The following is a 288358-nucleotide window of genomic DNA, read 5'->3' as shown; positions in this document are numbered from 1 at the left end:
TCAAAACAATCTAGTAACCCAGTAAATGGGTATGCCATAAACAGTTCCCTACTTGGGACCATTTGTTAATTTTTTAGCTCTCCAATTAATGTCACAACTAAAACCCTTGATATATCCTGGTTCTGTTGTTTCCTCACAACACACTCACTAAAAGTTAAATCTCTGGGTCAAAGGACATGCATATCTAAAAGTTCTAAATTTTCATTAATGACTTCTTATATACACACGCAGCTTTAGTGTTTATGGAGTCAAACTGGTATATTGCGTCTGAGTTTCCTATCAGGCTTTAAAATGTATTATTGGGACACCTGGGTAGCTCAGTTGATTGAATGTCTGACTCTTGATTTTGGCTCAGGTCATGATCTCATGGTGAGAATGGGATCTACGCTGGGCATTAAGCCTGCTTGGGATTCTCTCTCTCCCTCTGTCCCATCTCTGCACATACACTCTCTCAAAAAATAACAGAAAATTATTAAATGTATTATTAATGTGAAATTATAAAACAGTGTTATAAAATGTGTTCTCTTTAATAGCTTTACTGACCCGTGATTCACATACCACAAAAAATTACTCTTCTAAAGTGTAAAATTCTTTTTTTTTTTTTTTTTTTGGGAAATTCAGAGTTGTCCAACCATTACTATCACCTAATTTAGTAACATTCATATTACTCCACAAGAAACTTTGTACCAGTTAGGAGTCACTCCTCATTGCTTCCTCTCTACAGCCCCTGGCAACTATTAACCTACTTTCTATCTCTCTATTTGCCTACCATGGACGTTTCAAATCAATAGAATCACATAGTATGTGGCCTTTTGTGCCTGGCTCTTTTTACTTAGCATGTTTTCGAGGTTCATCCACACTGAAACATACAGCAGTACTTCATTCCTTTTTATTCCAGAATATCCCATTGTATAAAATACCAAATTTTACTTACTTGTTCATCAGTTGATGGACATTTGGATTGTTTCTACTTTTTGGCTATGATGAATAATGATGCTATGAACATCTGTGTACAGGTTTGTGTGTGTTTGTTTCTAACTGGTTAAATTTTTAATCTACCTAGAATATACTGACATAGGAATCTATTTTTTTTCCTTCCAAAACCAGTTTTATGCAATATTTACAACTATAAAACAGTAAGTAAACTGTAGTAAGTACAACTGGCTCTTGATAAGTGTATCAATCTACTGCCGTGAACATGTGTAGTTCTATTAGAGAAAAGCCAGCATTCACCGTGCCGTGGAACTTAGTATTAACTAATGCTACAGAAGTCAGTTAAAGGAGCATTCACTATACTGATTGTCCCGTATGGATTCCTATTCTAATTGCTCTATTAATCCTGATTATTCAGGTTTAGTTCCTTTATTTGTTGAATTTGTCCTTTTCATTATGCTGGCTTTCCTCATATTTGGTGATAGATTGTGGGCTTATCTCTACTCGGGTAATTTTTTTTTTGCTGGTGCAGGGAGGGCTGTGATGGGCAGTAGCTGTTGCTCTGCCTTCAACCCTTTTCAATCAGCATGGAGATGCTAAGTAAAACCCCAAAAATGGTTCTTCTGGTTCTTCTTTCCTCAGTCTATTAAAATAATGAATTACTTTACAGATCACCAAACGTGCATTCTGTAAAAATGCCTACTTCCTCAGGTCACACTACAGTCTTACTGTATGCCATTAGTCAATTGATCAATTGCTTTTGGAAGTGCTACATCTCTTTAAGTTAATTGGTATCTATGCGTAAATGCTTACTTTTTCAGGCTTATGTATTATATGGTTTTGCTAACTCTATAGTAGAGAATTTGCCTTTCCCTATTCTAAGACAGTATAAACAACAGAAACTGTTTTGTTTTTAAAGATTTGCTAGGACTCTGTACTACTCTGTGTCTTTTTGTGGAGAAAAACTTTCTATACACACTTAATGGTTAAGAAAACAAAGTGCTCAGAATTGTTTAAACCACCAAGAAGTAATTCTCCTAATTCCCCAGAAAAGCCCTTTATAACAATTTGATATCTATTTCCAGATGTGGCCGATACAAATGTGTGTGCACACTTTATACATATGCTCCATTTGTGTGTATATCTCTTAACAAAGTGGCATCATTCTGTTTTGCAACTTGCTTTTTTCACTTTATGTAGACAGCTTTCAGTTCAAAATATAGACTGAACTTTTTAACAGCTTCATAATGTACTATTGCCCAGATGTGCTGTAATTTATACTTCCATAGAAACTTTTTTTTGGTTGTCTCCAGTTTTGTTTTGTTTTTATAAAAAAAAAAATTTTTTTATGTTTATTCATTTTTGAAAGAGACAGAGAGCAAGTAGGGGTGGGCGGAGAGAGAGGGGGACACAGAATCCAAAGCATACTCCAGGCTCTGAGTTGTCAGCACAGAGCCCAACGCGGGGCTCGAACTCACGAACCACGAGATCATGACCTGAGCCGAAGTCAGACGCTCAACTGACTGAGCCACCCAGGTGCTCCAGTTGTCTCCAGTTTTTTTACTACCAGGACAATACTATAAGTAATGTCCCTATACAAATAAATATATTCCTATTTTGGATAAACTGCAAGAAGGGGAATGGGTCAAAGACTAATATTGCCATACTGTCTTCCAAAAATGTTTACACCAGCTTACTCATGGGGTAGATTTTGACAAGAAGACTTTTTAAAGTATGACGTAAAAACTTGAAGCCATTAAAGATAGATAAGTTTCACAATGAAGAATTGATAATTTCCTTTAAGCGAAATTACCACACTCAAAGTCAGGGTACTTTTACCTTTGGGGAAGGAAAAACTTAAACTCCTAGGACATTTGTAATTAAAATTTAACAAGGTAGGAATCACTGTTTCTTGCTCACTGCCACAGTCTCAGAACTAGCACAGTGCCTGGCATATAGGAACTTCTAGGCAAAGGAAAATTATATACAAACCAAAGATGGCCAAGAAACACAGAAAAAGATGTTCAAACTTTAAACTCAAAAACACAAATCAAAACAACTCTCAGGTGATCTAGAAGAGAAGATTAGTAAATTTTAACAAGTGTAAACTGGTTCAACTTTTTGGAGGGTAATTTCACAATTCTCTTAAAATTGTAAGTGTATTTGTTCATCATCAATTCCACTACTACAAATTTAACTTAGAGAAAAACTGTTAAAGTATACAGAAGTAGTTTCATTGCACTATCATTTATAGAAGAAAACAACTGGAAGCAACACAAATATCAACCAAAACTTAAAAGTATTGAACATCTCCATAATACAGCAATATAGAAGACTCCAAAGAAGAATGTCTAAATGCTTAAAGGGAAATCCATGCGTGGAAGGAAAAAACAGGAATCTCCCAGAAAAGATAATGGGGGGCACTTGGGTGGCTCAGTCGGTTAGGCATCCAACTCTTGGTTTTGGCTCAGGTCATGATCTCATGGTTTGTGAGTTTGAGCTCCACATCGGGCTCCGTGGGAACAGTACGGAGCCTGATTGGGATTCTCTCTCTCCCCCTCTCTCTGCCCCTCGCCCAACTCATTCTGTCTCTCAAAAATAAACAAACTTAAAAAAAAAACAAAGAAAGAAAAGATAATGGACAGCAAGTGTGGGCCGCAGGTTGAGGGAGAATAAAGGAAGAGTGCGTACCAGAAAGGCAGATTGACAGCTGTTCGTCATCCACGGGAGATGCTTTCTGACTGTTCCTCCCACCTCCTGCTTGATTTTCGAGTTTGAGTCCACTGCATGTCAGAGGAGCCTCCAGTGGACTTTTACAGTAAGGGTGGTCCAGCAACTTAGAACTAAGAATGTTCTGCTTGAGAGATCCATCCTCATCCATCTGGCATGAGCTCTCAGTCTTTTCGGACACAGGCCCATCTACATCACTCACAGACTGATCTGCCCCAGACATGGGCAGTTTTACTCTGTCATCACTGACAGTACTTGTCCGATTTTCCTGACCCAGAGTCATAACTTCTCTTTCGTTTTCTGAGATAAACATGTTACTAGAATCATGTTCTGATAAGGGGATATCATGAATCAGCTCTGTACACTCCCACTTAGGAGAACAGGGTGACTGGTCCCAGGTGTATGTGACACTACCATTCTGTTGGTCAGGGAATGCTTCATCTAAACTAAGCTCCTTGCCCAAGAAAGGGCTTCCTTTAGTGTGGCCATCAGGCACATGAGAGTTCTTTCCCTTCATCACAGCATTGCTGTCCATATCTGGGAAGTACGGTTGATGCCGACAAGAAGGGTCTTTAGGTTCTGGGGAAGGGAATGGGCTGCAACTGCCACCCTCACCGTTTTCCCTAAGGGTCTCTTGATGGTCCCCAGTGACCTGCACCCAGCTTCGCTGGGCTTTTTTTAGCTTGCAAACTTTGCTTTTTGTTCTGAAGTGCTGGGATCTGAGAATCCTGTACCGAAATCTAATCATGGATAATTTCTCATACATCATAAGAGGAGATACTTTTATTCTTCTATGTTGGTTAAGTTGAAACTTTTTTGGAATCAGGGGTCCCCCATTCCTGTGCTGCTCCAGCCCTTGGTAGCAGCCATAACAAAAGCGCTTTCTCTTATGGTTGCTCAAGGTGACCACAATTGTGCCACTCTCACCTGGACTTTGGCTCTCCCCATTGAACTTCATGGGAAAGTCAGAAGCTTGTGGCTCCGTCCTAGGTCTGTGACCACTGACCTGACCTAAAACACTATTTGCTGGTAAGTCAGCAACCGCCTTCAAGAGACTTTTATCTCCACAGTATTCATGGTCAGAGTTCTTTGTTGATGATAGCAGCCTCTCTGCTTGGAGTTTCAGGAGGGTCCTTGAGGAGGAAATGAAGTGTTTAGAGTCTTTTCTTTTCACTTTAGAGGGCAAAGTACTAACATTCTGAGAAGCCACACTGGACTTTGCCTTAGCAAAAAAAGGTGCATCCTGGATCCATGTCTTCTGGATTTGAAGGGCCTTCTTTCTGCACTGGAAATGCCTCAGCTGCCTGCTCCAAATAATTGGCCTTCCCAATTTGGCTTTCAGAATGCACAAGTGTTGGTGAAAGCAGAACTTCTTAAAGCCTCCAAATCCAGTATTCCATTTCTCAGAAAAGGCTAAATGGATTCCTTTCCTCCATAAAATTTTCTTCTGTTTTTTCATTTTTCTGATGCATAATGAGATCTTGATGCAGCTGTGAAGAGAAAGAAGAGTTACACATTTACCCTAAAAATGTCATTAAGATATAATCACAGCATTAGAAGTTAGAAAACTCTTAGGGGCAAAAAAAAAAACTATGAAGTGCAATTTAGACTATCAGACATAACGAAATCCTTACCTGATTAAGGTTTTCCCCACAGTGAAAACTGGAAGACATGAATACTCTCACATGACCCCATTTGGTATAGCTGACTCTGACAGAAATGTCAAGATCATTTCCCAAAATGCAGTCAATTTCTGATGGAGTAAACAGGGTAGGGAGTCAGAAGAAAATCGGTCAGTGTTGACACTGCTTCTTGTTAGCTAAGTGACTTTAAGTCAGTCACCCAAATTCTGTGTTCTCATTTATAAAATGAAGGATGGGGAAGGAGGGGGGACCACATACCATTTAAAACTGATTCCATATAAAAAGAGTGTGTTCTAGGGGTGCCTGAGTGGCTCAGTCGGTTAAGGGTCCGACTTCAGCTCAGGTCATGATCTCACAAGGTCAGGAGTTCGAGCCCCACATCAAGCTCTGGGCTGACAGCTCAGAGCCTGGAACCCACTTCGGATTCTGTGTCTCCCTTTGTCTGCCCCTCCACTGTTTGCACTCTGTCTCTTGCATTGTCTCAAAAGTAAATAAACATTAAAAGATTTTTTTTTTTAAAGTGTGTTCTATACATCAAATTTTAGAAAGGAAGGGCGATACTTTTGCTGGGTATAGACATCTAGAGGCAGACAATGCAAGCAACATCAGTACCTCAAGAGGGAAACCAGTCTTCCTCTTTGTCAGTCAGTCAAAAACTTTGAGTGACTATGCAGGGATATGAGCCCATCAGGTGCTCTCACACAGTTAGGGTTCTGATTCTCAAGTGAATCTAAGTAAAAAAGCACACGCACACACACGCATATATGAAGTTCAGGGACACACTTATTAGGAATGATAGATGAAAATGATAGTCAAAAACCAAACAGGATCCCTCCTCAGATTTAATAAGATCTAGCACTACTGAAGGCTCTTCGGTGCAGAATGAAAGGTGTCGGCTGTTGTGGGTGGTGGGGCAGAAGAAATAATAGACTATGAATCAAAAAACTAATAATCAGGGGCGCCTGGGTGGCGCAGTCGGTTGAGCGTCCGACTTCAGCCAGGTCACGATCTCGCGGTCCGTGAGTTCGAGCCCCGCGTCGGGCTCTGGGCTGATGGCTCGGAGCCTGGAGCCTGTTTCCGATTCTGTGTCTCCCTCTCTCTCTGCCCCTCCCCTGTTCATGCTCTGTCTCTCTCTGTCCCAAAAATAAATGAAAAAAATTAAAAAAATTAAAAAAACTAATAATCTAATTTCAGCTTGCTATTAGCTTATTAAGAAAAGTTGTATTACTTTTTTGTGCATCAGTTTTCTCTGGGTAAAAAAAAAAGGACTGAGCACATGTTTACCTCAGTTCCCTCTCCAAATCCCATTAAGATGACAGAAATGGGTTTTAAGAAGGGAAAACTCTCACGGACAAAGAAAATTAAAAAGCAGACAAGAAAGGGCGCCTGGGTGGCTCAGTCGGTTGAGTGTCCAGCTTCGATTCAGGTCATGATCTCACGGTTGGTGAGTTTGAGCCCCGCGTCGGGCTCTGTGTGGACAGCTCAGAGCCTGGAGCCTGCTTCAGATCCTGTGTCTCCCTCTCTCTCTGCCCCTTCCCCACTCATGCTCTGTCTCTCTCAGTCTCTCAAAAATGAATAAACGCTAAAAAAAACTTTTAAAAAAATTTTTTAAAAAAGCAGACAAGAATACAATTTTGGGTTTTTTTTGTTTTTTTTTTTTCAACGTTTATTTATTTTTGGGACAGAGAGAGACAGAGCATGAACGGGGGAGGGTCAGAGAGAGAGGGAGACACAGAATCTGAAACAGGCTCCAGGCTCTGAGCCATCAGCCCAGAGCCCGACGCGGGGCTCGAACTCATGGACCATGAGATCGTGACCTGGCTGAAGTCGGACGCTTAACCGACTGCGCCACCCAAGCGCCCCACAAGAATACAATTTTGAAAGAAGAAAGCACATAACTGAGTGATGAGCAGGCCAAAAGAATGAAAATCTAAGCCAGCAGCAGGGGAAGACCAGAAGCAAGTTACAGGACCTCAGAAAGGCTCAGGAATAGAAGCCAACAATACCTATGAAGGTCAAGAGAAGGGAGTTCAAGGGGTACCTGGCTAGCTCAGCTGGTAGAGCCTGCAACTCTTGATCTCAGGGTTGAGTTCAAGCTCACGTTTGGTGTACAGATTACTTAAATAAAATCTTTAAGGGACACTGGGTGGCTCAGTCAGTTAAGCATCCGACTTCAGCTCAGTCACGATCTCACTATTTGTGAGTTCAAGCCCCATATGAGGCTCTGTACTGACAGCTCAGAGCCTGGAGCCTGCTTCGGATTCTGTGTCTCCCTTCCTCTGTGCCCCTCCCACACTCATGGGGTGTCTCTCTCTCTCTCTCTCTCTCTCTCTCTCTCTCTCTCTCTCTCCCTCTCTCAAATAAATATTAAATTTTTTTTAAAAATAATAAAAATTTTTGTAAAACAAAGAAGGGAGCTCAAAAAGGAGGGACCCATTTAAAGTCTGAATAAGAAGCAGTTAGACCCCCAAGATGCGCATTCTCCTACCCTGGCAGATAACCAAAGTTTTACTTTCTGGGGAGGACGAACCAGGCTAGTCAGGCACATCATGCACAACTGAAGGCAGGGGTTCAACAGGATATAGGATTTTACACAGTGAATTCCCTCCCCAACCCATTTCCCCATTTAGATCCCAGAAAAAGGTTTATAGCTTAAGAAAGAGATCAGCCCTGGGGGCAGATACTGATTTTTGGGGATGCCTCAACTAAAGAGGCCCGAACAATTACCCTACACTATACCCCAGAGTTTAAGCAGTGAGACCCCAAATCCCTCCCCAACTCCACCCAGGAGGTAACTGCCCCTCCACTACCCAACTTTGGAAGTTTATTCTCCAGAAAGGGTAAAAGTGAATGAAGCTCTGCAGCCAGGACGATCCCAGACACAATATGAAGATGGATTTATACACTAAATATATGCATCCCAACACTTTCCCACTCATTTCCCAGAACCTTGGCAGTTTGCTTTACCATCCAAGTAGGAAATTAGAAGATTCTTCTCTGGGGAATCTAAATAGTCCACAAGAAAATACATACAGATATCCCCCCAAAATGGCCCAGGGTGGCCCACAGTACATCTCAAAGTTGCCAAGTCTCACCGCATGTTCTAAATTACCAAGCAACCTCTTAGTGGTTATTCTTTAAAATGACAGGAAAATCCAAGATTCACCAGATTTCTAGGGTTGACAAGTGGACCAAAATAAACATTTAAAAAAGCAAAAACTTACATAGAGAAGTCCACTTCAAAAAACTAACGGAGGGGGCACCTGGATGGCTTAGTCAGTCGAGCGTCCAACTTTTGGCTCAGATCATGATCTCACAGTTCGTGAGTTCGAGCCCCACATCGGGCTTGCTGCTCTCAGTGCAGAGCCCACTTCAGATCCTCTGTTCCCTCTCTCTGCCCCTCCCCCACTTGCACTCTCTCAAAAATAAATAAAACATTAAAAAAATTAAAAATAAAATAAAAATAAAAAACTAAGAGGAGGAGGAAAGAGGAGTTCTTGTTTAATGGGTACACGTTTCCACTTAAGACGATGAAAAAGGTTCTGAAGATGGATTGTGGCCATGGTTGCACAGCAGTGTAAATGTATTTAATGCCACTGAACTGTATACCTAAAAATGTTTAAAACGGTAAAAGTTGGGACACCTGAGTGGCTCAGTGGGCTAAGTGTCTGACTTCAGCTCAGGTCACGATCTCGTGGTCCATGGGTTCGAACCCCACGCTGGGCTCTGTGCTGACAGCTCAGGGCCTAGAGTCTGCTTCAGACTCTGTCTCCCTCTCTCTCTGCCCCTGCCCACCTTGCACACATGCTCGCTCGCTCTCTCTCCCTCTCTCTCACACACACACACACAAATAAACATTAAAAAATATTTTTTTAATAAAATGAAATAAAATGGTAAAAATTATGCTATGTATATTAGAGGGAAGGAAAAAATCTAACAGGATCTTCAAAGTAAAAAAAAAAAAGTTATATCCACTGGGGGGAATATAATAGCATGTTTTATGTTGTTTTCTTTAAGTTTGTTTATTTTTGAGAGAGAGAGAGAGAGAGAAAACAAGCATGAGCCAGAGAGGGACAGAGAACGGAAGAGAGAGAATCCCAAGGAGGCTCCACACTCCACGCAGAGCCCAACTTGGGACCTGATCCCACAACCATGAGATCATGACCGGAGCTGAAATCAAGAGTCAGATGCTCAACGAACTGAACCACGCAGGTGCCGTTTTGTTTTTTGTTTTTTGTTTTTCTAAAGCAACAATCAAAAATAATAAAGGGACCTTGGAAATTTAAAAGAATTGAAAAACTCAGTAAAAAGTAAAGGGCTAATATCCCTAATATAAAGAACTTTCTTAAATTGAGGGATAAAGAAAAAAAAAAGCCTGATGGAAATATGGGAAAAAGACATAAGAAGACATTTCACAAATATTTTTAAATAGCTCTTAAACATAAGAAAAGATGTTCAACTTAAAAAAAAATGGGCAAAGAGGGTTGGGGAGTTGTGCAAAATGAGTGAAAGGAGTCAAAATGTAAAAACTTCCAGTTATAAGGTAAGTTATGGAGATGTAATGTATAGCATGGTGATTATAGTTAATAATGCTGTAGTGTGTATTTGAAAGTTGCTAAGAGAGTAAATCCTAAAAGTTCTCATCACAGGAAAAAAAACTTTGTTACTAAGTATAGTAGTAGATGTTAACTGGACTCACTATAGTCATCATTTTGCAATGTATACAAATAGCAAATCATGATGTAGAACTGAAAATGATATAATGCTATATGTTAATTATACCTCAATAAAAACGTGGGCAAAAACTGTGACAACACATTCTGTTGGTGGGAGAAAAGAAACTTTCATACTTTGCTAATAGGAATACAAACCGATAAAATCCTTTTGGAGGAGAATTTGATAATATCTAACAAACCCTGGTATTTACCTTTTAATCTAGCAGCCCCACTTTTAGGAATTTATCCTTAAGATACACCTCCAATAATAATGAAAATACAAAATCAAGGTTAGTCATTACAACACTGTAATTGCAAAATACTGGAAACCTAACAGGAAGGTAGTTGAATAAAGTATGGTTCTTCCACACACTGAGTGAAGCTATAGAAGAATAAAAATGAACTCCATGAGCTAACATGGAATGATTTCCAGGGTAAGTGAAAAAAGCCAAGTTCAAATGAGTACTAATACTATGCCACCAAGACATGACCGTGGCACATAGATACCACAATTGCAAGTTTGGGGAGTTCCCAAAACCAGCCTCAGGTTTGGCAATTTGCCAAAAGGACTCACAGAGCTTACTGAAAACTATTATATTCATAGTTATGGTTTATTAAAGCTGAAGAATATGGATTAAATCAGCCAAGTGGAGGAGCACATAAGGTGTTCTAGCACCATGAACACAGGAGAACTTTACTGTCCTGACATCAGTGTATGACAATATTGTCATCCAGGAAAGCTTACCTGAGCCTTGATATCCAGAGCTTTTATTGGGGTTTTTAGGCATAACTGTTTGCCCACAAGACTGAGCTCAGTCTTTCAGCCCCTCTGGAGATCCACTGATACCAAAGTCATTACCCTAAACTACACTGTTGGTCCTTCTGGCATGGCCAATCCCCATCCTAATTCATGCTGTTAGACTGTTGGTGATCCAAAGCTCCCAGGCAAATACAGACATTCCAACAAGGCATGACATTCCAAGGGCTTAGAGATTACCTCCCAGAAGTCAAGGATAAAGGCTTGCTTTTGGGGCAAGGTTAAATTCTTTACCATGTAGCTGCTTCTCATGAAAGAAAAATTACAAAAATATACACATATCTGCCCTTTCGTCCCCCAAGACAAAATAAAATAAAAATACAAACATGGGAGGATAAACCAGAAACTAATGAGAACAATAACATACAGGAAATTATAGATATGTATAGGATAAAAGAATGAGAAGGAAATGGCACAGGGATGAGAGAGAGTGGTACTTCTCTAAGTTTGCCTTTTTATAAAGTTTTGACTTTTAAAACCATGTTAATGCTTCATATACTAAAAAATATATACAAATAGGGGTGCCTGGGTGGCTCAGTAAGTTAAGTGTCTGACTCAGCTCAGGTCATGATCTCATGGTTCATGAGTTCAAGCCTCGCATCCAGCTCTCTGCTGTCAGTGTGGAGCCTGCCTCAGAATCTTTGTCCCCCACTTCCCTGCTCACGCTGTCTCAAAAATAAATAACTTAAAAAATACATATATACATACACACACACACACACACACACACACACACACACACACAAACAAATAATTAAAATCAACCAGAATGCAGGAGGACTCCAAAATGAAATACAAATAGCAAATGAATGACAAATAAATAACTATACTGAAAAAGTATGAAAAAATTAGCCAAAGTAATTTTCAAAAACATTTGGACTGTACAGGACTAGAAACAAAAGGACTGTATACAAATACTGTACTTTAGTTAGCAAATTAGTCTTCACAGATGAATGAGTTAATTTTGAAACTACTTTGTAAATATTCTAATTTTTTTAGTTAAGTAGGCTCCACGCCCAACATGGGGTAAGGGTTATATGCTCTATCAACTGAACCATCCAGATGCCGCAACCTGTAAATACTAAAACTGAGTACATAGGAAAATAAGTTGTAGACAAATAGAGCTAGGTTTTTCACCATTGATGAAAGGAGTAGCAGATAATGAACAGACTGAGACAGGTTTGAATCTATAATGACAGAATGAAATCAGAAGTATCCATATGAGTTCATGATTTTATATATACATATACACAGATATACATCTAGAAATGTGCACACATGTGTATTTCCTAGCTCTGTCTACTTAGCATAGAAGCAGTAACATCCCAGTAGCAATGAACACCCCTAGCACCCAGATCTTGGTTCCCATTTTAAAAAATGACTGATGCCAGAGCGGGACAGAGCAAATAGATGAGCCTGGAATATCATTATAATGCCAGAAAGCAAAAAAAAAAAAAAAAAGTGCTCAAGAAATTATGACATGTCAAAAGAACACAGGAACCAACCAAAAGAGCCTTGCCATGGTCAAAGACTCTGAGCAACTAAATATATAATGACAGTAATGGATTATAAGAGCAAAACAAATGCCCTAGTCTGCAACAATATATGACTAAATAAATGGAGAGAAGGGACAGCTCTCCTTACACAGAATTTCAAATTAATAAATACAGAAGGAATAATGGAAATAGAAAAGTTATAATTTTCAACTCATAAACAACAGACTCAGGAAAGAAAATTAGATGAAAAAATACAGTGAGAAACAAGATATATACAGTCTCAAAGTATCTCCACAAGATACTTAAAATCACAAAGAGAAAAGTTGTACCTTTCAACGGAAAACCTGACAAACATCACCTTAGTCAGGTGATCAGGGCTATCATCACCAGTAGTAATAAGATATGATGTTCATATGCCTCCTGATGTAGCACAATGTCACTTGTATGATGTATCACCTCTGTGATGTTATAAATGTATAACCTGAATTTAATCATAAGTAAAAACAGATAAGGCCACACTGAGGGACGGATACTCTCTAGGATAACTGGCCAATACTCTTCAAATGTGTCAAGCAGGGGTGCCTGGGTGGCTCAATCGGTTAAGCAGTTAAGCGTCTGACTTCAGCTTACATCAAGATCTCACAGTTCGTAAGTCTGAGCCCTACACCAGGCTCTCTGTTGTGAGCACAGAGCCCACTTCAGATCCTCTGTCCCTCTGCCCCTCCCCACAGTGCACACTCTCTCTCAAAAATTAACGAACATTTAAAAAAAAATGTGTCAGTCAAGGTCATGAAAGACAAAAAGATTGAGGACCTGTCCCAGATTAAAGGACTAAGCCTAAGACAGGATAACTAAGGCAACATGTAATCCTGGATGGGGTCCTGGTCCAGAAAAAGATCTCATGTTAGGCCATAAAACAAGTCTCAATAAATTTAAAACTGAAATTTTATTATGTGTCTTTTCCAACCAGAATGGTATGAAACTAAAAATCAATGACAAGAAAAAAAAAGAATTAAAAAACACAAACACATGGAGGCTGAACCACATGTTCACCCAATGGGTGAACAAAGAAATCAAAAACACCAAAAAATACACGGAAACAAATGAAAATGAAAACACAGGGTCCAAAATCTTTGAGACATGGCGAAAGCAGTTCTGAGCAGGAGATGTGTAGTGACAGAGTCCTACCTCAAGAGAAAAAAAAAAATCTCTCCAACTCTGGATTTTGGCTCAGGTCACAGTCTCGTGGTTTGTGGGTTCAAGCCCTGCTGGCAGTGTGAAGCCTGCTCAGGATTCTCATTCATATTCTCTCATTCATATATTCTCTTTCTCTTCTCTCTGTCCTCTGTCTCCCCTCTCTCTCTCCCTCTCCCTCGACCTCCCCATGCTAAGTAAATATATAAACTTAAAAAAAATCTCAAATGAGTAATCTAAACTTACACCTAAAAGAACTAGAAAAAGAAGAATAAAACCCAATACAAGTAGAAGAAAGGAAATAATAAAGAACAGAAATAAATAAAATAGAGACTAAAAAACCAATAGAGGGGCACCTGGGTAGCCCAGTCGGTTAAGCATCCAACTCTTGATCTCAGCTCAGGTCATGATCTCCGTCGTGAGTTCAAGCCCCACACTGAGTTCCAGGCTGGGTTTGAAGCCTACTTAAAAAATAATAATAAATTTTTAAAAATAGAAAAGACCAATGAGGGGCACCTGGCTAGCTCAGTTGGTAGAGCATATGACTCTTGATCTTGGGGTCATGAGTTTGAGTCCCACATTAAGCAGTAGAGATTACATTAAAAAAATATTTTTAAAAAAGAAAAACAGGGGTGCCTGGGTGGCTCCATTGGTTAAGTGTCTGACTTCGGCTCAGGTCATGATCTTGCAGTTCACGAGTTTGAGCCCTGCATTGAGCTTTGTGCTGACAGCTGAGCCTGCAGCCTGCTTCAGTTTCTGAGTCTCCTCTCTCTGCCCCTCCCTCACCCATGCTCTCTCTCAAAAATAAAAAAGTAAACATAAAAAAAATTAAAAAATTAAAAATTAAATTAAAAAAAGAAAAGAAAAAAGTGGCAAAAGGAAAGAAAGAAAGAAAGAAAGAAAGAAAGAAAGAAAGAAAGAAAGAAAGAAAGAAAGAAAGAGAAAGAAAGAAAGAAAGAAAGAAAGAAAGAAAGAAAGAAAGAAAGAAAGAAAGAAAGATAGATTGATTATAAACCGGAAGATCAAGGTCTGAGGGAAAATTATTTTCAACACAGAACTTGAAACTCAGCCAATTCATCAATCAAAACTGAGCATAGAAAAAAGGTTTTCAGAGATGTAAGTTATCAAAATACAGAACTACCATGCATCTTTTTCTCAGGGAGCCACATTTTGTCACACTCTGACAAAATGAGGGAGTAAATGAAGAAAGACCTGAGACCCAGGAAAGATCCAAAACAACACACATGCAAGAGAAATCCTAAAGAAAATGGTAAAGAAAGATCAGAGTGACAACTATGCCTCAAGCCTAGAGAGCCACCAATCCAGAAGAAAGAGGTCAAAAGGATTTGGGAAAGATGTCTCCAAAAATGTGAAATTGATAGGATTTCTAAAATGTCTGAATGCAAAGACAGATGAGATACAACTGGAAGAGAGCTTGAAAATATATTTAGCTTAGTAAAAAGACTACTCACTTTAGGGACAAGAAAAAGTTGCACAAGAAAGGAAAAACAGTCACTATAAATCATAGAGTACTATATAACTTAGCTGTGATTACCATTTACATTATCATAAAAAGGCAAACACTGCTCTAATCAAATGGTTCTCAACCAGACACTCCATATCATACCTCTCAGTCCAGTATTTAGAACTGTGTGGGGAATTTTTGGTTGTTACAATGAATTTAGGTTGGTATTGATATTTAGTGCCTGGTGTAATGCTAAATATCATGTAATGGACAGGATAATGAAGAACCATCTCATCCAAAATGACAATACTGCCCCTATTGAGAAAAACTGCTTCTAGCCAAAATTACAGAATCACTACACAGTGAGGATAGATGGGACAGCAGATGTGTCCATGTATGTAGAAGTGAGGAGCACATGTTAAACAGAAGTAAATCTTTATCTTCCATAGTCTACAGATAAAGCTTAACACTAGGAAATCAAAAGTAACTTAAAAAAAAAAAAAAAAAGCTAATTTAGGGACATGCTGTCGATACCAAAAGAACAGCTCAAAGACTTGAAAGTGGCTGTTGCTGGGAAACAGGAAATGGCAGAAAGGGGCAAGATTCTGGGAACTAAGTTAGGAAAGAGGGCTAGAGGTTTCTCCTTCAGTATACATTTCTCTACTTAGTCCCTTTTATTTTTCTTAACATTTATTTTTGAGAGATAGAGACACAGTGCAAGTAGGGGAGGGGCAGAGAGAGAGGGAGACACAGAATCCAAAGCAGGCTCCAGGCTCTGAGCTGTCAGCACAGAGCCCAACACAGGGCTCAAACCCACGAACTGGGAGACCACGACCCGAGTCAAAGTCGGATGCCCAACCGACTGAGCCACCCAGGTGCCCCTCTACTTAGTCCCTTTATAAAGCACCTACATCCCATCCTCAAATAGGCAAGGTTCCCTCAGACCAGAGACTGTTTTACCCTCTCCACACCACATACTAAATCTTTAGTTATCCTGTTTTTATGTATAGGGAGAAGAAAATGTCAGATCTGGAAGGATTTTTCTTAAATAGACTTTCAATCACTTATGTATATATATTTTAGTATCACCTTCACCTACATGTCCACAGTCCATGACACTACTCACTAACCCTGAAACTTTTAAAAGGTTCTGAAACACAAACATGACTACTTGTCAGCTTTCTCCACTTGTTGGTTTAGGATTCAGCTTTCTCAAGTCTGTTAATCAGTTACCACTAGTCTTTTCTGCTTTCCAGCTTCCAGAATGTGGGGCTTGAACTCACCACCCCAAAATCAAGATTTGCATGTTCTGACTGAGCCAGCCAGGCACTCCTCACTTCTCTACAGTTTTAATGGAGTTTTCAGGCTGCTGTGGAATTAAATGTGTACATTCAATCCAATTTCCTTACCGTAACACACTGCTGAATAAAAAAAAAAAAAAAAAAAAAAAAATTGCTAAACAAAATGTACGAGCCCATTTTTTGCTAAGTGGAAAAAGCCATGTATTTTGAATATTTATAGGGGAAAACATGTCTATCAGAATTTACACCAAACTACTAAGAGTTTAGGCCCACAGTTCCTAAACTATGTGCCAAGGAACCCAAGGGTTCTGCAGTAAATTCAGAGGGATATCACAAAGCATTCTAAATCAGAGGGGAAAAAACAATATTCTTTATCTGTCATACCTATCAAACACGTGACAAACTACCAGTTTAATACAATTCAGTTTCAAATTAGATCATGGTATATTCTAATGACATCCTATCTTTGCAAAGTTGGGTTTTTGTTGGTTACTGTGATGATTAAAAAAAAAAAAATTGCAAAAATCTATTTGAAATAGGAAATGTGGGTAGCAGTGTCTAATGATTCCAAGGTTTGAGAAGTTCTCTAGTGCCCAACCAGTACATTGGGTAATTGATTATTTAAGAATGAAATAAAAATACTGTATTGTCTTTCAACTGATGTGTATTTAAAAAAAATTTTTTTTAAGTTTATTTATTTTGAAAAAGAGGAAGAGAGAATCAGTGGGGGAGGAGTACAGGGCGGGGACAGAGGATCCAAAGCAGGCTCCGTGCTGATAGCAGAGAGCCCGACGTGAGACTCAAACCCACAAACTGCCGAGATCATGACCTGAGATGAAGTCATACGCTTAACCGATTGAGCCACCCAGCTCCTGATGTGTATATTTTAAACAACTATTGGGTTGCTAGACTATAAGTACTTAAGTTGTTTAGATCTAATTACTTAATAAATTACTATTTAATTATTAGGCCTAAGGATACTATGAAAAAGGCACTAAGGGGGGCAGTAAACAAAGAAAGTTTGGGAACCTCTGGTTTAGGGTATTATATTTTACTTTTTTTTTTTTTAAGGTTTTTGTTGTTGTTGTTGTTGTTGTTTTAGGTTTTCTTTCTTTTTGGGTGGTGGGGCGGGTCAGAGAGAGAAGGAGAGTGAGGATCTGAAGCAGGCTCTGTGCTGATAGCACCAAACCCCATGCAGGGCTCGAACTCACAAACCATGAGATCATGACCTGATCCAAAGTCGGACACTAAACCAAATGAGCAACCCAGGTGCCCCTTTATCAATGGAAAAAGAAATTAAAATAAACTTAACATGAAATCCAAATACATTCTCATTGTGCACTACCAACATAAAAGGAGATCTGGAATTTATTCTTCCTAATACTTAAATGTAATAATCACTGGGAAATCTTAATAAGATGTTTGTCTGTTTGTTTATTTATTTAGAGAGAGAGAAAACGAACACAAGCAGGGGAGGGACAGAGAGAGAAAGAGAGGGAGAGAGAATACCAAGGTGGCTCTCCACTGTCAACACAGAGCCTGATGCAGGGCTCAAACTCACAAACCGGGAGATTGTGACCTGAGCCAAAATCAACAGTCAGATGCTTAACCAAGTAAGCCACCCAGGCACCTCTATAAGATGTTTTTTATTCTAAAAACACACACAGAGCTACATAATTATGAGCCCATAACAAATCTAGACTGAAGAAGGGGGTAAAAAAAATGTATAATTAAGATCTTAAAAGTCCTGCCCAAATTAGAGAAACTATCTGAACTGTATCTTAAAAAGTTAATCTAACATATTTCTTGGTGGTGGTTATATCACCAATAATGCTGAAGTTATAAAGATATACAAACATCTTTCAAATTTCAATTCAATAAATGAGTTTTTACAAATATGATGACATAGGAGTGTTCAAAAAAATATTATAGTCTAATGTGAGAGTCATTTGAACAGGTATTCACAAATGTAATGAATAGAAGGTCAAATTGAGAGTATTATGGGAAGGGGCACCTGGGTGTCTCAGTCAGTTAAACATCCAACTCTTGATTTTGGCTCAGGTCATGATCTCACAGTTCCTGAGATCAAGCCCCACATCGGGCTCCACACTGACAGCATGGAACCTACTTGGGATTCTCTCTCCCTCTCTCCCCTTCACCCCACTTGCACTCTATGTTAAAAACAACAACAACAGAGTATTATTCTGGCAAAGGGTCAGGAAGAAAGACCTCTCTGAAGAAATTTTTTTTTTTAATTTTTTTTTTCAACGTTTATTTATTTTTGGGAGAGAGAGAGACAGAGCATGAACGGGGGAGGGGCAGAGAGAGAGGGAGACACAGAATCGGCAACAGGCTCCAGGCTCTGAGCCATCAGCCCAGAGCCCGACGCGGGGCTCAAACTCACGGACCGCGAGATCGTGACCTGGCTGAAGTCGGACTCTTAACCGACTGCACCACCCAGGCGCCCCATCTGAAGAAATTATTTTTAAGCTGAGACAAAGGATGATAAATGGTTACTAGGCAAAGGGAACAGATCAACAAAAGCCCAGTACAGTGAATGCAGTATTCAAAGGAAATGAAAGAAACTTCAGGATCACTTGGAGGAGGACCCGGAGAATAGAAAATGTAAACTAATGGTGCTGCTACTTAACATAAAGGTAGTGTCAAGCCACTAAAATATAAAGAGGGGTACAAGACCTGATCTGTATACTTACAAAGATCATTCTACCTGCCGTGTACAGAATGGCTGGGAGAAGGCCATAGCAAAGGAAACCTGTTAGGAGGCTATTGCAGGTAAATATAGGCAAGGTGCAAAGTCACTCAGATTAAGAGACAATGGAGAGAAACAGCAAAGTGAATCAATCTTGAGACTTTTTAGAAGACTGTGTGGAGGGAAAGGAGTAAGAGTTTTGGTATGAGCTACTGGGTAGATGGCTGTATAATTTACATGGAACAAATGGAGAAAGACTGGAGGAAGGTTATAATACTGGCTATGTCTTTAGTTTTAGACATGGTAGACTTGAGGTGACTGTAGGAAATTCATCTGGATGTATACTGCTGGATATACAGGTCAGGAAGTCTAAAAAAAGGATACCAAAGGAATTATAGTTTAAGCCATCAGCTTATAATAACTAAAGCTACAGACACTGATAAACTCACCTAGGGAGACTCTGTAAAAGGTAGAAGCAAATGCACCCTAAGGCAGTATTCAGAGGAACTCTGGGATGTAAGAGTGAGATAAAGGAAGACTACTTAGCAAAGGAAAATGACAAGGAATGATCAGAGAAATAGGTAGAAAATCAGGTTAATGTGGTATCAGGAAAGCTAGAGAAAGTTTCCAGAAGAGAAATGGTCAAAGGCTGTTGAGAGCTCCAGCAAAATAAGGAATGGGATACCTGACTGGCTCAGTCAGTTCAGCATGAAACTCTTGATCTTGGTTGTGAGCTTGAGCCCCATATTAGGTGTGGAGATTACTTAGAAAACAAAAAACAAAACAAAACAAAAAAGGCAAGATAAGGATTAAAAAGTCTCCATTTGATTCTCATGACATTTGTAAGTCAAATTTTAATAGAATGGAGAGAACAAAAACCAAGATGGATTGAAGAAGACAATATATAAAACTGCCCAAGAAGCCCAAGTAAATACGAGATAGACAGGGTAGGGGGTTTTGTTTTGTTTTTAACGGAGACAGTTGTTCATATATGAATGCTCCATACTATACTTATGGAAAAAGATGGCAGACTGAACACATTTTACTCTTACTCCCTCCAAAATCCCATTAAAATGAAAATAAAACATTATTTTAACTTTATTTTTTAAAATATGAATTATATACAATGAAATGTATAGATAAAAAGGTTTTGGGTTTTTTTAAAGCATATATACACAAAATGGAAGAGGGGACAACAAAACCTTTTGGAACTTGGAACGCAGATTGACTTAAAGACTGAAAAAAGTTAATCTCAAGTTCGCAAAGGGGAAGCAATCCAGTTTATGCAACAGTGCCTCAAAACAGATCAGGAATTGGCAGCATCAGGTTTTATGAGAGAGGTGTAAACATGGTGCTAAAAATGAGACCAAATCATTTAGATAACCTCCTACTCTCCACAAAACCAGCCAACTACCCCTATCTCACCTTTACACAAGTATGGAGAATTATTTTCTATACGAGAACAGTGCTGTCCAATGAAACTTCTGCAATGACAGAAATATTTTATCTGCCTTATCCAACATGGTAGCCTTTGGACACATATGGTTACTGACCACTTGAGATGTGTCTGGTTCAAATGAGGTATTTACTCTTTAATTTTAATCACTAAATTTAAGTGGCTACATGTAGCTACTGGCTACCATATTGGACACTGCAGCTCTAGAAGGTAAAACAATGGATTCCTGGCCCAGTTAAGAATATGGGTATCATACTGAAAATAGTTAACCAAACATAAAGAGTTTACACACTAAGGGCTAAAATCTCTATCCCTTCACTCAGGTTAGCTACCAGACTGCTGGCAGCCAGCTTAAAAGCTCCAAGCAGGAGATCTGAAGATTTTTTTTTTTTAAGATTTTATTTTTAAGTACCACTATGGGGCTCAAACTTACCACCCCAAGATCAAGAGTTGCAAACTTACAACCCCAACTGAGCCAACCAGGTGCCCCTGAAGATTCTTTTTTGAGGAATCTAACTTGCTCAAAAGGAAAGCCAAAGATACTGCTACTGAAGGTTCTCTAAGAGTCCATCCAGTGTGCTCTAAAATCGACAAATCTCAGGGCGCCTGGGTGGCTCAGTCAGTTGAGCGTCCAACTCTTGATTTTGGCTCGGGTCATGATCTCACAGTTTGTAAGTTGTAGCCTGCATCAGGCTCCTCTCTGACAGTGCAGAAGTGCAGAGCCTGCTTGAGATATTTTCTCTCTCTCTGCCCCTCCCCCACCCTTGCTCACTCTCTCTCAAAATAAAAAAAAATTAATTAGGGGTGCCTGGGTGGCTCAGTCAGTTGAGCATACGACTTAGTTCAGGTCATGATCTTGCCATCCACGAGTTCGAGACCCACACTGGGCTCTGTGCTGACATTTCATAGTTTGGAGCCTGTTTCAGATTCTGTGTCTCTCTCTCTCTCTCTCTCTCTCTCTCTCTCTCTCTCTCTCTGCCCCTCCCCTGCTGGCTTGCTCTCTCTCTCTCTCTCTCTCTCTCAAAAATAAACATTAAAAAAATTTTTTTAATTAATTAAAACAAATGGTATCCCATTATGCTCTCAAGTCCTCACAGACATAGAAGACTGCCTCAAAGACCAGCAAATGACTTCTATTAAACTCCACTTTTCACTGGGTCTTCAAGCTGTTATTACCCTCAGCCCGCCTTGGTTTCTATGTTAAACCTGTAATATCAGTTTAGACTAAAACTGGAACCATGGGTTCAAATTTATCCTTTTTAAGTACCTCTAACTTGAAAATTTTGCTGTCAAAATATGAAATTCAACAATTTTTAAAACCTCAGAATTAAGGTATTTCAGCCACAAAAATAAAAAAATTTGGAGACTCAGTAACGGCTTTTCATCTCAGACATATATCATGTTTCTCTAGACTTGAATTCACAGACTACATATCTGTTAACCTGGGGGTTTTAAAAAATATTTATTTTTGTAATCTCTGCACCCAATGTGGGGCTTGAACTCATGACCCCAAGATCAAGAGTTGCATGCTCTACTGACTAATCCAGGCAGGCACCCCTGTTAACATGTTTTTTTTAATTAGCAAATTTAGAATGCCCTTTGTCATCTGGTTGTAGGAAGTTAACATGCTAATAAACAGGGTCACTTTTAGAAAATAATTCAGCATCCTATGGACTTGTGATGTAGGGTCTATTTGTGGCTCTCCTACTAACACAGAACAGGAATACTAAAGCAATGAGGTTACTGAAGAATAATTTGAGAATGAGTATATCTCCCTAAAAGAGAATGTTCAACTCTGCTTCGTTACCTTAGCAATTCTGAAAATATTACAAAAAATAAATAGTCAAGAGGTTTTCACTATAAGAAAAATACACATGAAATACTGTTACCGCCTAATCAGTTGACCCTTTCCAGGCATCTATCAAAATTTTTTAAATATTTATTCATTTTTGAGAGAGAGAGAGAGAGAGAGAGAGAGAGAGTGAGTGTGAGTGAGTGAGTTGGGGAGAGGCAGAGAGAGAGGGGGACAGAGGATCCATAGCAGGCTCCAAGCTGAGAGCAGAGAGCCAGATGCCAAGCTCGAGCTCACAAACTACAAGATCATGGATGATCTGAGCTGAAGTCAGACACTCAACCGACTGAGCCACCTGGGCACCCCATCAAATTCTTTAAACCAGTGACACATTACAACTTAACCAAGAAAAGGGACTAAAAATTCAAGGACAAGCTTAAATACCAAGAGCCTCTAGTTAAATTAGGTGTTTATAAGGCAATTAGAGATGTTTAGAGCCCAGTTCTCAAACTGTGTTTCACTGGAAGCTGACCAGCGATACAGAGTGGTCATATATACGAGTACATATGAGGATAGAGGAAGGGGTTTAAAAAAAAAAAAGTCTGTGTATAGTTGACTGGGTTTATGATAAGTGAGAACAGCAAAATTTTCTTAAATAGAATTTTCCCATGGTTTGTGAAAGCTTGGCATAAAAGCCTACTAAAAAGCTGATTTACGAAGTGATATAACCTTTATATAATTATGCCAAAAAACAAACCTAAGCAACATTTAGTAAGAAACTTTATTGTAAAAGTTAATACTTTCATCAAAGAGCTTTAAGGAGTGTTAATGCATAAGAAACTACAAAAACAGAATTATACTGAGCCACTGACTTAAAGGACTTATCTTCTGGGCTCAAGGTGGTACAAAAGAGTACTACTGATTCAAGTAAAGTGATTTGTTAAGGAAAGGAAGAGAAAGAAAAAAAATTAAAAAGGTATAGAAGGCAACAAATTAGTTGGACATTACATTTCATCTCTGAGCCTGTTTATAAACTAATATATGAAACCTGCTCTACATCTGGGTTTTCCAAACTTGAGTATCACCTGAGAAGCTATTTAAAGACCACAAATACCCATGTGCCACTTCAGATCCACCCAGGCACCTGGGGTTTTGTTTTAATTACCCCAGCTGATGCCCAGCCAGGTTTGGAACTACTGGATTAGATAACCCTCAAGGTCCCTTTCGTGTCCATGAGCTAAAATTCCCAACTGACAATTCTGTGTCAAAGGAACTGAAGAGTGCACTTGGCTACATACTGCATGGCAGCCATTGTCATGTTCCACTAAGGAAAAGAAAGCACCCTTAATCTGTCTTACAAGTTGCACCCTGTAAGAACAGGTGCAACTTACTCAAATCACTTGGCTGCATATCCGCTCGCTCCTCCCCAAACACTTCTCTAACTTCGGGTCTACTCAACTTCAGGGGCACCTGGGTGGTTCAGTCAGTTAAGCCTCCAGCTTCGGCTCAGGTCATGATCTCACGGTTCTTGGGTTCGAGCCCCACGTCGGGCTCTGAGGTGACAGCTCAGAGCCTGGAGCTTGCTTTGGATTCTGTGTCTCCCTCTCTGTCTGCCCCTCCCCGACTCACACTTTCTCTCAAAAATAAATAAAACATACAGAAAAACTAAACTTCAGAGTGGGGTATGTTCTACTCTCTCCAATACAGAGAAAGGGCAGCTCCTCAGATTAACTCAGGACTGTAACGTCCAGCCACTCAAAGGGTCAAGTTCTTGTTCTTATTCTCTGCGCATTTTCAATTAACACGAAGTGTTTTAGAGGCACAGTGAGGGGTCCTCAGAAAGATGTGCAAAGAATTTCTTCTAAAGCAGGCCAAGGTGTAAATAAAGCTCCTCCAGCTTTTTATCCTAGAAAGGGCCCACTGGACAAAACAATCTTGAGTAAGGAACAAAACTGATTTAGGTTATTCCTCATATACCAATAATGCTCATCATTAAACATGAGACATCTGGTTGGCTAGGAGAGTCTGACCTCGTCCTAATGCTGCCCAACCCAAAGTAGAGCCCACAGTTAGGTTCTAACCACATAAGATACTAGTTTCTCCTCTGGCCCCCTCCTCCATAGCAAGTGCAGTTATTCTGAGTAAAAGATGTAATTAAGAACCTACCATTAAATGTCCAGGATATTCTTAAATCCAAAACGTTTAATGGCTGATGTTCTGCTTTTTTCACTTCTCTTCATTCTCCCAGGTATTTATGTAGGTATAAGAAAGCTCAGCTTTACATGTGGTTAAAAATGTCTAAGTGTCTAACACGAGATTAAAACCACTAACAAACGGCAGGCTAGGATTTTAACTCCGCTCTTCCGACTTAAATACAAAACCCTCATTTCCCACATCCTCTCGGCGTCTCTCCTCCCCCAACAGAGTGGCCCAGTGGAAAAGGGGTTGATACTGCCCAGCATAGACAGAAAAACAGAAAGCCTCATAGAAAACAGACTTCCCACCATCCTAATGTTTAATTGTGCTACACACATTCGCCACAACAGGGTCTTAAGAGTGTGCGGGAGGAAGGAACCAAAGGCAGGAAGGAAGCAGAACTGTCCGAACAAACATAAACTCTCGGCTTTCAAAACGGCAGTAGCGGGAGGACCTCTAACAGCAGCTCTTCCTCTCAAACCTTTCCCCGGCCTCAGGAGGGGCCCTAGCTTTCTCCGCTTCTACGTCGTACAGTCCAAACTGGAAAGAAAAAGGGGAGGACAGAGGTCCCTCGGGACAAGCTCCCTTCCGGCCCCCAGAAAGGCAGAGCAGCGCTCAAGGAGAAATTTGCTGCCTCCGGTTCGGGCGTGGGGGAGGGCAGCGCTCGAGGCCTCCAGGCCGGGGTGCTGAGCTGGCGCGCTCTGGCGCGGGAATGGCCAGCAAGCCCGGTCCGTAAGTCATCCCGATTTGACACCGGGCACCTACTTACCTACGTCGCTCGCTGCCGGCACCTGCCCCACCGCGGGTTCAGATACTGCCGCAGCTCAGACTAAGGCCCCGCCTTCGCCAGCTCTAGGGAACCCCAGACAGTGAGGAGGTGTCCGGCCTGCTCAAAGCAGCCACGGCCACCGAGCTTCCTTTGCAGCCTCCGCCGCGACGCCGGCGCTCACTTACATCGTCACCTCCTTCCGTGCCCTTCCGCCTCAGCCCCGCCCGTGCCCCGTGCGGGCAGCGGAAGAGAGAGTGGCAGGCTGGCGGTGGGGGCGTGGCTCCGCCTTCGCTCCGCTTCCGGCGGCGCGTTTCCCCGCCCCCCGAGACGTCCGCTCGACGCGTCCTGCCGCGCCACGGGGACTCTTACCCGCGCCTCTGCAAGGGAGGGCTTTGGTAGAAACAGTACCTGGAAATTGTAGAGGCTCGGCAGGGCTGCTTTGAGACTTTTCTGTTCAGCCCCCTCGCACCTTTATAACCCCAAAAGGGCCAAGGCAGACCACAACTACTATATGGCCGCTCCCTCCGCTAATCCCTTTTTCCCTTTGGCCCAAAGCGAAAGACCACATTCCTGTTCTGGATGCACTTTAAGGCGTGGCCCAAGCTTTTCTTTTCTGGTTTTTCCGTGATCTTACCCCTTGGTATAGTAATGTGCCTCTTCATCTGTGCTCCGCCTCTGAGGGAACACTTCCCCTGGAGAGCTGGGGTCTTATTAACGTTATAGCCCCAGCACCGAACAGTCTGGCCTACAAGTGCTTGCTTAGTAGGTGTTCAGTAAAACTGTTAACTTTATTTCTTATGAAGAGAGAAAAGTGGCTTCAGCCTGGTACATTGAGGCACTAGTCACTCAACATTTTTTTTAACGTCTTTATCTTGCAAGCCCTCAGTCTAATTGTGGGGAGTCGTAAATGGATAATACAATGTCTAGACAGAAAATATAGCAGATGTATAGTGGAAAGTGAATTCCATTTTGGACATTCGATTTGGAATAGAATGGAGGTGGATACAAATGAGTATTAAGGGTGGGGTGCTTGGGGCCCTGCGCCCCGTGGGAAATTCTCAGGCATGGTCTCTTCAACTGGAGTTTTTGCTTCATTCCCTCCTTTCCTCTGAGATTCCAATTACATGTGTAAGACTATTTGACCTTGTACATCATGTGTTCTAACACTCTGTACCATCTTTCTTCTCACTTGATGCTTCAATTTGAATGTTTTCTATTGTCCTATTGTTTTGAGTTTCCTAATTCTCTCTTCTGTGATCTTCAGTCATTTGTCAAATCTATACACTGAGTTCTTAATTTTTAATAATGTATATTCAGGGTTTTGATTGTTTTATACATTTTATGTAGATTTTATATCTGATGAAAATCTCCAGCTTTTCATTTTGTTCATCATTTCTTCTGTTTTCTTTATCATGTTTTGTTTGTTTGTTTTTTCCTCCCTCCGTCCTTGTTTGCTAACTTCAATGTTTTGATCATCCTTGGTCTAGTTCAGTGCTTCATTATTCTCTTTTAATTATCTGTCATATTTTCCTGCCACTTCACATGCTCGGTAGATATTATTTTCTTGTGTACATAAAAGGATTGTAGAGCCACCACATGATATCATCTACTGGTGAGGATTCCCCCTTCCCTCTGTTAGGTTGGTAGAGAGGGGCTAGTCCTCGGAGTCTAATCAGGGATTGAGATGGGTCTTGGCAAGTTTGTCTTCCTATACTCATTCTACCTCTTGTTCATCCCTCAGGTGTAGCTCAAGTTTTTGATAGAAAATCTGTTTCCTCAGCCCTAAAAGACTATAGTACTTCCAGTTCATTCCTCTGGGGCTTTGAGCTTAGTTCTTTAGCCTCCAACCAAGTGTGCTTCAAAATATGAAAAATGTCTTGCTGAGCTGGGAAAAAAAAAAAAAAAAAGAGAGAGAGAGAGAGCGAGAGAGAGAGAAATTAGCCATGTGTTTGAGGAGGCCATGTCCCTCTAATGGGGTATGGTTTCCTAAGTACCATGACTTTTTTTTTTTGAGTTTTGGTTCAGTCCCATAGCCTCCCAAGCAGGTCTCAACTCAGAAAATGCCCTACATGGAAAACTAGGTATGCATGGGGGCGCTTCTGCTTTCAGTCAGTCCCAGTAGCCCACTAAAAGTTCCTCTGGGTTTTCTTTGCCCCCATAGGCTGCCTCTGCCTAGATTAAGACTGATTCCCAGCCTGTCCCTAAAATCAGCAAATGTTTCCAGAAAAAAAAAAAACAGCTAGTGATTATCAACTCACCTTACAAGGGCTCTCCCCTCTCTGGAGTTTTTGTTTCCCTCAAGTTAGATAACAAGTCCTTCTTACTTCACAGCTCTCTGATACATTTTAAACTATGATATTTTTAACTTATTCTGCATTTTCTAAGGTTGTTGTAGCAGGAAAATTGTCCTGTTACAACCTACTATGTCCTATTTGGAAGGAAAAGTCACTTGTAAAACTCAGTTATAGCATGTCTACAATGCCCAAAGTGTAAGTGATACCTTCAGTTTATAACCAAAATCCTCACATTTCTTTAGACTTAGACATTTATATAGATTCATTCCTCACTACAAAACCCTTCTGCATAATTTTTCCATCCATGATTTAGTAGACTTTTTAGGAGATTAAAAAAAATAATAACCATAATTGAGCTCTTACCATGTACTCAACATTTTATGGATATAACATTTTACTTTGACAGCAAACCCTTGATATGGGGATTTTTCTACTTTTATAAATGAAAAGACAGAAACTAGAGTTAGTCATAGGCCTAGAGCCATGTAGTGGGATCCATCCGATCTTAAAGTCCCTAAAAAAGTACTATTTTGCTTTCCCTTTAGGGTTAAATACTCTACAACTGTACTATAAAAAAATAGCCACTAGCCACAAGTAGCTATTTTAATTTAAACTAGCAAAATTTAAAATTCAGTTCCCCAGTTACACTAGGTGCATTTCATATGTTTAATAACTATATGTGGTTAAAGGCTACCATAATGGAAGACAAAAATATAAATCATTTCCATCATTGCAGAAAGTTTTACTGGAAAGCTCTACTCTTAGATTTTTATAGAAAAAAAAAGGAAGATTTTATAAGAACAAAATACTTTGAGTTCTTCATATTTAAAAAATTTTTGTGATCTGGGGTACCTGAGTGGCTCCGTCAGTTGAGTGTCTGACTTAGGCTCAGGTCATAATCTCGGGGTTTATGAGTTGGAGCCCCACATCAGGCTCTCAGCTGTCAGCACAGAGCCTGCTTTGGATCTTCTGTCCCCCTCTGTCTCTGCACCTCCCTCACTTGCACTACCTCAAAAATTAACATTAAAAAAAATCTGTGATATATATGTCTTTATTTTTTTATTTGAATTTTTTGCATGCCTTTATTTTTTTTTTTTTAATTTTTTTTTATCGTTTATTTATTTTTTTGGGACAGAGAGAGACAGAGCATGAACGGGGGAGGGGCAGAGAGAGAGAGAGACACAGAATGGGAAGCAGGCTCCAGGCTCTGAGCCATCAGCGCAGAGCCTGACGCGGGGCTCGAACTCACGGACCGCGAGATCGTGACCTGGCTGAAGTCGGGCGCTTAACCGACTGAGCCACCCAGGCGCCCCACATGCCTTTATTTTTAAATAATGATTTTGTAGCAGGATTCTCACACAGAGTCGTGGCACTGAGGCTTTTCTTTCCAGGAAGCAACTTTATTCCTGCCAGCACCACTCAGTTGGGTTCCTACCTGAAGAACTGAGCCCCAAATGCCATGTGGTGTAGTTTTTTTTATATATTTTCCACTTCTTTGTCTCCCATATATGGTAACATACAAACATGTAGTGGTCTCATGTTACAAGGTCCTGAGGGCTGTTGTCACGGAAGCATATAACCAGGTTGCTTGAGGTTTTTTTGTTTTTTTGTTTTTTCTTTCCTTAGGGAGGGGTCTCTACCACATTCTCCTCTTTGATGCTCTGACCCCTCTATTTGGGTCAAAGAGCATCATCTTGGTTTAGAGTTTATATTTTTATAACAGACTTACCTGAGTGGCCGTTCTTTTTTAAATTATGGCCTCGATGAGACAAGACAGACCATACAACCAGGGGAGTTAAGCAAGGTCAGATTAAGCAACCTCCCAGGATAATTTTTAAGAGAGTTTTGAATCCCCTGAAAGTTGAAAACCATTCTCTAAATAACTGCCTGGGGTTTTAACCATTCCAGGTCTGGACAGGGATATGAGAAATTCTTTTCATTTGATTTGTGATACCTTCTACGACTTTTTTCTCATTATCTATCTGTAGGCAGCAGTTGCTTAGGTTAAACTTTTTACAAACTTCTTCCTCAGAAGCAAGTAGGCAATCTAAGGCCAAGCGATTGTGATCGACAGCATTGCGCATTTTGGTTTGTTGCTTGGCTAGTAAGTTATGAGCTCTGGCACTTTATTGGTTATAATTTTTATAACTGCTTGTAGTCTGATTATGAGGTTTAGCATGTAAATGGGAGTGCGGTAGCCCAAGGACCCATCATCTGCGCAGGTGGCAGGGCCATAATATTGGATTATATGCTCGGGAGGCCATTTATCATCTTTTTAATTGCCGATTTGTAAGGCATGCCGCTTTTTTTGAGTCTCCCTGTCCCCATACACTTGCACTAGAGCCATGTAGTGGGATCCATCCGATCTTAAAGTCCCTAAAAAAATACTATTTTGCTTTCCCTTTAGGGTTAAATACTCTACAACTGTACCATAAAAAAATAGCTACTAGCCACATGTAGCTATTTTAATTTAAACTAATAAAATTTAAAATTCAGTTCCCCAGTTACACTAGGTGCATTTCTTATGCTTAATAACTATATGTGGTTAAAGGCTACCATAATGGAAGACAAAAATATAAATCATTTCCATCATTGCAGAAAGTTTTACTGGAAAGCTCTACTCTTCGATTTTTACAGAAAAAAATAGGAAGATTTATAAGAACAAAATAGAGTTCTTGCATATTTAAAAAATTTTTTTTTAATTTTTAAAAACTTTTTTAAAAAGCCTCCCAAATGTTTCCCTCAGGCAAGTGAGAGCAGGAAGATGGACGAATAGTTTCCAGCACACATGCATGATCCTGACCAGACTGAGGGAAGTACTATATAGGCTGTCCTTCCACATATTAGTTTGGTCCACCTGGGGCCTGCCATTTGATGGCTGCGTTGACATTGTTCCAGGCCTCTTAGAGATGAGAGAAGTTAGACAAGGGGTGGAGATCTGGCTCAAGGTGATCTGGGGTCCCCCACCATCGGGGTTTTTTGGCAGTTGAGTTATAAAATCTTTGGCCTGGGCATGTTAAGTTTTTTAACAAAGACAACAGTGAACTTTTTCCCTGCTAGGGAAAACAGTTTTTCCCAATAATTGAGCTTTTGAGAAGCCAAACCCCAGTAGTAGGACTGGGGTATTTTGTTTTACCACAAGGTTTGTGGGGATCTAATTTTCTAGTCTCTTATGGCCGTTGTTTCCCCATGTTGGTACCAACGAAGTATCCTATCCACAAAAAGAAGGTGAGTGTTAACAGAAACCTCTCACTACATTTTCAGCCAGCCAGGGTGGCCTTGGCCAATCCTATGGCAAAGAGTAGAGCAAGAATCATAATAATAACGAGAAACAAGGCGCGACAGTGCATCACAGTAAGGAAACATATAGAAAATAAGGACAGTCTTTTGTTTCATCGGACAGCTTGAAACTGTCAAGCTCCTGCCACGTGTAGATTAGTCAGCTTCTGGAGTGACTAAAGCAAGGCTGCAGTCTCCTGGAGCCTCTGGAGTTGCAGACTGCTTCTCCCATATGGTCAGCTTGCATGGCGTTGATGGATCAGGAATGCACTCCCAGTTTCGAGATGCCGGCTTTACTCTGCTGTAGTGAATCCAGGGACCCACTTTGGCTACCTTTACTGAGTAGGGATGGACAAAATGACAGTGAACAGGCCCCTTTAGGGGTTGGACATTCCATTCCTTCACCCATACACCATCTCCTGGTTTAAAGAGGTGAGCGTCTGTGGTCAGACTCACAGGTAACTGCTCCCTGACCCAGTGGTATAAGGTGGTTAGGGTAGAGCCAAGGCCCGCATCTGTTGCCTTAGGGTTAATTTGCCTATCTCATTTAGATGCCCCGCTTATGCCCTTGATAATGGGGGGAGGGCACCCATAAAGGATTTTATAAAGGGAGAATCCCATCTGCTTCTTTAGCCTCCCACTTACACCTGCAGTCTGCCTCCCTGAAGGTCCCTATCTCTCCCTGCCTAATGTTAACCCTTTTCTTATGTATTTCTCCCCTGGAATAGGGCCTGTAACTGCTATTAGGGAACAGGGACTATGACCGTATTGGCTCCTTCAAGCTGATAAGGGATGGTGTGGGGATACAGCAGTTAGAGTCTACCCTAGGGTCAGTCGAGTGGCCCACGGTGTGGTTCTACAGGAAGGCTGGCAGGCATGAGGCGGCATAAACATTAGCAGACACAAAGAGAAAAACACAAAGTAGAGATTATACTGACCAACAAGATGGCACCTTAAAATGCCTCCAGTTTTTAAACCTGTCAGACAATCTAGGAGAGACCCTGACTTTGTCAGTGACATATGTCAGGGAATCTCTCGTACCCCAAATGCTGGAGGAGTAGGAGCAGTAAGTAATCAATGGTGGCTCTATTTCCAAGAGTTTGGCCCTAACTTGATTAAAAGAAAATTTTAAGCATCTAATGCTTGTTAGCTATTATTTAGAGGTTTGCTGAGTATAAGCAGACAGTTTGCTTTATTTTGAGGTGTAAAACTTTTCCAAGAGCCTGGAGTTCTACTAGAGAAAGAGTCAGGGAGCCATTTACCATTATTAATTTGCAAATTTTTAGGTAAGCCAAACCTGGGTATTATTTTCATGTGTATTTATTTTTGAGAGAGACGGAGACAGAATGCGAGTGGGGAAGGGGCAGAGAGAGAGGGAGACACAGAATCAGAAGCAGGCTCCAGGCTCTGAGATGTCAGCACAGAGCCCGACGCAGGGCTCGAACCCACGAGCTGTGAGATCACGACCTGAGCCGAAGTCGGACGCTCGACCGACTGAGCCACCCAGGCGCCCCGGGTATTATTTTATAAAGCAGAATTTTTATTACTTTTTGTGCCTTTTCTGTTTTGTAGGGGAAGACCTTTACCCAATTAGTAAAAGTATTAACCCATACCAACAGATGTTGGAATCTCTTTGACCTTGAATGAGTGGAACCTAATTGTTAGTCTTTCCTGGATAGCCTCCAGTTTCTTGATTGCCTGGGAGAGCAAGTTTGTGGTTGAGAGGATTGTTTCTAAGACGTACTTCACAGGCTGATACTACTTGCTGAACTGTCCTTGACAAATTCTTTTCCAGTAAACATCCTTTGGACCATTTGATACGTTTTGTCCCTCCCTAAATAAAAGGCCTGATGCTGTCTTTTAATGATCTTTTAGCTCTGTGAGCTTGGTAATAGTAACTGGCCTGTTCTGTTTGTAACCATTCCAAGGGCTGGAAATAGTGTCTATGAGTCAGACTGCAGTTTATTTGAGGGGGGGGGGCAGTAGGTGGGATTGAGTCTCCTTTAATAATTGATATAGCAGGCAAACTATCTTCCTGAACCCTGGTAACTATAGCCTACAATATCCAGTAATTTCCAAAAACTCACATAAATGTTTTCTGTCCTGGCGTTAGCACCACCATAGTCTCTAATTTAGTTATAATGTCCCTTTCTAGAAACGGAGTAAGGCTCTCTGACATTATCAGGAAAGAATGAGAAAAAATTAGGTTTCCCCATATACATCCCAGGGGCTGAGAGAAAAATTTAGTTAGTTTTCTGAAGATGCCTCTAACCGTCATGCTGCATTTGGAGAGTTGGCCTGGGGTAGACAGGAGGACGAAAAGGTAGCTCTGATGTTAAGAAGGAAATCAACCAGTTTTCTTTCTATATTTAGAGTTACCCAAGGCTCTGAGTTTCTGATAGACAGTTGGTTTAGGGGAGCCACCATGAAGAGCCCCAGGCCCGTTAGTCCCTTCCAGGGACATTGGTTATCTGAGCCCTCACAGATAGAGGTCCCCAAGGGCATTCAGATTTCCAGTGATTGTCTCCACATAAAGGCAAGGTTTATGGGGTTTTAATTTCGGTTGTCCTCTCTCAAGACGTTCTCATTTTAGTGCTCTGAATGGTCATGTAAATGGCACTTGGTGCTAGGACCTCAGGAAGTCTGGTCTGACATAGTAGTAAGGCCACAACTAAGGCCTCAGATTTTTTCTTTAAGCCTCTTTTTCATGTATATGTTTGTTTGTTTGTTTGTTTGTTTGTTTGTTTGTTTTATTCTCCTCTTGATCTTGGTTGTAATGTTACAGCAAGTACTCAGCGCTCAGGAAGAAACAAGCCACACACACCCTGGGAATCAGAAAAGACAGTTTATTGCGCATTGGTGTCGGCCCAGCAGAGTCACCTCCAAAGGCTGAGCCCCAAACCTTGGCACCTCCTTTCATGACTGGGATGGTAGGGGGTTGAGAGACAAAAGAAAAAGGGGAGGGAGCCCTTATCAGTGATGCTATCTGGGCAGTTGGTAGACACAGGAGACAAACAAGATTACAAAAGCCAAAAGTATGCAAGGGGAGAATCCAGCCTTGGGCATCTGACTGGCCTCTTTTATCTTGTTTTTACAGCTTTTCTTCTCATTCCCCCCTCTTGATTCTCAAGCTGCTGTAGCAGACGTAGAGAGAATCAGTTTGTGGGGGCCAGGGAACCTTTTGCCGCCATGGGAGGAGGGGTGAAGACCATTCTGGCTTCTTCCTGCTGGACAGGGATGTCGAAGGGAGGGGTGAGGCAGCTAGGGTTCTTCGTCATCCAAAGGAGAGTAGAGACAGCTAGAATGGTCCAACTGGAGCATCATCTGGAGTTTTATAGCTTCTAGACGAGTGGAAACAAATCTGGTTGGCATATTAAGAATGCAAGGACCGGGGCGCCTGGATGGCTCAGTCGATTAAGCGTCCGACTTTGGCTCAGGTCATGATCTCGCAGTTCGTGAGTTTGAGCCCTGTGTCAGGCTCTGTGCTGACATCTCAGAGCCTGGAGCCTGCTTCGGATTCTGTGTCTCCCTCTCTCTCTGCCCCTCCCCTGTTCATGCTCTGTCTCTCTCTGTCTCTCTCTGTCTCTGTCTTTTTTAATTTTTAAAAAAATTAAAAAAAAAAAAAAGAATGGTGGATCCAGGCAGTTAGACCAGCAACCTTGGGAGCTGTGGGCATGGTTAGCACAATAAATAAGGTCCTAAATAAGGTCCCTTCCAGGTAGGTTTAAGTGGTTCCTTTTTCCGATTTTTTACCCAAACCTGATCCTTAGGTTTGTGGGGGTACAGTTATTCCTAGGGAAATAGGTATCCTGTCTGTCACCCATCTATGTATCTCAAATACAGTTTTCCCCAGTCCTTGTAGTTGTTTTTGTGTTTCTAAATTCCCTAGCTCTGTCAGGTCCCCCTTGAATTTGACTAGTGGAGGGGGTCTTCCACATAGGATCTCGAAGGGGGGGAATCCTATTTTTGCCCAGGGTGTTCAGTGTATTCAGAGAAGAGCTAGGAGTAGTATATCTGGCCAGGGCAAGTTAGTTTCCTGACATAGTTTTGCCATGGCTGATTTAAGGGTCCGTTTCAAACATCCCACTTTCCCTGAACTCTGGGGCCCGAAGGCTGCATGTAAGTTCCATCGGATGCCTAGGACTTTGGCTACTGGCTGCACCACCTCGGCCACGAAAGCTGGGCCATTGTCTGAGCCTATGGTTAACGGCATACTATGTCTGGGAATGGTATCCCTTAGCAAGGCCTTAGTTACTTCTCTTGCCTTTTCAGTGTGTGTGGGATAGGCTTCAACCCAGCCTGAAAAGGTGCAGATGAATGCCAAAAGATATTTACATCCTTTACTGGGTCTTATGTCAGTAAAGTCTACCTCTAAATCTTTGAAGGGTGCCTGACCACAGCGTTGGATTCCCATGGGCCCAGTGGGGCCTTGTTTGGTGTTATTTTGAGCACAGAGGAGGCATCATTGAGAGACTGAGGCACAGAGGGACGGGAGTCGAGCAATTACATAGTAATGGCTTAATAAGGTTTTAAGGGCAGTTTTTCCTAGGTGGGTGAACTCATCTGTTGGAGGGCCACCTGTTGGACTAGCTCTTTGGTCTGGAAGTACCCACCATCCTTCTTTTGTCTGGCCTCCTTTTTCCTATTGTGCCCCATTTTGTTTCTTGGATTGTGCACTTTGGGCAAGTTGGCAGTTGTGGGGCCAGCATGATTTTTGAGGGTGTTGCTTGTTTTCCTGCTGCTTATTTAGCTGTGGCGTCGGCTCATCAGTTACCTTCTGACACTGAGTCCTTTCTCTTTGGTGTCCCTTGCAGTGAATGACTGCTTCCTCCCTCGGTTCCCAGACTGCCCTTAATAGTTTTAGGATTTCTTCCTGATTTTTTATTTCTCTTCCTCCTGCGGTCCTGCCAAGGAGGAGGACGCATCCTAGGTCCCATCCCAGAAATCTGGCTAAATCAGATGCCAGCGCCCCACTGAATAAGGCTGGTGAATTTTTGAATCCTTGCGGCAGCCTAGTCCAAGTGAACTGTTCCTTTGCCCCTGTGGCAGGGTTTTCCCATTCAAAAGCAAATAGGGGTTGGCTATTAGATGCTAGCTGGAGACAGAAGAAGATTTCTTTTATTTATTTATTTATTTATTTTTTATTTTATTTTATTTTATTTTTTCTCAACGTTTTTATTTATTTTTGGGACAGAGAGAGACAGAGCATGAACGGGGGAGGGGCAGAGAGAGAGGGAGACACAGAATTGGAAACAGGCTCCAGGCTCTGAGCCATCAGCCCAGAGCCCGACGCGGGGCTCGAACTCACGGACCGCGAGATCGTGACCTGGCCGAAGTCGGACGCTTAACCGACTGCGCCACCCAGGCGCCCCAAGAAGGCTTCTTTTAAATCTAGGCATGTGAACCATCCTGCTTCCGAGGGTATGAGTCCTAGTAGAGTGTAGCCTGTTGAAGTGTGTCTGGATCCCCAGGTGTGCCTCCCGTGGGACCATGTATTGGCATATTTCGACAGGTTGAGATCCAGGCTTTAGGTCATTTAATATCAGGGGGTGGTTTTTTGCCAGACCAAGGGAGTTTCCCTTCTACCCACACTGAAGGGAATTCAGCCTCTAGCCTTGGGGCCACAGTTGGCTCACTGGGAGAGGAAGTATATAATCTCCATTCCTCTTCCATGGAATCGTCAGGGACAAAATCATGGGTTGGGCCTTTTTGTTTAGGCACAATTGTGTCTGTCCATCTGAGGAGAAGGCTATTTCTGCCCTCAACTTGGCTAGGAGGTCTCTACCTAACAGTGAGACCGGGCAGTCAGGTAGATACAGGAATTCGTGAATTACTTGGTGACGCCCCACCCCCCGAGCCGGCACTGTCAGGGACCGCAAAATGGCCTTCAGGTTTGTGCCTCTGTGGCTCTTGCAATGGTGACTTCTCGACCTGACAGGTGCTGCCTTGTGTGTCACCAGAGTGTTCGGCCCCAGTGTCGACCAGGAAGTCTAATGTTTGGCCCCCTCACCACCACCCCCCCACACACACCACCTTCATTTAGACCATGGGCTCATGGGGGCCTAGTTGGATAGAGCCTGGTCTTTCCTAATCAGAGTCCACTCCTACCAGTTTGATCAGGTCAGCCTCAGGTGGTCCTGGTTGGTAATGGCTGGGTGGAGTGGTTTTTGCTTTCCCTTTTTGGTGGTTGGAGCATTCATTTTTCTAGTGTCCACCTTCCTTGTAGTAGGCACATTGATCACGTCCCAGTGGCACCCCTCTTTTTTGTTCTTGACTCTGTCATGGTTTCTGTGGGGGTCCTTCTGGAGAGGGTGGTCGCCCCAAACCAGTGGCAGGAGAGCTGCCTTCTGTTTCATTCTTTGGTCTGCCTCCTTTCTGGCAGCTTGATCCTGGTTTACAAAAACCTTGTTGGTGATTTCCAATAATTCAGCAACTTTTTTTCCAGTGAATCCTTCCAATTTTTGGAGCTTCTGTCTAATGTCACTTTGGGCCTGTCCCACAAAGGCAGCATTGACCATGTGCCGATTTTCAGGGGCTTCTGGGTAGAATGGAGTGTAAACTCTGAAGGTATCACATAATCTTTCACAGAAATCAGCCGTACTCTCTTCTGGTTTTTGTAGGACCTCAGATACCTTTGCCATGTTAGTGGGCTTTTTGGCCCCTGCTTTTACCCCCTGGAGGAAGGCGAGTCGGTATCTTTCTAATCTGGCCCTTCCCACCTCTGTGTTGGGGTTCCAGCGTGGCTCCTCTTCGGGCATAGCCTCCCGTACCCAAGCTTCAACGTCTAGATTCCCATCTGGTGCCTGAGTCTGGAGCCATTTGCTGGCTTCGCTGACAATTTGTCAGCGCTCTTCTGTGTTGAAAGGGTAAGAAGAAGCTGCGTACAGTTGACTCAGGCAGGACGGTGAGTCTGAATTATAGATTCTAAGAGATCTATCATCGCTTGTGGTTTCTCAGAGTAGGGCGGCGTGTGCTGTTTCCAGTTGAGGAAGTCAGTGTGGAGAACAGTTGTTAGTAGACAACCGATGCCCCTTCTTGTAGGGTCCCGTTGGGGCCTATTCTCTGGGGACCACTTGTCTCCCACAATGGCATCTGCATTGCCACTGGGGGCCTTGGACCTTGAACTTCAGACCTGAGACATATTTCTACTGGTTCAGGTGTCCCTGGTTGGGGTAGGCTGGCTGCTGGCAGAGGCATGACTGATGGAGGTGGACTATCAGGCAGGCGAGGTTCCCTCCCCTCGATTGATGGGTTGCTGGGGGCATATGGTGGCAGAAATGGAAGGACTTCTTCTGAATTTTCTTGGAAGATGGGGGGCAGTTTTTCTGCTGTGAAGTCTTCTTCTTGGCCTGTGTCACTGAGACCCTACACTGTTCCTTACTATTAATGCAGAACTGGACCCAAGGAGGCTTGACTTAGGCTATGTCCAGTCATTGATCAATGTATGGGAATTGATCTGGGTGGCCAGGGTCTCCACTAATTACTTTATAAATAGCTTGAACTGTGGGGACATCTAGGGTGCTCTCAGGGGGCCAGCCTGTACCAAACGTGGGTCATTCTAATTCACAGAGGGTGTGTAACTTCCCCGGGGTCAATTTGACCCCATAGTCACCTGAAAATCCCTTTTTAAAATTCTTAATCGTACATTCCAAAACAGTTGGTTTTGAGGAACTCTCTACATCGTGGTATCCTAGATAGATCCCTCCCAATGTACAGTGTCGTAGGACAAACATGAGGGAAGAGGTCACTTTTTCTGCCTAGCCACTCCCCTCTCAGGGATTTAGACACCCTTTAGCATTGGCAGGTCAGTATAAACCCCTGACCTGGATCAGTCCTCTGAGGACCTGATTCTGCCTTGAGCCGTATGAGGGCATCAAGGAATCAGAATCGCAAGGTAGGACCCACTCAAGCTCCGTAGCCGAGACGGTGGAGCATGGGCACTCACACATACATTCAGACAGATTGCAGGCTTCCACCCAGGACTTCCTTGTCCTATGTGGTGACTGTGTCACCCAGGAGGTGATCAGACTCCTCTTCTGCCTCTAGGGTGGGCCTGAACTCTGTCCTGGGTCCCTGGGGACACTTACCCGATCCGACGTCCCATCCTGGCAGAATTTTCTGATTCCTCTTGGAGTCCATCCGAGCGCAGCAGGGACTGACTATTGCCAAGCCCAGCGAGGGTCAGGGTCCAGTGAAATCACATGGCATGCCTTCCTTTCCATTGTAGGGCCCTCGAAGATTGGACTCTCTGCTGGCCTCCCACAACGGTGGCTCGAGGGGCCAGCGTGGCTGTTGAGTTTTCCGGCCCATGCACCAAATGTTATAGCAAGTACTTGGCTCCCAGGAAGAGACAAGCCATATGCACTCAGGGAATCAGAAAAGACTGTTCATTGCACACCAGTGCCAGCCCAGGGGAGTCACCTCCAAAGGCTGAGTCCCAAACCTTGGCATCGGCCTCCTTTTATGGCTGGGATGGTTGGGGGTTGAGAGACAAAAGAAAAAGGGGAGGGGGCCTTTATCAGTGGTGCTATCCGGGCAGTTGGTGGACACAGGAGGCAAGCAAGATTACAGAAGCCGAAAGTATGCAGCCTCGGGCATCTGGCTGGCCCCTTTTATCTTGTTTTTACTAGCTTTTCTTCTCATTAATATACCCATTTGGTAGCTCCTAAGAGCTCCTCCAGGGTCCCTTCAAGGCCAACAACGAATTTTTGTATATTCTCTGAATATTTAGGGCTGATTGATAAATTTGTCCTTTAAAATCATCTCAGCCTTAGGAGTCTCAGGGGAGATAACCATATATTTAATGAGAGCCTCTCTCAACCTCTCCAGGAATGCCATTGGGCTCTCATTTTGTGTTTGTAAAACAATGGCTAATTTAGCATAATTTAAGGGCTAAATCTTAGATTTCCTTAATTTTTTTTCAAAACAGCTGTCTCACTAAGGGTCTAATTTAACAAAAACATTATATCTTTCCAGGTCAACTCAAAACATACGTAATATTCTGAAAAGCCTTTATATACTTATCTGATCAGAAAATTTACCTAGATCCCCTTTTACCTGTCTTAATAAGGTTTTTTCTTCTGGCATTCTAGCTTCTTATAAGGGAAACATGCCTGTTACATTATGGGGAGGGCCTGGATAAGGTGGGTAGCAGGGAGCAAAATTGTAATTTTTTATATATATAGATTGAGGACCCGAGGAGGAGGAGGATGAAGATCCCTCTCCTCCTTCTCTAGGTCTGTTTTGGATACAGGTAAGGGGCCCTTAATTGTTTCCCCTCCTGATTGCTGGACTTTAGAAAGAGTTGCCATTAAATTAGCATCCACCTTACATTGCTTACATATATCTTGATTTGTTTTTATTAAGGCCCCAAAACCATGAACATAGGGGAATTCTCCCCATCTCCCTTCACATTTGCAAAACAAGTCCAATTATAGGATAATACTGTCACTGATATTTCCCTCTGGCTGCCAGGTTCCCTCTTCCAATTTGTATTGGGGCCAAGCCTTTGGGCAAAAGAAAATGAATCATAATGCATTCCAAAGGAGTAATGGCTTTGGTTGGGGAGTTACCCAACTATAGGAAAAAGGAAGAAAGTTGTCTCTTATTTCAATTTCCTAGAGCTGGCCAGGAGAAACCTCATCTCCTGGCCCCATGCATTTTGGCTGGGTATGGGACTGACAGCCAAAAGCCCTGTCAGTCTTGCGAGGTGCTGGGAGTAGTCATTCTTACCCAGGCTTGACCCTACCTCCGAGAGCTGACCTGGTCTTTCCTATTTTTTCTTACCCCTCCGTTTGTCACCTGCAGGACTTTGGGGGTATGGACTGTGACCAAGGAAGACTTTCCTGGTTGTTGTAGGATGCACTAATTTTATTTTGGCCCAACAGTAACTTACATATTGATCATTGGTCATTGAGCAAAACAAAAGAGACTCTTAAAAACTGAGAACAAACTGAGGGTTGATGGGGGGTGGGAGGGAGGCGAGGGTGGGTGATGGGTATTGAGGAGGGCACCTGTTGGGATGAGCACTGGGTGTTGGATGGAAACCAATTTGACAATAAATTTCATATTAAAAAAAAAAAAAAGAATGATCATTGGCCATTGAGGGAGGGAGTTAAAAGGCCAAAGTCTAGGTCTATTCTGCCTTTTTCAACAATGCCCACATAAATATGTTTTAGCCATGTGGATATCCATTTGTGGCACACAATGGGCTAAGTTTAGTAAAATGGCTCCCATGTATCTTAGTAAAAGCCCTTCATATACCATCCATCCCTCATATGGCAGAGGCATCCGTTCCTCTGCTAAACAGGAACAACACAAATGTGGAGGATTTGGAGGCCGGCTCCAAGGGTAGTGCCATCATTTTCCCAGTCTTTGGATCAAAGTAGAAGGAATTTTAATCTTAACCCAGTGCACCTTTAAAATCCATTTATGCACCTTAGTCCATCCTGACCACACATAAAATTTCTTTTTAAATATTTCCTTCACGAACCTTCTACAACTTTTCTTTGCATTTAGATTTTGTCCCAAGCCATTTCTCTCCAAATAACAAGTTTCATTTAGGACAAAATTACCTTCTTTTACCTTTAACAAAAATATATTTCTATTTTTTTATATCTTTCATATCTCCTACTTTTCTACATACAGAGCATACAGCATACAGTTGTTTTTATTTTATTAAGTTTTAACTACATTTAGCAGAATTTTAACTCTTAGAAACCTTAGAGTCTCCAGTGAAAACTAAGTAGTAACCATTTGTGAACTCAATGTTACATCAGAATTATTTTAGATGGCAAACTTATGAATCCATTAAGCACAAACCATGTTTTTCAACCGATCCAAATATCATTAGTTTTTTGCAATAAGTCAAAAGCGCAGACCTACATCTAATAATTAGTGCTCTAGCCTCTTATCTTGTTAGATATCCAATTAATTTAATCCCAACTTATTATGCAAGTAAAAACTTTAACATTTTAGGTTAACAGAGACTTTGAAAGCGATCTTAACAATTACCCCCCCCCAAAAAAAACTATGAGACAGACAAAGAAAAACCATTAGTTTAAGTCATCCTTTTGTTAACAAATTGGCACAGAGGTAACCTGAGTTTATTTGACCTTCAGCAAATCTAGGTAGAATAAAAGTTTTTTTAATGTTGACAAACATTGTCTGTCTCAAACCATCAAACTTAAAGTAGCTTAAACACTGAATACGTTTTACTTGGGTCTACGTCAAACAATTTGTTCCCCATGGTTAACTTTCACCTGGGACGTTGGTGGGGAAATCCGAAGTTCGTGGTCCTTGACCTCTAGGGTGGGAGGAGGAGCTGATGGTGCCTGAGGCATTGAGGAGCCAGTGGTGCAGGCCACCCCCAGGTGGTGCAGAAAAGGAGGGGGGCGGGGAGGGAAGGCAGAAAAGGAGAGGTGTCAGTAGAAGGCAGAGAAAGAGAAGTCTGAGTTTTAAATCTTGTCAGCTCAGAGAGAGGAGTAGATTCCAGGTTTCTTTTGTTTTGTTTTGTTTTCCACTAGTGGCATTAGGCAGTCCCAAGTCAGTCAGAAGAAGGCAGGGAATTTCCCTGAAACAAAATGAGTTCCGGCAGCTGCTTGGGAATATTCCTTAAAGTCCCCGTTCTGAGGTAGAATAACCAGAGACAGTTGGCCCTAATTACCATAGTCCATTGACCGAGGCAATGAATGTTAGGCAAGTCCCCACACACAGACACACTGCGACTCCAACCCACCGCCCAGCACCCAGTTCCTTAGAGTTGCAGCTTCTTTCCAGCAACTCTGGGAAGTGATCAGGCTCCCCTTCTGCATCTTAGGGGCAGGACAAACCCGGATTCTTACCAGTCTGATGGGCGGCGCTGTCTGAGCTGGTTCCTGGGCCTCACCAGTTCCATTGGAACACATGGGGTCCTCACCCGAGCCTCACTCCCGGCTAGTCTCCTGCGAATCAAGTGGTCTGCTGGCCCATCAGGTGAGCTGCCTCTCCGAGTGCCCTGAGGTTCGTATCCCCAGTGGCAAAGAAGATGGAAATGCACCGGCTCCAAATCCCAGACGAGCCCCCAAACAAGCCCGCAAGTGATGTAGCAGGATTCTCACACAGAGAGTCCTGACACCGAGGCTTTTCTTTCCAGGAAGCAACTTTACTCCGGAGGCCAACACCACTCAGTTGGGTTCCTACCTGAAGAACTGAGTCCCCGAACGCCACGTGATATAGTTTTTTTTTTTTATATATTTTCCACTTCTTTGTCTCCCATGTATGGTAACATACAAACATGTAGCCTGATTAAGTGGTCTCATGTTATAAGATTGTGAGGGATGTTGTCCCGTAAACGTATAACCAGGTTATCTTGAGGTTTTTTGGGTTTTTTTTTTTTCTTTCCTTAGGGAGGGACCCTACCACAATTTCCCTGGGTATAGAATCCTAGGGTGACATTTTCTTACACTAAGGATTTCAGGGACTTAATACAATCTTTTAGTGGTGAATGTTGCTATAAGAAGTCTGGAGCCAGCCTTATTTCTTTACAATAGCTTTATTGAATTGCATATTTTGGATACAAATACCTTATCAAATATGCAATTTGCAAATATTTTTCCTATTATGTGGGCTTGATGGTATCATTTGCAGCATAAGAGTTTTCAATTTTGAATAAATTTATCCTTTTATTTTATATTGCCCCACATGCTTTTGTAGTCTTATCTAAGAAACCATTGCTCCACTGAAAGATCATAAAGATTTATTCCTATTATTTCTTCTATTTCTTTATTAAAGTTTATTTATTTATTTTGAGAGAGGGAGCGAGCAAGGAAGGGGCAGTGAGGGACAGAGAATTCCAAGCAAGCTCTGCACTGTCAGCACAGAGCCCAACGTGGGGCTCAAATTCATGAACCATGAGATCATGACCTGAGCCAAAATCAAAAGCCAGATGCTTAACTGACTGAGCCACCCAGGCACCCCTCCTATTATTTCTTTTAAAGGTTTTTTGTTTTATCTCTCACACATACATCTGTGATCCACTTGGAATTAATATTTGTGTATAGTGTACAGATGGGGTCCAACTTCATTCTTTTGTACATGGATATTCAGTTGTTCCAGTGCCATATGTTGAAAAGACTATTCTTTCCCTTATTGAATTGTCTTGGCACCCTTCTCAAAAATCAATTGACCACAAATGTGAAGATTGATTTGTAGCCTCTAAATTTTATCCCATTAATCTTATGCCTGTTTTTATGCCATTACCGCACTTTATTGATTACTGTTCCTTTTTGCATATTGTTCTTGGATCCTGAAACCTTGCTGAACTCATTTATTCTAAAATTTTTGTATTGGTGTGAATTCCTTACGATTTTCTAAGGTCATGTCATCTGAGAATGGACATAGTTTTCTAACCCTGGCTAGAACATCTAGTACAATGTTGAATAGAAATGACAAGGATGGACATCTATGTCTTGTTCCTGATCTTTCACCATTAAGTATGATATTATTTGTGGGTTTTATAAATGGTTTTATCAGGTTGAGGAAGTTCCTTTTTCTTTTCCTAGTTCTTTTAGTGTTTTTGTCATGAAGGGATGTTGAATTTTGTCAAAGGCTTTCTCTGCATCTATTGCAATGTGGTTTTGTTACTTTGCTCTATTAATATTTATTCTATGAATTTGAATGATTTTTTTGTTAGACCAACCCATCTTTCTAGGAATTTGACCATTTTGTCTAGGTTATCTAGCTTGTTGGCATACAATTGTTCATGGTATTCCCTTATAATTCTTATTTCTGTAAGGATAATAGTAATGTCCCTTCTTTAATTTCTGATTTTACTAATTTGAATCTTTTTTTTTTTCTTGGTCATTTTACACAGAGATTTGTCAATTTTGTCAATCTTTTCAAGGAACCAACCTTTAGTTTTGTTGATTTTCTCTATTATCTAGTTCATTTATTTTCGTTCTAATCTTTATTATTTCTTTCCTTCTGCTTGCTTAGGATTTAGATGACTTTTCTAGTTTCTTAAGATGGAAGGTTTGGTTATTGATTTGAAGTTTTTTTTTTTTAAATATAGCCATTGGGTGGGAATGCAAGCTGGTGCATCCACCCTGGAAAACAGTATGGAGGCTCCTCAAAAAACTAAAAATAGAACTACCCTACCACCCAGTAATTGCACTACTAGGCATTTATCTATGGGATACAGGTGTGCTGTTTCGAAGGGACACATGCACCCCCATGTTTATAGCAGCACTATCAACAATAGCTAAAGTATGGAAAGAGCCCAAATGTCCATCGATGGATGAATGGATAAAAAAGATGTGGTATATATATATATATATATATATATATATATATATATACAATGGAGTATTATTCGGCAATCAAAAAGAATGAAATCTTGCCATTTGTAACTACATGGATGGAATTAGAGGGTATTATGCTAAGTGAAATTAGTCAGTTAGAGAAAGACAAAGATCATATGACTTCATTCATATGAGGACTTTAAGAGATAAAACAGATGAACATAAGGGAAGGGAAACAAAAATAATCTAAAAACAGGGAGGGGGAGGGGCGCCTGGGTGGCTCAGCTGGTTAAGCATCCAAGTCTGGATTCCAGCTCAGGTCATGATTTCCTGGTCCGTGAGATCAAGCCCCACATCGGGCTCTGCACTGACAGTGTGGAGCCTGCTTGGGATCCTCTCTCTCTCTCAGTCTCTCTCTCTTCCCCTCCTCCACTCTCTCATGCTCCCTGTCTCTCTCAAAATAAATAAATAAAAAAAAACTTAAAAAAAAAAAACCCGGGGGCGGGGGGGGACAAAACATAAGAGACTCATAAATATGGAGAACAAACAGAGGGTTACTGGAGGGGGTGTGGGAGGGGGGATGGGCTAAATGGGTAAGGGGCATTAAGGAATCTACTCCTGAAATCATTGTTGCACTATATGCTAATTTGGATGTAAATTAAAAAAAAAGTGTTAGAGAGGAAAAAAAATATATATAACCATTGGGGCATCTGGCTGGCTGTCAGAAGAGCATGTGGCTCTTGGTCTTGGAGTCATGAGTTCGAGCCCCACGTTGTGGGTAGAAATTACTAAAAATAAAATAAACTTATACATGTGTATACATATATATATATGTATACGTGTGTGTATATGTATGTATGTGTGTGTATACACACACACATGCACATATGGTCGTTATATATTTCCTTTTAAACATGGAATTAGTCATGTCCTGTAAGTTTTGATATATTCTGATTTTGCTTTCATTTATCTCAAAATATTTTCTTTTTTTAAGTTTTATTTATTTATTATTATTATTTATTTATTTATTAGCACATGTAAGTGGGTGAAGGGCAGAGAGGGAGGGAGAGATAGAATCCCAAACAGGCTTCTCACTTTCAGCTCAGAGCCTGACATGGGGCTTGATCTCACGAACCCTGGGATCATGACCTGAGCCAAGATCAAGAGTCGGATGCTTAACTGACTGAGCCACCCAGGCACCCCTCAAAAGTTCTTTTGAACTATGTTTTTCTTCTTTGTACTTGGACATCCCCTCTTAACCACTGGGGGCTAGTGACCCAGTTTTGCATTAGCTAATCGGCCCTAATATGACACTTCTGTGAGACACTCCTGCCCATGCTGCTCCCTTGGTTGTAGCTACCACAGCTCCATAAACAAATAGTTCCTCACCCCAACCCCCAGACCAGATCCTGGAATTTTGCCCCTGCCCAGCCCTGAGCTCTTTCAGCATCTGAGACCATCTCCTCAAAGGCCCTCGAGAATCACAGTGAATAAAACAATTCCTCACATCTACCTAGCTTGTTTGGGTGGAAGAGTTACACTATGTGGATGAAGGCCCAAAGGAAGTCCCAGAAAATTAAGGTGAATATCTTTTTTCTTTTTTTAATGTTTATTTATTTTTGAGAGAGAGAGACACAGTGTGCGAGCAAGGGAGGGGCAGAGAGAGAGGGAGATACAGAATCTGAAGCAGGCTCCAGACTCGGAGCTGTCAGCACAGACCTCGACGTGGGGCTCAAACTCATGAACCCCAAGATCATGACCTGAAGTCAGACACAACAAACTCAGCCATCCAGGCACCCCTAAGGTGAATATTTTGAATGCCTCCCAGGGGCCTGATGGTGTTACAATGCTGAACACCCGAGAATCAGGATGAGCCGAGAAAATAAAATTTTCTTACTTAAAAACATACTATCGGGGTGCCTGGTTGGCGCAGTTGGTTAGGCATCTGACTCTTGATTTTGGCTCAGGTTGTGATCTCGTGGTTGTGAGGTTGGGCTCTGTGCTGGGTGTGGAGTCTGCTTAAAATTCTCTCTCTCTCCCTCTGCCCCTCTCCCCTGCTCACGTGCTTTCTATCTCTAAAAAAACAAAACAAAACAAAACAAAACAAAAACAAAAAACGAAAGAACACATAATATTAAATGCAACATGGTGCTCTGGATTGGATCCTGAAACAGAAAAAAGACATTAATGGAAAAACTGGTGAAACCAAATAAAGCTTGTAGTTTAACATTATCGTACCAAATTGTTTGGTTTTGACAAATGTGTGACGGTTAGTAAAACGGTATTAGGGGAAGCTGAATGAATGGTAAATAAGATCTCTGTACTATCTGTTCTGCAAACCTAAAGTTATCTTAACGTTAAAAAAAATAATGACATGTATTGAGGGATTTCTACGTGCTAGGCACTGTGCTAAGCACCTTAAGTGAATTATTTCAAATAATCCTCACAACAATCCACGAAGTCAGCATTACTGACCCCATTTTACAGGTGTAGGAAGAAGATTTAGGCCATTCTAACAATGCATCAGAATACTCCATTAAACAGGAAAAGAGTGAGCATGGGGAGATAGTTTCTTGCCAAGTCCTTTCCCCATGCCCTGCAGAAAGTAGAATTTAGCTGGTTATTAACAAAAGGAAAGAGAAGGTGTAGAAGTTATTTCCTCTTCCCTATATCCTATGAGATTTAAGATTGGTATGTAGGCAAAAGTGGATAGGTCCTGGGGGCGCCTGGGTGGCGCAGTCGGTTAAGCGTCCGACTTCAGCCAGGTCACGATCTCGCGGTCCGTGAGTTCGAGCCCCGCGTCAGGCTCTGGGCTGATGGCTCGGAGCCTGGAGCCTGTTTCCGATTCTGTGTCTCCCTCTCTCTCTGCCCCTCCCCCGTTCATGCTCTGTCTCTCTCTGTCCCAAAAATAAATAAAAACGTTGAGAAAAAAAAAAAAAAAGTGGATAGGTCCTATATTGGGCATCCCAAGTATGAACTTGAAAGATAGACTTAACTAGGACATAACTATGGCAGAACTAAAAATCTCTAAAGAATCAAGTCATTAGAATATTCTGTCTTGGGGCGCCTGGGTGGCGCAGTCGGTTAAGCGTCCGACTTCAGCCAGGTCATGATCTTGCGGTCCGTGAGTTCGAGCCCCGCGTCAGGCTCTGGGCCGATGGCTCGGAGCCTGGAGCCTGTTTCCGATTCTGTGTCTCCCTCTCTCTCTGCCCCTCCCCCGTTCATGCTCTCTCTCTGTCCTAAAAATAAATAAACGTTGAAAAAAAAAATTAAAAAAAAAAAAGAATATTCTGTCTTTGGGAAAGCTCTCATTGCCTTGTGGAACTTTTAATTGGGTTGCATTCCATGCCTCCAATAACTATCTATCAACATCTAAGGATGCTGAGATATAATTATGTAGATTCAGTCACACTGTACCAGAATTGCATTCAGTGGAAATGACACCTGACTGGACTTCTGGGACTAAGACTGGAGGCACAATCTGCCATAGGCAACATTACATAGTGCAGTAAATCTCTGACATCCTGATATCATCATAAATTCCCAAACAGCACTAAATAGCATAATGTCCCTCAAAAAATAAAAAAAGCACTAAAGTAGAACTGAAAATTTAAGTGGCCCCTTTTAGCCATATAAGTTAGTGCTTCCATGCCAGTTAGAAAATGTGGATAAAGAGTGACCGGCTAAAATCATTTGACCAGCCAAATGCCCCTCTTTCCTGTGCCTTCTAGTCGTTTTACTTTAGTGAAATGATGAGCAACCATAGATGACTGCTAATTAGCACTTAAATTCACAAATATTAAACCGTATATGTCAAGAACTTTATCTGTATCACAACATCTGTAATTTAAAATGTTTTAGCAAGGACAGTGTGTGTTGTTCTAATAGGACATTCACACACAAGGTGGGGTCAGTTCCTAGTCGGAAAGGTCATAGTCTATGGACAGCTACTACAAACACGTTTTTTTGTTGTTGTTGTTTTTGTTTTTTTAAATTTACATTCACGTTAGTTAGCATATAGTGCAATAATGATTTCAGGAGTAGATTCCAGTGATTCATCCCCTGTGTATAACACCCAGTGCTCATCCCAACAAGGTGTCTTCCTTAATGCCCTTACCCATTTAGCCCATCCCCCCACCCACAACCCAGGTTTCTTCCAGCAACCCTGTTTCTCTGTATTTAAGAGTCTCTTATGTTTTGTCCCCCTCCCTGTTTTTATATTATTTTTTATTCTCTTCCCTTATGTTCATTTGTATCTTAAATTCCACATGAGTGAAGTCATATGATATATGGTTAGTCTTTCTCTAATTTCACTTAGCATAATACCCTCTAGTTCCACCTATTCTTTTTTTTTTTTTTTTAATGTTTATTTATTTTGAGAGAGAGAGAGAGTGAGCAAGGGAGGGGCAGAGAGAGAGGGAGAGAGAGAGAATCCCAAGCAGAGTCCACACTGTCAGTGCAGAGCCCCACACAGGGCTCAAACTCACCAACTGTGAGATCATGACCTGAGCTGAAACCAAGGGTCCAACACAACCAACTGAGTCACCCAGGTGCCCCCTACAAGCACTTCTGTATCCATATCTCAATCATCACCTAAAGCTCTGCTAACAAGTCAAATGGAGATGAGAGATGGGTGTTTCTCTGTGAAATTCATTGCTTGGTAGTTAGCAATGGGCTCTTATCAGTGAAATTAAGGGTGATCAAGCTATTTGGATTGGCTAAAGTAATTTAAGAGGAACTGCAGCCTTGCATGAACAGGGTTTAAGAATCTAATGAGGACTGGGGCACCTGAGTGGCTTAGTCGGTTGAGCGTCCAACTTCGGCTTAGGTCATGATCTCACAGCTTTTGAGTTTGAGCCCCACGTCAGGCTCTGTGCTGACAGCTCGGAGCCTGGAGCCTGCTTCGGATTGTGTGTCTCCTTCTCTGTCTGCCCCTCCCCCACTTGTGCTCTGTCTCTATCAAAAATAAAAAAAAAATTAAAAAAGAAAAAGAATCTAATGAGGACTGCAACCTGAGTCTTTAAAGGGTGGCCCTTAGGGCGCCTGGGTGGCTCAGTTGGTTAAGTGTCCTTCAGCTCAGGTCATGATCTCCCCATTTGTGGGTTCACATCAGGCTCTGTGCTGACAGCTCAGAGCCTGGAGCCTGCTTCAAATTGGGTCTCTCTCTCTCTGTCCCTCCCTCACTTGCACTCTGTGTCTGTCTCTCTCAAAAATGAATAAACATAAAAAATAAAGGGTGGCCCTCAAAGCTCTACCTCTAAATGAACACTGTTTAGGAGGATGTCTGGTTCCATGATGGCATCTTTAAGGGTAACAGAGTCCTGCTCTCTGGAATGTTTCCTTCTCTGCCTGAAGTGAAACCTTTCATGCAAGGTGTGGGCAGAGCACTTAACAGGACAGACAAGGATTACAATGAACTGTAGAACAGGCTAAATGAATGCTTTTGCTAATAAATGTTTGCTTAATTAGCTTCTAGATGCATGGCACAGCTTGGTTTGAGACTTGCTTACAATTTGGCCACCAGACTGGTGGTGAGGTTAGTTACCCCTTACCACTTCAAATTTTTTGGGTGGCTAGCTTTATCCAAAGGACCTAAGAGTACTACACAAACAAATTGGCTTAGGTCAATTTGCAACAATATGCAAGCCATGCTTTTCTTTATCCCTTTCTAGTTCATCTCTCTCCAAAAGTTGAGTCTACTTAATCATAGAAGATCTTCATTATGGAAGTCCATGGTACTCTGCAATCCTGAACAGGGTCAGTTTTTAAAATCTGCCTTTTGTTCTATCCTTCGCTATCCAGTAATCCACCCTAATCCAATGCTGACTAAAGTATTGCAACAGGCCCTTAGCACATTTAGGAGTTATATTACCACAGATCTTTTGAACTAGAAATATTAAAAGTTCGCACTATATCATCCTGAAAGGAGGGCAGGGAGGAGTGATATACATCCTTTCATCCCGACTTGACTCCTCTTTTACTCTCCCTCTCAGCAATAGCATGGCAGTACCTGAATAGCATGGCAGTCTGAATTAGGAGAGACTGAAATTTACAACTTCTCAAAGTATTCCCATTTTAAAAACTGTTGACACCAAGCCAAGATCCTACCTAAGCAAATTTAAGAAGCAAGCAAAATTGGTCAATCCCCTGTCATATTTTTCAAAAATATTGTCCTGTGTTCATCCTCTGACTTACACCCAGTACTGTCAAGATCCTCCTTGTCTTGATGACCTTTCATACTCCACAATTCTTTTCATCCATCCTCTGAGAGATTAACGAAGGTTCAACTAGAATTTAGATTAATGGATTAGTGAAATTTACACCAAAAGGATCTAAATCCTTCAGGGGATATTTGCAACAAAGAGAAGCTCATAATCTAAACAAATATCTTCTTCATTAAATGTACTGGGACATAATTTCAACACTCCCACACCGGAGGAAAATATCTGCAATTGTTTTTCATTAATCATTCCTTCAACTCTCCTTATTTAGCCAAAGGTCATCTCAGGGCCTTAGTGAAAAGAGGCTTCCAGAATTTAATCAAGTTTCTTGACTGGAAGGATGGTTAACAGTCAACAAAATGTAGCTCTGCAGAAACCAGTTTCCCCCAAGAACAGGAACACAAAATGGGTGGGTACATTCCTTAGGCTGGAAGCATACACAAACCAAAACTACTATACAAAAGGGCTAGATTAGTACACAAGCCACGTGATGGCTTCTAAGAGGTGTCACCTTATACCAAAATTCAGGGGAATATGCATTTCTGACTTTCAGCCAATGTTTCATCAATCTGGGTTAAACTGAATCAAATTGTTTCACACTTTTTAAGTTTTCTTTTCAATGTGCACATTTGAAACTATCCTATCCATAAAGCAGTTCCCAACCCAAATTTAAAATCTATCAATAAAATCTTTGTTTTGTCTTTATAAAAATTTTTTGGTATTACTTATTTCTAGATACTTCATACATTTGGTCTATTATAAATGGTAGATTTTAAAGATAATTTCAAGAGCTTCTTGCATATTATATATTCACTGGCAAAAATAGCCTCCTACTGACTAGAAGTTTACCAAATCCATAGCTACATTATATTCTAGACCTTAGCCCAAAATAAATGTCTGGTCATAGCATTTAAAAGCTAGGAATAAAAGTCCTCTATCCTACAACGAGGAAGTCTGAAAAAAGTAGAATTTTAGGAATTCTCAAAAAATCCCAGCAGGCACACTATCTACCAGTTGAAGAGGTTTTTTTTTGTTTTTTGTTTTTTTTTTTTGTTTTTTTTTTTTGATATTGTGAGAATTGCCTGGACATTCAGTGGTTATTGGTGATATTTAGTTTCAACGACATGTTGAGAGCATTTGTAATATGAGAATGAAGAGAAAAACAGTAAGTTTAGTTTCCTCTTTCTAGAAGTTTAGCTGAGAGAAATCAAAAGAAATTTGTTTTAAAAGGAGGATACGCAAGTATGCTTGAGGGTTACAGGTTGCAGGTAGAGGAGAGCCAAGATAAGTCAGAGGAACTGAGGACCTGGCAGGTGGTGAAACATGGAAACAGGTCCTTAGTGAGGTTAGCTGCGGAGATGGAAGAACATCCTGCACTGAGACCAAAAGTAAGTCAAAGATAGAAACCAAGAACATTCCAGCAGTAAGGTGGAAGAAAGTGTTGAGGTGGTGGGATAAAGGGGTTGAGAATCATGAGCTAGGTTGGAGAAAAAGAAAAAAAGAAAAAGGATCTAGGACTAAAATGGATGATCGAACATCAAGGAGAGCCCAGCTGAGAACTGAGAAAAGTTAATGTGTAAATGAGTATTTATTTAGTGCAGTGCCAGACAGCACAATCCTAGGGTTGCTACACAAATAGTATTAATCTGCAAATATGTACCAGACATCTGTAAAAAGTCTATGTGAAAGAATTAAAAGCAAAAAAGAACCCAGCAAACACACACAATCCAGAGATAGTACAGCATGAATGTTTGTAATACCCCAATTCAAATGTTGGAAGTCCTAACACCCACTGTATTGGTATTTTGGAGATGGAGACCTTGGGAGGGAATTACAGTCAGATAAGGTCATGAGAATGGGGCCTCATGAGGAGATTAGTGTTCTTCTAAAAAGAGACTCCAGAAAGATTTCTCCCTCCCCACGTGCATATACAAAGAAGGGGTCCTGTGAAAACACAGCAAGACGGTGGCAGCCTAGAAGCCAAGGCCTCAGAATGAAACCTACCTTGTCCAACATCTCAGTCTCGCACTTCTGAGCCTCCAGAACTGTGAGAAATAAATTTCTGTTGTTTAAATCATTCAGGCTATCATATTTTATGATAGCCTGAACTAAAAACTCACACTACTTTAGGAAAGATATTAAATTTATGAAACAAGAGCAGAAGGCTATGAAAACAAAGATCAGAAAGAATGAGCTTTTGGAAATTAAAAATCTGATAGTTGGGGTGCTTGGGTGGCTCAGTTGGTTAAGCATCTGACTTTGGCTCAGGTCATGATCTTACGGTTTCGTGAGTTTAAGCCGAGTTAGGCTTTGTGTTGACAGCCCAGAGCCTGGAGGTGTTTTGGATTCTGTGTCTCCCTCTCTCTCTGCCCCTCCCCCACTTGCATTGTGTCTCGTTCTCTCTCAAAAATAAACATTAAAAAAAAGTTAGGGGCGCCTGGGTGGCTCAGTCAGTTGGGAGGCGGCCAACTTCAGCTCAGGTCACCATCTCAAGGTCTGTGAGTTTGAGCCCCACATTGGGTTCACTGCTGTCATTGCAGAACCTGCTTCGGATCCTCTCTGTCCCCCTTTCTCTGCCCGTCCCCCACGCATACTCTCAAAAATAAATAAAACATTAAAAAAGTAATAACTTATGAAAAAAAGAAGCAAAAGGTAAGAAAAAGATAAATAATGCAGGAATTCTAGAAACCACAGGGGGAAAAGTAGCAATTTTTAAATAAATAATACAAGAATTTCCCAGAACTGAAGGAAAGGAGTCTGTTATCAAGATGGCTTGGCATATGCACAAAGCCAATGAAAATATATACACCCTCACCAAGGCACTTAATGGTAAAATTTTAGAACAAGAAGCAGAAAAATGATTACATACAAACATCAGAAATGTCAGGTTATAAGACAATGAAGTAGTGACTTCAAAATTCTCAAGGAAGAGGATTTCTAACCTAAAATTCTGTATATCAATTAAATGTGAAACATTTTCAGACATGCAAGTTCAAGTTCCAGGAAAGAAAAAGGAACTGTCATTACCTGAGATGCCTAATTGCACAGAAAATAGTCTTCAGAGGGCTTTTGCAATTTTGTGGCGAGTTTGGGATAACTTAGTTAATAGGAACACAGGAAACTTTCAAAGGACACAGTAAGACAAGAAAATGAACAACAGGAAAAGCAAAGAGTTGTACAATAAATGGTATGTGATGATAATAAATTACTTAAGTGAACAACATTCCCACATAGTCATAAGGTAAAAACTGACTGCTACTCCAATAAACAAAAATTGCTACCTCTTGGGGTGCCTGAGTGGTTCAGTTGGTCAAGCATGACTCTTGATTTCAACTCAGGTCATGATTTCAAGGGTTGAGAGACAGAGCCCTGAGTCGGGCTCTGTGCTGACAGTGGGGAGCCTGCTTGGGATTTTGTCTCTCCCTTCTTTCTTTGTCCCTTCCCTGCTCATGCTTTCTCTCTGTCTCTCAGAAATGAATAAACTTAAGAGAAAATTGCTACCTCTCTTAAATGGGAGACTAGATGCAGTGAAATGGGACAGTAAGTTGGTATGACAGTACCCAAATTCTCAACTGCGTTAATAAGTTGCTAAAATACAGAAATGTCAAGAAATACTTGCAGAAGTATATAATTTAAAAATGTGAAGATTAATGCCTGCTACAAACAGCTCAGAGTTAAAAGTGGAATTCTCATGGAGCTGGACTTGGCCGTGGGGAGTTTAAAGCTGGGGACTGGTACTATTTATTACAACTCCCTTATTTGGATTTTTAATCTATGTACATTGCTTTGTTAAAAACCTAGAATAATTAGGCCTAAAAAGACATTTCATGTTCTCCTTTTGAAAGATGAAACTTATTAATTTAGCATAAAAAAATAACTAATTAAAAAAGCCAAATATCAAAAGTATCAAGGTAGTAGTAAAGCATGAAGCTTTTACAAATAGTGCTTTTTTTTCATTAAAAAAATTTTTTTTAATGTTTACTTTTTAGAGAGAGAGACAGAACACGAGCGGGATTGGAGCAGAGAGAAAGAGAGAGGGAGACACAAAATCTAAAGCAGGCTCCAGGCTCCGAGCCCAGAGTCCAATACGGGGCTCGAACTCACAAACCATGAGATTGTGACGCTAAACCGACTGAGTTACCCACATGCCCCTCCTAAGAATAGTGCTTTTTAAGTCATCCAGGCATTTCTGAACCTTTCTTAGGCAAATGTTTGAAACATTTGCTAAAAGATATACAAATGTTAGAATAGCACTAAACAGCTTTATAGTGTAACATATATGTGTATATATACACATATATGTGTATGTGTGTATGTATATGTTATGTGTGTATATGTGTGTGTGTGTGTATGTATGTATATATATATATATATATATATATATATATATATATATATATATATATATAATTTTTTTTTTAAGTAGGCTTTACACCCAGTGCAGAGCCCAATGTGGGGCTTGAACTCATGACCCTGAGATCAAGACCTGAGCTGAGATCAAGGGCCAGATGTTTAACCAGCTGAGCCACCCAGATGCCCCATAACAAATATATTTTAAGCAGTCATTACCTATATCCCACCCTATGCTAAAAAATGGGGCACCTGAGTGGCTCAGTTGGTTAAGCATCTGACTCTTAATTTTGGCGCAGGTCATGATCTTGCACTTCGTGAGATCATGCCCCCAGTTGGGTTCTGCACTGACAGCACAGAGCCTCCTTGGGATTCTCTTTCTCCCTCTCTCTCTGCTCCTTCCTCCCCGCCCACGTGAGCACATGTGCTCTCTCAAAATAAATAAACTTATATATAAAAAAAGATCTCTTGGTGTATTTAACACAGAAATGCTGGTAATATTATTACTTCAGTGAGGTAAGCATTTGAATTTCAGGCCAAGTTATAGAATAAGATGGGTAAGAAATGTTTCCCTGGGTTTGAGAGCCTGAACACTTACAAGAAATGTATTCTAGTGGCTCCTGGGTGGCTCAGTCAGTTGAGCATCCAACTCGGGTCATGATCTCACGGTTTATGAGTTCGAGCCCCATGGTGGGCTCTGTGCTCACAGAGCAGAGCCTGCTTGTTCTCTCCCTGTCCTCCTTCTGCTCTCTCTCAATATAAACAAACTTAAAAAGAAACGTATCCTAAACCTGACTTAAAAGAGAGAAGGTTCATGCTTACTATCCATACATTTCCGGAAACTTTTCTAATTGGGAGCTCTGTAATACATTCTGAATGGTGCCATGTTTAAAAAACACTTATCCTTAAAAATATTAGAATGCTTTTTGAAAATCTATTATTCTTTTAAACTATTCTGATCTAAAGAAAGAACTGAAGTTTAGGAAAGGGGAAAATGAACATAAAAAAAATGTTTATTTCTAGCCCTGAAAGAACAAAATTATTGAACAAAGTCATCAAATACAGCAGTTAATGTCAATGTAACAATTAAATAATTGAACGGGATTAAATTAAAAATAAAAGTCAATATAAAATTTGAAGACAAAACAGAAAAGACAAGCTACTTTCACTTAATTCCATTTCTATCTATCAAAATAAGGGGTGGGGGGAAAGGCAACACATTCCTATCAAAGACATCCAATTCCAAATATAATCCTTTGCTTTTCTTAATACAGAACGAAAATTTGACAGAATTATACATTTCTTTCTCCCTTTCATTTGGCAACATTCCAGAATGGTGAGTAAAAGGACTTCAACTCTCTCCAGGCCAGTCCAGTGCTTGATTCTCCTTTGTAATTCCCACAATATATACCACAGTGTCTTTGCCAAAGTGGTCAGTAAATGTGTTGAGTGATTAAAAAAAAAAAAAAAAAAAGTATGTGTGTGTGTGTGTTTTCCTTTCTTACACACACACACACATATACATACACTGCGGGAAAACGAATTTTAATTGTTTAGCTTATCTATTGTGGAAGCAATGGAAACACCGAAGACAATCTTCACTTTACTTAACTATGAAATTCTACTCTAAAAAACCCAAAAGGAATATGAATCTGGATTTTAGCTATAATTCTATAATGATTTTTTGACATTTCACTGGATATGGATCTCATTATATTTAAAGTTTTTAAATTAAGAAAACTGATGCAAATTCTCATTTTTTTCTAACTATACCTACAGCCCAATCAGATCTAAAATTGTTCTGGCTAGAATACAGCATATAGAAACAGACATGTATTTATGTGAGCCCTATAAAGAAATACTCATATAGGTAGTTTTAAATTGCTTATGAAAGGCACAGTTTCATTTAGGACTGGTGGTAACTAGATACATATTATTAAGCAGCTTAATGTTTATGTGTGGAAGGGAAGAGAATTTATTCTATGTGCCAGGCACTCAACACACGAAGACAGTTGTGTTAGCTTTGGTTTCTTACGCTATCACAACCACTCTGTTTAAAAAATTCAATATTTTCACGGCTTCCCGGTTTTAACTGTCCCTTTAAAGCAGCAAAAGGAACAAGAGGAGAAGGAAACTTTAAGACCACCAGAAAATCTGAAATATAATAAATAAGTACTATAGTAATATTGTTTTAATAATACAAGAGGACAACTAAGGTAACTTTTAGATTTAAATGGGAATCTTCATTCTAAAGTGAGGACAAAAAGGGTGACTACAAAAGGTAGTTATTAAAAAAACATGAACTGATTCAGATATAATTTTTCTTTCAACAAGATCTGAACATTTTAATTTAAAATTAACTAATAAATCACAATTCCATATTGCTTTTAGGATTATGTTGTTTAAAAATGACACATTTCAGAATTAACCAAAGTATATTTCTATTACAAGTTAGTTTATCCAAGTAAGTAAAGAATAAACCACAGTGTAGCTCCCTTAACCTAGGAGTCAGGTTTTAATGACAAAGTCCGTTGCCAGCAATGGACATGCAGGTAACCCTCAAAGAAGTTGTAAATACAAATCCCAGACTGCTTCTATAAATTGAAAAGACCTTTGTTGAGTCACAGGCATAAAAATGGGGCATTGGCACTAAATTGAAGGAATATGGTCTTTATGACATATGTATGGAAGGGCCTTCTAGAGTGGTCATGAGGATCACAGTCTTAACATCTAGTTGGTTTTCTATTTCATTGGTAGCATCTTCTTTATCGTAATCCATCCAAACAACTATTTACACAGAATGTTCGAATCTGAAACTCAAGAGGCACTGTAGATTTTCATCAGAAATAAACCAGCTTGTTTCTGTAAGGTAATTTAGTAATAGCTGTAGGTGGTCAATATAATCCAAAGAAAAATGAAATCAGGAATCAAACTGGGGGGCGCCCAGGTGGCTCAGTCGGTCTAAGTGCCCGACTTCGGCTCAGGTCATGATCTCACATTTTTGAGTTCAAGCCCCACGTCAGGCCCTGTGCTGACAGCTCAGACCCTGGAGCCTGCTTCAGATTCTGTGTCTCCCTCTCTCTGTCTGCCCCTCCCCTGCTCACTCTGTCTGTCTCTCTCTCAAAAATAAACATTAAAAAAAACTTAATTAAAAAAAAAATCAAACTGAAAACAGAAATCATTAAGTGCTCTACGTAAAAGTTCCACTAATTATTTTACACATTTTGTGAAAAACTTGCGTTATCAATAAAAAACAGCCATTCTATCCTCATATCTTAACATAGATGTGATGAAAATTATAGGACATAAAATTCTATTAGTTCCCTTAATGTACTCAAAATTATTTTTATTCATGATTTGTACTACTGACGGCAAGTAGGTGTGAAGTTAATTAAGAGTGGTGGTGGGAACAAAATGCCTGAACCAAACCAGATTGTTTTCTTTAATGTGGCTTGAGGGACGACACTGCTTCCATAAGAACATAAAAAATAAGGAGAGAACGGGGAGGGGAGAAGAGAGAGCACTCTCATAATTAATGCTACAGGTCACAGACCTTCTTAAAATTTTTAAAATAAAAAAAGTATTGCTATCAACAAGGATATTTCATTTTTCTTCCTTTCTCTAGTTTTTTTTTTTACACATTATTTTTTTTGAAAAAAATCTAGAGTAACTCAACATCTCAAATAATCAATGAATTTATCAAGAACTTTGTCATGTTAAGTTCTCATTGCTAGTAAAATGTTGGTACTGGGTTGGGAACAATGTTTATAACAAATCTCCACAGTTTACTGGTCAGAAGCCGCATCTCTATGTAACCGTCATTTCTCTTACATGAATATAATCTTACCTAATTATTTTAGAGTTCTAGTCTCTCGCTTTGTTTCTGCTAGCTCCGAGTATTTTTCTTCTTTAAATGGGAAAAAAATTAACTTTTAAATTCTGAAAATTCAATGGTTATTATATTATTTACCAAAGGGAGAGGGGTGGAGTAGGGTGCGAGGGTTAATTAAAAAACAAACTAACTAAAATTACAACATATACAGAAACTTATTTCCAAAATGAAGGGAAAAAAGGGGGAAGGGCAAAGTAGCAATACCAACCAGTCACAAAGCCCAAGTTGGAACAAGAAAGAGCAAATAACTTTGGTTCCTAAAGCCCAATCTGAAGAGGATACACTTAGAAAGGAAATTAAATTGTAAGGTTGTATAGTCAATGGGATTCTTTTTCTGTCTCAATGATTTAGTTATAAATATAGATTATTAGTCTCTCTATTATACATGTAACAAATGCCAAACAACTCACTACCATGAAATTTCTAAAATTGACTTTCACATTATTAAAAAAGGTAAAAATCACATATTTTTCTTCCCTTCCTTCAGTTCAAATTATGAACTGAAATACTACGTGTAATAATAGCTGGCCCTAACTTCTATACAAAGCTAAACGATTTTGAGCTCCTTTGCCAATATAAGGAACTACATAATTTTATTACATTTGCCTCAAATTTAGGCTTGAGAAAAATTTCTCAAAGCAACTCAAAAAGAGCATGTCAAGGGGGAAAAAAGGCTATGGAGAGAAAAGACTAGCAGATGAAACAAATACTCTTGAAAAACTCGAATCTGCCATTCAAGTATTGAAAATACCCTCCCCCCCCCAAAAGGGACAATGAATGGGATCCATTACAGTGAAATCAGCAAAATTAAATGCAAATCTCAAGCATGATAAATGGCCCTGATGGGCTGTCTGCTGAAAGATGGCTAGTGATTCAGTCCATAATTCCTTTTGGACCCTATAAAGAAGGGATTCAATGGAAAGTTTTCATTCCGTTTTGTAATTTTCTCTTGGTTGTCTTCAGGAAGCAGTAGTTTGCTTTTTCCTCCATGTTATACAGACCATTTCTTTAAGCCCCAAAGAGTAATAATTTTCATATATTAAAAGATTTCTTTTAGAAAATGGAAGAAAGAATACGAGGCCATGGCAATGATGCTAACGGTTACTCTTCATTGCTTCTTTAGCTGCCATGATCAGTGGCGTCAAGCTGGACAATGGTTTGGCCAGTTTCAGGAAGGGATGCTGCCAGAAAGAGGGGGAAAGATGCATGAATGTCACTAGTTTAGAAGCTAAAAATTTCCTTTCAATTAAACCCCAAGGACTATTTTATGGATTAAAATTTATTTAACAAACACATATTTCAGTATGTGTATAAAGTCAACATAATCAATATATCACTTTTATAGTTGAAATCAGTCTTTTTAGTCTATTTAATATTATAAAAGCTCACCTAAATGACCCAGATACCCACACCAGCAATGGACTTGTCTGACAACTGACAGCATGCAAAAACTCATATACCTAATTTTAGTGTTATAGCTATTTTATTCCTAGCAGATACAATCCTAAACTGCAGCAGCTACAATGTTGCTGGTGATAAATGAAGAGCAAAATGGTAATTATTAACCCTATGTAAACTTTCTGTTGCTTACTCAAAAAAGTCAACTTTATCCAAAAATAGTATTATTTCCAAATTCACCTGTAACAATTCTTTGGCCGAACCCCTTTTCTCCACATCCATTTCCAAACAACGGTTTAGGAAATCCCGAAATATTGGGGAAAGTTTCTCTGGATTCTGAAGTTCTGGGGTTCCATTAGTTGCTATCAGGTACAAGGCCTAAAAACAGAAGAACATTTTTGACATACTTAAGGTAGCGCAATGAAGTGAGACACCACTTTATAAAAGTTTATGGATCTTTTGCTTAATTTTTTTTTAAAGATTTATTTATTGGGGTGCCTGGGTGGCTCAGGCAGTTGAGCGTCTGACTCTTGATTTTGGCTCAGGTCATAATTTCAGGGTTCGTGAATTCGAGCCCCATGTAGGGCTGGCTCTGTGTTGACAGCTGGGACCCTGGTAGGAATTCTGTTTTCTCTCTCTCTCTCTGACCCTCCCCTGTGTGGTCTCTTGGGGCGGGGGTGGGGGGAAGACAATCACCAGAAACACTAAATTAAGGTTTAGTATTATTTCTGCCTATTTGTTTCATATATTCTCCCTTAGCTTTTATTATTTTTAAATGTCTATTTATTTATTTTGACAGAGCACACACAGGGAGCAGCAAAGAGAGAAAGAGAGATAATCCCATGCAGGCTCCACACCCTGTGCAGAGTCTGACAAGGTGCTCGATCTCATGAGACGCTAAACCAATTGAGCCACGCAGGCGCCCCTTCCCTTTATTTTTAGATGTTGTATTCTCATTTCTTTTTCACATTTTTAAAAAAAGTTTATTTATTTTTGAGAGACAGAGCACAAGTGGGGGAGGGGAAGAGAGAGAATGAGACACTGAATCCAAAGCAGGCTCCAGACTCTGGGCTGGCACAGAGCCCGATGTGGGGCTTGAACTCACGAACTGTGAGATCATGACCTGAGCCGAAGTTGGATGCTTAAGTGACTGAGCCACTCCAGTGTCCCTCCTAATTTCTTTTTCAAAAATTAGCTTCATCTTTTTGGAGAGGAGTTATACTAAATGTAATACATATTGATAAAAGAACTATAATACATAAGGGTAGAAAGAAAAATGAGCACAATTCCAATATCAACATATAGCATCCATTTACCTTTCTCAAGCTTTTTTTTCTCAAGTCACATCAGATTTCAAAACAGGATTTCTTGAAACTTTGTTTCAGTTTATTATTTATTTATTTATTTATTTATTTATTTATTTATTTATTTATTATTTTTACTTATTTTTTAAAATTTACATCCAAGTTAGTTAGCATATAGTGCAACAATGATTTCAGGAGTAGATTCCTTAATACCCCTTACCCGTTTAGCCCATCCCCTCTCCCAAACCCCTCCAGTAATCCTGTTTGTTCTCCATATTTAAGAGTCTCTTATATTTTGTCCCCCTCCCTGTTTTTATATTATTTTTACTTCCCTTATGTTCACCTGTTTTGTATCTTAAAGTCCGCATATGAATGAAGTCATATGATATTGTCTTTCTCTAATTTCTCTTAGCATAATACCCTCTAGTTCCATCCACACAGTTGCAAATGGCAAGATTTTATTCTTTTTGATTGCTGAGTAATACTCCATTGTACACACATACACACACACACACACACACACACACACACACACACACCACATCTTCTTTATCCATTCATCCATCGATGGACATTTGGGCTCTTTCCATACTTTGGCTATTGTTGATAGTGCTGCTATAAACGTGGGGGTGCATGTGCCCCTTTGAAACAGTCTACCTGTATCCCTTGGATAAATACCTAGTAGTGCAATTGCTGGGTCATAGGGTAGTTCTATTTTGAATTTTCTGAGGAACCTCCATACTGTTCCAGAGTGGCTGCAACAATTGCATTCCCACGAACAGTGCAAAAGAGATCCTCTTTCTCTACATCCTTGCCAACATCTGTTTTTGCCTGAGTTGTTAATGTTAGCCATTCTGACAGGGGTGAGGTGATAATCTCATTGTGGTTTTGATTTGTATTTCCCTGATGATGAGTGATGTTGAGCATGTTTTCATGTGTCAGTTGGCCATCTGGATGTCTTCTTTGGAGAAGTGTCTGTTCGTGTCTTTTGCCCATTTCTTCACTGGATTATTTGTTGTTTGCATGTTGAGTTTGATAGATTTTGGATACTAACCCTTTATCTGATATGTCATTTGCAAATATCTTCTCCCATTTGGTAGGTTGTCTTTCAGTTTTGCTGATTGTTTCCTTCACTGTGCAGAAGCTTATTTTGATGAGGTTGCAATAGTTCATTTTCGCTTTTGTTCCCCTTGCCTCCGGAGACATGTTGAGTAAGAAGTTGCTGAGGCCAAGGTCAAAGAGGCTTTTGTCTGCTTTCTCCTCGAGGATTTTGATGGCTTCCTGTCTTACATTTAAGTCTTTCATCCATTTTGAGTTTATTTTTGTGTCTGGTGTAAGAAAGTGGTCCAGGTTCATTCTTCAGCATGTCGCTGTCCAGTTTTCCCAGCACCACTTGCTGAAGAGACTGTCTTTATTCCATTGGATATTCTTTCCTTTGTCAAAGATTAGTTGGCCACACGTTTGTGGGTCCATTTCTGGGTTCTCTATTCTATTCCATTGATCTGAGTGTCTGTTTTTGTTCCAGTACCATACTGTCTTGATGATTACAGCTTTGTAATATAGGTTGAAGTCTGAAAACTTTTTTTTTAAACCAGCTGTATCTATAAAGCTATTGAAACAGGCAGAATATAGACGATTTTTAGGGCAGTGAAAATACTATGTTGGTGATGGACATATGTTACTATTTCATTATACATCTGTCCAAGCCCATAAAATTGCACACCAAGTGTGCACCCTAATGTTATGGACTCTGGGTGATAACGAGGTGCTAATGTAGGTTCATGGATTGTGGAATGTACCCTCTGGTGAGGGATGTTGATAATGGGGATGGTTCCTTACATTAATACAATCAATTAATTACATCAATCACTCAACAAAGTAATTAATTAATTACATTAATACACTTGTTACAAGTGAAGAACCACTACTGATATATTTTCACTAAATGAAAGTCTATGACTTACACTGGGGCCACTCTTTGCGGTGTATAGTTGTATGGATTTTGACAAATGCACATGGTCATATTTCTGACATTATAGTATCCTACAGAAAAATTTCACTGTCCTAAAAATCTCTTGTGCTCCACCCATTCTTCTTCCCCATCCCATCTCTGCAAACACCTGGCAACCACTGATCTTTTTAACTCTATAGATGAAATCATGTCTTCTAAAGTGGTTGTATCATTTTCAATTCCCACCAGCAACAAAAGAAAGTTACTGCTCCACATTCTCATCAGCATTTGGTATCATCATTAAAAAAAAAAAAATTAAGGCCATTCTAATAGGTATATATATTTGTGTTGTTTTAATTTTGCAGTTCCCTAATAAACACGATGTTGAACATCTTATTAAATGCTTATTTGCCAACTGTGTATCTTCTTTAGCTGTCTGTGGCGATGTTTTGTCCATTTTTGCATTAGGTTGTTTATTTTCTCATTGTTGAAGTTTGAAGAGTTCTTTATATATTTTGGACAACATTTGATCATCTAATGGGTGTTCTGGAAATTATTTCTCCCAGCGAGTGCCTTATCTTTTCATTCTCTTAATAGTGTTTTTGTCAGAAAGGATGATTCTAACTTTAATAAAGTCCAATTTATCCTTTTATGGATCATGCTTTTTGATGTTTTATCTAAAAACACTGCCAAACCCAAGGTCACCTAAATTTTTTCCTGAATTATTTCACGTTTCTGCTGTATCACCAAAATGCCATAAAAAAGGATACTGACACTCAAAAAATCAGGACATGAATGCGCCCATTTCTTTGCCACCTGAGCTCACTTCTCTTTATGTGATAAAATTTTCATTTACAAATGCCATGCTAAGAAATTACTTGAGATAGCAATTCAAGTGAAGATCCTCAGACTGCTAAGCCCCATACTCCATCAGAAGGGGTTAAGAGGGAAGCCCATAAAAACAAGCACTCCTGTCAAGTATGCCTTCTCTCCAAACACTTAACAGCCATTTTTCTACCTTGAAATAACTCTTATTACCCTCTGTATCTGCATTTATGCTAGTGATTACAAGGAGACCGGGACTGCTTGTTCCCGCAGCTTCTGTACTCTCATGCCCATTTGGCTCCGCATGCTCCCCTTTCCACCTTCACTTCTTCATCCACCACTGGCCCTCTGTTTATGAACCGTTCTCCCCTGATGAACTGCCTCATCCACAGTGCTCTCTAGGAGTAGGCCAGTCCCTCTTAGCCCTTTGTACCACTGTACCTAGAGAAGGAGTGTCCTGGTGGTTCCTCATTGCCGGAGATATCTACCTCCCTCTTCTGGAAGTCCCAGGCTTTCAAACTCACATCTACTTTACTTTGTTTCAAGTATCTACCAAACACTGTTATCATCTCTAACACTGCTCATAATTCAGAGCGATTTCAGTAGCTACAGAGATGCCAGTGACAGTTCCTTGACCTCCTCTTCTCCCATGCTTTTGTGCTTTGGCCTCCCTTGGTCACACAAGCTCATGGTCACAGCCTGTGCCTCATCAGTACCCATGACTGCAACTCTGAAATCACTATTGCTGTCCACCTCCTACCTTCTGCATTGTGAACACCCCCAACACCGCGATCCTTTGACTCCACTAAACTTAAATAAATCCCATTGATCTTCCAGTTGTTCATCATTCCTTCCATATAATCACTTCGACCCTCTTGCACTTCATAGCAATCACTTTGCTACATATCAAACTTTGCCTGCTCTTTGCTTGTACCTCCACAGCTAAGGACAGCAGAAGAAATAGATCCCTGTGGACTGGCATCATTAACCTCATAGAGGCCCTTAGTGCTTCCAGCATTCGTACTATAGATTTCCCTATTTCACCCCTCCTCCCACCCTAGTTTCTGTCTCAGGACACTCATTATACATTACATCGTGTTGTCATGTCTCTGTGGGCTCCTCTTGGCAGTGAAAATTTCTCAGACTTTCCTTTGCTTTTGATGACCTTGACAGTTTGGAGTATTGGTCAGGTTTAATTTCACAGAATGCCTTCTACTGGAATTTGATGTTTTCTTCATGATTAGAATGAGAATATGTGCTTTGGGAAGCAACATCACAGTTAGAGTGCCACTTTCTATCTAGAGTGCCACATACTATCAACATAATTTATGCCTGTTGATATTGACCTTTTCAGCTGGCTAAGGCAGTGCCTGTCAGGTTTTTCTACTGCAAAGTTACTGTTTTCCTCTCTTTTCTTACTGTGCTCTTATCACTATGTGCAGTCTATACTTAAGGAGTATGGAGTTATGCTCCATTGCCCTTAGGGTGGAACATCCACACAAATTATTTGAAAATTTTCTGCATAAGAGTTGTCTCTCCTGCCGATTTATTTATTCAATTACTTACTTATACCAGCAAGGACACATAAATATTACCTTATACTTTGTGTTATTATCCCCTACAACTTTATTTTGTTCAAATTGTTGCATCTTTGGCCACTGGAGCTCTTTTCATTGGCACCTTACCCCTTTGACAAACCGATCCATGTGGAGTCTTCTCTTTAACTCAGAATTATTTATAATTCTGTTTTATCTCCTTAGTTGAATTTTATTAGGTGTAATTCTTTCAGTATTTTAGGGTTTGCTTAAGAGGTAAGGGGCATACATCTTTCAATTTCACAATCATCACAATATTACACCAGACTACGACAATCTTATGGTTCTCCTCAGCCTTATGCTTTTGTTGTCATTTTACCTGTACACATGTTTTTTTTCTTCCCCTTCCCATTATTATTTTGATGTAAACAGTTTTAACATTTATTTACTTACTTAAATGTTTTATATTTGAGAGACAGTGTGTGAGTGAGGGAGGAGCAGAGAAAGATGGAGACAGAATCTGAAGCTCCAGGCTTTGAGCTGTCAGCACAGAGCCTGATGCAGGGCTCGAACTCGAACAAACGAACCTCAAGATCATGACCTGAGCTGAAGTCAGATGCTTAACCAACTAGCCACCCAGGTGCCCCAACAGTTTTATCTTTTAAAGATATTTACATAAGAAAAAAAAATTGGATTTATTTACTCACAGTTACTATTTCTAATACTCATTTCTTTGTGTGGAGTCATATTACCATTTTCCTTCTACTTGAAAGATTTCTTCTACTATTTCTTGTAGTGTAGATCTGCTGGTGATAAATTCTTTCAGTGTCTATGTTTGAGAAAAATCCTTATTTTGCCTTAATTTTAAAAAGATATTCATTGGCTGCAGAATTCCTGATTGTCTGATTTTTTCCCAAAACTTATTTCACATATATTAGAACACTTAAAAGTTATCTCACAGCTCACTATTGCTATTTCATTTCTTAAAAAAATTTATTTCTATTTTGGATAGCTTTTTATTACTTGGTCTATGATTATCATTAATCATTTTTTCTGCAATGTATCACTTGCTATTAATTCAATCTCAAACTATAAACCTTCGAACTACACTGTAGTTTCTATCTATAACTTCAATTTGGGTTTTGAAAAAATATTCTTTTAAAATGCTTCTGCTCTTAAAAACTGCTTTAATGCTTTTATGTACTCTTTCATCTGTCAGTTCTGGTCTGTTGCAATGGATTGATTTTTCTCATTATGGGTTGTACCTTCCTGCTCTTCTGCCTCTCTGATGAACTCTGACTGGATATTTAAGCATTTGTTGGGTGCTGGATATTTCTGTATTCCTATAAATATTCGAGTTTTGCTCTGCAACACAGTTACTTGGGAACAAGATCTCTTTGGGTCTTGTTTTTAAGATTTGTTAGGTGGGACCATAGCAGCATTTATTCTAGGGGTAATTACTTCCCATCACTGATGCAGGATTCTTTTGAGTCTTCCATTCCATATCCTGTGAATTACAAGGTTTTCCACTGTGGCTGACAAAAGCAGGAACCATTCCCAGCCTCTGTGTGAGCACCAAGCAACTGTTTACTCCAATCTTACCAGATGGGTCCCCTGACCTTGGGTAGACTCTTCACACAGATGCACCAATCTCTACTGAATGCTCAAAGGGGATTTCACGGATCTCCAGAATCTTCTATGAAGCTTTCTCTTCTCCCATTCTCTGTCTTGTAAACTCCAGCTGCCTTATTCTCCCCAGACTCTCAGTGAGACCACTGTGCTCCACCTGGGCCCTTCCTCCCTGTACATGGCCTAGAAATTCTCTTAAGACATTAAGCTGGAGGCAGTCACAGGGCTCACCTCAAGCCTTTTCCACTTTTGGAGATCACTGTTCTTCATTGTTTGATGTCCAGGGTCTTGCAAACCATCGTTTCATATATTCTCATTTTTTGTTGTTGTTCCTTTTGGCAAGGGTGGTTAATCTGGTACCTGTTATTCCATGTTGACAGGAGAAGTTCCTGCTTGCCAAGTTTCCATCAATTACATTCACATTGCCAACTTGAATGATCAAGTCTTAGTCTTCATCTTACTTGACGTAACTGTAGTTTCTGATAAGCTGATGCCTCCCCCACTTTTTGCGTGAAGATTCAAGGGCATGTGTTTATTTTGGTTTTATGTACCTCTCCAGCCATTCCTTGCTGGTCTGCCACATCAACTGTTAACTATGGAACAAATGCCTCAGGATGCAAGCTGAAAATTTTCTATTGTCTGTCTATGCCCACTTGACCTGGTGATCTTATCTAGCTGCATAGCTTTAAATAATTTCTATAGCTAAGTCTCAATTTTACACCTCTGGCCTAATCCTAGACTGGCATACCCAACAGCCTATTCAACATATCCACTTGGATGTCTTAATAGAACATATCTAAATATGCTAAAATGTTACCTCCTGATCTCCCACCTGCCACCCCACATGCCACTCTACCTGTAGTCTTCCCCATTTCAGTTAAGGTGAACTTGAATTTCACCATTCCAGTTGTTTAGGCCAAATTCTTGGGTCATATCACCCCCCCCCCCCCCCCCCATAGGCTCTCCTTTCCAAATACATCCAGAATCCAATTACTTTTCCCCACCTCTACTGATACCATTCTGGTCTAGTATACCATCATGTCTTGCCTGGATTATTGCAATAGCCTTCTAACTGGTCTTCTTGTGTCTATCTTTACCTCACTTGAAAATCTTTTCTCAATAAAGTAGCCAGAGTGATCTTGTTAAGATTTCAGTAAGACCATTTCACATCTCTGCTCAAAACTCTACAATGGTTTGGCTGTCTCACTTATGAAGAAGCCAGGATTCTTTTTTTTTTTAATGTTTATTTGAGGGAGTGCATGCACACATGCACAAGTCAGGGAGGGACAGAGAGAGAGGGAGAGAGAATTCCAAGCAGGTTGTCAGTGCAGAGTCCAACACACGAGGCTCAGACTTATGAACCATGAGGTTATGACTTGAGCCAAAATCAAGAGTTGGATACTCAACTGACTGATCCACCCAAGTGCCACCAAAATTCTTATAAAAGCCTAATAAAGCACTATACAGTCTGGTCCCATTTCTTCACCTATCTTTTTTCTCCTACTGTGTGCTCCCTGCACACTAGCTATGGAGGAATCTTAAATGGTCTTTGAATATGCCACGAATGCTTCGGCTTCACAGCCTTTGCATGTACTGTTCTTTCTGACTAGAATGTTCTTCCCTTAGGTACCTCCTATGTTTCTTATCTCCTGTGTTCAAATGTCACCTCAGTGAAGCCCTCTCAAGCACTCTTGTGAAATCAAACAATCCTGAATCCCTCCTACCAGTCAGGGCACTTAGACTCTATCATTTAATATATTACATACTATTCTTACTTATTTTATTGTTTCTCTCTACCTTCTACGAAGGCAGGAATTTTTGTCGGTAGACAGCACCTTGTATAGTGCCTACCGCAGAGCAGGTACTTGAATCAATATCTGTTAAACAAATGAATGAAATTAGAGGATTTTAAAAATTGTTCCAAAGTGTTCTAAAATTAATCACTTCTATTAAAGTACTGTAATTGCTTGCTTGAACTGGAATCGTTGCAAAAGCATTCAGGAAAAAAGAACGTCAAAATCCAAAGCCACCCAGACAGGGCCCCTCCTACAAATACCCATTACCTTGGCCTCTGGAGTCCATTTTATAACAAGTCCAACTTATTTGGAAAAAAATTAGAAAAGAACAATTTCTGGCAATAAGCCTATACTCATATGGTAACTTAAAAACTTTAAAAATTGCTTCATAGAGATACAATCCACATACTATAAAAATCACCCTTATTTTCTTTTTAATGTTTAGTTTTGAGAGAGAGAGACAGACAGACAGAGTGCAAGCGGGGTGGGGGGGGGGGATAGACAGAGAGGGAGACACTGAATCTAAAGCAGACTCCAGGCTCTGAGGGGTCAGCAGAGTCCTACATAGGGCTCGAACCCAGGGACTATGAGATCGACCTGAGCCAAAGTCAGATCCTTAACCGACTGAACCACCCAGGTGCCTCAAAAATCACTCTTTTAAAGTGTACAATTCATGGGGCACCTGGGTGGCTCAGTCAGTTAAGGATTCTGGATTTTTGGTTATGTCACGATTCCAGGGTCATGGATGGGATCAAGCCCTGAGTCGGGCTCTGTGCTGGCTATGGAGCCTGCTTAAGATTCTCTCTCTCCTCCCTCTGCCCCATCTCTGTGTGCATGTGCTCGTGGCTCTTGCTCACTCCCTCTCAAAAAAAAATTTTTTTTTAAATGGCTTTAAACAGAAACACACAAAAAGCAAGGTTATGTATTGATCTGTTGACAGAAATGTGACCAAAGGCTTGCAAGAACCCAACCCTGTATCTCCCCTAAAAACAACAGTTCAGAATTTGTTAGTTCAGTGTTTGCAGCTTTGCAAAACCTAAATAACAAAAATCGATGGCAAATGGAACCCTACAATATATGACATTTTGTGTATGACTTTCATTTAGCAAAATGCTTTCATGTTTAATGTTGCATATACCTGTACTTCACTACTTTTATTATGACTAAATAATATTCTATTGTAGTGGGATACCACTTTTGTTCATTCATTCATCAGGTGATAGGCATATGGGTTTTTCCTACCTTTTGACTATTATGAATAATGCTGCTATGAACATTTGTGTACAAGATTTTATGTGGATAAAAACTTTTTTTTAAAAAAGTATTTTTATTTTGAGAGAGAAGGAGAGGGAATGCGTGTGGGTAAGTTGGGGAGGGACAAAGAGGAAGAGAGAGAATTCCAAGCAGGCTCCATCCACTCTGTCAGTCTGGAGTCCTAAATCCAACTTGGGGCTCAATTTCACTAACTGTGAAATCATGGCCTGAGCTAAAATCAAGAGTCAGATGCTTAACTGACTGAGCCACCCAGGTGCCTTTTAATTGTCTTGGGTATGTAACTAGCAGTGGAATTACTAGGTTATATGATAACTCAACATTAACTTTTAGAGGAGCTGTCAAATTGTTTTCCAAGTGCTGCACCATTTTACAGTTCCACTAGCAACGTATCAGGGTTCCAATTTCTTCACATTCTCGCGAACACTTATTGTCCATCTTTTTGATTATAATCATTCTTTAAAAAAAAATTTTTTTTTAATGTTTATTTATTTTTGAGAGAGAGAGAAACAGAGCATGAGCAGGGGAGGGACAGAGAGGGAGGGAGACGCAGAATCTGAAGCAGGATCCAGACTCTGAGCTGTGAGCACAGAGCCCAAGGTGGGGCCTGAACCCACAAACCATGAGTTCATGACCTGAGCCGAAGTTGGGTGCCTGACTGACTGAGCTACCCAGGAGCCCTGATTATAGTCATTCTTGAAGGTGTGAAGTGGTATCTTGTTTGGGTTTTGATTTGCATTTCTTTAATAACTAATGATATTGAGCCATATATGGTAATTTACAAGTGGAAGGAAGGAAGGAAGGAAGGAAGGAAGGAAGAAAGAAAAAACAAACTCCTAAACTCTTCACCTGAGAGAGAGAGACAGAGAGGGGGAAAGAAGGAAAAAACAAACTACAAAACTCTTCACCTCAGCTACTGGAATATCTAATTGTTTAAAGTCTACTGACCCCATCTCTAACTCAGGACCCTAACTCTTTTGTTTGAATGTGACCTTTAACATCACCATCTACACAGTTTTCTCACAGATGCAATCTTGCTTTCCTCTCCTGTGTACTTGGTACAGAAGCCAAGGTTCAAAGTTGACAATCTGAAGGGTACATCTAGGGACACTTGTACAAAAGTGAGCAAATTCTTATGTGCAAACTTTAAAACCATATAGCTTACTAAAACTCTACAAACTCTTTACCTCACACATTCAACTCAATAACCCAGAAGCAAATAATGTTTAAATACAGAGGGCAGAGACCAGGTTATATCAACTTTGTGTCTTAGATTTTTGGCGAGTGCCTGGCATAATCAGATTCTAAATAAATGTTCTAAAGAAATGTATTTTCCTAAAAATAAGGCTGGTGTTTAATTGGTCTTACCCTCAAGGGATTTTCATTGAGGTATGGAGGCTCTCCTTCTACCATCTCAATAGCCATGATACCCAGAGACCATATGTCCACTTTAGGGCCATAAGCTTTCCGTGTAACCACCTCTGGTGCCATCCAGTATGGCGTTCCAACCATGGTACTTCGCTTGCTCTGCTCAGGGGTGATCTGGGCACAGAAACCGAAGTCAGCTATAAAAAAAAAACACACACACACAAAAAACCGTATCTAGAGTTAATGGTGTCATGGATAGTTCCATCTAAGAGGTCATGATAGATGACAATTACAATGGACTGTTCAGCCTCTTTTTTTTTTTTTAATGTTTATTTATTTTTGAGACAGAGTGCGAGTGGGGGAGGGGCAGAGAACGAGGGAGACATAGAATCTGAAGCAGGCTCCAGGCTCTGAGCTGTCAGCACAGATGGGACTTGAACCCACGAACTGTGAGATCATGACTTGAGTTGAAGTTGGCTGCTTAACTGACTGGGCCACGCAGGCACCCCAGTTTTTGTTGTTCTTTTTTTTAAAGACTGTATTAAAAAAAAGTAAACCAGGGGCACCTGGCTGGCTCAGTCAGTAGTGCATATGACTCTTGATCTTGGGGTTGTGAGTTCAAGCCTCGCATTGGGCACAGAGCTCACATTAAAACAAACAAACAAACAAACAAACAAACAAAAAACAACAACTAAACCAGAATGGGTTTACAAATATTTTGATGATGTTACATACTCTTCACTTGTTTACTTTTACTTCCCACAAGCAAAGGACAAATTATCAGGTCTTTTATCCTAAAAATTTTAAAGAAGTTGAAAAAGGTCTAAAAGGAAAAGGTATCAAAGGTGAACAAAACTAAATTCTATAAAACAGGTAAAGGTCAGGAGGTGGGAACTAATTTTGAAGAAAATAAACAGAAGGTAGAATTACTACATATCTGACTTAGCAGACTTCTAGAAAACGAACAGCTTTAACTATAGCCATACCTAACAAAGTCCTTGCCAGCATCACTCCACTCCAACCACCTTATTTTATAACAGGAGCAGAAAGCCTAGGTTAGCACTCAGTGTTTATTTAGTGGGAATATGAAGATGAGAATCTAGAATTTTCTCCTCCCTTCTACAGACCCATTCTATTTAAAAAGTAACTATTAACATTTAAGTTCTTAAGCTTTAGACTTCTTGCTATGAATTTACATAGGTACAAAAATTACCATGAACTGCATGGTTTATTTTATCTAAGTTAGGATACTTTGTAAAGTGCTTTTTATTATTTTTTTAAAGTAATCTCTACCCCCAATGTGGGGCTCTAACTCACAAACCTGAGATCAAGAGTCACAGGCCCCACCAACTGAACCAGCCAGGTGCTCCAGTATATTGTTTCTTAAAATTTATTTTGAGAGATTTTTCCATAGTTGTACACTGATCTACCTCATTACTGTAAATATGCAATATTACAAAATAAAAAGGCTTATAATTTATTTTATCATTCCTATGCTCCTTGACATTTAAGGTTTTTTTTTTTTTTTTTACAGTGTTGCAGAGAACAACTTTGTGTTTATTGTTGTGCTTATGTTCAGTAAACCTATAGAAAAGAATCCTAAAAGCAATTGTTCCATCAAATCGTAATATTTATAGCTAAAATGAGTACTTCTAACAACCAGGGACTGTTCCAAGTATCTTATAAGAATTAACATACCTAATCCTTATGATAACTCTATGAGATAGGAATATTTATTAATATTATTCTCGTTTTACAAATTGGGTAAGGCATACATATTTTTAGGTAACTTGCTCAAGATCATTCATCTAGTATGTGGAAGAGCCAGGATAAAATATTATCCAAAAAAGTCTAATTCAGTTTACATGTGTATCCACCAAAACAGTAGGAGAATGTCCATTTGTAATTTGCCTGCTGATTAAGATTAGTAATCTTATATTTTTGACCATCTAACAGAACCCTCTTTCTTGTGGTTGAATACTCTCTGGAGGAAGTATCTTTATTTTTTTTTTTTATTTATTTAAAAAAAAATTTTTTTTTTTAACGTTTTATTTATTTTTGAGACAGGGAGAGACAGAGCATGAACGGGGGAGGGTCAGAGAGAGGGAGACACAGAATCTGAAACAGGCTCCAGGCTCTGAGCTGTCAGCACAGAGCCCGACGCGGGGCTCAAACTCACTGACCGCGAGATCACGACCTGAGCTGAAGTCGGCCGCTCAACCGACCGAGGCACCCAGGTGCCCCTGGAGGAAGTATCTTTAAAAAAGAGTTGAAAAAGGAGCCAAACATTCTAGCAGAACAGAAGGAAAACTTTTTGATTTCTTGATCCAAGAAATGCCTTGAATTTTGCATAGTTGCAGGAAACTCAATAGAAGTTGTTCCTGAATCCTCCAGAGGGCCTGGATGAAACTGACAGATTATAGCCAAAAGAGGAAAAGGAAGTCTAGGATTTTTTTCCTCCATGACTCTATCATGTCTGATACAGAAGATAATTAGGAAAAGAGGTTTATGAGAGTTTTTTTTTCCCTTGTCATCTCTCAGGTCAGGGTCATATAGCCCTCCCTCAATTAGGCCATGCTTTACCAAACCCAAAGAAAGCTGAACAGCATTACTAAGAAAGATCTACCCTAACAGACAACAGAGAAAATTTTAGTTTATCTTTGGAAGGCAGCACCAACATTACAACAGTCCCAGGCACTTTTCTTCAGTGCTTTACATTTTTAATCCTCAGAAAAATTCTCAGATACTTAATCTTATTTTCCTTATCATATAATTGAGAAAATAAACACAAAGAGATTAAGTAACTCACCCCAAATTAGTCAGCAACTAGTAGCTTATCTGCTATTTAAACCCAAGCTGTCCAGTTGAGAGCTCATATTCTTTACCATTCTTTCCCTTGTCCTCCTCCATATATTAAGTCATAAAAATATTAATAGGTTAATTTTTTAAAGTTTACTTTGAGAGAGAGTGTGAGTGAGTGAGTGGGGGAGGGGCAGAGAAAGGGAGAGAGAGAATCCCAAGCAGGCTCCTCACTAACAGCACGGAGCCCAATGTGGGGCTTGAACCCACGAACTGTGAGATTGTGAAGGAGCCAAAATCAAGAGTTGGACACTCAGCCACCTGAGCTACCCAGGTGCCCCAATAGGTTTTTTGTTTTTTTTACTTAAACAAAAGGCAGAAGTATAACAAATAAATGTTATTTCTTCATTTGTTACTCACTAAGTTTAACCGATCCTTCCATCCCCAAAAGCACATTGTCACTTTTGATGTCTCTGTGGATCACTTGATTAGCATGTAAAAACTCCAATGCCTGTAAACACTAAACAAGAAAAACACGTATCAATGAAACAGTCCCTGAAAAGTCCAAAGGAAGTTCACACACAGTACTTATGGCCTGAGCATGACTTCAGAAGTCTAATCTAGCCACTGAAAAGTAGGTAAGATCCTGGGAGGTCTAGTTCCATCCAGCTGCTCACTGATGTGATGTAAGATGTTTTCTCCCATTTCTTTTACAGTGGATTTTACATAAAGCTATATTCACAACCTAGACACCAATGATAAAAGAATAACTTTCCTCTTATGCTATGTTTCAGAAAGCATGGAGTCAGAAGTGAGGAAAAACTTACTCCTTCCTTAAATATAGGAACATTAGAGTTTCAAAATCTGCTTGCCCCTATGTTTTTGAATATAAACTGAGTATAAATTATAAACATGGAAAAAGCTGTTTTTATTTCTTACCCCCAAAAGAGGAAAACAACAAATAAAGGATGTACATTATGAATAACAACTAAAAATCTCATTCAAAATATTCTACTATTCATTCAAGGAAAAACAGATAAATTGTATAATACTGTATTACATTTACCAAGCATTTAAGCAGATTCTTGAAAAGAACAAATCCTCCCCATAACACTGGTACAAATGAATAGAAACAAATTTGTCCTTCATTTAACTGCTTTCTCTAAGTTGCCAATTAGAGGGACCCCTAAAATAATTTTTAAAACAATTATGAAAAGAAATTAGAGAAACAAATTATATATAAATAGGCAAATTCTTTTTTTTTTAAGTTTATTTATTTATTTTGAGAGAGAGAGTATGAGTGGGCTAAGGTCAGAGAGAGAGGAATAAATAGAATCCCAACTCAGGGCTTGAATCTACCCTAGGATCATGACCCGAGCTGAAATCAAAAGTCAGATGTTCAACCGAGCCATCCAGGTGCCCCATAAATAGATAAATTCTTAAGTTTTTATTAGCTTTTAAGTGATCAAACATTCTTTGTTAGAGATATCATATTATTGAAATATAATATTTATATTATAGAGTTCTTATTAAAGAGTTATTTCCTTTCCTCCTGAAACCACCAAAGGCTTGGACTTATTGGGCAATTTGGCAGAATTCTATTGGCTGAAGCAACAGTATGTCTAAAAATTCATTAATGAATATCAAGAAACAACCAGTTTTTCACCTTCGATGAAATTTATAAAGCCAGAAGCAAACTTAACACTTAAGGTAAACATGTGTCTTGCTTTCCTTAGACAGTCCATGTTTCTACTGTTGACTGGCCCTCCCTTGCACTCTTAAAAGTACCCTGTTTGGATGCTAAATTTTAATGATCACCCTGCTGAAATTTACCTGTGAGCTGGGCTCTTCAAAAAACCATGCTCCATTTCAGAACTATCTTATACATAAGAAAGGGTTTAAACTCTCATGTAGGATAAAATGGTATGGAGACGCTTGCCGCTTGCAAAGAATAATGTACATGGAGTATTTCACATAGTAAAAATTACCTGTGCAAAAAGCTCCTGCCCCCCCCCCCCCTTTTTTTTTTTTACCTCCTGCTTAACCACACATTGCTGTAACTTACCCAAAAGGGACACACTCACCTCTCTGCATACAGCCGCAATCTGTGCTTCATCCATGCAGGTTTCCGTCACAACATCAGTAAGTGATCCCCCAGCAAGGTACTCCATTACCACAAACAATTCATCTCCCATCAGGTAGCTAAAATTATTATGAACACACAAAATACACTCACATTTTATTTCACCACCACTCTGTGTTGAAGAATTCAAATGCCAGGCACCCTAATAACAAAACTAGAAAGTTGGAAGTTTTGAGAGCCAGGGAGAAAACTGGCAAGCTGAGAAAACAGCACAGAAAATTAACTGAGGGTCATTATGATTTTCCTGAGTGACTTGAAAGTTTGCCCCCAATTGTGACTTGAGTGTATACATAGATCATTCCAATTAAAATGACACTGTTTGGCAGTAATTATTAGTCCTGTTTTACAGATGAAGAGATGGAGGCTTGGAGAAGCTACTCATCTAAGTTCACATAGCTAGTAGGTGACAGAACTAGAATCTGCAGCCAAGTGTAACTAATTCCAAACCTTATGGCTTATCTTACCTGCCATGCTAGACTGACTTGAAACAGTATTTCCAAAAGCAGGGAAATATACCTGAGAAGTGGATTTTTATGAACATGTCCCCTATTACTAGGGCTGAAATCTAAAAATGTGTTATCTTTTCCCCAGTCTAAACAAACTTCAATATGGCACTAAGAAAGTCATCTATAATCCTCTATCTCCAATATAATCACTATTTTAATTTTTGTTTATTTTTCTATTATTCTTCTTTCATCACATATATGTAACTGCATAATGGTACAATATATAATTTTCTATTCTGCTTTCTGTTCTGCTATTTAACATCAACTCCAAAATTAAATGAGGTTTTGACACACTATCTGCCCATGAAAGACAGCATTTAAAATAAAAACTGATGTAAGTTTAGAAACCATGTAGTCAGGCACCCCTGTTAGTCAACACATTAATCACAACTCATTCCATTAATGTTGCTGCTTGCGATCATTTATAATTAATACAAGCACCAGCAGCAATGTCCTTCATTTAACTGCTTTCTCTAACTTGCCAAGTGAGATATATGTAGAAAAAGGCCTGCTAAACTACAATGTGTTATTTTTTACCTCTCCTCCTCCTTCAAGCTTACTTTTCAACACTGACATTCTACTCAGTCTTATCAAGGGGCTAGCCCCCAACACCAGGAGACTTGAAATACTCATATTTACCTGTCTAAGAAATTAACTATGTTGGGATTCTTCAATTCTTTCATCACTAGAATTTCATTAATGATTAATTCCTTCTTTGGCTGTTTCTGTAAATTAATCTGTTTAATAGCAACCTATGATGGAAAGAGAAACAAGAAAAATCAGAACAAGTTTTCTAATTCTCTTAGAAAATTACAAACACCAATCAGGTAATAATTTAATTTACTGTGTATCTATTATATTATCAGTGAGCTTACTCACAGGTAGTACTTTTACTTCCACACTGGCAATGCACAATGCTCTGTAATACACAGAACCTAACTGCTTTTGTATTTTCTCTAAACCTGATTAATCAGCCCAAGGTCATACCAATGCCAGGAATGAATCCTCTTTTCTTTCGAAGCTGGGAAAATAATTTTTAAAATATTTGCTCCTTTATGAAACTCAATGCATAATTCCTTCTTTTTTTCCCTATTAAGAAAAGTGCTACAAAATTACATAATGTAATTCTTCCAATATATTCAACTGAAAAAGATTCCTACTGATTATTCACAGATGTGTCTAGTTTCTTCCTACACTAAAAGCTAATGGTAACACCCAAAGTATGAAAAAGAAACTACCTCCTGTCCCAATGCCACATCAGTAGCAGTGAAAACTGTACCAGAAGCCCTAGGGGGAAAAAAGACACAACCAGATTTAAGGTTTCTAAATCACTGTCATTTATATATCTAAAAACTTTATACTCAGAACAATTACAAAAGGATTAAAGTACACTTAAGACTTAAACATCTTTTATTTATCTGTTTATTTTGAGAGAGGGAGAGAGCACACACACAGCAACATAAGTGAGCACGAGCAGGGGAGGGGCAGAGGGGGAGAGAGAGAGGATCCCAAGCAGGCTCCGTGCTGTCAGTGAAGAGCCCGACCAGGCTCAACCCCATGACCATAAGATCATGACCTGAGCTGAAATCAAGAGTAGGATGTTTAACCAACTGAGCCACCCATGCACCCCAAGATTTAACATGTTTATTATTTATTTATTTTTTTTTTAAAAAAATTTTTTAACGTTTAGAGACAGAGAGAGACAGAGCATGAACGGGGGAGGGTCAGAGAGAGAGGGAGACACAGAATCTGAAACAGGCTCCAAGCTCTGAGCAGTCCGCACAGAGCCCAACGCGGGGCTCAAATTCACGGACCGAGAGATTGTGACCTGAGCCGAAGGCGGACGCTTAACCGACAGCCACCCAGGCGCCCCTAGACTTAACATGTTTAAACAGGAGTAAAAGCAAAACAAAAGGGGCAAAAATAAGAAAAAGGTAATCCCTGTGGCCAAAACTTATGTTAGAAATTTGTCATAAAAAGAAAGATAAAAGTGATAGATACTCATGGATCCATTTCCCTGCTTACGAAACAAAAAAACTACAAATAAATTTGTAATGTCCTTGTGTGCACTTTACAAAGGCATCCTCCTTTCTCCCAAAAGTAGTCTGTATTTGATGTGCACCATTTCCAAGCACATTCCTACACTTTAATTATAAAGGACATAGGTGTGTATCACTATAAAATACATTTAACATAGTTTTTAAATTTCTTATTAAGGGTTTCATTTTATAGATTTTTCTGCAATTTTTTAAATGGTTATTTTTGAGGGAGAGTAAGAGCATGAGCAGGGGAGGGACAGAGAGAGAGGGAAGGAGAGGATCCAGAGCAGGCTCTGCACTAGCTAATAGCAGAGTTGCCTGATGGGGAGCTCAAACTCACAAGCTGTGAGATCATAACGTAAGCTGAAATTGGACGCTTAACCAACTGAGCCCCCATGGTGCCCCATGTGATTTAACGTTAATTCAACATTGGATTTGGGCTAGGTGTTATTCATTCATAATAATAATTATTTATATTATTCAATATAATTTATCCATTATCATGCTCAAGAATATTAAGATGATTTTCAATTTTTGTTATTAAACCAGTGATGAAACTAAATTTAGTTGCGTTTGTTAAAATAATTTAGACAGAGAGTATAAGCAGGGGAGAAGGGCAGAAGGAGAGAGCGAGTCTTAAGTAGGCTCCACGTTTAGTGAAGAGCCCGACATGGGGCTTGATCCCACTACTCTGGGATCATGCCCCTAAATTTAGCTTTTTTTTTTTTTTTTAAGTTTATTTATTCTGAGAGAGAGACAGAGAAAGAGAGAGAGAGAGAGAGAGAGAAAGAGAGAGAGAGAGAATGTGTGCACACAAGTGGGGGAGGGGAAAGGGAAGAGAAAGAAGGAGAGAGAGAATCCCAAGCAGGCTTCCAGCTATCGGTGCAGAGCCCCATGAAGGGCTGGAACCCACAAACCCTGAGATCATGACCCGAGTTAACATCAAGTCACTCACTCAACCAACTGAACCACCCAGGCACCACTTAAATTTAACTTTAAAAAAGAAATTCATATATACAAACAGATTCATAAGTAAGTTTTCAAAAAAGACTTAAGTTCTCTTTCTAAATTCACAAAATACTTTTCCAGTGATTAATAACATTAAAAATTGAAGATGGTTGGGGCACCTGGGTAGCTCAGTTGGTTAAGCATCTGACTTCCACTCAGGTCATGACCTCACAGTTTGTGAGTTTGAGCCCCATATTGGGCTCTGTGCTGACAGCTCAGAGCCTGGAGCCTGCTTCAGATTTTGTGTCTCCCTCTCTCTGTGCCCTTCCCCCACTCATGCACACGCACTCTCTCTCTCTCAAAAAATAAACATTAAAAAAAATTAAAAATTTAAGATGGTCATTTGCTCCCAAGCAACAGAAAAAAAGTGTAGTTTAAACAAAATTTTTTTTTAACGTTTTTATTTATTTTTGAGACAGAGAGAGACAGAGCATGAAGGGGGGAGGGGCAGAGAGAGAAGGAGACACAGAATCGGAAGCAGGCTCCAGGCCCTGAGCCGTCAGCCCAGAGCCCGACGCGGGGCTCGAACTCACAGACCGTGAGATCGTGACCTGAGCTGAAGTCGGACGCTTAACCAACTGTGCCACCCAGGCGCCCCAAACAAAAATTTTTTTGGCATTTATTTTTGAGAGAGACTGTGAGCAAGTGGGGGAGGGGCAGAGAGAGAGAGGGAGATACAGAATCCAAAACAGCCCCAAGGCTCTGAGCTGTCAGCACACAGCCCGATGCAGGGCTGGAACCCACGGACCGCAAGATCATGATGAACCGAGCCGAAGTCGATGCTCAACCGACTGAGGAGTCCCAAGTATAGTTTAAATTTTTTTTTTTTCAACGTTTATTTATTTATAGGACAGAGAGAGACAGAGCATGAACGGGGGAGGGGCAGAGAGAGAGGGAGACACAGAATCGGAAACAGGCTCCAGGCTCTGAGCCATCAGCCCAGAGCCCGACGCGGGGCTCGAACTCCCGGACCGCGAGATCGTGACCTGGCCGAAGTCGGACGCTTAACCGACTGCGCCACCCAGGCGCCCCAAGTATAGTTTAAAAATACAAATTACTGGGGGCGGCTGGGTGGCTCAGCCAGTTAAGCGCCAGCCTTCAGCTCAGGTCATGATCTCACAGTTTGTGGGTTTGAGCCTGGCATTGGGCTCTGGTCTGTGCTGACAGCTCAGAGCCTGGAGCCTGCTTCGGATTCTGTCTTCCTCTCCCTCTGCCCCTCCCCCGCTTATGCTCTCTTTCAAAAATAAACATTTAAAAAAATGTAAAAATGACAAATTACTGGACAAAATCAGGGTATCAGACTCAAAAACCAATATTCAGTGATGTGATTAAATACATGCTTTTATTGTTTATAATCTTGTAGTAAATGTTCTTATTATCTTTTAAATGTATTTGATGGGCAGGGCAATTTCCCCATCTAATCTCTTAACAACCAATGGGAAATAACATTCAAGAAAAAGCAATGTAAGATTATTGCTAAACGGCACAAGTTTTTAGTAGCATGTAGAAATAAACGCATTACTTACAAGAATACCACTCACAGAATACTGTAAGTGTTCAATGTCAGCAGGCAAAAAAAAGGTATCATACTGTATACCCAAGAATTATTAAATATTGTATAATATATTCATGAATACTTACCCTTGCCCAATTTTTTCATATCTTGTGTATTTTTTCTTAGGGTCACCTATGCTCACAATAGTTCCTATTTTAAACAAAAAACAAACAAAACACTGGAAACTCAGTCAAGTATTTTAAATTTGTAAACTAATTCCATCATTATTCCTAATAAACTCTACTGATTTTAGAACATTAGCTTTCAAACATAACACTAAATTTTAAAAATAATGTATGTTTCAAAAGCAAAACACTAATGAAACTTATCAGAAGCAAGAACATATTATTTACATTAGGTTGGACCTCCTAACCAATGTCTTACTTATCCTATCACTTTCTCAAAAATAAACACACTTTAAAATGACCAACTGTGTTAGTCTGCCTAAGAATGTAAGAGGTTTTCAGGATGTGGGAGATTCAGTCTTAATTGGAAAATTCTTGGGTAAGGATGAGTATCCTTTAATACACTGAAATGTATTAAACTAATGATAAGTTATGAAACTACTTACTATCAGAAATAATACATAAATGATATCCAAGTGAATAAACCTAAATGGCTTTTCTGACTCTTCCCATATATCTTCTACCTTCCAATATATTTAGAAAGCCACTTATTACTATAAAGGTTACTTTAGTATGACTAATCATATATCTGTTTTAGGAAGGTTCACAAAGTCACAACTAATGAACAGTTTTAAAATCAGGATTTGGATATAAAACTATAATTTATATTCTTACTATCATTAAGTCAAAACATGAGAAAACCACACAAAGTCTTCACTTGCTTAAGGTAAAAGGAGATAGGATCATATCAAGGAAACTCACACAAATAATCCAATTTTATATAGGTACCCAATCTTAGGTCTAGAGCTACTATAGCTGTAGTATTTTTCCTTGATCCCTCTCTATATAAAGTGCTCTTTATAACTACAGCTGTTGTAGACTTGCGACCAGACATTACTGCTACCCTCTCCCTGGCACTGTGTACATTATTTCCAATGGTTGATTCAGGCCAATGGCAGCTGATGGATTTAAAGGGAGAAGAGAAAAAAATATATTTAATGTTTACACATATATCTATACAGGAATGCCATATTGTTTAGTTATTTGGGAACATTTTGTATTTTCATACTGAGAAGCTAGAAGTACGCATAAACATAGACAAATTTCTTTCAATAAGGTCTCTAATCATGAGCCTTAGATTTGGCCCTTTGGGAAAAAGTACTGCTCCCAAAGGTACTGACCATTGCAAAGACATTACTCAATAGTCAACACATAATAAACAAGCAAATTAGAGTATGATTGGCTTCAGGAGATTTTAATTAAAGCTACTGTTCCTAGAAGAAAACTATTTTTTATGTCTTAAGCCAAAATATAAGGTATAAATTAAAACCCATCTGAGCCAAATGTTTCAAGAACTATTAGCAATTTAAGAATAATGTAAAATGTAGGTAACATACTTAATTTCTCCATAATCTCTTCATCTGTCATTTTGGTCTTCTTTTTCTGTTTGTCAGAAGACTTGGCACCACTATCAACATTAGAATCACCAACTGGTGCAGGAATAGGGTCAATTACAGACCGTGTATAAATCTGCAGAGAGAGTCAATAACGGAGATCTGAGGAAAAATACTTTAGGTATTCTTACTGGCACACTATTCAGTTCTTTGACTTAAGATACATTTTTTGTTTGTTTTTATTTTATTTTCATTTTAGAGAGAGTGAGAAAGCATTCACAAGCAAGCAAGGGAGAGGGGCATGGGGAGAGAGAACCTTAAGCAGGCTCCAGCATGGAGCCCAATGCAAGATCGTAACCTGAGCCAAAATCCAGTCGGTTGCTCAGCCGACTGAGCCACTCAGGTGCCCCTCAATTCTTTGATCTCTAACCAAAACTAATTTTCTCCAGTTGTTCTAAACAATGAGAATATTTTCAGATTTGTCTTAGTAGCTACTAATTCTCACAAAAACTTTTACCCAAAGATGATTTCTACTATTTCATTTTAAGCAGCCAGTTCTAGGAGGTCAACAAAGAAATCAGAGGCCTCTCTCATTAGATCAGGATCCAGTGGCAGTCCTCAGAGTCCTTCCTGCCAAGTGTGCCAGCGTTCCACAACACGGCACCTTCCCCACACTTTCCCTTGTGCTAGCACAGGGGGAGGCAAAGGACTCTTTCTGCCTCTCTCTGAGGTCATTAAATTCTCCCACATCCGGTAGGGAATTTCACTCACAGCAGCCTCCTGAATGACATCAAGACCTTGAGAGAAATGTAAAATGGGAGATAATGTACACAATCTGGGTAAGAAGTTAAGAGTTAGGTTTTAGATCCAGTAGTTATCTGCACTGAAATAAACGGAGAAAGGGAAATAGATGAATTCTCTGGAAGAGAAGGTGTAATATAGAAAGAAAAAACAATGAGTATTTTAACTTTTAAGGAAGTCATTCAATTTAAGTTTTCAATAAAAAATTAGTTTTTTGATGAGTGGATTTTAGGTAAAGATCTCCTAGTCAAATTTCCCCATACTGAGGGCTTTTGAAAATTCATCACTGGAAGTCAAATACAGACTTTTTTTTTTTTTTTTTTTTTTTTAAACACACATGCCCAGACACCCACAGTCCAATTAATAATCAGACACGCACTGATTTTGTATGATCCGGTCGTGGGGCAATAACAGGAGGGGCAGCCTCTTCATCATCATCATCTTCCTCTGTTACTACTGCTGATGTTTCTGACCCCTTGGTATTCAGCTGTATTAATCACATGAGCAAAGTAAGGAAGATACATCAAATACAACAATATGTTAAAATAGGACTCTCTTTTTAACATACTTGAAAAAATGTATTTCTTTAATACCTCATTTCAAAATGATAAAACCTCACTGGTTCTAATATAATCACTTAAAGAGTAAAGGCAATTCTATAACTTACAGAAATTGAGTTTATGAAATAAATGTTTACAGTAAATATCAAGTTTTCTTAAAAGAAAATTTATACCTTTTATATGAAGAATTTTACACCCTTTAAACAAGTCCTAAAAGGAAATAATCACTTTATCTGTTAAGACCAAAAACAAAGATCCTCTAGGCTTTACATAAGTCAGAGTCATTTTTGGTCATTTTAAACAGCCAGATTATCACCATAAGAAATGGTGGCTAATCAAATAAAGGAAGACGATAACCTTTATACAGAGTTTATTATTATATGCCAGATATGTGCTAAGTAGGTACTTTACATATTACCTCATTTAGTCTTCATAACTCTAGGAGACTGTTTCTTCCCAATTGAGGAAATTCTATTTACTTAATATGGCTTCCTTATTTGCTTAATCAAGCATCTAGCTTAAAACATATTTAAAATAAATAAATAAATAAACAAACAAACAAACAAATAAATAAATAAATAAGACACGTTAAGTAGTTCTTTTTTTTCTGGTGGCTGTAATTTATTTTAGAAAGCAAAATAATAACTGAGATTTGTTTTTGGTAACTTAAGTTAGAAAAAGAGTTACAAGAAGTAACGTATTAACTTACTCCTGGTGTTCCAGAAGGGAAGCCATCTTTCTCTGAATGTGGAACAGAAAATAATGCTAAGTCAACAAACTCAAAAAATAAAACAACTTCTATATAATAAAGGAAGAAAATACAAAGCAGAGCAAGTAAAATGTTCTTAGACTGATTTCAAGTTGAATTAAGTCTTCAGAAAAATGACAGTATCAATATTCAAATAAGAATTTACACAAGATTGTGCTAAAAAAATCTCAAATCTTAATGGAACTGTAAATTTACTAAAAATCACTAATGTATATACTTCAAATGGGTGAATTTTATAGCATGTGAACTATGATTTTAATAAAGTTATTAAAAACATATCTGAAACTAAACTTGTCAAAGTGTAATTAAAATAAAACAAATTTATTCATAGCAATACTTTCCTCAGTAAACTATCGAGAAACTTAAAGCTACTATTCAGACAATGGCAGTTGTACAAAGGGAAATTTTTTTTTTAATGTTTTTTTACTATTCTTGAGAGAGAGAGAGAGAGAGAGAGACAGAGCACGAGTGGGGGAGGGGCAGAGTGGGACAGAGACACAGAATCTGAAACTGCTCCAGGCTCTGAGCTGCAAGCACAGAGCCAACGCGGGGCTCGAACCCACAAACCATGAGATCAGGACCTGAGCGGAAGTTGGAGGCTCAACCAACGGAGCCACCCAGGCACCCCAAGGAAAATTCTTTTTTTAATGTTTATTTATTTTTGAGACAGAGGGAGAGAGACAGAATGAGCAGGGGAGGGGCAGAAAGACAGGGAGACAAAGATTCAAAGCAGGCTTCAGGCTCTGAGCTGTCAGCACAGAGCCCCACTCGGGGGCTTGAACTCACCAGCTTCAAGATCATGACCTAAGCCGAAGTTAGACGCTTAACCGACTGAGCCACCCAGGTGCCCCAGGAATATGCTTTCTTTTTGATCAAAATTTATGTCAAGAATTTTCCTTTGGGGTGCCTGAGTGGCTTAGCTGGTTAAACCTCTGACTTCAGCTCAGGTCATGATCTCACGGCTCATGTGTTGATCTGTGCTAACAAGCTCAGAGCCTGGAAACTGCTTCTGATTCTGTCTCCATCTCTCTCTGCCTCTCCCCTGCTCATGCATGGTTTCTTTCTCTCTCTCTCTCTCTCTCTCTCTCTCTCTCTCTCTCTCTCAAATATAAATAAACATTAAAAAAAAATTAAAAAAAAAAAAAGAGAAAGCATATTCCTGAAGGCAAAACAGAGTTCATTAACATTAAATGTCAAAATATTCATTCTGGAGTTTAGAAAAGCAAGTTTTGTTTTGTTTTACTTTTCAAAAGGCCCAGGGAAATTTACATTTTTTATACATATGCATATGTAATAATATATAATAATATGTGAACACATTATGCATATATTAACATGTTATTTAACGTATATTATCATTATAAATTAACATAATATACAAAACATACTTATATATTATATAAATAAGTGTAACTTATAAATGTGATTATATTAAAGGTATATATTTAACGTGACTTTAACATATATATTAAAGATATATATAGGGTGAAAAGAATATACCATTTTCTGGTCAAACACTGATTTAAAAAAATACTAATTTACACAGACTTACTAGCTGACACAATAGTTCCAGGGACAAGTCTGACCTTTTGCTAAGGATAAAAAGGTCGAGATCTAGGTAAAAAAGTCAAGATCATTTGGCCAAGTGGTCTCTATTTCTTCCTTGAACATAGCCCTTATTTCTGTGAAAATGCAATCAAATTAAGTACAATTAATTAAAACTACATGGGTGAATTTTAGCTCAATCATGTTTTTAAAAAGTACATGTATGGAGGTGCCTGGGTGGCTCAGTCAGCTAAGCGTCTGACTTTGTCTCAGGTCATAATCTCTCGGTTTGTGAGTTTAAGCCCTGCGTCGGGCTCTGTGCTGAGATGACAGCTCAGAGCCTGGACTCTGCGCTTCAGATTCTGTGTCTCCCTCTCTCTCGGCCCCTCCCCCATTTGCATTCTGTCTGTCTCTCTCAAAAATAAATAAAACATTAAAAAAAATTTTTTTAATTAAAAAAATTTTAAAAAGTACATGTATGACTTTAGGGGTCAGAGAAACATATTAAATGACTCCCTGGGGATGTAATTAGCAAAATCCATTGGAGGAAATAGGACCCATGATCCTGTTTCTTCAACAAATAAAATGCAAGGAAAAGAGAATCTAAGAATAAGTGTGAAGAAGCCTAAATATCGAAAGAGATTCAAAAGATACAGTGATGTATGGACTTTATTCTGATCCTGATTTGAACAAATAAACTATTTTTAAAAATCCACTATACTCCAATTCTTACCAAATGATTTTAATTCCAAGGTATAAAATCTTTAAGTTCTAATGCTTATTTTATATTCATATATTTTTGAACCAATTTCAAATTTTTGAATGACTTAAACATTTTTTTACTTCATAGTCTGTGTGTTTAATATAGGAAAACAACCCTCCTCCTGTCCCACTGACAATAAATATATTTCTAGTATGAACATGCCTATAAATCAGCATCTTTCTCTTCTATTGCTGGGAGTCATTCAAAAGCAGTGACAAGAAAAAACAAACAATAGGCCAAAACATCCACTTTTGGCAAAACTAAGAGAACAGCATACTCCCCAGACTCCAAATTATGCATGAGAGCTGCTCCAATCAGTTTACAAAAGGCAGATCTAGAGCAGGGGAAAAAGTAGAGACAAGAACCATAGCTTAGGTTTTTATTTTTCCAGAAGCAATCTTTTTATCTAGGTGTGCTTCAAAATTCTGCAATCCCATTTGAATCAGCCTTTTACCATTGCTGGACATCTTACCAGGAGGAGTAAAGCTCAGATATTTCTGCTTCACCGTGTTGGAGTCATAGAACTTTAAGACATCCAGCACGGCCTGAGGATTCTTCTTTTGCTCTAGTTTGGTGATATTGGAGGTCTGTAATAATCGAGCCCACTGTTCTGGCATGCCCTAACAAAAAAGATATTAAGAAATTAGTGGTTTTGAGTTGCTCTAATAAAATCAACTTCCAGAGGAAAATGACAAGATACATAAAAAAACAAGTCAATCTACATAACTGCAGGCCTGACTAAATTGTAGGTCTTATTTTTCTAAAGGTCAATTTTTCTAAATCTATTTTGCATAATTTTAACTAATGAGCTCAGCTCCCTAGAAGAAAGATACATCCAACCACAAACACTTTCATAAGAGAAAAGCACTAAAAGCTCACAGTTAACATGTGGACAGAAAAGTTAACTTGAAACATAAATGATGCAAGGAAAGGTTTAAGTGCAGGGACATAAACGAGTCCCAATCTGGTAAACTTACAGTGAATTCTCCAGTAACTGCATCAAAGCCAACATGAATGGTGTGCTCAAAATCAGATGGAGGAGAAATTTCTGGCCGTTCCTTTTCTTTCTTCTTACTTCCTAGAGGGCATTAAAAAAAGAATCAGTCTATTTAAACAAGATTAATAAAGGTACTCATAATCAGGTTTTCCCCCAAACCAGATTAGGAACAAAGTTATTCTAGAAGAGACTTCCCCTAAAGACACTGGCTGATAGAAAACTGATAAAAGAAGTAAAGTAACCTATTCTGTCATCAAGCAGAGGTGGGGACAACCAGACAATGGCCTGATTAAAGAGATACAAAGACTGACCCAGCACTGGGCCTGAATAAAAGAGCACAGGGCAGGAGACACAGCCCTTTAGAACACTGGTTCTCATAAAAGCCTACACTTCAGTTCACTGAGCAAACTAGAAAACAATGTCTATTTCCATCAGGCTGTCTTCATCCCAAAAGAACTTAACATTATTATGATGGTATAGACAAAGAGTCTATGCGCATGCCTCTTGTGCAACACTAACCCTTCCTTTTTATAAGGTTAATAACTGTTACATCTTAACACTTTCCAGTGTTTCTGTGGTTGTACCAATTATTTTTGCTACATTTCTGACACACATCAGTAATATTCTCTGTAATTTAGGGCGCTTGGGTGGCTCAGGCGGTTAAGTGTCAGACTTTGGCTCATGTCATGATTTCATGGTTCGTGGTTCAAGCCTCGTGTCAGGCTCTGTGCTGACAGCTCAGAGCCTGGAACCTGCGTTGGATTCTGTGTCTCCCTCTCTCTCTGCCCCTCCCCCACTCATGCTCTCTCAAAAATGAATAAACGTTAAAAAAAATAATATTCTTTATAATTTAAACACATCTGTTCCTCCCTACCCCTGCCACCCCCCCCCCCCCCCCAACCTCCCACCTGCCTTGCTCTCATAACCTGCTTTAATCTGCAGTTTATGCCTAGGCTTCTGGCCTAGCTATTGTCCTAGGACATTCCTAAACTTTTACCCTGTGCTAGAATCTATTTTCTGGATTATTCTGTTTCCTTCTTCTTAGTTTACCCCTTGATAATTTTTGACTATATATATTTAGGTTGAAAATGTTCCCCCCCCCCTTGGAATTTCTTCTAATTTCCAGCGTTGCTATTTAGAAGGCCAATGCCATTCTGAACCACTGTGGAAAATCAACTATCCAAATATGCCTGAGTCTATTTCTAGATGCGCAACTCTGTTGCAATGATCTCTTTACCTTTATGCCAATACCAGTCTGCCTTGACTACTGTAGTTTAAAAATAAACACTTGAAACTACATAGTATAAGCCTTGCCACTTTTTCCTTTTTCAAAGTTGTTTGGCTATTCTAGGTCCTTTGCAATTCCATGCAAATTTTACTTAAGTTTTTAAATGTCTATTTAAAATTTTTTAAAAATGTTTTATTTTAGGGGCGCCTGGGTGGCTCAGTCGGTTGAGCGTCCAACTTCGGCTCAGGTCATGAACTCACAGTCTGTGAGTTTGAGCCCCGCGTCAGGTTCTGTGTTGACAGCTCGGAGCCTGGAGCCTGCTCTAAATTCTCTCTTCCTCTCCCTCTACCCCTCCCCCATGCTTGCACTCTGTCTCTCTCTCAAAAATAATGGAATAATCATTTTTAAAAAATGTTTTATTTTATTTTTGAGAGAGAGAGAGCAAGCAGGAGAGATGCAGAGATAGAGGGAGACAGAGGATCTGGAGTGGGCTCCGTGCTGACAGCATAGAGCCCGATGTGCGGCTCAAACTCACCAACCGTGAGATCACGCCCTAAGTCAAGTGGGACACTCAACCAACTGAGCCACCTAGGCGCCCCTATTTATTTTTTATTTTTAAGAGACAGCACAGTGCACATGCGTGTGAGTGGGGTAGGGGCAGACAGAAAGGGAGAGAGAGAATCCCAAGCAGGTTCCCAGCTATCAGCCAGAGCCTGACACAGAGCCTGATCTCAAAACCATGGCATCATGACCGGAGACAAAATCAAGAGCCAGAGGCTTAACCATCTGAGCCACCTAGGTATTCCTGCGTGCAAATTTTAGGACGAGCCTGATAATTTCTACAGAAAATCCTCCTCAGATTTTGATTGGAATTGCACTGAATCTACAGATCAATTCAGGGAGAACTGATTTCTTAACAATATTGAATCTTTTAATTGATGAAAAACAGCAAATCTCTCCATTCATTTAGGACTTCTTTAACTTCTCTCAGCAATATTTGTTACCAGTGTATAGATGTCACTGCTTCTGTCAGATTTCTGCCTCAGTATTTAAAAATTTCTGTTGCAATTGCAATAGTACAACTTTTTATTTATTTATTATATAACTCCAGGCATTGGTGGCTTTAATGGCAAAGCCAGTTAGTGAAGGAGTGTTCTTACAATGCAAGATACTAGCACTTACTGAACTTTGAAAAGGTTTTCTGGTTAACTGTGATAGTATGTTTTACCACTGAAAAATACTCTTTCTCTCCTGCCAAGGCACCTTTATGTAAAAGCACTTAGTCAGAGGTCACATTTTTTTTTTAAAGTAAACTCTATCCCCAACATGGGGCTCAAACTTGTGACCCCAAGATCAAGAGTCACATGTTTTAGTGACTGAGCCAGCCAGGTACCCCACAAATGGTACAGCTTCTTAAATTTGGTTTTCAACTGTTCATTGACAGCACAGAGAAACCCTGATATAGAGCTTATACCTGGAACTTTACAATGTCTACTTTTTAGTTCCAGTGACAGCTTTGTAGCTATTACAGGATTTCATATTAAAATTCAATCATGTTTTTGGTGAATAAAGGTTTACTTCTTTCTCATTCTGACATCCTTTCATCTCTTTTTCTTATCTTACCCCACTGGCTACAACCTCTAGTACACTGTTGGTCTTAAAGGAAAAACATTCTTTTTTTTTTTCACAATTAAGTTTGACACTAGTGTAAGTTTTTCAAAGATGCTCTTTTTATCAGGTTAAGGGCATTTCCTTCTATTCCAAGTTTGCTGAATGTTTTTATCAGAAACAAATATTATATTCTGTCAAATGCTTCTTCTGTAACTACTGAGATGAGCATGTTTTGTCTTTCTTATTTTGTTAATATAATAAATTACATGGACTGATTCCCAAATGTTGCACCAACCCTGCATTCCTGAAATGATATCCACCTGGACAGTATGTACTATTATGCTTTTCATATACTGTGAGATTCTAATTGCTAAAATCTTGCTAAGATTTTCCATCTATGTTAATGAGAAACATTGGTATGTCGCTTTCTTTTTTGTGATATCTTTGGTTGGGGCATCGGAGTAACGCTGGTCTCATAAAATAAGTTGGGAAGTATTCCTTCTCATTCAATTTTCTGGAAGATTATGTAGAAATGTTGACATTTCTTCCTAATGTTTGGTAGAATTCACCAATGGAGCCATCTGGGTCTGACATTTTCTTTGTGGACAGTTAATAACTACAAACTAAATTTTCCTAAGAGATAGTGTTTTTAGGTTACCCATTTCTTCTTGAATGAATTTTGAAAATTTGCGTTTTTCAAGAAATTTACCCACTTTATCTAACATGTTGAATTTGTTACCTATCATTTTTAGTATCTGTAAAAATGCCACCTCTTAGGGCTCCTGGGTAACTCAGTCGGCTGAGCATCTGACTCTTGGTCTCAACCCAGGTCATGATCTCATGGTTCATGGGATCGAGCCCTGCATCCAGCTCTGCACAGACAGTGCAGAACCTACTTGGGATTCTCTCTCTCTGCCCTTCCCCCCTACTTGCTCTCTGAGTAAATAAACATTAAAAAAATTGTTTTTAAATGCCACCTCTTTCTTTCTCAATGTTGGTAATTTGTCTTCTCTCCCCACCCTACTCACCATTATGTCTGCCTAGAGGTTTATTCATTTAATTGATATTCTCAATAAGTCAGCTTGTGGTTTCACTGATTTTTCTATTTTATTGATCTCCACTTTAATTTTTGTTACTTCTTTTCTTCTACTACTTTGGATCTCACTCACTCTTCCCTTCTAGTTTATTAAGACAGCTTTGCTTAAGTCGTTTATTTGAAATCTTTTTCTTTTCTCATATGGGTGTTTAGTGGCATAACTTTTCCTCTAAGTATTATCTTAGCAGCATCATACAGATACTGATGCTTTGAATTTTCATTCTGTTTAATATACTTCCTAAATATCTTTTGAGTTCTTTATTTAGAAGTGGGTTTTTTTGTTCTTATTTTACTTTTGAAATATTTCCAGAAATTTCTCTGTTACTGATTTTTAATTTAATTATATTGTGGGCACAGAATATACTTCATGTGATTTAAATTCTTCTGAATTGTTAGGTTTTAAAAATCTCCCTAGAATGTGATCTCAGGATGTGTTCTGTGTTCACTTAGAAAAGAATATGTATTCTGCTGGGTGGAGTGTTCTATAAATGTCAGCTGGTCAAGGTGATTGATAGTTTTAGTACTTTTCTATCTATTTGCTCTATCAATTATTGATAAAAGTATCCTGGAATCTCCAACTGTAAGTGTACTTATCTATTTCTCCTTAAAATTCTATCTGTTTTTGCCTCATGTATTTCAAAGTGCTATTATTAAGTGCATAAATGTTTACATCTATTATATCCTCTTGATGAACTGACATTATACCATTATAAAATAACCTATTTCTTATCCTTATCCCTTAAATATTTAGAGCAGTATTTTTTGCTCTATAGTCTACCTTATCTAACATCAGTCAGTACAGGTTTTCTTTTCACCGTTAGCATACTTTAAAAATCCAAAGCAGGCTCCAGGCTCTGAGCTGTAAGCACAGAGCCCGATGCAGGGCTTGAACTTGTGAACCGTGAGATCATGACCTGAGCTGAAGCTGGATGCTTAACTGCTACTCAGGCGCCCCTAACAAACTCTGCTTTTAAATTGGGGTGTCTAGACCAGTTACAATTAATGTGATTATCTATACAGCTGGGTTTAAACCCACTATTCTATTATTTGTTTTCTAATGGTCTCTATTCTTTGTTTACATTTTCCTCTTTTTCTTCTTTTGGATTAACTAAGTATTTTTTATAATTCCCTTTTATCTCCTTTGTTGTTGTTGTGTTGTTTAAATAGGCTTCATACCCAGTGCAGAGCCCATCATGGGGCTTGAACGCACAACGCTGAGGTCAAGACCTGAGCTGAGATCAAGAGCCGGACACTTTAACCGACTGAGCCACCCAGAGCCCCTCCTTTGTTGGTTTTTTAAGTGGTAACTCTTTATATGCCATAAAGTTAATCTGGGTTTTATTTATATATAGAGTTGTGCAACCATCACTGCAATCCAACCGTGGAACATTTTCATCATCCCTAAAAGAAACCTTGTACTCATCAGCAATCACTACCCATTAATCCCTCTCCCCCTACCAAGCTCTACACAACCACTAATCTTGGTCACCACACATTTGCCTATTCTGGCCATTTCATAAATAGGACCACATGGGGGCACCTGGGTGGCTCAGTTGGTTAAGCGTCTGACTCTCGGCTCAGCTTAGGTCATGAATTAGCAGTTTCCTGAGTTCGAGCCCTGTGATGGGCTCTGCACTGATAGTATGGAGCCTGCCTAGGATTCTGTCTCCCTCTCTGCCCTTCCCCTACTTGTGCTGCCTCTGTCACTCTCAAAAGAAACAAACTTAAAAAAAGAAAAAGGACCACACAACATGTGTGTAAATGGCTTTTACTTAGTTTCTGAGGTTGATCTGTGATAGAATGTATCAGTACTTCGTTTCTTAAACACTTGATTATTTTTTCAGAGATTTAGACAAGAAAAAACATTGTCAGTGATTTTCATTCCTTTATGCAGATCCACATTTCCATCTGACAACATCTTCCTTCTGCCTGAATGATTTGGTTTAACATTTCTTACAGTGCAGGCCTGCTGGTGATCAATTCTTTCAGCCTTTACACATTTAAAAAAGCCTGTTTCCCTTCACTTTTGAAAGATACGTTGACAAGACAGAGAATTCCAAGTTAACAGACTTTTTTCCTTCAGTACTTTAAAGATACTGCCCCATGTCTTCTGGGATGCACCATTACTTCCATAAAGTCCGCTGTCATTTTTTGTTCCTATACATGTGTGTCTCTTCTTTCTGGCAGCTATTTTTTCGGCTTACAACAGTAAGCTTTTTTGTTTTTTAACAGACTTCATTTTTTAGAGAAGTTTTAGGTTCATAGAAAATTGAGCCAATGTCTGAAAGCTTTTAAGATTTTCTCTTTATTATTGGTTTTAAACAATTTGATTATGTGCCAGGGTGTAGTTTTCATCATAAATTCACTATCTTCTTGAATCTATGGGTTTATAATTTTCATTAAATTTGTAAAGTTTTCAGCCACTTTTTAAAAAGTACTTTTTTTTTTGTTTCCCCCTCCCATTCTTTGGAGACTTCAATTACACTTGTATCAGGTCTGCATGAAGTTATCCCACAGCTATTCACTTTTGTTTCAGATTTCTCCTCTTTCGTTTTATTTTATTAAAAAAAATATTTATTTTGGGAGACAGCATGCATGCACAGTCGTGCACATGAACAGGGGAGGGGCAGACAGAGAGGAGACAGAAAGAACCTCAGCAGAGAGCCCGATATGGGGCCTGAACCCACGAACTGTGAGATCATGACCTGAGCTGAAATCAAGAGTCAGATACAAATTCACTAATCTTTTCTTCTGCAAGCCTAATCTGTGATTCTTATCCCTTGTATTTTCCATCTCTAAAATTTTTTTATCTTCCATCGCTACTTCTAAATATGCTGAATCTTTCTTTTGGGTTCTTGAACATATAGAATATAATTATTTCCATGTCCTTGCCTACTAATTCTATCATCTATGTCATTTCTGGATTGATTTTACTCATTATGGGTCTTTGCATGCCTGGAAAATATTGACTGGATGGCAGACATCAAAAATTTTCCGTGGTAGGTGCCTGATATTTTTGTATTCCTATCAATATTGGTGAGCTTTGTTTTGAGACACACATAGGTGATTCTAAGCTGTTTACTTATATAGGAAAGAAACAAATTTAGAAAGAGTTGATCCTTTTAGGAATTAAAGTTTTGTTAGGCAAAATTGGAGCGACATTAAATCTAGAGTTAATTCTGTCCCATTACTGAGGCAAGACCTCTCTATGTTTCTTATTCTGAATGGTGGGACTAGGAAATATTCTGGGCCCTGTGTGAGCACTGAGGACAACTTCCTCTCATCATTTCCAGTGGCTGCTTTTTCCACCTCCGGGTACTTATCTCACATGCATGTGCTACTGAAGACTCAAGGGGGATCTCTACAGATCTTTCTCCCTCTCTGGTGTGTGTATACAAACTAGCTGCCTTGACATCTCCCAGCTCCCAGCTCTGTTTCTTAGCTCTAGGAGACCACCTAATTGTCCCTCCCTGTGCTGCAGCCTGGGAACTCTTGCCAGGAAGTAAGCTGGATCAATTGTAGGGCTCACCTCAATCATTTCCTATCTCTTAGGGATTGCTTTTCTTCATTATTTGATGGACAATATCATGAAAACCGCTGTTTTGCATATTTCCCCCCCAGTTCTATTTCAGTTCTTTCAGGTGGAGGGGTAAATCTGGTCACTGTTACTCCATCTGTGTATACAACAGGTTTTGCTGTCTTAGCCATGTTATTATGAAATTTCAGGATGATATGATTTGAGGTGGTCTTTATTCTTTCATTGGGCTGGGTACTCGGTGCGTCCTTTCTGTCTGGAAATTATATTCTTCAGATCTGGGAAAACTTTTCTATTATTTCTTGGATTATTTCACTTTATTTTCTTTGTTCATCATTAGTTACATCAGTACATCTTGGTCTGATCTTGTAACTGTTATATTTTTCTCATCTTTGCATTTTTAATAATCTGGGAAAATTTTCTTGACTATCTTCCAATCTTCCACCTACTGATATCTTTTGTTTGTTTTGGTAATCTTAAATGTTGATTTTCCAAGAATTGTTTCTCATTGTTCTCTGATCTGATCTTTCTGTGAGAATACTTTCCTTGTTTCATGGATGCCACTTATCTTCTTCTTGAAGATTATATATAGTTCACTTGTGTGTATAGGCTGGTTTTCTTCATATAGCAAAGTATTAAAACGTTAACTGGGGGGGCACCTGGGTGGCGCAGTCGGTTAAGCGTCCGACTTCAGCCAGGTCAGGATCTCGCGGTCCGTGAGTTCAAGCCCCGCGTCAGGCTCTGGGCTGATGGCTCAGAGCCTGGAGCCTGTTTCCGATTCTGTGTCTCCCTCTCTCTCTCCCCCTCCCCCGATCATGCTCTGTCTCTCTCTGTCCCAAAAATAAATAAACGTTGAAAAAAAAAATTAAAAAAAAAAAAAAAAAGAGTTAACTGGGAAATAAGTCAGCCTTTTCATTAAAGATGGGGACGGGGGGGTACCTACACTTTGAAAAATCTTCTAATCTCTAGTCTGAGGGCTTTGAGTCAAGCTCTAAGTATTCTGGAGGCAGGGTAGAGAAAAGAAGTTTATTATATTAAGTTACACTGAATCTGCTTTTCTTATTTTAGTGCTACATCTTTCACTGACTCCTCCAACAAGAATGAGGGGCCTCTGAGGTTTAATTTCTCCTTGAATACATATCAGCATCAGTTTGTTCTTTTGTTCTACCAGAAGATGGGACTTATAGCATTTCATTGGCTGAATGGGATAAAGAAGGAGTCCTAAGGGGCCTGACACCTCCTACATAGATTTTCCACTAATTCCCCCCCACCCATTTTCAACTTGTGTATTATAGCTCTCCCACCCCACCACACCATGATGTGTGCCTCTAAATTCTAAGCCTCTGAGATTTTTACACGAAAACTGGTTCACTTCTCATAGATGTTCCCTCTGCAAATGCTTAGGATAGGTCTTCATCTGTTCAGTTTACTCAGCTGCCATTTTTCCACCCTTTCATCTTCCAAATATGTATTGAAATCTTTTGTACACTACTGTCTCCTATTCATTTTGCCCTTATGATATTAAAAAAAATTTTTTTAACTATCACTTTACTTGGGTCTGGGGAGGGACAGCAAGATGTGGTCAATTTGCTTTGTTAACCAGAAAATTCTAGTATAAAAGAGTTAAAAGTTGTGTTGTCTGATAGGTCTGCATATCTACAATTGGAATGTTTCTATATACTATTCTTTGTTTACAAGACGCTACTGACCTAGCATCAGAAGGAAATACATATATTTTTTTTGACTAGTGATGACAGATTTGTGTTCAAATGTCCATCTCCTTTCTAGGTCTCCTTGACATATAGAATACTTATTTACAAGAGATCTGACTATATTTAACTGACTGAGCCACCCAGGTGCCTGAGATCTTACTATATTAAGAGGGCAGGGCACATTAGATGTGGCAAGGAGCAGAGGGAAATGGAACTGTTAAAGCCGAGTATATATTTTGCTCTCCTTACTGAAATGCACAACCCCATCTATCATAAACAACCTCTTGGGGCATCCGGCTGGCTCAGTCAGTTAAGCATTTGGTTAAGTGTTCAAATCCTGATTTTGGCTCAGGTCATGATCTTGCAACTTGTGAGATGGAGCCCCGCATTGGGCTGTAATGACAACATGGAGCCTGCTTGGGATTCTCTCTCTCCCTCTCTCTGTCCCTCCCCACCATGCTCTGTCTCTTTCAAAATAAATAAACTTAAAAAGAAAAACCCCGGAGCGCCTGGGTGGCTCAGTCGGTTAAGCGTCTGACTTTGGCCCAGGTCATGATCTCACAGTTCGTGGGTTCGAGCCCTGCATTGGCCTCTGTGCTGATGGCTCAGAGCTTGTAGCCTGATTTGGATTCTGTGTCTCCCTCTCTCTCTGCCCCGCCACCGCTCACGTTCTCTCTCTCCTTCAAAAAAAATAAACGTTAAAAAAAAAAAAAAAGAAAAAGAAAACCCAAAAACCCCCAAAACCAAAAACCTCTCATCTTCCACTACACTATGAATATTCTGAGGTTATGCCCTCTATTTCTCTTTAGAAGACTCTTCAGAAGTCCCTGGATTTCTAACTAAGTATCCTGAATACAGAAGAAATATTTATTAACCAACTATAAACCAATAGTTTACTTTTTATATGACTCTGAATTGATGACAGCAAAATACATAATTTCACGTACTACAAAGTACTTGTTTCTTCTCCTTTTAAAACCTCCTTTTTAAAAAAAGATTTTAAGTAATCTCTACAATCAATATGAGGCTTTATCTCATAACCCCAAGATCAAGAGTTGCACGCTCTTCTGAATGAGCCAGTCAAGTGCCCCTCCTCTTCTTTTAAAAAAATCTGCTTAGAGGGTCGCGTGGGTGGCTCAGTTGGTCAGGCATCCAAGTCGGTTAGGCGTCCAGGTCATGATCTCAGAATTGTTGAGACTGAGTCCCATGTCAAGTTTTGCGCTGACAGTAAGGAGCCTGCCTGGATTCTCACTCTCCTCCCCTCTCTCTGCCCCTCTTCTGCTCGTTCCTCCTCCCCTCTTTCTTTCTCTCTCTCTCTCTCAAAAAATAAATAAATAAACTAAAAAAAAATTTAAGAAAAAAAAATCCTGGTGCCTGAGTAGCTCAGTCAGTGAAGCATCTGACTCTTGATTTTGGCTCAGGTCATGATCCTAGGGTTGTGGGGTTGAGCCTCATATTGGGTTCCGTGCTATGTGTGGAGCCTGCTTAAAACTCTCTCTCCCTCTGCCCCTCTCCCTAGCTTGGACTCTCTCTCTAAAACAAAATAATGAAAGACATGTAGGAAGAGGACTGCTGGTTCCATTTGTGCCTAAGACCCAGCCATATTTTTTAATTTGAGAATGTTGAGGTTTTTTTTAAATTTTTTTTTAACGTTTATTTATTTTTGAGACAGAGAGAGACACAGCATGAACGGGGGAGGGTCAGAGAGAGAGGGAAACACAGAATCGGAAGCAGGCTCCAGGCTCCGAGCCATCAGCCCAGAGCCTGACGCGGGGCTCGAACTTGCAGACTGCGAGATCGTGACCTGAGCTGAAGTCGGACGCTCAACCGACTGAGCCACCCAGGCGCCCCGAGAATGTTGAGTTTAGAGACACATATTAAAGAAAGTTTCATATGTATTAGGAGTACAGAATAAAAAGTTAAAGAAATAAAAACAAGCAGAACTTAAGACATTTACATACATTAATCCACTATAAAAGAAATGACTCAATACCCTAAAAATCTGTTTAATTCCATTTGTTTTTATATAACACACATACATACATACATGTATTTCCTGTATTTTAGTTGTCTCAGGAAAGGAAAGGAGAGACTTAAAAAAATATCTAAGAAAAAAAAAAGATAGTGAAGCATGTTTCAAATCAAACAATGTGCTAGAAGGATATTGTTACATAAACAGAATCATTCCTTTATAACTCTGGAAACCAAGAACTACAAGGACCACCACCACCACCAAAACCCCCCACCATCTTCTATCTACAGATATCCACCAAGCAACTGAATCACTAGATTGGAAGTAATGGATCAGGGAAAGAAACTCTTTTCTCTCAGAAATAAAACCCACAACTTCGTCATTATAGAACAAAACAAGCAGGCCAGCAGCAACTTTCGGCCAAAAGGTGGGGCCCCTGAGTCATGTGTTACACAGAATGTACTTAAAAAGAGTCATAAGTATGTCACTGCCACATTCTTTAAGGCCACCACCTTTTAGGTTACATTTGAGCTAGAATATAAGGCTGGACACCGCCCCACCCCCCATCTCCTTAAAAGGGAGACTCTTCTATTTCTACTCTAACTGAATCAGTGATTACCCTTTTGTTCCTTTGACCCAGAACAACTTCAAATCAGTGAAACCAACTTTATTTCATGACAAAGAAGAGTATTCTCTAGCAAATAGGAAGACGGGTATGGGCGACTCTTGTTAAAGTTAGAATTCAATTTTTGAACCAGAAGGGATATTCACAGTTCTATCATCTTCATCACTGTCCAGAAGTAAAGGTGCATGCAGACTGAATAACTAGAAAACTGCCTTGGTTAATAAATACCATACCATTCAACACTAACTAACTGAATAGAGCTTTTCAAAATAAGCCAAGACAGTGGCTCATTGCCATTTTTATTAACAAAACTACCTGACTTGTTAAGCCATTGTTCACCTGGACTACTGCAAAATCCTCCTAACTAGCTTCCAACTTCAGTCTTAGGCCTCCAACAAAACTTATTGTCTATACAGCTACTAGTCTCTCCTATTTAAGACAGAAATGTGTCCATGTCTTTCCCATGTTTAAAATTCTGTAATGGTTCCCTAGGAAACAGGATAAAATCTGAGCTCTATAGCATGGAATATAAGGCCCTTTATGATCTGTTCCTTGCCCACCTCTTCAGCTGCTTCTGCTGTCTGTGGTTTCTTCCATACATCATACTAGAATTCTTTCCCTCTCTTTGCTTTAGAGTCATACTGCACTGTACTCAGCTCCATGAATATGCTATGATCCGTCTGAAACTCTTTCCTAGGCACAGAACACACATTTAACTATCAACATCTTCCTAATTATTTTCACTTATTCATTCTTTAGTCTTCTTCAGGTCTATTGTCACTTCTTTAGGAAGCCTTCCTGGAGACGACAGATGTCTTATACTAATCCTATTACCACTTTCATAGTTTGTAACTTCATGTTACAGTTTTTGGTATGTCATGAGAGCAGGGATACCATCTGCTTTGCTTATCACTATCTCTGATGACTCACAGGGTACATATGATATGTATCAAAATGTGAAGAGATCTGTTCAATCAAGTTGTCATAAAAAGTATAATTTCTAAGGGTGCCGGGGTGGCTCAGTCAGTTGAGCGTCTGACTTCAGATCAGGTCATGATCTCACAGTTCGTGAGTTCGAGTCCCACACTGGGCTTGCTGCTGTCGCTTCAGATCCTCTGTTTCCCACCCTCCTCCACTTGCATGGGCTCTCCCCCTCTCAAAAAGGAGTAAACATTTTAGAAAAAAAAAAAAAGTAGCAAAAAGTAGAATTTCTAATTTTCTTAACTCTTCCAGTGACACTGATTAACCAATAATGAATCACTGAGAACAGGCCAGGGTTTTGTTTTGTTTTTTTTAATGAAAACATTAGCTGCCTATTAGTAAGGACACCAATGAGGGATGTAAATGAATAAAATGAGTACTTCTAGATTAGGACATTAGAGATGGCAAAAATCTTACAGTAATTATGATTTTTTAAAATAAAAATACAATTTTTCCCTTCTAGACTCTGTTTTCAAGACTAACCACATACTGTAGCCCTCCCCTTCCTGGTCAAATCTCTTTATTTATCATGGAACAAAATCAGTGAGGAATGCCTAAAGATGAAAAGCAATTCAGATAAAACTATGGGAGAGAAACAGCCACTCAGGATGTAGGCAGGAGAATGCCAGTTCAGAAATGTCGGGATTAGTTAAGCAGTAAGATCTCTGTGTTCATAGAAGCATGATTATGCGTGCGCGCGCGCACACACACACACACACACACACACACACACACACACACAGGGTTCTCCCTTCTTCCTAACCCTCAAAGTTTCAGGTCACACTAATGTAGGAGGTGACAACTAGGAAGAAACAAAAGTGCAGGGAGGCTGGGTTGGAAAGGGAGGGAAGAACCCCAGAGAATGAGAAGAATTAAGGAGCACCCTACCCTCCAAACATTCCATCTTTCTTTCTCCTTCTCTCTCTACAACTAGGCTACACAGAGACTGCAGGAGCTCTACTCTTACTTAACAATAAAGCTGAATGCAATTCTTCCCATCTCACTCTACAAATTCAATGCAAATCTAACGAAAACATCAGCAGGTTGTTTTTTAAAAAAAATTTTTTTAATGTTTTATTTATTCGTGAGAGAGAGACAGAGCATGAGCGAGGGAGGGGCACAGAGAGAGAGACTGGGACACAGAATCCGAAGCAGGCTCCAGGCTCTGAGCTGTCAGCACAGAGCCTGACGCAGGGCTCGAACCCATAAGCAGTGAGATCATGACCTGAGCCAAAGTCAGACACTCAACCGATGGAGCCACCCAGGCGCCCCTGGTTGTTTTGTTCTTTTTTTTTTTTTAAAGTACGTGATAAACAAATTCTAAAATTTAAAGAGAAGAGCAAAAGGACAAAAGATCATAAAGAAGAACCTGGTAGCAGGTTTGCTCTCTCAGGTATTAAGAATTATAAGCTATAATGATTAAGACAGTACAGTATTAGCTCAGGTACAAATAAGCCAATGCAATAAAGTAGACAATAGAGAAACAGACCCTGGCATACCTGGAAACCTGACAGATAAGGGCTAGTATGGCAGGTCAGTGGGGAAATGACAAAAGTTTCAATGAAAGGTTGGGAACACTGGTTCAAAAAAAGTGAAAATGGATCTCTCTTTATACATACACAAAAACCAAATCCAGACAGTTCAAAGGTTTAAATTATAAAAGGCATACTGTTAAACCTTTAGAAAAATATAAGAAAACATCTTTGACCCATAGTTTGGCAAAGATTTAAATCTTAAAACACAAAAAGCTCATATTTGATAAAGGGATTGATCGATTTAACTACACCAAAATTAGTAACTTCTATTCAACAAAAGATATCACTGAGAGGGTGAAAAGGCAAATCACCACTTGGAAAACTATATTTAATAACATTTAGCTGACAAAGGATTAGTATATAGACAATAAGAAATGTTTATTAATAAAGAAGGAAAAAGCAACTCCACAGAAAAATGGACTGAGGAATAGATGGAACAGAAAACACAAATAACTGGTAAATTAACATATGAAAAAATAATTTCCCAAGTCTTCAGGGAAATGGAAATTAAACCCACAATGAGATATTATCTCATACTTCCCAAGGTGGCAAAAATTCAAGTCCTGTAAAACAGGAATTTGCAAGGATGTTCAGCAAACATACATGTTCTGTGGGTAAGAATGAACACTAAAAAGACTTCAGAAAACAATCTGACAAACCTACTCAAGACAAACATGGGAATACCCTGTAACCCTACAATTTTACTCCCAAGTATACATCTCAGAGCAACTTTTAAATCTTTGGCCAAGACCCACATCAATACGTTTACATTCTGACCTAATACATAACTGAAACAAAAGTTTCATGAATTCATGAAAGAAACATTTTTTTTCTTTTTTCTTTTTGAGAGAGGGAGAAAAAGAGAATATCCCAGGCAGTTTCCACATTCAGCACGGAGCCCAATTTGGGACTTCATCCCATGACCCTAGGGTCATGTCTTGAGCCTAAATCAAGAGTAAGATGCTAGGGGCAGCTGAGCAGCTCAGTTGGTTAAGCCTCTGACTTCATCAGGTCACGACCTCATGGTTCATGAGTTCAAGCCCCAGGTTGGGCTCTGTGCTAACAGCTCAGAGCCTGGAGCCTGCTTCAGATTCTGTGTCTCCCTCTTTCTCTGATCCAGCCCTTCTCGTGCTCTGTCACTCTCTCTCTTGAAAATAAATATTAAAAAAAAAAAAAAAAAGAGAGAGAGAGAGAGAGAGAGACACTCAACTGACTGAGCCACCCAGATGCCCCCATGACACAACTCTTGCACAGTGTGCGACATACTCTGATTATTTCTATTTCATTTAACATTATACCTACTATATAGATTTCACAAGACACTAATGCAGTGGTTCTTGACATTGGATACACATTAGATTCACTAGAGGTATTTAAAAAATTAAAAACAAGAACAAAACTGATGCCCAGGTAAGCCCCTGAAGACTGATTCAATTGGTCTGAGATGGAGCTTGGACATAGATTTATTTTTTAAAGTCCCTCCCCCCCCCCCAAAAAGAGATTCTAATAAGCAATGAGAATCAAGAACTAAACTAATGGGTCACCTGATGCTTAATAAGCACTGCCATAGAGAAATACTTGCACATGCCCTCAAGATTACCCATAGAGCAGCACTGTTCATGAAAACAACCCAGATGTCTTTTGATAGGAGACCAGCTAACTAAATTGCCATATATTTATACAGTGTACTAGTATACATCTGTGAAAATGAACAAAACACAGCTGCATATAACAACATCAGCAGTGAAAATGAACTATAGCTATGTATACCAAAATGCATCTCAAAAGCTCAAAAGTTGAGTGAAAAATGTAAAATGTAAGTCCTGGAAAAATGCATACATTATGATTCCATTTATAAAATGTTCCCAAATAGGCAAGCTTAAACCATACGTTGTTTGGAGATATTATGTTGTAAAACTATAATAAAAAGCAAGGGAAAAAAACTGCATAATTCAAGATGGTAGATATTGGTGGGAGGTGGAGAAAAGAGAGATTGGGTGTGGCAGATGGGGGCTTCAGAGGTACTGATAAAATTCTAGGCTGGGTTATGTAAAGTTCTAGGCTGGGGAGATAAAAATGGTGTATAATGTGATATGGTGATGTAACGATTATGGCTTTCACAGGTGTACCCACTGGTCAAACTGCACAGTTAATTTCTGTACATTTCAATCTATGTAAATTTTCATTGATTATGTATTCTTAACTCTCAAGTAAAATGTATATTATTTTTTCATTTAATATTCAGTTACCATTCAATTTACAGCTCTGTAAGGGGAGAAATATATTGGAAAAAAACACAACTCTCTCATTCTGAAAATTCTGGATTTTGCTTTGCAATAAGGGATAGCAACACACACACACATGCATACAAACACACACAAAAGTACTATCTTTGAAGTTAAAAAATATCAAGTTTAAGTATTTAGAAATGACAGGGTCTAGGGAGGAAGGGTGAGGACACATGAAAAGTAATTTACGCCAACTGTTTCTTTCCTTGAATAGTATTTATCTTCGCTTTTATACCCAACTGCACTCATACTCGAAACTTAGTGAAAACTACCAGTCATTCTACTTTGAAGTTACAACCCTATGACAAAGATGTTCTGAATATAAGCCTATCCACCATATCAGATAAATTTTAAACTTTTGCTGTCTCTTCTTTTACATAAATTCAGTCTCTATCCTGATGTACTTTGGTTGATCAAGAAAGCTAAAGGCTAAGGAACAGAAAGCTAACTTCTTTAAATGAGACAAAAGGAAAAGTTTTTCCAATTACCACTGCAAATAAGAAATTTTTCTTTGAAATACCAAATCAATTTCTTCACCTTATCATTTGATGGTTTTTACTCTTACTACTTCACCTCAGTGACCTATAAATCTGTCTAAAAAATAATAATTAAATTCCTTTCCTGTTTTTTTCAGGATAAAAAACATTAAATGATATAAAAACACTAAAATGACTTCACATTTTGATTATGACCTCTGCACTGAAAATCTATAGGAATTTTTCCAATTAACTTTCAAATCTGTTAACCTGTTAAAAAAAATAAATAACAACCCCCCCCCCAAAACATCTTTGAAATAACTCAAGTGAATGCTTTACATAAAAAATGGAGTCACAGGGGCGCCTGGGTGGCGCAGTCGGTTAAGCGTCCAACTTCAGCCAGGTCACGATCTCGCGGTCCGTGAGTTCGAGCCCCGCGTCGGGCTCTGGGCTGATGGCTCAGAGCCTGGAGCCTGTTTCCGATTCTGTGTCTCCCTCTCTCTCTGCCCCTCCCCCGTTCATGCTCTGCCTCTCTCTGTCCCAAAAATAAATAAACGTTGAAAAAAAAAAAAATTTTAAAAAAATGGAGTCACAAATCCCTATTACCATAGTCATCAATTTTAACAAGTCTCCTAAATATGTCCTGTATGTTTTCTTGATTTTAAGATGTCAATAATATGGAAACATTAATATAACAGAAAATTTAATTGTATTAGCTCCCCATCAACACAACAGTCATTTAATGATGATTATATTGGCCATTTCCATTGGTTGGCAGGAGGCTCTTCCACTAAAAGCTCCCATAGTTTCCACTGTATCATTTTTCTTGCCAGACTTAGTTCATTTTCAGCCTGAAGAATCACCTCTTCTGGTTGGCCACCCTGAAGTTGGTCTTCTAATTTCTTAACATCTGGTTACACTTTAACCATACTCAACTTCTCATTTGTAATCTGTTCTGTATACTTTCTATTGCTGCATTTTTAGGAATTTGCTCAAGAACATCAAGAATCGTTGTGTACAATATTCTTAGCCTCTTGTGTGGACTTACACAAAGCCAAAACCACAAGGCCAGTGGTCTTCTTCAGCAAACCTGCCATGGCCACGCCAACAGGCCCTGTATATTTATTATTATATATAAAGCACTACTCCTCTTCCATTTGGGTTTCCTTCACCATGTTAACTTGGCTATCTATGAGTGGAAATATATCCTTATCTACACTTATATCTATTATTAGCTATCAGAGCCATATATCCATGCTTAATGTAATTAAATAAACTAATCCCTAATTCTTACTCTAAAACCCATTACCAGTCCATAATGCCTATCTAATTCTAAAATCCAAAAAGCTCTGAAAACCACAAGTTCTTTCCTGAGGCTTGGCACCAAAACAAATTTAGTGACTTCAATTTATAGGAGACGACTATTTATAGTTTTTATTCCAGCTTGTGTGACTAGGCCAGTGGTTGTTAACTGGAGGTGATTTTGCTCCACAGAGGATATGTAGCAATGTCTGGAGACATTTTTAGTTGTCATAGCTGGGTGGGAGGTGCTACTGACATCTAGTTGGTAAAAGCTAGGAATGGCTTATAGGATGTTCTATAATGCACAAGATCAATCCCTGCATCAAAGTTATTTGGCCCCCAAATGTCAATCTTACTGAGACTGACAAACCTTGGACCAGACTCATGTTTGTAGAAGACACATTAATTTACTAATCACGGAGTGCTGCCTTGGAGGGCATTAACAGAATACAAGATTAAAAAATAGTACTAAGTATTACTACTACTGAAAAATCACAAACTCTCTCAATGAGTTCTTTCTCAAATCTCCAAATCTCATTCACGTTGGGAAGCTCATGTCTTAGCAAATGAAGGAGAGGATTAGAGAAATTCATTTGATATACCAAGTATACGAGTAAAAACTTAGTTTTATTCTTTATTATCAGAGGTTAAGAGAAACTAGCCTTTCTAATAGTGCCTATATACCACCATCAATTGTTTTCTTAGATCTGTTATTGTTCTCACCATAAAATATCAATTATTATAATTTAATTAAAAAGAGATCATAATTGAGAAAAAATATCAAAATTGGTAACATAAAATACAACTGAGACTCATGGGGCACCTGGGTGGCTTAGTTGGTTGAGCATCTGATGTCAGCTCAGGTCAGGATCTCACAGTTCATGGGTTTAAACACCATGTTGGGCTCAGAGCCTGCTTTGGATTCTCTGTTTCCCTCTCTCTCTCTGCCTAATCCCCCAACACTCTCTCTCTCTCTCAAAAATAAACATTAAAAAAAATAATAATAATAATAACCGAGACTCTTGAAGCCACAATAGCTATTTACCTTTCTCTGTGCCTGAGAATATAGAGATGATTTTATTCCTGGGCTTTTTTTCCTCTGGAACAGAGGGCAAAGGTTTCAAACTGTGATTGGCTGACAAAGGGTCTTTGCCTCCACTGCTAAAAATGGTACTGCTCATTCGCACAGGAGGTGCTGGAGGCTTGTCTTCCAGTTCTCCGTTATCAGACATGATTCGGAATTATGATGTGGCCTGAAATAGATAGGCAAAAATCATACAGTCAATAACAAAGTAAAAAATAGTACAGACAAGCAGAAACAGTAATAATTGTCCTCTTTTCAACTGTGAATTAGAAAATGTTATCCATTTAGAGAGAAGTTTGAAAAATTTATAAAATTCAATGAATAAGAGACGAAACTGGTTATTAATATAGGTAATCTCCCGTAACAAAGGTGGTAAATGGTTAGCTGAGAGAATGTTTGAAAAGCTATGTCCAGTTAAGAGGACTAGGGTAAGTTTTGGGAAAGCATGATGATAATAACGTATCAAAAGATATTCACCTAATCAGTTGATTCTAAGAGTAAATATTCCAATGAAAAGACAGACAACATGGAGTCTTAAAAAAAGAGAATTCCAAAGAGGAAGATTATGTTCTAACCAGCCAAAGGATAGGTGCCTGACAGGTCCATTTCTGTAGCAAAGATAGAATGCTTGCTATTAAATATATCAACCAACACCACTCCTAACAAAGAATCTGAGTCCATGCTTCCCTAGCCTTGTGATTACAACTTAGCCTTCATATAAACTCTCCTAAAGGATGAGAATGTGCCACTGATGTAATATATGGTTTCTTTGAAAATGTGACGTTCTAAGTACATGTGTTAGTCTCTTGCAAGCTTTGCAGACAGTTCCATAGAACTTGATCTAGTTCAAAAGTAAATCTAGATTTTGGCTCAAAACCAGAGTATGGCCAAATCTCAAGTTTCTGTCATCATGTGATGCCCTGTCCAGGCAGTCAAGTAACCCCTCTTAATCCACATGATTAATTCAGTAGAAAACGTCAACCTTGTTTATATATATAAACATTAATATCACATAAACCTTACTTACATACATATTTACATATATATTTATGTATTTTAGTCCTTTTACAAAAAGTAGATTATACACATTTAAAGTCAGCAGTAAAGGGGAGGGTATGCCTAACTTCCAGATGAGGTCTGATACAAAAGTATATATTAGGAAACAACACATCTCCTCACTAAACAAGATTTCAATTGGTAATTAGATCCTGATTTTATTATAGCTACTTATTGCATTTAAGTGAATAAAATTTTGTATATATACAATGTAAAGAATACCAACTATAGTTAAATAAAATTAAAAATGACTAAAAATTTTCTTTTATTTGAGAGAGATAGCACACACACAAGTGGAGTAGAGGGGCAGGCAGAGAGAGAGAGAGAGAGAATAGTTTAATTTTTTTAAGTTTATTTATTTTGAGAGAGAGAGCGTGAGTAGGGGAGGGGGGGCGAGAGAGAGAGAGAGAGAGAGAGAGAGAGAGAGAGAGAGAGAGAGAGAGGGAGGGAGAGGGAGAGGGAGGGAGGGAGGGAGAGGGAGAGGGAATCCCAAGCAGGCTTTGCAGAGTCAGCACAGAACGCAATGTAGGGTTCAAACTCAAGAAAGACACTGTGAGATCATGACCTGAGTGGAAATCAAGAGTCTGGACGCTTAACCAACTGAGACACCCAGGCATCCCCAAAACCACTGTGTATTTTGTCTTCCATAATGACAATTACTTTTCAGCCTACAAAAGAGGAAGAAGGAGAGACTGTAAAGGGGGAAAATAAACTTTTCTGGGGATAACTAGCTAGAGAATGGCAGGGAGAAGAGAGTAAAAAAAGATCTGTGTGTGTGAGAAAGACTTCCTGAATTGAAATTAATATTGGTGGTCAAAAGAAGAAATGGGGGTGGAATCTAAGAATGTCACGCAGATGACCTAGTCAGATGATTCTTCCAAACCAAGTGATCACAACATGTGGGGTTTGTTCTGCTTTGGAGTGAGATGCAACTAGCTGTTAAGCGTGGACTGTCAGGTGTGCATCACAAGAGAGGACTTATCTGTTGCTAGAAATGGAAGAAAGATAGGCTTAGGAACAACACTTGGAGGATTACTTGAGAACCTGATAAATCAAGACAGATGTTTATCTCTTATGTGACCATAACATCAAGGCAAAACAGAATGACTCTATAGCACTTTCATCTTAATCACCACTTAAAACAGACATGGCACATTCAGATTCTGGTTACACTGTAAATGCTTCATATTTGTGCATATTTAAAAATTAGGATAATATAACAAAATCTCAAAATACATTTGCATGCATTTAAAGAAAGAAATGTACCAAAATATTAACAGTAGTTAATTGTGCCTAACAAGTAATTTTTAGCTTGATTACAACCATCACAGCTGTGGTTAAAAAAAAAAAATCAATATAAAACAGGGCTTAATAATTATTTAGGGTGAGATGACTATCAACTGTATCCTTAAGACTGGCTCACAGACTTGGGGGGCCTGGGTGGTTCAGTCGATTAAGTAAGCGTCCGACTTCAGCTCAAGTCATGATCTCATGGTTCATGAGTTTGAGCCCCGCATCGGGCTCTGTGCTGACAGCTCAGAGCCTGGAGCCTGCTTAGCCTGGAGCCTGCTTCAGATTCTGTGTCTCCCTCTCTCTCTGTCCCACCCTTGCTTATGCTCTCTCAAAAATGAGTAAAATTAAAAAAAAAAAAAAAAAAAAACTTAAAAAAAAAAAAAAAAGACTGGTTCACAGATAGAACATGACTAGAAACTGCCAGTGCACCTTCAGCTGCATGCTGTCCAAAGTTATGATTAAAAGCATGGGTTGAGGAATCAGATTCCCTCAGTCAGAATCCTGGTTTCACCATTTATTTAAGTGTGTGACCTTGGGCAAATTAAATTACTTAACTGTAGTCAGGGATCCTTGAAGAAATGGCTGGTTCTAGGCCTGGGACAGGGGAAATAAGGATGAGCCTAGAGTATCTTATATTGTCAGAAGGTAAAGAAGTACTTAAAAAGGATAAGGACACAGGAAAGAGTTCCCAAAAGCCAATACTGGAATGAATGGAGCAGAAAAATAAAGTAGCATTATATTTAACCCAAAGTAAAAAATAAATATATACAGTTCATATCAGTACAAATGAATAAATAAAATGGTGGGGTGCCAAATCTTCCTTATAAAAGAATTCCAAATAATAATTGTAGCTACATCCCCTCCTAGGAGTTGAAACTTAACTTCCTTCCCCACTTGAATATATACTGGATCTAGTGACTCATTTCCAAGAGTATGGAAAGGGAAAAATAACTTCATGGTGGAAAAATGTGGCAAACACTGCATTAACCAAGTGATCAAGGTTAACATCTCCAGTAATAAGTTATGCTGACGTCACTCACCACCTGATTGAATGTGATGAGAAACCTACTTTACCTCTATGGTATTCTTCCTCACATTCCATAACCCCAGTCTAACTATGGGAAAAACATCAGATAAACCCAAACTGAGGGACATTCTACAAAAATTCCTGACCAATACTCCTTAAAGGGGCACCAGGGTGGCTCAGTTGGTTAAGCATCCAACTTTGGCATAGGTCACGATCTCGTGGTTTGTGGTTCCAGCCCCACATCAGGCTCTGTGGTGACAGCTTGGAACCTAGAACCTGCTTCAGATTCTCTGTGTCTCCCTCTCTCTCTGCCCCACCCCTGCTTGTACTCTGTCTCTCTCTCTCTCTCTCATTATAAACATTAAAAAAATAAAAATTAAAAAAAAACTATCAAAGACATGAAAAACAAAGAAAAACTGAGAAATTGTTCACAGAGCAGAGGAGTCTAAAGAGACATGACAATGTTATATTCTGTAACAAAAAAAGGACATTAGTGGAAAAACTGGTGGAAATACCAATAAAACCTAGAATTTAGTTAACAGTAATGTACCAATGTTGGCTTCTTTGCTTTGACAGACATTTTAGGGTTTGTGTTAACATTAGAAGACAGGTGATAGCTATACAGGAAATCTACTATCTCTGCAAATCTGAAATTATTCCACAATAAAAAGTCTATTTCAAAATGAATTATGTAATAAGTTCCTTTAAAAGTTATAGAATTATCTACAATATGACCTAGCAATTCCACTCCCAGTATATACCTAAGAGAACTGACAACATATGTCCACAAATAAGTTGCATATGAATGTTCATAGCATTATTCATAATAGCCAAAAGATTAAAAAAAAAAACACCCAAAATATCCATCAACAAATGGACAGATAGAATGTAGCATATCTATACAATGGAATATTTGGCCACGGAAAGGAGTGAAGTACTAATACCGGCTACAACGTGGCTGGACCTTTAAAACATAAGTGGAAAAAGAAAGACACAAGAAGACCACATACTGTATGATACCATTTATATGAAATGTCAAGAACATGCAAATATTTCCACAAAGACAGCAGGTGATTAGTGGTCACTAAGAGGTGAACGGAATGGGATGTGACTACTAATGGGTATGGCGTTTCTTTCTGAACGCCATTTCATGAAAATGTTCTGGAATTAGACATCAGACATTGCACAACCTTTTTAATATCTTAAAACCACTTAATTGTACAGTTTAAAATGGTAAGTTTCAGCTATGTGAATATCTCAAATTAAAAAAAAATTTTTTTTAATGATTTATTTTTGAGAGACAGAGCACGAGTGGGGGAGGAGCAGAGAGAGAGGGAGACAGAGTCCGATGTGGGGCTTGAACTCAAGAACCATGAAATCATGACCTGAGCCAAAGTCGGACGCTTAACCTACTGAGCCACCCAGGCACCCCGCTACATAAAATACTTAAAAAGTGAACTTAAAATTAAAGATACAGGGGTGCTTGGGTGGCTCAGTTAAGCCTCTGACTCTTGATTTCAGCCCAGGTCATGATCTCACGGTCATGAGATCAAGCCCATGGGGCAGGCTCCATGCTGAGCGTGGGGCCTGCTTGAGATTCCTGCCCCCCTTCCCCAGATAAAAACAAAAACAAAAACAAAAATAAAATAAGAGAGGGGCACCTGGGTGGCTCAGTCGGTTAAGCGCCGACTTCAGCTCAGGTCATGATCTCACGGTTTGTGGGTTTGAGACCCGCATTGGACTCTGTGCTGACAGCTTGGAGCCTGGAGCCTGCTTTGGATGCTGTGCCTCTCTCTCTCTCTGCCCCTCCCCAGCTCATGCTCTGTCTCTGTCTCTCAAAAATGAATAAAAGTTAAAAAAAACTTTTTAAAAAAATAAAAAATGAGATACAACAAAATTAAACATTTTATTGATTTCATGAAGTACATTTTTTAAAAATTTTATCTATCTATCTATAAGTTTACATCGAAGTTAGTTAGCGTGTAGTGCGCAATAATGATTTCAGGAGTAGATTCCAGTGATTCATCCCCTGTGTATAACAGCCAGTGCTCATCCCAACAAGTGTCCTCCTTAATGCCCCTTACCCATTTAGCCCATCCCCCCACCCACAACCCTTCCAGCAACCCTGTTTGTTCTCTATTTAAGAGTCTCCTATGTTTTGTCGCCCTCCCTGTTTTTATATTATTTTTGCTTCCCTTCCCTTATGTTCATCTGTTTTGTATCTTAAATTCCACATGAGTGAAGTCATATATTTGTCTTTCTCTAATTTCACTTAGCATAATATCCTCCAGTTCATCCTACGTAGTTGCAAACGCGAAGTACATTCTTAAGTGAAACTGGTTTTAAAGAAAAAAAAAAAAAAAAACCCCTCCAAGTGTATGGCCACTGCCTCAATTTGTGCCAAAATATAGGCTGTTTTACCTGCCAGCACTGCAAGTGTCAACAGTATGAAAGGCAAAGAGTATCTTAGTATTATTATGAAAATAGGTTTTGACTTCATAAACCCCAGTGGTACCACACACCACACTGAGAACTGCTGCTTTAAAGTATATCCCAGCTCTACACTTCACCCTCATACGCCAATTATTGTTTTACTGAGGTGGCAAAAGACACATATTTATTCATTCTTTCAAATCCTTTCCATATACAGTACTTTGTTCACCCAAAAACTTTTCTTTACTGCTCTATTTTAATATACTGCACAGTAGCTTTTTAATTTGCTGCATACATTCAGTCCAATAGAACTAAAGAGGAGCTAATAGATTATTTGTTTCACAACATTCTTCTTGGTGATTATACATTACAGGTAACGTTGAATTAGCTATCTCAAGGAAATCCCAATTAACATGATGTTATTACCTTACAGGCAACACATGTCTAAATAACCCCCCAAATTTAACATTAAACGTATGGGTCACAGATATCCTTAATGAAATTACTCAAGATGACAAATATGACAGCAACAATTCTAAGTAATATGCCTCATAAGTGATTAGATCTTAGTAAATACAAGCATGACAATCCTTGATACTATGACATCAGCTTAGCTGAGGACTTCATCACTTCATCTCAAGATTTCTCTAACCAGTATCTATGTCTTCAACTGCTGCTCAGAGGAAGAGGTTAGAAGCTTTAACCAGCTTCCTAAAGAGTTTCCATGCATTCAGGTTTTACTTAGAGCTACGCATAAGCAACAGACTGAGGACTAAACTCTGATATTTAGGGACATTTACTACTGAATTGATCTGGTATCATGAATGCACCACATAAATCATATGCCTCATTTTACCCAAATACACCAAAGAATTTTCTGGCCTAACTCATCTTTGTGTATAAATTTCTCCATTCTTAAACTTTCTTCAGTATTTTCTGTATCTAACCAAATCTTTCAATGTTCAGCAAGAATTATTTCCTATGTAAGATCATTCCTGTCTATCCTTGTTCAAAATGATCCTTCAAATCCTCTGAACAAGACTGACCCCCGCCCCCCACCTCCACACAGGCCCCTCACATCCTCTGAATACAAGTTACACAGGAAAACTAATTCAGAGAGTAATAAAGCTGGATTAGAATTTACCTGGTCCATCTTTCTTTCTTTTTTTTTTTTTTTTAACGTTTATTGATTTTTGAGACAGAGAGAGACAGAGCATGAATGGGGGGAGAGCCAGAGAGAGAGGGAGACACACAATCCGAAGCAGGCTCCAGGCTCTGAGCTGTCAGCACAGAGCCTGATGCGGGGCTCGAACTCACAGAGTGCGAGATCATGACCTGAGCCGAAGTTGGACGCTTAACGGACTGAGCCACCCAGGCGCCCCTCTTTCTTATTTCGTATGCGAAGGACCAACACCCCCCAAAATAAGTAGGCTGAATTTAATTACTAACAAACTAAGACCAGAATTCAAGGTCAGTAACAACTCAATTTCATGTTGTTGTTTTTTTCTTAATCATGTTAATATACTGGATCACTCTCGGGTATCTGGCTGGCTAAGTCAGTGGAGCATAGGACTTTTGATCTCCAGGTTGCAAATTTGAGCCCCACGTTGGGTGTAAAGATTTTTTTTAAGACTGTATGATTTTTTTATGTCATCTCTACACCCAACGTGGGGCTTGAACTCACAATCACGAAATCAAGAGTCACAAGTTCCACCAAGTCAGCCAAGCACCCCTAGAGATTACTTAAAAACAAAACCTTTAAAGGACTCTGGCAATGAGTTACAACTGTGCATCCTTAATTATTCTTTTAGGTATCTTTCCTGCTCAAGACTTCAAGCAATTGAAAGGCACCACCACCACTATTATTATTATATATTATACTGTCTCCTTTAATGTTTAACACAGATCCTTGCATGTATTAAGGCATTAATGTTTAACACAGATCCTTGCATGTATTAAGACAGTAATAGTTACTGATTTAAGGTACTATATACTCTGTCACCAGAGGAAATATTCTTCCCAAATTTATTAGTTCTCTATCAAAAAGCATTTCACTACACAACATATAAACTACCCTATATTAACAAAAATATCTTTGGAAAGATTTACACTTTTCCTCTAATAGCTAATTCATGGCGTTAGTCTTTAATCCTTTTCCATAAAACAATGTTATTTTTTTCTGTGTGTTGCTTCTACTGATGGTGTCAAATGCCTAAAAAGTGCTAAGTGACGATGTGATAAGGTTCTTTACATCTTATATTTTAGCCAGAAACAATATAAGAACAATTCATGATAAAATTCTGATTTACCAGTGTTTTGCTCCATCATTACCCAAAAATGTTTTCTTAAAAAAAAAAATGATAATAATGCCTCTCTCTAAATCTGTTCACTTTTTGCTACTTTTCAGTGAAAAACAAGTAGGCGAAACAAAAAGCCCCAAAACACACTGTACTCTTCTAACAGGCCCATTGTTTAATTGTGACACGACTCAAAAACAAACAATTCCTCAATTGTCTACTGAAGGAGACCAGGGGAAGCTAAATATACGACAGAAATGAAAAAAAGGAGTGGTGTCTGGAACTAGTCTTAACTAGTAAAAATCGTTACATTTTTTATAAATCTAACTTGGATCAACTATGGTACTTAATGTACAAACCATACACTACTAAAAAATGATTTGAAAAGCACAACTTGCTTTATATTTTTTACTTACATTTTATATAAATAACAAATGAATCTTAAGTTTTCAGTACCTTAAAAATGAAATCTAACACTATTTGATAGACTTCTAGCAATCTCTCAATAAGCTATAAGAGCTCCCAAAACACTGGCCTCTCCTCCCTTCCCACCTCACAAAAGCTTCAAAAGCTTTTGAGAGAGAAAGTGTCGATTAAAAAATATCACTAATCACCTCAAATGTACAACACACGCTATGGAAGGCAAGTTCACAAATTAAAAGGAAAGGAGTGTTTTTATTTGGTGGCAATGGCCATAACATAAGGTCTGTTAGTAGCAAAGCCAGAAAGGAAAAGGAAAGTGGGGAAGAGATACAGAAGACAACTGGGGCACTGGAAAAGAATAAAGTAGTGTAAAGAAACTCTGATTCAAACTCAAATAAATGAAGGAGTGGATAATATATCAAATCTATAAAAATGTAAGGATAGGCTAGTTAAGATGAAAAGGATGTTTCCATAGAGCCCAAAGCAAAGTGAAACCAAGAACAAAGAGTAAGCAAGTTACCAATCCATTTATTCTTGAAGGATTTTTGACTAACCCTTGGAGACCTTAAATTTCCACTTTGATGGCTGTCACAGGGGACAGGTGATAAAGCCAAGTCTGCCTGAATTGAAAAATCTAATAGAAGCCCCTTCCACACAAGACCAGGACCTAAAAAGTATCATCTGTTCAAGAGTAAATCAGGAATGAATCCCTCTGGGCCAAACGGAACAAGAAAACCTTCAGTATTTTGAGTCCAGTGATACTGTGGAGTGGGGGCTGAGGGTGAGGTTCTCTGAGGAATCCTAACAACAAAATGTACGTTTTTTGGTATGAATTCATCCCACCTCTGAGGTCCCCCAAATTCCCAAATAGGTTAATTAAATATGGTCATGCTAGTGAATGGTAAAATCAAATGACAAGAACTTTAGATCTTTTTGGGTACTACTCAGATCTCAAATAATACCCAAAGATAAAATTCTAAGGAAAAGGAACATCTCATAGTGAAAATTCAGAAAACGAAACAAAGCACCATGACAGAACTAGCCAAAATGGACTGGTGAAATAGATGTAGAATGATTTGACACAGAATATGTATCAGAAGTTTGAAAAAAAGCAAATATGAAAAACCACCATACAAAACTTTTGGAAAGGGGCACCTGAATGATTCAGTCAGTTAAGTGTCCAACTTTGCCTCAGGCCATGAACTCATGATTTGGGAGTTCGAGTCCTTCAACAGGCACTGTCGGTGCAGAGCCTGCTTGGGATTCTCTCTTTTTCCCCCCTCTCTCTCTCTGCCCCTCCCCGCTCACCCCCCCCCCCATTCTGTTTCTCTCAATCTCAAATTTAAAAACTTAAAAAAAAAACATAATACCTGAATATTTGAATTTGACATTTGAAGTAAAAAGGAGTGCAGACTTAGTGGAAGGAAGAATTAGTGAACTGGGTGAGGTAGGTCTCTTTAGAAAGTAACTAGAATGCTGCATAGACACAAAGAGAAAATATGAAAGAAAAGTAAGATGAGTAGGTTGGATGACCTAAGATATAACTATTTGGAGTTTCAGAAGAAAGGACATAATGAATGAAGGAATGGTTTACCAGATAAATTAGTAGCTGAGAAATTTCTAGAAGTGATGAAGGACACAAAATCCATAAGATGAAGAAACTTAATAAATCAAAAGCAGGATAAAAGTAATTTACACACACCAAAGTAAAGACACATCAGAGTGAAATTAAGATCAAAGAGCAAAGAGTTCCAAAAATCAGCCAAAGGAGAAAAAAGGGCAATTGGACTTTAGCTTACTTCCTGATAGCAACAACAGCCAAAAAACACTGGAACATTCTCAATGTCCAGAGAGAAGGTGCCAACGTACTTCAGATTCAACAAAACTCTTTTGAGAATGAGGACAAAATAAAAATAATTTGAGACAAAGAAAATTTTCAAAAGATTAGAATTCCACTATTCTCTTAACCAAAATCAGTCAAGTTGGAAATCAAGAACAAAAAGAAAACCAGAAAAATATACCTTAAGTTTTGGAAATTTTAAAACATCTCTAAAAACTTACAGTTAAGAAATGATATAATGGAAATTAGAAAATACTTAGAACTGAATGAGAGTGACAAAGCTACGTACCAAAACTTAGAGGATTGGATAAACAAAATGTGGTATATACCTACTGTAGAGTATGTTCATCTATAAAAAAGAAGTGAAATTTGATATGTGCTCTAATGAGCATCAACTTTGAAAACATTAAGTAGAATGAGCCAGACACAAAAGGCCAAATAGTGTATAATTTCACTTCCATGAGGCATTTGGAGTAGTCAAATTCATAGAGACAGAAAGAATAGAGATGACCAGGGCCTAACGGTAGAGTGAAATGAGCACTTATTGTTTAATGGGTACAGAGTTTCTGTCTGGGATAAGAAAAGTTTTGAAAATGTTAAGTTTTATGTTATGTATATTTTACCACACACACACACACACACACACACACACACACACACACTTGCCGGATGTGATTAAAGCACTTAAGGACACTTAGAGTTCTGAAGTTTTACTTTATAAACACTCATAGGAATTAAAAGGAGTTCTACTGGTAGTTAGCAGAGATCACAGATAACCAGTATTTCACAATGGGCCAGCAAGTCCTCATACCTCTTGAATGTCCCACCGTGCAATGGTTTAGTTATACATAAAAATATATAGGTATATATATGTGTGTGTGTGTGTGTGTGTGTGTGTGTGTGTGTGTGTGTATAAACCTAGGGCATAGTTCTCTTTTACATATAAAATATATTTTTTAAGAATTTTTTTTAACGTTTATTCATTTTAGACAGAGAGAGACAGAACCTGAGCAGGGGAGGGGCAGAGAGAGAGAGGGAGACACAGAATTGGAAGCAGGCTCTAGGCTCTGAGCTGTCAGCACAGAGCCCGATGTGGGGCTCGTACCCACAAACCAAGTCAGATGCTTAAACTGACTGACCCACCCAGGTGCCCCTAAAATATATTTTTTACAGTTTTAACTCTCACTGAATTTTCCAGCCATGCAACCACTATGAAACCAAGAGGACCTTGACCTTCATTTTGCTCAGTTCACTTTTACTGAGATGTTTATTCACCATCTGTAATATCATATCACTTAAAGCAACATGCTCATGCTGGATGAGTAATCAATGGCAGTACATCTACATGAGATTGCATTAGGTCAAGCCTATGAACAGATAGATACAGGTACTTCATGCTGATTTTTTGAATAGTTGTGATCAAGTTATTTACAAATGTGTATTATAGTTTTCCTTTTATTTCTTATAATGAATATAATAAACAAATATAAAAAATATAAATATACATTATTATATATAAATAATGGGTTGTATTACCTGTAACAGCAAAAGACTGGAAGCATCTCAAATAGTAATAAATAGGAGACTGGTTTAATTAGCTATATGTATCACCCACTAAAGTATTATATGTGAAAATGAATGAGAAAATCACTCTACCCCATGGAGTGATCTCAGGGTACGCTACTAATGAAAATCAAAGATGGGAGAAAAATAGAAGTATCATATGCTACCATTTATCTAAGGGGAAAGAAAAGGCATGTCAACACATAGACATGCACATATGCACTAACACATGCTTATTATCTTTTTAATCGAAGGATAAACCTTTGATTGGTTACTGTGCGGGGGAGGAAGGGAACAAAATGGGGAGGGGGGACTGGGGCACCTGGGTGGCTCAGTCAGTTAAGCGCAGATTCTTGATTTTGCCACGGGTCATGATCTCACAGTTGACAGCACAGAACCTGGTTGGGATTCTCTCTCTCTCTCCCCCTCAATAAATTACCAACAAAAGTAGAATGAATACCACTACTTGAAATAAATAAGATACCACAGAGACCCAATCTAATAATCCATTGGCTGCTAAAAATGCCCTCGCATTTTTCACTTCACAGACAATACGTGAAATTTATTTAGCTTTACTATTAAGTGAAACAAAGACCACTGTACAAAATTAAATGCAATTTGGCAGAGGTTAAAAATTCCCATTTTCTTCTGTTCTTACATCTTTCAGGGTTACAACATCTACAATGGGAACTTCACTATGTGTTACACATTTAGCAAATACTCATTAACCAGGTTATGACACTGCTTCTATTATGAGCTATTATGATGTATCATATTTCCTCTACCAAACTCCCTTTGTGAGAAGGTACTAATTTTATCTCTCTCTTTACTCCCCAACAGCACCTGGCAAAGTGTTATATACATATACGTCAACATCGTAGAATACCAAAATGTGTTTTTCACCTACATAAACAATGTTAGCCAGTTTAGGCAAGTAAACTACTGCAACTAATCAAGTTGACTACTGAAAGACAATTCACTTATCTCTCTAGTCCTTCAATTCAATTACCTATAAAATGTATTAATACCTGAGTTACTATTTTTGAAGTGACTGGGGACAGGAGACTGCAGGATGTGAAAAATGCTTTGAAAATTTTTTTATCTGGGTTTATTACCATTTAGTTCTTTTCCTCCAATGGTTTTGCTATGGTAGAAGAAACAAGTGTTATTAATTGCAACTAAAAAGGTTGTCTACAAAATGCCAACAAAACTATGATAAATTATTAAGGTAAACACAAATTTTGCCAAGATAAAGAGGAATATACAAAACTCAACTGCACTTCCCAAAGTGAAATGGGAAAGGGAAAAGATACCATTTATAACATAATAAAAAAATACCAAGTTCCTAGAACAGAAGTTCCCAAATCTTCTCAACTCACGGTGCCCTTGTTATTCCCAGTAATTATTCAACAATGACAAAAGAAATTCCAAATGGTTTCATTTATTTAGTAGTTAGGTCCAAACAACTTTGGGAAACATGCACCTGATGGGCACTGCACAACTCAAGACCTCAGACACTGCCCACACTCATTTCCTGCTCCATGCTGATCTTTGTACTTTTAATCTCAGCAATTGCTTCATAAAGACAGACATTATCAAATGTATCACAACTTAATGTTGAAACTGTGAACTCCCAAGAGCTGAAAGTCCACACAGTGCTCAACAGATGTCAATCACCGATACCCTCTAATATTTAAAATCCCATGGTGACTCTGAGCTCAGTGGGATATCAGTTTGGGAACCATGTAATTAGAACGTTTACACAGAGGGGAAATATACTCAAAGATATTAAGTAGAACTAATAAATGGAGAGAGATACTAATGTTTATGAATTTTAACACTCAAAACTGTACAGATGCCAAATTTCCTCAAATTAATCTACAGATTCAAAGTAATCTTAATCAGGGGTACCTGGATGACTCAATCAGTTGAACGTCTGACTCTTGATTTCAGCTCAGGTTGTGATCCCAGGGTTGTGGGATTGAGCCCTGTGTGGGGCTCCATGCTGAATGGGATATTCATTCATTCATTCATTCATTCATTCACTCATTCATTCATTCTCTCTCCCCCTCCTCTCCCCTGCTTATGCACTCACTCTAAAATAAATTAATTTAAAAACAAAACAAAAAATACCAAAGTAATCTTAATCAAAATCCCAAATGGGTTTTATGAAAAACTAGACAGCTAATTCTAAAATCTATACAGAAAAACAAAGGCTCAGGAGTAGCAAAGACACTCCCAAAATAGAATCATGTGGAGAGACTTGCCCTGCTATGAACATTTTTTATCTAAGAAATTGGATCCTGTACCAGATACCACACCACTTATGCATCTTTTCCAATCCTTTTAGCCTCACCTGTCTCTTATTCAAGCTGCTACTCCAGCAACCAGCTCTATGCTGGATGTGGCCATTTTTTATTTTTCTTTTTTATCATTTTTAAAATTTTATTTATTTTTTAAAATTTACATCCAAATTAGTTAGCATATAGTGCAACAATGATTTCAGGAGTAGATTCCTTAGTGCCCCTTACCCATTTAGCCCATCCCCCCTCCCACAATCCCTCCAGTAACCCTCAGTTTGTTCTCCATATTTATGAGTCTCTTCTGTTTTGTCCCCCTCCCTGTTTTTATATTATTTTTCCCCTTCCCTTATGTTCATCTGTTTTGTCTCTTAAAGTCCTCATATGAGTGAAGTCATAGGATTTTTGTCTTTCTCTAATTTTGCTTCGCATATTACCCTCTAGTTCCATCCGCGTAGTAGCAAATGGCAAGATTTCATTCTTTCTGATTGCCAAGTAATACTCCATTGTATATAAATACCACATCTTCTTTATCCATTCATCCATCAATGGACACTTGGGCTCTTTACATACTTTGGCTATTGTTGATAGTGCTGCTATAAACATGGGGGTGCATGTGTCCCTTCGAAACAGCACACCTGTATCCCGTGGATAAATGCCTAGTAGTGCAATTGCTGGATTGTAGGGTAGTTCTATTTTTAGGTTTTTGAGGAATGGACATGGCCATTTTTTAAATGCATACACAACATAACAATGCCTCACTTCATTCCTGAGCTGCGTACATTGCCACCCACCCACGTGCAATCTGGTAGTGCAGGGGTGAACCTATAACTATCCGTGATGAGAAGACACCCCATCTCATTAGACAGATCCTTTTTCTATCCTGTGTTGGATGATCCTGTGACAAACTTTCTATAACTTCCTGGAGGACAGTACAATGGGACTGAGCAATCAGTTACACTTCCATATGGGCTACCACTCTACGTATGCTCCACTTCCTCTTTCCCATTATTTCTGCTCCCTGGGATATATTCTTCCTAATAATGAAAAGATACATAAGCCTTCTGCTGCAAGCTCTGCCTTCTGGTGAATCCAGGCGAAGAAAGATCCCTGCCTTATGTCATATCAAATAAAATTTTATATGGATTAAAGATTTAACGTGAAAGGAAAATTCTCATTATTATTATTATTATTATTATTATTATTTAATCTGTATTATTTAATCTGTATTTATTTTTGAGAGAGAGAGAGAGAGACAGCATGAAAAGGGGAGGAACAGAGAGGGAGACACAGATTCTAAAGCAGGCTCCAGGCTCTGAGCTGTCAGCACAGAGCCTGATGCAGGGCTTGAACTCACAAAAGCGAGTTCATGACCTGAGCCAAAGTCAGATGCTCAACTGACTGAGCTACCCAGGCGCCCCGTAAAATTCTCATTTTTAGAAAATTATATAGGAGGATATCTTTATGTAGAAGAATACCTTTTATGACTCTAAAGGAAAAGAATGATAAATATGACTACATTCTATACTATAAAAAGACATGCCATAAACCAGGAGATATCTGCAACAGAAGTAAGTTGACAAAAATTGTATCCAGAATATAGAAAGAATTCTTATAAAGAAATACGTTCTGTACTCACGCTAGTGGCAGTGGCAGCAGGTGCACCCTTGGCAGGCAAAATGATGCCAGCGAGTTCGTGACCTATATGTGCTGTGAAAATGCTCCTCTAGCAACCGCATCATCGGCACCAAGGACCACGCATCCATTCACATGAAAGTGGCTGAAGCTGACAAGGTAACGGGCAGGTTCAATGGCCAGTTTAAAACCTACGCTATCTGTGGCGCCATTCACAGGATGGGTGAGAGAAACGACTCCACTCTGGTCAAGGCCGAAGGCATCGTTTCAAAGAACTTCTGACTAAAGAAGATCATGGATGTGATATACTTGTCATGAATAAATAGCACCCCCCCAAAAAAGAAATAAGTAAAAGACAAACAACCCAATAAATAATGGGCAAATGACATGAATGGGCATTTCATGGAAGATGGCAAGTGAATAAAATACGTGAGAACGTGCCCAACCTCATAAAAAATCATGGAAATGTTAAGGCCAGTAGTAGATACGGAAATGTAAGTTAAGGCCATTAGTAGATACCATTTTACATCTTCTCGATTAAGAAGGCTGACCAAAATCAAATGCTACCAAGATGCAAAGAGAACTTTTATAACTGCTGGCAGGAGTGCAAAGTAGCAAAACCACTTCAGAGAACAATTTGGTGTTAGCTTGTAAAGTTGTTTGCCTTTACATTCTGCAACTTAGCAGTTTTATTCCTGGATATAAATCCAAGAAACTCTTGCACATATGCAAATTGTAAGAATATTTATAGTAGTACTGTCATACCAATAAAAGACCAAAAACAACCCTTTATATGCCAGGCTGTGTGCTGAAACATTGCAAAATCTTAATGTTTTAACACAAAGAAGGTTTATTTCTAGTGGACACTAAGCTTGAGGAAGTTATTTTTCCTTAAGATAATTTATGGATCTAGGCTGCTGTGATTCTGAAGTTTACTATCTTAACAAGTTGTCACCAAAATGGAAGAGAGAGACTAAGGGAGCATGTGGGCTTTTAACTGTCTCAGTCCACAAGTGACATACCTTACTCATGGTTCAACAAAACCTGCCACATGCAAGGCAATCTATAAATATCTGTTGAATGAATGCATGAGTACAGAGGAATAAGAGATCATTTTTACCATCTCAAAATGATTTGTGAAAGTGCATGACTTTGACTTGATAAATGACATAAAAGATAGACAGTTTCCACAGATAAAAAATGGGGGAAGGATACTCCAGTACTACCTATAGATCGCAGTGAACACGCTTCACCTTACAGACTGACTGAATGATCCTGAGAGGCTGGCTGCCACATCTTCCTGTAGGCTGTGATTAGAATTCTGAGGCTGCATTCCACTTCTGGGAGGGTATGAAATAAAATAATCCAGCAAAGACAGACAAAAAAAAAATATCTCCTTGCTTTAAGAAAAATGTTTTTTGGGGCTCCTGGGTGGCTCAGTAGGTTGAATGTCCGACTTCGGCTCAGGTCATGATCTCACGGTTCGTGGGTTCAAGCCCCCTGCCTGGCTCTATGATGACAGCTTGGGTTAGTATCCAAAATATATCAAGAACTTATGTAAGTCAACACCCAAAAAAACCCAAATAATCCAATTTAAAAAATGGGCAGAAGACATGAACAAAAAACACATGAAGATGTACATGAAGATGTTCAACATCATTATTCATTAGGGAAATGCAAATCAAAACCACAATGAGATACCATCTCACACCTGTCAGAATGGAGAAAAAGGAACCCTTGTACACTGCTGGTGGGAATGCAAACTGGGTGAGCCACTACAGAAAACAGTATGGAGATTCCTCAAAAAATTAAAATAGAATTACCATATGATCCAGCAATTCTACTACTGTGTATTTACCCAGAGAATATAAAAAATGCTAATTCAAAAAGATATATGCACCCCTAAGTTTATTGCAGCATTATTTACAATAGCAAAATATGGAAGCAATCTAAGTGTCTATCAATAGATGAATGGGGTGCCTAGTTAGTTACGCGTCCAACTTTGGCTCAGGCACATGATCTCATGGTTTGTGGGTTTGAGCACCACATCAGGCTCTGTGCTGACAGCTCAGAGCCTGGAGCCTGCTTCGGATCCTGTATCTCCCTCTCTCTGCCCCTTCCCTGCTCACACTCTGTCTCTCAAAAATGAATGAACATTGGGGCACCTGGGTGGCTCAGTCGGCTGAGCGTCCGGCCTTGGCTCAGGTCATGATCTCACAGTTTGTGAGTTCAAGCCCCGCATCAGGCTCTGTGTTGACAGCACAGAGCCTGGAGCCTGCTTCTGATTCTGTGTCTCCCTCTCTCTCTCTGCTCCTACCCGGCTCATGCTCTGTCTCTCTCTCTCTCAAAAATAAATAAACATTAAAAAAAAAAAAAAAGAATGAACATTAAAAAAAAATTTTTTTACACAGATGAATAAAGATGTGGTATATAAATATAATGGAATATTACCCCCCCAAAAAAGAATGAAACCTTGCCATCTGCAACAACGTGGATGGATCCAGAGGATATAATGCTAAGTACACTAAGTCAGACAAGACAAATACCTTATGACTGCACTCATGCATGGAAATTAAGTAACAAAACAGACAAACAACAAAAAAGAGACAGACAAAAAGCCAGACTCTTAAACACAGAGAACAAACTGATGGTCAACAGAGGGGAGGTGGGGCAGGGGGGATGGGTAAAGTAGGTGAAAGGGATTATTGTGATGAGCACTGAGTAATACATCGAATTGTTGAATCACTATACTGTACACCTGAAACTAATATAACTCTGTATGTTAATTGTACTGGAATTAAAAATAATAATACAAAAAATATAATAAAAAATTTTAAAGTACTTACATAAATAAATTTTGCATAAACACCAAAGATAAAGTTCCTCCAAATGCTAGTATATATCATTTTGTATTATTATATTTCAAAGCCGATTTCTTCTGTAAACAAATATACAAAAGCAGCAGCAAGCACCACCACAGAAAGCTTTCCCTCCCAACTATCTCCTCTACCTAGCCATATTTGATCAAATGATTAACATTGATCCTTTTTGAGGGTAATAGACCTGAATGTTTTTCCCATGTTTCTAAAATACACAAGGAGAAAAATACTTTTCTATATTCTAATTTTTATAAATGAACATGTACCGTTTTTGTAATGAGGAATAATAGCTGTCATCTTCAATTAAAAAAAATAAAAACTTTAGGTGAAATAGGTGAAGGTAAAGGGGATTAAGAGGTACAAACATCCAGTTATAAAATAAATAAGTCATAGGGATGAAAAGTACAGTATAGGGAATATAGTCAATAAGATTGTAATAATAACACTGTATGGTGACAGATGGTAACCACACTTATTGTGGTGAGCATTTTGTAATACACAGAATTGTCAAATCACTATACTGTACACCTGAAACCAATATAACATTGTATGTCAATCATAGCTGAATTAAAAAAAACCCCTACTGATCTTACAAGAGCTTCATATACTACTACCTTTTTTTTTTTTAATTTAAGAGAAACAGTGAGAATGGGGGAGGGGCAGAGAAAAAGAGGGAGAAAGGGCATCCCAAGCAGGCTCCAAGCTGTCAGCACAGAGCCTGATGTGGGACTCATCCTACAAACTGTGAGATCATGACCTGAGCCAAAATCAAGAGTCAGAGGATTGACTGACTGAGCCACCCAGGCGCCCTGCTCATATACTACTACTTCTTCAACTGTCATAATCTCATAGAAGTTCTACTCCTATGAGCTCTGACAGCACTAATACCATTCCCTTGCTGGTTACTGATTTAGTGCCTCTCAATTCCAAGTTCATCCAGTCTGTCTATTCTGAAAATAGACCTGGGACTTTTAAAGTTTTTCCTTGGCCAGCGGGCACGATGTTAAGCTTTATCAGTAGAGGGCGCAGGAGAGACACTGTAGGAGAAAAGTTTTGCTTCCCGGTTCTGGTGTGTTTGCTCACCAGACTCCTCCAGCATCAGACTTGTATTCGGCAAGGTGACCAGCAGCATACCCAGCAGCCACCAGGTTCCCCCTACTCTCTTCTTGGGAGCTTTTGTAGTGGAGTTAACTAACACCTCCCTGTCAACAGCTTTCTCTGGTACCCTAGAGAACAGATGTTCAGCAAGTTCTGCCCACACAGCACCACTGCTATTTAGGTATCCATAGGCATGCTGTCTCCAACAAGGTCTAGATCTCAGCTCTGGGGGGAGGAGGGTTCCTTCCTAGGTGCCGAGTGAGCTATGAGCCCTAGGTAGCAGCTCTTCCTTATATCTGCTATTACTATATTCTTCAGACTTGTATTTACTTCTTACTAGCTCACGTGTCATTATTCTACCCTCTTGTTATAATCAATAATTTGTTCCACGTTCAAATGATTCTGTGGTTTCTCTTCTGATTGGACCCAGAATGATAGAGTCCCATCTGTAAGTTTTACACTTACACACTTCTTTGAACTTCAATCACCCGGCATCTAACTTTTCTTCTCTCTTTCTGTAAGGTATTTTTTTTTAAGTTTATTTACTTATTTTGAGAGAGAGGGAGACTGCAAAAGCAGGGGAGGGGCAGAGAGAAGGAGAGACAGAATCCCAGGCAGGCTCTGCACCATCAGCACAGAGCCCAATGTGGGACTCGAACTCATGAACTGTGAGATCATGACCTGAGCCGAGATCAAAAGCTGGACATTTAACTGACTGTACCACCCAGGTGCCCCTCTATAAGATTTTAAACTCATGGCTGGCAAGGAACATTTTTCTTAATTTGCTGCATCAATCTGATGCTGTCCAATATAATTCTTTTAATACAGAGGGACTAACAAATGTTTAAACTCACTTCACATGATTCATAAATACTCTATACACCCTCATTAGTTTAAGACCGCTATAAACAAATAAAACACTTTTTAATGATCTGCAATGGTTTCAGAATTTCACCAACCAAACCATAAATAATCAGGATAGCATTAGAATGTACTCCTTAGTGTCCCTAGACTACAAGGTTTCAGAGACTGGAACAGCCAACATGCTTAGACCTCCTAGGCCCAGTAAGATAGGAGATATGAACTGCTCATGCTCACAGACTATTCATGGCTACAGGGTCAGAAAGAGGCTGAGGATGAATAATGCTTATTTTTCTATAAATGTGAAACAATAAGGTAAAAAATTATGCTCAGAACAAGGATGTTAAACAGCCAAGTGACAAGTTATTTACAAACAAGTAACATAACTACATTGGAATTTCAGGGTGATAAGGTTGGATGTAAAATAAAGGAGTACGAGGTTTTATGGTAAAGCTGCCTTCTGTGCTTTTGGAAACCTGGCAGAAACCCCCCTCTAACAAGCACAGTATCATCAACACTGAGAGTATGTCCTATGAGGGAAAGTGGGAAAGGGTCAGAAAGCTATCCTCACTGGCCCCAAACTTAATTTGCCTGATCTTTGCTGAAACAGTACACTCTAAGCTTATCCCAGTAAAATGTAACCAGCTTGTGTAAAGTCTGTATGAAATGCGTGTTTTCCTCAAGCCTCAAAACCAGCCCTCTGTGGGATTACCTCAGTAGCAAGTTAGAATTGGGAGTCATAGCTGGAAGTACAGAAAATATAAGAAACATGCAATTGCCTTGAGTTCAAACACAGAAAAAGTTGCATGACTTTTCAAATGCCTTTTAGTAATGTAAAACAGTACCACTCAAAAAGAGTTACACTAACTGTTTTCTACCAGTACTCAATGAAATACAAAAATTGAGAGAAACTCAATTTAGAAACTCTCACAGTAATTTGCTATTGACACTAACAACAACAAAAAGGGACTGTATTTTGTATGTCTAATTTTTCTTTCATTTCCATTGTATAGTATTTTACAAAAGTTGTTAGTCCAGTACCAAAAGATTCTGAGAGGCACTGTTCTAAACCACTCAACGCTGAACACAAGATATTTTCCCAAAAGATCTGAATACATATTTCTCAAAAGATATAAAAATGGCCAATAAGCATATTGGAAGATACTCAATGTCATTAGCCATCACAGAAATGCAAATTAAAACCACAAGATACCATTTCACACCCATTAGGATGGCTACTATCAAAAAGAAAATAACAGGTGTTAGTGAGGATGTGGAGAAATTGGAACTCTCACACACTGCTGGCAGGATTGCAAAAGGGTACAGTCGCCTTGGAAAACAGCCTGTTAGCTCCTCAAAAGGTTAAACATGGGAGTTACCCTATGACTCAGCAATTCCATTCCTATGTATATACTCAAAAGAAATGAAAGTATGTCCACACAAAAACCTATACACAAATGTTCACAGAAGCACTATTTGTCTAACAGTCAAAAAGTGAAAGCAGCCCTATTTCCATTAACAGATGAGTAGATAAATAAAATGTGGTGTACCCATACAATGGAATATTATTTAGCCATAAAAAGAAATGGAAGTACCCATACACACTACAATATAAATCGACCTTGAAAACACTGTGCTAAAATGAAACAAACCAACCACATAAGACATTTTCCATGAATCTACTTACATATCCAGAACAAATTTATAGAAACAGAAAACATATTGGTGGTTGCCTGGGACAAGGGGGGAGCAGTTGGGGTAAAACAAGTGACTGCTATCAGGTGCAAGATTTCTATTTGCGGTAATGCAAACATTAAAAAGTAGTGATGGTTAGGTAACCTTATGAATACAGTTAAAATATATAACACACAAAAACCCCCACTTAAATGTATACCCTTTAAAGGGTGGATTTTATCATAGGTGAATTATATTTCATTTTTTTTTTTTTAATTTAAAGGAAAAGAAGCCATATAGATGTAGAAAGGGAATAACAGAAACAGAGGCAGAGATGGAGGGTTTACTTCTGGTAAAGAAGCTACTCTGAAGAAATTGCTGCAGCCTCCTAGAGTAATTAAAAAAAAAAAAAGATTTCTAAACAAATGATTTGAAGAATAGAAACATCACTGGAATGATCATACAGCCTTTCAATGGGACAGCTTTCCAGGAGACAAAACTATTTAAAGTCACACTTCTTGCTGTGTTCAGAAAATGAATCATCGTAACTTCAAAGCCATTCCTCCTACATTCTATGCTACTGTTCTTCATATGTGAGAAAAAGACTGATAGTTATCATGTAACAAAACAACAACAACAAAAACACCGAAAAATAACAGCTGTCTGGATTATGTGTTCTGCTAGTAAAATTTCTATCAGGTGACATAAAAATATGGAAGTAAAAATGTTCAGTTTTTCCTTTAAGAAATTAATGTTCTTGGAGGAAAACAATTTTGAAAATCATTTGTTTCAGGCTTTCACACTCTTATCATAATACCCTAATTCTCAAAATCATCCATGCCTCTCAAAACTTCTAAGTCACTGCAGCCCATGACTTAATCAGTTATTATCCCTAAATGCACTCTCAGCCCCTCCCAGTCTAATCTTCATACTGCAGGGAGCAACCCTGAAGTACATTGAATTTTGTCACTTCAGTGTCCTACTTAAAGCCTTCAAGTGGGATACTGAAGATAAAGCCCAACAATACATGCATGATAAGGTCCCTAACTTTCCAGACTCATTTCTTTGTAGTCTTTCCCTCTACGGGCTTTAAGTTTTATCCATTCTTCCAGTTTTTCTAACGGCCATCTCAGGCCTTCACACATGACCTTCCAGGAAGATTTTTTGTTCACTGAACGGTCATCCTAATTTCCCTGGGACTCGGGAGCTTTCCTGGGACATGGGACTTTCAATACTAAACCCAAGAAAGCCTGTGGCAAACTGCAACTGAGTTGGTCAGCCTATTTTCTGTCTACCACCTCCGCCTGTCGAGTATTGGCATACAGGTCACTTTCTCAGAAAACCTTTTCTAACATCTCTTCACTCCCATCCCATGTATCTTATTTTATCTCGTTTGTTAACATTCATCACACTGGATTTGCCTTTTTAATGTCTGTCTTCCCTTACTATGTTATAAACTCCACAAGCACGGATCCATTATTTTGTTGACCACCTCATCACCTAAAATTGTGTCCAGTTCATCTGTTTGCACGAGTAATTGCTGAATAAATAAACCAATGAAAGTTTTATCTATGATGGCATCAGAGTCAAGTAAAGGTTTTTTCCTTTTTAGGCTAGAAGGGACCCAGCAAAATTTGAAGATACAGTCACTATTCTGTCTTCTTTCAGGTCACTATTCTAGAAAACTAAGACAATTAATTAAACGCTCTATTTATTCTGATCCTCACAACTGATAAAACTGATCTAGGAATCTCACCTTAACAACCATATATATTCAGGATAAGACCAGCAGGACATTAAACAGTCTAAATTCTCACGATTCGATCCCTATTACAAGAATTCCTCAATTTACAACAGATCATATTCCTACTCAGAAGGTAGGATTCCAGGCAAAAGGAACAAGTATGAACATGTAAGTATGATCTAACTTATGGGACAGCAAAGAGACAAGAGGACATATGGCAGCAAGTAGTGAAAGGTCAGACTGTTGAATGGGGCCAAAAAGTCACAGGTGCTGGGCAACTGGGAGCACCAGAAGTTTGAGAGATTTGGTTTTAAGTATTTTTTATTCTTGGGGTGCTTGGGTGGCTCAGGTGATTAAGCATCTAACTCTTGATTTCAGCTCAGGTCATGATCTCTTGAACAATGAGATGGATCCCCGCGTTGGGCACCATGTTGACAGTGTGAGCCTGATTGGGATTCTCTCTCTCCATTTCTCTCTGCCCCTTCCCTGCTCACACGTGCGTACTCTATCAAAATAAACTTAAAAAAAAAATGAGTTTAGGGGCACCTGGGTGGCTCAGTCAGTTAAGCATCCAACTTCGGCTCAGGTCATGATCTCTCAGTCTACGAATTTGAGCCCTGCTCGGGCTCTGTGCTGACAGCTCAGAGCCTGGAGCCTGCTTCAGATTCTGTGTCTCCCTCTCCCTCTGTCCCTCCCCTGCTTACACTCTATCTCTCTCTCAAAAAAATAAACATTAAAAAATTTTTAACAGGGGCGCCTGGGTGGCTCAGTCGGTTAAGCGTCTGACTTCAGCTCAGGTCATGATCTCGCGGTCCATGAGTTCAAGCCCTGCATCGGGCTCTGTGCTGACAGCTCAGAGCCTGGATCCTGTTTCAGATTCTGTGTCTCCCTCTCTCTGTGATCCTCCCCCATTCATGCTCTGTCTCTCTCTGTCTCAAAAATAAATAAATGCTAAAAAAAAAAATTAAAAAAAAATTTTAATAAAAAATGAGTTAAAAAAAAAACACAAGTATTTTTTATTTTCATCTCTTATTCTCAAAAGTGGTACATGATCATTACAAAAAAACCCAGACCAGAATAAAATCTAAATTCCACTTCCCAGAAAGACCTGTTTTTTATATTTTCATACTAGAAGCAGGGAAATGACACAGTTAAAGGAAAAACACCCTCAGGCTCTCCTAAGTCATTCAAATATTTATTTTGTGCCTACATTGTGTCAGATGCTAGAGATTAAAGATAACTACCATTCAGTGTCCCCTCTGAGCTTGCTGTCAGTGGGAAAAGTAATAACAAGATGACTACTGTGAAGTAAGGTAAGAGCAATAGGGATGAGTGGAATGCAATGGAAAACAGGACCCACAGCTCCCATTCATATGAGTAATGAGGCCAAGAAATCAGACTTGTCTTTTGAAAGATGAGAAGAAATTTGCCAGGCAAGTAAAGAGAGGAAGGTCTCTATACACAGAGGAAGCAGGATGTAAAGAAATGTTGTAGTCTAAATGTGATCCTTTTTTTCTTCCCCGGGGCCTTCACCCAATCACCACACTAAAAAAGTGAAATGACCAAGCATGAAAGAAGGGTCAAGACTCAGAAAATCCTTCAAAAAGCCTGTAAGGTAGAGAATGGGGAAGTAAGGAACAACAAAGACTACTTTAAAAAGGAAAAAAGTTTTGGTCACAAACACCAAATAGCAAAAAAAAAAAAAAAAAAAAAAAAAGGAGCAGGGCAATAAATATATGAAAAGAGAGATGCAAACTGGAACAAGATACCATTTCCTACCATCAAAGTGATAATCTATCAATCTAAAGTAAGACCTTTTACTGAAAAATGGTCAATAGCAGACCAATTTTACTCAATTCCTTGGGTAGTTATCTAAGTTAAACAAAAATTGGAGCCAGCTTACCCTCATAAAAAATGGTATCAAATCAGAAGCCACCCATGTAGTCTATCCCAAATTTCCATGAAAACAATTTATATCAGATCTCTGAAGGATTTCCACTAGCTATAAGGTCAATCTTAACTGAGAAAAGATTCATGACCCAGCCATGCTCTGCTTCATATAAGAAAGTTCAACCATCTGCCTAAAAGAAAATATGAAGATATCTTGTCCTCTCTGCAAGCCACCTTTTATTTAGAGACCCAAAGTCGGCCTCAAAGAAACAAACTAATCAGCCAGTCTAGTTAAGTAAGCTGTTTCTTGCTATGCAGAGGTGGGTTTCGTGGCAGCCAGCATTCATTTTCCTGTCTGATCTTTCTACATGCATTTAGGAAACTACCATGCAACTTCCAGAAAATAAGCAAGAAGTGTCTATGTGCCTGTATGTATGTATATAAGGTTCAGGTGGAGCTGTGTAAGTACAGAGAAACATGGATTGGCGCATGGCTTCCTGGGAGGTATAGTCCTATATAAGCAAAGTGTTGTGTTGTAGGTAGAATGCTAGAATCACAAAGAGCCCTAACAGTGCATATTAGAAACCAGGGTAGGGTAAGATCCCACCAGAACTATCATATTAGATGAGTATCTACTAATCACTGGAACTCAGACTAGGAGCTGTGTTATCTTTCAGCAATACACCTAAGAAGAGGTTCCAACCAGAATCCCAGTCAACTATAGCAAGGATAATTCACAAACATTTCTAACAAATGCATATCAGATACTATATAACTGTTATAATTCAAAGATGAAGAAGCAGAAAATATATTCAACAATTTTTGTTGGTTCCAACAAAAAATAATGTAGCACAAGAGATAATTACCCATCACATAGAAGCAGAGCCTAATTGAGATGGTAAATAACCTCAAGACACAACTAACTTCCAGTTTGGCAAACTCTATGAAACAGGCATATATGGAGAGAAAAGACAATGATAAAACCAGAGTAAGAAGAAAAGGGAGTAGGGCAAATTTTTAAAGGATGTAAAGAAGCTAAAATTTCAATAGCAGAAATAAAGCCTACATCGGAAGAGATAAAGGAAAATAAAATGAGTGATAAGGACAAACATTTTGAGAAGCTCATGGAAAAGACAGAAATGATAAGCCAGCCTAATTATTACAAGTATTTTCAAGAAAGAAAACAGAACTAGATCAAAATAACCAAAAACATTTCTGGAAATGAAAAAAGAATGAAGAACAAAGATTATAAGGCACTAACGTATCAGGCAATATTAATGAACATTTATAAAAGATATAATCTGTCAAAACATTTCAGTAAAAAGAAAAATCTTTATCACCACCAGGCACAGGAAGCTCTGAAGCAAGATGATTAATGCAAGACAACACAGAACGACACCTACAGAACTTGAGGATGTTAGTGATCTAGTAATTATTAAATATGTCTTCTAGTTACTCTTACTAAAAATATTAGCTGAAAATTCTGGTTGACATACATGATCAATCAACTTAAATGTTAAGGCAGAAAATTGGTTGGGGTGCCCGGCTGGCTCAGTCGGGTTAAGTGTCCAACTCTTGATTTCAGCTCAGGTCATGATCTCACAGTTCATGAGTCTGAGCCCCACATGGGACTCTGCGCTGACAGCACAGAGCCCACTTGGCATTCTCTCTCTCCTCTTCTCTCTCTCTCAAAAGTAAACATTAAAAAAAAAAAAATACAGAAAATTGGCAATGAGCACCAACTCCATTTAAATAAAACTTAAACAATTTGTGTTAACATTCAATGTAATTACCAAGAGAAAAGTCTTGAAAGATAAGTTAAAAACATGAAATGGGTAAAAAATATACTAACTATATGAAGTTCCAAGCTCACCATAGAGTGAAAACACAGATAAAGTGAAAGTGGATTAAGAGTTGAGAAGCTAAAAAAAAAAAAAAAAAAAAAGTTGAGAAGCTAGTCTTCTAATATAGAAGGAGTCAAAGTATAATTTTCTTTTTCAGACTGAAAAAGCAGATAGGTTTATTTTTTTAACCTAGATTTACACTTGAATTCATATAAACTATAAAATAGTGGACTTAAAAACAGGATGTATAAATTCCAAATATCTGAGATAAAAGCAACCCAAATATAATTTACAATGCAAAAGACAGAAAATATCAACAGACAACTGGATAAACAAAATATGGTATACATCTGGCCCTTGAACAACACAGGTTTGAACTGTGCACTATATGCCAGTTTTGTGATACAGTACAGTACAATAGATGTTTTCCTTATGATTTCCTTTGTAACATTTTCTTTTATCTTCCTTTATAAGAATATAGATATATAATACATTTAATGTGTAAATTATGTGTTAATCATTGTTTATGTTATTTGTAAGGCTTCCAGTTAACAGTAGGGTATTATTAGTGGTTAAGGCTTCTGGTCAACAGTAGGGCATTAGTGGTTAAATTTTGGGAGAGTCAAAAGTGAGATGCAAACTGTGTATGGGGAGTTGACACCTCTAATCCCCGTATTGTTCGAGGGTCAAGTATATATATATACAATGGAGTATTAGCCTTAAAACAGAATGAAGTACCAATCCATGCTATACATGGCATGTGAAATAAGCCAGACACAAAAGGACAAATATTGTATGATTCCACTTATATGAATCATCTAGAATAGGCAAAATCATAAAAGACATAAAGTAGATCACAGATAGGTTACTAAGGATTGTGGGTAGGGAGGAATGGGGAGTTAGTGTTTAATGAGTATAAGAGATTCAGTTGGGGAAGATGAGATGAATGGTGATGATGGGTGTACAAAATGTACATGTACTTAATGTCAAAGATTTATATAAAGTGGTCAAGACGGTAATTTTATCTTATGTGTATTTTACAACAATTAAAGCAGCAATTAATCATTAAAAACAAAAGCATTAAAAATTAAATAATAGAAACACACCCAACATAATTCATTATGACAATAAACTAACTTTAAGCATTTACCTTGAATTAAAACAAAAACAAACCACATGTAATTTAAAAGAGACACAGCTAGGGGTGCCTGGTTGGCTCAGTTGGTGAAGCATCCAACTTTTGATCTCTGGGTCATTGAGTTCGAGCCTACTTTAAAGGAAAAAAGAAAAAGAGAAAAAAAAGCAGACAGAACTAAAACAAAATGGCATGGAATGAGAAAGCTGGGTAATTTATTGAACAAAGAAATTTAGGACAGACAGGAATTTAAGTAAAATACAAGACTCAGAAAGCAGGGTGATTATTTTTGATTAAGTGTAATCTATAATGAAGATCTTTAGCAGTAGAGAACTTACACATGCATCAAATAATACTGCATCAAAATACATGATAAAAATCATTAGAGTTGAGAGAATGAGAAGCCAAGCCACAGACTGGAGAAAAATACCTGCAAAAGAAACATCTGATATATAAAGGACAGTTAATGAATATATACAAAGAACTCTTAAAACTCAACAATATAAAAATTAACAATCCAATTTAAAATGGGCCTAAGATCTGAAGAGGTACTTTACCAAAAATGATACAGAGATGGAAAAGCAGCATGTAAAAAGATGCTCAGGGCACCTGGATGGCTCAGTCGGTTAAGCATCTGACTTTTTTTTTGTGGGAGAGAGAGAAAATGCAAGTAGGGGAGGGGTGGAAGTGGGCCCACACTAACAACAGAGAACCCAATGTAGGGCTTGAACTCACAAACCATGAGATCATGACCTGGGCCAAAGTCGGATGCTCAACTGACTGAACCACCCAGGTGCCCCAAAGCATCCAACTCTTGATTTTGGCTCAGGTCATGACCTCACAGTTTCATGAGTTTGAGCCCCAGGTCAGACTCTGCTCTGACAGCTTGAAGCCTGCTTAGGAGTCTCCCTTTTTCCCTCTCTCTCTGCCCCTCTCCCAACTCACGTTCTGTCTCTCAAAATAAATAAACTTAAAAAAAAAAAAAACAGATGCTCAACATCAATCATTAGAGTACTGCAAATCAAAACAATGAGATACCACTACATACACCTATTAAAATAGCTAAAGTCTAAAACACTAACAACATCAAATGCTCATGAGGACGTTGGGCAACAGGAACCCTCACCTACTGTTGGTTGAAAAGCAACATGGTATAGACACTTTGAAAAACAATTTAAAGGCTCCTTACAAAAATAAATATACTCTTACCATACAATCCAGCAATTGTGCTCCCTGGTATTTACTCAAATCAGCTGAAAACTTCTATCCATACAAAAACCAAATACAGGAGCACCTGGATGGCTCAGTTGGTTCAGCGACCAACTCTTGGTTTCAACTCAGTTTGGGTTCAAGCTCAGTGTCAAGTTCTGCGTTGACAGCACAGAGCCTGCTTGGGATTCTTCCTCTCTCCTGTCCCTCCCCTGCTTATGCTCTGTCTCTCTCAAAATAAGTAAATAAATACACACAGATGTTTATAGCAACTCTATAAATGACAAATGTGAAAGCGACTGAGATATCCTTCAGCAGGTAAATGAATAAACAAACTGTAGTACATTCAATGGAATAATATTCAGTGCTAAAAATGAATGAGCTATTAAGCCATGAAAAGATATGAAGGAAACTTAAATGCATATTCCAAGTTGAAAAGGTTACGTACTATATGATTCCAATTATAGGATATTCTGGAAAAGGCAACATTATGGAGACTGTAGAAGCACCAGTGGTTGCCAGGAATTAGGGAGAAGGGAGGGATAAATAGGCGGAACACAGGCGATTTTTAGGGTTGGGAAACTGTTCTGTTTTTCTGATGGATACATTTCATTCTCCACCATTTGTCCACACCCATTGAATGTACAATATCAAGAGTGAACTCTGATGTAAACTATGGACTTTGTTTGATGTGTCCATGTTGGTTCATTAATTATAACAAATATACCACACATGGCAAGATATTGACTGTCGGGGAAGGAGTGCTGGCAGTACAGGGGAGCTTAGGGTATATGGCAACTCTGTATTCTTTACTCAATTTTGCCACGAACCTAAAATTGATATATAAAATCTATTAACTTAAATATTAAAAATCATTAGAAATGAAAGAAACCGACAACTAACCAACATGTACTTACTGCAAGCTCATGTGTTCTAAGTAGAATAGCAAAGTAACAGAGAAACAAGAAAAAGAAAGAAACCAAATAACTTCAGATGAAAGTGCTATAAAGAAAGACAAAAAGGGATGCCTGGCTGGCTCAGTCAGTAGAGTATGTGAATCTTAATCTCGGGGTCCTGAGCTCAAGCCCCACATTGGGCATGGAGCCTACTGTTAAAAACCAAACCAAACCAAACAAAACAAAACAAGACACAGAAGGGCAAGAAGACAGATACCAAGTGGGCTAGGTGGGGACTATTTTAGTAGACTGATCAGGTAAGGCCCCTTCAAAACAGTAATGTATGAAGGGAAGATTCAGGCAGAAGAAACAAAAATGTAAAAGTCCCAATGTGAAAATAAGGCTCTTAAAAACAATGCTACCCTGTCAGTCTTTGACATATTAAGATTTAAAAATTAATGAAGACTAAATTTTATAATTAATAAGAACTATTAAGAAGGAATAATAAACCAAATAAGAGAATTTGAATAAAGTTTTACATATATACTCTGAAAACAGAAAGTGGTTTTTTTTTTTGTTAAAGCTTATTTACTTTGAAAGAGAGAGTGCCAGGGAGCAGGGGAGGGGCAGAGCAAGGGAGAGAGAATCCCAAGCAGGCTCCACACTGTCAGCGCAGAGCCTGATATGGGCTCAAACTCACAAACTGTGAGACCAACTGAGCCACTTAGGTACCCAAACAGAAAATGTTTTTAAGTTTCACAGAACATTCACCAAATTGGATTATCCTTTAAATCATACACACATGCACAAAACTCTCAGTAAATCAAAAAAATATTTTTTTAAAAATTTTAAAGTAGGCCTCACATCCAGCAGAGAGTCCAACATGGGGCTTGAACTCATGACCCTGAGATCAAGACCTGAGCTAAGATCAAGAGTTAGACACTTAACCGACTGAGCCACCCAGGTGCCCCAGTAAATCTTAAAAAATAATTTAAAAGACTATAAAAACAGAGTGAATAGAACTGTCCTAAATATCACTTGAGTCAAAGAGGAAATCAAACTAGAGCTACTATTTGGAAAGTAATGAATATAAGAACATGATTCATGTAAATTTTAGAGTGCAGCCAAAGCAGTCCTCAAAAGCAAATTAAGAGCATCAATGCTTTCATTATTTAAAAAAAAAAAGAGGAACTAAGAACTTGAGTAGAAAAAGCTCAAAAAAAAAAAAAGAAGAAAATCAAAATAAGGAGAAAAGTAGAAATCAGGAAATCAGAAAACCAAAAGAATTCACCTCAAAGTTGGTTATTAAAAACAACTAAGTAGACAAACATCAAATCAAGAATCATAGAAAGAAATCAAATCAAGAAAAATAACAAAATCACTAATAAAAAGGTAGAAATACCAGATTTTAATTATAACATATTACATACATCCATATAACAAATTTGAAAATCTTAAAAATATAAAATGGGAAAATACAAATTATCAAAACTGACTCATGAAAAAGAAAGGATTCCTCAAGATTCTACAGAAGTAACTATGTAAGTTACCATTTGGCCTGTATACTATTAAACTAAATTTCTGAGATTCTTTTCTACTCTTTCAATAAATTCTACACATTTGACTAATATGAGTGGGGTTTTGGTTCCTCATAACATGTCCCTTTGGATACCTTTGGCTATTAGCAAATTTATGATATGTACACTTATTTGTAGTTAAAAGAAGGAAAACCTTATCAACACCTAAAAAGTGTCATAAAAACATCTGCTAAAATTCAGAAGCCATTCCTATTGTTGTAAGGTAGGAACAGAATAAAATAACACTATTTCTCTAAAACCAACAGTTGCCACTATCTTTAATTGTAAAAATACCAGAGACATTCTAAGAATGACAATTATTACCTCTCTTCTTTAAAAAATTTTTTAAACATTTTTTTAAGTTTATTTATTTTGAGAGAGAGAGAGAGAGAGGGAGAGAGCACCAGCAATGGAGGGGCAGAAAGAGAAAGAGGAAATAAGTTACACATTCAGCAATAGGAAAAGAACAAATACAGCACAGCTGTACAATGGAATGTTAGGCAAACATTAAAAAACGATCTTTTTTTTTTTTTTTAAATGTTAATTCATCTTTGAGAGACAGAGCATGAGCGGGGAAGGGGCAGAGAGGGAGACACAGAATCCGAAGGAGGCTCCAGGCTCCGAGCTGTCAGCACAGAGCCCAACGCCAGGCTCCAACTCACGAACTGTGAAATCATGACCTGAGCTGAAGTCGGACGCTCAACCGACTGAGCCACCCAGGCGCCCCACATTAAAAAATGATCTTAAGAACAAAAGGAAATGTTCAAGATTTAGCAAGATAACAAATTATAAAAACCAGGATTCCAATTTTATAAAAGTAACTGTTCTCACACACATATATATGTACGTGTATACATGTGTGTGTATACATATATATATATATATATATATATATATATATATAACTATTCTCACACATATATAGGTACGTGTATACATGTGTGTATATATATATGTGTATGTATATGTGTGTATATATATTTGTGTGTGTATGTATACATACATATATAGTGGCAGGAAGCATAACAAAATATCAACAGCATTTTGATATCCATACATAATGGAATAAGGGGTTAAAAAAAGCAACTTTATTCTTTTCAAGTATTTAATCAGGAAGATGAAAAAGGTTCAGTAAGAATTTACAATTTACAATAGAGATAATTTATTAAACATTTAGTTCTATTTCTACTATTATATGTGCCAATGTAACTTTTCCCTTCTTTAATAATTTACTCTTTAGAGCACCTGAAATTTTCTTTAAATGCTTTACCCACCTTTTGCTGCTCATATTTTTATTATATAATAATTTTGTTTTGTTCACAAGCCTATAAATTAAGAACAGAAATTAAAAATTTCAAAGCTGAGAATACACCTTAAAATCACCTTGTCCTAATGAAATAAAAGGCCAAAATGAAACCTTCTAGCTTTCCAGAACCTATTAAACATTCACATGAAAAAACATTACCAATAGCTTGATCAGAAAGATGTGAGGAAGAACTCAGTAGTGCAAGCTAAAAGTGCTCTGCATGCATATGTACATGTAGCACTTAAAAAAAATTTTTTTGGGGGGCGCCTGGGTGGCTCAGTCGGTTAGGCGTCCAACTTCGGCTCAGGTCATGATCTCACGGCTCAGGAGTTCAAGGCCCGCCTCGGGCTCTGTGCTGACAGCTCGGAGCCTGGAGCCTGCTTTGGATTCTGTGTCTCCCTCTCTCTCTGCCCCTCCCCCTCTTGTGCTCTGTCTCTCTCTGTCTCTCAAAGATGAATAAATGTAAAAAAAAAAAAAAAAAAGAATTTTTAAGTTTATTTATTTTTGAGAGAGAGTGTGCGCACAAGCAGGGGAGGGGCAAAGAGAAGAAGAGACAGAACCCCATGAGGATGGGGGGCGTGAACTCATGAACTGTGAAATCATGACCTGAACTGAGATCAGGAGTCAGATGCTTAACTGACTGCGCCACCCAGGGGCTCCAGTACATGTATTACTTTTAACCAACACTAGTGAGTTCTTCCTTACACCTCCCTCTTTGATTAGTTTCAACTGGCAAAAATTGAGAAATAACTCTCATTTCTAGATGAATAACTCAGGCTTTCCCCACACTGCAAATAAAGATTATGGATTAACATGTTAAGAAAATATATAAGAACAATAAGAATACCTAAACCAGAGTGGAGCTCAAGAAAAACTGCCAAAGAGAGCTACACACACAGGTGGAAATTTGAAGGATGAGGATGAAATCAGTAGAGGACAAAAGATGGGGATAAAAGGGCTTTTTGGTTGTTTGTTTGTTTGCTTTTCAGATGTGATGCTTACAATAAAACCATTACAATATTACACCCTGAATCTCTATAATCCATTTTCACAGCAACCTAAAACTCCTAAAATTTTTTCTATGCCCGTATTTCACTTCAATAGCCAAGCTATTTTACATTGTTAAAACTCTTCCTTACCCCTATTGTGCACAGACACTAATTCCAGGATAGTACAACAATTATTATTTTTTTAAAGTTTTATATATTTAAGTAAACTCTACACGTAACATGGGGCTCAAACTCATGACCCCAAGATCAAGAGTTGCATGCTCCTCCAACTGAGGCAGCCAGGCACCCCAATACAACAATTAAGAAGAATGTTTCTGATAAACATGCAATGGGAAAGTGCTTAAACAGAAAGTAAAAGATTATTATCTATTATGTATGAAAAGCTTCGACAATTCAATAAAGAAGTATAGATTGATATGGCCTTTTAGGATGGCAATTTGGCACCAATCGAAACTTCAAATGCACACTTAAAAATCTTATTTAAGGAAATATTTGTGTATACACACATGTGCACAAAGATATAGTAAGTTCACTAAGGCTCCAGTTTTACTTGCTCAAAATTGAGAATACAGACTGTCCCTGACTTCTCATGGTTCAACTTACAGTTTTTTGACTTTACGATGGTATGAAAGTGAAGTTTCTACATTCAGTAGGAACCATATTTTGAATTTTGCTCTTTTCCTGGGCTGGCAATATGCAGTACCACACTGTCTTATGACACTGGGCAGTAGCTGCAAGCAGCAGCTCCCAGTCAGCCACGTGATCAAGAGGATAAACAACTGAAACACTTAAAACCATTCTATTTTTCACTTTCAGTATACTATTCAATAAAGTGCATAAGATATTCAACACCTTAGTATAAAACAGGCATTGTGTTAGAGGGGTCTGCCCAACTGTAGGCTAACCTAAGTGTTCTGAGCTCATTTAAGGTAGGCTAGACTGAGCTATAATGCTTTGGCGTACAATGTTTTCAACTTTCAGTGGGTTTATTGAGACAAAACCCCATTGTAAGTTGATGAAGATCTGCACAGCAGTCTTCTCTTACCCACGGTTTCTCTTTCCACAGTTTCAGTTGCCAGCAGTCTAACCGCAGTCCTGGATCCTACTACCGAGGTTTGGTCATAAGGTCAGTAATAGCCTATCACTACATCACAGTGTCTACCTACACCACTCACCTCACTTCATCTCATCATATAGGCATTTTATCATCACATCATCACAAGAAATGTTAGTAGAATCCAATGAGATATTTTGAGATACACCACATTCACATAACTTTTATTATAGCATATTGTAATAACTGTTCTACTGTATTATCAGTTATTGTTGTTAATCTCTTACTGTGGCTAAATGATAAACTAACTTTACCACAGATATGTATACATGGGAAAAAACATAGTATATATAAGGTTCAGCCTATCCCTGGTTTCGGGAATCCACTGGAGGTCTTGGTACGTATCCTCCATGGATAAGGGAGGACCACTGTAACATAAATTACCATGAATAAAGTGCAACCATACAATAGACTACACCATGACTGTTAAAAAGATGAAGTACAGCTATGTGTATTGGGATGGAAAAGATTATATAATGACCAGATCTTTTATTTTTAAAAAATTGGTTAAACCCACAAACATAATGCTTATTCCTAACTTCATAAAGAAAACAAAATTGTTAGCAGGGATACCTGTAGGGAATGGGACTAGAAAGTGAGGAAAGAGTAATGTTCATTTTTTTTTATTGTAAATAATTGAGTTGTTTTTGAGAGAGAGAAAGAGAGGAGAGGAGGAGAGGAGGAGAGAGGGAGAGAGGGAGGGAGGAAGGGAGGGAATGCGAGCGGGGGAGGGGCAGAGAGGGAGACACTGAATCTGAAGCAGGCTCTAGGCACTGCTCAAACTCATGGTCCGCGAGATCATGACCTGAGCCGAGGTCAGACCCTCAACCAACTGTGCCACCCAGGCGCCCAGAGTTGCTGGAACCTTTTATAAAAAGCAAAAACCGCTTCTGGAATTTAAAAATAAGGGAAAAAGCACTAGTCTGTTATGATGGTTATTTGAGGCTAAAGTGATTTTTGTCCTTTTTTTTTTAAATTTTTTTTTTCAACGTTTATTTACTTTTGGGACAGAGAGAGACAGAGCATGAACGGGGGAGGGGCAGAGAGAGAGGGAGACACAGAATCGGAAACAGGCTCCAGGCTCCGAGCCATCAGCCCAGAGCCCGACGCGGGGCTCGAACTCACGGACCGCGAGATCGTGACCTGGCTGAAGTCGGACGCTTAACCGACTGCGCCACCCAGGCGCCCCTGTCCTGTTTCTTAACAATCTTCACTACTCTCCAAATTTTCTATGAGAAATATGCATACTTTTTAAAATCTGAAAAGTATGTACTTAGAAAACCTATATTTTATATCTGTGGCAAAACTTTTCCCAAAAAATAATTTTAACAGTTATGGTTTCAGAAACTTGGTCCTGAGATTCCAACCTCTTCCAGAAAGCATTCTTAAACTTAAGTTTGGGAGCTTGTTACTGAAGAAATTAAATGTAAAGCCTATTTTAGAATGGAATATTAACTAACCTCTATAAAGAACTTAAGTACTACATTCACAAAGTACTTTACCTGCATTATCTCATTTACTTTAAATAGCCCCATGAAATTTGTATTATATGATTATTACTATCAATCCCCATTTTACAGATGAAGAAAACCAAATCTTGAAAAGAGAACATGTGTTACCCAGAGTCAACTAGAAGAGCCAAGATTCAAACCCAGGTCTCCAGCATCTAACCGTCTGAGATACATGAAATGGTAAGTGCTAATGTACCTCAGAGATAATAATAGGCTAGTACTCTGAAATCCTGCAGGAATGTTCGGAATGACTATTCTTAAATAGGTTAGTGATCCTAAAATGAAGAAGCAGTGAAAATTCTGATCACAGAAGAAAACAATCAGTACTTCTTCAAAGCCAAGGGGGCTATTTTTTCTTCTTTCAGTTTCTACCAAGGTACCAGAAGGATACAAGGGACAACCGAGGTTTGTCAGCAACTTAACCAGCCCTCTGACTGGCCTCGAATTAGCTCTCTAACTGGGAGGGCTTTTGAAAACAAACATCAGAATCCCAAAGGCTTAAAGCCTTCAACAAGGTCCAGTTTCAAGTTTTAATCAAAAGAAACATAGTTGAATATTAGAATTATCAATATTGACAGAATAAACATAAGGATTTAAAAGTACCTACTTATTTTAGTCTATATGAACAAGTTCTCTTTTAAAAAAAAAAAAAAAACAAAGTTTATCCTTAGTTACCTGAACAAGTTCTAAGTTTTTTTCTTTAAAAAAGTATAATAAAAAAGAAATATACACCACTGTTAATCATGTCTACTTGGAAACCTGCCTATCATAAAGATCAGAGAACCATAGGAACCCCAATTCATTTGTTTAGTAGATATACCTCAAGTACCAACTTACCATTACTTTACAATTTTAGGTTTGCAAGGTTAGTAATGAACGTCACAAAGTCGAGAAGAGTAACTCTCCTTTTGAATAATGGTAAACCAGGAATCAAGGCCCTAAGGGAAGAGGAATAAGGAACTCTTCCTTGGTAAAAATTATCTGCTTATAGGGGCACCTGGGTGGCTGAATCAATTGAGCGTTGGACTTTGGCTCAGGTCACGATCTCACAGATCTCACAGTTCGTGAGTTTGAGCCCCATAGCAGGCTCTGTGCTGACAGCTCAAAACCTGGAGCCTGCTTCTGATTCTGTGTCTCCCTCTCTCTCTGCCCACCCACCCCTCAAAATAAATAAATATTAAAAAAAAAAAAAAAAACCAGCTATCTGCTTATAGAAACTGGCAGAAAAGCCGACATTATACACCAAATTATACACTCTATCATTTTTATACCTACAACAAGACCTCTCAATTAAGTTAAGGACAACTGACATCAAATGATGACAGTATTAAGGCTCAGTACTAACACTCAGGTAAAAATGGAGTATTTAATGAAAACAAAATTCGCTGAATTTACATCAACCACTTTCAACAAAACCTGGAAGTAGGCTTAATACCTACATATATTACAGTTCAAAAACATTTTAAGGTTCATTTTTCCTAATGTACATCAGTGTTCTTGTATAATTAATAGCTAGAAAGATTGAAAAGCCAAGGACGAAAGAATTGCCTTAAATCAATACCCTTAATAGCTTAATAGGAGAACATGAACAAAGCTTTCCACTTATAAGTGTGTATATAATATGTGTATGCGTGTGTATATACATATACACACATAAAAAACATTTAGAAGTTCGTATGAGTGTGTTTTACAAATGCCACAGAGTTTCTGGCAGAGTTGACAAGTTGTAACCTGCTTTAAAAATTACTGTTCACTGCCTTCAACCCAATCTAATTTTATTTAATGTTATTTTTTTGGATAACTCTACAAAACTAAACCCCCCCCAAGCAAATTCTTGTACATTTCAATATCCTGCCTACTTACAAGAGCGGAAGAGTCTAACAGAGCAGGGGAAAAAACGTGACGTGCACAACCTTGATCCAAAACACAGTTCGTCGGCGTCTAATTTTAGGCCTAACCATTTTGATTGTCTTTTACAGAGGTTAAAAAGAAAAAAACAACTATAGATCACTTTTAAAGGAGAAATGAAATAACTATCAATGGAAGTTGTACATGATTTATCAAAGAGGAAACAAATCACGCTCACAACTGCCTAGAGTATTCCAATTAAAATGAAGATACAAGGAGGATACAGCCCCACACCAACCGACAACAGAAATTACTTTTCATACTTTAATTCTGGGATGACTTTAAAGAAATACTCAAAAGGCTGAGTCCACCGAGGATGTTGCAGCAATGTCGTATGTGTCTTGATTTAAAGAAAGCCAAACATGGTGAAAAGCCAACCTTCACCTAAATTACCTAAAGAAGCAAATATTCACCTCCTGGCTGAAGATCAAACAAGAATCACGAGAAGACCCAAAAGTTCGGTTGTTAGGTGAGGCCCTCCAACTCTCGGAAAACTATGTTTCTACCAATAGAAATATGGAAGAGATTTCACATTGTAGTTTAGAAAAGAGTAAAGGGACTAGAGACCATATATGCCTAAGCAATGAAACTATGATGACCGGAGAGGTAGCAAGGAGGAGCTGGGACTCAGGAAAAATCATCGAGGACTAAAACCTGAGTCGTTAGGTCGAACACTAAAGTAAACTGAGAACAGGAGGAAGCTGAAAGGCTAGGGAAGGGAGACCGAGAGTGGGCAGAGCCTGTGGCGCGACACGGCCCTGGGCAGGGTTGGGTCCAGGAAGAGTCAGACTTCGCCAGCCCAGCAAGCTTCCCATTTCGGGCTGAAGCCGAAGAAAACAGCCCTAGGGAGCAGACAATGAGCCACCGCCCCGGGAGCCACGGCTCCAGGCACGCAGGTGGCGGCTACCCCGGCGCTGCTCCGAGCAGGTAGGCTGCCGCGGGCCGCTGGCGCCGGCCAGGCCGCGGAGAAAGGAGGAAGAGAGCGACGGCCCGCGTCCCGGCCCGCCTGCACACTTACCCCAGGCGAGGGAAGGTCCCCGCCCCAGCGAGGCGCCTCGGTCCGAGCTCCCGGCGGGCTCTGGAACCGCCCCGGGCAAGCGCAAGGCGCAGGGCAGGCAGGGAGGGAGGGGGAAGCGGGGCGGGAAGACGAGCCGCGCTGGAGCGCAGCCGCTGCTACCGCAAGGCCGAGCGGCAGCCGAGCCCCGCGGGCGCCGGGAGGGGAGGGTAGGGAGCCTTCGGCAATGGCGACGGCCCGGGCCAGAGGGGAAGCGGAACAACCGCCGCCGCTGCGCGTGGCCACAACCCTGGGGGAGGGCGACGGCGGGGAGCGGGTAGGGGCGGGGCCAGAACTCCGCCCCCTCGCCGGCCCAAGCACCGAGCTCCACGGGGTGGAGACCGGCACCACCTCCCGCTGGGCGGGCTCGCCCGGGGCTGCTGGGAGTCGTAGTTTGGAGACGTGCAGTCCGCTTTCCTCACCTTTCTCTTTCTTTTTTGGGGGACGGGGTTTAGGGAATATTCTTTAAACTGAGGAGAGCCAGTTCCTCGTTTAACTTAGCATGGTCTCCAGTCAGGTCTGTGCCAACCAAAGATGCTTGACTGACACTGCTGTTACGTAAACCTGCTCCAGAACATTTGTTTCTGGGAACTCATCCATTACCCATTTGCATTTTACTTACAAACTCTTACTATGTCTTGCTGCTAAAATAAGTCCCATCTCCTTGAAATCAAGGCCTTCGTGTTTTATCCACAGTGGAGTTCATCAGTGTATTCAGTAACTCTACAAACATTTGAGCATCTAAAATGTATCAGACATTTAGTTATCAGGGATACAAGGGTGAACATGAGTCACATTGCCTTTGTGCAGCTTACAAATATGCAAGCACAATTATTAAACTAGTGATATCTGGTATGAGGAGACAACTGGGGAGATTACTTTGGATCCGGTGGCCAGAGAAAGCATCTTTAAGGAGGGGGCATTTAAGCTGAGAACAGGAGAGAGCCATGAGAAGCCCCTAGGAGAAAGCATTATAGGCAGGAGGAAGAAAAGGACTTGCTATGGTCAGTTATGAAGACCTGTGTAGCTTGAACTTAGAGCAAGAAGAGTAATGTACTGTGATAAAACAGTAGAGTGGACAAGATTCAGGTCAAGAAGAATCTTGAATGCCATGCTAAAGAATTTGGATTTATTCCAAGAAGCTACTAAAGAGTTTTAAGCAGGGAAGTGATTTTATCTGGCTTACATTTTCAGATCACTAGATTGCTGTGCGGCGAATGGAGTATATAGATGCAAGAATAGAAGGAAATAAACTAGAAAGGCTGTAATCATGACTGATACTAAGGAGAAAGCAGAACTGGAAAAAGGTAGCTAGACTGTGTTTATCTATACATGTAGAATACAAACTGATATAGAGAGAAAGGAATCAAAGACCAATATGGCACACTATTACTAGATAACCTGAAAAACAGTCCCATTATTAAACACACCGAAATGCTGGATAAAATAGAACATCCTTTTGAAGGCATAACTAAGCTTTCAAGAAAGGAGGAGGAATACGTCTGACAGTCTTCAGGACAAGAAAGTGGTCCCAGGCTGGTAGTGCTTGGAGGCCTGGAAGAAACAAATACAAATCCTCACCACACAAGTTCACTCTTAACCCAGGGCTCAAAGGATTCCCAAAGATAAACAGGATTTCAAAAGCTAAATATGAGCACCCAAAATATAACTACAATATACCTGAGAAAATAAGACACCATAAATGAATCAGCAGAAACTGTGAACAAAATAATGAAGTCTGAACTTTAGAGAGTCGAATTATTGGTTACAGAATAGAAAATGAGTTTATTAAACTGATTAAACAAAATAATACAGGAGCAAGAAACAAGATACTATTTATTTAATTTTTATTTTTCAGAGAGAGCATGCAAGACAGGGAGGGGAACAGAGGATTCAATGTGGGCTCTACGCTGACAGCAGCAAGCCCGATGCTGAGTTTGAACTCACAGACCATGAGATCATGATCTGAGCTGAAGTCAGATACTCAAATGACTGAGCTACTCAGGTGCCCCGAAACAAGATAGTATTTTTTTAAAAGTGACCAGGCAATTTTGAGAAGTAACCAAGTAGAACTTCTAAAAATAAAGAATTTAATAATTGAAATCAAAGCCAATGTTTCGGTTAAATAGCAGATTATATATTGAAGAGAGAATTACCAAACTGGACCATAGATCTAAAGAAATTATGGAGAATAGCCCAGAGACAAGGGAAATATGAAAGAAAGATCAAGAGACATGGGGATGGATTGTGAAGGTCTATCATATGCTTAGCAAGAACTCTGAGAGAAGACAAAAGAGGCAGTATATAATGAGATAATGGCCACGAATTTTCCTGAACTGAATAAAGACAAGATCCTTCAGATTCAGGAAGCAAAGTGAAGCCCAACCAGGGTAAAGAAAAGACATCTTTTCAAACATGTCAATATGAAACTGCAGAATACCAAAAATAAAGCAACTAGAAAGAAAAGACCTACCCTACAAAGAAATAACTATTAAACTTTTGAAGATTTCTCAACTGCAACAATGCGTACCAGTTGACAATGGAAAAATATTTACCAAGATTACCAAAATATTACACCAAGATAAAATAACCAACCTTAGAAGTGTATGTGTAGCAAAATTATTGGTCATATGAGGGTAAAATACAGATATCATCAAACAAAAATGTTGCTGGTATTGTAATAGCATTGTATTGCGACAATGGTACCTATACTTGTGAGCATAGCATAAAATATAGACTTGTGGAATAGCTGTGTTGTATACCTGAAACTAACTGTAACATTGTGTGTGAACTATACTTCAACTAAAAAAAAAAAAAAAAAAGATGTTGTCAACAACAGGGACCTACTAAAGGAACTCATTAAAAAGATACACTTCAGGAGGAAACGGATTCCAGAAGTAAGGTCTAAGATGCAAATCAGATAGATAGCTAAACCTACTCATCCTAGCACTGGTTAGGATGATCCTGAAGAGCATACTTAATCCACATTATTTCAGTCTCTCAACTCTACATTCAACAACCTGCCAAACGAATATTTTGTAAGTTTGGAGGATAATACAGATAGGTGTTGGTCACCTCACTCTAATTTATCTTACCAATAAGCACTAATTATGAAAATATAGGTGAGTAGCTTGAAATAGAATATCTTACTAGAATAGTCCTTAAACTCATTAGATTCTGAAATCATTAAGAGCTGCCATAGATCTTTCCAGTTCCCAAGTCATATGCCATCTTCCCTGAGATCTAGCTAAATAATGTAAATTCTTGGTAGAGTGGCTTAGATACACACACACACACACACACACACACACACACACACACACACACACTCAAATAATCTCTGCCCCATCACCACCCTTAGTTGAGGTAACCCACGTCTCTGTTATGTTCATCCAAAAGAACATATTACTTTTTTTTTTTAATTTTTTTTTCAACGTTTATTTATTTTTGGGACAGAGAGAGACAGAGCATGAACGGGGGAGGGGCAGAGAGAGAGGGAGACACAGAATCAGAAACAGGCTCCAGGCTCTGAGCCATCAGCCCAGAGCCTGACGCGGGGCTTGAACTCACGGACCGCGAGATCGTGACCTGGCTGAAGTCGGATGCTTAACCGACTGCGCCACCCAGGCGCCCCAAGAACATATTACTTTAAGAAAACTAAACCATAAAAGTGGAGCAGATACTGGAACAGAATGACCAATAGGACAGTACCTATTTTCTTAGCTTTAAACAAAAAAGACCATACACTGAATTACAAAACTGATTACAAAAGTAAAGTGCTTAGGGGCTCCTGGGTGGCTCTGATGGTTAAGCTTCTGACTCTTGATTTCAGCTCAGGTTATGATCTTGCAGGTCGTGAGATTGAGCCCCCTGTTGGACTCTGCACTGACAGCACACAGCCTGCTTGCAATTCTCTCTCCCTCTATCTGCTCCTCTTACACTCTCACTCACTCTCTCAAAAATAAAAAGAAACAAACAAACAAATAAATAAAATAAAGTGCTTAGGGGTACCTAGCTGGCTCAGTAGACAGAGCATGTGACTCTCGACCTCAGTTCAAGCCCCACCTTGGGAATAGAGCTTAATTAAAAAAATTTTTTTAATTACAAAAAATAAAGTGCTTATTCATTTTTTAAGCATCCAAAGAAGATAATATAAAGAGTTCAAAACCAGAAATGTTCCACTGTATCAAAAGTAATGTCATTAGCAACCACTTATTAGGCAAGAAGAGTCATATGAAAGTACTCTTCACTTACTTTCACATTTTTATTACACTTCTGAATACCTGTATAAATACGTAAGTGGCTGAATCATGTTCCAAACCACCATCTCAAATATTAACTTGAAAACTTGTTTAAATACTGATGAAACTTGGTGCTAATACGCAAAAGAAAATAAAGATATATGTACACTCTGCCCTCTACTCCACATATACTCTTAAGAAGTACCATGTTCCCCTCTCCATATTTCAAAATGTTGTCTGTTGATGTTACTGAATTTTGACTGACATATAATTTTACTTCAATGCCACTATATAAATCCCAGTATGAAAGAAATGCTTGTAAAAAGCATGGCGTTCTTTCTTATAAGAAAACATTAAACAAGTATAAAATTAGACCGGGTTGAAATTTTATCGATCTCTAATATTTCTGTTTTATGGCACTTGGTTGCTTTTTTCAATATTTAGGTTCTTAAACACACCTTTGAAAAGAACTATTTTGACTAGTCAAGTCATACATGTCAAAATACAAAAGATTTATTCCTATAAAAACACCAGAATGTTTTAGGAAATTAAGCAGTGATATATATAAATGTTTATCATTCCATTACTCTATATAAAACAAACATTGCTAACATACCCTGGTTTATTGGCTTCTGTTTCGGAATATGCTTGTCCTAAATGCACTGCCCTAAATAAACAGAAGAACATGCTTGCCCTTTTATTTTTTAACTAGCTTATGGCACTTACTTTATTTTCTACTTTTTTTCCCAAGAAAAACAGTACATCAAGAGCTTTTGTTTAAAAAAAATCACTGAAGATGCAAAAAAGATTTTTTGTACATGTACAACTTAATAAAATATACTCTTTAAAATGACAATCTGAATTGTCTTCTTGACAAATTCAGTACTAAATGTTAGTACATAGTTTCATTAAGCCCTTTGTAAATTCATATACTCAGAAGAGTATAATAAAATATAAAAGAGGGGCGCCTGGGTGGCGCAGTCGGTTAAGCGTCCAACTTCAGCCAGGTCACGATCTCGCGGTCCGGGAGTTCGAGCCCCGCGTCAGGCTCTGGGCTGATGGCTCAGAGCCTGGAGCCTGTTTCCGATTCTGTGTCTCCCTCTCTCTCTGCCCCTCCCCCGTTCATGCTCTGTCTCTCTCTGTCCCAAAAGTAAATGTTGAAAAATAAAAAATAAATAAAATAAAAGAAGTGTGGAAATGCTTTAAGGAATAATCAATTTTGATATTAATAATTTCTTAGCTCTCCTACTTTATTTTCTTTAAACTCTGGATAAGTAACTTTAATATTCTCATAAAATTGACGTTTAAATAAACTGATTCATCCAAAATATTTTATTCTTATTTATAATGATTTTCTCAATTTTTAGCTGAAATTTAAATGTTTCTATTCACAATGAGAATAATTTGTCTCTAATACATAAAGTACCCATTTTTGTAAAAGAAATGAAGATAAAATCACTTCTCACAAAATAAATATTAATTTAACGAAACTAAGTTTCCTCTATTGGCACTAGCTTGAAGATTATCAAAGGTCTATACAACAGAGCACTAAATTTTGGAATTAGTTGAAAATGATCCAAAATTTCCTCTAGTAGACATAATTTTAGTCATAAATGAAGACAAAAATAATGACATAATTCTAGAAGAACACTTCTAGTCACAAGTAAATAGGTCTTATTTAGGTTTATGGAAAGCACTTAACTCGGTAAAACTTATAGGGAGAAATGGCCATATTTGAAAACAGCCACAAGGATCAAAGTAGAACACAGGATGGTAATGAGCAGAGTCACAGAACATACTAAAGAGGTATGTATAGTCAGTCCCACTGGAACCTGTAGAGTCACATTCTTATATACCTATAGAGAAAGAGAGAGAGAGGAAGAAAGAGAAGTTAGAGATATTTAAAATGCACACCTTAAGGTGAAACCACAATTTCTTTCATTTTTTAATTTGTTTCTTTTAAATATCTTCCAGCCAGTGCTACACTACATGTAACATTACTATTTGAGTGATTCTTTTGGATTCAACATTTTATTTAACAGAATCAGACTCAATCCCCACAATAATCCTTAAATTCTCCTTAGTTTTGACTTTTTCTGCTTTCTGCAGATGCTATCTCCCATCATCACCTCTGTAATCAATATAAACATTTACTTCCTCTTACTATGTTTCCTATTAGAATACAGAATTCTCTCACAGTTAAAGCCCTAAAGAAAAAACATTAAAACAATAAAGCTAAGTATCCATTTACTCCTGTTTTGTTGTTTCTTCCTCCAAAATAGCTTTTAAAAGTCTGTTATTCACAAATTACACAATTGAATGGGTCTTTTATTGGTACAACATCAAATCTGTTGTCCTACTAACCCGTAATACAAAAGTTCTATGTTCAACTTAGTTTCTATTTTCTATTTGGTTTTGAAGATAGAGAGGTTCAATTAGAAACTCTAGTAAATTTTATAGGTTAAAATAGTTTTTAAAAATATTAAAATTTAGGTAACTTGGGAATACTTTTATTTTTGATTTCTTTTTATAAATATCTGGATTATAATTTCACATAAAAAAAAAAGTTACCAGCATAATCTGTAACAAAGCCACCCTACAAAAAAAGTGGTGTCTTAAACCAACAAGCCTTAGTGTATAGATCACCACTGTAGTAATGGTCACCTATTTTTCTGGTATATATAAACAAGCAATACTAACACACACACACATACATACACACACACACACACACACACACACACACACACACACACACACATTCAAAGGGCTTAATTATGACCTCTTATTTCAAGTTACATGGTCTAAAAGAACTGAATTCAAAATGTTTTAATAAGGTAATTACTTATTTTGTGGCAATGCACACTACCAATATTTTTTTTGAAGTTTGAACTGCATTTTATTTTTTAAAATTTACATCCAAATTAGTTAGCATATAGTGCAACAATGATTTCAGGAGTAGATTCCTTAATGCCCCTTACCCATTTAGCCCATCCCCCCTCCCACAACCCCTCCAGTAATCCTCTGTTTGTTCTCCATATTTATGAGTCTCTTATGTTTTGTCCCCCTCCCTGTTTCTATATTATTTTTGTTACCCTTCCCTTATGTTCATCTGTTTTGTGTCTTAAAGTCTTCACATGAGTGAAGTCATAGGATTTTTGTCTTTCTCTGACTAATTTCACTTAGCATAATACCCTCCAGTTCCATCCACGTAGTTGTAAATGGCAAGATTTCATTCTTTTTGATTGCCAAGTATATATATCCCTCCATTGTATATATATATATATACCACATCTTCTTTATCCATTCATCCATCAATGGACATTTGGGCTCTTTCCATACTTTGGCTATTGTTGATAGTGCTGCTATAAATTATTGGGGTGCATGTGTCCCTTCGAAACAGCACACCTGAATCCCTTGGATAAATGCCTAGTAGTGCAATTGCTGGGTCGTAGGGTAGTTCTGTTTTTAGTTTTTTGAGGAACCTCCATAGTGTTTTCCAGAGTGGCTGCACCAGCTTGTATTCCCAACACACTACCAATATTTTAATTTTTTTAATGTTTATTTTATTTTTGAGAGAGAGAAAGGCAGAGCATGAGCAAGCGAGGGGCAGAGAGGGAGGGAGACAGAGGATCCAAAGCAAGCTAGACTCTGAGCTGTCAACACAGAGCCCGATGCAGACTCGACCTTATGAACTGTGAGATTATGACCTGAGCCAAAGCCGGCGCTCAACTGACTGAGCCACCCAGGCGCCCCTTAAATTAATAAATCATAAATAAACACTGATTATACTCTTAATTCACATTTAAAAAATCAAATGTAATGCTCCAGATATATTTTAGAGTTTGAAAAAAAATTTGGGTTCCATATGGTAATGGAAATCTACTCAAAAGCAACTCTACATTGCAAAAGATATTGGCACAGTCATACATCTTACCAACTGTCAGTTCTAAGAGAGTTCTCCACAACAAAATAGCAGTGCTTTGCAGTAAGCCTGCACTCTAAGTAGTTATTTTCTCAGCTAGCTGGTAGACAGACTTCAAAGCACAACTCCAAGGAAAATACTTCAAATTTAAATATCCACAATTGAACATATGAACAAATCTGCTTTATGTTTATCTGACTCACAGGCTACCTAATATTTTAAATTTACTTTACTTCGGTTGCAAATCCATTTGACTCCTTGTAAAAGTAAATTGTGAAAACGATGGCACAGATTGTGCTACTCAACCAAAGCAAGCAGGCCTTAAAGAGAATTAGAGACAAAGAGAAACACAGTTATTACAACCATCAGTTAAAATGCAGCCCATAAAAGAGGAAGGAAAGGACAGAAAAAAAAAAAAGAGAAAGAAAAGAGATGGATTATATAAAACTACTCACTCCGAAGAGAGGAAAGAAGCAGACCATGTTAACTAAAGGTAAATAGAAAACTGTACACTCCTTAGACAAAGCCAAAGTTAATGAAGTATGAATACTTAACCTAATTTATTAGCTGAAAACAAGTTGGGAGGTCAAAACTATAAAAATGGCCAGCAACGACCTAGATTTAGATATACAAATTGCAATACAATGATCTAAAACTTTATCACAGTTGAAATACTACTTTGAGTCTTATTTTCCTTTTTTCACTTGTTCTGTGCAATATAGTAAAATTAACTCATTTTGTTGTTTAAAAATTAATAAATCTTATAATTTTGGGTCTCTCTCCATCTCTCTCAAAATAAACATTAAAAAAGGGGGGGGGGCAACTGGGTGGCTCAGTCAGTTAAGCATCCAACTCCTGATTTGGCTCAGGTCATGACCTCACGGTTCGTGAGTTCGAGCCCCACATTGGGCTCTGTGCTGACAGAGCACAGAGCCTGCTTACGATTCTCTCTCTCTCTCTCTCTCTCTCTCTCTCTCTCTCTCTGCCCTTCCCCCACTTGATGTCTCTCTTTCTCTCTCTCTCTCTCTCTCTCTCTCTCCCCTCCTCCCCCCTTTCTCTCCAAATAAATAAACATTAAAAAAAAAACATACTAGTTATACTTAAACTCTGGACCAATGAGGCATGGAACTAACGTTAATATCTGGCCCCCAAATTAAATGATTCTGGCCCTAATGAGGAACCACTGTTGCCACTAGTAGCAAAGAAACATTGAGAACAACCAAACACAGCTTTCTATGGTAGAATATAGAATGCTAATCCTTTAAATGTGGCAGAAACATTATGAGTTTTAAATGAGGCAGCATGATCTAAAAACAATATAAACTATTAACTCACTGGTTTATATTTCATATTGTTCCATTGGCAGATATCCTTACTCTTCAAAGCACAAGGAGCGGCCACTTCTGACTGAGCCCAGCATTTCAAAATTGGAAACTCTGAGAAGAAATGGTAGAACATTATATCAGAAAACCTGCATCTGGACTAGATAGAGGTGAGGCCAGTCTTTCATGTTGAGATATCAGTATTCAAACTTTTAATACACAATGTACATGACCTGAATCCATCTATCACATGCTGTTTTATTTTAGCAGCCTGCTCTACATGGATGCTAAGGAATTACAAAATTACTAAGACTGTGCAGAAGTTAAGCATGACTTCTTAACAAATCCCATTACAGTAGGTACCACATTTTAAAAATTTAATGTAGGGGCACCTGGGTGGCTCAGTTGGTTGAGGTTCAACTCTTGATTTGGCTCTGGTCATGATCCCAGGGTCATGGGATCGAAGCCCACAACGGGCTCTGTGCTGAGCATGGAACCTGCTTGGAATTCTCTCTTTCTCCCTCTGCCCCTCTCCTCCATTCAATCTAAAATAAAATTTATAAATAAATAAATATTAAAAATTTTTTTGAAGTATAACATATATTCAGAAAAATGAATAGATCCTAAGCATATAACCAAAAAAATTTCCATTGAGTAAACAAGCCCATATAAAAGAGCATTCAGACTAAAAACAAACAAACAAACAAAAACAATGAACAATACCAGAATCCTAGATGCTCTCTCAAGAGAGGGCACTTTTTCGGGGCACCTGGGTAGCTCAGTTGGTTGAGCGTCTGACTTCAGCTCAGGTCATGATCTCACAGTTCATGAGTTTGAGCCCCACATTGGGCTCTCTGCTGTCAGCATGCAGCCCACTTTGGATCCTCTGTCCATGCTCTCTCTGCCTCTTCCCCATACATGTGCTCTTGCCCACTCTCATACTCTCTCTCAAAAATAAATAAATATTTTTTAAAAAGGGCACTTTTTCAAACTTTAGAGTAATTAAAAGAAAGCAAGCTAGGCTGGATGAACAAATCTAGCAGAATTGAACACTTTATTATTTTTTCATCATGAAAAATATGATGGCAGCAGAGTAGGATTAAAAACTTTCAATCTCCCAGTCTTTAGTGCTACTAATTTGTGAATATTCCAATCAACCCAAATTTGGAGACACAAAGAGCCAAAATCTGAAAGGAGCTTCTTAAAGTCTTGATTCTAGGAAGACTGCAAATGGGGAAAGCATAGTTTTAATTTACACAAATCACACATAAAAACAGAAAGAACTGGTGCGCCTGCGTGGTTCAGTCGGTTGAGCAGCTGACTTCAACTCAGCTCATGATCTCACGGTTCATGAGTTTGAGCCCCGCACTGGGCTCTATGCTAACAGCTCAGAGCGTGGAGCCTGCTTTGGATTCTGTGTATCCCTCTCTCTCTGCCCCTCTCCTGGTTGTGCTCTGTCTCTCAAAAATAAAATAAACTTAAAAAAAATTTTTTAATGTAAAACAGAAAGAAAAATTATTCCCCAAACCAAAAAGTCATTGCCAACATTTATAACAAAACTAGGTGATAAAGTATCCCCACCAAATACACAAATCCATGCAAGTGGATACAAAACACCAATAGCTGCAAGTCCTGCAAATCAGCATGAAGCAACAGAAAGCAGCAAAGGGACAGAGGATCAATGGCTGAAAAAAGAAATACACTAGACATTATATGCCTAATCATACAAGAACACACCACCACCTATAGTCTTGTCAAATCAATCAAAGCTGAATATGATCACACATCTGGAGCCAGTGGCCAACTTCCAGGAAATAGAGGCTAGATGAACAGCATGAGTGTAATGTGTAATCACCAAAACCCCAACTATGAGAAATCCAGGTTTCTCAACAGGTGAATTTTTATTTTAACTTTTATTTTTATTTTATTTATTTATTTATTTATTTATTTATTTATTTATTTTTATTGTTTTAAGTAGGCTCCATGCCCAACATGGGACTTGAACTCACAACCTTGAGATCAGGAGTCTCATGTTCAACTGACTGGGCCAGCCAGGTGCTCCTCAAAAGGGGAATTTTCAAAAAAAGAAAGGGAAAGAGGAGGAATCTGTAAATTAAGAGATTTAACAGTAATACATTTATTTAAATGGAAAAGATGAAGCTTTATTCTCTAAGAATGCCCACTTGGGTGAAAAAAAAGTATAAAGAAACATAAGGAAGTGATTAAAAGTCAGGATAGTAGGTTAGTTTTAGAGGAAAGGAGGAAGCAATGATTGAGACAGGACACACGGAGCTGCTGCTAGGGTGACTGGTGAAGTTCTATTTCTTGACCTAGGAGGTAATTACAAGGGTATTTGCCTTATAATAATTTACTATTTATTTGTGAAGTTTTTCTATATCTATGGTTTATTTTACAATCAAAAAATTAAAAAGAAAAAAGAAACATGCTTTTGTCATCCTTGCCCTTGACTTCAGACTTGCCACCACATCTTTACTTTTATTTTCAACCTTCAGAAAAGACTTGCAACCCTCACCTTGGTCACAATACATTAGTAAATCAGGGTTATTGACCACAATAACGGTTTCTCCATCTTTACTATGTGGCCGATGGTAGCGGTAGTGCACAGGCAAAAAAGCTTGGAAACAATCGATGCACTGTGAATCTTGTCTGGCATAAATTAGAACTTCAGATTCCTTGGACAAATAATTGGGAGCTTCTATATTAAAATTTTCTGAAACCATCACTGCCTGTCAAAAAAACAGCAAATATTAATCCAGAAGAAGAAATGAATGAGGAAGATCAATAAATAAAACCAGAAGATTGGTATACAGATGAACAGAAATGTCTAATCCCCCCCTTATAAACAATTTCCATTCCATGCCATCCGCAAAACACAAGATGTGCTCTAAAAGTTTGTTTACTAAAAGTAAACTGAGGAAATTATACTCTAGGGTGTGAACTTTCCCCATAATAAAAATTATTTATTTGTAGTTTCTTTATCAACCTTGCTTGGGTGACAAAACAGGTACCAAAAAAAGAGAAATTCTGGGAATATAGCATTTAATAAATATGAAAACTATGACAAAAACAGTTAACCCAGTATTGGGTTGAAATGATTGCTATCATTCTGGTAATTTCCTGTTCTTCAGAGAAGTTAAGATGGCAGTGAGTAAGACAGAGTACTGTGGTCAGGAAGTCAAAGCAAAGGTCAGCACTCTTTCCATATTTGGTATAAAAAGTTAATAAAAAAATAGTAAATGCTTCTTTAAAAAAATATGGTAAAAAACAATTTAAAATAGATCTTCTACACCAAAAGTAAAAATGCATACGTTGCAGAAATTAGTCCTGAATTATGTTTGTGTGTGTATATATTAAATATCCATCCACACACATTTATGTATAAACACATATATACACATGCACATATATTTACACATATATAGGCACTCTATACATAATCTGTGAGTGTGTGTGTATGTGTGTGTACAGACCTACACACATACAACTTGTCTCTAGATTCTCTATGTGAAGCCCAGATACATCTCAGAGAAAAAAACAGAATTAACTTCTTCCCATCATGGCAAACATCCTAATTCTCCTGTTTGATGGAAGCACCAAGTACTTTATTTTTTCACATGTTTTTCCTTCTCTGATTATCACAGGAATAAGAAAAAAACAACTCACTGGCAAAAGCCAGGGAGTTATATAATCTTATGAGTCATAATGAACTTTAAAGGTGATCAAATTAAACCACTGTCCCAATGAGAGCATTGTTCAAGGATCCAGTCACTGCTTGAATACTCTCAATGACTAAAAGGAAGCTTATTGCTTTAAGTCATCTCATTTTATCTACTGTTAAAAGGTTATTCTTTTCTTTTTTTTTTTTTAGGTTATTCCTTTTTTATGCGTAGAAATTTGATGCTCTGGTATATAACATTCACAACTGTGCTTGCTTACAATACCTACAATAAAACTGTTCCCTATTTCACTAAGGGTCCCTCAAACATTTCCACTAAATTTTCTCCTCCTCAGAGAAACATTCATAGCTTTCTTGGTTTCTCATGATATGGTTTCCGAATCATTCATCATATTAGTTACCTTTAGAAACACTCAGGGTATATAGTAGCAATATTACTTTCAGTCAAAAATTGTAAGATTATTTTAGCAGCCTTATTTCAGTGAGATATATATCCATATATAGAAGATATATGTACTTTTTAAAAAAAATAAGACTATTTTTCAGAGCAGTTTCAGGTTTACAGGAAAACAGAGCAGAAAATACAGCATCTCTATGTATCACCCCCCACCCTACAGTTTTCTCTACTATTAACATTAGTATGGTACATTTGTTACAATTGATAAGCTGGTTTTGACAAATTAAAGTCCATCATTTAAGTTAGGGTTCAATCTTTATGTTGTAGATTCTATGTGTTTTGACAAATGTAAAAGGACATAAATTCCCATTACAGCATCCTACAAAGTAGTTTTGCTGACCCTGTGTTCCACCTATTCGTCCCTATATCTTTCATTTGAAAATTTTGCAAAAACATTCAAGAAACTCCCATACTATTTTTTCAAGTAATTGACTTATTACTAACTAAATGAAGGGCCTAGATTTATCTCTATTAAATTTTATCTTCCTGGCTACAGTCTATTTTTTCCAGGATGTTGAGATTTAATTGAAATTCAACCTGTCAACCAACATTTATGTAACATTTATGAATTTGGTAACTATGTCTTCTGTATTTTCACTTAAGGATAAAAACATTGACCAGGGGGATCAAGAGCAAAGTCCTAAGGAATATTACTAGAGACCTCCTGCTAGAAATTTATTAATGAACTCTCCTTGGATACAACTAAGTGTAAATAAAAAAACAGCCCAAAATTTTCTATCTTATCTTATGAACATCTTATTTTCTATCTATCTTTAAAAAATTTTTTTAAATGTATTTATTTATTTTTGAGAGAGAGACAGAGCAAATGAGGGAGGGATAGAGAGAGAGAGGGAGACACAGAATCTGAAGCAGGCTCCAGGCTCTGAGTTGTCAGCACGAAGCCTGACGCGGGGCTTGAACTCACGAGCTGTGAGATCATGACTTGAGCCAAAGTCATATGCTTAACCGATGAGCCACCCAAGCACCCCTTCTATCTATCTTATGTATGTATGACATGATAATAATAAACATATCTTTCTTTGAGTAGCTACTATATTGACAGGTATTTCATTAAGTGGTTTATATACATTATCTCCTTTAATTTTCACAAGAACCCTATCTGGCAGGAACTATTAGCCTTATTATATAAATGAGCAAACAAAGTATCTGAATGAATAAACAATATAAAGAATAAGTAGAGGAACCAAGACTCAAAGCCAGGTCACACAGACTCCCTTATTCAATTAGGTTAAACTAAACATAAAAACTAGTATTTAATACAGCCATTCTTTAGAGATACTGTGGGTTTGGTTCTTGATCACCACAATAAAGCAAATCAAATGAATCCTCTGGCTTCCCAATGCAAATAAAAGTTATGCTTATACTACATTGTAATCTATTAAGTGTGCAATAGCATTATGCCTTAAAAAAAAACCCAATGTACATGCCTTAAAGATATTTTATTGCTAAAAAATGCTAACCAGCATCTACACTTTCAGCAAGTTATAATCACTGATCACAGATCACCATAACAAATATAATAATAAAAAAGTTAAAAATATTATTACCAAAATGTGATACTGAGACATGAAGTGAGCAAATGCTGTTAGAAAAATGATGTTGAGGGGTGCCTGGGTGGCTCAGTCGGTTAGGCGTCCAACTTTGGCACAGGTCATGATCTCGCGGTCTGTGAGTTCAAGCCCCGCGTTGGGCTCTGTGCTGACTGCTCAGAGCCTGGAGCCTGTTTCAGATTCTGTGTCTCCCTCTCTCTCTGACCCTCCCCCTTTCATGCTCTGTCTCTCTCCGTCTCAAAAATAAATAAACGTTAAAAAAAAAAAAGTAAAAAAAAAAAAGAAAAATGATGTTGATAGGCTTGAACAGAGTTGCCACAAACCTTCAATTTGTAACAAAACACAGTATCTGTGAAGTACAATAAAGTGAAGCACAGTAAAATGAGATATGCCTGTAGCTGAAAATTAAGCATAATAAGTAAAACTGATATAAAGTATATTCCTGATAGTGATACTTAGAATTTATGATGGCACGATGATCTTCAACTTCTCTAAATATTGTTTTTTTACTTATTATTTTTCCCATAGAAATAAATATATGGTAAGTTCTCCGAATTGAGAATTTTTAAAATGTGCATTGAAACTGGGATATAATGAAAATGAGGCAGGAAGAAATAATTTGGCCTTCAGAGAGGGCTCTGTTGGTTGAAGAGTTATTTGGTAACGGTTCAAAAACTTTTACACTAGGCATTGAAACTCAAAAGCTAGCCTTTTAAGGGTTTCTTGGAAAATAATGAAAATATTCTAGAATAGTTGTGATGGTTGTACAATTTTATGAATATACTAAAAACTACTAACTTGTATATTTCAAAAGGGTGAATTTTGTGATTTGAATTGTATCTCAATTCTTAGAATGAGAATCTTTTTTTTTTTTTACACGAACTTCAACAAAGACCTAAATCCATTTTAAACCAAGATCAATCAAGAATCAACACAAGCTAACCCATAAACAACAACTTGAGGTCTTAGAGGTGATTTAGGAGTTTGGGCTAGGAGTTTCTTAAAACAGACCTACAACAGGGAAGGGGAAAAAATTGTACAAGTAGGTACATGCATTGACAGGTAACCAAAACCTCAGACAGCTGGAAGTGTATATATCACTTTAGATGTAAAACAAGAGAAAAATATTTTTGGATATCAAAACCTGACAATCAAAAGTAATCTGGACAATGGCTGGATGCTAGATTTCCCAAATATGTGCCTAAACTATCAGTGCAACCCCCAAAAGCCTAGTGACTATATACTGATCTGCAAAAAATATTTTTGTTATTCCGTTCTCACTGCAGATAAAATAGCAATAATGTATTATCAAAAAACTGAAATTATACATCAAACATTAATCCAAAAGGAGCATACACTGGTTAACAGACATGGATCTATACTCTTTCATGACAACAGTTGAGTGTTGTCATGTGACTACATATGTCATAAACCACTACAGCTAAGTTAAATGAATTAAGCTATGAAATTGTGCCATATCAATAACATTTGCCATATCTTTCTCTCATGAAGTAGAGCTCTTCAAAAAAACTTCTCAATTAAGGCATAGTAAGTGGTGCCTTTGAACAACTTCTACAATCTACAAATGTAAAACTTTATAAAAATTAAAGGTATAATACTTTTCTGACACTGAGATGTTAATTCTAACAGTACATTTTTTTAATGATCTATTCCTGGGTGCCTGAATGGCTCAGTCAGTTAAGCATCCCACTTTGGCTCTGGTCATGATCTCATGGTTCATGAGGTTAAACCCTGAGTTGGGCTCCGTGCTGACAGTGCAGAGCCTGCTTGGGATTCTCTCTCTCTCCCTCTCCCTGCCCCTCCCCCACATACGCTTTCTTTCTCTCTCAAAATAAATAAACTTAAAAGTCACATTTTGTACCAACTGAGCCAGCCCAGGTGCCCCCAATGAAAAATCTTAAAGTATACTCTTTTCTGTTAACTTTCAAATATACATTATTGTTAACTACAGTCACCATACTCTACACTAGTTCCCAGAACTTACTCATCTTATAACTGGATGTTTGTACTCTTTGACCACCTTCACCTATTCCTCCCACACTCTTGCTCCTGGCAACCACCACCAGTCTACCAATCTGAGTTCAGTTTTTTTTAGATTCCACATATAAGTGAGATTTGTCTTTCTCTGTCTGACTTATTTCACTTAGCATGATGCACTCAAGGTTCATGTGTGTTGATGCAAAGGCAGGATTTTCTTCTTTTTTATAGGTAACATTCCATTGTGTGTGTGTGTGTGTGTGTGTGTGTGTGTGCGCGCGCGTGTATACACACACACACACACACACACACACACACACACACATATTTTCTTTATCCATTCATCTGTTGATGGACACTTAGGTTGTTTCCATAGCTTGTCTACTGTAAATAATGCTGCAAGGAATATGGGGTAGAGATTTCCCTTCAAGACAGTTCAATCACAGGGACAGTAGGCCATTTGAAGTTGTCCCACAACTCACTACTGCTCCATTTACTTTTTACATTTCTATTTTTTAATCTGTTTTATATTTTTTGTGGTTTCTATTACTATGTTTTCAAGTTTATTAATCTTTTCTGCAATCCTTGAATGCCATTACTTTCTTCACAAGTTCAATGTTGCCCTTTTATATATCTTCCACATCTCTACGTACCTTTTTGAACATATGAATACAGTTATAGTAACTGTTTTCATGTCCTGTCTGTTAATTCTACTATCTGGGCCAGTTCTAGATTGGTTTTGATTGATTCATTTATCTCATTACAGGTCATATTTTTCCCCATCTTTTCATACCTCTTAATTTTTTATTAGAATCAGGACATTGTGATTTTGATCTTATTGGGTGCTGGATACTTCTGTATTCCTATAAGTATTCTTGAGTTTTGTTTCTATGCAGTAAAGTCACATACAAACAGTTTGGTTTTCTGAAGGTCTTGCTTTTAAGATTTATTAAACAGAACTGCCATAATGTTCAGTCTAGGGCTAAGTATCTCCCACTACTGAGTAAAATTTCTTCTATTTACTCTATCTAATGCCCAGTGAATCAGGAGGCTGTTCCTAGCCTGGTTGCTGGGAGCAGACACTACTACTGGCCTTATGTGAGTACCAGACACTATAACCTCTAATTTTTTCATACGGTTCTTTTCCCAGCAGCAAGTAGTTTCCTCACATGCATGCACTAATCAATACTCAACTATGTACTTGAGGAGAATCTTTTATGGATCTCTGGAGTTGTCTCTATGCAATTCTCTCCTCTCTACCATGCTGTCTTGTGAATTCTACTGACCTCGGTCTCCCCAGAATCTCACCTTCATCTCCTCAATTCAAGAAGTCTACCAGGTTCTGCTTGGGTTCCTGCTCCCTATACTGTAGTCTGAAAACTCTCCAAAGCAATAAGCTGGGATGGTTGTAAAGCTCACCTTATTAATTGCCCAATTACTTCACATATCACTGCCCTCACTGTCTTATAGTCAATGATCTTTTCCATCATTTCATATATTTTGTCTACTTCTTGGTTGTTTCACGTGAGAGAGTATATCTGGTCGCTGTCCTCCAACTTGGTCAGGGCATAGGTCAGGGCATAGAACCTAATACTACACATTTTGACTGAGTAAAACTTATGATTTCAAAAACACAGCATTTCCATTTTGATCTAAAGAACAGCAATTTCATATGTTTCAATCTAATATTATGCTGTTTTCAAAGAATGTGAGAGATTTTGATTAAGTATATCTAATAGCCCTATCTAAAAATGAAATGAGATTCATTTGATGTGCCTTATCCAATATACCTATTTAAAGCTTGTCTTTATTTTCAAATTGCTGATAAACCATCACAAACCACAAACTCCTTACAAAACATTTTGTTGCCACACATCACTCATTTAATTTGAACCCACTGTTCTATTTGCTGCAGTCACAAATTTTATCTCATGGAACAGTCAAGATCTCTATCTAAATATATAAGCATTGATCATTTACTACATATAAATTAACTTCTATCCAGTTATACTCATCATTTAATACCACTTCTTGTGACAGAGTTTCTCTGCGCAAATAATTGTGCCACAGTCTCAACCCAGCTAGGCAGAAGGAAATAACATCTCATATATCAGGAAATCAACTTCCAATTAGCTATGTGTCACAAATGAGACATCTATTTTTCTAGAAATTGCCAAATGAAATAGTAAATTCACTTAAAAGTCTTATAATTAGGGATTAGAAAATTAGGAAACAAGGGGCACCTGGGTGGCTCAGTTGGCTAAGCATCTGACTTTGGCCCAGGTCATGGTCTCATGGTTCATAAGCTTGAGCCCCATGTTGGGTGAGCTCGAGCCCTGCCTGGGGTGAGCTCAAGCCCCACTTTGGGACTCTCTCTCTCTCTCCCTTTCTCTGCCACTAGCTCACTCACTCTCTCTCCAAAAAAAAAAAAAAAAAAAAAAAAAAATAGGAAACAGAAAATCAAGATAAAGAGAAACTTGTCAATCAATCCAGAGTGGCATCCTGTTCCTGCCCAGTTTTCTTGCTACAACCATCTGCACATACCCCAATCTCATCCCTACCAAGAGGGTGTGCATGTGACCTCTTTTTGGGCACTCCTGTGCAAAAATAATTCCATTTTCTTAAAACATGGTAGGCAATTTTATTAACGGAAATTTAAATATGATTCCAATCCATGTCACTACAAGCCAAGAACTGCGTTTAAATTTGAAACCTATTATTAAAATTTCAAAAGCCTCATTCAAAATTCATGACTCAGTGAAGGAAACAGATGAGGAAAAAAGCAATGAGGTCTTTCCACATGTGTATATGTACTGACACTGCCATATATGTGAACATGTGTATCTAAACTGTTATATATGTGCAAAAAAAAACAGAACACAGGAAGAAATTTCGTGAATGGGGGCTGAGAGAGGTGGAAGTTCATCATTATACACCTTTTCATACCTGCTGAATATTGAACCATGAGAATATAATTACCTATTCAGGAAGAAATTTAAGTAATTAAAACAGATGAAGAAACTGGCCTAAACCACAATTAGAAATAAAATGTCATTATATATGACTCCAAGTATAGTATATTTATTTTACCTTTTCTATATTTATATAGAGATTATAATCTTACGAACAAAGATTTCCCAAAATTTCTTAATAGGAATCATCTGAGTTGTTAAAAACAGATTTTTGGTCCAATCTAGATCTACTGAATTAAGATTTCCCAGAAAGACATAATCTGCACAAAAAGCAACCCCAAGTAATTCTTACCAAAAGTTAAGGAAACCATTAACTAAGGAATAAGATTCATTTCTGGAAAGAGCAACAACTTTGCAATTAGGCAATCCTGGATTTACCTCTTGGCTCTTCCATTTACCTGTGTGATCCTGGATAAGTTACTTGGCCTCTTTGTGCCTCAGGTTCCTTATCTATAAAGTGGAAAGATAATACTTCTAGGGTTTTTATAAAGATTGATCTGTGCAGAAGGTATGGGACATCATCTTTCTCTAATGCTTAACATACCTTGCTTCCTTAAAAAAAAAAAAAAGAAGATATCTGGCATATAGATAGCCAATAAATATCAGCTTCTTTTCCTCCCACATTCGAATTATACAGATGTTGGGGTATATGTCACTCTAACGATACTGTTAAATGCTGAAGCAGTATTTATTAATCATTAATCTTCACAAAAACATATAATAGTCACTAAACTGGGAGCCAATCTGACAAAAAGCATTTAACTAGTTCAGTTTAGTTGGTTTATTACTGACAAGCTTGACACATATCACTTATTTTTTTAAAGAATATTCCTATCCTACCTAAAAAAAATTACTTTATATGCTTTAACAAAATGAATAGAGTACAATGTTGCTTTGTTTATTATTTTTCCTTAATCCAAATTATAGCATCCCTAAAATAATTTCTCTCTCAAAAAAATTCTCTAATAGTTATACCTCTGTTATGTTTCTCTCTCGTAATGAAGCCAACTCATATGGATCCACAAAAAGTCCTGATGGAATGTACTGTTTAATTAAGAGTCGACAGGTCTGTAAGTCCTCAAGGCTTTCTCCAAATTTCACTTTTATTAAGAGGTCTCTGTAAGATAAGTACATTTAAAATAAATCTCTCCATTCAATTGTTAAATGAAATAGCATAACATTACATTCGAATTAGTAAAAACACTGCATTTCAAATTCATTTTTCAGAAAATCATAAAGTCAAATGAAATATTTATATCATGTCAGAACCACTCATGAGATCGTTCATGAATTTATGTCATAAGCCACAGTACAGTATTAGTATGAAAACAAAGATCAATGGAAAGAAATAGAGTCCAAAAACAGACACACACGTTTATAGGCAATAAAGGTGCCAAATATAATTTGATAGGAAAAGGAGAGTCTTTTCAACAAGTAGTACTGAAACAAGAAATCTACACAGAAAAAAAATGAACCTTGATCTCAAACTCATACCACATACAAATATTAATTTGAAGTAGATTATAAACCTAAATGTATAATTGTCCCAGCTTTCTGTCTGAAGGCACATGTTGGACCAAGTATGGGGAAGGAAACCCAAAGCACAACACAGTGGTTTTGCTTAAATTATAAAACAGAGATAGAAGTAAAGGAAGGGGTGCTTGGGTGGCTAAGTCCGTTAAGCGTCCGCCTCTTGATCTCTGTTCAGGTCATGATCGCAAGGTTTGTGAGTTTGAGCCCCACGTTGGACTTTGCGCTGCCAGTGCATAGCCTACTTGGAATTCTCTCTTTCTCTCTCTCTCTCTCAAAATAAATAAACTTAAACAACAACAACAACAACAACAACAACAACAACAAGTTAAGGGAGACTGAAGTAGCTGGAAGATAAGGTGCTAAATTCCAGAGAGGACGGTACTACGTAGGAGTTCTATAAATCTGAATTGGTCTCCCTTTGAGTTTTTTCTGAATACTAAGAAAAGCATGAGTAAAGTGTAATTCCACGAGACTGGGCAAAGAATAACCAGGGAACTGAAAAATCAGAAATTCTAAAATTTCACACAAGTTGGGAGAAATCTGCATTTCCAACCAACCAAAGTACAGAGACCATAGCTTTTGGTAAAGATACCAATACGGCAAGGCCTTTGCAGCTAAATTAGCCTTGCAGTAAAGGCCACTTTAATTTTAGAGCTATACAAAAAAAGGTTAAGAGGATCAAGCTGATACACAAGTTAATTTAACTGCTAATAGAAAAAATAAGCCCAATGCCCTTCAAAGGAAGATAAAATCCACACACTCAAAAATGCTCATATCAGGATGCCTAGGTGGCTGAGTCAGTTAAGTGTCTGACTTTGACTCAGGTCTTGATCTAGTGGTTCATGAGTTCCAGCCCCATGACAGGCTCTGTGCTGACAGCTTGGAGCCTGGAGCCTGCTTCAGACTCTGTGTCTCTCCCTCTCTCTCTGCCCCTCCCCTGCTTGAGCGTGCACACTCTCTCTCAAAAATAAATAAACATTAAAAAAAAAAAAAGGAAGAGAAAGAGGAGAAAGAAATGAACGATTCTAAGATTCAAACATTATTCTTAGTGTGGAATAATATTTGAAGGTAGGCTATAATAAGCTGAAATTGTACACTATAAAGTCTAAAGCAACCAATTAGAAAAAGAAAGAGGTATAGCTAGTAAGCCAAAAATGGAGATAAAATGGAATGCTTAAACAATATTCAATTTATCTAAAATAAGGCAAGGAAAGAGAGAAAAGATTAGCTAGGACAAATATAAAAAAAGTAACAAAATGGATAGGGTTAAACCAAACCAAGCAAATAAATATTTATATTAAAGTAAATGGTCCAGGGGCACCTGGGTAGCTCAGTCAGTTAAGCTTCTGACTCTTGACCTCAGCTCAGGTCACGATCTCATGGTTTGTGGGATTGAGTCCCATGTTGGGCTCTGTGCTGTCAGCGCAGAGCCGGCTTGGAATTCTCTCTCTTCCTCCCTCTCTGTCCCTCCCCTGCTCACATAAGCACACATGTGCGCTCACTCTCTCTCTGTCTCCCTCTCAAAATAAACTTAAGAATTTTTTTTTTTAAAGTAAATGGTCTAGGGGCTCCTCAGTGGCTCAGTTGGTTAAGTGTTCAACTTCAGCTCAGGTCATGATCTCACAGTTCATGAGTTCCAGCCCCATGTCAGGCTCTGGGCTGACAGCTCGGAGCCTGGAGCCTGCTTCAGATTCTGTGTCTCCCTCTTTCTCTGCCCCTCCCCCACTCACACTCTGTCTCTGTCTAGGTGAATAAACATTAAAAAAAAAAAAAGTAAATGGTCTAATCATTCCAATTAGAATGTAGAGATTGACAGACTGGATAAAATAGCAACAATTAATTATATGCTATCTATAAGACACACATTAATAATAAAGATAGTGAAATAATAATAAAAATATTGCTATATTAACATCAAAAATGCAGATTTCAGGACAAGGAATATTGTCAGGGATAAAGAAGGACATTACAAAAAGATAAAAGGATCAATTCCTCAGAACACATAATAATCCTAAATGTGCTATAAAACATCTAAAAACAGTGCTTCAAAATGTTCATGTATTTTACTTCACAGCAAAAACTGGTAAAGCTTCAAGGATAAATAGACAAATCTGCAATTACAGCCAGAGATTTTAATACCCCTCTCTCAATAATGGATAGAATAAGTAGAAAATCAGTAAGGATATAGAAGGCATTCACAATCTTCAATCAAGTTTATCTGATATTAATAGACTGTTCTACCAAACAAGAGCACACTGCACTAGAAAAATCTATATGCTGGGCAATAAAAGAAGTCTCTAGAAGTTTTCATAGGACTGAAATCTTGTTGAGTATAGTCTCTAACCACAGGGAATTGAGTTAGATATCAAAAGAGGAGGAGAAACCGCCTTCACCAAAGCCACAGCCTCAGGCTCCGTCTCCTCCTTTGCCTCTGCCTGGGATCTGCTGCCAGGAAGCTTTGGCTTCACAGTTACATGTGTAGTCTCAGGTTTCTTTACCACCAGAAAGAAAAAAATTCATTTAGGAGATTGAAATTAGGGCCTCTTTCAAATGTGGACATGGCTAATGGAGGAGCAACAAGACCCAACAGGCCAAATACTGTAGATACAATATGCCAGTTCAAACTAGTACTTCTGGAAGAGTCTGCCCTTGGCAAATCAAGCCTAGTTCTTTGTTTTGTGAAGGGCCAGTTTCATGAATTTCAAGAGAATACTGCTGTGGCTGCTTCTGTAACCCAAATTGGCTAGCTTGATAATACAACTGTGAAGTCTGAAGTAGGGGACGCAGCTGGTCAAGAATTATACTATAGCCTAGCACCAATGTACCACAGAGAAGCACAGGTAGCCAGACTTGAATATGAGATCTCAAATGAGGAGTTCTTTGCAAGAGCAAAAAACTGGGTTAAAGAACTTCAGAGGCAAGCAAGTCCTAACACTGTCATAGCTTTACCAGGAAACAAAGCTGACCTAGAATAAATGAGCTGTAGATTTCCAGGAAGCACAGTCCTATGCAGATGACAAAATTATTATTCATGGAGACATCAGCTAAAACGTCAATGAATGTAAATGAAATATTTACAGTAATAGCAAAAAATCTGCCAAATAATGGACCACAAAATCCAGGAGCAAATTCTGCCAGAGGAAAGCAGCAGAATTTATTGAACTCACACAGCCAACCAGGAGTCAGTGTCGTAGTAATTAAACCTCCAGTTTGAGCTAGCTGGAATATTCTTCTGCTTCTTAAAATGTTTTTGTTTCCTTAAATGTTAATAACACTGAAACTGGTACACTTAACAGGTCCAAGGTGATTTCCAAAAAGAGATTTATGATAGAGTCAAGTTTCTAATACAGAATTATTTTAAGTGTTTTGAACTTAATTTATAATAACACACGTGTCCCTCTGTTCAGCAATAGAAGAATATGAAATAATAAAGAGCAGAAATCAATGAAATAGAAACTAGACAATAGAGAAACATCAATGAAATACTTTCTTTCCAAAGATCAGTAACATTGACAAATCTCTAGATTTGTCCACTGCTTTATTGGAAGGTTAGAAGAAATCATTTCTTATCACCAGAGATACAACAAAATACTATTTGGACCCACAGTTAACTACAGTTCTATGAAAAAGGCATGTAACTCATTAACTTAGGCTTTGCAAAAACATTCTTTTTTATTTATTTCTATTTTTTTTTAAGTTTATTTACTTATTTTGAGAGAGAGGCCTTGTGTGCAGGGAAGGGGCAGAGAGAAAGGGACAGGATCCCAAGCAGGTTCCACGCTATCAGCACGGAGCCCACAAGGCTCCATCTCAAGAACTGCGAGATCAAAAGTCAGATATTCAACAAACTGAGCCACCCACACACCCCAAAACATTCTTTTTTAAAAAGGATGATCTAAAGATACTTCTACTTTGCTACAGTAATTCAGACAAACGATAATTTCTCCTAGAATCTACATTTAAAGTGTATATTCCACATTTTAACAAATTAGCCATGAGAAAACAGTCCCATATCTTCAGGGGAAAAAAATAAACATCAATGACATCTAAACTATAGCCAGTCCTGTTATTTTTTTAAATAGACTTAAAAAAATCAAGTGCAACCACATCTAAATTTAGGAATATGAAACTGATAAATGCATCTTAATGAACAGCACTCCCTGCAAACATGTGGGCTCTTCAACAAAAATGAAACAAACCAGATGTCTGTGAATCTGTTTAATTACTACTAGCTTTGTCGTTTAGGGGCTAAAAGGGGCTTTTGTTCTCTTTGGATGTAATATAGTTGATGCACTAACAATATGTACATTCAAACTTATTTTATTTTTTTTTAATTTTTTTAATGTTTCTTTATGTTTGAGAGAGAGAGAGAGAGAGACAAACTGTGAGCAGGGGAGGGGCAGAGAGAGAAAAGAATCCGAAGCAGGCTCCAGGCTCTGAGCTGTTAGCACAGAGCCCGACACGGGGCTCGAACTCATGACCTATGAGATAATGACCTGAGCCAAAGTCCGATGCTTAACCGACTGAGCCACCCCGACACCCCAAACTTATTTTAAATTCAATCTTCAACTGTATTGGAAGTAAGGTACTGGACTGTAGTGTCCATATTATGTTTACTACTTTTCTACAATATTAAGAGTTGTTTGAAAGTATGCAAAGTTTACAGTTACTAAAACAGCTAATTATTTCCTCTCTCCTTCTTTGGAAGGAAGAGGGCTTCAGTTGTTCCTGTATGGCTAGAACCATCGTAAACAACATACCTGTAATCTATAATATGAGTGCTGCAATATGTTGGTAATAATCTTGCAGCCTTATTTTCCAAATTCATTTTATTTTGACCACTTCAGTATATTGCACTAATTGTTTTAGGTATTTCCATTATGTGTCAAGGATGATCTAACCTATTTGAGTGCTGAACAGCTAGCAGAACTTGTACATTTATAATAATTCCAAATTGGTAAAGAAAACATTTCACTAGTGTTCAGTTTATTTTGAGGTGCTCAGGTTAGAATAAATAGTTACTATAAAAAAACAGACAAAAAAATCAGTAAAAAATTTCTGGAAAATCCCCCAAAACCTTAAAATCAAACAACATATGTCTAAATAACTGATGTAAGAAAAGAAATCAAAAAGGATATTAGAAAATATACTGACCTAAATGAAAATGAAAACAAACACATCAAAACTTACAGGATACAGCTAAAGTCCTGCATAGAAGGAAACACAGCCTTAAATGCAAAGATACTTTTATTAAGGAAAAAACTCTAAAATCAATGACCTAAGCCACCACATTAAAAAACTAAGAAGGAAATTAAACTTAAAGCAAAAAGGAAAGAAATAATAAAGAGCAGAAATCAATGAAACAGAAAGTAGACAATAGAGAAACATCAATGAAACCTTTTCTTTCCAAAAATCAGTAACATTGACAAATCTCTAGACTGATCATGAAAGAGAAAAAGCACAGATCACCAATATCAGGAATAAAAGAGGAAACATTACTATACGATCTCTACATATGAAGAGGACAATAAGGGAATACTTGAATAATTTTACTCCAATTAAACAACTTAAAATAGCTAAATTCCTGGAAAGAAAAAATTACAAAAACTGACAAAAGAAAAAATAGAATATCTAAATATCTCTGTATCTTGAATCTGTAATTAAAAGAAAAAGTTTAAAGCCTTCCCGCATGAAAAACCTCAGCCCTAGACGGCTTTATTGTTTAACTCTATTAAATATTTTAAAAAGAAATAATACCAATGCTGTACAAACAGAAAATAACGTAGAAGGAAATATTTCCCAATTTATTTTACAAGGACAGCACTGGCCTGACACCAAAGCCCAAATAAAGCATCACAACAAAAGACAAGTATAGACCAATATTCCTCATGAACAGAGAAGTAAAAAATCCCTTTTTTTTAATTTATTTTTATTTTTTAATCTTTTAATTATTATTTATTTTGTTTTGTTATTGTTTGTTTTTTAAATTAAATTAAAATTTTTTAACCTTTTTCAAAAATGTTTATTTACTTCTGAGAGAGAGAGAGAGAGAGAGAGAGAGAGAGAGAGAGAGAGACAGAGACAGCACAAGTGGGGGAGGGGCAGAGAGGGAGACAGAATCTGAAGCAGGCTCCAGGCTCTGAACTGTTAGCACAGAGCCCGACACGGGGCTCGAACTCATGAGCTCTGAGATCATGACCTGAGCCAAAGTTGGATGCCCACCTGACTGATCCACCTAGGTGCCCCAGAAGTAAAAAATCTTTAACAAGATACTAGCATATCAAATCCAGTAATATTTCAAGAAGATAATAATACATCACGACCAAGGGGGAAGTTTATTATTCCAATTATCAACATTTGTACTGTACCATATTGACAGAATAAATTAGAAAAATCATATGATTCTCTTATAATAGATGCAGAAAAAGCTTTTAATAACGCTTAACATTAATCATGAAAAAAACTTTCAGGAAACTAGGAACATAAAAGAATATCCTCAACTGATAAAAGCCACCTACAAAAATATCTAACATAAATACCATATTTAATGGTGAAAGGCTGGATACCTTCCATTTAAGATGAGAAACAAGGATGGATGGAAAGGGAAGGATGCTTTATTCAATACGGTATTAGGAAAAAATAAATTAAAAAGTACAAAAATTAAAACAACAACAACAACAACAACATTGTATTAGAGTTTCTAGCCAGTTCAAAAAGGTAAGGATATAAAAATCATACAGGGGCACTTGGGGGGCTCCGTTGGTTAAATGTCCAACTCTTGATTTCAGCTCAGGTCATGATCTCACGGTTCATGAGTTTGAGCCCCACGACAGGCTCTGACAGCGCGGAGCCTGCTTGGGATTCTCCATCTCCCTCTGTCTCTGCCCCTCCTCCACTCACGCTCACACACATTCTCACTGTCTCAAAAATAAATAAACATTAAAAAAAATCATACAGATTGTCTTTCTTTTGCAAACCCATGATCACCTATGTAGAATATCCTAAGGAATCCATGAAAAAGCCACAGGCATTGATAAATGATTTCAATAAGGAATTAGGGTACAACGTAAACATACAAAAGTCAACTGTATTTTATTACCAGCAAAAACCAACCAGAAATAAAAACTTTAAAACAATATTTTTTACATTAAAAAAAAACTTAGGGATATATTTAACAAAACATATGCAAGACTTATACTCTGCCAGTTACAGTATTGTTAAGATAACTGATAAAGCCTAAATAAATGAAGATGCCATATTCATGCACCGGAATACTCATGAATGGTAACATATCACTTCTCTACAAAATTGATCTAGAGTTTTGACAGAATCCTAATCAAAAGTTCATGAAGCTTTTTTGAAGAGATCTACAAATTAATTCCAAAAGTTAACAACTTTGAAAAAAAAGTTGAAGAACTCCGACGTTCTGATTTGAAGCCATAATATTGTCAAGCTATAGTTATCAAGGTGGTGCATTAGTGGCATATGGATGGACATCCAGGGGTTGGCAAACTTTTTCTGTAAAGACCCTAACAGTAAATATTTCAGGCTTTGTGAGCCTTACAAAATTTGTTACATATTTTTCTTTGCCTTTAAAAAAAAACAACAACGTTCAAAAACATAAAAATCATTTTTAGCTCAAGGGCAGTACAAAATAAGCCATGTGCAGGATTTGGCCTTGAGCCAGTTTGCCAAATGTTTGTGCGTCATAGAGTGCACAGATAGATCCTCACACATAAGGTAATTAATTTTCAACAAATGTGTGAAAGTAATTTGATGAGGAAAGAATAATCCTTTCACCAAATGATGCTGGGTCAACTGGATATCCATAAGGAAAAAAACCTAATAGTATACACAAAAATTCAATGATCTTGGAATAGGCATGGATTTCTTACTTAGGACATAAAAACGATGAACTACAAGAGAAAAAAAAATGATAAACTGGACTCCATCAAAATTAGAATTATTACAACCCAATAATAAGATGACAAACCAGCCATTCAGTTTAAACATGGACAAGAAGGGGCACCTGGGTGGTTCAGTCGGTTAAGCATCCAACTTCAGCTCAGGTCATGATCTCACAGAGTCAGGCTCTGTGCTGACAGCTCAGAGCCTGAAGCCTGCTTTGGATTCTGTGTCTCCCTCACCCTCTGCCCCTTCCCTGCTTGCACTCTGTTTCTCTCTCTCAAAAATAAATAAACATTAAAAAAAAAAGAATGCATATAAAGAACTGATTATCAACAGCAGCTAAATATAGAGAGATTTTTGTTTCTTTGCTTATATTCTTCCAAACAGCCTGAGGTAGTTTTACATATAGCATTTTATTTTCCTAATAATTTGTATTCACTAAAAGAATTCTGAATAATATTTGTGGTATTGTTATATTCTATTTTCATTAAAAAATATCATTTCTAGTAATGTAAAATCTAAGGATAAAATATGCAAATCAATTAAATCCCAAAGTTCTGTATTTACATGGGAGGAAACAAAAATACTTTCCCTCTTCAAAAAAAAAAAAGAAAAAAAAAAGCAAAGAAAACCAAAGCACTAAGAAACTAATTTATCCAAGAGTCAAGATTCAAACCCCAGTAGTTATATTCTAATCCCTACATTCTTAGCACTATATCACTTCACCTCTATAAAAGTAGAACATACTTACAATTTTTCTTCCAGATAATGTATATGTAATTATGAATATATGTACTATTTTACAATTAGAAAAATATATATGTATTTAAAAAGACAGAGGCTTGGGGCGCCTGGGTGGCTCAGTCGGTTAGGCGTCCGACTTCAGCTCAGGTCACAATTTCGCGGTCCGCGAGTTCGAGCCCCGCGTCGGGCTCTGGGCTGATGGCTCAGAGCCTGGAGCCTGCTTCCGATTCTGTGTTTCCCTCTCTCTCTGCCCCTCCCCCGTTCATGCTGTGTCTCTCTCTGTCTCAAAAATAAATAAATGTTAAAAAAAAAATTAAAAAAAAAAAAAGACAGAGACTCTTCAGGACTTCCCTCCAAGATGACATTCAATCCATTAATCAAAACATGTTGGATGAATCTGTTTTGTTTTTTTTTATTTTGTTAATCTTTATGAAGTCATTTCTCTGTTCTATTTTCGAGTTCACGTTCCTTATCTTGTTCACAAATACAACATGTAAAACTTCATCAAAAGTCTTGCAGAAAAGACTCTCTGATCTACCTATCTAGTGATCTCTATAAAGGACATAAATTTGTAATAAATTCATGCTGGTTCCCAGAGACCACCACTTCCTCTTTTGGGTTCACAAACCATACTTTTAATAATCAGAGCTAGAATTCTGCCCAGAATCTACATCAACTAAGTCCCAGATTATCCAAGGATTACAAACAGAAGTTCAGCAATCATTTAAGAAAATTCTTGTATGGTACTAAGATATAGTTCATCACACGAGACCCTAAACTCATTTATAATAGTAAGGTCCTTTTATATAATTCCCTTCCATATTTTGCACTTGTTTCCTACTAACAATATTTGCTTGGCCCTCTCCAGAATTACTTCTTCTTGAACAAGAGGACAGAAATAATTTTACTTTCTATAATCTATTAATGTTTCTTCCTCCACCCTAACAGCAAGACTACACCTGCTCTAATAACTAAAAAGCCTTTCAAAAAAATGATTACTGGTGGGGCACCTGGGTGGCTCAGTTTGTTAAGCATCTGACTCTTGATTTCAGCTCAGGTCATGAGATTGAGCCCCCCATCGAATTCCTGGCTGAGCTTGAACCCTGCTTGGGATTCTCTCTCTCTGTCCCCTCTCCCTCAAAATAAGTAAGTATTAAAAAAAAAAAAAAAAGATCTATGGAATTTTCTGAAGGTCTCAAATAACTCTAAGATTTCTAGTTTCTGAAGTTATTCTTGTGGGTTCTATCACTCTTCACCCTTAGTTTTATGTCCCAGTTTTTATTTTCAGCACTTCTAATTGGACAGTTACTTTTGCTATCACAACAGCCTCTTCAGGTACTTCTTTATTCCTCATTGGAATCATTTATGATTGCACTGTCAAGCGTTATTTAGTATTTCCCATTCCTTTTGAGAATATATCGCAATTACCTTAAATTTTTTAAAATTTTTATTTATTTTTGAGAAAGAGAGACAGAGACAGAGAGACAGAGCATGAGTGGGGGAGGGGCAGAGAGAGAGGGAGACACAGAATCTGAAGCAGGCTCCAGGCTCCGAGCCATCAGCACAGAGCCCGATGCAGGGCTCGAATTCAAAAATCGCGAGATCATAACCTGAGCCAAAGTCAGAGGCTTAATTGACTGAACCACCCAGGCACCCCCCTAATTACCCTGACATTGCCTAAAATATATCTGAAACTTGGCCAAAAACGCCTTTTAGGAGTGAGTTCCCTCCCAAAATCAGTTTTACTACTTTATAGTCACATCTCTTCTTTTACAGAAACTGTATTGCCTACCTCGGTCACTTATCTCATTATTTATTTATTTATTTATTTATTTAATTTTAAATGTTTATTTTTTTTTATTATTTTTTTTAACGTTTATTTATTTTTGAGACAGAGAGAGACAGAGCATGAACGGGGGAGGAGCAGAGAGGGAGACACAGAATCGGAAGCAGGCTCCAGGCTCTGGGCCATCAGCCCAGAGCCCAACGCGGGGCTCGAACTCAAGGACCGTGAGATCGTGACCTGAGCTAAAGTCGGACGCTCAACCGACTGAGCCACCCAGGCGCCCCTAAATGTTTAGAGAGACAGCACAAGCAGTGGAGGAACAGAGAGAAGGGGAGAGAATATCCAAAGCAGGCTCTGTGCTAAAAGCGGCATGCCTGATGTGGGGCTCGAACTCACAAATTGTGAGATCATGACCTGAGCCAAAACCAAGAGTCAGATCCTAACCAACTGAGCCATCCAGGTGCCCCCACCTATCTCATTATTAATAATCAAAGCTAACATTTCCTGGGGATGTACTATGTGCCAAGCACTACATTAAGAGGCTTTCCATATATTCTCAGATTTAATCCTCACAACCCTAATGAGGAAATACTATCATTATCCAATTTTACTGGTAAGGTAGCAAAGATTTCAATAAACTTGACTAAGGCCACACAGTTACTAAATAATAGAGCTACACTCTGAGCCCAAATTTGTCTGAGTTAAAAAACAAAACAAGGGGTGCCTGGGTAGCTCAGTTGGTTGAGCACCCAACTCTTGATTTTGGCTCGGGTCATGATCCCAGGGTCGTGAGATAAAGCCCCACGTTGAGTCCTGTGTTGGGCTCTGTGCTCAGCATGGAGCCTGCTTAAGGTTCTCTCTCTCTCTCTCTCTCTCTCTCTCTCTCTCTCTCTCTCTCTCTCTCTCTGCCCTTCTCCCCTGCTCAGTCGAAAATAGAAAAAAATAAAAAATAACAAAAAACAAAAAAACAAAACAAAACAAAAAAACAAGTTTTTTCCATTATGCCTCCTAGCCAGTCATATGTAGGCTAACTTTGAAGACAGTGGAAACTGAGATGTTTCATTTTAAGGTGACTTATAAAATTCAGTGGTTCTGAATGTATGTACAAAAATGTATCAGAACTTGTAAATCAAGTGTTTGAGAATCATTTCAAATTAATTACCTTGAAAAGCTTTTAAAGTTTGGGAAGTTTTCTTAAAGAACAGCTTCCACAACTTTTTAACCATTTTTTAAATATCTTCAATCCTGGCAAATATTCATTTTTGAGAATAATTTCGATTTTGGAAACAGCTTGGTCATTTGGAACCAAGTATTATAAATCAGAAACAGTGACTTAGGTTGACATAACATCTTAGTACTTGATAGCATGGCTTTGGAGTATGACAGTCATAAATTTGAGTCAGAGCTCTACCACCCTAACTTCCACTAAATTAAATTCTCTGAGCCCTAGTTCTCTCATCTGAAAAGCAAGAAAGGTATCATCTATCTCACAACCATTGTGAATGTTATATGAATACTATGTACATAGTTTCTAGCTATATATTATATATATATAATATACATGTATGGTAAAAAAATAAACATTTGTTTTCTTCTCTGTTATTTTAACTATTTCAAACTGTGAACCACATATGACAAATCTGTCATTTATAATATAAGAAAGCAAGTGATTTTTGGTTTATCCATTTTCCAGTTACTGATTTTGCTCTAAATTATATGAAAACAGTATTTTGATGTAAGTAGAAGTCAATGGGCAACTTACCTATGGAAACCATCTTTCAAAACTTCTTGCCTCAAAATAATTTCAGAACAAGTGGCCCTTATGCCTATAAGAACCAGAAGATTTTTTTTTAAATAAGCATACTATGAAAGAAAATTTAAATAATTAGAAAGTAATTGTTTGAATAGGTTTCACTTGCCTGCAAAATCTAACCAACCTATAAACAAAAGCTTTTAAAACTTAAGCAATTTAAACTACCTAAAAAAGCTACTTCTAGTACAGCACAGGGGTTAAGAACATTGATTTTGGAGTTAGATAGCTTACTTTTAAATCCCAGTCTGTCACTTAATAGCTATGTGACTTTGGACAAGACAGTTTCTCTCTCTGCTAGTTGTCATGAAAACGTAATAAATTACAACAGGGCTTACCACAACAGAGCTCAATGTAGGTACTTACTTTTTTTTTTTAATTTTTTTTAATGTTTATTTATTCTTGAGAGAGAGAGAGTCAGAGTGTGAGCGGAAGAAGGGCATAGAGTGAGGGAGACATAGAATCTGAAGCAGGCTCCGGGGTCCGAGCCATCAGCACAGAGCCCGACGCGGGGCGTGAACTCACAAACCGTGAGATCATGACTTGAGCAGAAGTCGGGACGCTCAACCGACTGAGCCACCCAGGCGCCCCTAGGCATTTATTATTAATACTACTTTATTCAGATGATCCCAGGACACCAAAAGGAACAGAATGGCTAAAGAGCCAGGAGATCTCAGTTTTAATCCTAGCTCACTGAAACTGTGTGTCTGATACATACTGCTAACTTCTGTATACCATCCGCACCTGGAAAACTGAGACGATGGTACTTTCATGCCCTGTGAAGATGTTGGGAATGTTTAAAACAGAGAAACAAAAAGTAGAGGCTTTTCAAAGATTCAAAGGGTTCCTTTATAAACCCAGAATAACCAGAAATCTCACTGTACTGACACCATGCAGAATTCAGATATTAAAACTAGTACTTGGTGTTAACATCATAAAATTAAAAATTCAGTTGCTAACGATCATCAACTCTGCCAGGCACCTTGCTATGGAATTTTACTCCATTTTCAAAAGATGGGAGTGTGTAGGAAGAACATTAAAACAAACACAAAGAAAACCATAAAACATCATGTGTTGCTAAATCCATTAGATGTATTCCTGAAAAGACACATGAAAAAATTTTATGAAAATTAAAAGATTGAAAAAAAGTATAGATTAATATTTATTACATAATATCCAGGGGGTGCCTGGGTGGCTCAGTTGGTTAAGCTTCCGACTTCCGCCCAGATCATGATCTCACGGTTCCTGAGTTCAAGCCCCACATCAGGCTTTCAGCACAGAACCCGCTTCAGATCCTGTCTCCCTCTCTCTCTGCCCCTCCCCAGCTCATGCTCACTCTTTCCCTCTCTCTCAAAAATAAATTTAAAAAATAATAATAATATCCATATCATAGATCTACTTGGGGCTTTCGCGTGCTTTAATTTTCACAACCCAGCAAAATATGCAGGTAAAATTATTGCCATTTGCACATAGAAGGAAACTGATTCTAGGGGTGCCTGGCTGGCTTAGTCTGAAGAGCATGAGATTCTTATTCTCGGGGTCATATGTTCCAGCCCCACAGTGAGTGTAGAGATTATTTAAATAAATAAAACGTAATAAATAAATAATAAACAGTTCTGACTCTAGGCCATACCACTAAGTAAGTGACTGATTAGAAGCAAGATGTGACTGACTTTTAAAGCCTAAGATATTTCCACCCTCCTAGCTATTTAAAGAAATCTGTATTTGCTCTGGGAACAAATTATTCCGTTGTTTGTTTCACACAAATAACTTTGGGTATCTCTTGTACAAATTCAGGTGTTTCTTCATTATGTTTAATTTTAATAGGGGTGGGGAGTAGGTGTTTATATCTACCTATAGATTAAATTAGGAAAAAAAGTTCATATTAATCGGCTTAAATTCTACTGGGATATACACTAGAGAATAGTAAATCATATTCACCTGGGTTGGAAGAAAGGCTGATTTACAGACAGTATATTATTATTATTTGTGATTTTTAAGGCAAAAATACCATTTTCAAAATGAAGTTGTTGCATGTGAATTCACCTTCAAGAGTTTTCCTCTTAAATATCACTTTATTTGGTTATTGTTGCCTGAACTGGCTCTGGAAATTGACCTGTTTTTAATTATAAAATATCAGTGGTGGAAGAGTCTTTAGAGATCACCAAGACCAGTTGTTTAAAACTTCATTTTAGCTTCATAATACTTCAAATAAACTTGGAAACCTAATATGTGAAGACACAAAAGCAGTGATTGACACTAGTCTAATATCCTCATTTTACAGATGGAGAAACTAACCTGGTTTGTACTGACTTTCCCTCTCATGACTATTGCACAGCACCTTGCACAGCACCTAGCACAGCACTGCGGCCCCCAACTCGGGCCCAAAGAAATGAAATCAACTCGTCTGCCCAGCCTGGAGTCATAAGAAAAACCCCAGCCCAATCCAGTCTATTACAAAAAATATTTGTAAAACAAAACTAGTTGTCCTCCCCTTCCCACGCTCCCACCCCCGGCAGGCTCTGTATTCTGGACTGGGATTCTCACACCCCACAGGGCACTGTGGCCTTGCTGGTCCCCTTGGTGGTCACAAGCTTCATGCATCCCAAGACACCTGATGGCTGTACTTCCCCACTCCCGCAGCCCCGCCCCTCCCTTTACCAGTGTCGGTGGGAGCGGCAGAGAAGGCCGTGGCTGGTATGCTAGTGAATCCAGCCACCTCCCAGAGAAGCAGCCAGGCCACCGCCCGGACGCCCACGGCCCTGGCAGCCAGGACGCTGGAGAACGCGCTCCCCAAAGGAGCGCGTGCGGACGGTGTGAAGACAGAGGAGCTAGCGGACGGAGGAGCCTGCGCACGCCTCACGCCGCTCCTAGAGAGTGCTGCCACGGAGTTGGTGACCGGGACGGAAGACTCAGTGACGCGCGCCTGCGGTCCTGCCGTTCCCCGGCTTCCCGCAGCAGTGGACCCCCGAAAGTTCCGGGGTCGCGGAAGGCTGCAGCACGGGCCGCCTAGTTCACTCCGTCGCCGCCCCGCCCCTCGCCGTCTGGTCGGGGGCGGGGCGAAGAGCGGCGCAGGCGCCGTGATGTGTGCCAGGTCTTACTGCTTTGAAACGCCTGCCTGGGCCTGCATCCAGACCCCGAGCCCCGGACGCGTTCCTTCCAGCAGGATCCGGGAGCTCCCTGTCTCCACCGGCACTGGCAGGTACTTGCGGGTTCGGACCTCCTGCAGGGAAATTCAAGTTTGCGAGGCTGTGGCTGTCGACTCTTCCTGCAGCGCCCGGCCTCAAAGTCGAGTTAAGTGCTCCTCTGTGCACAGCGGTTGGGTGGAATCAACCCCCTCACGGCGGTTTTAGATCTTCCCCTGCAGAAGATGCACTTTCTGTACTTCTCTAAGGGTAAGAAAGTCAGCCTTGCCCTGGTGGGGACGTGAGTAGGGAGAGGATCGTCTACTTGTTGGCAGAATCCGTACACTTTTAGGTGCTGTAGGGGATGTTTAGCAAGGTCATGGCAGTCACTGATCCCCGGGGAGAAAAGTGTTAATGCCTAAGTGGAAGACTTAGGTAAATGTGTCGTCTGTCTTCATGAATTAAGTTGAATCTGCAAGTAGGCCTAGATGCAGATTGGAGCAGAACAGACATTTCTAGGACAGGTGTCTGCAAGAGGAAAGATGCCAGAATGTTCTGTCAAATACTGAAAACAGCAGTATAAGCATGCTACTAAGAAATATGGAGGGGCGCCTGGGTAGTCGGTTAAGCATCGGACTTCGGCTCAGGTCATGATCTCGTGTTGGTGAGTTCGAGCCCCGCCCCCTCCCGGTAGGGCTCTGTGCTGGCAACTCAGACCCTGGAGCCTCCTTGGGATTCTGTGTATCCATCTCTCTCTGCCCCTCCCATGTTCATGCTCTCTTTATTTTTAAAAAATAAAAAATAAACATTAAAAGAAAATTTTTTAAAGAAATATAGAGACACAGGGGCGCCTGGGTGGCTCCCTCGGTTGAGCGTCTGACTTCGGCTCAGGTCATGATCTCGCAGTGTGTGAGTTCGAGCCCCGCGTCAGGCTCTGTGCTGACAGCTCAGAGTCTGGAGCCTGCTTCAGATTTTGTGTCTCCCTCTCTCTCTGCCCCTCCTCTGCTCATGCTCTGTCTGTCTGTCTCTCTCTCTCTCTCTCTCTCTCTCTCTCTGTCAAAAATAAACATTAAAAAATTTTTGAAAAAAAAAGAAATATGGAGATACATTTTGGAAGAAACACTTAAAAGAATTGAAACTAGTTGCCTGTAAAGAGAGGAAGGGCAGAGAACAGCAGTTATTTGTTATAATCCTCAGAGAATTATCTTACATTTTATTTCTTTTATTTATTAATTGTTTTTAATTTTTTTAACGTTGATTTATTTTTGAGAGACAGAGACAAAGCACCAGTGGGGGAGGGGCAGAGAGAGAGAGGGAGACAGAGGATCCCAAGTAGGCTCTGCACTGACAGCAGACAGCCCAATGCGGGGCTCCAACCCATGAACCATGAGATCATGACCTGAGCCAAAGTCGACTTCTTAACCGACTGAGCCATCCAAGTGCCCCTATTTATTTATTTTTTAATGTTTATTTATTTTTGAGGAAGAGAGAGACAGAGCATCAGGGGAAGGGGAAGAGAGAGAGAGAGAGAGATGCCGAATCTGAAGGTGGCTCCAGGCTCTGGGCTGTCAGCACAGAGCCCGACGCCTGGCTCCAGCCCACAAACTGTGAGATCATGACCTGAGCCAGTCGGCTGCTTAACCAACTGAGCCACCCAGGCTCCTGATTGATTTATTTTTTTTAACCTTTGAGTTTTTTTATACTTTTCTCTCTCTCAATCCCCATATCCAGTCAATCAATCAATCAATCACATCACCAAGACAGCAGACGCTACCCCCTTAGCACCTTTGGAATTGAATCTTCAACCCCCCTGCCAGTCTCAGTGCAGAGCTTCTCACTTGGGGTCACTACCATCCCTCCCAATACCCAGCTCTCTGTGTAATCCTCCTCCAATCTGGAACCACACTTCTACTGCTCTGATTCCAGTCCTTTGAGAGTTCCCCAGAACTTTTAGGGTAAAGCTCGAACTTCCAACTAAGATCAAACCATAAAGCTCTGAATGGTGTGACTACTACTGCCTGATTCTGACCTATTATCTCAAGCCTATCCATGTTTCAGTTACGACAATAATGAATGCCATAGAATTATGCATTTGGCATAACCAATGCTATTCCCTTTACTGGAATTCCTTCCACCTCCTATGTTTAACTCCTGTTTATTCTTCAAAGCAGAGTTCTGAACTTGATATATACTTGGAGGGGGTTGTTTCTGTTTCTGTAGCAGGAGTATGTTTGTCCTGTCATAATCTTACCACTCTCTGACCACTCTTTTATTTCTTATTATTTTTAATTTACATTAAAAATGTAAAGTTAGTTAAGTTAGTTAACATATAGTGCAATAATGATTTCAAGAATAGAATTTAGTGATTCATCACTTACATATAACACCCAGTGCTCACCCCAACAAGTGTCCTCCTTAATGTCCCTTGCCCATTTAGACTCCACCCAAAACCCCTTCAGCAACCCTCAGTTTCTTCTCTGTATTTAAGAGTCTCTTATGGTTTGTCCCCCTCACTGTTTTTATATTATTTTTGCTTGCCTTCCCTTATATTCATCTGTTTCGTATCTTAAATTCCACTTGTGAGTGAAATCATATGATATTTATCTTTCTCTGACTTACTTCACGTAGCAAAATGCACTCTAGTTCCATCCACGTTGTTGCAAATGGCAAGATTTCATTCTTTTTAATCACCCAGTAATATTGTGCCAGTACCACACTGTCTTGATGATTACAGCTTTGTAACACAGCTTAAAGTCTGGAATTGTGATGCCTCCAGCTTTGTGTTCTTTTTCAGGATTGCTTTGGCTATTCAGGGTCTTTTCTGGTTCCATACAAATTTTAGGATTGTTTGTTCTAGCTCTGTGAAGACTGTTGGTGTTATTTTGATAGAGATCGCTATTTTACATTTTAAACAGAAAAGAGACATTACTTTAGTACAAATAAAAGTTAAATTTTAGGGGCGCCTGGGTGGCGCAGTCGGTTAAGCGTCCGACTTCAGCCAGGTCATGATCTCGCGGTCCGTGAGTTCGAGCCCCGCGTCGGGCTCTGGGCTGATGGCTCAGAGCCTGGAGCCTGCTTCCGATTCTGTGTCTCCCTCTCTCTCTGCCCCTCGCCTGTTCATGCTCTGTCTCTCTCTGTCCCAAAAATAAATAAACGTTGAAAAAAAATTTTTTTTAAATTTTAAAAAGAAAAGACTCTAGTAAATTAAAAAAAAACCCTACATTATTATCAATTGCGTATGTCATTATGAGTACGGGCATTTGCTTGAGTGTGTGGGATTTATATTGTGCTCAGTGGGATCTCCTAGAAAGCTTACTAACAGGCTAGATTTTAGTGAGATGAACTGGGAGTAGTATTTGTTAAGAAGGGGATGGGTGAAATTATTACATCAGATCAGAGGCAGAGCACAGTAATTTGAAAAAGCAGTTCTTTATGGTTAATTTCTTTTTTTTTTTTTAATTTTTTTAATGTTTATTTATTTTTGAGACAGAGAGAGACAGAGCATGAACGGGGGAGGGTCAGAGAGAGAGGAAGACACAAAATCCAAAGCAGGCTCCAGGCTCTGAGCTGTCAGCACAGAGCCTGACGCAGGGCTCAAACTCACGGACAGTGAGATCATGACCTGAGCCCGAAGTCGGACGCTTAACTGACTGAGCCACCCACGCGCCCCTATGATTAATTTCTTAAGAGTTAAAATTCTGATGTCCAACAGTAAGGGGTGAATGTTATAGATTATGGTTTGTCCATAGGATAAAACACTTGGCTATCATATAAAAATTTGCATTTTAGTAAAACATCTAATGACAAAGTCACATAGGTCGTTAAACTTAAAAGGCAGGACATAGGGGCTCTTGGCTGGCTCAATTTGTAGAGCATGAGACTCTTGATCTCAGAGTCGTGAGTTTGAGCCTATCCCGTATGGAGCCTTCTTTAAAAGGCAGAAGACAGATGCTTAATATAAAAAATACTATATTTAAAAAAAACTATGTATAGAAAAAAACTGGAAAGAATCAATGGTAATTATATATGTTTCCTCCTCCTCCTCCTCTTCCACCTAACCCCCAGTTTTCTACAATGTACTATTTTCCTAAAGTGATTCTCTAACAGAACTAAGTTTATGGAGATATCATCACCCTGTGCTGCTTTACCTCTAGGTTCCTTGACATTTTGAAGTCTTCTTGAGAATGTCATAGTCCTATCTAAGGCAGTCCCTATCATTAAGTGTATTTTGGCACTGGGCACCAGGAAGAGGGGATAGAAAGTATTAACTGCAAAATAGCTGTGCTTCTTGTGACTGAAAAAACATATAGTGAGACAAATGAGTTGAAATAAAAACCATGTAAAACTTTATTGCTTGTATATGTAGAGGTTGAATCTGCATCAAGTCTGCATTTTTTATCAGACTTCTAGACTGTGAACACTTAGAGGATGTACAGAGGCTGTGTCTTGTATTAGTACATTAAATCAAACAAGTATGTATGGAATGCCTACTACATTCCAGGTATTGTGCTGGGATGTTCTGGTGAATAAGCGATACGTTGCTTACCTCATGTAGCATGTAGAATAGAAGAGGGATGTCTAGCTGGCTCAGTCAGTAGAGCATGTGCCTCTTTTTTTTTTTTTAACGTTTATTTTTAGTTTTGAGAGACAGAGAGCACAGAGGGGGAGGGGCAGAGGGAGAAAAGGACACAGAATCTGAAGCAGGCTCCAGGTTCTGAGCTGTCAGCACAGAACTTGACGTGAGGCTTGAACTCACGAACCGTGAGATCATGACCTGAGCGGAAGTCAGACGCTTACCTGACTGAGCCACCCGGGCACCCCAAGCATGTGACTCTTGATCTTGGAGTTGTGAGTTTGAGCCCCACGTTGGCTATAGAGATTACTTAAAAATAAAATCTTAAAAGAAAAAAAGAAAGACAGGTAGGTAAATGATTAAATAAGTAATCATAAAAAGCTTGATGAGTAAAATGATTGGGGAAGTACAGAGGAGACAGATCTGGTTGGGTGAACCTCTCAGGACATAATGTTTAAGGTTAAAAAATCTTACTATCTTGCCATAGAGGGTACTTATGCATACTTGTTTAACTGGTAAATGAAAAAGATACTAGGGGCACCTGGGTGGCTCAGTCGGTTAAGGGTCCGACTTCAGCTCAGGTCACGATCTCACGGTCTGTGGGTTCGAGCCCCGCGTCGGGCTCCGTGCCGACAGCTCAGAGCCTGGAGCCTGTTTCAGATTCTGTGTCTCCCTCTCTCTCTGGCCCTCCCCTGTTCATGCTCTCTCTCTGTCTCAAAAATAAATAAATGTTAAAAAAAAAAATTAAAAAAAAAAAAAAGGTCCTATAAGTTGATTCTTGGGCTGATGCAAGGGTTCATTTACAATCTTTGATTAAGAGTGCAGTACACCAAGAGGTCCGGACTGAACTGCATATCCAGGCTCGTGTGTGAACAAACCTACACACCTCAGTGAACCAGGGACCCAACAGACTACGGATAACTGAGGGCCAAACTGAACTTTCACAGTAGCTCTCAAAGTATTGGGCTTGATAGGCCAAGAATGCACTCCTAGAAGTGGACTAGAGCCAGATCTGCTGGGGAGGTGGGGTACTAGGGAGTGTGGTTTATCCAACACTTATGTTTTTTTCCCCTTTAGCAGGAAGTCATTATGTGACTAACACATTGTCATCAGACTTCCTCTGATTTACCCTGAAGTGTATGTGAAAATGATGTGCATTGCCAAAAAATGTGGAATTAGGTTCCAGCCTCCAGCTATTATCTTAATCTATGAGAATGAAATGAAGGGGAAAAGTCGCCAACGCATCATGCCAATCCGAAACTTTTCAAAGTTTTCAGGTACCTCATGTTTTATCTTGCCTGTCTTAAATCTTCTCTAAGTCACTTAATAAGAATGATTTGAGTCTCATAATGAAGTGACATGGTCTTCAGAGTTACATAGTCTTAGGTTCAAATCCTGACTGTCAGGGTAGATGTGTGAACCCAGCTAAATCACTTATTCTCAGTGAGCTTCAGTTTCCTGATCTGTAAGAGGAAATTGATAATCCCACCCATTCAGAATTGGATATGGGTTAAATGAGAAGCATTATTCAGTAATATTAACTCTTTTCTCTCCCTCCAAATGTGTTTTTTATGTGCAGTGTTGATATTAGTACCAGAACTAATATCTAAAACTATAATACTACCTTTTCATTTCAGATGTTTTCTCCAGTTGCAAATATTTAAAATCTCCTCAAAGTGATTGAGGAAATAAAAAATACATCCCTCCTCCCCCCCCCCTCCCCCACATATCCCAATATAAAGGAATAGTTCTGCAAAATAATTCATTCTGAAAAAGCCACTTCGCTTCTTGGCTGTAATAGCAGATAATGCTTTCAGTAGTTTGTGGTATATCAGTAGTTTTTGGTGTATGTGTTATGTGTGGTATATAGTTTTGTTTCTTCCTCCTAGATTGCAGCAGAGCTGCTGAACAGTTAAAGAATAATCCACGACACAAGAATTACCTGGAACAAGTGTCCCTGAGGCAACTAGAGAAGTTATTCAGCTTTTTACGAGGTCATTTGTGGGGACAAAGTTTGGCAGAAACGATGGAACAAATTCAGCGGGAAACAACGATTGATCCTGAGGAAGACCTGAACAAACTAGATGACAAGGAACTTGCCAAAAGAAAGAGCATCATGGATGAACTTTTTGAGAAAAATCAGAAGAAGAAGGATGATCCAAATTTTGTTTATGACCTCGAGGTTGAGTTCCCACAGGATGAACAACTTCAGTCTTGTGGCTGGGACACAGAGTCAGCTGACGAGTTCTGATACCAGAAACTCAAAGAATTTATGGGGCTAGTAGAAGAACCATGTTTATACATTCTTTATATAATTGTATACCATGTTTATACATTCTTTGTATAATTGTATAATACAATATTATACACTTACACAATTATACAAAGAATGTATAAACATGGCTCTAGAAAAATCTGTAAAGAACACTAAACGTACATGTTGGGTCATGTTTGGATTGACCATGTTACTTTTCAAAACTGAGACTTTTAGATTATCTACTATGTAGATGCATGAGGAATATAGGAGAAACAGAATATAGGAGTATGCCTTTAAGGAGCTTACAATCTAATTGGAAGATAAGTCAAAAACTTGTGAAAAGCTAATTAACAGAATTAGCCAGCAAACAGATTAGAGCCAAATGCTTGAGAAAGGTTAGAGGGCCAGAGCCTAGGTTACCATAGGGTAGAATAGTCAGGAAAGACTGCCCTTTAGTGGAGAGATGGGACTTTGCCTGGCCCTTGAAATGGTAGTATTTGGATAGAAGTTTATATAGAATTCCGGATGAGAGAAACTGGAAGAAAGAAAAAGAAGGGGAGGTTAATGATAAAGAGATAAGGATGAGAATATTTTATTTGAGGAGCAGAGAGCAAATTATAGTTTGCTAAGATTGGAGGGCATAAATGGTTAACAGGGGATTATTCCAGAGGCATTATGTCTTCATGTATGTTTAACTGTGGAGGAGAAGAGCAACCCTGCAGGACGCCGGCTGCCACACGTTGAGGTCTTCTGATGGACGGCTGGGGAATTCTGCCCCTCCAGGATCAGGAAATACATTCTAAAGACATTCTGAAAACCTGAAGCTCTTCCCGTAACTACAGAAGTTTGTTTGTAATATGGGAAATCTACCCATACTAAAATGAACAATAGACATTGCCAGTTTAGGCTTATTTATGAGTTTGGATCTACAAAGAGAAGATCTTTGTTGAACTAGGTTATATGTGTACAGTTACATCTTTCTTCTTTTAGAATATTGTTTAACTGGCGGATATTCTATGTTTCCTGCAAGGAAATTAATATTAAATAAAACTAAAAAATTCACTCTTTCTACCTGTCTATCCCTACCCTCTTTACCATTAAAAACTCCATTAAAGGGATCATTCCTTTTTTTTTTTTTTTAAGTTTATTTATTTTGAGAGGGAGTGTGCATGTGGGAGGAGCAGAGAGAGAGAGAGAAAGAGAGAGGGAGGGAGAGAGAGAACCCAAGCAGGCTCCGCACTGTCAGTACAGAGCCTGATAGGGGGCTCCAACTCATGAACCATGAAATCATGACCTGAGCCGAAACCAAGAGTCAGACACTTAACCAACTGAGCCACCCAGACGCCCTTCAGGTAGCATTCTTAATGTTATCACCAGGGGCTTAAGATGGTCATGTGATATCTGTATAATATTTGCCAAAGGTAGCAAGAGAATTTTCAGAATCGGATATTCTTCTATATCTACATAGTATTCCATTGTATAGATGTAGATGATCTATTTTAAAAGTTGACCTTAGGTTGTTTATCCTTTCACTATTAGAAATAATGCCACAGCAAATAACCTTGTACATTCTCTACTTTGTGTCTTTGTAAAACTACATGTAATGCCTAGAGGGGAAATGCTAGGTATGTCTACTCTAAAATTTTTTCTATTCTAAATTTTAGTAGATACTGCTAAGTTGTACTTCAAAGAAGTTTGCTCATTCATTCATTCATTCAGTATGTGTACTTAATGAACACCTATTACATGCTGAGCCTGTACTATTCTAGAGTCTATGTACACAGCAGCATGGACAACAAAGTCCTTGCCTTTACAAGGTTTACAGTCTAATGGGAGAGGAGCAATAATAAATACGTAGAATAATGTCATATATTAAGTGCCTGGAATTAAAAACAGGGTAAAAAGAGAATGATGGAGGGGTTGAGAGCCACTTTTTTTGACAATGATCAGAGAATGCCTCCCTGTAGAAGTGACATTTGAGTAAAGACCTGAAGGAGGTAAGGAAAAATTGATGTGCATTTCATGGGTAGTAGGGAAAGGTAGGTGCATAGACACCTAGGGCTGGAGTGTGCTTGGCTTATTTGAAGAAGAGCAAGGACACAATTGTGGCTAATTTGGATTGAACAAGAGAAAAATGGTAAGAGATGAGAGGTTGGAGTGTATTTTACCAATGCACAGTACTTACATGAAGGTCATCCCAACTTAAATTGTCAGCGGTACGTGAGAATATCTGCTCTCAACAGATAGTGTTGATCACTCAGATCTGTTGAGTGTTGACTCAACAGATAGTCATTGATCTTTGCCAATTTTATAATTTAAAAATGGTGTCTCATAGCCTTACAGGTTTTTTGTTTTTGTTTTGTAGCTCGGAGTTTTCATTTGCATTTCTTTTATTACGAGGGAGACTGAGCATCTTCATACCCTGGAGGAGATTTTTTATGAAATAACATGTCATTTGCTCATTTTTCTACTGTGATGCTGGTCTTTTTACTGATTTGTAAAAAAAGTTCTTTATTAAGGAAAATAGTCCTTGGTTTGTGATATGAATTGTAGATATTTTCACCTTTGTCATTTGTTTTTTGACTTTGTTTATGCTATTTTTTCCAGGCAGATTTTTTCTAGTCAAATCAATCAATATTTTTCTCTGTGCTTCTGCATTTTTGTCTTATATACACGGGCATTTCTCACTCCCAGGTTTTTTTTTTTTTTTTTTTTTAATCCCATGATTTTTTTTCTACTCAGGAATTTATTTTGATATAAGACACAAGATGTGAATCCCAACTTTATTTCTTCTCAGATGCCCATCCAACTGTCCCAACACTACTATATTTTGAATTACCTATCTTTCCCCCAATGATTTAAAAAAATTTTTTTAAATCTTTATTTATTTTTGAGAGAGAGAGAGTGTGTGAGCAGGGGAGGAACAGAGAGAGAGGGAGACACAGAATCCGAAGCAGGCTTCAGGCTCTGAGCTGTCAGCACAGAGTCTGACACGGGGCTTGAACTCACGAACCGTGAGCTCATGACCCAAGCCGAAGTTGGACGCCCAACCAACTGAGCCACCCAGGTACCTCAACCCCAGTGATTTGAAGTGCAAGTTCCCATATGTATCAAAACACTTGTCTTTTGATTATGTTACTGTCATCTGTAGCACACTTTCCCAATCCATGTTTTTTGGTGTTTATTGAGCACATCTCATATTCACCAAATTAAGAGCTATAGTAAGATGCAAAATGGGCCATAGCTTTTGTCTTTGAGATTGTAACATAGTTTAGCCAAAGCAACAAAACTAGCATATATGAGCTAGAGAGACCCTATCTAAAGCAGGAGGGGGTGGAGATCATGTGAACTGAGCAGTTGTGGGTTTTTTTTCTTTATGTATCTTATCCAAAGTTAATTCTGTTGAGCTCTTAAATTTTTTTCTCATTATAAAATGAATATATAATCAACACCCATTATTTGAAAATATAGACAAATACCAAAGTGTAAAAGTAAAATGGGAAAATTCTCCCCTCAACTTCACTCAATTCCCACTCCGCAGAGAATCTGGCTTCCCTAGAGGGCTCCAGAGCCCATCTTCTGTGACCTTGTTTCACCAATATTCTTTCTCTCACTCTCTAACCCTGTCTTTCCCATTTTCAGCTTCATTCTCTGCTGGTTCATTCTCGGCAGTCTGTTAACATGCCCAAGACCCTGCCATATTAAAACAAGAAAACTCATCGCCTTGTCTTTATTTACCTAATACCATTTCTAACCAAATTATAGCTTATCTAGTTGTTAGATAAATTGAACCCTTCCCCCACTGCCACACCCTTTAGAGCAAATCTGGCTGTAGTCTAATTCTAGACTAGACTAGAGATGCATGCTTAGCCTATGAAACTCCATGCTTTGAGAGCTGCCCTTATAGTTCATTTTGGCCCTGGGTTATTCTAAGAATCTCTGGTTCATTCACAGGTGTAGGTTTGTTCACATGTGAGCCTGGAAATACAATTCAGTTTCGACCTCTTAATGTACCGTAGTTTTTTGTTGTTGTTGATTAATGTTTATTTATTTTAAGAGAGAGAGAGAGACAGAGCATAGCAGGGGAGGGGCAGAGAGAGAGGGAAACACAGAATCTGAAGCAGGCTCCAGGCTCTGAGTTGTCAGCACAGAGCCTGGCTTGGGGCTCGATCCCACGAGCCATGAGATCATGACCTGAGCTGAAGTCAGATGCTCAACTGATTGAGCCACCCAGGTGCCCCTAGTGTATTGTAGTCTTAACCCAAAATTGCATATAGATCCCTGGGTCAGCACAAGAATTAAGCTGAAGGGTTTTTTCTATCTACCAATTAAACAAGGAGTTATCAAGCACCCTGTATGTCAAGGTACTGCGAGTGGTCACCTTAAACCTCGTGTCCTGAGAGTCTCACCAGATCTGTCTCCCTTGCACTTTTGCAATTATTTTACTCATAAGTTTTTTTGTAATTATTTCATCACCTACCGAATATTTTGACAAAAGTAGTAGATGAAAATTGAAGAAAGGCCATTGGATTTGGTAGCTAGGTCTCTTAATATTCAAGAATGAATCTTGAGGGGTGCCTGGGTGGCTCAGTGGTTACCCTTCTGACTCTTGATCTCAGCTCAGCTCTTGATCTCAGGGTCGTGAGTTCAAGCCCCACATTGGGCTCCATGCTGGCCATGGAGCCCACTTACAAAAAGGCAGGGGGTGGCGGGGGGAGCACCTGGGTGGCTCAGTCAGTTAAATGTCTGACTCTTGATTTCAGCTCAGTCATGATCTCATGGTTGGTGAGATCAATCCTCACTGGTGCAGAGCCTGCTTGGGATTCTCTCTCTCCATCTCTCTGCCCTCCCCTGCGCGCTCTCTCTCTCTCTCTCTCTCTCTCTCTCTCTGTCTCTCTCTGTCTCTCTCTCAAAATAAATAAATAAAACTTAAAAGAAAAGAATGAAACTTTAAGGGAGTGAATAGGATAGAAATTGCAGGATATCATGAAGGAAACACAAGATCATAAACCTAAATGAAAAAGCTAAAACTACAGCTTTTAGAAGAAAACAAAGGAGACAATCTTTATGACCTTGTTGTCTCACTTTAGGCTATTATAACAAAATACCATAAACCAGGTGGCTTATAAACAACAGAAATTTATTTCTCATAGTTCTGGTGACTAGAAGTCCAAGATCAGGTGCCAGCCTGGTTTGTTTCTTGGTAAGAATCCTCCTCTGTGTTGTAAGCTATCCACTTCTTGTAGTATCTTTTCATGGTGGAGAGCAGAGCATAGCTCTCTTGGGACTCATTTTAAGAGCACTAATCCTGTTCATAAGGGCTCCACCCTTATGATTTCATCTAATTGTAATTACTTCCCAAAGACCCTACCTTGTAACACTATCACTTTGGGGGTTGGGGCTTCAATATGTGAATTTTGGGAGAACATAAATATTTAGTGCATGACACTAGGTTTAGGCAAAGAGGTCTTATAATTGACACCAAAAGCCTGATTTATAAACGGGAAAAATTGATACACTGGACTTCATCAACATTTTAAAATTTTGTATTCTAAAGACAATATTGAGAACATTTTCAACTATACTCGAAAAAATTTGAGAACATGAAGAAAGAATCCACAAACTGAGAGAAAATATCTGCAGATCACAATCTGAAAAAGGACTTGTATCCAGCATATAAAAAGAACTCTTACAACTCAATAATAAAAGAAAGAACCCAATTTAAAAATGAACAAAAGACCTGCATAGACATTTACCAAAGAAGATATGTATATGATTAATAAGCACTTGAAATGATGTTCAACATCATCAACCATCAAAGAAATGAAAATTAAAACTAATGAGATACTACTTCATACCCACCAGAATGTCTATAATCAAAAAAGACAAATAATTACAGGCATTAGTAAGGATACAGAAAAACTAGAACATTGTTGGCAGGAATGTAAAATGGTACAACCATTTTGGAAAACAGTTTGGCAGTTTCTTAAAAAGTTACACAAAAACTTACTATACTACCCAGAAGTTCCACCCCTGGTATCTACGTAAGAGAAATAAAGACATATGTCTACCCAAAGATTGTTCTCGAATGTTGAGAACAGCCAAAAAAGGGAAACACTCCAAATATCCATCACTTGGCAAGTGGAGAAACAAAAATGTAATATCTACACAATAGAATATTGTCCAGCAATAAAACATTATGCTAAATGAAAGAAGCCAGACACAAAAGACTACATATCATATGATCCATTTACATGAAATAGCTAAGAAGGCAATCTATAGAGACAGAAAGCAGATTAGTGGCTGCTTGGGGATAGAGCTGAGGAATGGGAACTGATGGCATGTGGGTCAGTGGATGGATGATAGGAGTGATGGAAACACTCTAAAACTGGATTTTGTGATGTTTGCACAATTCTAAAAATGCACTAAAAATAATTGATTTGTGCTCTTTTTTTTTTTAATTTTTTTTAACGTTTATTTATTTTTGAGACAGAGAGAGACAGAGCATGAACGGGGGAGGGTCAGAGAGAGAGAGAGAGGGAGACACAGAATCTGAAACAGGCTCCAGGCTCCGAGCTGTCAGCACAGGGCCCGACACAGGACTTGAACTCACGAACCGCGAGATCATGACCTGAGCCGAAGTCGGACGTTTAACCAACTGAGCCACCCAGGCGCCCCAGATTTGTGCTCTTAAAAACAGGTGAATTTTATGGTGTATATATATTTAGGTATGTAAGTTTTACCTCAATAAAGCTCTTAAAAAATAAGAACTAGAGTAGAATCAATGTCAACAGATCATTTGTTCTAAGAATGAGTAAGAGAGTTAAAGATGTGTGTAGGGACACCCAGGTAGCTCAGTCAGCTAAGCATCTGATTCTTGATTTCAGCTTGGGTCATGATTTCACAGTTTGTGAGTTCAAGCCCTGCGTGGGGCTGTGCGCTGATAATGTGGAGCCTGCTTGGGACTCTTTCTGTGTCCCTCTCTCTCTGCCTGTTCTCAGTCTCTCTCAAAATAAATAAATAAACTTAAAAAAAAAGAGAGAGAGACAGAAGATCTGAAGTCCAGAAGACTGATATGGAGCAGACTACGGTTTATGATTTTGGTCTTCTCTTTCATGAACCTGGCAGAAACTGAGGGCTGATGGGGGGTGGGAGGGAAGGGAAGGTGGGTGATGGGTATTGAAGAGGGCATCTTTTGGGATGAGCACTGGGTGTTGTATGGAAACCAATTTGACAATAAATTTCATATATTTAAAAAAAAAATGAACCTGGCAGAGCCATCCGATTATAGTGAGGAGGAGCTAGAGGAGAGATTGAGATTGGGGTGAAAATGAGCAGAACTTTTGTTCACATGGAAGGGTAATGTTGGTTGTGTTCAACATAGAGAAAGTAGAATGTGGAGGTTGAACAAAAATCTGCGATCTAGGAGTTACAAAATGATGTTCCCCATCCTCACTTCCTCTCTTCTAAAAACAAACAAAATTACTTCTGGTGGTCAAATTTACAAAAGTGTGTTTATTTTTATTTATTTTTTTTAAGTAGGCTTCATGCCCAGTGCACAGCCCAATGCGGGGCTTGAACTCAGAACGCTGAGGTTATGACCTGAGCTGAGATCAAGAGTCGGAGGCTTAACCGACTGAGCTACCCATGTGCACCATGAGCGTGTTGATGGCTAAATTGACAATCAATCTTCAAGCTCAAAAACTTTAGCTTTTATGGCCATAAAGTCCTTCTGTCCGTGGTTCACCGTTTCGCACTATAGCAGATATTGTGGATTACCTACCCATTATCCTTTTCCCCTTCTTCATTGCCTGTGGAGGCCCAATATTATTTGTTCAGGTATAATTCCTCCCACATAAGTCACAGATCCAGAAGCAAAGTTTGATTGGTCTCAATAAATCCCAGTGGTCCCATTTCTTTGTCTGTGATTGGTTTAGAGATGGGCATGTTACTCAGTAATAGCAATAACATGTGTAGAGGATCCAGAGGACTTGGAAAAAGGTGTTCTCTGTTGGAGAAAAGAAAAGTCCTCTCTGTTTCCCTGGACATGATTATATCTGGATGTGACAGCTGGAAATACTGCAGTCCTTTTGTGGCCAGCCTGAGGATAACACTTGCCATTTAATGAGAGCAAAACAAAAGGAATCACAGAAAGATGGGGGCCAGAGCCCTGGCATACTACACCTGGAGCCTGCCCTACCTTTGGACATTTTATTATATGAAATGATAATTTTTTAAAGTCAATTTAAATTGGGGCACCTGGGTGACTCAGTCGATTAAGCGTCCAACTCTTGATTTCAGCTCAGGTCATGATCTCATGGTTTGTGAGTTTGAGCCCCGCATCAGGCTCTGTGCTGCGAGTGCAGAGCCTGCTTGGGATTTTCTCTCCCCCTCTCCCTCTGCCCCTCCTCTGCTCATGTGCTCTCTCTCTCTCTCTCTCTCAATCTAAGTAAATAAATAAACTTAAAAAAATAAAGTCAATTTAAATTGTTTTTTTCTGGTTTTGCAGTAAAAAAAAAAAAAAAAACTCCCATTAACAAGGAACAAGCCTTTTTCATTTCTGGACCCAATATGGACCACCTGTGCTTCAAGGATAGGCCCAGAGATCTCTGGGAAGAGATTGCTACAACAGACAGCAAAGCATAAAGGATTGACTATGGCCAGGAACCTGGCAAGGGGAACACAAAGCATGGACCTTGGAATCTAAGGCTGGATGAAATCGTGTGGAGGCAGAAGGAAACTGAGCCAAATGGAAAGGAGCTAAGCAATGAAAAGTACTACAATGGGTGGCATCAGAGGGCAGGTTTGGCAAGTAGTGACAGGTGAGCTTGGGAGAAAACGGAGCAATGGGGTCAGAGAAGTGAAGTGCTGAGTGAAGAGATCTCAGAAGTTTAGCAAGTGCTGGCAGTGATGAGATCCAGCATTTGAACTTTCCAGACCAAAACAGGTAGAGAAGGAAGTCCACAAAATCAAAAGAGTTATGGACTTTTGTGAAATTACAGAGTTGGAGGGGCCATAGCTCACCAGTTGAAAGGTCCTGGGAAGACTGGTGAGGGGCAGAGGGCAGAAGAAAATTAGGCAGATCCTAAAATCATTGGTTAGGTATAAAATGCTTACTATGGTTCAGGGCAACAACATCAATAATTTAAAGAAGAAAATGTAAAAGGACAGAGTGAATAGTAGATGTATAGAAAGAGGGAGAGAAAAAGTACAGAGGAAAAGGGTGATAGAAGATTAGGTGTTGTTGTTGTTGTTGTTGTTGTTGTTGTTGTTGTTGTTTTAAGCCAGAAAGTTCTTATGCTTGTTCCACTGGAAGCAAACAAACAAAAAATTGGCAGTACATGTTCAACACAGGCAGGATATTCTTTGAATGAATGCTCCTTGTTCCTAACCTAAATATGGACACCCTAATGTATGATTATGGGTGCAGGAGCCTTTGAGTTTCTGGTAAGAACTCTTAGGTTAGCAAGTTCCATTAGGGCTGCCTTCTTGACCTTAACCATATGCTTTGATACTTAAAAGGAAATTTTAACCAGAGTCAAGCATCTGTCATCACACTGTTGAATGTTTGTTAATCCCATTGTCCTTCTTCCCTGTTATTAAATACTGAATACTACATAATTTTCACATTTTTGATTTAATGCATTCTCCACTTCCAAGAAGCTCGAAGGTATTCATCATTTCTGATCATGAACTACAAAATAGAATGGATACATTAAAATCTATTGTAATCCTCAAAGTTCATTTTACCCAAAACTTTTCATCTCTTCCCTCACTTGATCTCTGCCACTCAACAACACACACTCTCTCCCTAAAATGAGTTATCAACTTACAACAAGAGAAGTTTGGAGAGATTTATGTTTTCTCCTTCTCATATCCACTATTTACTATATGAGAAGTCCTAGCACACTCCAAAACAGGGAAAAGACAAACAGGAGAAATATATAAGAACTTTATATAAAAAATGTAAAATTTATATTAAAAATATACACATATATATGAAAAATATAAAAACTTGCATTAAAAATTATCTAAAACTTACAAATAAGGGAAAGGACAGGGCCACTCATCTTTTTCGATATTATACTGCCAGCCTTGTTTAAAAGCTTTCCCAAAGATTCTTAATTTTCTAAGATAATGTATTTGTGTTTGACTTGGCTGTTTACTGTTTGGTTAAAGCCCAGATATGGTACACTTACATGTTAATTAAAAATTTCTGGGGTGCCTGGGTGGCTCAGTCAGTTGAACATCTGACTCTTGATTTCAGCTCAGGTCATGATCCCAGGGTCTTGTCCTTGAATCTAGCATCCGGCTCTGAGTTGACCATGGAGCCTGCTTGGGTTTCTCCCTCTCTCCCTCTTTCTCTCTCTCTCTCTCTCCATCTGCCCCTCTCTCCTGCTTGTGCTCTCTCTCTAAAATTAAATTAAAAAATAAAAATGAAAAATGAAAAAATTCCATCCAGTAGAGAAGGTAATCAATAGGTTTATTTGCCTATAGGATGTTAACCTAGCAATCTTATTCTAACATTAATTTGTAGAAGCCTATAAATTCTTAGTTCTTCAAAATACTTTTTGAATTGATTTACCATCTTATTGGTCCCCTTCATCAATAAGTTAATAAATCTTAGACATGTGTTTATTTCATTTTATTTTATTTAACAAATTTTTAAAAATGTTTATTTATTTTTGAGGAAGAGAGAGACCGAGCCAAGCAGGGGAGGGGCAGAGAGAGAGGGAGACACAGAATCCCAAGCAGGCTCCAGGCTCTGAGCTGTTAGCACAGAGCCTGACACGGGGCTCAAACTCACGCGCTGTGAGATCATGACCTGAGCTGAAGTCGGACACTTAACTGACTGAGCCACCCAGGCACCCCAACATGTGTTCATTTTATATTGCTATGAGGATTATGTTTTTAATTTTATAAATATTTATTTATGTATTTATTTATTTATAATTTTTTAAATTTTTAGGTAATATCTACACTCAATGTGGGGCTCAAACTCACAACCCCAAGACTGAGATGTGCATGCTCCTCTGAGAGCCAGCCATGCACCTCCATTAAAAAAAATTTTTTTAATGTTTTTTAACATTTATTCATTTTTTGAGAGACAGAGAGTGAGCGGGGAGGGGCAGAGAGTGAGGGAGACACAGAATATGAAGCAGGCTCCAGGCTCTGAGCTGTCAGCACAGAGCCTGACACGGGGCTTGAGCTCACGAACTGCAAGATCATGACCTGAGCTGAAGTCGGCCACTTAACCAACTGCACCCCCTTTTTAAAAATTTGTTTAATCATACTTTGACACCTGGTAGCCCATGTGATAAGAAGATTAACATCTTTGTAGTCTTTGGGGGACAAACTTTTGGTATCATGGGCTGACATATTTTAAACTTTCCACTTTTGACATTTCCACCTATGAGAGGAGCTGGGAATAGGAAACAGGCAAAAGATGAAGAGGCCAAACCGAGAAGTCAGACAAATAAAGGACAACTGCCATATGAAGTGTCACCCCACTTTGTGTCCCAGCTGGCCCTAGCAAGCAAGCTGTGTCACTGTCTTCCTGACTCGACCTCTGGGTAGGCCTACCCGAGCACTGCCAAGTTAACCTGTCGGACTCCAGAATAAGACTGCTGGGGGAAGCAATCTGGCTGGAAAGGTTGGGGAAAGGGTAGTAGACAGGAGAATTGTCTTGAACATATATAGCAAGTGCATTGTGCATGTTAAAGTCCCTCCCAGGCCACTCTTTGGCTCTGCCATTACCCATAGCCATACTTCCATCTTAAGGGAACTAGAATATTCAACTATTGCTGCGAAAATTAAAAACAAAAAACCCCACTACCATTAGAGGGCAGTGTGTGTGTGTGTGTGTGTGTGTGTGTGTGTGTGTGTTACCTATCAAAAGGCAGCTTGGCTTAGCGCTGGAAGGATGTTAGTAATGTTTTCTTAAAATTTAAGCACTTTGCCTACACCCACATGCAGAGTGAATGCTGGGGTGAAACTTGCTCAGCCTTTACATTGTTTTTAAATAATCTTTTTTTATTTTTTTTTAGTTTATTAATTTATTTTGAGAAAGAGAGAGAGAGAGAGACAGAAAGAGAGAGAATCCCAGGCAGGCTCTGCATTGTCAGTGCATAGCCCGATGCGGGGCTCGAACTCACAAACCATGAGATCATGACCTGAGCCAAAATCAAGAGTAGACACTTAACCAACTGAGAAATCCAGGTGCCCCAAATAATCTTTTTTTAAGTGGTAGGATTTCTATGTCATACTTAGATTCTAGGTAATAGTGATATAGAGGAGAACAAGGCAGATAGAACCCTGCATTCATTGAGCTCACATTTCAGTGGGGAGAAATAATAAGAAACATATCTTAAGACCATAAATGCTGTAAAAAAAATATAAAAAGACCATAAATGCTGTGCAAGTAAATTAAAGTAGGGCTGTATGGGGTTGATCCTTCCCTTGATCATCATTCACTGTTACTGTTACAGAGTGTAGAAAGGAAAACAAGGGGAAAAAAATTCTGTCAGCCTGATAAAGCCATGAATACAATTTCCAAGATCACGTCACATTTTATAGCATTATATGCCCAATAGACTTTGTTTTTAAAATCCAACTTTGGGGGCACCTGGGTGGCTCAGTCGGTTGAGTGTCTGACTTCGGCTCAGGTCATGGTCTCACGGTCCGTGGGTTCGAGCCCCGTGTCGGGCTCTGTGCTGACTGCTCAGAGCCTGGAGCCTGCTTCAGATTGTGTCTCCTTCTCTCTCTGCCCCTCCCCCGTCATGCTTTGTCTCTCTCTCTCCCTGTCAAAAATAAATAAACATTAAAATTTTTTTTAAAAAAATCCAATTTTGTCTTTTCCTAGTTGTTTCTAATTTTTTGTCCATTCCTATGTGCAACTTCATCTTCTTCAAAAAGCTAATGAGATGTCGCCCTAAGGAAAAGGAGCCAGGAGTTTGTTTTTCTGCCCTCCCTCTCTGTGGCCAAAACTTTTCAACCACGGCTGAACCCAAGCCTCCTTTTGGGGGGAGGCTGACGTGGTGTGTGGCCAAGTTGGAGCACCTGTGTGCCTAGTTGTCTCTCAGACTGATGACCGGTGAGAAAGACCCGTCAGAGAACAGAATACCTTCATCTTTGTCCCTTCCCCTCCATTTCCTCATTTGTAAAATGAGATGTTAATTCCTGTTTTCACTGGACGAGTGTGAAGATTAAATAAGATAGTGTATGCATAGTACAGAATATAGCAAGAAGTATTCAATAAATGGAAGTTTAAAAAAATGTCTCTTGCCCTCATCCACTGCTGGTGGGAATGTAAACTGGTGCAGCCACTATGGAAAACGGTGTGGAGTTTCCTCAAAAAATTAAAAATAGGAATACCATATGGTCCAGTAATTCCACTACCAGGTATTTACCCAAAGAAAACAAAAACATGAATTTGAAAAGATACATGCACCCCTCTGTTTATTGCAGCATTGTTTACAATAGCCAAGATATGGAAGCAACCCAAGTGTCCACCAATAGATGAATGGACAAAGAAGATGTGGAATATTAGCCATGATATACAATGGAATATTAGCTACAAGAAAGAATGATCTTGCCATTTGCGACAGCATGGATAGACCTAGAGGGTATTATGCTAAGTGAAATAAGTAAGACAGACAAAAACAAATATCATATGATTTCACTTATATGTGGAATCTAAGAAACAAAAGGAACAAACAAAAAACAAACTAAAAGCGGAAACAGACGCATAAATACAGAGGACAAACTGACGGTTGCCAGAGCTGAGGGGTGTGGAGAGTTGGACAAAATGAGTGAAGGGGAGTGAGAGACGCAGGCTTCCAGTTAATGGAATGAATAAGTCACAGGAAGAAAAGGTACAGCCTAGGGAATAGAGTCAACACTATTGTAATAGCTGATGTGGTGACAGATGACAGCCACACTTGTGGTGAGCACAGCATAACATAGACGTGTCATATCTGTGTTGTACACCTGAAACTAATGTAACTTTGTGTGTCAACTATGCCTCAATTAAAAAAATTTTTTTAACTGGAAAAAAAAAAAAGGCTCTTGCTTCTACCGCTGCTCTCCTAAGCTGTGGATACATGTGGGTGGTCTTTCAGATGTACAGAAGTAACACTAAAATTCAAGGCAACTGAGGCTGGGCAGTAATAACTCACCGAGCAACAGAATCATGATTTTATAATATTTTGAGTGACTGGACTAATACCAGTAGGATGAAATATTATGGAGATCAAAGTAGAGCCCAGAGCTTACATTAAGAAAAATAAACTGCAGGAGCACAGGCTGGGATGGAATTCACTTAACAGCAATTAACATGAAACAGAGGGGGGTTAATTGACAGTGGATTCAGTCTGAACAGACTGCAGCGGGCCGCCAAGGCAGCTAATGTAATCCCATGCGGCACTAATTGAGGTTCAATGTCCAGATCAAGGGAAGGAATGGCCTGTTGTATGCTGTCTGGCCAAATCCTGTCTGGAGCCACGTTCTCTTTCAGGAGCCTCATTTTATTTTATTTTTACTTTTTTAATGTTTATTAATTTTTGAGAGAGAGACAGAGTGTGAGCGGGGTAGGAGCAGAGAGAGGGAGAGACACAGAATCTGAAGCAGGCTCTCCAGGGTCTGAGCACAGAAGCCGATCTCACCAACTGTGAGATCATGACTTGAACCAAAGTACAGACTGAGCCACCCAGGTGCCCCCAGGAGACTCATGTTATTTATTTATTTATTTATTAACGTTTTATTTATTTTTGAGACAGGGAGAGACAGAGCATAAACAGGGGAGGGCCAGAGACAGGGAGACACAGAATCTGAAGCAGGCTCCAGGCTCTGAGCTGTCAGCACAGAGCCCGACGCGGGGCTCGAACTCACGGACCTCGAGATCATGACCTGAGCAGAAGTTGGACGCTTAACCGACTGAGCCACCCAGGCGCCCCCAGGAGCCTCATTTTAAAAGGGACATTGACAAACTGGACCATGTCACATGAGAATCTATGGGGAGGCGTGATGGGGTTTTTGCCTACAAAAGAGAAGATTGTTTTTAATGTAGTTTATTTATTTATTTTAATGTTTATTTTTGAGAGAGAGAGAGAATGAGCAGGGGAGGCGTAGAGAGAAAAGGAGGGAGACACAGAACTGGAAGCAGGGCTGCAGGCTTTGAGCTGTCAGCATTGAGCCTGATGCGGGGCTCAAACTCAAGAGCCATGAGATCATGACCTGAGCCCAAGTCGGAGGCTTAACCTACTGAGCCACCCAGGCGCCCCTTAATGCATATTATTTAAAGAATTTTTGTACAGAAAAATGTAGCAGTGTTTCCAGAGGGAAAATCTAGGCACTGTGGGTGCAAGTTTAAGAAGCAAGTCTCACCTTAATGAAAGGAAGAATTTTCTGAGGATCAAAACTTCCAGCAATAGGAAGGATGACTTTGTTAAGTAACGATCTAGCTGTCCCTAAAAGTAGTCTAAGGACACTGGTTGGGAGGTTAACTGGATAAGTTGTTTTCATGTTGCTTTTTTTAAGTTTATTTATTTTGAGTGAGAGAGAGTGTGCACGTGCAGGAGCATGAGTGGAGGAGGGGCAGAGAGAGAGAAAGAGAGAGGATCTCAAGCAGGCTCCGCACTGCCAGCTCAGAGCCTGATGTGGGGCTCCATCTCATGAATTATGACCGAAAGTCAAGAGTCAGAGGACACTCAACCGACTGAGGTATGCAGGTGCCCAAGAAGGCCTTCCTGCTGAAGAAATTCAGAGAAGGGAAGGATTAGTGTAGTCTGCAGAAACTGGGAAATATTCAAAAAAGTGTCCGATTTCAGTTCATCCTCAGAGGGAGATTTGTCTGTTTAGAATGGAAAGGAAGGAACCTTTCCGACAAGAAACCAATAGCCAATGACCCCTGAAAACAGGAACCTGTGTTGGGATGACACTAAGGAAACAGGCTCACCCTGGCACACACGTCTCTTCTACAAAGAGGTGCAGCATTGTTATGGGAAGGCATCCTGTCTATGGCCAGGACTGTTATCACTTACTAAGTGCAGCCAACTGCACTGGAGGTGAAGTGACGTTGATTTTGTTGTTATCAGGCCGTTAAGCTGTTCAGCAGCCCCCACCCCGGGGCAGGGCTGCTGTGTGGCCCAGGCATCACCACTAAGGGAATGAGGGTGTTTACTCCTAAGGCCCAGGATAGATGATTCCACTTCTCCTTTCGGTGGAAAAGCCCCCACCCCTGCAGGGTGTGGCAAGAGCAGACCTGAGGAAGAAGTTTTGCTCAATAGGAAATGAGCTACTATGGTGAAATGAGGAAGCCCTCGTGGGCTTCGGCTGGATGTTTTTGAATTACAAAAAGTAAAGAATATATGAAAAGTGAACCTGAGAGTGGAAAAGTGGAAACACCATAAGCACCCCTCAACAAGACATTGGTTATTCAAGTCCCTGTGCAGGCACCGAAAAATCATAACATAGCATCACATAACATAACACTGGTTAAATAAATTTAGAGTCCATGCTGCGGCATAGTGTGAAGCACACAGGAAAAAGGAGGTCGAGTTGGACATAGTTACCTGGAAAAACCTCCTGGTTATACAGTGAAATGAGAAAAACAGGTTGCCAAAGTGAGTGTATTATAATCCCATGATTTGAAAAAATGTATCAGTAAAAACTCTTGAGAGAAGATCATAAGGTGACTGTTAACAGTTTCCTGTAAAGGGGAGTGATGTTAACACCGGAGGTGGGGAGCTTGAAAGTCTAAGTGCGATTTTTAATTTTTGAAATTGAATTTCTGAATAGTTTGAATTATTTTACATGTACTTAGAATAAATACTAGCGAATGCTTACTAAGGGTCAGACACTATTTTAGACCTATTGATTTCTGTAATCTTCTCAATAAATCTATGGAGGTAGGTATTATCAATTTCCTCCATTTTACTGATAAGTAAACTGAGACACAAATTTATGGGGGTTTTTAATGTTTATTTTATTTATTTTGACAGAGAGAGAGCAGGGCAGGGGCAGAGAGAGAGAATTCCAAACAGGCTGGGCACTGTCAGTGCAGAGCCTAACGTGGGGCTTGATCCCACAAACTGTCAGATCATGACCTGAGCCAAAATTAAGAGTCAAGTGCCCAACCAACTGAGCCACCAGGCGCCCCTGAGACACAGCATTTAAATGACCTACCCAATGTCTTAGTTAAGTCAGTTCAGGTCATGATCTCACGGTTTGTGAGTCAAGCCCTGCATCGGGCTGTCTGCCGGCTCCCTCTCTCTCTGCACCTCTACCCCCCGAAAATAAAAGTAAAACACTGACAAATGTTAAAAAATAAAATAAAAAATAAATGGCCTACCCAAGGCCACACAGGTAATAAATGGAAGAGCTGGGATATGAACTGAGGTCACCTGGCTCCAGAATTTGTGCACTAAGCCCTCTTACCAGGACATCTCTCAGTGGACCATGTTAACTGTATGTGTAATAATATCCTAACTAAAAAACAAATGACAGGGGCGCCTGGGTGGCTTGGTCGGTTGGGCGGCCGACTTCGGCTCAGGTCACAATCTCGAGGTCCTTGAGTTCGAGCCCCGCGTCAGGCTCTGTGCTGACAGCTCAGAGCCTGGAGCCTGTTTCGGATTCTGTGTCTCCCTCTCTCTGACACTCCCCCGTTCATGCTCTGTCTCAAAAATAAATAAACGTTAAAAAAAAATTTAAAAAAAAAACTATATGCATAGAAAAAAATGGAATCTAGGTTCTCTAAAGCTGTCCTTTTAAAATACTGATCCAAAGGTTCGCTCTGAATTCCAGCTTAGATAGGATAATTCAGGCATAAAATAAGTGATTTCAGAGCACAGGAAAACCTTGTTTCTCTTCCTTACCACAAACTGTTGATTAACATTTCTTGGACAAGGGCTAAATGTTTTTACCGCTCAAATAAAGATAAGGTTTAATATCCAAATATTTCTGGACAAGATGTAACTACTTCAGATTTAATTGTATAAATCTCTGATTTAATACTATTTAGGTATGGATGGCAATTATGTACAAAGAGCAGGCTGTGTGAGGGGTAGGGGAAAGACAGGAAGGAGAACCTGAGAATATCATAAAATTGATATGGGGAGGCTGGGGGTAGCAGGTTATCACATACTAGCTATTAATGCTGCTCTTTACAGTGATAAGAGTCTTGCCTTTTATAAGTACTTGCCCATGTATTTTACACATTTGATCTTTACAACTTCTTATGCGCTAGAGAAAAAAAGATATACCCATTTTACGGGTAAGGAAATCAAGTCTTCAGGAGGTTATGGTTTGGCAAATCATCAAGTTGGAGCTGGAGGCCAAAACTCTCAATTCTCCTTCCAGGACTCTTGAATCACACCCAGATACCTCAGCCACATCACAATCTTATCCAGGGCTAGGCCTGAATCAGCACTGGTGGAAGAAAGTCTAGCCAATAAAAGCTCTAGATGTTCAGGGTAGCAATGAGGTCCTGACCAGGGATATCCGGGTGAGATGACAGGAGTACTGGTCAACCAGAAGGCCAGAGTGCCAAGGTCTTTGCTCCCACCCCTTCCAGCACCCTACCCCCATTTCTGAGACCTTCCTCCTACTCCTTTCCCTTCTGTCTTTGCATCCCCTCTTACTCCAAACTCACATTCACAGTCATGTGAAGCAGGAAAATACATATTTAAAATATTTTTTAACGTTTATTTATTTTTGAGACAGAGAGAGACAGAGCAGGAACGGGGGAGAGGCAGAGAGAGAGGGAGACACAGAATCGGAAGCAGGCTCCAGGCTCTGAGCCATCAGCCCAGAGCCCGACGCGGGGCTGGAACTCACAGACCACGAGATCGTGACCTGAGCTGAAGTCGTACGCTTAACCGACTGAGCCACCCAGGTGCCCCGACATATTTTTAAAAAGAAATTTGCGGGGTACCTGGGTGGCTCAGTGGTTAAGCATCCAATTCTTGATTTCAGCCCAGGTGGTGATCTCGCAGTTTTTGAGTTTGAGCCCGGAGTCAGGCTCTGCACTGACAGTGTGGAGCCTGCTTGGGATTTCTCTCTCTCTCTCTCTCTCTCTCTCTGCCCTTCCCCTGCTAGTGTTCTCTCTCTCTCAAAATAAATAAATACACTTTAAAAAAAAAAAAGAAGAAATATGTTTAAAAAATAAATAAATAAAAAGAAATATGCTCTACCATTGGGGTCAGATTTATAATCCCATTCCCTTAAGTACAATAAAAGCCCTGATAATTCGGGGCGCTTGGGTGGCTCAGTCAGTTAAGCGTCTGACTCTTGATTTCGGCTCAGGTCATGATCTCATGGTTCTTGAGATGGAGCCCTGTGTCAAACCCCACGTTGAGCCCTGTTTTGAGCCCTGTGTAGGGCTCCTCGCTGACAGTCCGAAGCCTGCTTGGGATTCTCTCTCTCTGCCCCTCCCCCACTCATTCTCTCATGCTCTCTCTCAAAATAAATAAACATTAAAAAAAAAAAAAAAGCCTTGGTAATTTTTTGAACTTCTTTTCACTTTGTCACCAAATTAGGATGGGTGAATTTCCATAACTCAATTGTTTCACTTCTTAATTAAATTCAATTCATCAATTTATCGATTCATTAAATCTTGAATTTTTTTCATATTCTCTCTACCTGCTAGGGCCACAACCGTTTTACATATTTAAATGATCTCCAGGTGGATTCTGTATATCTCCCATGGTTTTGTTTAATTCTGTGGTCACACCTCCTAAAAAGGCCATGCTAATGGCACAAAGACATGGCTGTGCTTCACAAATCCATGTGATCTGGAGGAGAAGCAAATATACAAATGAAAACAAATATACCACAATTCCTCTGGGCTAATTGGATGACTCCGGAAATTTCCTGCAGTGTGTGTTTGGACTACCAGTATTAGGAGGGAAACAGCACTAAGGAACAAGAAAATTAACAATCAAAAAGCTAGTGTGCACTACAAGGAAGACATCTCATGATTTTTGTTTTTGCATTTTATTTGTGCCTTTACCACAAGCCACATAGTTTTAAAATCACCACCAGGGGGCAGGAGTGTGCCAATGTCAGACGTTTGACTCTGCTGGGTTTGGATTTACTTTCAGAGAATTTCCTCCCGGAAGGATTTCTGTTTGGATTATCCAGATCAAGGAACTAAGGAAGAGCAAAGTAAATAGTAGCCGACCTAGCATCGTGTGAGTGGCAGAGGTAGGATTTGAACACTAGTTTCAGTAATTCATCCAGGAGGCTCTTTTAGAATTCACTTGAGTTTGTAGCTATGTTTTCTACATTTTTTCCCCAGTGTTTACAATCCCTTTTTATTAAAGGCAATAAATTAAGAAAACTTTAAACAATGTTTCTATACCTGCTTCTTGTGTCCTGTTTTCTCTCACTTATTCCTAATTTTTGTCATTCATAATTCTTTCATCCCTGTGCCCAATGTCAGAGAGTGCCTTGTTCTCTTCCACTAAACTCGCCTTTCTGTTCTCAGTTAAGAAATCCTTTCTGTTCTGTTGTCTATGATTTACTTTAGAGACTTCAGCAGAATGGTGTAAATGTGTGTGGATTAGAACTGAACTACATGCTAGGAATGGCTGGATGTCCTGTACAAGAACACATACACTGGTGGGGGTGGTGACCAAAACCTGTCATCAAAGGCTTCCAATAGTTCTGTGTCCAGACCACACCAGAGGTTTTGCCAACTAGCGTAATGGATGTTAGAAACATTTCACTGCTGGGGCACCTAGGTGGCTCAGTCGGTTATGTGTCCGACTCTTAATCTCAGCTCAGGTCTTGACCTCAGGGTCGTGGGTTCAAACCCCACGCTGGGCTCCATGCTGGGTGTGAAGCCTACTTACAAAAAAAAATAGAAAGAAAGAAATGTTTCACTGCTGAAATTAGTCGTGTCCCAAGTAGATGTGGGTTCTCTGGAAATACTGAAGAGCATCTCTGTCATTGCAAGGTCAGGGTCACAGGCTGGTGGCCCAGACTCCATAGAATGGCACTCTGGGCTTGTCTGCTAAGTGGTCCTGTGATCCAGCTGCTGATTCAGAAGAGTTCTGGCCCTTTGAGTTTGACAAGATGGTAGCTGAATCCTCACAGAATAATATTTGACATGTTTCAAGTGAAATGGGCTAAAGGAACAGCTCCGCGGCTTCATCAAGTCCATGAAACAAATTTTAAGACTGCTTTTATACCTGCTTGATAATGAACATTATGTGTGTGTGGCCAATTGTGGGTTGAGACTCGTTTTCATTGTAGGAACCTCATCTCTTATCTACCAAAGCGACCCTAATAATGATAAACAGCCCAATTGCCTTAGGTTGGTTCAAAATATTCTTGTTTACACCCTGCTTTGGAAAAAAAAAATCCCCTCCACAAATATATCTGCATCTCTTTCCTTTTTGCAAGAGGGAAAAGTGCAGTCACCTACATACTTAACGGCATGCTTTCACCACTTGCCAGAGGAAACATCTTTCTCTCCTCTGTTATACAGAGGCCTGATCCCCACACCTCCTTTTTTGTTTTTGTTTTCTCACACAGGGAGTTGCATGTGTGTTAGGTAATTAACATGCCCCCTTTGGCAAGTTTTCCTAAGCTGGGTTGTAACACTTGGCAATTCATTTTTTGAAAAAAAAAACACAACTATTTAAAGCAATATTCTCCCTTAAAATACAAGATACGATGGAAAAGGAAATAAATATATTTACTCACTATAAGATGGCTATTTCCACACTGTTCTTTCTTTCTAAGGAGTTGCTGCTACTGTTGATACTACTAAATCCCGAAGCGTCAACTCAGAAAGTACGACACTTGCCCCCCACCCACCTAAACATCCACCACATCTACTGCATTGGTCCTGACTTTTATTATCTCTTGTCCATATTGTTGTTATTGTCTAGATTGGTTACTATTGTTGTTCCATAGTTCTTTTTATTTTATTGAAGTTTAGCACGGTGCATCAATTTTAAATGTGCAGTTCAGTGAATATTTTCATATATACACATATGTAATACCACCAATATGGAGGTGTAGCACATCTCCAGAACCCCAGGAAATTCTCTTATGCCCCTTCCTTGTCAATACCCAATCCCCTCAAAGATTACAACTACTCTGACCACTACCACCATAGATCGTTTTCATCTTTTCTTAAATATAATTGAATTAGACAGTATGCACTCTTCGGCATCTGGTTTCTTTGTTCAACATAGGGTGGTGAGAATAATCCACTGTGGTATGTAATTCTTCTTTTATATTGCTGTGTGGTATTCCACTGCATGCATATATCACAATTGGCTTATAGAGCCCTTTATGGATACACTTTTAGCTTGTTGCCAGTATTCAGCCCTTATAAGCAAAACTGCTAGAAATGTTCTTGCACATGTCTTTTGGTGGAGATGTTCCTTGGATGCATACTAAGAATGGAATAGCTGGGTTGTAGGGTAGGCATACAATTAACATAAGTACATACTACTCTACAATTTCCTAAAGTTATCCTATATTCCCACTAGGATAGAGTTCAGTTGTTTCATATACTCATCAATAGTTGGTATTATCAGTCTCTTAAAAATTTGAGCCATTGTAGTGAATGACAATTAGTAAATTATTGTGGACTTAATTGCACTTTCCTTATCTGAACAACTTTTTTATGTGTTCATTGTTCATTTGGATATCCTCTTTTGTAAAATTTTGTGTCTTTTGCCCATTAAAAAAATTAGATTGTTGGTTTTCTTTTTTCTTATTGATTTGTAGAAGTTCTTTTTAGATTCTGATAAAGAGTCTTTTGTTGGCTATACATATTGTGAAAATCTCTCTAGTATAAGAGTAGATTTTCATTTAATTGCATTTCTTTGATAAACAGTCTTCATTTTAATCAATCTAAAGCATCAATTTTTTTCTTTTGTTTATTGCCTTGTGTGTTCTGCCTAAAAAAATCGTTGCCTACCCCAAGGTCATAATGATATGCTTTCATTTCTTTTAGAAATTTTATTGTTTTAGTTTTAATACTCAGGTCTATGATCTATTTCAAATGAAATGTTATAGATGCTGTGAGTTAAAGGATTTTTTTTTTTTCCTGTGAGAATAACCAGTTGCTCTAGTCCCATTTATTGACAAGATCATCTTTCCCCCATTAAATTTTAGTGGTGCCTTTGTTATACATCAAGTGAGAGTATATGTGTTAAGTTTATTTCTGAATTCTCTATTCTCCCTTATGAATGAATTTGTTTGTCTTCACCCCCATACAATGCAGTCTTGATTAATTGTAATTTATACTAAATCTTGAAATATGGTAGTATAACTCATCCAACTTCGTTCTTTTTGAATATATATTGACCCTTCTAGGTCTTTTGCATTTCTGTATAAATTTTGGAATCGTTCCATCAATTTCTACAAAAAAATCTTGCTGGGATTTTGATTGGGATAGCACTAAATCTATAGATCAATTTGGTGAGATGCAGCATCTTCGCAATATGAGTCTTCCAATCCATGAACATGGTATATTTCTCCGTTGATATGTTGTCTTTAATTCTCTTAACAATGTTTTGTAGGTTTTAGTATAGAGCTTTTGCACACCCTTCATTATATTTATTTCTAGGTGTTTGGTGTTTTTATGTTATTATAAGTTTCATCTTTAAGATTTTCACTTTCTAATTGATTGTAGAAGCATATAAGAATACAGCTGGGGGGTGCCTGGGTGGCTCAGTCAGTTGAGCATCCAACTTTTGGTTTCAGTTCAGATCATGATCTCACAGTTGTCTGATTGAGCCCTGCATCAGGCTCTGAGCTGAACCTGGAGCCTGCTTAAGATTCTCTCTCTCTCTCTCTCTCTCTCTCTCTCTCTCTCTCTCCCCTCTTCAGTGCTGTCTCTAAAATAATAAGAAAAAAATAATAATTCAAAAAACTACAACTGTTTTTGCAGATTGTTTTTCTATCTAGCAATTTTACTTAATTCATTTTTGAATTCTAATAGTTTATTTGCAGATTCTTTTAGATTTTCTACGTATGTTATCATTGTCAACTGTGAATAATGACAGTTTTCTTTCTTTATTTCTCATTTGTATGCCTTTGTTATTTTGTTTTATGGTAATTGCTAGAACCTCCAATACAATATTGAATCATTCATGTCTCTGATGTCAGGGGGAAAGTGTTCAATATTTCAGCATTAAGAGTGATGATACTCATAGGCTTTGTGTAGATAGATACCATTTATTAGATGAAAAGTTTTTTTTTTCCAATTAATGGCTTGCTGAGTGTTTTATCATTAACTGTCAAATACTTTTTTGCATATTGAGATGGTTACATGGTTATTCTCCTTTAATCTTTAATGTAAAATTTACATCAATTGATTGCAACTTTTATACTAATCTTGCATTACTGAAATAAACATGGCATTACTGATTAAGATGTGATATAATTTATTTGTATATTGCTGGATTTTATTTGTGAATATTTTGGTTTGCCTATTTATATCTAGGTTCATGAAATATATTTATTGTTTAAAAATTTCCTTTTATGTAATATAATGTAATTTTCCTTTTTTGCTATCATGATTATCTTAGCATCATAAAACAGACTGGGAAGTAGTCCCTTTTCTTTTACTCTTTGAAAGTATTTTTTTAAGTTTGTTTATTTATTTTGAGAGAGCACATGCACGAGAGTGTGCATGAGGGGCAGAAAAAGAGGGGGAGAGAAGATCCCAAGCAAGTTCTACACTGTCAGCCCAAAGCCAGATGCAGGGCTCCATCTCATGAATCATGAGATGGAGTCTAAATCAAGAGTCTGACTGAACTGTGGGAAATCAAATAGCTATATCCTTGTTAAGGAGATTATAAGGAACCTATTACACTGCTTTCTGACCCTGCTGAAAACAGCTGACCGGTATCTAGTTAATGCATATTTAGGGACTGAGTCCTGCCTGTGCTCAAGAATTCCTTAGGCCATATTATCTATGGAATATCTTATCTTGCTCTCCACCCTGCTTTTGGTATCTGCTCTTTTGTAGTCTTGGGAACACCTTGTTTGGTTTTTGTTGTTGTTGTTGTTGTTTTGCACACTTTCTATACATTCATACTGGCACGTAGTCACCAAAAACATTGTGCAATGTTTTCCCTATAGTGTATGCCTAATAAATGCGGGAACTTGAGAGCAGCTCAGGGAGACTTCCCTTAGCCTCCCTCTCACCTCTCTTGACTTGCATGGAGTCTTGAGTAATCCCCTTCTGTTGTCCTGGGCTTTGCTGGACAAAGCCAAAAGCCAAACCCACAATTGGTGACCCCAAAATGATAAGCTGAACCTGCACTCAGCCACCTAGGTGCCCCTGAAAGTATTTAAACAATATTTATATTGTATCTTTCATAAATATTTTGAGTAACTCACTGGTGAAACCATCTAGACATGGAATTTTCTTTGTGGGAATATTTTAATTACAGATTTGATTGATAGGACTATTCAGAGTTTTTCTTTCTTCTGTAACAATTTTATTTACTTGTATTTTTCAAGGACTGCGGATTTCACCTAAATCATTTCATTTTTCGCACAAAGATACTTTTCTCATCTTACTGTCTTTTGAATGCTGTAGTATCTGTAGCAGTATTTTTATTTACATTCCCAATATTGGTAATCTGTGCTTTTTTCCTCTCAATCAGTCTTTCTAGAAAACTTTTTAAGTAAACTTTTTGTTTTGGAATAATTTTAGATTTGCAAGAAAAGTTGTGAAGATAGCACAGAAAGTTCCCATATCCCTTCAAATTTGTTTCCCCTTGTCAAAACTAAGAAACCGACATTGATATGTTACTATTAGCTAAACTCCAGACTCATATTTCACCAGACTTTTTCATTAATGACCTTTGTCTGTTCCAGGATCCAACCCAGGATAATACATTGTGTTTAGTTATGAGTTTCTTAGTTTTTACTTATTTTTCGTGACCTTGACGTTTTGAAGACTACTGGTCAGATATTTGTAGAACGTTCTTCAAACTGGGGTTGTCTTCTGTTTTTCTCATGTTTAGACTGAGGTTATGGGTTTTGGAAAGAATGCCACAGAGATGAAGTGCCGATTGCATCACATCATGTCAGAGGAGGCATAATATCCACACGACATGCCTGTTGATGTTAACTTTGATCCCTTCAAGTAATATCTACCACATCTCAGGTTCAAGTAATATCTACCACATCTCTCCACTGTAAAGTTGTTATTTTTCTCTCTCCATCTTCTTTAGAAGCCAGTCACTAACGCTAGCCCGCACTCAAAAGCAAGGGGGATGAAAGGGGGCTGAATTTTGCCTTTTGGAGTGGTGTATATCTACATGCATTATTTAGAATTCTTCCGTGGGGAATACTTATCTCCTCTTCTTCATTCACTTATTCAATCATTTCTTTATATTATTGCAAATAGATCCAGAGCAAAACAGGGAAGGGTCAAGAATGGATATGAAACTACTATAAATAGGCAGTTGGCTGGCACGAGGGCTCAAGCCAATATTACTTGTTTCCTAGTTTCTTTGAGATTCTGAGTCTCAGATCCTGGGCTAAAGTATCTTTTGGATGACTGGATCTGTGATAGGTTAATGTCTATGTCCCCCAGCTTTAGAATCAAGAGTAAAGAAGTGGCCACTGTGCAGATTTGAATTACGTGGCAAATAAATGGCTGGCACAGGAACAGAAACTCTTTCATCTTTCAGGAGCACATTAAATTAAGAAAACTGAAGACACAGAAAAGAGTGTATACTACATTGTGATACTCTCTTTTTGTAACTGCCCAAATGTAGCAAGGAGTACCTCAGCCCTGTACTCACCAGAATAGTTCAGGACTCAGCTTTCATGGATACTGATGAGAGTCAAGAACAGTGGAGGGCTGAAGAGAAGGAAGTGAAGAAAAGTATTTATTTATTTTTTTAACATTTATTTTTGAGAGACAGAGAGAGACAGAGCACGAGTGGGGAAGGGGCAGAGGGGGGCGGGCACAGAATCCGAAGCAGGTTCCAGGCTCTGAGTTGTCAACACAGAGCCCAACGTGGGGCTGGAACTCACGGACCGCGAGATCAGGACCTGAGCCCAAGCCGGCCGCCCAACCGACTGAGCCACCCAGGCACCCAAAGAAAATTATTTATAAATGACAACCAATGAGAAGAAAAATAGCTTTGTATATATCCCAAGAAGTAAGTAATGCCTGGCACATAGCAGAAGCTCCCTAAATATTTGCTGAATAAATGAATGCTGTGGGGATCTGTGCCCATTCTTTCACTGTGGAACACTGAGGGGCATGGAACAAGGAGTGAGGTATTTCCTCTGGGCATTTGAACTTGAAATAAGCCCCAAGCAAATGAATGACTATTCTTAAAAGTTAGCAAAACTAAAAGGTCCATGATGTTGAAATCATAGGGAAGACACTGAGCTGTAATTCCCTGATTCGGAATTATTAGGAATTAGGAATTTAAGGATGTGGCAGTGGGGTGATGAAGCTGGAGTTTTTTTTGTTTTTTGTTGTTTTTTTTTTTAAACTCCAGTTGACTGATACCAAGAAACCTGTGGGCAGTTCTCTAGCAGAGCAGCCCTTGTCATGCTCGGTAACTTCTAACCTTCCTCTTGCCCTGTTCTCCTCGGTTGCTGTCAGTTGGTTTGTGTGCAGAGGGGAATTCCGGCCCATTTAAGGGCTATTAAGCCGGAAGTTTCTGGTCAGTATCCCTTAGGTGGATCCTGGAACCCTGAGGAGAAAGGTAGACCTGAGACACACCAGTCTCAAAGGGTTACTGGATCAAAATTGGCCAAAAGGCTCATAGACAACAAGAAAAAAAAAATCCATGTGTTCTCAAACTTCTGGAAGCTCACAGTTACATGCCATTAGATAAAAGCGTGTCGCAGAAGCTAAGGCTGCTTCATTATCATCTTTGGGCCATTAGCAAACCAGGCACCTTTGTATCACTCCATTTCTGACCTAAGCTGACCCCCACTGTTTCTAACTTTATTGTAAAAATTAATATTTTATTTACAAATATAATAGTTGCAGGCTTCATTCACATAGTCCAACAGAAAGCTCCTTAAGAACCATGGAGTGTTACGGGGCGCCTGGGTGGCGCAGTCGGTTGAGCGTCCGACTTCAGCCAGGTCACGATCTTGCGGTCCGTGAGTTCGAGCCCCGCGTCGGGCCCTGGGCTGATGGCTCAGAGCCTGGAGCCTGTTTCCGATTCTGTGTCTCCCTCTCTCTCTGCCCCTCCCCCATTCATGCTCTGTCTCTCTCTGTCCCAAAAATAAATAAACATTGAAAAAAAAAATTAAAAAAAAAAAAAAAAGAACCATGGAGTGTTAGGTTTGCAAGGCACTATAGAGACAATCTAGTTCAACCTCCTTATTTTGTAGGTGGTGAAGGTGAAGTCTGGGAGAGAAATATGTGATTTAAGGGGACACGTGGAGTTAGAAGCCACGCTGGGACTATAACCTCAGCTATAACTCCGAGTTTAAAACTCCTCTGTTATCCCAGTACTGCCCCTCTATCATGAATAACCTCAAAGTAGATTCAACAGCCAGACCTGAGACTGTCCTACCTTCCTACTATCAGAGCTCAGGAACTGACAGTGGAAAAATTTATCATCAGATGATTAGTTTAAAAATCATTTATGTAGAAGAGAATAGGTTGGGATTGGGAAGAAGACCACGTCCCATGAAAGGTAGAAATTGTTAGTCATCGAGGACTCAAAGGAGCAGGATCATTCAAACAGCAACCATCCCTCATTTGTTATAAGCCCCCAAAAGAGACTATACTCAGTTATCTCAAAGGAGGTGATGAGCAAGCACCGTCATCCGCCACCAGAAATTAAGCAGGACCTAGAATTTAATATTGAAACCCAGTAATATGAGAACTAGTAGTTTCATCTACCAACTCAAACTTCAATTGTCCTCTAAAAATGAACAAACTTTACGGACATGAAAGTTCAGACATCAGTTAAGTCTTAACAAACGAGCCATGACAGTCACTATCTTGGTAACCATGCAACAGAAATACATCTCCCTAAATGACTCAGTGATTAAAGCTACAAACAAAATACAAAAATAAACAGTAAGTCCAACATTTTGCCAGGGTTCAGATACTTACATTTATGGGACAAATAAATCAACACTGGAAAGTTAAGTCCCCCCACAAGAAGAAAAATTTGGTCATGAACTCACAAAAATACACCCAAGAAGAGCAACTAACAGTAAAAGAAGGGAAGTGAGGAGGTACAAACTTGGGGGGGGGGGAGATTAAATAAATCAGGAAGAGAAAAGATGATAAATTCAGTGATGACCCAACGGAATTCAGTGCCAGCGACTAGAGGCTGAGCTTCTCAAATAATTAAAGTATCAGCAATATTCTTCCTTTAAGGACTGAGAAATGAATTGTATCTATAATACAAGATCTTAAATGCTAAAAAGGGGGAGTACTCAAGTTAATAGCTATCAGAAGAAAATAAAATCCAGCTGTCAAAAGATTTCACCATTTGTCTGAATAAACTCAAGTACAAAGTTGTTCTACCTCCTATGGGAAGTGGGTAGGGCGTTGGGGCCCCCCAAACATAGAGAAAGCTGAATAGTGGCAGGAATGCCTTTCTCCAGGATTCTATTCAGGGAGTGACTTCACAAATACCAGGTTCTTGTGTGTGAACACGGTCTTTTTTTTTTTAGGATTAAAAAAAATATATTTATTTATTTAAATAATCTACACCCTATGTGGGACTTGAACTCACAACCCCAAGATCAAGAGTCCCATGCTCCTTCGACTGAGCCAGTCAGGCACCCCTGTGAACACATTCTTTTTGCAAACCATTCTTCATTTCTGAATGAAACTGTCTTTATGAAATCGAATATTTTTACTTTCTTCCCTCTTTTTCATCTTTTTTTGTTATTAATTTGTCCCATTGATAATATCTTCACTGAACTATTCATATTTTTTGTACACTTTGAATTTCTACTGTTCTGTTAAGCTTTTGTCCTTTAGTATTGATAAAATGGGGATCTCGCACTTTTTCTATTTGCGGACCTTCCTGTTTTTTGTTTTTTGTTTTGTTTTTGTTTTATGTTTGTTTTTTTTGATTATTTTATCCTTTAACTTAAATTCTAGTTAGTTAACATACAGTATAATATTGGTTTCAGGAATAGAATTCAGTGACTCATCACTTACATACAACACCCAGTGCTCATCACAAGTGCCTTCCTCAATGCTCATCTAGCCCATTTCCCACCCCTTTTATTTTTTCTTCACATGTAATTTCTTCATCTGTCTATCCTCATACACATATCCAAATGGCATTGAAATCCACGTGAAACTGGAACTTAGGTAAAGGCCTGTGTGACTTTGCCTTATCTTGGGCAACTACTTTCTCTAGATGCATTAAATAGACTGATTTTGCTCAAAATTTGTCATGCTCATGGGTTGCACTGTGTTTTCATTACTACCCAATCCACATAATGTGAAACTTTTTTTTTTAATGTTTATTTATATATTTTGAGAGAGAGCACACGTGCAAGCAGGAGAGGGGCAGAGAGAGGAAGAGAGAGAATTCCAATCAGGCTCCACACTCAGCACAGAGCCCAAGGCGGGGTTCAATCTCACAACCGTGAGACCACAGCCTGAGCCAATATCAAGAGTCAGATGCATAACCCACTGAGCCACCCAGATGCTCCACTTTTTTTTTTTTTTTTTTTTCCTACATCATGATCACGGAAGCTTTCAATCCCTGTATCCGTACAGTCTTTCCTTTCTTAAGGAACCACTTGCGGGGCGCTTGGGTGGCGCAGTCGGTTAAGCGTCCGACTTCAGCCAGGTCACGATCTCGCGGTCCGGGAGTTCGAGCCCCGCGTCGGGCTCTGGGCTGATGGCTCGGAGCCTGGAGCCTGTTTCCAATTCTGTGTCTCCCTCTCTCTCTGCCCCTCCCCAGTTCATGCTCTGTCTCTCTCTGTCCCAAAAATAAATAAACGTTGAAAAAAAAAAAAAGGAACCACTTGCATTGTATTTGTTTCAATTAATGCTTTAGCAGAATTTGTAGCCATTTTTGCAATTCATGACAGTTTTTTGTGTCAACAGTGAAAAAGAAAGGAAAAGTTAGCCTTTGTTGCAATGCTCTCCAGTCCCAAGGAGAACCAGCTGAGAGAGCTGGGCACCTCCCTCTGCACTTCAGGTTGTCCCTTGACACGTATATCAGGTCTTTTCTCTGGGATGTGATTCATATTGCAGAATATCTGATAATCTTTCAGAACTGTCAGTCCAGAAGATCATTTAAATACCGTTGGAGCTTCTAGTCAAAGCGAGTAGAGAGAACTAGGAAAACTTTGTCTTTAGAAACAAAACTGGATGTATCAAAAAAAGAAAGTAACGTGATGGTAGCAACGCAGATGTCTGTGCCCCTTTGCCTCTGTCACCACGTGTCACCTAACTTGCCTGCTAGGAAAACTGTAGGACTTGCAGTTGGGGATGCAAAACTTATTCCTATTTCAGGGGGAAAGTATGATTTTTTTGAAAAGTTAGAAAGCTGGAGGGAGTTTCCTTTTCTAATCGACTGTTCTGATCAAAGTGGAATTTTTGTTGTTTTTAATCTCTTTAAGAGGAAGGATGTTCTGTGATGTGAAACACAGGCAATAGAGGAAGATAATATTGTTAAAGAAATCTAGTTCAGGAAAGTCAGGGTTGGCTTGAAAAGTTTAAGAGAAGTTTCTCGCATCATCCCAGTCTTAGAGGAGGTGGCATGAGCCAATCGCAGTTTGAAAACAGCCTTTCCCACAGATCTCCAAAAAACATTATCCAAGAGCAGGGCTTGGGGAAGGTACATGGCCAAAGATTTTCATGGGGATAAAACTGGCAAAGGTTGACTATTTTGCTAAGTGATACGTTATTTAATGATATAAATAAGCAAATAGATGATAGATAGATGGATAGATAGATAGGTATATGACAACCCGTTGTCCCCACCTGTTTAATCCACCCTGGAGGCCCGGGTGTTATTTCAGCTAAAGTATCTCCTAGATAGCTAAGGTTCTCATTGCAGCAAAACAAAACGGAATCTGATATTTTTTTTTAATTTTTTTTTCAACGTTTATTTATTTTTGGGACAGAGAGAGACAGAGCATGAACGGGGGAGGGGCAGAGAGAGAGGGAGACACAGAATCAGAAGCAGGCTCCAGGCTCCGAGCCATCAGCCCAGAGCCCGACGCGGGGCTCGAACTCACGGATCGCGAGATCGTGACCTGAGCTGAAGTCGGACGCTCAACCGACTGCGCCACCCAGGCGCCCCGGAATCTGATATTAAAACTATTCTTTCCAACACTGTAAAACTTCGGAAGTAGAGTCTCACAAACAGAGGGATTTTAAGGGCATTAACGCAGGGGATGGGTATATTTTTCTGGCAGTATCTCCCTATACACATTTCTTTATTCTTCCCTTCAAGATCTTCACCTTTGTTGTCTATTCTGTTGTTCCTCATAAAGTTCCTTTTTATATGGAGAGATTATTTGCTGGATCCCGACTGATGTGAGAAGCAGCTGACGTCTAGGATGTGCCTTTTCCTCTACCCTTCCAGGAAAAGAGGAGCTAGGTTTCCTCCTGGAAATTCCTGACCTAGCCAGAGGAGCTTCCCATTTCTTCCTCTTTTCCCCATTTTTCTTTATTTCTACATTGCATTTTGCAGCACTGGTAAGACAACAGGAAGCTCGGGGCTTCCTCTCCAGGGCATTCAGCTGAAGGGATGTGCTTACCGCATCGATAACAGTAGCCGGAAAAGAAAGAAACACACCCACCCTCCAGAATGCATGACCCTCTGCACCCTGCCCCCCTTCTCCCTTGGAGGCTTAGAGGCCCCTTTGGGGTTGCACTTCAGGCCAGTCCAGTGTTCAAGCCAATTTTATCCCCATTTCAATTTGGTCTGGCTGCATACCTTCCCCAAACCCTCCTCTTAGGTAATGTTTTTTGGACATCTGTGGGAAAGGTTGTTTTCAAACTGTGATCTGCTAATGCCACCTCCCCTAAAATGGTGAGATTATGCAAGAAACTTCTCTCAGTTTCAGCAACATGTGAGATACTGTTGCTTAAAGTAACTAGGGATTAATCATTGTGATACAGACCCAACTGGTATCAGTATTGCTGTGCATGTTCTTATACATAAAATGATATGTGCTGCCCTTTATAAGCTAAACATTCTTGAAATAAGCAAAGGGAGGGACTGTTTTGTCAAGGGATAAGAGTTTTAAATAGGATAGAAGTTTGGAATCTAGTCCTCCATATATGGCATATTAAGGGATCTGAAGGTGGCAGGAGTGTAGGACTGAGCACCTGAGGAATGTCCACAGGACCAAGAACAGCCCAAAAGGCTGCTGAGGACGGTCATTGCACTGACATGACGATGGGACAGTTAAAAGTGTGAAATACACAAGCAGCTCTTAGGAATAGTCACTAAATGTTTTAAGAGCCCTTGATAAGTATCATGTGAGAGAGACTCCATGTGGAATGTCGAGGCCTGAGTGTGGCAATTCTCCTCTGTTTGTCTTTTCTGGGGTTCAGGGGCCCTTGTCTACCACACATGGGAACGCTGAGACCAAGAGGTGCCTGAGCACTCGGAGGGCTTCAAGCACTGTGGACTTCCTCATCTATGCCCCGTATGAACCTCCCACATCCGCCATTTAATCAGCCAACCTGTGCTGGTCAGTAGCCACCAGCCACCTGTGGGGTGCTGTCCTTAGTTCGGTGAACTTGATAAAGACAAAGTTGCCGAAGCTCTTTTCTCTTCTTCAACTTAATGCTAATAATGTCTTTCCACAGTTCAGTGTGGCCTCGGGAAAACTTCAACTGCTCTCAGTCTGAGGTTTTCCCAAATGAAGTGAAATTATCCTTACAAAAGCTTAGCACAAAATAAGCACTTAGTAATCGTGGGTGACGATGGAATAGAAGATGACTAGTTAGCGAGGAGTATTTTCCTTTTTCTTTTCTTTATAACACTTATTTCCTAGTCCCATTGTCTGTTTTCTTTGGCTCCATGCCATCACAATACTCATACTTTTTATTTTATTTTATCTTATTTATTAAAATTTTTTTATTGTTTATTTTTTATTTTTGAGAGGGAGAGAGGGAGGGAGGGAGAGAGAGCGGGCAGGGGAGGAGCAGAGAAAGGGAGACACAGAATCTGAGGCAGGCTCCAGGCTCTGAGCTGTCAGCACAGAGCCCAACTCAGGGCTTGAACTCGTGAACCGTGAGATCATGACCTGAGCTGAAATTGGACACAACCAACTGAGCCACCCAGGCGCCCCTATTTATTTATTTTTTTAATGTTTATTTATTTTTGAAAGAGAGAGAGAGAGAGAGTGCAAACAAGGGAGGGACAGAGAGAGAGGGAGACACAGAATCCAAAGCAGGCTCCAGGCTCCGAGCTGTCAGCACAGAGCCCAACTCAGGGCTTGAACTCATGAACCGTGAGATCATGACCTGAGCTGAAGTCGGACACTTAACCAACTGAACTACCCAGGCATTCCTACTCATACTTTTAAAAGAAGGTCTCCAAGGCTGGAAACTTCTTCATCTCCAATCTGGGCCACATCTGAATTTATTTGTAAAATGATGAGGTATGCCATCTTCCTCATGTCCAGCTTCTTCCTCATGTCCAATCACAACAGATCACAAGGACAGCTGTCTCCAAAGGATTGGCCTCTATACCCACAGGCTGCATCCTTAGCCTTCTGTGGGTTTCTGACACAAGTACTGAGACTTCTTTACTTCAGTATTACTAAATAAAATAACATGGGGCGCCTGGGTGGCGCAGTTGGTTAAGCGTCCAACTTCAGCCAGGTCACGATCTCGCGGACCGGGAGTTCGAGCCCCGCGTCAGGCTCTGGGCTGATGGCTCGGAGCCTGGAGCCTGTTTCCGATTCTGTGTCTCCCTCTCTCTCTGCCCCTCCCCCATTCATGCTCTGTCTCTCTCTGTCCCAAAAATAAAATAAAACGTTGAAAAAAAAAAATAACAAACTGCATTGCTCAGGGTTCCAACAGAAACCAGATGGGTAAATGTGGGAACCATATTCAAACAAGGGTAACTGAAGGAGGATTTATAAGGAGACTGCTTACAAAGGGACAGTGGATTTCCGTCAGAGGGGCTCCTGGGTGGCTCAGTCGGTTAAGTGTCTGACTTCAGCTCAGGTCACGATCTTGTGGTTCATGAGTTTGAGCCCCACATCAGGCTCAACTTGAGCCTGCTTAGCATTGTGTCTCCCTCTCTCCCTGCCCCTCCCCCACTCACATTTTGTCTCTCTCTCTCTCAAAAATAAATAAACATTAAAAAAATTAAAAAACAAAACAAAGGGACAGGCAGGGAAAGGCACACCTGAGACATAACGCAACGACACGGGGCTGGTAATGACAAACCTGTTACCCGTCCCTAGTGGCTCCTAGAACCTCAAGGCAGAGGTTTGTGTAGAAAGGACCACCTTCAGAGGAGTATGAACTTTGGTTCTGAGTGCAGCCAGTTCGAGACAAATCCATAGGGAACGACAGGAGAGTGAACACCCTGACCTCACTATCTTCCTTCTCTCTGATCTGCCAAGGCTCCTTCTTAGCCAAGTACAATCGGAAACCAGAGAGCAAGGAAGCCCATTAGGTTCACCTCCTGGGGCAGGACAGAGAAGGGTGGAGAGTGGATCTGGAAGGGCAAATGCAAGATAACTGGCACATTAAACAAACAAAAGCGGGCTCTGTATGGATCAACGATGACCAAAGATGACCAGTGATATGAAACAAGGTTATAGTTTACCCAATTTTTTGCAATGAGGGTCCTCAAAAAAAAAAAAAATCAGTTGACCTCTCCTAGTAACATTTTGTGCCTCTAGAAAAATCTTAAGCTTTTTTTTTATGACTGAGTTTTCAAAGTCCAAATTACTCTTACTCGTGTTGATAGTCCAATCTCTGACATTATGTATCTTTGATTCTGTCTATTCCGGCATGTAGCAGCTGGAGGTGCCCCCCCCCCCACCCCTTCCCATCCACTGAGGAAGAACCACTTGGTGCTCAATCTGGCTGTCTGGGAGGCCTTAGGCAGATACCATTCTGGTCCCGCCAGGGAACTCAGAACAGGCTCTGTGGGTCCTCGTGCCTATCACCCACCCAGAGTGGACAGTACTCTTCTCTGCAGGTGGAGGGAGGGGCGGGCAAAGGAGGATAAAGATACAGAATTTGCTGGTGAATCATAGCTCAGGACTGGCTGCAGAAATCCACCTGCTGTTGTCATTCTTCTCACCATACTGAAAGAAACCTAGGAAATCACCTTTGGACCCTAGCGATGGACCAATCAACTTAGAAAAGGCCACAGCCTTCTGAAGTTACTACCACAGGCAGGAGTAGAGCTCTGTCCTAACGTCCTTGCAATTTGCCATTCTCCAAGACTAGGCCCTAAGGACAGGTAGAGTGGGTGGTGAGCTACACGGTGTGAATTGAGTGGCTTCAAAAGGCCTGCCAGACCCCAGACTATCTCCCTTGCTGGCCTGAAGGCCTCCCTGAAGTTTCCATTACTTGAGTCATTTCTTTATGCTAAGAATTTGCTTCAAGAAGTCCTCTGCTAAAATGTACATGCTGCTTGAGGGTGTTGTGCACATTTGTCTTTCTTTTTTTTTTTTTTTTTTTTTTTTTTCCGTCTTCTCAACATTGAACTTCCCTTCCTGTTTTGAGAACTCCACCCTGTATAGTACTTATAGGAAGCAGAACCCATTTTCTACCACCAGGGCAGGGGCATATGACCTAAGGTCAACCGACCAGGTCCACTTGCTCCAGACCGTGCATCAGGAGCTAGTGATACAAGAGAGCAGAATTCGGGAGGCCACGTATTTTGGCAGTGGGTGGCAGCTGTGGCAGTGGCCTTGTCCAGAGCGGTCAGTGGCGGCAGGGCAAACTGTGGTGCCCAGCAGTAAAGGGGTGGCCGCAGTCATGTCTTCACATTTATTGTCTGTGGCATGATTTGGGCTGCAGTCAGAACGGCTGTGTAGCATCCGGGTCTCTGCCCATTTCCCAGCTCTGTCCCTCAGCCTTCCCAGAGAGTCCGGAGCTTCCCAGTATCCCTTTACTGAACCCCCATGCTGCTTAAATCAGACAGAGTCATCTTCAGTTGCAAGAAACTAAGATCATGAACTGATAGGAGGGGTGACACGTTAACTCAAGAGAGCCGTAAATGTACAAGCCGCAGATAGACTCATTTGTCTAATTAGCTGGTTGTCACCCTGGGAAACAGCAGAATCCCGGGGAAAAAGTGTTTGTGTTGATGCAGGAAGAAATTAGGGGCGGCTGGTCTTATGGACTTGGGGTGACGGGGCTCGCCCAGGACAGCGCCGGACGGAGGCTTCAAGTCGACCTGAGGGACATACGAAGCTCGAGGCTGGGGAGAGACACAATGGCAGGAGAGATGGAGGGGCAGTGCAGGCAACATCTAACACAGGCTGACACAGTGCTTGGGTGCGGAGCCTGACTGGAACGGCCTTTTCTGCCCTTGTAGAGCGGCCAAGGGAAGTTTCTGCTTTGTCAAATTAAGACCACTGTTTTTATCTCTCTGATTTGCCTAAACATTTCTGCTGACATGTAGTCTTCACGGTAATAGTAATCAACTCGTGGGATTTCCACCCTCTCCCCACCTCCTCCCCCTCCCCCCCACCCCTGCATGTAGCCCCTTTATGATTTGATAAACAGGGATAAAAAGTGCAAGGACAGCATAAATTCTAAACTACCGAAAGGGCGAGGCCTGTGTCTTCATTGTCTTTTCCCCACAGAGGAGCACAGAAATCGTTCCCTGTTCGCTGAGGGAAGGAGGCGAAGGAAACTAGGAATGTAGTGAGTGCACATATACTCAAAGTCGGCTGAGTAGTTGTCTGTGGTTTTTGTGAAGAGTGGGGGCTGCCTACAAGTTAGCAGAAGTCGCTCCTTTCTACATTTCTCTTCACTTTCCCTCAAACAAGAGCTGCGCCTGGTGTTCAGTTCACTACACGAATGAACTCAGGGCCCAGGTGTTGTTCTCTTTTTTCCATGAAAGGGTCATGCCTGCCTGCAGAGACCACAGGTGTGAACCCAGGGCACTCAGGACCGCTCTGGCTGCAGCGACAATGCAAGCCAAGACAAGAGGTGAGAATTCTCACCTCAGACTCCCGGCTCTGCTCTGAAATTCTTGTTCTTGGTGAACTGGTGAACCCCCGGGGCACTGTCTCTCGCCACCCACAGGACATGCTCTTGGGGCTGTTTTTGCCTGAACTGGCACCCTTTCTAGCCAGCTCCATGGATGTCACCAAGGGAAGGACACTGCAAAGTAATCTAAGTGAAACTACCAAAAAACATTAAAGAAAGAAAAAACACAAGGCGAGTTTGATTTGAAAAATATTTATGAGACACGTGTTTTATTTTCACAGAACATCACTTAATAAATATTTTACTAGGATGATGAGGATGATTCACAACGATGGAAGAAGAACGTGGGGCAACTAAGGGCTGGAAACATTTTAAACTTTCACTTAAACCTCAATTCACTGGATTTGTTCTCTGCGTCAGATCCGGAAATCTGGCAGAGAAAGGGTTCTTCCACGCACAGACCCCATTTCTAATCTTGGCACGTGGCCAGGTCAGTATATGGAAGACCAGTGGCAGCGGCTCTTGATGACCTGAAGCAGGGGCTTCTTGAAAGTGAGGAAGATGACGGTGCAGGCCACCAGCAGGGTGAGGCAGCTGGGAAGAATGAGCACGAGGTACAGCAGGCCCATGTCCACCCGCTCCCATTTGCAGTCCTGAGGCACGCCTCCGGGCAGCTCAATCAGGCGAATGACCTTGGAGGAGAGGTTGCAAGTGACCATGGCCGAATCGGCAATGGCGTGCAGGCGCTGCAGGGACCCCCAGCCCTCCACCCCACAGCAGTCATACGGATTCTGACTGAGGTAGATGGTCCGCAGACTTCTCGTGAGCTGCTCAGACACGGCCCCCTGGGGAAGGGCTGTGAGCGAGTTTCGGCGGAGATCCAGGGTCTGCAGGGCCAGGCTGCCCCTGAACCGTGGGAAACTGGTCAAAGAATTCCCTGACAGATCCAAGTCTCTCAGATTCCCAAACCCAGAGAAGTCCAACTCCCTGAAGCTAGAACTGAGGCCCACATTCCTCAGAGACAGGACCTGTAACGTGGGGGCGATACCCCGGAGAGGGGCGACGGTCCCATTCAGAACCCCCCAGTTGCCAGACAGGTCTAAGTGGGTGAGGGCAGTCCCCTGGAATGAGCAGTCTTGTAATGCCCCCAGCCCGCAGCCCTTGAGAGAGAGGCTCCTCAAAGACGCCACGTTCCTAAAATCCACACAGCTTGGGGGGGCCGGGAGGTCCAAGCCAGCCGGCTGGGGACAAAGTGAGATCTGATTGTGGCTCATGTCAATTGTAGTGAGGTTACTGGCATCAGCAAAAAGGCCAGTGGGGATACCCATGAGCTGATTGGAGCTCAAGTTGAATGACCGGAGGCTCCTCAGGCAGCCGGGGAGCCCCGGGGCCAAGTGCAGCTCTGACAGCTGGTTCTGGCTCAGGTCCAGCTCAGTGAGCGCCCCTGGGGGCTCGTGCTCTCGGATGTGGAGCGTCATCAGGCAATTCTGGTTGAGGTTCAGGTGGGAGAGGGAAGGCATTTTCTTTAGGAAGCCATCAGGCAGGTATTGGAACTGGTTCTGGCTCATATCCAGGAAGTGTAGGTCCGCAAGGTCACTGGACGCAAACTCTTCCCAGAGGTTGACAGTGGTGATGTTGGTCACATTGCCATCCACAAGGAGGAACTGGGCCACCATCTCCCGCGGCGAAGAGGTGTTGTACAGGTCCCCGTAGAAGCCCATGTTGTTGTCCCGCAGCAGGAGCGTGTGCAACTTGCTGCACTGGGGCAAGAGTGGGAAAAAGAGCAGCTGATTGTGGGAGAGGTCCAGCGTCTCCAGCTCAAAGGCGGCCTCTCCCCCTGACGCCAGGAACCATTCCAGGACGTTGTAGCTGACGTTGAGGAACCGTAGCTGTGTGAGGCTGAAGTCCACGATGCAAGGGAGGTTGTTATAGGCCAGGTTGAGGTGTCTCAGCTCAGTCAAGCCATCGAAAGCGCCACCCTCAATCTCAAAGATGTAGTTTCTCTGCAAATCCAGCTCCCTGAGGTGCCCCAGGCCCTCAAAGACAGAGTCGTCGAGCCTCATGATGGTGTTCCTCGCCAGGGACACAGCCTCCAGCGAAGAGAGGTTCTGGAGCATGAGGGCCACCATGTCTTCTGTCAGGGAGTTCCCTGACAAGTCCAGCTTCTGCAGAGCCTGCAGGTGGTGGAAGGCAGCCGCTGTCTCCTTGTAGTTCTCTGAGAGGGAGTTGTCGGGCAGCTCCAGGCTGCGAAGACGGGCCTGCCCTTGGAAGGCGCCGCGGCCGATGCGCTCCAGGTGGCACCTGTGCAGACTGAGGCTCTCCAGGAGAGGGTAGTGCTGGAGGGAACGGTTCCACAGGATCTTAAGCGGGTTGGCATCCAGGATGAGCATCTGGGAGTAGGGAGGGAGATCGCTGGGCACTGATGCAAGGTTCTGCCCTCGGCAATTGGCTACTCCATCAACCTAGGATCAGACAGACACTGGTCAGCAGGGAGGAGGGCCTCCGAGGCAGACAAGTTTATGTACAGAAATGTGACTCATCCACTTGACTTTTACTGCAGCTTCTGAGAGTGACTCTAGAGATCATAATTTAAAAAAAAAAAAAAAAAAGGCTAGGAAAATGTGGAACAAAAGGGAACTTTTCTTTGTTCTTTACCTTCACATTGAAACAGTCAGCTAGGAGCTGAGTTCCAGGCCTCACTTAAAACACACCTGCCGTCAGAGAAAATCTGAGCACCTGTGTCGTGGGTTCTGCGTGGTGACAACTGTGCTTGCAGTTTGGTTTCGACTGTGAGAAGGACTGAGGACCAGGGCTGTCTGCCGGTTTGAATCCGGGTTTGAATCCCACCTCTGCCATTTGTTTCCTACACGACCTTGGGCAAGTAACTTAACCTAAGTCTGTTATTTCCTCTGAAAAAACGGAGATGAAGATAGAGAGTAGCTAGCCCAGAGGATTGCAGTGAGATTAGGTGAGAGGCTGCACAGAGCCTGACACACAGCAAACACCATTAATGTAAACGGTCGCTATTGTATTGTTATCGCTATTACCCTAACACCTGTGTGTCCAACAGGGTTAGCACAAAACAACCAACATGCTGTGGCATCTTCATGTCACCCAAAGGAGTTTTGCCTGGGACGCTCCTTTACATTCTGGGTTGATAAATATTACAGCTTAAAAGGACTTCAGTCCTCAACATCACCCTGAATTGTACAGAGAAGTGGGGTCTGGAGCGAAGCGAAGAGCCAGTGGCATTGCAGGGACAGGAGTCCAGAACTTCTAATGCCCAAGTCAGTGCTCTTCCTGGATGTGTTCTACGACAGCTGTGCAACATAAGGAGGCAGGATGGATGGGACGACCCTGTTCTCATGGCAGAGGTCACGCAGGCCTTAGGATGTTTTAACGCATCCCAATGTTCTACAAGACTGGCAAAAACAATCAGTCACAGGGTGTCAGGTGTCCAGGAAAAAAGTTTTAAGTGATCAGATAGGAGAATAATGACATTCCTTTCCCAGGATTGGTCAGTAGGACAAAGTCAATGATTGTTGAAAAAAAAGTTTTTGTTTTTTTTTTTTATTAAAAAAAATTTTTTTTTCAACGTTTATTTATTTTTGGGACAGAGAGAGACAGAGCATGAACGGGGGAGGGGCAGAGAGAGAGGGAGACACAGAATCGAAACAGGCTCCAGGCTCTGAGCCATCAGCCCAGAGCCCGACGCGGGGCTCGAACTCACGGACCGCGAGATGGTGACCTGGCTGAAGTCGGACGCTTAACCAACTGCGCCACCCAGGTGCCCCGAAAAAAAAGTTTTTTAATGAGCCCATACTCTGCAAACTGTCCAGTGATCTACTTTTACCACCTTTGATAATATGTATAGACAGAGCATCTTGGCAATAAAAATACATTTGATCACATCCTGTTATATAACTCTATATCAGTTTGTTGCATGAATAGCACGGTGGCTAAAGGCAAGAGTTCTAGGGTCAGTCCAGTTTGGTTCTGCTTTTTATCAAATGGGTGACTTTGGGCTGGTTCCCTGACCAGTTAGGACCTTCATTACTCCACCTGTAACATGGAAATTATACTTGTAATTTTCTCATAGGGGCTTTTTTTCCCCTTGTGATTGTTTACGTAAAACACTTAATACACAACCCGGCACATAAGTGCTTAATAAATGTTAGCTATAATGATTAGCAAGATCTGATTAATTAATCTCTGTTGTTGCACGTTTGAGTTGTTTTTAATTTCCAGATGAACGTCAGAGTGAATTTGCCAAGTTCCTTTCACACTTCCCCTCCCCTCAAAAGTCTTTGGAATTTTGACAGGGATTACATTACAATTATGGGTTAATTGGGGGATAACTGACATCTTTACAAAATTGAATCCTTCCATGCAGAAACAAGGTGCATTTCTTTATTTGTGTAAGTGTTGGTCTCCCCCTGACAGGGACTCTCTGGAGAATGTTGTGGTGAGGGGCTTTCCTCAAGCCCCGAGACCCTGTCTCACCACAGCTGTTGTAAGCATGGGGTCAACCTCTGCAATTCCCTGTGGCCCCACCAAAGAGCTGCAAAAGGACGACGTGGCTGTCAGAGCCCAAGAAAATCTCACCATGTCCACTTTATGATAACATGTGGCTTAGGCAAGGCGGGGCACCGGTGATACCTGGACCCTCAAACTCTCAGCCTTCCAAGAGCCATGGGTGATCCACTCTTTGAACCCCCTGGCAGCTGACCCCTGCTCTTGCCCACCAGGCTGGAGAGGGTCAGACAGGCAGTCTAGCCTGAACCCTGAAAGGCTATCAAAGAACTCATACTTTCTGATTCCCTCTTGATTTAGCTACTGTGAAGTTAACCTTTTTTTTTTTTTCAACTTTTATTTACTTTTTTTGGGACAGAGAGAGACAGAGCATGAACGGGGGAGGGGCAGAGAGAGAGGGAGACACAGAATCGGAAACAGGCTCCAGGCTCCGAGCCATCAGCCCAGAGCCTGACGCGAACTCACGGACCGCGAGATCGTGACCTGGCCAAAGTCAGACGCTTAACCAACTGCGCCACCCAGGCGCCCCTGTGAAGTTAACCTTTAAATGTTGTTTTTAAATATTTATTTATTTATTTTGAAAGAGAGAGAGAGAGCTGTCAGCACGGAGCCCGATGTGGGGCTCAATCCCATGAACCATGAGATCATGACCTGAGCCAAAAATCAAGATTTAGATGCTTCACCAGCTGAGCCACCCAGGCGGCCCTGAAGTTAATTTTTAATAGCCTCTGTAAGGAATTAATGGAAGTCTGTAGTAACAGAGACTAACAACAATAATGACAGATAAAACACATAGCTCTTAGTACAAACAAGGCCCTGTTCTGAGTGCTTTATATACACTAGCTCATTTAATCATCATAGCAATGCAGTGTTATGGTATTATTGGTTGGTGCCACTATTCTATATTTTACAGGTGAGGAAACTGAGACACAGATCCCCCCCCCCCCCCCCCCACCAATGTCACCAGCTAGCAAGCTGGGATTTAAATTTTTTTTTAAGGGGCACCTGGGTGGCGCAGTCGGTTAAGCATCTGACTTCAGCTCAGGTCACGATCTCGCGGTCCGTGAGTTCCAGCCCCGCGTCGGGCTCTGGGCTGATGGCTCAGAGCCTGGAGCCTGTTTCCGATTCTGTGTCTCCCTCTCTCTCTGCCCGTCCCCCGTTCATGCTCTGTCTCTCTCTGTCCCAAAAATAAATAAACGTTGAAAAAAAAATAAATTTTTTTTTAATGTTTATTTACTTTTGAGAGAGACACAGAGAGACAGAGCACGAGCAGGGGAGGGGCAGAGAGAGAGGGAGACACAGAATCTGAAGCAGGCTCCAGGCTCTGAGCTGTTAGCGCAGAGCCCATCGCGGGGCTCGAACCCACAAACTGTGAGATCACCACCTGAACTGAAGTCAGACGCTTAACCGACTTAGCCACCCAGGTGCCCCAAGCTGGGATTTAAACCTGGTCTGGCTCATAACCCCCACTCTGTACTAGAGTATACTACAGCATAGTGGTCAGAGGTTACTAAAGGTGGTTAAGAACCATGACCAACTGGGTTTTTTAAATTTATCAGCTTTAAGAATACAATTCTGATTGTAGGTATTAACCCCGACATCCAATTTGTCTTTCTAGTACCTAGTATATAATAGGACTCAAGGAATGTTTATGAAATATATGTTTCTCAAGCAGACTTTTGACTTATAGGCAAGGGGGAAAATTTCCAGAAATGTGCCCAGTTGTTATGAGCCAGGTCTGTTTCCAGATAGAGGCTGAAAGCCCTGGAGAGGGTAAACTGTAAAAGCTCAGATATCCACTCCCTTGATCGTCTTCAGCCTGAATGTGATCAAGAATGTTGCTCTGCAGTACAGCTGTTTGAACATTTGCTATTGGCTCATATACAAGCTCTGAGTCAGGGCTTATCCAATTTCACTACGCCCTACTCAGGGATTCTGATACCATTAGTAGAGCTCAATCATCCAGATTTTTAACAGGGTGCTCTTGTTTCAGGTGACTAACCTGTGCCTGTCTCTGGGGCTTCCTGGCTTCAGCAGGTATGAGGAAGATGGGCAGGGACTGCCTGGTCTTTCTCAGGTGTCATCTGAACCTTTGGTTAAGGAGCAGCTTGCACATGGCCTCATGCTAGGCAGCTACAGAGTGATTCAGACTCTTTCATTCCCTGCCCTCTTTGACTGACAATACATCAGTCTTCCAATAGACCAGACCTTGTCAGGACAAAACCAACAGACAGAGTTTCCTGGAAAACTCACCAACTCGCAGCCCCCTTGGGAAGCTGCCGTGGCCATTCCACTTTGATTCCTCCATTCCACTGTCAAGAATTGAAAACCCAGGCACAGCCAGAGGGGCAGTAACTCCATCTCAAGTGTAGCACTGTGGACAGAGGGCAAGGAAGAAGTGAGTAAGGAAAGGACATCCCAGAGGGCTGCTTTGCACTCTTGGTAGAAGGAGCCAGTTCCCAGCTATGTCTGGTCTTAGAGGCCCACAGCTATCAGGAGGTGGAAACCCACAGATCATTCAAATACCTCAAGTTAGCCAATACTTTCAACCTTTCACTACAACTGTTGACAAGAACTTATTTTTGTTTTGCCTCTACCACTTGATGGACAGGAGGCTGAATACTGAAACTTCTAAGAGCCCACCAACAGAAGACAGAGGCAAAGGACTTGAGGAACCGGATCTCAGGTCACCCAGAGTTTGCCACATTTTGTAGTTCTGTTGAAGTTTTCCTCCCAAAGTTCAAATCTGCCCGATGCATTGCCTGAACTCAGTTAATATTTGCTGCATGAATGAATGAATGAATGAACAAAAGAATGGTGAACCGGGATTGAAATACTAATTGTAGCTTCTGGTCCTGTAGAGTTACTAATTGCTGTGTTGACATGAGGCTTTTAGGAGGGTAGGTCTCATTGGTTTTGACTCATTTGAATACAACCTTTTGCAAAAAAGGACTTTGATAGTTTGCCTGAATAAGAGAAAAAAACTAAGGGGCAAATGAAAAGTAATCTTCAGGTATCATAAGGATTATTGATGAGGTGTGGTTGCCAGCCCTCTTACCTGGCCAGTGAACACAGAACAGGAACCATGAGAAGGCTTAAAATTATACATATACCAATATAATTTTAGAACTAAGCAAAACCATAATGGAAATATATAATATTCTCTGCCATTGCATTTTTACAGGAGAACATTCAAAGGCCCAGAGATACTAAGGGCTTATTTAAGGTTCCAGATCAGCTGCTGAGAGCAGCCCCCACCGAGGTCCCCTTCCCTGAGCTCCAGGATGAGTAACCAGCATAATTTCTCTCCCTGAGGGTGCTGTTGAACTGACTGCCCTCCTATTGGGAGGGCTTATAGCCCAGTGACATTCCTTTCTCAGCTCTGCTTCCTCACAAACAGATGCAAGTGCCTGGCCCCAGCATTTCTTCTGCTCCGTCCTCTCCTTGACATCTCCCCAGAAGGGACCACAGGGCCTGCTCCCTAGGCTTCTCCTAGGCCAGCAGCACCAGCACTGAAATGAACCTCCTCACCCATTCCATGGGACCCACAGACCTTTCTGCCTCACACACCCAGGCCATCTTGGGCCCCTTCCTCTTCCTCTTTCTTTGAATAAGTTTACACATCTCTGAGGCTAACTTTAACTTCATGGTCAGATTTTAATACTCACTAGTGAAAACAGACTAACAGAAAAGCAAAGCGAAACCAGGTAAATCAACTTTAACCTTCACTTCAGGTCAGGTCAGCGCTCCTTACCACAAAGGGAACCTCCAATTGAGAATTCATCAGTATTTGCTGGACACTGGGAATCCCCTTCCCGGCCCTCCTTCCATTTCTGCACCTGTGCAGGAAGTACTACCTCATGGCATGTACAGGGCACAGATGGCAGAAGCAGAGCCATATGGGCTTTGTCCTTAGGATCTGCACAGGATACACACACACACACACACACACACACACACACACACAAAACAACCTTGGGATCACTGCCCAACTGGAAATAAGGCTGCCAGACTTAGCAAATTACGAGATGCCATTTGAATGTAAGATAAACAATAAATAACTTTTTAGTGCAAATATGTCCCATGCAATATTTGGCACATACTTACACTAAAGAAATTCATTGTTTACCTGACATTCAAATTTCACTGGGTGTCCTATATTTTATTGAAAACAGACAGGGAAATGGAAACCAAGGACTTTCCCCACTGCCTTCCTCCCTCACCCCCTCTGTCAGGCTTGGGATGGTAGATGCTGCTGTGACAATGACCCTTCTAGAAGAGCCATTTCAATTTATACTGAAATGCCAAATCTAGATATGTACAGGGAAAGATTGTGATTTCTTCAGGGAGAATATAATTCTTTAGACTGGAATGTTAGATAGGCCCGAAGTCATGCCCTGAGCATAATTTTAATTTCTGGGTCAATGAGAAAATTTTTGCAAATTTAAAATATATTTTCTCCTTCCTCCTAAAATCAGCCAACCAGCCCAGAAAAACTACTGTTGTTCCCTCTGGGCAACTCCTTCTTTCATGAGGCAGCATGGAAAAATTATCAGATTTAGAGCCAGACAGACCAGGGTTTGAATTCTGGCTCCAGGATTTGTTTTTCAATTCATATAAAGTCTCCAAGCAGACTTCATATAAAGCTTCCAAGCAATTCATATAAAGTCTCCAAGACTCCGATATCCATAAAATGGGGATAATAATAACTATTCAGAGTTTTTATGAGATCAACCAGTATATGTGAAAGTGCTTCATTAACTGTGAAAGTAGTTAATGACATAATTATTATTTATGAGTTTCAAACACCATTGAGCTGGTTGAGTGGCTGTTACGTGTCATCTCCAAGGTAATTCAAGTTACACAAAGAAGGGAAAAGAATGAAAAATCTGGATGTAAGAATGAATATATCATTATACCAACTGGTGTGTGAAAGGTATGCAGGAAGATTGCATTAAAAATTCTATGTTAATAAATTCCAGAACAAGGTTAATTCCAGTAACAGAAGACTATGCTGGTTGAGAGCTGTTTGTCCTCGGATAGATGCCTTACCCTGCTCTGTATCATAGGGAACTGACTTCTGAAGCCTATTTCCCAAGCTCTGGGTGTCAGCTGGCCTCCAGCTGGTTTGGTCAATGGGAGGAACTATGGGAAGTTAGACAGCAGAAGGAGGACTGAATCTTTCCATCTCTCCCTGCCTTGGACTGAGAAGTCCTTGAGCTTCTATTGGTGACTCCTAGACTCTAGTAACACCATCCTTTCCCTACTTTATCCTTCCCCTACTAGGGAAGATCATAGCTTCCTAAAATTGCTAACCTCTGGGTTGATTGTCTATTTGCTGGTTAGCTTCTTAGCCTCTTCATGTGTAGCCAATTTCCTGCACTAAATTTTCTCTTTAACAAATAATCTGGGTGTTTCTGTTTCCTGGTTGGACCCTGGCAGATACAATGATGTAAGTAAGAATGGCTTTGGATCAGTCCTAAACAAAAAAGGTATATAGTGACCCTGAAAAGAATAAAAGGCTTTTTATTCTCTCTCAACCAGTCAGTGAGAAACACTATTCCAAGAGTGTGCAGAAGGATTCCTCAGAGCCATGGAGCTGCAAAGAGTACAAGATGAGTTTGGATGGCAAATCTCACTGGAAATCGCATGAACCCTCTGCTGTGTGCACAGGACTGCTTCCCCTCCTCACAATTAACCTTAGTTGGGTGAGCTATAAGAGAGCATCTAAGCTTGTGGCAAATAAGTAACTGTCCCACTTCACTCCAATCTCTCTGGCATCTTCTAGAAAATACATCCATTTTTTAAGCCAAATCACCTCAACTACATTTTGGGTAGAGAAAGGGAGGTGAAAGGAAAATAATTATAATGGAGGACACACGAGTGTGGCATTAATACTTTAAAAAAATTTTTTTAATGTTTATTTTTGAGAGAGAGAGACAGAGCACAAGTCAGGGAGGGCAGAGAGAGAGGGAGACACAGAATCCAAAGTAGGCTCCAGGCTCTGAGCTGTCAGCATAGAGGCCGAAACGGGGCTCCAACTCGCAAACTGTGAGATGATAACCTGAGCCAAAGTCAGAAGCTTAACCGACTGAGCTACCCAGGCGCCATTTGGAATTAATAATTTAAATGAGGTAACCTGGAACCTCCCCTCACTATAATTAAAAGGTCCTGGATTCATGGTTTCCATTGCATGGACTATGACCACGGAGGAGCCACAGAGGAAATGGAGCCATAAGAAACTGCCAATCATCCTCTAAGTAGGGTCTGAATAAGTATGACGTCTCCTGGTCTGGGTGACCACTGGGAAACTCCCCTATATGAAAGCTGAGATCCTGACATGAGAGGCAGATGGCATTAACAGGCTCGGCTCGTATCTTCTTAAGCCAGGTAACAAAATTGAAGAGTTCCTTCTAAGTGTAGAGGCAAAAAAATGGTAAGTCCTGTTCTCTTCTATATAGAATCTACAATCCTACATTCTTTTATTCAGTTAATAATTTCTAGAAGGTCTCTCTATGTCTTATCCAGTCATGGTTTTCCTGATCATGGCTAATGCCAGAGATTGTCAGCTTCTGATCATTGAAAAGCTTTCAAAGACAAGGCACTATTGACTCAGGTGCTAGCAGGACGTAAGTACTGTACTGTGTAACACATTTGAGTTGGAGATATTGAGATTATAAACCCTACCCTTCTGTTAGAGTGAAGTCCTCGTAGTATTGAATTTACATTTCTTCTTTATCTTCTAACTATTCTGTTTGTGTGCAGTCATCACAAACTTCTCTTAGAAGTGCTTGAAATAGCAGGACCTCCGATGCTTAACGGCATCCCCTATGCAACCAATGGTCTTGAGACTATGCATTCTAATTGGTTATCATGGAAAACTGTGATTCAACCCACATCAATCCCATGTGCATACAGTGTTCCTTTTTTTTAAAAAAAAAAAGTTTATTTATTTATTTTAAGTAATCTCTGTGCCAAATGTGGGGCTCAAACTTACGACCCTGAGATCAAGAGTCTCGTGCTCTTCTGACTGAGCCAGCCAGGCTACCCTACACAGTGTTCCTTTTCAGGCAGAAATACAATATGGCTTTTTGTCTATTTTTTCTCTGTTCATACCTAGTATGAACATAAATAAGTGGTGAAAACCGATCCACTTCACAAAAACAACATGAATTGAGACTGTATTCTACAGCAAGAGAACACGAACAGTGAGGAAGAAGAATGCCCATCAGCTGTAAAAGTTCCTCCTTGTTTTAGAAAGTGTGCTTGTTTGCTTTTTCTATTTCCACAAGGTAGGAGGGAAAAGGTCCTGCTTCACTGAGCCAAGTAAGGTCAAAGAAGACTGAGTAGGTGGCCCTGTGGGCTGAAAGGGGTGGGAACATTTACTCCTTTTGGACAGGGTGTCCCGATCCTGCCAGCAGCAGCTTGACTGTACGCTGGGTGAGCGCTTTCCATATCCATCCCCGTGACCACATCAGTTCTGGGCTCGGGACGGCTTTCGTGGAAGAAGGTGGCGGCATGCAGGCCAACGAATGGCTTCAGCAAGGGGACGTGTGGGAGATTGCTTGCTTTTACGAAGGACAGAAGGAGAGGGTGAGTGAAATCTTTTGACTGGTCTCTGCTTCTGGAAGTCCTGAAATTTCCATGTCCCTGTCCTCACAAAAATCAAAATCATCCAGGGGTGCAGCAGCACACTTAGTATTATTAGACCCCCCTAACACTTCAACATATATGTACACTGCTTGTTTTCCAAATGCATGTCGATTTTCCTGTATTAATCAAAAAATAAATAAAACTTTTTTTTTAAGTGTTATTAATTTCAAGTAGCTTTCTGTCATGATGTAACGTCTTAACCAGCTGGGAGTGAAACACAACCACAAGTAAAGGCTAATCTACAGGTATTTCTGTCCATAAAAAGATCTCCTCGTACGAAAAGTTTGGGAATGCTAAGGAGTAACCCTGACATGAACGTGGGAGAGCTCCGCTTCATTTTCAGGCAAGGATGCTGGATTTCTAACATTCAGGGGCACCCCAAATATCACCTCACTCCCACACTCTCACCTCCCCACCTCCCGTCACCGCTGCTACTCTAGCCGCTGCCCCCAGAGCTGCGACTGCACACTGCACGCTCTTTGCTAAAGGCGCGATCCGTCAGTGTTAAGAATGTGATACATACATTAGCATGTCATTGAGAATTTCCTCCTCAAAGTAATCAAATAGCTGAAAATGCTTTAAAGAAAGAGGACTTCGGAGAAAGATGGTAACTCTCAGAGGTACCGGTCTCAGAAACAAATATTTATAGACTGGCCTGAGGGGAGGAAATCTCTAGAGGCAGAGCGTGGGGTGTGAGTGTGTGACGTTGACACCCTTGAAGAAAGGTACAGTTGCTGGCTAGAGGCTTCCACAGGAAGGGAGTCTGCCTTTGTTTAAAAAGAAAAGAGCAAATCCCACCTGGGATCCTGGGAGAGAGGGAAGGGCAGCTGGTCACACACCACAGAGAATGGATAATAAAAAACAGAAACACCAGTCTGTGAACACTTCAAATCATTCCTACTACCAAGAAGTATTTGAAAGCCCCAGGCAAACAGCTTTGGTCTCTTTGATCGTAGCAAAAAATTGAAGTGACTTGAGCCCTCGCCAAATGTTCAAACTTAGCATCTCCCGTAGTGAGAATACCTGACACTCTGAGCCTCCAGATGTGGCACCCGGGGAAACACAGAGCCCCATCTTGGCAGTACGCTTGCCAAAAATGTTTGCCCTGGACCCAGTCATGAGGGGACAATCAGACAGATCCAGGCTATACATCATCCTATAAGACAACTGGCTTGGGCCCTTCAAAGAAGTCAAAGTCTTGAAACAGAAAGAAAGGCAGTGGAGGTGTGGCGCCTGGGTGGCATCCGACTTCAGCTCAGATCATGATCTCACAGTGGGTGAGTTCAAGCCCCTCACTGGGCTCTGTGCTGACAGCTCAGAGCCTGGAGCCTGCTTCAGATTCTGTGTCTCTGTCTCTCTCTACCCCTCCCCCTGCTTGTGATCTGTCTGTCTCTCTCTCTCTCTCAAAAAAAAAAAAACATTAAAAAAACTTTTTTAATTAAAAAAAAGGCAGTGGAGGAGAAAAGGGGGAGGTTTGATTACAAGTGAGTAAGAAGCTTAATGGGCTTCTGGGTGGCTCAGTCGGTTAAGCATCCATTCGTGATTTCGGCTCAGGTCATGATCTTGCAGTTTGTGAGGCTGAGCCCCACGTCGGGGTCTGCGCTGGCAGTGTGGAACCTGCTTGGGATTCTCTTTCCCTCTCTCTCTGCCTTCCCCCTCTCACGCTCTCTCAGTCTCTTAAAATAAATAAATAAACATAAAAAAAAAAAAAGAAGCATAATAACCAAGTGTAATGCATGTACCTTGAGTGGATTTTGGATTTTTAAAAATCTCTAAAAGAAAAATTTGAGACAACTGAGGTACTGAATAATGTGCTTTCAGATGGTATTATGTACAAATGATACTATCGAATTATTGCTGATTTTCTTAGGTGCGGTGATGACTTTTTGGTCATGTAGGAAAGTACTCTTATTCTTGGGAAATGCACGCTGAAGTATTTAGGGGTGAAGTTTCATGATGTCTACAACTTATATAACCTACTTTCAAATGGCCTGAGAGAGAAAGAGAGAGAAAGGGAGGGAGAGAGGAAGGAAGAAAATTAAAGAAAATATTACCAACTGATAAATTTAGCATGATACTTTCTTTTAACCTTCCAGTGAGTTTGAAATTTTTCAAAATAAAAATAGGGAAAATGAAATAAATGTTGGGGTTTCTAAAGGGAGAGGGGGAATTATGGTAATTTTCTGTCCCAGCATTTTCTGGAACATATATTTTTCAAATATTCTTCTCAGAAGGGTGTTCAGTAAACATTTGTTAAGTTAAAAATGCACATACACATCAACCTTAAAGATATCCTGAAAATTGGAACATTTGACATTCAAATGAGAGCTTCCAGGCTGCTTCTCTCTTATCTGAAAAGAGCCCTAGAGTGGTAGATCACGTGTTCTGACCTGATGTACTAATATAACTTCCACTGTCCAGGTCGATAGCTCTGTCCACCACACCTACAGTCCCTCTGGCGAGGCAGCCCTCAAGGGAGACACATAACCTCACCACCATCTCTACCTATCCCTCCACCTCCACCTCCAACAAGCTAATAGAATCTTGGGGAAGCATCTGACCAGAGGAGGTCAATCTTTACATGCAGCCAGCACCCTATGAGTGATCCCAACGCAGAGACAAGGGAGACAATTAGGTCATTGGCAGTGGAAATTGGAACTAAAAGCCACAGAGAGAAGGTAGAATTGAATTTTTGAGGGATCTTGCTGTGAGGAAGCAGAAGCTATGAGTCAGATGACAAGGTGTGTGAACAGAAAAGAATGAAAACGGTCAACATTCGTCTCAACAGAGATCAGAGAAGGGAGGATAGGAAGAATGACAGGAGGATGGGCCCTCCAGGCTGGGTGGTGAGAATGGGCTCTGAGGCCGCCTCTAGGGTTCCTGATGGTTCTCCTGCAGGGTCAGATCCATTTCCAACCTCCATGTTTTCTCATGATAGTACCCCGCAACACCCCTCAAAGGCTGGCCCTACTGTTGCATCTTGCCAACAAAAAGGAGCCAACTAAAATAGGACTTGCTCTTTAATAAGTTTGAAACCCAAAGGACAAAACTGGATAATAGATGCATGCAAGGTTCATGATGCTACCTGAAAATTAGAGACAGTGGCTGAAATCTGAAAGCTAGCAATGTATTTTTCCAAGTGCAATCTATAGGCAAGACTTATCAAGGAAAAGGAAAACTGAAGAGCAAAAATTTGTTGGGAAACAAGACAGTAGCCTTAAACTATCTCTCTACAGATTCCTTACTAATTTTGCAAAGGTGAAAATAACAGTTTTATGGTGGAGATCCAGTTAAATGTGTGGATTTTGATTACATTTATGTAAGAGGCTATCCTTATACTTAGAAAATATACACTATATTATTTAGAAGTAAAGGGGCATCCAGTTAAATGTCTGGATTTTGATTACATTTATGTAAGAGGCTATCCTTATACTTAGAAAAAAAACACTATATTATTTAGAAGTAAAGGAGCATAATGTCTGCAACATTATTCTCAAATCATTCAGAAATATATATATATATTTTTTAATAAATAGAGAGAGAGAGGGAAAGAAAACAAATATGACAAAATGTTTAACAATTGGTGAACAGAGGTGAAGAATTGATGGGCATTCTTTTAGTTGTGTTGCAATTTTTCTGTAAGAAACGGTTTCAAAGGTAAAAGTTATGGGGGCCCCTGGGTGGCTTGGTCGGTTAAGCGTCTGACTACTGATTTCGGCTGACAGTGTGGAGCCTGCTTGGGAGTCTCTCTCTGCCCCTCCCCCACTTGCATGCTCCTGCATGCACGTGTGCTCTCTTTGTCTCTCTCAAAATAAATAAATAAACTTAAAGCTAAAAGTTATGAAAAATTAACACATAAAAACACAAATGGTTTTTAAAAGTGCACTCTAGGGACACCTGGGTGGCTCAGTCAGTTAAGTGACCAACTCTTGATTTCTGCTCAGGTCATGATCTCACAGTTAATGGGATCCAGCCTCCAGTTGGGTTCTGCACTGACAGCATGGTGTTGACTTGGGATTCTCTCTCTCTCTCTGTCCCTCCCCCACTCTCTTTCAAAATAAATTCTTTAAAAAGTGCACTCCAAAACTAATTAGATTCTTGTTACAGGAAAACTGACTTATTTTGAGTACTGACAAATCATCATGTTAGATGACTATAGACATTATTTCTTCTTTATAAGAATCTGCACATAAAACTAACTTGATTTGCAAGACTTTTGCTTGGAGAAATTGTACTGACACCAAGCAAATGGTTTAGCAAGATATATGTATTGCTTAAAATGTAGTCTGGAAAAGGAAAGAAGAAAGGGAAGGAAGGAAGGAAAAAAGAAAGAAAAGCAAGAATGACATTTTGGCTCAAACTTTATGTTGGTTTTTTGTTGTTGTTGTTTTGATTTGTTTGAGATTTTATTTTCAAGTAATCTCTACATCCAATGTGGGGCTCAAACTCACAACCTCAAGATTAAGAGTCGCATACTCTGACTAAGCCAGCCAGGTGCCCCATTGATTCAAACTTTAAATTCAAGATGAGAAGGCGGCTGGGGGGGGGGGGGTCCTTCTGATTGAGGCAATAAGTAAGTAAGTTAATGAATAAGTAAATAAATAAATAAGCAAACAAACACATAAATTCAAGATAAAAACTATTCAACTTTTGAATAGTGAGTTTGGATTACTGTGATAACTAGCTATCAAACTAAACATGTCTAAAAAAGGTTTAAAGATACTCTGTGCTCTCTTTTCCTGAAAATAAGCCACAGATATACTTTAAAAATTGAGACATAATTCACATACTATGTAATTCACCAATGGTTTTTAGTATACTCGCAGCGTTGTGCAACCATCACCATTGTCTAATTCCAGAACATTTGCAACACCCTAAAATGAGACCCTGTACTCATTAGCAGTCACTTCCCCCCTCCCTTGGCAAACACTAGTCTACTTTCCATTTCTGTGCATTTGTACATTCTGGATGTTTGATGTATATTGAATCATACAATGTGTGTCTGTCTTCTCTCACTTAGAATAATGCTTTCGAAGTTCATCCATGTTGCAGCACATATTAATCAGTATTTCCTTCCTTTTTATGGCTGAATAATATTCATTGTCCGGACAAACTTGCCACATTCGTTTATGAATTCATTAGCTGATGAACATTTGAATTGTTACCACCGTTTGGCTATTATGAATAATGCGTCTGTGAACATTCATGTGCAAGTCTTTGTGTGGCCATGTTTTCAATTCTCTTGCCTATACATACTGGGAATGAAATTGCTGGGTCAGACTGTAATTCTGTTTGACGTTGAAGAACTGCTAGAATGTTTTCCAGTTTCTGCACACTTTATATTCCCACCAGCAGGGCAGGAGTGTTCCATTTCCTTCTCGTGCTCATCAACACTGGTTATTTGCTGTCGTTTGTATTCCGGCCATCCTAGTAGGTGTGAGGTGGCCTCTTTGTGATTTTGACTTGCATTTCCCCAATGGCTAATGATGTTGAACAGTCACATGCCTTTATTGACTTATTTCTATATCTTTGGATAAATGTCCAAACAGTGGCTTTTTAAATCCAAAGATTTTTTTAAAATTTGGTTTTGGATTATATGTGAAAGAAAATAAAGAAGAGTCATAAAAGTGAAGAACCAGCTGTAATCTTTGGTTGAATTAGTACATTCCTATATTTTGCATAGAATCAATGTTCAGATGGTGAACACATCTAAAAAAGAACTTGCATACTGAGGATTGGGGCAACATGGCATTTAGAACTGTGATGTGTGAATTCAGACCTCACAATTTGCTTCTCTGGCTTTCTCTCTTAGTAATGAACTTGTTAAAACATAGGCAACACAATAGCTTTTGAGTCCCCATCACCCCCAGCATCGTCTTAGACCCTGAAGGTGGGAGGGAAAATTGGCACACTTTTTCTGAAGGACAATTTTACAAAATTTATCAAAGATGTTGAAACGTAGATTATTTTTGACTCAATCATTCCCCTCTTAGGGGTTTATCCTAAGGAATTATAATGTACGCAAAGATATTTTTACTGAGATATTCAGTGAGATATTAGTGATAATATTTTAAAAAGCGGAAACCATCTATAAGTCCAACAATGAAAGGATTGGCTAAATACATTATGATACAACTATATGATAGGAATAATGTGCTATAATTAAAAATGTTTCAGTGGCAATATATTTAGCGACATGGAAAGATGGTCATAATAAAATATTAAGAAAAAAAGGAAGATGCAAAACAGGATGTATGGTATAATCCCAAGTGTGCTAAAGGAATCTGCACTCATGTGCATGTGCATGGAAAATACTTGAAAGGGTACACAGCTGAATCTCAACAGTGGAGAGAACTGCACCTAATATTTACTTTTCCCACATCTGTATTTTTGTTTCTTAGTGTTTTCTAATTTTCCAACAATCAACTTCAATTACTATATCCAGACAAGTTTTTTTTAAGTTTATTTATTTATTTTGAGAGAGAGAGAGACAGCAGGGGAGGGGCAGAGAGAGAGAATCCCCAAGCAGCGTGGAGCCCAAAGCAGGGCTCGAACTCACAAGCCACAAGATCAAGACGTAAGCCAAAGTCGGACACTTAACCAACTGAGCCACCTAGGTGCCCCAAGACAAGTTTTAAAAGAATAGAATCGATATACTATTAATTGAAATTAAAATATATGTTGTAATCAGAGCCTAACAAATATCACAAAAATAGAGAATTTCTTATAGGTGCTTAAAATTGAAATTACTGTAAGTGTGCTTAAAGGGATATTTGGAGTTAATGGAGGAAAAATATCATTGACTAATAACTAAAATAACTAAGTTGTTTTATAGAAATTCTTTTTCTCTTTTAGGGCCTCAGGGATTTAGATTTTGGGCTGCATGTTCTTAGTCCAACTTCTAGAAAGGTGACTGTAAGGGTGAAGAAAGAGTCCAGGCTAAGGGGACAAATGGAACAGGTTCAAAGCCTGGCTCTGTTCAAAGTCCAGGCTAAGGGGACAAATGGAACAGGTTCAAAGCCTGGCCTTCAGTACATCACTCAATTTCTTGGCCTCGATTTCCTCCCCAGTAAAATGGGAATCATAATGCCTGTGTGGTAGGGTTGTTACTATATTAAGGTAAGTTTTAAAAGAAGCTTCAAGGGGCGCCTGGGTGGCGCAGTCGGTTAAGCGTCCGACTTCAGCCAGGTCACGATCTCGCGGTCCGTGAGTTCGAGCCCCGCATCAGGCTCTGGGCTGATGGCTCGGAGCCTGGAGCCTGTTTCCGATTCTGTGTCTCCCTCTCTCTCTGCCCCTCCCCCGTTCATGCTCTGTCTCTCTCTGTCCCAAAAATAAATAAACGTTGAAAAAAATTTTTAAAAAATAAAAATAAAAAATAAAAGAAGCTTCAAAAATAGTCTTTGTCATCTGTAACGTGTCATCCTTGGCAGGTAATCAACCTGCCTGTGGCATTAAACACACCCAAGGTGGGAGCTCACTGCTTTGTAACCAGCTGGTCGTGCAAATACCGCTTGCATTTGCTTCCAGAACTCGGATCCCACTTCTAGAACTCGTGATCCCCTGCACAAATAAGCGAGGAGTATCATTTGAATTTGTTAGAATGCTCCTTGGATGTGTGGCCCCAAGAATTTATGTGAGAAAGGACAGTTCTGTTGCACATGACTCTTCTGCCACGTGCATGTTCGTTCAAATCTAGCAACTGACTTTTTTTTTTTTCTTCAGGAGAATTGTAGCATTTCTGAAGGAACTACCCGCCAGTATTTTAGAGATGAGAACACTCAGGCCAGAGAGATGGGATGATATGGACAAGGTGCCACAGGGAACACCGTGCAGTGGTTTCCAAGCACTGGTTTAAAATACAGATAGATCTCTTGTTTGCACCACAGCCTAGCACACGTGATCAGCCAAGCTTTACCCACTCTTGGGGGAAGGGTCTTCATCTGGGAATGGCTTAGGTTCTGTCTCTGCCTGGAGGGAGGCTGGAGGCCACAGCAGCTTTTCTTCCCTTGGGCTCTACCTGTAACCAATTCCTGGCAGCCGGTGTGGAGGGAATGGTGCTTAAACACTATCCTGCCCGACTTTGTGGCCTCAGGGCTACAAATGAGTCAGCCGGCTTCCCTATGTGGTCAGGGTCAGCCCTTTAGAACCAATGGAGGTCAGTTCGCCCTGTCCTGTTCCATGACCACAGGTTTTAAATGCAAATATGCTCCCACTGGGGCCATAACACCTTGCTCTTACATGGCTAGTGGTAGTGGGCATGTGTTGTCACCTTCGTTTAGGAGAGACCCACATAATCTCTGTGGACAGGAACCCTACCAACAATGCATTAGTTTCAAACTTGTCATTTCCTTTCAATATCACAGGTTTCTCTCTCACACTCCAATGTGGTCATAGGTGACAATAATACCTGCCATGCTGACCTCACAGGGTTGTTTCAGGACTGAATGAGAGAATGTGTGTGAAGAACTTTGTCAATATAAGGAAATGTTGCAGACTTCATTAGTAAGACAAGGTCATGTCAGAATTAAATGCAGAATTCCTCTGTGCAAACAGGGAGCTCATACTGATATAAATAAAACAGAAGAGTGGCAGTACCTTCTCCCATCCATCTGAGCTGTGGAGTGTGGATCTGGAGATGTTCGGAAGAGGAGAGACCACCCAAAGTCTGTGGGAGACTATAGGCAGGGAAGGGGTTATAGGTGAAAACCAAGGCTTATGGCCCAGGGTGGAACTATATTGCCTCCGCCCCTCCAACCTTGGTTCCCTTGAAAAAGAGCCCAACTGAGGAAAGAAATGATGTAGATTCCAGACAACTGACCAGCTCAATGGGGTGGTATTCAAGCTGTCAAATTGCTTCCCAGGCTCTCAATTGCGATAGCTAATGTTTATTGAGGGTTCACCTTGGGATAAGTGCTATGCCAGGGCTTTACATATAATAATCCTCACAAAATCCTAGCAGATAAATGCTATCATCTTCATTTTACACATGGTAAACTGAGGCTCACAAAGGTTCAGGCCATGTAGTTAGAGAATGTCAGAGCTGCGATTCAAACCTAGTCTGTGAATCCAGCAAAATTCAGCCCAATGCCACAAGCCCCAGCCACCTGGGATACTTGCTATCCATGACTAAATTGTATATTTTCACACACTGTTTCCTTTGTGGGAAAGGTCCTTTTTCTGGTCTTCTCCAGCTGCCAAACTCCTATTCATCCTTCAAAGCCCCGTGCATATATCACCTCCTCATCTCATTCTAATAGTTCAGTTGAGCAATGACCCAATGATCCATTTAACATAATAATATATCATAGAGTTACAGCTCTTATTGAAGTTTTTTGATAGTTTTGTTATTTTATTTTTATGTTTATTAAAAGCAAAATGAGCAGTTACCAGGTATTGTGAGTAATTTGACATTTCCCCAATATTTTATTATGAAAACGTTTAACACACAGCAAAGTTGAAAGAATTTGACAGTGATTGCTGGTATACCCATCACACAGATTGTGCTATTAACATTTTACTATATTTGTTTTTATCACATAGCTATTGATCTACCTATCCTTCTATCCAGCCTTCAATCCATCTTATTTTTTTAAGATCTTTTGTTTTTTTTACTCTTGAGAGAGAGAGAGACAGAGAGAGAGAGAGAGAGACGAAGAGAGCACAAGCGAGAGAGAGGCAAAGAGAAAGGGAGACAGAGAATCCCAAACAGGCTCCCCACTGCCGGCACAGAACCCGACATGGCCCTGGCACTCACGAGTTGTGAGATCATGACCCGAGCTGAAACCAAGAATCATATGCTTAACTGACTGAGCCACCTAGGAGCTCAAGTCGTCTCATTTTTTGATGCATTTATAAATGGACTGCAGTCAGGGCGCCTAGGTGGCTCAGTGGGTTAAGCGTCCGACTCTTGATTGCGGCTCAGGTCATGATGTCATGGTTTGTGAGTTCGAGCCCCGCATTGGGCTCTGTGATGACAGTGCAGAGCCTGCTTGGGATCCTCTCTCTTCCTCTCTCTGTCCCTCCCCTGTGCTCTCTCAATAAGTAAGTAAATAAATAAATAAATAAACAAACCTTTAAAAAAGATATAGATTGCAGTCATCAGTATACTTCCCCCTAAAAACTTTAGAATGCATATCAAGTGATTTAACAAAAAATGAAGCTACTACTTGTTCAACCTTCTAGATCAATCTAATTAATTTAATCGAGATTGCAAAGTCAGCTATTTGGAGAAAAGTTTGTCTTGTTAAAAAAAAAAAAGATTTGACAATCACTGCTTTAGAGTCCTCAGAATTAGGAGGAAAGCTGTCTACACTGCAGTGTAAATGACTGATATCCCTTTAATACACTGCTCTTTAATGGGTATCTTACACTTCACAGCTCTTTACACGGATATGCTCTTTAATACAAGGCTCTTTTATATCGGTAATGATGAAATGTAATAAAGTTTTCATGGTGTAGGTTCAGGACAGTAGGGGAGATGATTTTGTCTTTCTCAAAATCCCTCAAATTGCACTGACAAGGTGGCTGTCTGTTCTAAGGCTGATTTTTTTTTTTTCACTACAACTTATTTGAATTCACAGAGGAATGGGAGTAATGTGATTTTAAGAGAAGAAATCCCCTCCGCCAAAAATAACAATGATTTTTAAAATAATATTCTTCTCAAGTTTATCTATTTTGAGAGAGAAAGAGCGCATCCGCAAGCGGGGGAGGAGCAAAAAGAGAGGGAGAGGGAATCCCAAGCAGGCTCCATAATGTCAGCGTGGAGCCCCATGCAGGGCTCAAACTCACGGACGGTGAGATCATGACCTGAGCCGAAACCAAGAACTGGACGCTTCACCGAATAAACAACCCAGGTGCCCGATACCAATGATTCTTAGGGGATTCTTGGATAAAGCCAAAACAATTGGATTATAACTTAACACTATTGAATAATAATAGCAATAACAGCATGAAGTTGCAAAGTCTTCTTACCGACCTTGGATCTCGTTTAGTACTTCACAACAGTTCTATAAAATAGGCGTTGCTGTCTCCATTTTCACTGTGGTAAAATACCCATATAAGCTACCATTTTAAACCTTTTTGAGTGTACAGTTCAGTAGCATTAAATACATTCACTTTGCCATGCGATCTCACCATAATCCTTCTCCAGACCTATCCAGCATCCCAAATGGAAACTCGGTACCCACTTAACAGGAACTCTCTATTCCCCCTCCCCTCAGTTCCCGGTAACCACAGTTCTTTCTTTTTTCTTTTTCTTTTTTTTAAATTTTTTAAAGTGTATTTATTTATGAGAGACAGAGACAGCATGAGTGGAGGAGGGGCAGAGAGAGAGGGAGATACAGAACCTGAAGGAAGCTCTAGGCTCTGAGCTGTCAACATAGAACCAGACACGGGGCTTGAACTCACAAACTGTGAGATCATGACCTGAGCCGAAGTCGGATGCTTCACCGACTGAGCCACCCAGTACTCCCACAGTCCTTTCTTTATCTATACATTTGCCTATCCTAGGTACCTTGTGTAAGTGGAATCATGTAACATCTGCCCTTTTGTGCCTGGCTTATTTCATTTAGCATCAGGTTTCTAGTCCCTTCATGTCATAGCATGTATGAGAATGTCATTCCTTTTTGTAGCTGAATAATATTCCATTGTATGTATAGATCACATTTTGTTTATCCATTCACCCATCAACGGACATTTGGGTTATTTCCACCTTTTGGCCACTGTGAATAAGACTTCTATGAATACTGGAATGAAAATCTATGTTCAAGTCCCTGCTTATTATCTCCATTTTATAGATAAGAAGTCCAAGGCTCAGAAAGACCCAAATCAATTGTTCAACAAGCGAAAACCCAAGTTCTGGCCCAGGTAGGAGGTGCTGGATGTGCACCTGCCTGGGACGAATATATGTTGAGTGAATGTTCAGCTGGGTTGCACAGGTTTGTATTTGTTGGCAAATAGGTATCCCATGAGCCTGGCCCCTCTCTTGGAACTGCCAGGCCCCACCATGATCGAGCAGCCAGGGAGGTTAACACCTGACCCAACATGGGCTCCAGGATTCTGCTTCTAATAACAATGTCCATTCCGATTGGTCAGTGCCTCTGCCATGCAGTGTTTGATATTCTGAATAGTAAGTACCCCTGAGTGTTCATGGGGCCATGGTCTTCTGTGGGTAACCTGTCAATGCCATGAAGTATAACTATGACAAAGGTGAAGGCCTTTACAGGTTTGCAAAAGGAGCTACAAAGCCTGGGAAAAACCTGGGAATTTAGAAGGAAACAAGAAGCCAGTATTACTAAATATAATGGAAGCTTCAGTTCAGGGCTTGGGGAAAGTCTGGAGAACCTAGAACAAGAGAAAGGCCATCCCATGAGGCCTTGTTCATCCCATGAACAAGAGAAAGAGTCCCATGAGGAGGTCTACAGCTGTCAGCCTAGACAGTGATAAGGAGACCATTAGCGTGTCTGAAAGCTGAAGGAGGTGACCCAGGGCCAACCCAGGAAAGACCTGAGGGAGAGAGCTCAGCCTTGGCATCTGGTAGGACCCCCAAGGAGACATTGGAAAGGCAGGAGAGACCCAAGGGACCATAGCTGGTCTAGACGAGGAGTAACAACAGGAAGGACCAGAAGGAACCAGTGTCCAGCCTGACGTCTAGAAAGGAGTGACATGAAGTTACTGGAGAACATGATGTGCACATCAAGATGAGCCCCTGCCGGCACTGTGGGTGCTGGGCTGCCTCAGACATTTAGGTCCTGCTTGAGAAGACAGAGCCCCAAGGTAAAAAGGTAAAAGGACAGAGTCAAGGTAAAAAGACAGAGCCCCAAGTGCTATCTTCTGTGGAGAAATCCCCTCCTGATTCTTTTTTTTTCTTGGAGGTGGCAGCAGAAAGTTTCTTGGGGCACACAGCTAGCACCTGACTACAGCGACCTTCTGGGTTGGGGCTGGATGTGGGGCATCCCTGTGTCCTCACAGGGCTTTGTGGCCACATTCAGCCCATCATAGGCACTAGCTCTGCTCCTTACGCCTACCTCGCTGGTGAGAACACGACAGGGTTCTACTTCCTCCTTTATTCCCTTTGTTGGTCTGAAATCACTCATGCATTAGAGCAAGAAGATACATGCGCTTTGGTGTCAGCACCTGACTCCATTTGCTCTGGAAATCAGTTGGTTTTTCCTACCCACACTCATTTCTCCTTCTGGTAACATCTCCTCAATTCCCCTTTGAGGAAACCACCTCTTCCTTTTTCTTCCTTTTTTATTTTGTTGCTTTTTAATTGTAAAATACTCATAGCCTAAAATTTACCATCTTAACCATTTTTATTATTTATTATTTTTTTTAATGTTTATTCATCGGGTGGGGAGGGACAGAGAGAGGGAGGCACAGACTCTGAAGCAGGCTCCAGGCTTTGAGCTATCAGCACAGAGCCCAATGCGGGGCTCAAACCCATGAACTGGGAGATTATGACCTGAGCTGAAGTTGGACGCTCAACTGACTGAGCCACCCAGGCGCCCCATTAACCATTTTTAAACGTAAAACTCAATAGTGTTAAGTACATTTCCATTGTCATGCAACAAACCCCCTTCCTTTCTTAAGAAGCCCACATTTGTTTGGGTTTGACCTCAATCCCTGGCTCCAAGGAGGGGCCTATGCACGAGGCCTCAGACCAGGCCCATCAGAGCCCCCTATTTCCCTAACCACAGTGATGGGTTTACAGTGGGTACATCACAGATGACAAGCCCATGACAATCAAGAGAAGGACTCTTGTTAGAACTATTGGGAAAGAGGCTTTCTGTTCCTGCCTTCAGATGCCAAACTTGTGGGAACTAAGCTTGGAGCTGCAGTTCTTTGAATTCATGGAGGAATGGGATCATCTTTGCCACCAACTTTAGGACCTGCCTAATAACAGGAAAAGGCAAAGCTGGCAGTGTTTGAGCACCTGGACCCACCCATGCCTGAAGCTATTTCACACAGGCTTTTTGGTTATTTGAAACAATATTTTTTTTCCCCTGAAGCCAGGCTGAGTTAGGTTTTTGTCATTTCTAACTAAAAGACCCCTGAACTCAGGTTTACAGTTGCTTGTGAAGCTTGACAAGATCCAAGTGCCAGTGTCCTTTTTCCCTCTCCTCTCCGACCTTTCAGAGATCATCCCCTCACCTAGCCCAGAAGCCCCTACACATTGAGCACATGACATTTTATCAGTGATGTTGCGAAGAATAGTTTGAGGGGTGGGAAATGAGTATAATAAAGGAGTTCTATCAAAGGCAAAAAAGATCCGGCACTAATATCCAGACATGTCAGTAAGCATCGCTGAGCATATAGCATGTCCTGAGCAAGACAAGGTTTCACAGTCATGGTTGAAAGCCCACTGTCCCCTAACTTCTGTGGTTATAATGTGGGTCTGAGGATAGCGTGAGGTACATCTAGTTGTCCATCCAAGAGTCTAGTTTATACTTTGTGGTGTGGATGCACACTGCAGTCAGAATGAAAATTATAACGGGTACTGGCATCACTCTTCTGTGAGGAAGAAACAAGCCAGCGCCAGAGGTCAGTGCATTCCTAAAAAGGCCTCAGGCCAAAGACCCCAGGCCCTGCCTTCTGTTTGGGAAGTCCCTGCTCTTGAATGAATGGTTTAAGCACTATGTGGGATCAGGTTTATATGGGTTTTCATGAAGTTCCTATAAGGGCGCCCACTAGATGAAGCACCCTCTTTGTGAAACAGACTTTTGTTTTGTTTTCTTTTAACCTAAAGGCAATAACCAAGGTTTTGTTTTGTTCTATTTTTTTTTTTCTTGGCCCACGATTTTCTAATCACCCCTAGGAACTCTCAGACATACATGTACAAACCTATGGGGTATGTAAGAAAAATAAATAAGTCTCAGGGCTATAAAACCCAGCAAACCATCAGCGTCTACTGCAGCACAGCCAGTAGGTGAAGGGGGCACAACATGGGGGCTCTCAGGGCCGGCTCTATGTACCGAATGTTTCTCCCATCAGACTCCAATAGGCTGCACCCATCGGGGAAGAAACCTCCAGTGGGGTCCCCTGGAAGTGCACCACTCAGGACCAGCCCTCTCCAGGGGCTCCATTCTTAAGATCCTGCTCAGCCTGCTATAGTTCCAGCCATAGCTGGGCACGTGGCCACCTTCTCTCTGGGGTAAAGCCTGGTCAGTGTCTCCTTACTTATGACAGCTCCTAAGTGCACAGGGATACAAGCTGAACCTCTATAATCTGGCCCACATGGATAGGCCACCAGGGCTACTACAGAAGAGCACTGGACAAGGGGCCAGAAAAGCCTGGGGTCTAGGTTCCCTCTGATACTTACTGGCTGTGGGTCCGAGTAACAACACCCTATAGAATTTCCCAAGGACAAAAACTCTGGGAAATGGGCTTTGCCTGTCTTATTCAAGTTCTATCCCCAATACCTTGAAGGCAGCGACACATGTAAGACATCCATAAATATGTGTCGCTGTAAATGAGTCTCAGTGCCTTCATCTATGAAATGGTGATTCTCAATCCACGTCGTGGGACAGGAAAGGAGATCCGTCCAAGCGCTCAGCATGCTGAGTGTTCACAGTAGAGTCTTATCACCTCCTCCAGTCACTCAGCCCAGGAAGGGAGCATTAGTGTTCCCATTTCACAGATGAAGAAACTGAGGCTCAGAAGTTCTCCCTAGAGAGCCAGGACTCAAACCCCCAAAGGAGGAATCCGAAGCCTTCATTGCTTTCACTGCCCCACACCACCTTTTTGGGCTGTAAGTGCTCCCAGAGGGAGGTTTCTCCACCTACCCGGAGCTGTGGCCCCCAAACCGAGCACAAAAGCGGTGGCGTTTGGATGCAGCAAGCCACAACTTCCCCGTCAGTCCCGAGCTGCGAGCCACGGACGCTGACCTCCTACCACCCAGCCGCGCGCCAGCTCGCCCACCCCAGCAGGGCCGTCCCGCAGGAAATACTCACGGCTCCCGCAGGCCCAGGCGGCTCCGCGGGGCGCATCCTCTCCCGGGGCTTCGGACTCCTCGAGAGCAGCCGAACGCGGGGCTGGGCTGCCTCCTCTCCCTGGGGCATCAGATTATTTTAGCACTTGCGGAAGGAACGGACGGAAACTGAAGTCACATGGAGAGCAAGCTGCTCAGCGACTCAGCACTCGCAAGAGCAGGCATCTTAGAGGGAACTGCCCTGCGGGGCTGACAGGGGGATGGGAGAGGGCGGCTGCGCAGGGCCCCCCACCCCGCGCAGGCCGCCTGCACGTTAGCCACGAGTCTGGTTATTTTGGGGGGGGTCTCCCAGGACTGCTAACCAAGGTTACCCAGGCTTTCTTGCCTTAAACCCATTTTTTTTTTTTTTTTTTTTTTTAGTTTTATTTTAATCACCCTTGTGATCACAAGTGCACTCCTTAATCCGCATTGCCTATTTTCACCCATTCCCCCACCCACCTCCCCTCTGGTAACCATCAGTTTGTTCTCTATAGTTAGTGTTTTTCTTGGTTTGCCTCTCCCTCTTTTTTTTCCCCTTTGCTCATTTGTTTTGTTTCTTAAATTAACATATGAGCGAAGTCATATGGTATTTGTCTTTCTCTGACTTATTTTGCTTAGCATTATACTTTGTAGCTTAATCCATGAGGTTGCAAATGGCAAGATTTCATTCTTTTTTATGGCTGAGTAATAGTCCATTGGGTATATATACCACATCTTTATCCATTCATCAATTGATGGACACTTGGGCTGCATCCATAGTTTGGCTATTGTAAATAATGCTTCTAGAAACATAAGGAAGCATATATCCCTTTGAATTAGTATTTTTGGATTCTTTGCGTAAATACCCAGTATTTTGCTGGCTCATAGGGTAGTTCTATTTTTAACTTCTTGAGGAACCTCCATACTATTTTCCACAGTGGCTGCACCAGTTTGCATTCCCACTAACAGTGCACAAAGGTTCCTTTTTCTCCACATCCTCGCCAGCACTTGTTGTTTCTTATGTTTTTCATTTTAGCCATTCAGACAGATATGAGTGATCTCTCATTGTAGTTTTGATTTGCATTTCCCTGATAAGCAATGATGAACATGTCTGTTCATGTCTTCTGCCCATTTTTAATTGGATTATTTGGGTGGTTGAGGTGTGTAAGTTCTTCATATATTTTGGATATTAACCTTTTTTTCAGATGTCATTTGCAAATATCTTCTCCCATTCAGTAGGTTGTCTTTTAGTTTTGTTGCTTGTTTCCTTTGCTGTGCAGAAGCTTTTTATTTTGACATAGTCCTAACAGTTTATTTTTGCTTTTGTTTCCCTTGCATCAAAGGACCTATCTAGAAAAACGTTGCAATGGCCAGTGTCAGAGAAGCTACTGCCTGTGCTCTCTTCTATGATTTTTATGGTTTCAGGTCTCACATTTAGGTCTTTAATCTATTTTGACTCTCTTGCCTTAGAGATTTTGAGGGGTGGTGAACCAATTCCTATGAGCTCTGCTGACCCAGAAACTCTTCCCCATGGTTATAGCCCAGGGTCAAGCAGGAGCAGACTTGGGATATTAGTAGGATATGCATTTTTTTCCGATCAGGAGAGAGTCCACCTTTGGAAGAGTCATCCACTCAGATAGTTTATTAATAATCTCCTTTTATGTGTCCCACATATCAAAAAGAGAAAAAGACACAGAAATTGTTTTGTGGTGAACTTTTTGAGTACCATGAACTTAAAAAAAAATTTTTTTTAATGTTTATTTACTTTGTGAGAGATAGAGACAGAATGTGAGAGGGGGAGGGGCAGAGAGAAAGAGAAGGAGACACAGAATTCTAAGCAGGCTCTCAGCACAGAGCCCAGAATGAGACTCAAACTCATGAACCACGAGATCACGACCTGAGCCAAAGACTCGAACTCATGAACTGTGAGATCATGACCTGAGCCAAAGACTGAGCCACCAGGTTCCCCATCAAGTGCCATGAACTTCTTGATCATAGGTTGCATGGATTAAGTTTTTTTCCTTATATGTACAAATTTCCCTGCTAGCTCTTGCCAAGAGGTCAAAAGAATAATTGAGCTAATAATAGCCACCATCGGCTGTCAGGCACTACTATGCTAAGAGCGTTCTGTGCATTACCTCATTGCTCCTGTTCTCGAGGAACTTGAATCTAGTGGAGAAGGCAAAATATTTAGAGTGTCTGCTGCATCCCAAGTGAGAAATGCAGGCAACCACAGTAGGAGTCAGGGAAGGGATCTTCAGTTCTGTTCTTTCCCATCAGAGCTAGAGGGTTAAAGTGTCCTGGAGGGCTGGCTCACGTCTCTTGTAGCCTGTTGACTTGTGATTCTGTATGGCATTATTATTCTTGGAATGTCCATCCTAAGAGAACAAGAGTAAGTCGTTCCTGCTCCAAATACCCAGGAAATTGTCTTTGCGCCGTAAAATATTCATTCATAATGGTAATAATGATGACATTAATGAAAAACTCAATAAAAGTCAAATGGAAGAGAACGAAGTTTCTCTTCCAGGCCTTTTTCTTCTTGTGGAATGCATTTTCTACTCACGTGTCTTTTGTGTCAACCTGTATGTTGATAACTCCTGAATTACAATCTCCAGCTCCAACGTTCTCTCCCAAGATCTTCCCAATAGGATCCAGACTTTTGTTTTTAACTGTCTGCTGGTCAGTCAACTCCTCCCAGAGTGGCTGCAACGCAATATATCCTAAACTGAATTTTTATCCTTTGTCCCAGCCAGTTTCTCTCCCTGTTTGGCTGTCACTGTTCATGGGAAGACTTTACCCCTCGCATCCAATTGGCCACCCATTCGTACTGATTCTAACTCGGAAGCCAAACTTACTCTTCATCCTTTCTGCCACTGTCCTGGGTCTAGATTCATCAATTCCTGTCTGGATCATTTCAGTAGCTTCCTGTCTCTCTGTCAGGGCTCTCTGTCTCCGATGTAGATTCCACCCAGTTGCCGCAGGCGTCTTTCTAAAATGTGTATCCGACATTTGTATCCGACATGTGTATCCACATTTCTAAAATGTGTCTCACTCCCTGCTTAAAGCACTTTCACGGCTTGCCATTGCCTTTCTTACCTTAAAACCAGGTTCAACGAGTTTAAGGGTTCCTCAGAGGCGCCTAAGGACTGCTTGGTGGGACTCCGGGCATTTCATTACCTCCTCATCCCAAACAATTCCACTTTTAAATGTTTTATGCTTTGAGATTCTTCACAGAATTTCTCTTAAGAAAGGCAGTGGCCACCCCCTCAAAAAACAAAAACAAAAACGGTTACAAAACCAGTGGTCTTCATGGATGTGTGGAGACAGGCCAGTCGGTTGGCAAATTGCACCAACAGCTCTAGAGCGAGCTGGAAGGACCTAAGACTTCCAGTTGAAACCAATGTTGCTTTGCAGCTGAAGACAGATCACTTTTCATGCCAGCAAGGCTGTAGCCCTGGCTGCAGAGCCCAGGATTGGACCCCTTCCCGAGCAGGCTGGTCGAGACAGAGGGGATCAGGGTACTTCCTCTGGAGTTCAACCTTGCATCCAGCCCTGCCCTAGCCAAGCACATCCCTCCTTGGGATGGTGACAGTCTGGGGGACTCTGAGCCTTTTTCTTTGAGCCTGCTCCATATGTGAGTTTGTACCCATCTCCTGCTCAACTGTAACAAAGCCAAATTTAGTGTCAAGCAGGACACCAGGGTTTCTGAGGAGATGTGAGGTGAAAGCAAGAAGCTGGACACTTGTCAACTGGGGGAGAAAGTCCAGGTGCCTCCTGTAGCCTGGTCTTGCCTCCAGCCTCTAGTCATTGTTACCTCCCACACTTCAACATGTGTCTACAAGTGGGTTTCAACCAGTCTTTTTTGTTTTTTTTTTTTTTTTGAAAGAGAACTCTTTATGACTTTGATGTACAGAACATTCAACAGCACACACTCAGCCCGGTTTGGTGGCCAGTTCTTTAGCCTTTGGTTTTTCCAATTTGGCGATGTGAGCCATCGACTTTGGACCCAGGACGTTACCTCCTCGGTGACAGTGAATGTCATCATTTCTGTCATTGTAATTGGTCCTAATGGTTTCCATCAGCTTAGCCAGAGCACCTTTGTCTTCCGAGTTATCCTGTGTGAAGGCAACACTGGTGCAGGTCTTCCTGTAGACAAGATGCCCTAGTCTGGCCTTCACCTTGATAATGCAGTGGGGGACCCTCATCTTATGACATAGGGCAGGCAGGAAGACAACCGACTCAATGGGATCCGCATCATGTGCAACCACTACCAGCAGAGACTTCTTATTTTCCATTAAGGTGGTGACAGTTTTAACCCCAGCTTGAAGGACAGGTGGCCACCGAGGGGGGCATGCCCTTTGCTGGCAGCTTTCTTCTCATTCCAGGCCAACAATATCTGCTTCTTCTCTTGCTTTGTCTCTGGTCTGTATTTGTGGGCCAGCTTAAGCAGCTGAATAGCTGTTTGGCGGTCCAAGGCCTGGGTGACCTGGTTAATCATGAGAGGCACTTTAAAAAATTTTTTTGTTACATTTTATTTATTTTTGATAGACAGACAGACAGAGCACAAGTGGGGGAGGGGCAGAGAGAGAGGGAGACACAGAATCCAAAGCAGGCTCCAGGCTCCGAGCTGTCAGCACAGAGCCTGACACGGGGTTTGAACTCACAAACCGAGACATCATGACCTGAGCCAAAGTCAGACACTCCACCGACTGAACCACCCAGGCACCCCCATGCGAGGCACTTTTAGACGTTTCTAGAGAAGAGGCCTTTGCCTCTGCAGCCAGATGTAGTGGGGCCATTTGAAGAAGCAGGTGAGGTCGCTTTGGGGCTGGATGTCCTATCTGATGCCAAAATTTGTGGGCCTTTTCTCAAACAGGAGATTGACCACCTTCTTGGCCTCCTGAGTTTTGACGACAGTGGGGGCTGGGACTACCTTCTTCCTCTTAGCCTTCTTTCCTTTCAGTGAAGAGAGTGGGTTCATCCAATCTGGTCTGCTCACAATTTCCCTAAACACAGAACAAATGTTCCCCACTCTGTATTCCCTCTGTCAGAGGCTTCCCTTATTTGCAATGGCCTCTCCTCCGCCTACCCCAACCCTCCCCATCCCCAAGGCATTGCTTGGGTTCCCCTCCTCTGCAAAGCCTCCCCACCGAGATCTCCCTGTGGTGTTTTCTAGTCCACCTTGGGTTCTCTGCCCCAACCACAGACAGGGCAGCCCTTCCATCTGGCCCTATACCTTGGTAGCTGGGCCCGGCCAAGCATTGAGCTGGTGCCTCCCCCACTTTCCTGGCCTCGGCACATGACAGGGAGGGGATTTCCTTTGGGGCCTTAACTGGGAATTGTTCTCTTGCCCCACATCAGCCGGCTGCTGGGGGAGAGTCTTCAGTAGTTTCATTTCCCTCGTTTGGAATGTAGTTTTTAAGAACCAAAAGTCAAAAACGGAAAGAGGAGAGGCCACCGCCCACAGTGGAACCACTCAACCCCTCATGATGCCAGTCCTGGAAAAGCTTAGGGTTCAATGCAATGACTGAGGGTGAGGGAGGGTGGCTTGGCTGAAGGTCCTTCTTGGCTTGTTTACTCCTCTGCTGTAACCGTTTGGGGAGGGGGTGGGTCTCAAATCCTCAGGTCCCCACCTCCTGCTCCTTGTTGCCCATGAGTTGGGGACTTACACAATTCACAAAGCTCTCCTAGGATAATGAGCCCATGGCCTCACTCAGCCACTAATTCCAGTAACTGACCTCCGTGTGGACCCTGCCCCTGCCTCTTCCTTTTCTAGAAATACTGACAGTATCAACATATGATCAAAGATTTCGTGTGGGGCAAAGACGACAAGATTCCTGCAGAAGTATCCTGTCAGTGCCAAGGTGCAGCTAGCACTGTGACACTGATGGGGAGGGACACACACGATAGGCATGGTTCAGTTCAGGGCAGAGTTGGGAGGGAATGAATCATGCAAAGACAGGTGCTGGGAGAGTCATGGGAGAAAGGTGCATGACTATTGGGTGACTCCAAAGGAAGCTTTGTGGAAAAGGCAGCATCTGAACTGCATGCTTACAAGATGGGACTGGGTGTGGGGTCAAAGACCGAAGGAGAGATCAGGAAGGTGATGCATGAGATAAAGTCATGCCAAGGAGAGACTGTAGGAGAGGTGATGGCATCTCTCTGCACGTCTGCAGGAGTCTGATCAAGGTTCTTCTGTCCAGTGCTGCACACGGGCAGTTCTTGTTCCACTTCTGCCTTTCCGGGGGCAGGGGGTCCTGGCAGGCAGGGACTATGGTTTGTTCACATTGGTATGCATCCCTAGCAATACCTGGTCTAGCACCTAGTGGGTGCCCAGCAAAGGTTTTTCTCTCTTTCTTTCTTTCTTTTTATTGAAGTGTTGTTGGTGAACAATACATACAACATTGTATTAGTTTCAGGGGTACAATATAGTGATTCAATATCTACATAGAGTAAGAAGTGATCACTGTGAGAAGACTAGCTACCACCTGTCACCATACGAAGTTGTTACAATATTGTTAACTATATTCCCTAATGCTGTGCACTTCCATCTCCTTGATGTGTCTTATACCTTTTAAATCCCCATCTCCTATTTTTCCCATCGCCCCACCCCTTCCTTCTCACAACCACCAGATTGTTTTCTGCATGAGTCTGTTTTCGTTTGTTTGTTTGAATGCTTATTTATTTTGAGAGGGACAGAGAGAGCAGGGGAGGGGCATAGAGAGAGGTGGGGGGAGAGAGAGAGAGAGAGAGAGAGAGAGAGAGAGAGAAAGAGAGAGAATTCCAAGCAGGCTCTGCGCTGCCATCATGGAGCCCAATGCAGGGCTCGATCCCATGAACTGTGAGATCATGACCCCAGCCCAATTGAGTCTGATGCCCAATGGGCTGAACCATCCAGGGAACCTTTGTTTCTTTGTTTTGTTTTTTAGCAACAGAATTTTTTTTAATGTTTATTATTGTTATTTTTGGAAAGAGCACAAGTGGGGGAGGGGCAGAGAGAAGGGGACAGAGGATCCAATGTGGGCTCTGTGCTGACAGTGTGACAGCGGCAAGCCCATTATGGGGCTTGAACTCAAGAACTGTGAGATCACGAGCTGAGCCGAAGTCAGAAGCTCAACCTACTGAGCCACCCAGGTGCCTCTAGCAACAGAAAATTTCTTAAATGAATGAAGGTTGAAGTGTCATTTGCTCTAGAGCAGTTGGAGAGGTTGAAGATTTAAGAAAAGTCACTTATTGGTCATTGAGAAATCCTTTTTCACAATTGATGAATATAAATCTGAGTCCTTACTGGGGGAACTGGGTGGTTCAGTTGGTTAAGCATCTCTTGATTTTGGTTTGGGTAGTGATCGAGTTCCACGTTGGGCTCTGTGCTGACAGGGTGGAGCTTGCTTGGGATTCTCTCTCTCCCTCTCTCTCTCTCAAAATAAATAATAAAATAAAATAAAATAAAATAAAATAAAATAAAATAAAATAAAATAATAAAATAAATCTCAGTCTTTATCATGGGCTCAACGCCTTGCGTGATCTGGTTCTGTTGGGGAATGTGATCAAAAAAGACATGATCACTGACAGACCCATGAGCTGGACCTAGGCACTCACAGGCTCCTCTTTCCCTCCCCTGTCCTTTGGAATATGGGTTCCACTTTCCTTTCCCATTCCCAGAGTCTCCTCCAAGGACAGAGCCTTGAGATGGTGATGTGATGTTGAAAACACCTGCATGGTATCTATGTGCCCAGTCGGGGCCTCCTTATAAACTTTTCAGATTGGAGGGTGGGTGCGGGGATCCATTCATCTTGCTGCTGCTGCTCAGGACAGGACTTTTATGTAAGTTCCCATACCTATTATTAACATTGCCACCTACCAACCCTGAGCAGCCTGCCCTTTCTTAGGTCTCTCCCTGCCCTCTGAGTACAGGGGCCAGTTTCAGATTACACGAGGGAGGGCTTTCAGATTACCCTCCTGGGAGGGCTGTGAACCTAGAGGTCCCCTCTCTGTCCTTCTGATCTCATACCCTAACACTTTCCTCCTCATTTGCTCCACTCAGAGCATATTGTCCTCCTGATAGCTCCTCACTTGAGCCAAGCAGGCTTCTGTCTCAGGGCTTTTGCCATTTGCTCTTTCCTAGGCCTGGAATGCCCTCTCCCTCCGCCAGATAGCCAAACACCACACTCCCTAATTTCCTTTAGGCCTCTGCTCAAATGTCACCTCCTCAAGGAGGCTTTCCTTGAACATAGCATCTAAAAGGGCACCCCTGCATCACTTTCTTTTCCCTTACTTTAATTTTTCTTCATAACATTTTTAAATTCATGTCACTGGCTAACATCTTATAAATGTACTCACTAATTGTCTGCCTCTCCAACTACATTGGGTGCCCCTGAAGGAAAGAACTTTTATTCACTGCTGACACACATCGGGTGCTTGTATGTGTACATGGACTAGCGAATGAATGATCTTCAAAGCAGCAGTTTTTAAGTAGAGGGGTGGGGTCAGGACCCAGGGTGCTGGTTAATTAGTGCCTAGGCATATGAAAATAAACACAGGGAGGGACAACTGCTCTTTCAAGAAAGAAGGTAATGAAAGAAAGGAAGGGTCAGTGCTGAATATCTCTCGCAAAGCATGCAGTGCCATATAAACATATCTATTTTCCCTGGCAGAGGGATCAGTAGAGATGAGCAGAGATGGGATCGGGTCCACAACTGGCATAAGACTTGGCAGAGTGGAAAACCCTCTGCATGTGGCAGAAGTCAAGGCAACGTGGGGCACCTGGGTGGTTCAGTCGGTTAAGCAGCCAAGTTCAGCTCAGGTCATGATCTCACAGTTTGTGAGTTCAAGCCCCATATTGGGCTCTGTGCTGACAGCATGGGGCCTGCTTGGGATTCCATCTCCCTCTCTCTCGGCCCCTCTCTGTCCCTCTCCTGCTCTCTTTTTTTCACTCAAAATAAATAAATAAACTTGAAGAAGAAGAAGAAGAAGAAGAAGAAGAAGAAGAAAAAGAAGAAGAAGAAGACGACTACAACAACGGCAAGGCAACTGACAGACAGACCTGAATGGACTGTTGATTGATCATCCCTGCTTACAAGGAGTCATAGCAGGCAAGGTGTGGGGAACTTGCCCTGTGCTATTGTAAGAAAACAATGGGCAGCCCACGCCTGGTGGAGGATAAAGCAGACCTTGACATGAGGTCCAAAAATCACGGCCACCTGCCTAGGTACATACATTGTCCCTCAACAACTCTGTGAAGTAGGTACTAATAGTCTTAAATTACAGAAGAGAAAATTGGGGTCATGTGGTTGGTCGCATGTCTTGCCCAAGGCCACAAAGTAAAAAGTGTTAGTACCAACTTGTTTTTAGTAAGTTAGTGGTTTTTTTAAAAAAATTGCTGACTATAACAGCATCACATAGACACTGGAAAGGCTAAAAAGAAGAAAATCAACCATGGAGGCACAATACAGAGACAACTCTCTATTAACATTATGTTGCATTCCAAGCTTCTTCTATGCATAAGTAATATGTTTTTTTAAATATAAAGTTTAGGGGCACCTGGTGGCTCATTCAGTTAAGCAACTGACTTCAGCTCAGGTCATGATCTCCCAATTCATGGGTTTGAGCTCTGCATGGGGCTCTGTACTGATAGCCTGGAGCCTGCTTTGGATTCCTTGTCTCCCTCTCTCTGCCCCTCCCCCGCTTGTGCATGCTCTCTTCTCTCTCTCTCTCTCTCTCTCTCTCTCTCAGAAATAAATACAAAATTCAGATTCCATGTGTTCTTTTAAAAGTTTACATAAATAATTTATAACAATGCATTGCAATTATTTTCCTATACCCTTAAGTTTTCATGGCTGTGATTTTGATCAGCTCTGTGGTGTTCTCTCACTTGGATGTCTACAATTATCCAGTCCTCTTCTGTGTGGCATTATAGTACAGGTCCAAAATAACCCATCCTAAAATTCTGGGGCCAAAAGTGTTTCAAAAAATCATGATCTTTCATGATTTACAAGGCTAACACAGTGCATATGCTAGCTAATTCTTTCAACAGGGTCTAGAACCACACCCCGAAATCAACAAATTAATATTTTTTCAACAAACATGAATATTTATACTAAGTGGGCAAACGATAAAGTGAGCAAAATAGGGTTTTGTCAGTTCAGGTCAGGTTTGGCAACCCAGTAAGTCTGTGCCAAACTCACCAAAACAAGACAAAACAAAACAAAAGACACCAAAAACAAACAAAGCAAAACAAACAAAAACACCTTTGATTTTCAGAGATTTCAGAATGGTGGACTCGGGTCAGGATTTGAAGCCTGGCTTGCTCCACAGTCTGCCCGTGTTTCCCAACAGCTAGGGCATTCTAGCATGCCGGGAGAAGAAAAGGCCTAAGCATGAGACAAGGTCCTGGCTGCTCAGGGAAGCAAAAGAATCCAAAAAAAAAAAAAAAAAAAAATTGGTGGTGGGATTCCTCAAACAGGGAGGGTCTGGAGGTCAGCTGTAGGACAAGAAGTGGGTTCCTTAGAAGGGAGGGAGCACCAGAGAGAGAAGAAAGTGCTGGTTCTGGAGACCCAAGAGGCCTTGGCGTGGGGCAAAGCGCATACAAACTGCTACAGAGCACCAGTCAAAAGCTCTCCAATTCATTTTACACGCACTCACCCCCAGAAGCTCTACACGTCAAAAAGAAGACTACCACTGGGGGCCCTGCCAGGCCTCCTGAGACCCTGGGAGAGAGGAAGGAAGGGCGGAAGGCTCAGAAGCAGCCTGTTGTGGGAGGAGAAGAAGCACAACTTTGTTGATTTTGTAGAGGCGCAGAGCATTGGGCCCCATTCTCCTCCCTGTTCCTGTGTCAAGTGTGGTTTGCTATCAAGTGGTAGCAGGTTCAGCCACAGTCGGGGGAGGTAGTGAGGAGAGGCCCCCAGAGAGCGAAAGGCCCTGTGGTAGACGCCCTGAATCTGGAAGCTGATTTGCTACGGCTGCTTTCAGCTGATGAACAGAATGAATGGTGGGGATGGGGTCTTCTGGGTTGTGCAAGGCATGCTGGGAAGTGTGGGTTTTAATTGGCAGTTGGGCAGTTTAGCCACAAGCTGGGGGCAGGGTGGGGTCCGCAGAGGAGGGGAAGCTGGTGAGCGGAAACAGGGAGGAGTGATCTTTTTTTTTTTTTTTTTTCTCACACTAGCACAACAGAGGATGATTGACCTGTCAGAACCAATTATTACTACTGAGTGCAAAGGCTGAACTCAGGCAAACTTCACCACTCTGAAGGACATTCTTCCTCTTCATTGCTTCTCACCATAGTTACCAAGATCTGTTGCACCCACGATGCATTTCCCATACACATCTTGCAAAGTCTCTCCTGCAGGGATCTCCTCTTCTCCACCAGGTTATTGTCACTACCTTAGTGATTTCACTGAAGACTCACCTCCCCCAAACCCTGCCCTCATTAATCCCATCGTATTCAATTTCTTACCTCTACTTATGTAAAATGCCACCTAATTCTTCCAGAAATCAAATCTCTGGCAACTATCATTAACCAAAACACAGCAGAATGCTGTCTCAAAGACGGGCACCTCATACATGGGATTAACTGAGTCATCCTCAGCCTCTACCTAGAGTAATAATAAATATTTCTTTATTTATCCCCTTTGAGAATAAGGGGCGATGGCAGAGAGTAAGAAAAAAAGATAAACGTAAATATACGAGGGCATGCTCTTGTAACTGCTTTTAGTTCCTCCTGACCATGCCATGTTGCCCTTTAAAATAGGGAAGACAGCCCTGCAGGGGTCCATAACCCATGCGCAGTGACCCTCAGTCATTGATGCTCACAACAGGGCTCTAGGTCATCAAGAACAGACTAACTTACATAAAGAATTCTTACAGCTCAATAACAAAAACACAAATAAACCAATTAAAAAATGGGCAAAGTAATGTGAACATACATTTCTCCAGAAGATATGCGAATGACCAATAAGCACATGAAGACATGCTCAACATCATTTGTCATCAAGAAAATGCAACTCGAAACCACAATGAGATATCTATCACTTCACACCCACCAGGATGGCTAAAATAAAAAGACGGATAACAAGTACTGGCGAAGATGGGGAGAGACTGGGACCCTCACACACGTCTCTGTCAGGCATGTGAAGCGGTGCAGAAACTTTGGAAAATTGTCTGGCAGTTTCTCAAAGGGTTAAACATGGAGTTATCACATGACCCAGCCGTTCCATTTGTAGGTACCCAAAAGAAATGAAAATGTAGGGCCATATAAAAATATATGCACGAATGCTCATAACAGCAGTACTTGCAATAGCCAAAAAGTGGAAACAGCCAAAACAACCATTGAAGGATACGTAGAAAGACAAAATGTGGTATATCTATACAATGGAATATTATCCAACCATAAAAAGAATAAAGTTCTGATACATGCTACAACACAGATGAACCTTGAAAACATACTAAGTGAAAGAAGTCAGTCACAAAAGGCCACATACATGATTCGATTTATATGACATGTCCAGAATAGGCAAATCTATAGAAATGGAAAGATTAGCAGTTACGTAGGTCTGGGGCTTGAAGAGTGTTGGGGAGAGAGCGTTAATGGGTATGGAGTTTCTTTCTGAAGTGACGAAAATGTTCTAATATTGATTGTGGTGATGGGTGTACAACTCTGTGAACTCTCTGAGTGGCCCAGTGGGTTAAGCGACCGACTCTTAATTTCAGCTCAGGTCATGATCTCGTGGTTGTGAGGTTGAGTCTCGCGTGGGCTCGGCTCTGAGTGTGGAGGCTGCTTGGGATTCTCTCTTTCCCTCCCTCTGTGCCACTCCCTTGCTTGTGTGTATGAGCATGCCTGCACACACTTTCTCTCTCAAAACAAATAAATAAACATAAAAAAAGAATTTTAAACAATCAGAGTGAAAAAAATCAGTGCTGAGGTTGATACCCAGTTACCTGGAAAATACATTTATGGAAAACGTCTTGTTTCCCAACTATTACACTCTAAAGCAGATGAGATATTAGAGCGACTGTCAACATCTTAATGCTCAAAAACCTTATGCTAAGTGACAGACTGACGTAGTATTTGACCACACTATCCTTGAAAGTGTGCAGAGTTTCTCTTTGTAGCTGTGGAGTATTTCAAGTACATACATTTAGCCTTCCAAAGCAAAAATATTTCCCTACTATTGAGCACTCCCTTTAACATCTGTTTAAATGTGGCTTAAAACATTTTTTTAAATGCGTATTTATTTTTGAGAGATTGACAGACCACTAGTGGGGGAGGGGCAGAGAGAATCTGAAGCAGGCTCCAGGCTCTGAGCTGTTAGCACAGAGCCTGAAGCAGGGCTTGAACTCACGGACGGAGAGATCATGCCCTGAGCCAAAGTCAGACACTTAACCGACTGAGCCACCAAGGCACCCCTGTTTAAATGTTTTTAAATGTTACGTTTTAGAGATTTTGAAGTTCTAGATTTCTTATTTATCATTCCAATCTTAGCATACGGGCTGCTGGAACGAGTGCCGTACATTTCTTATTTAAAATACAATTATCCTTGGGGCGCCTGGGTGGCTTGGTCCGTTAAGCATCTGACTTCGGCTCAGGTCATGATCTCACAGTCCGTGAGTTCGAGCCCCACATCGGGCTCTGTGCTGACGGCTCAGAGCCTGGAGCCTGTTTCAGATTCTGTGTCTCCCTCTCTCTCTGCCCCTCCCCTGTTCATGCTCTCTCTCTGTCTCAAAAATAAATAAACGTTAAAAAAAATTTTTTTAAATACAATTATCCTAATCCTATGTTGGAGATGGTTGCTAAGGAGACCATTAACATAGATTAATTATACTATATTAATATAATATATTATCCAGTTATTTTAAGTGTAATATAAAGATAATAAACATATAAATATTTACAAATTCATATCGTTTAACTATAAAAATTAATTATATGTCAGTATATATCAGAAAACTCCAGGCAGCTGGTATTCCTTGTGAAAGAGAAAGGGACACTCATCCCTTTGAGAGCAGAAATGACTCCCTTCTTCTGTTTGGGGAAAAGAACACCATTTACCTAAGACTTGGATCTATAATAGTATTTGCTGGGTTGTTTTTGAGAAGTGGTCAACATCCAAACCCCCTTACTATGTAGTCTTTCTTTGCACGGCCGGCCATGGTAGGAAACAGAGCCCCATGCCTTGGAAATTAGCGTATGATTGCATGATCCAGGCTCAACCATCTGAGTCTGTGCTTAGAACCATGGGTCTGGAGGAAGCGATGCAAAGAAGCTGACTGTTCCAGAGGTGACAGCGGCAGCCTCTGATGTCTGAGGCAATGATGGCAGCAGTGCCAGGGGCAGTGCTCAGCAGCCACAGTGACACAGCCTTCCAAGCAGGCTGTCCCCATGGCATGACCACGGCTGTCCTTACAGCTGCCCACCTCCCCTTGGTGCTGTTCATTTGCTCACCAAGATCTTCAGCCTCACATTGACACCTACCTACTGTCCTTCCAAGAATTCCTTCCCTGCCCAAAGGATGCACAATCAGTTTCTGTTGGTTGCAGTCAGGAACACTTGCATTCAAGAACCCCTCCAAATGGTTGGGGGGGAGGGGGCATACAAAAAAAACCTCTGTAAGTTGGAAAAGTTGATGGGGGAAAGAGGAGAGGCAGTGGCGAGAAGGAGGTATTGGGATTTGAAAAGGTAAAAAAGATTTTCCTGGAACTAGCAGAAAGCAGTGACGGCAACAACCCCTGTTAGAATAGGACCACACGAGGGACACCTGCGTGGCTCAGTCGGTTAAGCCTCCGACTTCAGCTCAGGTCACGATCTCGCGGTCCGTGAGTTCGAGCCCCGCGTTGGGCTCTGGGCTGATGGCTCAGAGCCTGGAGCCTGTTTCCGATTCTGTGTCTCCCTCTCTCTCTGCCCCTCCCCTGTTCATGCTCTCTCTCTGTCTCAAAAATAAATAAACGTTAAAAAAAATTTTTTTAAATACAATTATCCTAATCCTATGTTGGAGATGGTTGCTAAGGAGACCATTAACATAGATTAATTATACTATATTAATATAATATATTATCCAGTTATTTTAAGTGTAATATAAAGATAATAAACATATAAATATTTACAAATTCATATCGTTTAACTATAAAAATTAATTATATGTCAGTATATATCAGAAAACTCCAGGCAGCTGGTATTCCTTGTGAAAGAGAAAGGGACACTCATCCCTTTGAGAGCAGAAATGACTCCCTTCTTCTGTTTGGGGAAAAGAACACCATTTACCTAAGACTTGGATCTATAATAGTATTTGCTGGGTTGTTTTTGAGAAGTGGTCAACATCCAAACCCCCTTACTATGTAGTCTTTCTTTGCACGGCCGGCTGTGGTAGGAAACAGAGCCCCATGCCTTGGAAATTAGCGTATGATTGCATGATCCAGGCTCAACCATCTGAGTCTGTGCTTAGAACCATGGGTCTGGAGGAAGCGATGCAAAGAAGCTGACTGTTCCAGAGGTGACAGCGGCAGCCTCTGATGTCTGAGGCAATGATGGCAGCAGTGCCAGGGGCAGTGCTCAGCAGCCACAGTGACACAGCCTTCCAAGCAGGCTGTCCCCATGGCATGACCACGGCTGTCCTTACAGCTGCCCACCTCCCCTTGGTGCTGTTCATTTGCTCACCAAGATCTTCAGCCTCACATTGACACCTACCTACTGTCCTTCCAAGAATTCCTTCCCTGCCCAAAGGATGCACAATCAGTTTCTGTTGGTTGCAGTCAGGAACACTTGCATTCAAGAACCCCTCCAAATGGTTGGGGGGGAGGGGGCATACAAAAAAAACCTCTGTAAGTTGGAAAAGTTGATGGGGGAAAGAGGAGAGGCAGTGGCGAGAAGGAGGTATTGGGATTTGGAAAGGTAAAAAAGATTTTCCTGGAACTAGCAGAAAGCAGTGACGGCAACAACTCCTGTTAGAATAGGACCACACGAGGGACACCTGCGTGGCTCAGTCGGTTAAGCCTCCGACTTCAGCTCAGGTCACGATCTCGCGGTCCGTGAGTTCGAACCCCGCGTTGGGCTCTGGGCTGATGGCTCAGAGCCTGGAGCCTGCTTCTGATTCTGTGTCTCCCTCTCTCTCTGCCCTTCCCCCGTTCATGCTCTGTCTCTCTCTGTCTCAAAAATAAATAAACGTTAAAAAAATAAAAATAAAAAAGAATAGGACCACATGATGTGCAGCTGTGAGCAAAGCTGCTGGACCCCAAGGAAATAAGAACTGCAATCCAACTGGCACCAGTCAAAAATTAGAGTCCCCCACCCTAGAAGGAAATGAGTTACATGAGTGATAGAGCTCTCTTCAGAGAGAGTTGTGTCTGATATCCTGAAATAGTGTTTTGGGGTATACTTCTGGGTGAGTTAGGCCTGGAAACACACACAAGAACACGAGTTAAATGTTAGCCAAAACTTGATAATAATACAAGGAAACCTGAAATATTTAAAACATGCCAGTGCTCGTTTCGGTAGCACATACGCTAAAATTGGAATGATATGGAGAAAAATAAATAAATGCATAAATAAAACATGCCGAAGATGTTAGTGGAAACATTAAGAAACAATATTTAAAAAAATTTTTTAATGTTTATTTATTTTTGAGAGAGAGACAGAAAGAGAGAGTGTGAGCAGGGGAGGGGCAAAGAGAGAGGGAGACAAGGGGGGGCTCAAACCGTGAGATCATGACCTGAGCTGAAGTTGGACACTTAACTCACTGAGCCACCCAGGCACCCCTAACCAATAAATTTTTACAGGTGAAATAATATCAGCTCAAATTAAGAATTGAGAAGATTGGCTTATTATTATGTGATAGAAATTCTTGTGATTTGGGTTATTACTATTATATATTAATATATATAACATATAATATATACTATTATATAATTACTATTTAAACTATTCTGAAATTATAATTCTATGTAATTGTAATCACAGCTATTATAATTGGAATTATCAACAAGAAAATAATTCTAAGTTTATAGTGGTTTATAGGTTAAATTTGGCAATACTGAATTAAGATCATTTCTTTTTTTTTCTTTTTCTTTTTTTTTTTTTTTTTTTGAGAGAGAGAGAAACAGAGTGTGAGCAGGGGAGCGGCAGACACACACACACACACACACACACACACACACAGAATCCAAAGCAGGCTCCAGGCTCTGAGGTGTCAGCACAGAGCCAGACGTGCGGCTTGAACTCATGAACCGTGAGATCATGACCTGAGCCGAAGTCGGACACCCAATTGACTGAGCCACCCAGGCGCCCCTGAGATCATTTCAATGAAATGTTCCTTTCAATCTTATCTCTTCAATCATACAGATTGTGATTATTAGGTTTTTTATTACTTGGGGTAACGTCAGATGTACTCCTGATGACTGGAAATGGAAACAGGCTTGGGCAGCAGTTTAACTGAAACAGGGTTACTTAAGAAACCGAAAAGGTGTAACACTCTCCAACCTACCTAACTTTAGAAACAAAAACAAAAGAGCAGAAGGACGAGTCACAGGAATAGCCATACTACTTGGAATCACAACCTCAAGTGGCCCCCAGAGGTATGCCCTGTTATGTTTCCCCTACCACGTCTATGAGGAGTGCAAGATGATCTGTCAGCAGGAGGAAGCAAAGGCATTTTAAAAAGCTTCTCTCTACGGGGGCCTGGGTGGCTCAGTGGGTTGAGCGTCTGACTTTGGCTCAGGTCATGATCTCAGGGTTCATGGGTTTGAGCCCCGTGTCCAGCTCTGTGCTGAGAGTTGAGAGCCTGGAGCCAGCTGCAGATTCTGTGTCTCCCTCTCACTCTTCCCCTCCCCCGCTCATTCTCTCTCTCTCTCTCTCTCTCAAAAAATGAATAAACATTTAAAGAATAAATAAAATTAAATAAACCTCTCTGCCTGACTTGTTGGGGGAAGAGATGAAGGCATCCTGGGAAGTAACCAAGGAACCCATGTCAGGAGTGGAAAGGCTATCAGGTTATAGGTCACAAGGATCGAAGACTGAGGGCAGGAAGAGAGGAGAGATCCAGAAAGCTGACCGCTAGCCTTTCCACATCATAAAAATGGCCCAGAAGTAGCGAGATGCTGATGAAGAGATCTTTACATCGTCAGTCTGGCTAAAAGTCTGTCCAACTAAGACCAAGTGCGAGTGTGATAAGCTTTTTAACCAGAGACAGAACTTGGGCTCTAGAGTCAGACTCTGGCTCTAATGTCCAGGCTCTAGCACCTGCCAAAGAGGATGAACTTGAGCAGACACCTATCTTCTTTGGGCCTCAGCTTCCCCATAGGAATGGTGCCCCTTAACCAGCAAGCACTCAATAGACCTTAGCTATTATTATTGCTTGCTGACAATTTCATCTTCCAGAGCGCAGAGGAAGTGATAAGGGGAACTGCCACTCTGAGCCTAAATTTGGCCAAAAGGAGGAATTGGTTGGCAGAGTGGAAGTGACAGGAACCTTTGGAAGAAAGAAACTGTGTCTTCTTGAAGTCCGTGGTGGTGAGAAAAATGACAGCACACACTGAGATATGTTCCCTCGATTTTATTTTTTTTTTAAGTTTGTTTATTCATTTTTGAGAGAGAAAGAGAGCACACACATGCTCAGGGGAGAGGCAGAGAGAGAGGGAGAGAGAGAGAGACTCCCAAGAAGGCCCCTCGCTGTCAGCACAGAACCCGACTCAGGGCTCAGTCCCGTCACTGTGAGATCATGACCTGAGTCGATACCAAGAGTCAGACGGTTAAACGACTGAGCCACCCAGGTACCCTGAATTCAGTACTTCTTAGGAACATTCACTTTACCTGTAAAATCCCACGTCAGTGAAAAAGGGAAAGGAGCTTAAAGAAACCAAACAGTTGCATGTATGTTTGTTTATTTGATTGTATGAGAAAGTAAGCCCAAGATGAACAGAGAGGTGCATATCCACTGATAAACACAAAAACATGGAACGGATGCCCAATGGACTTTTGAGAAAGTGAAAGCCTCACATGAATAGAGACCCATAAAGGGCTTCATAAAGTCATATTCAAAGCAAAAAGGGGATACACTGTTTGTGGTCAATGTTGTCATGTTAGTGGGTGACAAAGAGAAAGCAGAACTCTTCAATTTGTGTTTTGCTTCTGTTTTCTCTGTCAAAGGGAATGTTCCTAGAATAGAAACACCCAGAGGAAAAGTTAACCCAAGGTGGGAGAAAAAGTTGCAAGGGACAAACCCAGTGACTTTATATGAATTCCAGGAATCTGACCAGAACAAATTATCTTTCAGAGTCTGGGAAGACTTGCAAATGAATTACCCTTGTAGCATTGTCTAAGGGACAGACCTGTGGAGGCAGACACATTACAATTTTCAAAACAGTGAGGAAATTCAATTCTACACACCACAAGCCATTGTGTTCATTTCCATCCCCAGAACCAAAATGGATTATTAATGAGACGGTTCGTGGGCACCTCAAAGGGGCAGTGGTCACTAGCAGCTGGTGTAGGAAGCTAGAGAACATTTTGATCCTTTCCATCTTGTCCCCAAGGAGCTTTTCAATGCAAACACTTCAAATGAATTTTACCAACATTGATTAATTTTCATCAGGAATGTGTTTTCTGGAACAAACACTAAGCCACTTTAATTCTTTGTTCATCTTTCTATGATACTGACACATTTCCATTTTATCTGTTTTTATTTTTAGTCAGCTGAGACATTTTCACCAGGATCAATTCTTCTCCTTTTAAAATTTTAAGTTAAGGGGCGCCTGGGTGGCGCAGTCGGTTAAGCGTCCGACTTCAGCCAGGTCACGATCTCGCAGTCTGTGAGTTCGAGCCCCGCGTCGGGCTCTGGGCTGATGGCTCAGAGCCTGGAGCCTGTTTCTGATTCTGTGTCTCCCTCTCTCTCTGCCCCTCCCCCGTTCATGCTCTGTCTCTCTCTGTCCCAAAAATAAATAAACGTTGAAAAAAAAATTTAAAAAAATAATAATAAAATTTTAAGTTAAGTTTTGTCTCATTGCTCAGTTTCTTTATCTGTATCAGATCTACATCAAATTTTACCACAGTTTCTGTCATATTAGGTGACATTGTGACTGTACTCCCTGCCCCCCCATCCCTACATCTATTTCCTTATTCCTAGTGACAACCCCAGCTTTTGTCCAGGAACCATATCTTCACCAGGCAATCCAGGAACTTTGAGGAAAGCTAACTTCACTCCTGGCTGATGCACTGGAATGTTATTATGGCAGGACGTAGGACATGACTTAATTCAGACCAATGAGGTTGGAAAAAGACTTTTGGTGGGGGCTTCTAGAAAAGCAGTTCCTTTCTCTTCCTCTGCGTAGGGTGCTGTGAAGATGTGAAGCCTAGAATCACTGCAGCCATTTTGTTGCCATGAGGAAATACCGGCTGAGGACTAAACCAGCACACAGAGAGGGGCAGGACGTAGGGGCCTCCATGGAAACAAAAGTGATCAAACTACATCTAAAAGAGCTATTTTATGGGTTTTATGGTTGTTGTACAGTCATTAAATCCCCTCTCTGCCCTCCCCTTTTAAGCCCGTTCAGTTGAACTTTTTATTCCTTGCAACTGAAATTGCCTTAATGACCACTGTGAGGTGTTTACATGGCCATTATGTATACAACGTCCAAATTTTCTTTTTTTTTTAAGTTTATTTATTTATTTATTTATTTATTATTTTTTTAATAATCCCTGCACCCAGCATGGAGCTTGAACTCACCACCCCAAGATCAAGAGTTGGACGCTCTTCTGACTGAGCCAGCCAGGCGCCCCTATGAAGTCCAAATTTTCTGATTCAAATTTTGCAGGCCCAAATTTTGTTAAAATTTTTATTTCCAGTATTTAGTTACAACTTTTTAAATGTCTCATTATAAGCAATTGTCAGTTTCATGTTCTGTTGATTGTGTCTGTCAGTGATAGTCATTATGAACTGGATAAAAGATTGAAGGTAGTTTATATTTCGTTGAGAATTCATGAGGCTATTGCAAGCAATGAGTCAGAAGGAGAGAGAGACAGAGAGAAAGAGATGGGGGGGAATTGCTGCAGGCATAATGTAAGAATCTAAGTGCTTGAAGGGAGGGGAAGGTTGGGGAATTCAAAATACCATGCCTCATTCAGAAGGGATTTGGACACCTTATTGGTGTTGGGGATAGACTAAGTGCTCAGAACTTCGGAACCCCTCAGCCCCGAGACTATGATTCTATGAAGGTTAAATTGCACAATGAAGTACTGGCGAAAGGATTAACTACTAGGTTGGCAGTACCACCAGCATCTCCAGGGGCAGGGCTTCTGCCATACAGTGTCTCTGTGTGAGTTACAAGGCATGCCCTCCAGCCAGACACAGCCCACGGATAAGAGTGGGCAGATTTGAGCCCTCGCTCCTCCCCTCTGCTCGGTGCTCTTTGCAGTGACCCAGCACAACTGTATGGCGTGGTGCTCAGCTTGGCAGGAGCTTTGGCTCCTGGGCCACGTGACTGGAAGCAACCGGCTGAGGGACCCAAAGTCTCAGGGACACCAGTCTGGGTCACGAAGGGATAGCATGCAGAGGAAAAAAGCAATGACTGGCCAAGTTTGCTGGCTGAGGGCTGTGTAGCCTCTCAAGAGCAAGGCAAAGATGAAGACATCCAAGCATTGGTCTGATTTTAAATATAGATTGGGGCACCTGGGTTGCTCTGTCGATTAAGCCTCCGACTCTTGATTTTGGCTCAGGTCACGATCTCACAGTTTGTGAAGATCGAGACCCATGTTGAGCTCTGCACCGACAGCGGGGAGACTTCTTGGTATTCTCTCTCTCCTTCTTTCTCTGCCTCCCCCCAAAATATAGAAATAAACATTTAAAAATAAATAAATGAATATAGATTAAGTATTAGATCATTGTAATTAATTTTGCTAGGTATTATATTTTGGTTTCAGCTCTGCCGAGAAAATATTCTTATGTTTTTAAAAAAAAAATTTTTTTTTAATGTTTATTTATTTTTGACAGAGACAGAGACAGAATGCGAGTGGGTTAGGGGCAGAGAGAGAGGGAGACGCAGAAGCAGAAGCAGGCTCCAGGCTCTGAGCTGTCAGCACAGAGCCCGATGCTGGGCTCGAACTCACGAGCTGTGAGATCATGACGTGAGCCGAAGTCAGACGCTCAACCAACTGAGCCACCCAGGTGCCCCTCTTATGTTTTAAAGATATATACTGCAGTACTTAGGAGCAAAATGCCATGATGTCTTTAAAAATGCTTTTAAATATTTTAGCAAACATTAATAAAGTGAGCTGAATGGGGGGAAAATATCTTCCCAGAAGACACTGGGCTCACAGGAAGAGGAAAAGGCAGTATGTCAAAGTTGTAGTAAACATCAGCGTAAACCCCAGGTCTCCTTAGCAAGGAAAGAGCTCACTAAGGGCATTGTTCTCAGCATTTCCTTCCCACTTAGGTTCCTGTTCTGACTCCCTTTGGGTTTTTAAGTTTCTGAGAAACTCAAGCTTTTATCAGGATCTCCCTGAGGTGGGGGATGGTCAGCCTGGAGACTAAGGCATCTGAAGAGCTGTCCCATGAGAAGAGAGGGCAGTAAGGACCACAAAGGCAGCTGTCAGCTGGATAAAAGGCAAAATGAAGCTGATTTCTTGGGGAAACAGCACAACTCCCATCTCTGGAAGAGTCCAGCACATGTTGGAAGACTTGAGAGCGCAGGCCTTGACTTATACAGTCCTTTTCAGCCTCCCACGCCAGGCCCCAGGGAAAGGGTGTGTGAGGCCAGAGGTGGTGAAGAACAAGACAGAACTGCAAGAAAGGAGGAGTGGGGACGGGGCCAGGCAATGACGGGGCTGGACCGTATGCTAAATCTCTGGCTTCCCTCTTGGACCCTGCTTCTTAGCGTTGCTTCCTGTCTCTCACAATCTGGAGAAGCCAATTTCCTGCAATGACTGATTTCATGCGATAAGGAAAGGGAGGAGAGTCCAAGCCAAGCCATAATGGGGCCTGTCCTTGATCAGAAATGGGAGTTCAGTCCTGCCAGTTCCTACTCGTATCTCACTTGGTCCCCAAAGGAGGGAGAGTTAGGAGAGAAGTAGCAAGCCAAATTATTGCAAAGGTTGTTTTGAACTTTGCAAATACTATATTTCAAGAATGGAGACCAGTATATTTTCTAGCTCTGGTGAGGTCAGAACAATACAGATCAGGTCAACATCAGGGCCATTTTGTGCTGGGATTAGATGGGACCTGAAAATCAATGGAGGCTTTCCTTCCCTCAGAGCGTTCCAAACCTTCAACTGCAGCCAAAGGGCAAAAATAAAATATACAGACTCACTGTAAAATATACTTTGTTCTGAGTTACCAGGAGAGGTTATGGAATTTCCCTGGAAACACCTAACAAACAGACTACCTGCCATATTCTTTCTTATCCATCTGGTATAGTTGTGTGTTTTTTTTTTAAGTTTATTTTATTTATTATTTGGGTTTTTTTAAGTTTTATTTACTTATTTTGAGAGAGAGAGAGAAAGAGAGAGAGAGAGAGAGAGAGAGAGAGAGAGAATCCCAAGCAGGCCCTGGTGCTGTCAGAATGGAGCCCGATGAAGGGCTTGAACTCACAAACTGTGAGATCATGGCCTGAGCTGAAATCAAGAGTCAGAGGCTTAACTGACTGAACCACCCAGGTGCCCCATATCTGGTGTAATTTAGACGTAGGCTTAAGTGAGGGACAGGGAAATGGTCTAACACTGATGACTCTCTGGTGGTCTTGTCCACACCAGAAGTCTAGAGGTAGATCTCCCTATTAGATCTCCTTCGCCACAGGAAAAAAAAAAAAGAAAGAAAAAGAAAAAGAAGAAAAGAAATCCCCTCCTCTCACAGAAGGCTAGGAGCCAAGTCCCTGGAAATACTCCCACTCTGTTCTGTCCTGTCTTGCCTCTCAATAGCCCTGGAACCTTCAAGAATCCAATTTGTCCCAATACCTGACTCTGTGCCCATGAAACAGGAGCCAAAGAATACTTGAAAAACAAATAGTCATAATATATGTTGTTCTGGAAGCATCCTATTGTTCATAAAACCTTTTCATATCATTATCTTACATGCTTGTCTCAATTCTGTGAGGTAGTTATGGAGGGCATTGTTAACTTCCATTTGCAGATGAGAAAACTGAGGCTTGCAGGTAAGTGATTTGCCCAAAACCAACAGCAGTAAAATCAGTGTATGGCTTGTGGCCGAGTCCTACCACACCCCCCAGGTGACAAACTCCCATGTGTTTACTTCTATCCCCCACACTGCCTCTATTTCAATCTGACAGGACAGAGATAATGTAGAAGGGCAATGTGGATTTGGGGGGAAAGCAGTGAGAAGGTCCTAGGGTCACATTCTTTTGGGATCCCTGCAAAACCACCCCTCACTACTGTGCTTTGATCCCCAGGGTTCCCACATGTGCTGCTCCCCAGGATTCCTTCCCCACATGGCATGTAGGAGTACACCAAGCTACAGGCCACATTGCAAGTGGGTCCCCACATTCTCATCCCGTCTAGGTGGAGGATCCAGCAAGTGAGTGAAGACGTGTTAGAGATTGTCCAAGGCCTTTGATAGAGGTGATTAGAGTCTTGAAGAGAAATGTGATACTTCTGGGGGTGGTAAAGAGCTAGGGGAGCAGCCGGCTTTGCCCCTCCCTCTTACTGCATCTCCACTCCCAGAATGACTGGGTGTCAGTAAGGTGATTATGTAGATTGGTTAATGATCATGGCAGTGGGAAAATAGAGGAAATGAAAGAATGGGAGAGAGAAAACTGGAGGAACTAGAACTTTCATGAGCAAAAGCAGAAGATAAAGTGTTAGGAAAAAGCAAAGAACGAAAAGTCAGGTTCTCAAACCTATTTTTTTTCTTTCTTCTTTTATATATTTATTTTAACATAATTTATTGTCAAGTTGGCTAACACACAGTGTATGCAGTGTGTTCTTGGTTTTGGGGGTAGATTCCCGTGATTCATTGCTTACATACCCAAAACCTTTGAGAGCATTCTCCTCCCTCCAGAGGAAAAGACTGTCAGCTTTACAGAAAACATGGTGTTTGTGGCGTCACCCACCACAGGGTGTGGGTTTGGCTCTGAGGTGGGACTGAGTAACTAGTTAACTTTTTCCACTCTATGGGTTTCCTCCTACAAGTTCCTCCCCACAGGGCACCTCACAACACCCCACCCTTCCCATAGCACCTGAAGTGTGCCACTGCCGCCCCCTGCTGGGAGAACCCTGCGGGACCCGGGGAAGAAGAATGCTTTCGGAGGAAATGCTTTTCCACATCAGGGGCATTTAAAATACTCCAAGGAGTAGACAATAAAACACGGTATTTTAAATACAGAAACACTCGAATGGGTAAAGTGTCTGAAACATCTGGCTTATGATAAGTACATAGGCCTATTAAAAGAGATCAAGACAGAGCAAGGAGGAGAGATCCCCCAAGACGAAGGCTTTTAATGAGGCCTAGAATACCCATTTTCTCCTTTTGGCATATCTGAAACATATTACTTTTCCTAAAGCATAGTGTTTATTGTGTGGGGAAGAAATCTTCATAGACTACATACATGGCTAGGAGAATAGTGTTGAAAATCTTCACCTATGCTTTTCTCACTTTTTATTCCAAAGTCCACAGACTGACCCCGACACCTACCTTTTCAGCCCCTGCCTCCCACTGGTCTTCTTTCCACAGCCTGTGCTCCTATCTAACTGAACCCTTCGTGGTTCTCAAACTCTCCCTGCCCCTCCTTTCCTTCCCACCGTCATTTCAGTGTCAATGCTTCTCTCCTCCTTCCTCCCAACAGCCCAATGACTTACGTGCATTATATGGATACAAAATTATGAAACAAAAATTGACAAAAATGAAACAAGAACAGGTAGATAGATATCTTAAAAACCCAATAACCTCTTAATTATATTTTGTATCTTTTGAATTTTGTATAAGCTTATATTGCATATAATAAATTAATTAAATGTTTGATTTCTTTTTTTTAATTTTTTTTAACATTTATTTATTTTTGAGAGACAGAGAGAGGCAGAGCATGAGCAAGGGAGGGGGAGAGGGACAGGGAGACACAGAATCCAAAGCAGGCTCCAGACTCTGAGCTGTTTGTTAACACAGAGCCCGAAGCGGGGCTGGAACCCATGAACTGCGAGACCATGACCCGAGCCGAAGTTGGACGCTCAACCAACTGAGCCACCCAGGCACCCCTAAATGTTTTATTTCTCAATCAGAAAAAATTGGATTAGAAATCTTGGGAACATAATATTTATTCGATGTTTTAAAAAATACAGCAGACAGAAGCACAAAAAGAAAATATACGAATTAAAACATAACAAAGAAGGGCACGTGTGTAGCTCAGTGGGTTAACCATCTGACTAGATTTTGGCTCAGGTCATGATCTCATGGTTCCTGAGTTTGAGCCCCACGTTGGGCTCTGCCCTGACAGTGTGGAGCCTGCTTAGGATTCTCTGTCTCTCCCACTCTCTCTGCCCCTCTCCCGCTTGTGTACTCTCTCTCTCTCTCAAAATAAATAAATAAATGTAAAAAAAAAAAAAAAAAACACAAAACTTAAATAGGAGCTCCTGGGTGGCTCAGTCAGTTAAGGGTCCGACTTCGGCTCAGGTCATAATCTCACAGTTTGTGAGTTCAAGCCCCGTGTCGGGCTCTGTGCTGGTAGCTCAGAGCCTGGAGCCTGCTTTGGATTCTATGTCTCCTTCTTGCTCTCTGCCCCTCCCCTGCTCACGCTCTGTCTCTGTCTCTAAGTTAAATAAACATTAAAAAAAACTTAAACAAAAATAGCAGAGGAGTAATAATGATTTGTTTAAGTAAAAACATATAACAGCAAAGTAACATGAAGAATAGATTGTCTAATGTAATCTCTTAGAAGTCTCAGAAGAAAAGAATGGAAAGAACGGTGAAGAATTTTTTATTATTTATTTATTTTTAAAGATATCCTTTTAAAAAATATTTTTTAATATTAATTTATTTTTGGGGGGGGGGGGACAGAGAATCTGAAGCAGGCTCTGCACTGACAGCAAAGAGCCCCAATGCAGGGCTCAAACTCATGAACGCTGAGACCACGACCTGAGGTAAAGTTCAACATTTAATCGACGAAGCCACCCAGGCACCCCAAGAAGAATTTTTTAAATTAACAGTTCACATGTAAATCTGAATGTAAAAGAATGAAGTTGGACCCCCACTTCATATCATAAACAAAAAATTAACTCCAAATTCCCATAGACCTAAACGTAATAGCTAAAACTATAAAGCCCTTAAAAAAAAACAAAGGAGTAAATCTTTGTGATCTTGGATTAGGTAAATGTTTCTTAGATATGACACCAAATGTCCAACTGATAAAAGAAGAAACAAATAAATTGGACTTCACCAAATTAAAAATTTTTGTACTTCAAAAGGACACCATCATTCTAGTGTAATGAACTACAATTCAACAATAAAAAGACAAATTTTACAATTTAAAAATTTTACAATTAAAAAATGGATAAAGGAGTTGAATAAACATTTCTCAAAAAAGAACATATACTTGGGGCGCCTGGGTGGCGCAGTCGGTTAAGCGTCCGACTTCAGCCAGGTCACGATCTCACGGTCCGTGAGTTCGAGCCCCGCGTCAGGCTCTGGGCTGATGGCTCAGAGCCTGGAACCTGTTTCCGATTCTGTGTCTCCCTCTCTCTCTGCCCCTCCCCCGTTCATGCTCTGTCTCTCTCTGTTCCAAAAATAAAAAAATAAAAAAAAAAAAAAGTTGAAAAAAAAAAACATATACAAATGCCAATAAGTGCATAAAAAGATGTTCAACATCATGTAAAACCACAAGATACCACTCCATACCCACCAGAATGACTAGAATTTAAAAATTAAAAAAGCAAATGTTGACAAGGATGTGGAGCAATTGGAATCCTCATGATACACTGCTCTTGGGAATGTAAAATGGTGCAGCCACTATGGAAAATAGTCTGGCCATTCCTTAAAATTTAAACATAGAGTTACCAGACGAGCCAGCAATTCTACTTCTAGAGAATTCCAACCAAGGGAATTGAAAGCATAGGTTTGTGCATATATTCACATAAAAACAAGTACCCAAGGGGCACCTGGGTGGCTAAGTCGGTTAGGCGTCTGACTTCGGCTCGGGTCATGTATCATGGCTCATGAGTTTGAGCCCTGCATCAGGCTCTGTGCTGGCAACTTGAAGCCTGGAGCCTGCCTTGGATTCTGTGTCTCCTTCTTTCTCTGCCCTTCTCCTGCTCATGCTCTGACTCTCTCCCTAAAAAATGAAAAAACATTTAAAAAAATGTACACAAATGTTCATAACCAAAACAAAAAGTGGAAACCCAAATGTCTATCAACTGATGAATGGATAAACAAATGCGATATGTACATACAACGAAATATTATACAACATAAAAAGGAATCAAGTATCAATTATGTGTTTTACAATGGTGAATTTTACGGTATATGAATTATATCTCAAAAAAGTTAAAAAATAGTTGAAAATTGTCTAGAATTGAAGAAAAACATAAGGTCTCGTATAAAAAGTCCATGGTGAGGAATCAGACCTATAAATACACAGAACAAACTGATGGTGGCCA

The 288358-nt window shown here is 40.1% G+C and overlaps 5 protein-coding genes and 4 pseudogenes across 16 annotated transcripts in view; 3 read left to right on the top strand and 6 right to left on the bottom strand.

The window, feature by feature from the left end:
- Positions 1-25396, bottom strand: part of SENP5 (SUMO specific peptidase 5) — a 51064-nt gene extending 25668 nt beyond the window's left edge. For 6 of the 7 annotated variants that reach the window (XM_023260272.2, XM_023260276.2, XM_023260277.2 and 3 more), the window contains exons 1-2: positions 25218-25396; positions 3625-5153 (exon numbers count right to left, since the gene is read on the bottom strand). In XM_023260272.2, the coding sequence (XP_023116040.2) occupies positions 3625-5122 (1498 nt within the window). In that variant the 5' untranslated portion in view covers positions 5123-5153; positions 25218-25396. Of the gene's footprint in view, positions 1-3624; positions 5154-5297; positions 5417-25217 lie in introns of all 7 variants that reach the window. The other variant, XM_023260274.2, reaches the window with a different exon arrangement.
- Positions 25397-58965: 33569 nt separating this feature from the next.
- PAK2 (p21 (RAC1) activated kinase 2) lies at positions 58966-149839 on the bottom strand. The gene is made up of 15 exons (XM_003991756.6): positions 149601-149839; positions 109021-109228; positions 89595-89695; positions 89090-89237; positions 86250-86281; positions 85360-85467; positions 84183-84315; positions 82747-82810; positions 79297-79345; positions 78698-78810; positions 77494-77611; positions 75830-75929; positions 72611-72807; positions 61171-61308; positions 58966-60713 (listed from the first exon to the last, which is right to left on the bottom strand). The coding sequence occupies exons 2-15, from the start codon at positions 109205-109207 to the stop codon at positions 60627-60629; spliced, it is 1575 nt and encodes a 524-aa protein (XP_003991805.2). The 5' UTR covers positions 109208-109228; positions 149601-149839; the 3' UTR covers positions 58966-60626.
- LOC109503495 lies at positions 107151-109013 on the bottom strand (annotated as a pseudogene).
- On the top strand, positions 120734-125877 carry LOC101087939 (annotated as a pseudogene).
- A 5352-nt stretch (positions 149840-155191) lies between the features above and the next one.
- Positions 155192-188579, bottom strand: PIGX (phosphatidylinositol glycan anchor biosynthesis class X). The gene is made up of 7 exons (XM_006936179.4): positions 188564-188579; positions 186262-186696; positions 183553-183616; positions 170795-170936; positions 161658-161871; positions 159138-159238; positions 155192-155733 (listed from the first exon to the last, which is right to left on the bottom strand). Exons 1-7 carry the CDS (start codon positions 188577-188579, stop codon positions 155590-155592), a joined length of 1116 nt encoding a protein of 371 aa, XP_006936241.4. The 3' UTR covers positions 155192-155589.
- Positions 173068-175071, top strand: LOC101082591 (annotated as a pseudogene).
- CEP19 (centrosomal protein 19) lies at positions 186666-194617 on the top strand. 5 transcript variants are annotated; one of them, XR_002162495.3, is made up of 4 exons: positions 186666-186802; positions 192376-192575; positions 193188-193600; positions 193633-194617. XR_002162495.3 is itself a non-coding variant. In XM_006936157.4 (3 exons), exons 2-3 carry the CDS (start codon positions 192446-192448, stop codon positions 193547-193549), a joined length of 492 nt encoding a protein of 163 aa, XP_006936219.1. In that variant the 5' UTR covers positions 186666-186802; positions 192376-192445; the 3' UTR covers positions 193550-194617. The 5 variants fall into 5 exon arrangements, 4 of the variants coding, with proteins under 4 accessions (XP_006936219.1, XP_006936221.1, XP_006936220.1 ...); XM_006936157.4 differs by having other exon boundaries at positions 193188-194617; XM_006936159.4 differs by having other exon boundaries at positions 186671-186802; positions 192379-192575; positions 193188-194617.
- Positions 194618-231892: 37275 nt separating this feature from the next.
- NRROS (negative regulator of reactive oxygen species) lies at positions 231893-260025 on the bottom strand. Of its 2 annotated transcripts, XM_003991754.4 has the most exons (3): positions 259793-260020; positions 238443-238563; positions 231893-234118 (listed from the first exon to the last, which is right to left on the bottom strand). In XM_003991754.4, the coding sequence occupies exons 2-3, from the start codon at positions 238548-238550 to the stop codon at positions 232148-232150; spliced, it is 2079 nt and encodes a 692-aa protein (XP_003991803.2). In that variant the 5' UTR covers positions 238551-238563; positions 259793-260020; the 3' UTR covers positions 231893-232147. The 2 variants fall into 2 exon arrangements, with proteins under 2 accessions (XP_003991803.2, XP_006936218.3); XM_006936156.4 differs by lacking the exon at positions 238443-238563 and having other exon boundaries at positions 259793-260025.
- A 3695-nt stretch (positions 260026-263720) lies between these two features.
- On the bottom strand, positions 263721-264799 carry LOC105260910 (annotated as a pseudogene).
- Between the last annotated feature and the right edge of the window lie 23559 nt (positions 264800-288358).

The sequence above is a fragment of the Felis catus genome, chromosome C2 (genome assembly GCF_018350175.1).
Source record: "Felis catus isolate Fca126 chromosome C2, F.catus_Fca126_mat1.0, whole genome shotgun sequence".
Classification (NCBI taxonomy): domain Eukaryota; kingdom Metazoa; phylum Chordata; class Mammalia; order Carnivora; family Felidae; genus Felis; species Felis catus.
Note: the sequence above shows the minus strand (reverse complement) of the source record. Positions and strands in the feature narration are given on the sequence as shown.

Excerpts from the sequence above, each read along its gene's own strand:
- PAK2 (XM_003991756.6), bottom strand. The coding sequence starts at position 109,207 with ATGTCTGATAACGGAGAACTGGAAGACAAGCCTCCAGCACCTCCTGTG. Across the intron at positions 84,316-85,359 it reads GACCGGATCATACAAAATCA|ATTTATACACGGTCTGTAAT; the intron begins GTGCGTGTCTGA and ends CTCTCTCTGCAG. Across the intron at positions 60,714-61,170 it reads CGGCCAAAGAATTGTTACAG|CATCCCTTCCTGAAACTGGC; the intron begins GTGAATTTGGAA and ends TCTTTCTGGCAG.
- PIGX (XM_006936179.4), bottom strand. Across the intron at positions 170,937-183,552 it reads TTGAAAGATGGTTTCCATAG|AGACCTCTTAATAAAAGTGA; the intron begins GTAAGTTGCCCA and ends CTTATCTTACAG. Across the intron at positions 159,239-161,657 it reads ACTAATGTATTGTGACCAAG|AGTTTCCAATTTTGAAATGC; the intron begins GTGAGGGTTGCA and ends ATTTCTTCTCAG.
- CEP19 (XM_006936157.4), top strand. The coding sequence starts at position 192,446 with ATGATGTGCATTGCCAAAAAATGTGGAATTAGGTTCCAGCCTCCAGCT. Across the intron at positions 192,576-193,187 it reads AAACTTTTCAAAGTTTTCAG|ATTGCAGCAGAGCTGCTGAA; the intron begins GTACCTCATGTT and ends TCTTCCTCCTAG.
- NRROS (XM_006936156.4), bottom strand. The coding sequence starts at position 259,900 with ATGCCCCAGGGAGAGGAGGCAGCCCAGCCCCGCGTTCGGCTGCTCTCG. Across the intron at positions 234,119-259,792 it reads CGCCTGGGCCTGCGGGAGCC|GTTGATGGAGTAGCCAATTG; the intron begins GTGAGTATTTCC and ends GTCTGATCCTAG.